Below are 251,024 nucleotides of genomic sequence, written 5' to 3' on the forward strand. Positions count from 1 at the left end.
TAAAGTGTTTGGGCCCCTGGTTATTGGCTGTGAGTTAAAGGGGAAGTATTGTGGGAAAAACAATATTGTGCCAATGAATTGTACTGAGCTAAATACAGAAGGGGTGGGCTTTATACAGTAGTGTTTTGGGCTGATTTATTGAAAAATTCTGCAAAAACCCCACTAGCCCCGCCCATCTGTGCCACTTCCTGCCGCCTCCTTTCCCAGGCTGTGCAGGGGGGCGGCGGCACTGCAGGATAGGAACCAATCAGCAGCTAGGCTGACCTGATAGGGAACTGAAGCCTGTCTGTGTGAGTGCAGGGCTGTGATTGGCTCTCCCCCTCCTACTGTGCTTCTGTAAGGGACTGTTAGTACACGCCCACCCCTCATATGAAACCCAGACAGGGACCTGAGAGGATCTATTGGTGTGCTGCCCTGAGATTTATTTCCCTGCTGGTACTGCTATATGGCCAGGTTATTCTCTTGTCGATGAGAGTAATAATGTGCGCCCATGAAGTATCTATTTATTCCCTGCTGGTACCGGTACTGTAGAGTAATTACCAGAGTATATTTTGGCTGTCGGCCTTTAGCAGATTGCGCAGATACTCTATTTCCTGCTAGCTGGTACGGTACTGTAGGAGTAATATATGTGCAAGCCCAGAGTATTTATTTCCAACTGGGTACTGGTACTGTAAGTAATAATCGGGCGCGGCCACTGAGGTTTATTTCCCCTGCTGGTACTGGCTACTGAGATGTAATACATGTGGTCCGCCTGAGTATTTATTTCCCTAGCTGGTACGGTACTGTAGAGTAAATAATGTGCGCCCATGAGTATGTTATTTCCCTACTGGTACTGCTGATAGAGTAATAATGTGCAGCCCTGAGTATTTATTTCCCTACGTGTGTACTGGCTAGAGCAATAATGTGCATGCCGCAGAGTATTTATTTCCCTGCCTGGTACTGGGATTGAGAGTAATAATGTGAGCGCCGAAGATTTATTTCCCTGGCGTCCGGTACTGTTAGACAGTAATTAATGTGCGTGCCCAGAGTATTTTTTCCTGGGTACTTCGTACTGTAGAGTAATAATGCAGCGCCGGTAATTCCCCTAGTATTTCCGAGTATTTATTTCCCTTGGCTTCGGGTACAGGCCACTTGTAGAGTAATAATGTTGCTGCCCTGAGTATGTTATCTTACCTGCTCGGTTGACCGTACTGTAGAGTAATAAATGTTGCTGCCCTGAGTAATTATTTCCCTGCTGGTCGGTACTGTAGAAATAATGTTGCTAGCCCGATGAGTATTTATTCCCTGATGGTCCACTGCTAGAGGTAATAATCTGCACCCAGAGTATTTATTTCCCTAGCTGGTACGGTACCGTTAGAGTAATAATGGCGCCTGAGTATTTATTTCCCCTACTGGCCACTGTAAGTAATAATGTGCGCCCAGAGTATTTATTGTCCCTGCTGGTCTTTACCTACTGAGAGTTAATAATGTGCGCCACTGAGTATGTTTATTTCCCTGTGGTACTGGTACTGTAGAGTACATAATGGGCAGGCCAGAGGATTTATTCCCTAGGCTGGTACCGGTTTATGTAGATAATATATGGGCAGCCCTGCCAGAGTATTTATTTCCCTGCTGGTATCCGGTACTGGTAAGAGAATAATGTGCAGCCCGTGAGTAATTTATTTTCCCTGACTGTTACTTTGAGCTGTAGCAGTATAATTGTGCGCCCAGAGGATTTATTTCCCTGTGATTGGTACAGGTACTGTGAGGTAATAAGGTGCTGACCTGAGATTTATTTCCCTGTTGGTTACTGGTCTTGAGAAGTGAATAAGTGTGCGAGCCCTGAGTATTTAGTTCCCTAGCTGGCACGGTAGAGTAATAATGTAGCCAGCCCAGTAGATATTTATTTCCCTGCTGGTACTGGACTGAGAGTAAATAATGCCGCCCAGAGTCATTTAGTATTTTCCCCTGCTGGGTACCGACTGCGTAGTAGTAATAAAGGTGCGCCCTGAGTATTTATTTCCCTGCTCGGTTACTGGCACTAGTAGGTACATATGTCTGCCCTGTGGTATTATTCCTGTACTGGTTACAGGGGTTATACTGTAAGGAGTAATAATGTGCTGCCCATGAGTATTTATTTCCTACTGGTACTTGCGTATAGTACCCAGAGTATTACGTTGGTACTGCTACTAGGTAATAATGTGCGCCTCAGAGATTTATTTCCTGCTGGTACTGCGGTCTGTAGAGTATATAATGTGCTGCCAGAGTATTTATTTCCCGGTGGACTGGTACTTGTTGGTATAAGTTGCAGCGAGTTTTACGTGTACTGGTAGGATAATGGGCAGCCCTGAGTACTTTTATTTCCTGCTCGGTTACTGAGTACTGAGCAGTAATAATGGGCAGGCCCATGAGATTATTCCCTGATGCGGTTACCGGCTACTGTAGGTAATAATTGTGCTGCCCTGAGATTTATTTCCCGCTCGGTTGTACTGTAGAGTAATAATGTGCGCCCAGAGTATTTATTCGCCTGCTGTGCACTGTAGAGTAATAATGTCAGCCTGATTATCCCTACGTACTGTTAGTTAATGTGAAGCAATATTTATTTCCCTAGCTGTACTGAGACTGTTAGTAATAATGGGCGCCCTGAGTATTTATTTCCCTACTGGTTACGCGTACTGTAGGGAGTAATATGTGCTGCCCTGAGTCATTTATTTCCTCTGATTAAGTACTGATTAGAGTAATAATTTGTGATGCCCAGAGTATTTTTTTCCTCGCTGCGTACTGGTAGTAGAAGTAATAATGTGCTGCCCAGTGTATTTATTTCCCTGCTTCGGTACGGCTACTTGAGGAGTAATAATGTGCTGCCCGGTATTTATTCCCTGACGGTACGTACTGTAGAAGTAATAATGTGCTGCCCGAGTATTTAATTTCCCTGTTGGGTACGGTACTGTAGAGTAATAATTGTGCATGCCCTGAGATTTATTTCCCTGTTGTACTGGACTATAGAGTACAAATAGGGGCGCCCTGAGTGATTTATTCGCCTCTGGTACTGGTACTTGTAGAGTAATAAATGTGCATGCCAGGGAGATTTATTTTCCCTCGGTACGGTACTGTAGAGTAGGTAATGTGCAGCCCAGAAGTATTTTATTTCCCGTGGTACCGGTTATGGTAGAAGTAATAATGTGCAGGCCCGAGTACTTTATTTTCCCCTGCTGGTACCGCGACTGCTAGAGTAATAATGTGTGCATGCCGAGTATTTATTCCCTGTTGGTTAACTGGTACTGTAGAGTAATAATGTGCTAGCCATGAAGTATTTATTTCCACTGCTGGTACCGGGTACGTAGAGTAATAATGGCGGCCTGGCCTGAGCTATTTTTTCCCTGCTGGTACTTGGTACTGTGGGGCGGGGCTCAGTTGAGGCAAACTGGGTGACCCCTAAGTGGGCGGGATTGAGAGGTTTGCCAGTCTGTAACGCCCCGTTGTTCCCCCCAGACTGGGCTGCACTTGGCCACATACTGGGCAGCTGGAGGTGGTGGAAGGCTCTGGGTATCGAAGGGAGTCAACTTGGGAACTACAGGACCGAAGGGTACACCGCCCTCCATGTGGCTTGTAGAACAGAACTGGCTTGTGCTAAAGCCCTACTGCAGGGCCCAAAATGGGCGCCTCAGAACCTCCAAGCTGCAGAATTGGAAAGGTAACTGGCCACACTGGTTGCTTTCATCTGAGTGATTCATCTTCTAGATCCGGCCCTCGTACCCGGCCCTTGTACCCGGCCCTTATACCCAGCCCTTGTACCCGGCCTTGTACCCGGCCTTCATACCAGCCCTAATACCCGGCCGTACCAGCCCTCTGTACCCGGCCCTCGTACCCAGCCCTCATTACCCGGCCTTGTACCAGCCCTTGTACCCAGGCCCTCATACCCGGCCCTTGTTACCAGCCTTGTTACCCGGCCCTCGTACCCAGCCCCTTCATACCTGGCCCTCGTACCAGCCCCATACCTGGCCCTGCGTACCAGCCCTTCATACCCCGGGCCCTCGTACCAGCCCTTTACCCGGCCCTACGTACCCAGCCCTGCTGATACCGGGCCCTCGTACCCAGCCCTTATACCGGCCCTCGTACCCAGCCCTATATAACCTGGCCCTCATACCCGGCACCTTTCGTACCCACCCTCAATCCCGGCCCTTGTACCCAGCCCTTATACCCGGCCCTCGTACCCAGCCTTATACCTTGGCCCTCATAAACCCGGCCCTTGTACCCACGCCTATATACCCAGCCCCTCTATACTCCCGGCCCTATGTTACCCAGCCCTTATACCCAGCCTATACCCGGCCCTCAGTACCCAGCCGCCTTATACCTGGCCCCTCGTACCCAGCCCTTTATACCCGCCCTATAACCCGGCGCCCTTGGTACCCAGCCCTTATTACCGGCCTCGTTCACCCAGCCCTCATACCCGCGGCCGTTCATCCCCGGCCCTTGTACCCAGCCCTCATACCCAGCCTCGTACCGGGCCCTTGTACCCAGCCCTCATACCCCGGCCCCTGTGTAACCCGGCCTGTGTACCAGCCCTTAATACCAGCCCTCGTACCAGCCCTTGTTACCTCAGCCCTCGCATCCCGGGCCTGTGCTACCCGGCCCTTATACCCAGCGCCTGCGTACGCCAGCCCTCCGTCACCGGCCCTTGTACCCAGCCCTCATACCCGCCCTCGTACCGGCCCTCATTACCCAGCCTCATCCCAGCCTACTCTCACCCAGCCCTCGTTACTCCCGCCCTCGTTTCACCGCGCCTTATACCCAGCCCCTCCATACCCGGCCCTGGTGTTACCGGCCCTTTCATACCCAGCCCTCTACGCCAGCCCGCGTACCGGCCTCGGTACCCAGCCCTCATTATCCTCGGACCCTCCGACCCGGCCCTTCGATACCCAGCCCTCGATGACCGGCCCTCAATACCCGGCCCTGCGTACCGGCCCTCGTACTCTTATTGTTCTGCGGTTTTCCTCTCTGACATTAACACTGCGCCAGCGACTTGTTCTGCCCAAAGATTTCCTGGTCAGTATCTTTCTGGCCCCTCTTGGTGCTGCCCTAATGATTCTTCCCATTGTTCCCCTTCCGTCGCGCCCTCTCCTGTCTGCACATCGCCACTTAAAGGGGAACGCAGCCTCATATCTTACTGCTGAAACATGGAGCGGATATCAACGATCAGGTGTTGTACTGATTATAGGCCCAGTGTATTAATATGTATTCATAGCTATGTTACGTTCGTGAGCCACGATAGGATTCCCCTGTACTAAGCCACAATTCCGGAGCAGGAACAGCCGCCTAAGTTTTGCTCATTAGCCTGTGACAGAGACCTCAATGTGATACCATAACGTAGAGTAATAATGTGCTGCCCTGAGTATTTATTTCCTGCTGGTACGGTAATGCAGAGTAATAATGTGCTGCCTGAGTATTTATTCCTGCTGGTACCGGTCTGTAGAGTAATAAATGTGCAGCCCAGAGTATTTATTTCCCTGCTGGTACTGGAGAGTAATAATGTGCAGCCAGAGTATTTATTTCCCTGCTGGTACTGGGCATTGTAGAGTAATAATGTGCAAGCCCAAGTATTTATTTCCCTACTGGTACTGTTAATAATGTGCAGCCCAGAGTATTTATTTCCCTGCTGGTACTGGCATTGTAGGTAATAATGTGCAGCCCAGAGTATTTATTTCCTGGCGCCCAGAGTATTTATTTCTTGCTGGTACGGCACTGTAGAGTAATAATGTGCAGCCCAGAGTATATTTCCCTGCTGGTACTGGTACTGTAGCGTAATAATGTGCAGCCAGAGTATTTATTCCTGCTGGTACTGGTACTGTAGAGTAATAATGTGCAGCCCAGAGTATTTATTTCTTGCTGGTACCGGCACTGTAGAGTAATAATGTGCAGCCCAGAGTATTTATTTCTTGCTGGTACCGCTATTTATTTCCTTGCTGGTACCGGTACTGTAGAGTAATAATGTGCAGCCCAGAGTATTTATTTCCCTACTGGTACTGTAGAGTAATAATGTGCAGCCCAGAGTATTTATTTCCCTGCTGGTACTGGCACTGCAGAGTAATAATGTGCAGTCCAGAGTATTTATTTCCCTGCTGGTACCGCACTGTAGAGTAATAATGTGCAGCCCAGAGTATTTATTTCCCTACTGGTACTGTAGAGTAATAATGTGCAGCCCAGAGTATTTATTTCCTGGCTGTACTGTAGAGTAATAATGTGCAGCCCAGAGTATTTATTTCCCTGCTGGTACTGGTACTGTAGAGTAATAATGTGCAGCCCAGAGTATTTATTTCCCTACTGGTACTGTAGAGTAATAATGTGCAGCCCAGAGTGCTGGTACTGGTACTGTAGAGTAATAATGTGCAGTCCTGAGTATTTATTTCCTGCTGGTACTGGTACTGTAGAGTAATAATGGGCGGCCTGAGTATTTATTTCCTGCTGGTACTGGTACTGTAGAGTAATAATGTGCTGCCCTGAGTATTTATTTCCCTGTGGTCTGGTACTGTAGAGTAATAATGTGCACCCAGAGTATTTATTTCCCTACTGGTACTGTAGAGTAATAATGTGCAGCCCTGAGTATTTATTTCCCTGCTGGTACTGGTACTGTAGAGTAATAATGTGCAGCCCAGAGTATTTATTTCCCTGATGGTACTGGCACTGTAGAGTAATAATGTGCTGCCCTGAGTATTTATTTCCCTGCTGGTACTGTAGAGTAATAATGTGCAGCCCTGAGTATTTATTTCCCTACTGGTACTGTAGAGTAATAATGTGCAGCCCTGAGTATTTATTTCCCTACTGGTACTGTAGAGTAATAATGTGCAGCCCAGAGTATTTATTTCCCTGCTGGTACTGGCACTGTAGAGTAATAATGTGCAGCCCAGAGTATTTATTTCCCTGCTGGTACTGGTACTGTAGAGTAATAATGGGCAGCCCTGAGTATTTATTTCCCTGCTGGTACTGGCACTGTAGAGTAATAATGTGCTGACCTGAGTATTTATTTCCCTGTTGGTACTGTAGAGTAATAATGTGCGGCCCGAGTATTTATTTCCCTACTGGTACTGTAGAGTAATAATGTGCAGCCCAGAGTATTTATTTCCCTGCTGGTACTGGCACTGCAGAGTAATAATGTGCACCCCAGAGTATTTATTTCCCCGCTGGTACCGGCACTGTAGAGTAATAATGTGCAGCCCAGAGTATTTATTTCCCCGCTGGTACCGGCACTGTAGAGTAATAATGTGCAGCCCAGAGTATTTATTTCCCTGCTGGTACTGGTACTATAGAGTAATAATGTGCTGCCCTGTGTATTTATTTCCCTGTTGGTACTGGTACTGTAGAGTAATAATGTGCAGTCCAGAGTATTTATTTCCCTGCTGGTACTGGTACTGTAGAGTAATAATGTGCAGCCCAGAGTATTTATTTCCCTGTTGGTACTGGTACTGTAGAGTAATAATGTGCAGCCCAGAGTATTTATTTCCCTGCTGGTACTGGTATAGTAGCGTAATACATGTGCAAGAGTATTTATCTGTAGGTAATAATGCTGCAGCCCTGAGTATTTATTTTCCCTACTGGTACTGTAGAGTAATAATGGCAGCCCTGAGTATTTATTTCCCTGCTGGTACTGGTACTGTAGAGTAATAATGTGCAGCCCAGAGTATTTATTTCCCTGCTGGTACTGGTACTGTAGAGTAATAATGTGCGGCCCTGAGTATTTATTTCCCTGCTTGTACTGTAGAGTAATAATGTGCAGCCCTGAGCTTTATTTCCCTGCTGGTATGGTCTGTAGAGTAATAATGTGCAGCCCTGAGTATTTATTTCCCTGCTGGTACTGTAGAGTAATAATGTGCTGCCCTGAGTATTTATTTCCCTGCTGGTACTGTAGAGTAATAATGTGCTGCCCTGAGTATTTATTTCCCTACTGGTACTGTAGAGTAATAATGTGCAGCCTGAGTATTTATTTCCCTACTGGTACTGTAGAGTAATAATGTGCAGCCCAGAGTATTTATTTCCCTGCTGGTACTGGCAGCTGTAGAGTAATAATGTGCTGCCCAAGAGTATTTATTTTCCCTGCTGGTACTGGTACTGTAGAGTAATAATGTGCAGCCCTGAGTATTTATTTCCTGCTGGTACTGTAGAGTAATAATGTGCTGCCCAGAGTATTTATTTCCCTGTCTGGTACTGGTACTGTAGAGTAATAATGTGGCAGCCTGAGTATTTATTTCCCTGCTGGTACTGGCACTGTAGAGTAATAATGTGCGGCCCTGAGTATTTATTTCCCTGCTGGTACTCGGCCAACTGTAGAGTAATAATGTGCTGCCCTGAGTATTTATTTCCCTGCTGGTACTGTAGAGTAATAATGTGCAGCCCAGAGTATTTATTTCCCTAACTGCTGTAGAGTAATAATGTGCAGCCAGAGTTTTATTTCCCTGCTGGTACTGGTACTGTAGAGTAATAATGTGCAGCCCAGAGTATTTATTTCCCCGTGGTAGGCAACTGCAGAGTAAATAATGTGCGAGCCCAGAGTATTTATTTCCCTGCTGGTACTGGTACTGTGGGGCGGGCTCAGTTGGGCACTGGGTGACCCTGAAGTGGGCGGGATTGAGAGGTTCTGCCAGTGTAACGCCCCCGTGTCCCCCCCAGACTGGGCTGCACTTGGCCACATACTGGGCAGCTGGAGGTGGTGGAAGGCTCTGGGTATCGAAGGGAGTCAACTTGGGAACTACAGGACCGAAGGGTACACCGCCCTCCATGTGGCTTGTAGAACAGAACTGGCTTGTGCTAAAGCCCTACTGCAGGGCCCAAAATGGGCGCCTCAGAACCTCCAAGCTGCAGAATTGGAAAGGTAACTGGCCACACTGGTTGCTTTCATCTGAGTGATTCATCTTCTAGATCCGGCCCTCGTACCCGGCCCTTGTACCCGGCCCTTATACCCAGCCCTTGTACCCGGCCTTGTACCCGGCCTTCATACCAGCCCTAATACCCGGCCGTACCAGCCCTCTGTACCCGGCCCTCGTACCCAGCCCTCATTACCCGGCCTTGTACCAGCCCTTGTACCCAGGCCCTCATACCCGGCCCTTGTTACCAGCCTTGTTACCCGGCCCTCGTACCCAGCCCCTTCATACCTGGCCCTCGTACCAGCCCCATACCTGGCCCTGCGTACCAGCCCTTCATACCCCGGGCCCTCGTACCAGCCCTTTACCCGGCCCTACGTACCCAGCCCTGCTGATACCGGGCCCTCGTACCCAGCCCTTATACCGGCCCTCGTACCCAGCCCTATATAACCTGGCCCTCATACCCGGCACCTTTCGTACCCACCCTCAATCCCGGCCCTTGTACCCAGCCCTTATACCCGGCCCTCGTACCCAGCCTTATACCTTGGCCCTCATAAACCCGGCCCTTGTACCCACGCCTATATACCCAGCCCCTCTATACTCCCGGCCCTATGTTACCCAGCCCTTATACCCAGCCTATACCCGGCCCTCAGTACCCAGCCGCCTTATACCTGGCCCCTCGTACCCAGCCCTTTATACCCGCCCTATAACCCGGCGCCCTTGGTACCCAGCCCTTATTACCGGCCTCGTTCACCCAGCCCTCATACCCGCGGCCGTTCATCCCCGGCCCTTGTACCCAGCCCTCATACCCAGCCTCGTACCGGGCCCTTGTACCCAGCCCTCATACCCCGGCCCCTGTGTAACCCGGCCTGTGTACCAGCCCTTAATACCAGCCCTCGTACCAGCCCTTGTTACCTCAGCCCTCGCATCCCGGGCCTGTGCTACCCGGCCCTTATACCCAGCGCCTGCGTACGCCAGCCCTCCGTCACCGGCCCTTGTACCCAGCCCTCATACCCGCCCTCGTACCGGCCCTCATTACCCAGCCTCATCCCAGCCTACTCTCACCCAGCCCTCGTTACTCCCGCCCTCGTTTCACCGCGCCTTATACCCAGCCCCTCCATACCCGGCCCTGGTGTTACCGGCCCTTTCATACCCAGCCCTCTACGCCAGCCCGCGTACCGGCCTCGGTACCCAGCCCTCATTATCCTCGGACCCTCCGACCCGGCCCTTCGATACCCAGCCCTCGATGACCGGCCCTCAATACCCGGCCCTGCGTACCGGCCCTCGTACTCTTATTGTTCTGCGGTTTTCCTCTCTGACATTAACACTGCGCCAGCGACTTGTTCTGCCCAAAGATTTCCTGGTCAGTATCTTTCTGGCCCCTCTTGGTGCTGCCCTAATGATTCTTCCCATTGTTCCCCTTCCGTCGCGCCCTCTCCTGTCTGCACATCGCCACTTAAAGGGGAACGCAGCCTCATATCTTACTGCTGAAACATGGAGCGGATATCAACGATCAGGTGTTGTACTGATTATAGGCCCAGTGTATTAATATGTATTCATAGCTATGTTACGTTCGTGAGCCACGATAGGATTCCCCTGTACTAAGCCACAATTCCGGAGCAGGAACAGCCGCCTAAGTTTTGCTCATTAGCCTGTGACAGAGACCTCAATGTGATACCATAACGTATGGCACATAGGGATTCCCCTGTAGCTAAGCACAATTTCAGCCAGGAACGAGCCCCTAAGTTTGCCCATAGCCTGTACAGAGAGATACCATAAAACTATGGCGACATAGGGCATTCCCCTTGTACTAGGCACAAGGTTCAGCAGGAAACAGGCCACACTAGTCTTTTGGGGGGCCCCATAAGGGCCTGTTTCAGAGAAGATACCCTAAAACTTCTATGGCACCGATAGGGTCCCCCTGCACTAAGCACAATTCAGCAGGAAACAGCCTAAGGGTTGCCATTTTAGCCTGGGTAGACAGAGAGGTGCCATAAAAAGCGATGGCCATCACCCGCGCGCATTTGCAGCGCCTGTAAGAACGAAATTCAGCGACGAGACAGCCCGCTAAGTTTGATCCCTTCCATCAGCGCTCTTACAGGACGAATCCATAAAACGTCTTATCGCTGCACAGCACTCGCGCATTCCCCTATACGGGCCACAGTCCCAGGAACAGCCGCGCTGAAGGTTTGCTGACAGGCTTGTTACAGAGAAACTGTGTAGTCCTCCTCACCCCCTGCTCACGCAGCCACTTATCGGCCTGCCAGAGAGCCGCCACGACTGGAAGACCCCGTACATCGGGCGTGAGATGGACGGGCTGTTGCTTCACCCATCTAGCTTGTTGCGTAGCGCCAGACGCTGACGCCCCCGCGAGGTGGACTCGCCTTCATGATTACAATGGCCCTTTGACCCGCTGCAACTTGGGCGTGGGGTAGGAAAGATTTGCGGACTTGCCCGCTGCTGTGCCAGGGCCGGGAGCGATACCCCTGGCGAAGAATCGGGCAAGGGACACCCCCCCTTCAGGACTTCTGCAGAGCGGCGAATACCAGGGATCAAGGGCAACTAACCTGTAATGGGCCTTGTTAAAATGATTTCCTTGGGGGGTTGCGGGGGATTTCTGCCAGTGAGGATGTGTGGGGGCCCTAGGTAACGCATCCTTTTTAGCCCCAGGCTCTGTATATTTCTCTGTCACTGCCTGCGGTCCTATAATGTGGGCGGTCACTCTTCCCTTGGCCAGCACCCCCTGCTTCCACAGTCTCACTGGTTTTTATACCCCCCCCCCGCCACCCACTTTATGGTTTCTCATCGCAGCTTCTCGCCCTTCTTACCCTCGACTGAGAAGTCTCTCTGAACTGATTATCCCTCGGCAGACCCAGTGTGTAGCACCAGTCATCTGACACGCCGTTGGACCGCCCACCCTGGGCCGGCGGCTTTTACCACTAAGTAGCCTGTGCGACGCTCTTCGAGCTCAGCCTCCTCCCGCTCTGACGTATGGGCCAGCAAGTATTGGGCATTGCATCTGTTCTGGACTACACAGGACTTTGTCTGGCATTTGACATGACCCGCATGATCCCTCTGCCAGGGGGCACCCTGCAACTGCCCCACACCCTACAGAAGAGGGGGACTTGCCTGATCTTGCTGTGACAAAGCATTAACCAATCACATGTTGTTAATACAAAGGGAAATAGTTGTGATTGGATAGAGAAATCTTCCGCTGGGATGGTATAGGAAGTCCCGCCCCGAGTGACGCGCTTGACAGACTTTGTGTGTATTTAATTCTTTTTATTGGCTCTGTACTTTGGGCTTGGCCAACCTACCTGCTCTAGTAAATGCCCTTAAGCTGAAGGAAATGCAATGGCTTGGCTACCAGTACTCCCCTGCTGACCAAGCAGAGTATTACACCCCCCATTTATTCCTTTCTATGTTTTCCTGCTTGGGGCAGTTACCTTTACTGACCTCTTATGGAAGCGCTGTAAACGTGCCCCGCGGGGCAGGAAAGTGTCCACAGAGATGCCCCCTGCTACACTGCCAGTGGCATTGCCTGAGGGACCATTGTCTGTGGGTGTGGCTCAGCCAGATAAGCAGCCTATCTCAGTGACCCTCTGCAGGGCATTAGCAGTGATGTTAGCTGCCCCATCTAGCAGAACTCCACACCTCCCAGTGGCTCTTACTGGAGGTTCCTACACCCAGGGTAGGTTACAGGGGGGAGCCCTGCAAGGTAATGGGGGGCCCATTGTTTTATTAAACTGGGGCCCACACTGTAGTGCCCTGATTGCCCCCCCCCCGCAGCATTTCTGTTATGTTGCCCCATGGGTTTGGCTGTGAGAGGCAGCTGAACAGAACGGGGGGCAGTTGGGTTGGTTGGAACAGAGCAAATGGGTTTGCAGAGAGTGTCCTGGCTGCTGTGATTGGCTGGGGGTTGTGCATAAACACTGATGCCCCTCCCCTTTTTTTAAATATAAAACGGCATTAAAGTTCCACCCCCGCCTTCTCTTTTCTTTCCCGCTCAGTAAATACATTTAAAGTGTTTGGGCCCCTGGTTATTGGCTGTGAGTTAAAGGGGAAGTATTGTGGGAAAAACAATATTGTGCCAATGAATTGTACTGAGCTAAATACAGAAGGGGTGGGCTTTCATACAGTAGTGTTTTGGGCTGATTTATTGAAAAATTCTGCAAAAACGCCCACTAGCCCCGCCCATCTGTGCCACTTCCTGCCGCCTCCTTTCCCAGGCTGTGCAGGGGGGCGGCGGCACTGCAGGATAGGAACCAATCAGCAGCTAGGCTGACCTGATAGGGAACTGAAGCCTGTCTGTGTGAGTGCAGGGCTGTGATTGGCTCTCCCCCTCCTACTGTGCTTCTGTAAGGGACTGTTAGGACACGCCCACCCCTCATATGAAACCCAGACAGGGACCTGAGAGGATCTATTGGGAGCCCCAATAAAGGGGCCATTGTTATCTCAAAGGGATTTTGCAGGATGCCCAGTGGAGCGGGGGGGGGGCACCATCCCAGGGGGGTGCAGGATGCCCAGTGGAGCGGGGGGGCACCATCCCAGGGGGTGCAGTTTGCCCAGGTGGAGCGGGGGGGCACCATCCCAGGGGGATGCAGGATGCCCAGTGGAGCGGGGGGCACCATCCCAGGGGGGTGCAGGATGCCCAGTGGAGCGGGGGGCACCATCCCAGGGGGATGCAGGATGCCCAGTGGAGCGGGGGGGGGGAAACCATCCCAGGGGGGTGCAGGATGCCCAGTGGAGCGGGGGGGGAAACCATCCCCAGGGGGGTGCAGGATGCCCAGTGGAGCGGGGGGGGGAAACCATCCCAGGGGGATGCAGGATTGCCAGCTGGAGCGGGGGGGGAAACCATCCCAGGGGGTGCAGGATGCCCAGTGGAGCGGGGGGCACCATCCCAGGGGGATGCAGGATGCCCAGTGGAGCGGGGGGGGAAACCATCCCAGGGGGGTGCAGGATGGGGGGGGAAACCATCCCAGGGGGTGCAGGATGCCCAGTGGAGCGGGGGGCACCATCCCAGGGGGATGCAGGATGCCCAGTGGAGCGGGGGCACCATCCCAGGGGGGTGCAGGATGCCCCAGTGGGAGCGGGGGGCACCATCCCAGGGGGGTGCAGGATGCCCAGTGGAGCGGGGGGCACCATCCCAGGGGGGTGCAGGATGCCCAGTGGAGCGGGGGCACCATCCCAGGGGGGTGCAGGATGCCCAGTGGAGCGGGGGGGCCACCATCCCAGGGGGGTGCAGGATGCCCAGTGGAGCGGGGGGGCCCATAAGAAGTCTAGATGCAGAGCCCAGCAGATGGAATATTCCATTAGGAAATGAGGGGCCCTAAGTTCCCCACCCACTCCCATTAACTTACCTCTCATTAGAAAGTATTGAAAGTCACCCAGTTAGTCACGGGCACAATGGGCAAGTTGCACCCAGTGCACATAATGATGGTGCCCCTGAGACCGAGCTGCTGCTCTTTCACTGGGGGGAAACCCCACTCCCCACAGGGGCAACAAAGAAACAGAACGCCTGTGCCCAGGGGTGTCACATGACTCTGGCATAATGGGTAACTGATTGCCCCTTGCACTGCCAATGCCATGGTTACTTAACTCTTTGTTGCCCGCTGGGTGGCAGTGCCCTGTGTACCCCTGATGTACGACCCCTGCATGGGGCAGGATTTGTGTTTGTGCTTACCTGCTGCGTGGGCGGGGCTACCTTGCTCCAGGGAAGATGCTGCACTTTGCGGCCCCAACAGGAAGGGGGCGGGGCATCACCAAGAGCCCACTGAGGTGAGTGCAGCTACTGGGGGGGCTGCCCATGGGGTGAGTGTGGGTACTGGGGGGGGGCTGCCCATGGGGTGAGTGTGGGGTACTGGGGGGGGCTGCCATGGGGTGTGTGTGGTACTGGGGGGGCTGCCCATGGGGTGTGTGTGGGTACTGGGGGGGCTGCCATGGGGTGAAGTGTGGGTACTGTGGGGGGGCTGCCCTCATGGGGTGTGTGTGGGTACTTGGGGGGGCTGCACCATGGGGGTGAGTGTGGTACTCGGCGGGGGGCTGCCGATGGGGTGAGTGTGTGGGTACTGGGAGGGAGACTTGAGCCCATGGGGTGAGTGCGGGTAACCTTTGGGGGGGGCTGCCCATGGGTGAGTGCAGCTAACTCTAGGGGGGGCTGCCTCAGGGTGAGTGCAGCTAACCTTTGGGGGGGGCTGCCCATGGTGTATGAGTAGGCGGGTAACTGGGGGGGGCTGCCCTTGGGGTGAGCTGCGGGTACTGGGGGCGGGGCTGCCGCATGGGGGTGAGTGCGGATACTGGGGGGGCTGCCCATGGGGTGAGTGCGGATTACTGGGGGGGGCTTGCCCATGGGGTGATGCGGCTACTGGGGGGGGGGGCTCCATGGGGTTGAGTGCGGCTACTGGGGGGGCTGTTTATTTGTTGTTTGCATGTGAGCTGCGGCTATGGGGGGGGGCTGCCCGATGGGTGTGAGGTGTCGTGGCTACTGGGATCGGGGGGGCGTACCATGGGGTGAGTGTGGCTACTGGTTGCGCGGGGCACAGGGTAGGGGCACGGACAGGGGGATAGGTGGCAAGCGGGCAGGGGAGGGGCAGGAGTAGGCAACGGGATAGGCGGCATGGAACTGAGGTAGGGCATGGACAGGGGTAGGGGCCACGGGCGGAGGCACGGTAGAGGGCAGGAGTAGGCGCACGGGCAGGGGCTAGGTGGCACGAGTAGGGAGTTAGGGGCACCGGGCGGGGCTAGGGCGAGGAGTAGGGGCAAACGGGGAGCAGGGGTAAGGGCACGAGTCAGGGGTAGGGGCAGCGGGCGGGGTAGGGGCAGGAGTAGCAACGGGTAGGGGCACTGGACAGGGGTAGGGCACGGAGCGGGGGTAGGGGCTACGGTGAGCGGTGGGTGAGGGGCAGGAAGTAGGCAGCGGGTTAGGGCATGGACAGGGGTAGGGACGGCGGGGGTCAGGGGCACGGAGTAGAGGGGCAGCGGCGGGGGAACGGGTGGGGCGTAACCGGGCGGGGGCACGGCAGGGGGTCAAGGGGCAGGCGGCGGGGCAGGGGCAACGGGAAGGGGTAGGGGCACGAGTAGGTGGTAGGCAGGCAAACGGGCGGGGGTAGGGGCAGGAGTAGGGGCAATGGACAGGGTATGGGCGGTGTGTTTTGACGGGTTAGGGGCACGGGCATGGGCGTAGGGGCAGGGGCGGGGGCATGGACGGGGTAGGAGGCGGGGGATAAACGGGTAGGGGCACGGGCAGGGGGTAGGGGCAGGGGCGGGGGCAACGGGTGGGGAGGCAGGAGGGGGTAGGGGCAGGGGCACGGGTAGGGCGCAACGGGGTAGGGCAGGGGCCAGCGCGTTTAGGGCAACGGGTGGGGGCAGGGGTAGGGGCACGGTGGGGCCAGGGGCACGGGTGGGGCAGGGGTAGGGGCACGGGTGGGGGCAGGGTGCCGGGGGTAGGGGCACGGGTGGGGGGGAGGAGGCACGCGTAGGGGTAGTGGCAAAGGGTAGGGCAGGGTTGGGGGCAGGGGCACGGGTAGGGGTAGGGGAGGGTGGGGGGCAGGGGGCACGGGTAAGGGGTGGGGCACGGTGGGGGGCAGGGGCACGGGTAGGGGCATGCGGGTGGGGGCAAGGGGCAGCGGGGTAGGGGCACGGGTTGGGGGTAGGGGCAACGGGTACGGGGCACGGGGCACGGGTAGGGGTAGGGGCACGGGTAGGGGTAGGGGCAAGCGGGTGGGGCAGGGGCACAGGGTGGCAGGGGCACGGGTCAGGGGTAGGGGCATCACGGGGTAGGGGTTAGGGTTAGGGGCACGGGTGGTGGGCAGGGGTAGGGGCAGCGGTAGCGGGTAGGGGCACGGGTGGGGGGCTAGGGGTAGGGTTAGGGACAGCGGGAGTAAGGGGTAGGGGCAACACGGGTAGGGTGGGGCAAGCGGTTGTGGGGCAGGCAACGGGTAGGGGTAGGGGCCGGGTGGGGGCAGGGGTAGGGCCGGGGTAGGGGTAGGGTTAGGGGGCACGGGTGGTGAGCAGGGGTAGGGGCAAGCGGGTAGGGGCAGGGGTAGGGGTAGGGGTAAGTACGGTAGGGGCAGAGGGTGGGGGTAGGGGTAGGGGCACAGGTAGGGTTAGGGCAGCGGGTAAGGGGTAGGGTAGCGGGCTAGGGGCACGGGTATGGGGCACGGGTAGGGATTAGGCGGGCACGGGCAGGCTTTTTGCAGTGCGGCCCGCGGCGCTAATCGTCCCGTTATTGAGGATTTGATTAGACACAGACATGAGGCCCCGGGGTACAAGGGGGGAAATGCGACTGTGGGAGTGGATTCCGGGTGGGGGTAGGGGCAGCGGGTAGGGGCAGGGGCAACGGGTAAGGGGTTAGGGGCACGGTGGGGGCAGGGGCAGCGGGTGGGGGCAGGGGCACAGGGTAGGGGTACGGGTGGGGCAGGGGCACGGGATGGGGGGCAAGGGGATAGGGGCAAGCGGGTGGGGGCAGGGGCACGGGTGGGGGCAGGGGCACGGGTAGGGCACGGGTGGGGCAGGGCACGGGTAAGGGCACGGGTAGGGGCATCGGGTGGGGGCAGAGGGCACGGGTAGGGGGTAGGCGCACGGGTGGGGAGCAGGGGCACGGGTTAGGGGTAAGGGGCAGCGGGTAGGGGCACGGAGTGGGGCAGGGGCCACACGGGTGGGGGTAGGGGCAGCGGGTAGGGGCAGGGCATACGGGTACGGGGTAGGGGGCACGGTAAGGAGGTAGGGGCACGGGTGGGGGAGGGGCAACGGGTGGGGCAGGGGCAAGCGGGTGGGGGTAGGGGCACGGGTGAGGGGTAGGGGCACGGGTTAGGGTTAGGGCCACACGGTGTGGCAAAGGGGTAGGGGGCAACGGGTCAGGGGTAGGGGCACGGGTGGGTGCAGGGGTAGGGGTAAGGGGCAACGGGTAAGGGGTAGGGCACGGGTGGGGCAGGGGCAGAACGGGTGGGGCAGGGGCACACGGGTAGGGGTAGGGGCAGAGCGGGTGGGGCAGGGGGTTAGGGGGCACGGGTAGGGGCTAGGGGTAGGGGTCGGGTAGGGCACGGGTGGAGGTAGGGGTAGGGGCACGGGTAGGGTTAGGGTAGGGCAGCGGGTAGGTGGTAGGGGTAGGGGCCACGGTAGGGGCACGGGTAGGGTTTAGGGAGGCACGGGTTAAGGGGGGGTTAGGGCACGGGTGGTGGCAGGGGTAGGGGCAGCGGGTCAGGGGCTAACGGGTGGGGGCAAGGGGTAGGGGTAGGGGCAACGGGTAGGGGTAGGGGCAGCGGGTTAGGGGGTAGGGGCACGGGTAGGGGTAGGGCACGGGTGGGGGGCAGGCGGCACAGGTAGGGGTAGGGGCAACGGGTGGGGGCAGGGGTACGGGGCACGGGTAGTGGGTAGGGGTAGGGGCACTGGGTGGTGGCAGGGGTTAGGGGCACGGGTGAGGGGCAGGTAGGGGTACGGGTACGGTGGGCAGGGCGCACGGGTAGGGGTAGGCGGCACGGGTGGGGGGCAGGGCAGCGGTCAGGGTAGGGGCACGGGTGGGGGGCGGGGCACGGGTAAGGGGCACGGGTGGTGGGCAGGGGCACGGGTAAGGGGCAAAGGGTGGGGGTTAGGGGCACGGGTGGGCAGGGGCATCGGGTCGGGTAGGGGCACGGGTAAGGGGTAGGGGCACGGGGTGGGGGCAGGGGGCACGTGGGTGGCGGCAGGGCAGCGGGTAGGGGTAGGGGACGGGTAGGGTAAGGGTTTAGTGGGCAACGGGTGCGTGGCAGGGTAGAGGTGCACGGGTGGGGTAGGGGCACGGGTGGGGGCAGGGGTAGGGGGTAGGGGCACGGGATAGGGGTAGGGGCACGGGTAGGGGTAGGGGGCATAACGGGTGGGGGCAGGGGCACGGTAGAGGGGGTAGGGGCACGGGTTGGGGGAGGGGGGTTAGGGGCACGGGTAGGGGGTAGGGGTTGGGGCACGGGGTGGTAGGCAAGGGGCTAGGAGGCACGGGAGGGGCAGGTGGTAGGGGTAGGGGTACTGGGTAGGGGCAAAACGTTCATGGGCGTGAGGGTAAGGGGCAAGGTAGGGTTAGGGCACGGGTAGGGGTAGGGGTACGGGTAGGAGGCAACGGTAAGGCACTGTGGTAGGGTTAGGGGAGCCGGGCAGGCTTGCAGTCGAGGCCCGGCGGCTAAATCGTCGCGTTATTGAGAAATTAGTGACATAGAGGAGCCGCCGTCGGTACAGGGGGGAAGGCGACTGTGGGGTGATTCGCGGAGGTGGGGGTAGGGGCACGGGTAGGGGCGGTGGGCGACGGGTAGGGGGTAGTGGGCCCACGGCGGTGGGGCTAAGGGGCACGGGTGGGAGGAGGGCACGGGTAGGGGCAGCGGGGTAGGGGTACGGAGTTTGGGGGCAGGGGCACGGGTGGGGGCAGGGGTAAGAGGGAGGACGGCACGGGTGAGGGGCAGGGGAGCGGATGGGGAAGAGGCACGGGTAGGGGGCACGGAGTGGGGGCAGGGGCAAGGATAGTGCAGAGGCACGGGATGGGGGCAGGGGCACGAGGTAGGGGTAGGCGGCACGGGTAGGGGCTAAGGGAACGGGTGGGGGCAAGGGGCACGGCTAAGGGGTAGGGCACGGGTGGGTGGCAGGGGCAACGGGTAGGGGGTAGGGGCGACGGGTGGGGGCAGGGGACACGGGTAGGGGTAGGGGCACGGGTAGGGCACGGGTGGCGGGCAGGGGCACGGGAGGGGGTAGGGGCACGGGTGGGTGGCCAGGGCACGGGTAGGGATAGGGCACGGGTGGGGGCGAGGGGGCACGGGTAGGGCACGGTGGGGGCAAGTGTGGCACGGGGTGGGTTAGGGGCACAGGGTAGGGGCAGGGGCAACGGGTAGGGGTAGGGGCACGGGTAGGGGTTAGGGGCACGGGTGGGGGCAGGGGTAGGGGTAGGGGCACGGTAGGGGTAGGGGCATATCGGTAGGGGTAAGGGGCACGGGTGGGAGGGCAAGGGTATGGGGCACGGGTAGGGGCACGGGTAGGGGTAGGGTTAGGGCACGGGTGGTGGCAGGTGGTAGGGGCAATGCGGGTATGGGACAAAGGGTAAGGTGGTATCGGGTAGGGGCTACGGGTGGGGGTAGGGGTAGGGGCACGGGTAGGGTTAGGGGTAGGGGCACGGGTAGGGGTAGGGGTAGGGGCACGGGTAGGGGCACGGGTAGGGTTAGGGGCACGGGCAGGCTTGCAGTCGGGCCCCGGCGCTAATCGTCCCGTTTATTGAAAAGAATTAGACACAGACATGAGGCCCCGGGGTACAAGGGGGGGAAGGCGACTGTGGGTGATGGGGATTCGGGAGTAAAATCGCCAATAGGGGCCCCAGAGACCCACAGGATCGGGCACCGGGCCGGCATCCCAACCTGGGAAGCGCATTCCCCGCCGCGCCGGCAGAGGGCGCTGCTGCCTGGCAGTCTCACTACTCTGTGGCCGCGGCTCGGCTCGCTGGTGAGAGAGAGGCCGCTATAGTCAGTCAGTGAGTCGGTCAGTGAGGGAGGGAAGGGGACGGAGAGTTTCCCCGCACCGGCACCTCCAGCGCTCAGTATGGGGCGCCCCGACCGGACCGGCTGCAGGTGAGGAGCCCACTCTTACTGCGTCTGTCTGAGTCTGTCTGCGCCTTTGTCTATTGTCTGACTGTATCACAGGGTTACAGGGAGTAGGAACAGGCTGTATCATAGGGTTACAGGGAGTAGGAACAGGCTGTATCACAGGGTTACAGGGAGTAGGAACAGGGTTACAGGGAGTAGGAACAGGGTTACAGGGAGTAGGAACAGTCTGTATCATAGGGTTACAGGGAGTAGGAACAGGCTGTATCATAGGGTTACAGGAGTGAGGAACAGGTTACGAGGGAGTAGGAACAGGGTTACAGGAAGTAGGAACAGTTTACAGGGAGTAGGGAATAAACATGTGGGTTAACAGGGGAGTAGGAACAGGGTGCAGGGGTAGTAGGAACAGTCTGTATGCATAGGGTTGACCAGGGGTAGGAAACACGGACTGTATTCACAGGGTTTACAGGGAGGTAGGAACAAGGCACTTGTATGCACAGGGTTACAGGGAGTAGGAACAGGCTGTATCAACACGGGTTTTAAACAAGGGAAGTAGGAAACGAGGCTGGTATCATAGGGTTACAGGGAGTAGGAACAGTCTGTATCATAGGGTTACAGGGAGTAGGAACAGTCTGTATCATAGGGTTACAGGGAGTAGGAACAGGCTGTATCACAGGGTTAAAGGGAGTAGGAACAGTCTGTATCACAGGGTTACAGGGAGTAAGGACAGTCTGTATCTACAGGGTACAGGGGAGTAGGAACAGTCTGTATCATAGGTTAACGGGAGTAGGAACAGATCCTGTATCATACGGGTTACAGGGGAGTAGGAAGCACTCTGTATCCATAGGGTTAGCAGGGAGTAGGAAACAGGCACTGTTATCAGTTATAATTGATCTAATTAGGACACGGTAGAAGGACGCCTGCTCACAAGAGCTTACACTCTGAAAGAGTGAGTGGAAGGCTAAGACCAATAACGGTGAAGGGGTGAGTACCAGGGGTGCCCAGATATTGGTGGGATGTGGTGGGTCAGGTGGCTCAGTGGGGGGGGGGGGGAGCACAATTGCTTGAGGGTTGAGGTGACTGGGAAGCCAGAGGCTCTGGGACCGAGATGCAGGAGTGTAATGGGGGCAGCAATTGTGGATCCTGGTGCTCCATCGATGTTGGACGGGTTACCTGAACCTAATCGCGCGTGAGGCTCCAGAGGTGCTCATCGAATCACGGTTTTGAAGGGAGGACATTCCGGTCAACCTAACGCTATCCTATCTATCTCCTAGCCTAACCCTAGCCCTAACCCTACGCCCTTACCTTTCCCTAAGCCCTACGTTCCTAACGCCTATCCTAACCGCTTGCCCTATTACCCTACGCCTAACCCTCATCCGGCTAACGCCTAATCCTTAAACCCTAGCACCATAACCTTAATCCTAACCCTAACCCTAACGCCTATCCCTAACCGCTATCCCTTACCCCTTTTCCTAACCTAACCCTAATCCTAACCTATCCCTAACTATCCCTAACCGCCTATCCCTATCGTCCTAACCCTATCCTATCCTAACCCTAGTCCCTAACGCCTATCCCTAACCCTATCCTAACGCTTTACTACCCTAACCTATAACCCTATCCTTAAACTCCTATCCGCTAACCCTTTCGCTAATCCCTAACCCTTTCCCCTAACGCCTTTCCCTAAACCTAACCCTAACCCTTTCCTAGACCCTATCCCTATCCCTAACCCCTATGCGCCCTAACCTTTTCCGCCGATAGCCCTAGCCTAGAGCCTAGCCTTACCTAACCTATCCCTAACCTTTCGCGCTAGACCCTTTCCCTAACCCTAACCCTTATCCGCTAACCCTATCCCTAACCCCCGTACCCTAACCCTATCCCTTAAACGTCCTAAACCCTATCCCTAACCCTAGACCCATCCCTAACCTAAGCCTCCTAACCTATCCCTTAACGCCTATTCCCTAACCACTTTCCCTAACCCTAACCCTATCGCCTAACCCATCCGCTAACCTAATCCACTAACCTTTCCTATCCATATCCCTAATCCCTAACCCTATCTCCTAACCCTATCCTAAACCCTATCCCTAACCTAGTGACTCACTAGACCCATATCACGTCTAACCCTACTCCCTAACCCTATCCCTAACCCTTTCGCCTAACCCTATCCACTAACCCTGATCCCTAACCCTATCCTAACCCTAATCCTAACGCCTTTCCTATCCCTAACCCTACCCTAACCCTATCCTAACCCTATCCCGTAACGCACTAACCCTACGTCCTATTCCCTAGTCCCTAAACCCTATCCCTAATTCCCTAACCCTACTTCCCTAACCCCTTTCCCTAACCTATCCTAACCCTATCCCTAACGCCTTTTCCGGCTATCTAACCCTATCCCCTAACCCTATCCCTACCGCTAATCCCTAACCCTATGCCCTAACCCTATCCCTAAACACCTATCCCTAACCTATCCCTAACCCTTTCCTAACCGCTTTCCCTAACGCCTCTTCCCTGACGCCTGGGGTTCCCTATCCCTAACCCTTAGACGCCTAGCCCTGACCCTATTCCTAGCCTAACCCTATCCCTGACCCTTTTCCTAGCTCCTAACCGCTATCCCAACCTATCCTCCCCTATCCCTACCCTATTCCTAACCCTAACCCTTTATCCCTAAACCCTATCTCCTAGCTCCTAGACCGCCTGATGCACTAGCCGCTAGGACTCCTTCCCTAGAGCCCTGAACCCTAATCCCTAGCCCTGACGCCTTATACAGTATTCCGCTACTATAACCCTAAGTCCATAAAACCCTATCCTAACCCTATCGCGCCTAACCCTATCGCCTAACCCCTAGTCCGTAACCTAATCCTAACTCCTATTGCCTAACACTGGAACCCTATCCTCAACCTATCCTAACGCTAGCCCTAACCTAACCCTAACCTAGACCCTACGGCCGCTGATCTATCCTTATCCCTATCGCCTAACACCTAACGCCTAAACCTAACCTAACCGCTATCCCTATCCCTAACTAGGGCCGTAACCCTAACCCTAACCTAGCCCTAACCCTAGTCCTAACCCTATCCCTATGACGACTAACCCTGGATCGCCTAAGCCCTTAGTCCTATCTAACGCCTATCCCTAACTACCCTAACCCTATCCGCCTAACGCGCTAAATCCTAACCCTATATCGCCTAACCCCTAACCCTACCCTAGAGCCTATGACCCTATCGCTTAACCCCTAGGCCCTATCACTAATCCGCTATACCGCTAAGCCCTAACCCTGGAGCCCATAACCCGCTATCCTAGCTACCTAAGCCTTAGCCCTAAACCCTAACCCTAGCCCTAACCCTAGGACCCTAGCCCTAACCCTAGCCCTAGAACGCTAGCCTAACCCTTTAAGCCCTAACCTAGCCCTAACCCTAGCCCCTACCCTAAGCCCTAACCCTAGCCCTCCCTAGCCCTAACCTATCCCTACCCTATCCCTAGCCTAACCTATAGCCCTGAACAGCGCATTAGCCCTATACAAACCTAACGGCCGCTAAAACCACCTAGCCCATATCCCGTAACGGCCTTAGTCCTTAAGGGAACTAAACCCTACAAATTAGAAAATCATTAGAGAATGCATTGATATGTTGGTATATACTGAAGACATAAATCATAAACAGCTTATGAACTTACTGCACAAGCCCAGAGGTTGAGTAAGCCTAATTACAGATGATGAGTTTATGCTTATCAAAAGTTGTCCACGAGGGGGCCGCCATCCGTTGTTACTTTGTTATACGCTATCTTCTATATAGATCTGTGCGCTTGCCTGCACAGCTACAGTTTGCTCGTGGTGCTGGCAGTTGGGAGGCGGGCTGGTAGGGAAAGTAGTAAATTATGCAGAGAACAAGGAGCAGCAACATAAAGCCAATGGCTGCATATAATGTATGCGCAGAAGTGATATCACCACTCGCACATGAGAATTGCTCCAGCTGAGTGATGCAGTAATCCGGTACTACCTGTTTCTCATGTTGCCTCGCAATTGAGGTTTGGGAGCAATAAGCAACAAGTTTTCGTCGCGCATGACAAGTCTGATCCTTGTATCCCATGTCTGAGTGGTCCTAGTGCCATAATAATGACGGGAAAATGCCAATCATCTATCTCATGTATTGGTAGGAATAATGAGTCGAAAATGCGGTTGATATAGTGCTGGGAATCTAGATGCAGGCATTCTCCTGTGGGTCAGTGGCTTGTTGTGTTCCATATAATTTTTTCCTCCATGAGAGTAACTAAGGTGGAACCTGCAATGGATCGCCACTCTCGCGAACACGAGACGACCAGGGTGACATGCAGCGTACATATGGTAATATAGAAAAGCTAGTGCTGCCGCTAATTAACACGACCCAGTTTATTTACAGGATATCAATACAAGATCAAGCTTTAGCCTCAGTATTATAGCACGTAACTTGTGTAGCTGAAACCAGACTCGAGATGTATGATCTGTCGCGAAACTATTTATCATATCGTCCCTACACCACCAAACCAGAGAATATCTAAGTCTCAGGAGATTATATGGGCTGGGCTTTTTCCCGATGACGATACCAAGCGGAACACATTCTGTAGTTCTCTCCTCCTACTATCACAGGACTCTTCTGTCATGACATGCTGTCTGGACATACAACCACTGCCACGAGAGAAGCCGAAAGGTTGCTGAGACAGAAACACGGGGTGCCATACAACAGGACGGGGGGTTGACCATACACAGACTGGGGTGCATACACAGACCTGGTGGCGTAGAAACCCACAACTTGCCATAAAACGCGACAAGCCTGCTTTGATACAATAGTGAGACACAGATTCCAGAACTCGTGAGCTACGAGTTGTCAGTTCACATTTGCTCAGTCATCCATCCAGCCTTGCTGTTAAACATAGTGTTTTCAAGGATACGCCGCAGTTTCCCTCCCCTGATTAATCTACAGCGACAGGCCGGCATAGTTCGACAAGCTCGTCAGTGAGAAGCGAGGCTTTTGTTGAAAGTGAGTGGTAGGTTTAGGTTGTGTTGGTGTCGGTGTATATAAAACGATAAGAAAGGAGAAGGTGGAGAAAATAAGAGTTGAGAGAAGAAAGCAGAGCAAGGAGCCCCGCAGTGCAGTGAAGGAGGCTGGGATGAGGTGGGGTGGTCGTGGTAGCGCTTTAGACTCCCTGTGGTGGGTGTGTATAAGAGGGCCGAGTAACGTCACTGTGTTACATACCAGAGAAACTCTGTTACCACAACTGGGCAGGGTTGTATTCCCAGGGGGCTTGTTTGTAAGCAGCAAAGTGACTGGACACTTTTGTCAGCAGCTTCTGCTCTGTTTCCACCTCTGTAACTTAAATATTCTGTTACACCGTACAGCCTCAGTATTTGCGGATCATTACAAGGGAGGCATAAGAGAACCCCACTAAGGATTCAGTCCTAGTCTCGCCCCAAGTTCAAAAAGCATTGTAGCTTTTAAGAGAGACAAGCCAGACAGGACTGTGATGTGGGTTGGCTAGTATGCAATTTTAAGTAGTGACCAGCTAAGCACAGGCAGGGGAAGAGAAAAATACTTCGTGCAAGAGTACGGTGCCCGTAGAAGCTCAGGTCACTGCACATCAGCCAAGAACAGCAAACTGAGCATGGTGCAGAATAGTTGGGACATAGGCAAAAGATGGGAGAGCTACTGTGGGCATCGTTCAGTGGCATGGGGCTTTATTTCGTTAGAGCTTTGAGTACTATTGGGCTGATAAGCAAGGCCAAAGAAGCACAGCTACATTTGCTATGCCATATCTTTTTTAGGCTTTAGTTGTCCTTTAACTCCTATACCCTATAGCCCTAACGCCTATCCCTTAACCCTAGCCCTGAACCTATTCATCCCCTAACCCTAGCCCTACCCTGGCCCCTGAACCCTGGCGCCCATAGAGCCTATCCTAAACTGCCTGATCGCCCGTAACCGCTATCCTACCTATCCCTACCCTTGCCGCTAACCCTTAAGCCCTAACTATCCACTAACCTACATCCTTAACGCACCTACGCCTAACCTTATCCCGTAACCTAACTCTAGTCCTACCGTAGCCCAGACCGCTAGCCCCAACCCTAGCCCCCCAACCCTATTCCCTACCCTAGCCAGCAACCCTAGTCCCCAACCTAAGCCTCCCATCCCTGAGGCCCCGTAACCCTTAGCCCAACCTAGCCCAACCACCTAGCCCCAACCCTAGGCCCCCAACACGCTACGCCCACTCCTAGCCAACGCTAGCCACCAACGCCTAGCCCGAACCCTAAGCCTAAACCCTGAGCCCAACCCTATCCTTACCTATCCCATGAGCCCTATCCTATCCCTAACCTCTAGTCCCTAGCCCAAACCCTATTATCCGCTAACCCTTATCGGCCTAGCACCTATCTATCGCCTAAACGCTATGATCCCAAGGCCTTACCCTATCCCTAACCCGCCTATCACCACACCCTTGCCGCTAGGATAACCCTAGCCTAACCAATGGGTGCCCCTGACCCGTATCGTACCCTAAACCTATCTTAACCCTACCTACACACCTTATCCCTAAACGCTAGAACCCTATCCCTAGACCCTAGCCCACCCTAGCCCGACACGCCTAGCACGGCAACCTAGCGCCCCAACCATAATCCCTACCCTAGGCGCCCAACCCTAGGCCCACCCTAGCCCACCCTAGCTCCGCCAACCTGAGCCCGCAACCCACTAGTCCCAACCCCTAGTCGTCCCCAACCCTGTAGGCCCCAGAAGGCTCGTAGGCCCCAACCCTAACCCTACCCTGAGGAGCCCCTAGGACGCCTATCTAGACCCTATCCCTATCCCTGTCCCTATACCCTTAATCCCTAACCTATCCTGACCCTATTCTCCTATCACTGTCACCTAACCCTATCCTACTACCCTAGATCTCTCAACCTTAGGTACCCTATCAGCCTATCCCTATCCTGAACCCTAACGCCTAACCCTAGTCCCTAACCCTAGCCCGCAAACCCTAGGCCCCTCCCTAGCCCCCAACCCTAATGCTCCTACACCCTAATCAGGCCCTATCCCTGATGCCCTAACCCTAGCGCCTAACCCTAGCCCTAACCCTAGCCCTAACCCTAGCCCCCAAGCCTAGCCCGCAACCCTTATCCTAACCCTAGCCCCAACCCTATGCCCAGCCTAAGCCGGCAGACCCTAGCCCAACCCTGAGGCCCCAGACCCTGTAAGCCCTAGACTCCTAGCCTAACCCTATCCTAGCCCTAAACCCTAGATGCTCGGACTAGGCCTAGGACCCTATCCCTAACCCTGATCCCTATACCTATCCCTAACCTATCTAACCTAAGCCCCAACCCTAGCCCCAACACCTAGCCCCAACCTAGCCACAACCCTAAGCCGCCAGACCCTAGCCTCCAACCTACCCTATACCCGTAGCCCTAACCTAGCCCTACACCTATCCCTAACCCTAACCTATGCCCCTAACGCTATCCTAACGCCTGCCTAACGCTTATCCCTAACCTAGCCCTACCCTATCTAACCCTATCCCTAACCCTAATCCCGCTAAACCCATATCCCTAGCCCTATGCCCTATGGCCTAGCCCTAACGCCTTGGCCCCAAACCCTAGCCCAACCTAGCCAACCCCTAGGCCCGCAACCCTCGGCCCCAACCCTAAGCCCCAACCTGCCCACCTAGCCTAGACCCTAGCCCCACCAAAGCCCCGAGAACTAAGCCCCACCTTAAGCACGCCGAACCCTAGCCCCAACCCTTGTCTACCCTTACCCTGCCTAGTAAGACCCTAACCCTAACCTAACACCTACGAACCTAGGCACCTTGAACCCTAGCCCTAGCTATCGCCTTATGCCCTAAAACCCTAGCGGCCTAACCCTAGGCCCTAACCTTATCCTAACGCTAGGCCCTAACCCTATCCTAACACCTATCGCCCTAAGTACCATAGTTCCCTAACCCTATCCCTAACCTGGCCCTAACCCATATGCCCTAACCCTATCCCTACTCTAGGCCTCCCTAACCCTACTCCCTAACTCCTAGATCCCTATCCCTAGCCCTAACCCTATCGCCCAAACCCTACTCCGCCCCTAGCCCTATGCCCTTAGACCCTGAGCCCTTAACGCCCTAAGCCCTACCCTAGGAGCTACACCCCTAGCCTAACCCTTCCCTAAGCCTAGCCTAGCCCTAAAGACCCTATCGCCTAACTATCCTAACCCTAGCCAAGCCCTATTATCTCTCTATTTCTATTTGCCCTTCCTATGTCGGCTCGCGATGCGGGGAGGTGTATGTCACACTCCTCCAACTGCCCCAGGACTGGAGCTTTGTTGGTGCAGAATAATTGACTTTTCCCCAGCACGAATATATATAAACAACCCCCCCTGCCGCACCGCCTTATTGTTGTGTCGTGGTTTTAAGGTGTGTATGTTCGTTTTGTTTTAAGCCTTTTCCCTCTTTTGGTGTCTCAGTTTCTAGTCCCTACATGTCTCCCGCAGACCCCCCCAGTGCCCCGAGACACACCCCGCCGCCCACCGCCCTGCGCCCATCAGCCCATCCCACCCCACCCGGGCCCACCCCCCGCCCCACCCCCCCACCACCCACAACCTCGCCACCCGCGCCACTCCCGCGGGGCGCCCCCCCCCGCCTCCCACCGCACCACTCCAGCCCGCCGCTTACCTACCCCCCGCCTCCACCCGCCCCGCCCTCCTCTGGCCCACCCCCTGGACCTCCTCCGTCTCGTGGGGCCGCACCCGCCAGCCCATCCTTACCCGGCCCGGGGGGTGGGGCCCCCCCCCCCCTCCCCACCCCTCCGCGTGCCCTGCCCCCCCTCCCCCACACCGCCCGCCTCTCCGAAGCCACCCGCCCTGAGTGGGCCAGTAACACAGGATGGGGGCGAGTCCGGGGGGAAAAATCTCCCAGGCCTGCTGTGCACGTCTCTCTGACCTACCCCCAATTAGCGACGTCTTGGCAGCGCCAGCGGGCATATATAAACCCATCGTTATCTCGTCATGAATGGAACCTTCTGTGGCTCATGCCAGGAAAGGGGGGGCAGCGTCTGTCAAATTGCCCTTTTATTCCCTGAGCCCGCGTAAGAAGGCAGCTGCATAAAGGGCTTTCCTCTGCCTCCAGCCGGGCACTCACTCTCTCAGCCCGGCTAACCCAGAACCCTTTCTCTGGTACCGGCCGCGGGATGGGGGGTCCGCACATCAAAAGAACTAGCTCGCTCGACTTTGCCGCACGACATTTTCGCACATTTCGCAGAATCTTTCTCTCGAGAAGATTGTCGACGTAATTTGTTCGCGCGAGTTCCGAAATGTGGGGACATTGATTATGCTCATCTCTATAGTTTACCAAAGGTAAAATCTTCGAGTGGGGGAAAAAGTAGTGGCACAGGCGTCAAAGTACAAGGTGAGTGTGGTCACGTCACCAATCGTTACTAGTTGCCGGGCTATCTCCGCATTTGTCTTGGGAGAGGAGAACTCCCTGCTGAGATAAGAGCAATATGGCTATGCTCAATACGCCTACAAAATAAATGTCACGCCATCCATGCAGATGGTAGGATCATTGCAGAAACTATTGCTATCCTTTCCAAGTCGGTGGTTACGTATATATCCAAGGCTGATATGAGGAATGGAGTGTTATTGAGTTTGTGTGAGAGGCGCCCGATAACCCAGCCCTCGGGTAGACGAACATGGTAGATCTATATTCGCCTGGCGTTTTGCTATTTTTCAGGGTCTTCTAATCCCCTTCCAGCCTCAACTCTCTTTTGCGCTCACAGGGAGAGGCCAACTCTCCGGGATGTGGCGCGCTCCGTATTCAATCTTGCTTGTAGTTACCTGGTCGAGCTTTGTCGATTTACTGTTTATTGTGCCTGGTGTGAGCGATTAACCCTGGCTGAGGTATATTCGGTTCCTATGGGACGCTTGTAGGTATTTATGCTCGCCTAAAAGTAAGACGGGAGGATAAAGACAATTTCTTGGAGCTGTATTAACTCGCGCTGGAGTTCGTAATTCTTTATCAGCTCGGAGTTCCTCCCTTGAAGAGGCCGTTTTTTGGCACAGAATCATTCTCCCTCCTTAGCGTCTGTGTTTGCGTAATTGGTTCGCGGCTCATTGGCAACGTCTGTCATTTTATCCTTCCCATGGTCTTTTGTGGTTTTCCCGTGCTGACCCGATGCACCCTCTGTGCAGGGCTGGGATTGGGTTTAGCCTGGTAGTATGACCAACCGCGTCTTTATTATAATCAGTCTAGTTAACGATAATTGATTTGACCGCTTTCCCTACTTACTAAAGCACTTATTAATTCTTTCAGTATTTTTGTGTCTGCTGGGATTTATTATCATCTTGTTACATAGTCCTTTTCATAAATGAATGGCTTTTCCCAATAGATTCAATAATGATACATGTGTGGTTTCTATAAGTTTTTTTCCCCCCCTGCGAGGACTCAAAGCATTTTAGTGGCAGTTCAGAGCACTTCTATTGTGATAGAAAAATAGCCCAACAATTTTGGCATTCGTTCCACAGAGTGATTATACCATTCCCTTTCCTCCTTTAAAAAATGCCTATGCTAGATGTTTCCTGGAATTTATAATCAATATGGTGGGTTCAGCAATAGGGTTATGTTTACTGCAAGCATTTTTGGTCTAAACCCATGTTAAAATCAGGGTGGGGGCAAACTTTTTGACTCAGGGGGCCGAGCGAGAGGAAGCGCGATGGGATTGCAGATGGGGCGCTATGGAACGGTAACCAAGCTTTATGTCCAATGGGTAGCCTCTCAACTCCCCCCCAGACATCCTCCCCAAGCATCCTCCAGCTCCCCACCGCCAAAGCCAATCCTCCCAACATCCTACAGCTCCCGCACCCCAGCATCCTCCCCAACTCCTCCAGCTCTCCCATCCGCTAGCATCCTCCCCAACATCCCTCCAGCTCCCCCACGACCTGCATCCTCCCAGCTCCACCCCCAGCATCCTCACAGCTCCATTCCTCAGCATCCCTCCAGCTCCACCGATCCGCGCAGCATTCCTGCAAGCTCCCCCACACTTCCCCCATCATCATCAGCTCACCACCCAAGCATCCGCCTTCAGCTGCTTGCGCACTTAGGGCTGGCGCGAATCTAATCATCCTCGAAGGGCTCTTACAACTCACCCCAGCCATATCTCGTGAGTGCTACCCATTCCCCAGCATCCCTCACTGTCTCCAGTTAGGCCCCCCAGGCATCCTCCAGCTCCCATTCCCAGCTCCCACCGGACAGTAAACTACTCCTATAATCCTCCCATACCAGCATCCCCTGCCATTGCCCCTCGCGCCAAAACGCAACCTGGCGGGCGTCCCTTCCGGATACTCTTGCGCGGGTTACTGGCTTCTGACCTCCGGACTCCCAGCTGCCATCCTTTTATATTGGGGTATCAGCTGGTATCACCAATCAGCGGCCCATAATTCTTTAAGGGACTGGAGTAATGTGGGCTGGATTTAAAAAGCCAGTGGGCCTGATGTGGCCCCATGAACAATGGTTTTGCCCACCCCTGATTGAAATGGTCCAGATTCCTTTAGCACAGTTTGGTTTGGGCTGATAAAATGTAGACCATGTAAAATGGCGGCCAATGTGTATCTAGAATGGGTGACCTCCACCTCCTCTCATTTAAGAACGGAGGTCATAGCATTGGAGGATGGAACATTTAGAAACTGGGCATGGGAGTTCGAGCGAGTTTAAGAAATATAAGTTTAAATAAATGCACATGCGTAGAATTACACATTCGCTTTATTAAGGCTGTTTGGACGAGAACACCCCTTTAATTAAGGCTTGTTACCATGCATTCTAGGATTGCCAAAACATATAGACCTTTGATTTGCAAGAGATGGTGCGTTCTCACATTGAGTTCGTGTCAGGTGCTCGAGGTAATTTGGTGAGTTTATAGACTAGAGTACCTTTTCCTGTGTGAGGGACACTCACATCCTGTGTAGTGTGATTGTGTATTGCGATATACTCAGGGGTCACAAAAGATAGGAACACATTCTGGATGAGAGCCGTCGCGATCTCTTTTGGATGTGAGATACTCTTAGGAACCTGAGAGAGTGTGAGCAGGGCTCTCTGATCAGGGTCGTGTGATCTTTGAATTACTGGTACGGATCCCATACTTGAGACTGAGTCTTTAAAGTGGTGAGGAGCGCGATGGGCTCCACTCCTGTGCAGCCATGGCGAATTTGGTATCAAAAACTTGATATTGGATATGGTGTCTATCACTCTGTGCCAGTGTGCTGGATTGGAGGGAGGCTTTATTGAGCCTGCTGAGAGATAGGTCTCACAATCTGTGCTAAGTTCTGCGGATGAGCGAGGTTCACTGTGGGCGCCGTTTAGGGGATCCCTTTAAATGGAGGCCACACAGGCAGCCATGTTGTTTTATCACTCTGTGACAGGGCTCCGCACTAGGGTAGCTTATTTTCTCAGCTGTACCACTAGTGGAGGGCCTCGTATTCCAGTTGCAGGCTGGGTATTTTAAACATTTGGAGTATATATGCCTTGATCATTACCTACGTTAGGGGCATTCTAACTACTGTGCAGTTATGCGAGAGCTGGATGGGTTTAATAACACCTGGGTGCCGGGCTGTGAGGACATCCTCACTTCTGTGCCATGCGAGACTGTATAAATAGCCCCTTATGTTCACTGACTGTTGCTTTGACTTGTCAGGTTCTTGGGATGGGCTCTTCACTATCTCTCGTTGTATCTTTTCATCGTAGGGCTCGCTCGATCTTCCTCTGTGCTATGAGTGGGGACTTGTGTGTGACGCTTGTAAACACGTATAGTGTGCTGCCTCTATCTGTCGAATGTGCGCCGCCTCTGCGGGAGGTTATACTGGTCCAGCGCCGACATGGGCCTCACTACTGCGCGTGCAGGAGCCGCTGAGTCTGGAGAGTGTATATCATCACTGGTTACCATAGATTGGCTCCCACGCTGGGCTCTGAGCGGCCTCGCCACTTTGCTCTGTGTCATGGCTAGAGAGCAGCTATACTCTGTCGAGCTTTAGTGACCGCTTGGTCTTAAAGGCGCGCGTATGCTTATTGGGTCACAGGACTCATTAGCGTCACTATTAATCATTTGCCTCTATGTAGTGAGCGCTTTCGTTATGAAGCTGTGAGTGCCGCTGCGCCCTATTAAGGATGTAAGGGCTCATGATAAGCAGGTGAGGGTGATTTCGGAGAGACGGGTAGCGCTGAGGGGAGCACCAAGCTCACGACGAAGGAAGCGGCCCCATCCAGCACTTACCACCTCAGACTGCTACCTATATCAGAGGGAGCGTGTGGCACCGCGCCTATTACACCAAGTGTGATCGGTAACCATACAGAATCGGGGAGGAGCGGGGGGTGGAGAGAGGCGAGTGAGTCTTGGAGTCTGGCAAAACTCTCTGCATTCTTCAGCAGTTCAGCACATGAGCAGTGTGATTGTATGACTCAGTTGTGCCCGCCCACCATGCAACACACACGCTCGACGTCACTGGTGTGTAATGCGCGAAATAGGGTTAGCAGCGGACTAGACATATATGACGACAGAGCGACAGAGCTCAGAGAGTTAACATAAATGAGACAGAGTAGAGCACACGCAGACCACAGAGACACGGACGTACTAGATGAGTAATAATAGATGCGATACCAGCAAGCACAGACAGTCTTTTTTTATTTTGTAAGCCTCATAAGGCAGAGCAGATTATAATTTGAGGAGTCACCGACAGAGAGACAGACAGACACAGTAGCAGAGGACTACATGAGATATTAATAGTTCGAGCCCTCATAAGAAGTATCAGTACCTGAGATATAGCACAGCTCGGGAATCACACAGCGTGCCCCCCACCCTTCCATTTATTAGTCACCTTTTGTCGGAGACCATAAGCACCACAATGGGGGTGACATTCTCTATTTTGTCGCCCTCGTCTTTTTTTATTTGTCGCTTACAGTCCGCCTGGGGCCAAGTAAGAGCCCCCCCAGTCAGGCGTAACTGCTCCCTCCCGTCGTGGCGGGCTATTTGCCCACGACTAAAAGATCTTTTTTTGGTACTGGCGCTATCCCTCTGTGCGAGTCCTGCCTGGGTTGTCTTGTTGAGGTGTGGTGTGGCGCCGGCGTAACCACTCGATGACATGAAGATTCCGTTGTCTTTGCGCCACAGCGCCGTCCTGTGGGGGTCTGTGCGCTGAGTATTGCTCCATTGTGGAGGGCAACTGAGCGCGTGTGCGTCTCCAGGTGGCGCACGTAGCGAGTGCCATACTCTATTATATAGTCCCTACTCTATCATTCTATGTGGTACAGCCCTTGAGCCCGAGTATTGATTGACTGGAGACGCGGGTGATTGTTTTAATTAGTGCAGTATGGTGATCGCCCAGCGGCGTATGCCTCTTTTCTCCTATTGTGTGGCTACTGTCCCGCCAGTGGGGGTGGATGAATGGGGGTAGAGTTGGGCTCTCCCTCAGTCATGTCTTTGGTATCTCTGTCGCGAGCTCGAGTCGTGTTCTACCTCTAGACAGTGCTCAATCGGGGGGGGCGGCCCCGGCAACATTTGCTCAGGGAAGGGCACCCGGAAGCCTCCTGTTTGTCCTGTCAGTCCCTCTGTGCCGCTGGCACCCGTGTGTTTGCCCAGTGTCTGGCGTGGGGCTTAAACTGTCAGCAGCGTGACTGGGGTAGGTCAGGATGACTGGGGTAGGTCAGGGTGCCTGGGGTAAGTGACTGGGGTAGGTCAGGATGACTGGGGTAGGTCAGGGTGACTGGGGTAAGTGACTGGGGTAGGTCAGCGTGACTGGGGTAAGTGACTGGGGTAGGTCAGCGTGACTGGGGTAGGTCAGCGTGACTGGGGTAAGTGACTGGGGTAGGTCAGCGCCACTGGGGTAGGTCAGGATGACTGGGGTAGGTCAGGGTGACTGGGGTAAGTGACTGGGGTAGGTCAGCGCCACTGGGGTAGGTCAGGATGACTGGGGTAGGTCAGGATGACTGGGGTAGGTCAGGATGACTGGGGTAGGTCAGCGTGACTGGGGTAAGTGACTGGGGTAGGTCAGCGCCACTGGGGTAGGTCAGGATGACTGGGGTAGGTCAGGGTGACTGGGGTAGGTCAGGGTGACTGGGGTAGGTCAGCGCCACTGGGGTAGGTCAGGGTGACTGGGGTAGGTCAGCGCCACTGGGGTAGGTCAGGGTGACTGGGGTAGGTCAGTGCCACTGGGGTAGGTCAGCGTGACTGGGGTAAGTGACTGGGGTAGGTCAGCGCCACTGGGGTAGGTCAGGATGACTGGGGTAGGTCAGGATGACTGGGGTAGGTCAGCGTGACTGGGTTAGGTCAGGGTGACTGGGGTAGGTCAGCGTGACTGGGGTAGGTCAGCGCCACTGGGGTAGGTCAGGGTGACTGGGTTAGGTCAGCGCCACTGGGGTAGGTCAGCGTGACTGGGTTAGGTCAGGATGACTGGGGTAGGTCAGCGTGACTGGGGTAGGTCAGGATGACTGGGGTAGGTCAGCGTGACTGGGGTAGGTCAGCGTGACTGGGGTAAGTGACTGGGGTAGGTCAGCGCCACTGGGGTAGGTCAGGATGACTGGGGTAGGTGACGGGTAGGTCAGGCAGTGGGGGAGGGGCTGGGATCTGCCATGACTGCTCATTTTCTGGGCCTCACCCACAGGAACACCCATGGGGTGGGTTCTGGCAGTTTAGGGGTACATTTACTGCAGGGGGGCCCAGGGGATATAAGGGGCGCAGCACTGACCAATGCAGAGTTTGTTTGTCTTTTCCTCTAATTATAGGGGGTGCAGCGGCTCCCCGGCTCTGTGATACAGCTGCTTCTGCTACATTGTGTCAGGAGTCAGGGCCGGCAGTGCAGCTCATCAGGGGCTGGTCAGGGAGGGATGGAATGTGATACAGCTGCTTCTGCTACATTGTGTCAGGAGTCAGGGCCGGCAGTGCAGCTCATCAGGGGCTGGTCAGGGAGGGATGGAATGTGATACGGCTGCTTCTGCTACATTGTGTCAGGAGTCAGGGCCGGCAGTGCAGCTCACTCAGGGAGGGATGGAAGGATAGATTTTCTTTCACAGACAGAAATGAATTTTGGGTGGAGTTGCCCTTTAAGGTTAGGGAACCGGTTGGGAGGAACGTGATGGTTCTGTTTCCTGTTCAGATAAAGATGATCACAAGGGTAACTGCCCCTCACTGTCTCGCACTTACCCCCTTGCTGTCTCGCACTTACCCCCCTCGCTGTCTCGCACTTACCCCCTCGCTGTCTCGCACTTACCCCCTCGCTGTCTCGCACTTACCCCCTCGCTGTCTCGCACTTACCCCCTCGCTGTCTCGCACTTACCCCCTCGCACTTACCCCGACTCCTGCCCCATCCAGTCATTCATTCAAAGGGGAGTGGGCACTTTGGGCAGGGGGGCGGGATTGTAGCCGGGGGGGGGGGTCAGTCAGCCATAGCCGTGTCACTGCTCAGTGCGACTCAGTAGCCCAATGGAGAATCCCCCTGAGTCTCTGTGTCTGTCTCTCAGGTGCCTTCTGCTGCTCTCTCTGGTCTCTATCTGGGGGGTAAGTGCTGATGAGCCTCCCCCTGAACTGCCCCCTCAGGATTCTTGGGGAGATCTGTGGCTCGTGCGTTTTATCCTGAATGTTGGGGGTTATGGGACCATCCTCCTGCCGGGTTTCCTGCTCATCCGCTACTTCAAGCGCAGCAACTACTTAGAGACCGGTAAGTGCTCCGTTGTGTTCCTCCTGCATGTACTGCATGATGTATCTGGCGCCCCTAGGTATGTGTGTATCTGGCGCCCCTAGGTATGTGTGTATCTGGCGCCCCCCTGTGTATATGTGTGTATCTGGCACCCCCCTGTATATATGTGTGTATCTGGCTCCCCCCTGTATATATGTGTGTATCTGGCACCCCCCTGTATATATGTGTGTATCTGGCGCCCCTAGGTATGTGTGTATCTGGCGCCCCCCTGTGTATATGTGTGTATCTGGCACCCCCCTGTATATATGTGTGTATCTGGCTCCCCCCCTGTATATATGTGTGTATCTGGCTCCCCCCTGTATATATGTGTGTATCTGGCACCCCCCTGTATATATGTGTGTATCTGGCTCCCCCCTGTGTATATGTGTGTATCTGGCACCCCCCTGTATATATGTGTGTATCTGGCGCCCCTAGGTATGTGTGTATCTGGCGCCCCCCTGTGTATATGTGTGTATCTGGCACCCCCCTGTATATATGTGTGTATCTGGCTCCCCCCTGTGTATATGTGTGTATCTGGCACCCCCCTGTATATATGTGTGTATCTGGCTCCCCCCTGTATATATGTGTGTATCTGGCTCCCCCCTGTATATATATGTGTGTATCTGGCTCCCCCCTGTATATATGTGTGTATCTGGCTCCCCCTGTATATATATGTGTGTATCTGGCTCCCCCCTGTATATATGTGTGTATCTGGCTCCCCCCTGTATATATGTGTGTATCTGGCACCCCCCTGTATATATGTGTGTATCTGGCTCCCCCCTGTATATATGTGTGTATCTGGCTCCCCCCTGTATATATGTGTGTATCTGGCGCCCCCCTGTATATATGTGTGTATCTGGCTCCCCCCTGTATTTATGTGTGTATCTGGCTCCCCCCTGTATATATGTGTGTATCTGGCTCCCCCCTGTATATATGTGTGTATCTGGCACCCCCCTGTATATATGTGTGTATCTGGCTCCCCCCTGTATATATGTGTGTATCTGGCTCCCCCCTGTATATATGTGTGTATCTGGCTCCCCCCTGTATATATGTGTGTATCTGGCTCCCCCTGTATATATGTGTGTATCTGGCTCCCCCCTGTATATATGTGTGTATCTGGCTCCCCCCTGTATATATGTGTGTATCTGGCTCCCCCCTGTATATATGTGTGTATCTGGCGCCCCCCTGTATATATGTGTGTATCTGGCGCCCCCCTGTATTTATGTGTGTATCTGGCTCCCCCCTGTATATATGTGTGTATCTGGCTCCCCCCTGTATATATGTGTGTATCTGGCACCCCCCTGTATATATGTGTGTATCTGGCTCCCCCCTGTATATATGTGTGTATCTGGCTCCCCCCTGTATATATGTGTGTATCTGGCTCCCCCCTGTATATATGTGTGTATCTGGCGCCCCCCTGTATATATGTGTGTATCTGGCACCCCCCTGTATATATGTGTGTATCTGGCGCCCCCCTGTATATATGTGTGTATCTGGCGCCCCCCTGTATATATGTGTGTATCTGGCGCCCCCCTGTATATATGTGTGTATCTGGCTCCCCCCTGTATATATGTGTGTATCTGGCTCCCCCCTGTATATATGTGTGTATCTGGCTCCCCCCCTGTATATATGTGTGTATCTGGCTCCCCCCTGTATATATGTGTGTATCTGGCTCCCCCTGTATATATGTGTGTATCTGGCTCCCCCCTGTATATATGTGTGTATCTGGCTCCCCCCTGTATATATGTGTGTATCTGGCTCCCCCCTGTATATATGTGTGTATCTGGCACCCCCCTGTATATATGTGTGTATCTGGCTCCCCCTGTATATATGTGTGTATCTGGCTCCCCCCTGTATATATGTGTGTATCTGGCTCCCCCCTGTATATATGTGTGTATCTGGCGCCCCCCTGTATATATGTGTGTATCTGGCGCCCCCCTGTATATATGTGTGTATCTGGCGCCCCCCTGTATATATGTGTGTATCTGGCTCCCCCCTGTATATATGTGTGTATCTGGCGCCCCCCTGTATATATGTGTGTATCTGGCGCCCCCCTGTATATATGTGTGTATCTGGCTCCCCCCTGTATATATGTGTGTATCTGGCTCCCCCCTGTATATATGTGTGTATCTGGCTCCCCCCTGTATATATGTGTGTATCTGGCTCCCCCCTGTATATATGTGTGTATCTGGCTCCCCCCTGTATATATGTGTGTATCTGGCTCCCCCTGTATATATGTGTGTATCTGGCTCCCCCCTGTATATATGTGTGTATCTGGCTCCCCCCTGTATATATGTGTGTATCTGGCTCCCCCCTGTATTTATGTGTGTATCTGGCACCCCCCTGTATTTATGTGTGTATCTAGCACCCCCCTATATATATGTGGTGTATCTGGCACCCCTTGTGTATATGTGTGTATCTGGCTCCCCCCTGTATATATGTGTGTATCTGGCTCCCCCCTGTGTATATGTGGTGTATCTGGCACCCCCCTGTATATATGTGTGTATCTGGCGCCCCCCTGTATATATGTGTGTATCTGGCGCCCCCCTGTATATATGTGTGTATCTGGCGCCCCCCTGTATATATGTGTGTATCTGGCTCCCCCCTGTGTATATGTGTGTATCTGGCGCCCCCCTGTGTATAAGTGGTGTATCTTGCGCCCCCTGTGTATAAGTGGTGTATCTGGCGCCCCCCTGTGTATAAGTGGTGTATCTGGCGCCCCCCTGTATATATGTGTGTATCTGGCGCCCCCCTGTGTATAAGTGGTGTATCTTTCGCCCCCTGTGTATAAGTGGTGTATCTGGCGCCCCCCTGTGTATAAGTGGTGTATCTGGCGCCCCCCTGTATATATGTATTGACTCTGTTTGTATCACAGGTAGAGGCCTCTGTTACCCTGTGGTGAAATCTTGTGTTTTTGGCCATGAGCCCAAGTCTTTGGCCCCGGAGGAAACCGCTGCAGCCCCCCGGGTTGAGGGGGACCCTTCCACTGCTCAGCAGGCCCTGAAGCTTCTCTTCTGCGCAGCCGGACTCCAGGTCAGATGCAACATGGGATTATATGTGCCCTATTGGCCCCGCCCTCTTTATCTGCCCCTTGTCTGTGCCTCCCTATGTGCATGTACTTCCTTCCTGCCAGAGATACAGCACTTCTGTCTTGCTTTACAGCAGTGCATTCCAACTGAATCAGTGTCCTTCCTCTGTACATGCCCTGTATGCTGAACATCTCTTTCTTTATAAGCTTGAGGCACAGGCTGCAGAGTAGGCAGGGGCTTGTTTATACAGAGCTCATTATCTGTATTCCGCCTCAAGTCCCAAGAGATCCCCCCAGCCCCATTAGCCGGTGTATAAATGAGAGCCCGTGTGTTTGCTGCCCCCCTGCAGGTCTCGTATCTGACGTGGGGAGTCCTACAGGAACGCGTAATGACCCGCACGTACGGCTCGGAGGAAGGAAGCCCCGGGGAGCGTTTCCGCGACTCCCAGTTTCTGGTCTTTATGAACCGCATCCTGGCGCTGACGGTGGCCGGCGTATACTGCAGCATTAGCAAGCAGCCGCGTCACGGGGCCCCCATGTATAAATACTCCTTCGCCTCCCTCTCCAACATCCTGAGCAGTTGGTGCCAGTACGAGGCCCTCAAGTTCATCAGTTTCCCCACCCAGGTCCTGGCCAAGGCCTCCAAGGTCATCCCAGTCATGCTGATGGGCAAACTGGTGTCGCACAAGACCTACGAGTACTGGGAGTACCTGACGGCTGTGCTCATCTCCGTGGGGGTCAGCATGTTTCTTCTGTCCAACGGGGGGGGCAACCGGCCTTCGGGGGTCACCACCTTCTCCGGGGTGGTCATCCTGTCCGGCTACATCGTCTTCGACAGCTTCACGTCCAACTGGCAGGACTCGCTCTTCAAGTACAAGATGTCCTCCGTGCAGATGATGTTTGGGGTCAACCTGTTCTCCTGCCTCTTCACGGTGGGCTCACTCCTGGAGCAGGGGGCCCTCCTGGAGGCCGTTCACTTTATGAGCCGGCACCCCGACTTCGCCTTCCACGCCGCTCTCCTCTCCATCTGCTCGGCCTTCGGGCAGCTCTTCATCTTCTACACCATCAACAAGTTCGGAGCCGCCATCTTCACCATCATCATGACTTTGCGCCAGGCGTTGGCCATCTTGCTCTCGTGCTTGCTGTACGGGCACCCCGTCACCGCAGTGGGAGGAGTCGGGGTGGCGGTTGTCTTCCTCGCCCTCTTCCTGCGGGTCTATGCCAGGGGGAGGATGAGGAAGAAGGGCAGGAAGGCTGCAGATACCCCAGTGGTGCAGAAGGTGTGACACCTGTGTTACCATAGGCCCCGCCCCAGTGCCGAATGAGATTCGCCACGTTGGATGAGACTTTAATGGAACCACAAATAAGTACCCGCCCCTTTAATGACTCTTCCCCCCCCCCCCCCTCATGTGAATATCATTTTAATACATTTCTCTATGAACTTAATGGCATTTTTTCTCTTTAGCCAAAAGGGGCTGAAACCTGAGAGACCCAGCGACTCCCCGCAGCCTTAAACTCAATATTATAAACTGGTACAGGGGTAGTTGGGGTGCTGGTAGGGATCCCCCCATGTTCAAATGAAACTTGCCCCCCTCTATTTTTTCTAGTTTCGGAGCAGATTGTTCTGCAGTATTAAAGGGTAAATTTCCTTTTTCTCTCTGTGTTCTCATTTCTAATGCCCCACGGAGAAGCTTTATTGTACCAAGCTGGGGGGCTGCAGGCTGTGAGCTGGGGGGCTGCAGTCTGTACATAGGCTGTGAGCTGGGGGGCTGCAGTCTGTACCTAGGCTGTGAGCTGGGGGGCTGCAGTCTGTATCTAGGCTGTGAGCTGGGGGGCTGCAGTCTGTACCTAGGCTGTGAGCTGGGGGGCTGCAGTCTGTACCAAGGCTGTGAGCTGGGGGGCTGCAGGCTGCGAGCTGGGGGACTGCAGTCTGTACCTAGGCTGCGAGCTGGGGGGCTGCAGTCTGTACCTAGGCTGTGAGCTGGGGGGGTGCAGTCTGTACCTAGGCTGTGAGCTGGGGGGCTGCAGTCTGTACATAGGCTGCGAGCTGGGGGGCTGCAGTCTGTACCTAGGCTGTGAGCTGGGGGGCTGCAGTCTGTACCTAGGCTGTGAGCTGGGGGGCTGCAGTCTGTACCTAGGCTGTGAGCTGGGGGCTGCAGTCTGTACATAGGCTGTGAGCTGGGGGGGCTGCAGTCTGTACCTAGGCTGTGAGCTGGGGGGGTGCAGTCTGTACCAAGGCTGTGAGCTGGGGGGCTGCAGTCTGTACCTAGGCTGTGAGCTGGGGGGGTGCAGTCTGTACCTAGGCTGTGAGCTGGGGGGCTGCAGTCTGTACCTAGGCTGTGAGCTGGGGGCTGCAGTCTGTACATAGGCTGTGAGCTGGGGGGCTGCAGTCTGTACCTAGGCTGTGAGCTGGGGGGCTGCAGTCTGTACCTAGGCTGTGAGCTGGGGGGGGTGCAGTCTGTACCAAGGCTGTGAGCTGGGGGGCTGTGAGCTGGGGGGCTGCAGTCTGTACCTAGGCTGTGAGCTGGGGGGCTGCAGTCTGTACCAAGGCTGTGAGCTGGGGGGCTGTGAGCTGGGGGGGTGCAGTCTGTACCAAGGCTGTGAGCTGGGGGGTACAGTCTGTACCTAGGCTGTGAGCTGGGGGGCTGCAGTCTGTACCTAGGCTGTGAGCTGGGGGGCTGCAGTCTGTACCAAGGCTGTGAGCTGGGGGGCTGCAGGCTGTGAGCTGGGGGGCTGCAGTCTGTACCTAGGCTGTGAGCTGGGGGGCTGCAGGCTGTGAGCTGGGGGGCTGCAGTCTGTACATAGGCTGTGAGCTGGGGGGCTGCAGTCTGTACCTAGGCTGTGAGCTGGGGGGCTGCAGTCTGTATCTAGGCTGTGAGCTGGGGGGCTGCAGTCTGTACCTAGGCTGTGAGCTGGGGGGGTACAGTCTGTACCTAGGCTGTGAGCTGGGGGGGTACAGTCTGTACCTAGGCTGTGAGCTGGGGGGGTACAGTCTGTACCTAGGCTGTGAGCTGGGGGGGTGCAGTCTGTACCTAGGCTGTGAGCTGGGGGGGTACAGTCTGTACCTAGGCTGTGAGCTGGGGGGCTGCAGTCTGTACCTAGGCTGTGAGCTGGGGGGGTACAGTCTGTACCTAGGCTGTGAGCTGGGGGGCTGCAGTCTATACTAAGGCTGTGAGCTGGGGGGCTGCAGTCTGTACCTAGGCTGTGAGCTGGGGGGCTGCAGTCTGTACCTAGGCTGTGAGCTGGGGGGGCTGCAGTCTGTACCTAGGCTGTGAGCTGGGGGGCTGCAGTCTGTACCTAGGCTGTGAGCTGGGGGGCTGCAGTCTGTACCTAGGCTGTGAGCTGGGGGGCTGCAGTCTGTACCAAGGCTGTGAGCTGGGGGGCTGCAGTCTGTACCTAGGCTGTGAGCTGGGGGGCTGCTGGCTGTGAGCTGGGGGGCTGCAGTCTGTACCTAGGCTGTGAGCTGGGGGGGGGCAAGGACGGGGCAAAGGGCAAGGATTGGGCAGAATGCTGCAAGGTGTGCTGTTGTTTTTCCAGATCCGGGAGGTGCGGGGGGGACCCCCCCCCCCCGTAATGTGCAATGGGTGGGAGATGGGGAAAGGGATGTTCCATACACGGCCTGGGGTGGGGGGGCTCTTATGATTGCGCCACTTCCACACACATGACCTTAAGGTGCAGCAATAGGGGGGTCACCTTGCACCCAGGCGAGACTGGCATCACTGCACCCCAAGGCCAACCTACACCCACAGAACCACTCGGGCTTCACACTGCCAGTAAGTGATGCCACTGTGATGTGATGTAACTAACCCTTCGACTGCTGGTAGGAAGAGTGTCAGTCAGCACACAGCATGCAGAGGGTTAAGGCCCACAGTTACTCTCAGGTTAGGGTTCTCTTAAAGGGGTAGTTCACCTTTAGTCTGATGTAGAGAGTGATATTCTGAGACAATTTGCAATTGGTCTTCATTTTTTATTTGTAGTTTTTTAATGATTTCAGTTTTTGTTCAGCAGCTCTCTGGTATTTTTGCAGCTATCTGGTTGCTAGGGTCTTATATACCCTAGCAACCAGGCAGTGGTTTAAATGAGAGATGGGAATATGAATAGGGGAGGGGCTGCACCAAAAGATACGGAATAAAAATTAACAATAACAATAAAACTGGAGCCTCACAGAGCAATAGGGTTTGGCTGCCGGGGTCAGTGACCCCCATTTGAAAGCTGCAAAGAGTCAGAAGAAGAAGGGAAATAATTCAAAAAATATAATATAGCAGATAATAAACTCTGTAGAATACAATGGTGTTTTATAGGGCTTATCTATTATCTGCTATGTAACATGTGCCTTTTTTGCAGCGTGAACGGCTGCCCCCGGGGCTACACAGCGGGGTATTTATATAAACTATAGTAGGGTTTCTGTAGCAAACACCCCAGCTGTACCAGGGCAGGAATGGCTGCCCCCGGGGCTACTCAGCGGGGTATTTATATAAACTATAGTAGGGTTTCTGTAGCAAACACCCCAGCTGTACCGGTGCAGGAACGGCTGCCCCCGGGGCTACACAGCGGGGTATTTATATAAACTATAGTAGGGTTTCTGTAACAAACACCCCAGCTGTACCAGTGCAGGAATGGCTGCCCCCGGGGCTACACAGCGGGGTATTTATATAAACTATAGTAGGGTTTCTGTAGCAAACACCCCAGCTGTACCGGTGCAGGAATGGCTGCCCCCGGGGCTACACAGCGGGGTATTTATATAAACTATAGTAGGGTTTCTGTAGCAAACACCCCAGCTGTACCAGTGCAGGAACGGCTGCCCCCGGGGCTACACAGCGGGGTATTTATATAAACTATAGTAGGGTTTCTGTAGCAAACACCCCAGCTGTACCAGTGCAGGAACGGCTGCCCCCGGGGCTACACAGCGGGGTATTTATATAAACTATAGTAGGGTTTCTGTAGCAAACACCCCAGCTGTACCGGTGCAGGAATGGCTGCCCCCGGGGCTACACAGCGGGTATTTATATAAACTATAGTAGGGTTTCTGTAGCAAACACCCCAGCTGTACCGGTGCAGGAACGGCTGCCCCCGGGGCTACACAGCGGGGTATTTATATAAACTATAGTAGGGTTTCTGTAGCAAACACCCCAGCTGTACCAGTGCAGGAACGGCTGCCCCCGGGGCTACACAGCGGGGTATTTATATAAACTATAGTAGGGTTTTTGTAACAAACACCCCAGCTGTACCAGTGCAGGAATGGCTGCCCCCGGGGCTACACAGCGGGGTATTTATATAAACTATAGTAGGGTTTCTGTAGCAAACACCCCAGCTGTACCAGTGCAGGAACGGCTGCCCCCGGGGCTACACAGCGGGGTATTTATATAAACTATAGTAGGGTTTCTGTAGCAAACACCCCAGCTGTACCGGTGCAGGAATGGACACGTGTATGCTTGTGTGCTTTTTGTGCCCCAGAGTGAGAGAGGGGTAGGTAGGTGTGGCCCTTGCCTGGGGCAGGTACAAAGGCTGGGAGATGAGGCTGGAGGGCCCCCATGTGGTACAGAATGGTGCTGAATAATAGAGATAGTGGCTAATAGGCTTCCAGTGCCCACTGTTTTACTGAGCCCCTAGGGCAATTGTGCTCACTGCTCATTGGCTAGGGCCTAGGGGTGGGAGGAACCCTGGCTCTGTGGCAGACAATCATTATATTGGGTCAAAAACAACGGGCTTCATACAGGAATCTGCATAATTCCTTCCCCCTGAAATATCCTGCAATCGATAGGGCAGCTCCCTCCTTTATAGTAAGGGATTCCTCTATTTGCCCCACATTTGGGCAGATAAGTGACTGGCAGTGGGTTTGGTGGCCCTCCTTCCCCCAGAACGCAACTTTCCCTTTAATAAAAATCCATACAAATTACAGCTCCCAGAAGCCTCCGGCAGCCAAAAGGCAACAGGAAAGGAGGAAAAGATACAAGGACCACAAATCCCATAAGTCAGTGCGGCCGGCAAGGGCCAGAGATCTGATTCTGCTCCCCACTCTGGGGCAAGTTCCTTTCCTGATACTCAGAGGGGGTATTGGGCACATACACCAGTGCGGGCTGCAGCACGGATTTCTAGGAATTGCTGATTAGCCCAGCCGGGCATAGAAGCCCCTGGGGGGGTGGGGCAGCATCTCTGCATATAAATATATGGGGCGGAGTTAGGAACATCAGGGAGCAACAGCGCCACCCACTGCTCCCACACAGTGTTACAGTTGTGCTGCAATAAGGGGACCCCCAATAGAACAAGACAGCACCACCCTTACATACTTCTAAGGAACTACAACTCCCACCTTGCTCTTTGGTACAACCCCCCCCAACCCCCAGAGATGGTCATTTAAGCCTTTACCAGTGGCCCCTCCTACAACACCCACCCTAAGGGCTTTATGGACTTGGCAAGAAGAAACCAGCAGCACAAACATAATGGCCTTGGGCAACAAGGCACAGGGAGGGGCATTATCATTTTCATATGAGCAGGGGCAGCCAGGCTGAATCATGCTCAGAACAGCACCCTCTCCTGGCTGTAACAAGGAGCTGTGCTCTGATAAACTTCAGGCACACTTTACTGCTGCGCTGCAAGTTGGAGTGATATCCCCCTCCCCCCCAGCAGCCGATCAGCAGAACAATGGGAAGGGAGCAAGATAGCAGCTCCCAGTAGGTATCAGAATAGCACTCAATAGTAAGAAATCCAAGTCCGGCTTGGGACTCCTCCAGTTACATGGGAGTAGGAGAAACAATAGGTTAGCTGAAAGCAGTTCTAATGTGTAGCGCTGGCTGAAAGCTCAGACTCGGGCACAAGGCACTGAGATGGCGCCTACACACCAATATTACAGCTACAAATACATTTGTTGGTTGAAGAATAAAAGGATAAATGACAGAGGGAATTATTTGCTGTGTAACAGTGTTAGAGATACAAAGTGTCCCATAAATATCATGCCAGTATCCCAAGCCTTATAGAAATCCAAGGCTGTAACTACTGCACATAAGGTTTATAGTTGGGGAAACAGCCCTGTAACACAGCATTGTATCCGGTGCAGTCGGCAGCACATAAACAGGAGACAAACTGTTTCACTGTAAAAAGATCTTTATTTTGCGCAACATTTCTCAACTTTACAACAACAAAAAATAAAATAAAGTTCCGTATTGAGGCTCTCGATAGAGAGATGTGTAGGATGGGGGTGGGGTCTCAGCATTCAAGACATCCTGGGGGCGGGGGCACGAGATTCCAGTCAGAGAGATGGGGGCTACCACTCAGCAGATTTGGGGGTGCTACAGATTGAGGTAGCATTGGGCAGAAGTACCTCACCCCCCCAGACTGGCCTGGCGTTTCTATTTGCAAACACCAGCACATTCAATCGCCCCCCCCATGCAAGTGAATGGGAGAAGGCAGCAGGGGGGTCTCTAAAGCTTCCCAGTAAGTACCCCCCGTGCCTCAGGGGGGGCACAGAGGGACACGCCCATTACAATAGTGGCAGAGGGTAGGATTAGAGGGGGGGCCTGTAAGGTGCATTGAGAGAGTCAAACAGACCCCCCCCCCCAGCAGCTGGCTAACAGCGGGCCACTAACTCAGGGCTACCTCAAGCCAAGCTAGCTGCCATACTGCTACAATAACTTACATAACTAACTGCTCAGACTGGAACACAACAAGGGGGGTGCAGAGGAAAGGGTTAAAGTCAGCAGCCATCAGTCTTGAAGCTCCCCCAAATATATTCTATAAGGAGGGAAGTCCATCCCCAGTATCATGTGATATTTAGAGTCCAAGGGAGAAGTCGCCCCCCTACCGAGTTACAGACAGTGCACATACGCGGGTGGGAGGGGGCAGGACGAGCGGGCAGCAAACCGATTAGTCGACTTCCTCCATGCGAGAAGCATCTTCGTCGCCCTCTAGGGGTGGGATCTCGTCTGCCACCGAGGGGGAAGTTTCCTCCACTGTTGCATCGTCATCATCAATACCTGAGAGAGACAAGGGGAAGTTAACCCTAAATGTGGTGGTTTCAGGACCCTACATACAAATCCCCTTTATGGCAGAAGGATTCTGGTAGCCATTCCCATAATGCTCAGCGACACCTACCCAGACCCAGCTTGATCATCCTGTAGATCCTGTTTGAGTGCGTCTGGGGGTCGTCCAGGGAGAAGCCGGATGACAGCAGCGCGGTCTCGAAGAGCAGCACCACCAGGTCCTTCACTGCTTTGTCGTTCTTGTCGGTTTCCGCTTTCTGCCTCAGGGTCTCCACGATGGGGTGCTCGGGGTTGATCTCCAAGTGCTTCTTAGCCATCATGTAGCCCATGGTGGAATTGTCCCGCAGAGCTTGCGCTTTCATGATGCGCTCCATGTTGGCGGTCCAGCCGTAGGTGCTGGTGACGATACAGCAGGGAGAGGAGACGAGTCTGTTGGACACGGTGACCTGCGGGGTAACAAGGGGCAGGTTGGGGGTTAGCAGGACAAGGCTATACTAGGGGAGGGGCAACATTACTTCCTTCTGCCCCATCCTCACCTTCTCTACTTTCTTGTCCAGAATTTCCTTCATCAGTTTGCACAAACTCTCAAATTTGGTCTTGTTCTCTTCCATCATCTTCTTCTCTTCCTCGTCCTCTGGCAGCTCCAGGCCCTCCTTGGTCACAGACACCAGCGTCTTCCCGTCGAACTCCTTCAGCTGCTGCACGCAGTACTCGTCGATGGGCTCAGTCATGTAGACCACCTCGAAGCCACGCTTCCTCACCCGCTCCACGAAGGCGGAGTTGGCCACCTGGTCCTTGCTCTCACCTGCGAGACAGAACAGAGGGGTCACGTGTCAGACTCTTCCTCTAAGCGAGCTGCGGAGAAGTGACCCCAGGGGAAGAGGAATACCCCTCTCTCCCAGGGGAGCCCATAATGGGATATCTTGCTGCAAGGGCCACTTACCAGTTATGTAGTAGATGCTTTTCTGGTTCTCCTTCATACGGGACACATACTCTGTTAGGGAGGCCATCTCGTCGCCTGTCTGGGAAGTGTGGTACCTGAGGAGCTCAGACAGCTTCTTGCGGTTGGTAGAATCCTCGTGGATGCCGAGCTGCAAGGAGAGGTAGGTCAGCAAGAGCCACTGGGACGAACAAGAGCTCCGCCCACTACAGCCCAGGGCACCCTCCTGCACTGCTCACCTTCAGGTTCTTGGAGAAAGCCTCGTAAAACTTCTTGTAGTTCTCCTTGTCCTCGGCCAGCTCGGTGAAGAGCTCCAGGCACTTCTTGACAATGTTCTTGCGGATCACCTTCAGGATCTTGCTCTGCTGCAGCATCTCACGGGAAATGTTCAAGGGCAGATCCTCAGAATCCACCACCCCGCGAATGAAGTCTGGAAGAGAGAAAAGAGTTAGAGGCGGCACAGGGAGAGACTGCCCAAAAGTCCTACATTCAGGATCCATCTGTGGGGCCCTGTGTGCCTACGTGTGTGTGTGCGCAGCTTAGTAGCAGCTACCAAATCCCCTGCCATAGACAATACTGAGAATTCCTTCTGCTAGACACACGTAGAGACAATTATCAGCAAATGATCAACATTGTCTGTTTCTGTAGCTGCTACTAGTAGCTCCGTGTGTCTTCCCCTTATAGATACGCGAGTGCACCAAGAGGCCTGTGCGTAAGAGACAAGGATTCTTGGGCTGAAATACTACAATAGGCAATTAATTGCCCCTGCCCCCCCACACACTTACCTGCCTGCCTGTGTGCCTATGGGTGTGCGTGGGGCCCTGCCTGCCTGTGTCACCACATCAAGCAAAAGATCTACATGCTAGACTGTTAATGAAGCATCTAATGCCAGACTATTGGAAGGCTTTACCCAGCATCCCATCCTATGGGGGGGGGGGGAAGGAGGGGGCCCACTAAGCTTCGGGCCAGTACTTACTCAGATACTCTGGGATCAGCTCGTCGCAGCTATCCATGATGAAGACGCGGCGCACGTACAGCTTGATGTTGTTCTTCTTCTTCTTGTTCTCAAACAGATCAAAGGGGGCGCGGCGGGGAATGAAGAGCAGAGCGCGGAACTCCAGTTGCCCCTCCACAGAGAAGTGCTGGGGGGAAGCAGAACAGGGGGTGTTAGCGCTCAGGAGAGAGTGTGGAACCCAGAGCTGAACAAGCGGTGCATTATGGGGTTTTTTTTTCTTCTTACCTTCACAGCCAAGTGATCCTCCCAGTCATTGGTCAGGCTCTTGTAGAACTCTCCGTACTCTTCCTGGGTGATGTCGTCTGGGTTACGGGTCCAGATGGGCTTGGTTTTGTTCAGCTCCTCCTGGTCGATGTACTTCTCCTTGATCTTCTTTGTCTTTTTCTTCTTGTCCTTCCCCTCCTCTTCCTCATCGGAGCCCACGTCCTCTATTTTAGGTTTGTCGTTCTCTCCCTCCTCTTCCTTCTTTTCTTCCTCTTTCTCCTCCTCTGCCTCATCGTCGCTGATCTCCTTTTCCCTCTCCTTCTCCAGCTGTCGGGGAGACAAATAGTGAGCCAATCGTACATCAGACCCAGGGCCCTGCCCCCAGCTGGCCGGCCATACTCACATAGAGGGTGATTGGGTAGCCAATGAACTGCGAGTGTTTCTTCACGGTTTCCTTGACACGTTTCTCCTCCAGGTACTCTGTCTGATCTTCCTTCAGGTAGAGGATGACTTTGGTACCACGGCCAATGGGCTCACCTAGCAGGAAATACCAGTTTGGGGTTAGTGGTGCCAACTTACAGGCCTTTAGGGGAATTCTGGTCCAATTGAACACAAACTCACCATGGTCAGTCTTCACGGTGAAAGAGCCGCCGGCGGAGGATTCCCACGCGTACTGTTCATCATCGTTGTGTTTGGTGATGACCAAGACCTTCTCTGCCACCAAGTACGCAGAATAGAAACCCACACCGAACTGACCAATCATAGAGATGTCAGCACCAGCCTGTCAGAGAGAAGGAACCACAACTCAATTGGACTTCAGGGAGACACCACTGGCTAGTGGACGGTACTTAATGCGCCAGCATTTAATAGTCAATGCTTTATATTGGGCCGCTGGTACCGACCTGCAGGGCCTCCATGAAAGCCTTGGTGCCGGACTTGGCGATGGTTCCCAGGTTGTTGATGAGGTCGGCCTTGGTCATGCCAATCCCGGTGTCGATGACAGTCAGTGTGCGCTCCTGGCGGTTGGGAATGATGTCGATCTTCAGGTCTTTGCCGCTGTCCAGCTTGGAGGGATCGGTCAGACTCTCGTATCGGATCTTATCCAGGGCCTGCGGCACCGAACAATGGGGAGAAGGTTGAGGATTGGCAGAGAGTGGCTACTAGCCCAGAGGGCCCCCCCCCCCTCATTATAACAGTCCCCCCAGACCCCTATGCAACAGGCAGTGAAGCTGCCACAATACCTACTAATATAACAGCTTGGCTGCAGAGCACACACACCATTCTATCACTAGCTGAGCCAAGAGGCCAGCTCTGCTTTAGTTCAGATACCCCCTCCCCCCACATATGGGTGCTTGGGCACTGGCACAGTTGGCACATAGGCAGCCAAGGACAGACTTACGTCGGAGGCGTTGGAGATCAACTCTCGCAGGAAGATTTCTTTGTTGGAGTAGAAGGTGTTGATGATGAGGGACATGAGCTGCGCAATCTCCGCCTGGAAGGCAAATGTCTCCACCTCCTCCTCTCCATTGTGAGCGACTTCAGGCATCTGTGTAAGGGAACGAGAGTCAGCTGGGTCTTAGGCAGGACTATTGCCCCGTGCAACACCAGGGGCCGTATAACTGCCCCCTCCTATGCAACATTCTACTTCCTGCTCTTATGAGCAGAATGGAAACAAAGCAGCAGCCTCTGTATAACACTCACACCCTGCCATTGGGGAAAGGGAGGGGTTTGTTTATATAGAGGCTTCACAGCAGCCATGTAAGGGACTTTTACTTTCAGTTCCACCCTGGTTAGAGAAATATATTTATATTAAATAAGTCCTATTATCTCCTTACAGCAACAGGCAGATCTCTGTGCAGAACTTGCTCTACTCATTGAGCTCACACTGAGTAACTGGGGGTACTGGCCCTTTAAGACCCTGTGAGAAGCTTTTAAATCCCCCCTCCCCCGATTTTGGGCTGAAAGACATTTGCGACCTGTCCCGCTGGGTGTGGGGCAACAGGAGCCCCGGGTGTGGGGGGCAACAGGAGCCCCGGGTGTGGGGGGCAACAGGAGCCCCGGGTGTGGGGCAGCTGTCAGTGTTATTCGTTCCCCCCCCCCCAGCAGAGGGAACACATGGACCAGCCCATACGGCGCAAGCAGCAGCGGGACAGACCATGACCGGGCGCAGGGGGAGCCGTTACCATGGATACACGGCCCGGCCCCGGCTGTGACGCGCTTCATCCCAACATGGCGGCGCTACCGGCTCCCTAACCATGTGCGCCCCCACCCGCGGGGGGGGGTAGAAAGATCTAGAAGGTTCCAGGGCCGGGGGGCGGGGCCGGGACTGACAGTTAGGGAAACCCCGGGAATAATACACAGAATGAACCTTTCCCGTAGAGAATTACAGGGGCCCCGAATTCGCCTCAACGATAATGTCCCCTCTCCCCCATCTAACTGCCCCTCTCCCCCATCTAACTGCCCCTCTCCCCCATCTAACTGCCCCTCTCCCCCATCTAACTGCCCCTCTCCCCGCTACTATGGCTCCTGCCTCAGTTTCTCCAGCCATTGCCCCACTCGGACTCCCAAGTGCCAATACCCAGCCCGCTGCCCCCCAGCAGCCCCTCACTATCCCCCCAGCAGCCCCTCACAATGCCCCCCCCAGCAGCCCCTCACAATGCCCCCCCCAGCAGCCCCTCACAATGCCCCCAGCAGCCCCACACAATGCCCCCAGCAGCCCCACACAATGCCCCCCCGGGTACCTTGGCTGCTTAAGGATCTCCGCGGCCGAACACTGCTGGGGAATTGGTGAATGAAGAGGAAAGAAACAAGCAGCCGGGCACCTTTTATACTGGGCGGAGAGCAGCCCCAGATCCCTCCGCCTGCACCAGTGCCGGCACTATTTGCAGCTAGGGCTGAGTACGCGGAGCCGCAGTGAGAGAGAGTGCGGGCAGTAGCTCCGTGGGACCAGGGCTTCCCAGTACGGATCTGGGATTTCGCCTTTCAGCCCAGCTGCAATAATCAAACTACCGAGTGCGTCTCTCCTCAGGGAACTGAGCATGCGCAACTCTGTGTTACTCAGCACTCACTCACAGCGCCCCCTCTGGCCGGCCCGGGAGGTTCCCTCCTTATAGCAAATGCTGCTGGGACTATTTTTTTTCCTTGGCGGGAGGATACCAAGCGGAGGAGGTAGTGTAATTTTCTAGTAGTTTCTCTAGTGACTCCGCCTTTTGTCCCTCCCCTGCCTCTCCCCTGCCCCGCCCCTTCTTCCTTGTCTGTGAGGCAAATGAACCCTTCAGCCCCGCTGCCGCCATCTGCTGCTTTGTCATTCCGCTCGCCCTCTGTTGTTTGTGGGAGGGGCCAGGCTAGTGGGAGGGGCAAGGCTCCTGTTACGTCACTAACTGCAGGGACAAATGGCTGCTGAGTCACATGGGAAGATAAAGGGTTTATTTGGTTGTTTTATTTCTGTAGCCCTGGTATTCTGTCCCATCAGCCCCTGCCCCAGTGAGCTTACACTCTAATGTCCCTATCCCATTCCCATCAGCCCCTGCCCCAGTGAGCTTACACTCTAATGTCCCTATCCCATTCCCATCAGTCCCTGCCCCAGTGAGCTTACAATCTAAGGCCCTATCCCGATTCCATCAGTCCCTGCCCCAGTGAGCTTACAATCTAAGGTCCCTATCCCATTCCCATCAGCCCCTGCCCCAGTGAGCTAAACAATCTAAGGTCCCTATCCATTCCCATCAGCCCCTGCCCCAGTGAGCTTACAATCTAAGGCCCCTATCCATTCCATCAGTCCCTGCCCAGTGAGCTTACAATCTAAGGTCCTATCCCCATTCCCATCAGCCCCTGCCCCAGTGAGCTTACAATCTAAGGTCCCTATCCCATTCCCATCAGCCCCTGCCCCAGTGAGCTACAATCTAAGGTCCCCTATCACATTCCCATCAGCCCCTGCCCAGTGAGCTTACAATCTAATGGTCCCTATTCCCATTCCCATCAGCCCCTGCCCCCAGTGAGCTTACAATCTAAGGTCCCTATCACATTCCCTATCAGCCCCTGCCCAGTGAGCTTACAATCTAAGTCCCATCCCATTCCCATCAGCCCCTGCCCCAGGAGCTTACACCTCTAAGTCCCTTCCCATCAGCCCCTGCCCAGTGAGCTTACAATCTAAAGGTCCCTATCCCATTCCATCAGTCCCTGCCCAGTGAGCTTACAATCTAAGGTCCCTATCACATTCCCATCAGCCCTGCCCCAGTGAGCTTACAATCTAAGGTCCCTATCCATTCCCATCAGCCCTGCCCCAGTGAGCTTACAATCTAAGGTCCCTATCACATTCCCATCAGCCCCTGCCCCAGTGAGCTACAATCTAAGGTCCCTATCACATTCCCATCACCCCTGCCCCAGTGAGCTTACAATCTAAGTCCCTATCACATCCCATCAGCCCCTGCCCCAGTGACTTACAATCTAAGGGCCCCTATCCATCCCATCAGTCCCTTGCCCCAGTGAGCTTACAATCTAAGGTCCCTATCCCATTCCCATCAGCCCCTGCCCCGTGAGCTTACAATCTAAGGTCCCTATCCCATTCCCATCAGTCCCTGCCCCAGTGAGCTTACAATCTAAGGTCCCTATCACATTCCCATCAGTCCCTGCCCCAGTGAGTTTACAATCTAAGGTCCCTATCCCATTCCCATCAGTCCCTGCCCCAGTGAGCTTACAATCTAAGATCCCTATCCCATTCCCATCAGCCCCTGCCCCAGTGAGCTTACAATCTAAGGTCCCTATCACATTCCCATCAGTCCCTGCCCCAGTGAGCTTACAATCTAAGGCCCCTATCCCATTCCCATCAGTCCCTGCCCCAGTGAGCTTACAATCTAAGGTCCCTATCCCATTCCCATCAGCCCCTGCCCCAGTGAGCTTACAATCTAAGGTCCCTATCACATTCCCATCAGCCCCTGCCCCAGTGAGCTTACACTCTAAGGTCCCTATCCCATTCCCATCAGTCCCTGCCCCAGTGAGCTTACAATCTAAGGTCCCTATAACATTCCCATCAGTCCCTGCCCCAGTGAGCTTACAATCTAAGGTCCCTATAACATTCCCATCAGCCCCTGCCCCAGTGAGCTTACAATCTAAGGTCCCTATCACATTCCCATCAGCCCCTGCCCCAGTGAGCTTACAATCTAAGGTCCCTATCCCATTCCCATCAGTCCCTGCCCCAGTGAGCTTACAATCTAAGGTCCCTATCACATTCCCATCAGTCCCTGCCCCAGTGAGCTTACAATCTAAGGTCCCTATCCCATTCCCATCAGTCCCTGCCCCAGTGAGCTTACAATCTAAGGTCCCTATCCCATTCCCATACCTCCCAACTGTCCCGCTTTCCGCGGGACAGTCCCAGATTTTAGAGCGCATCCCGCTGTCCCGGATAGTTCCATGAATGTCCCGCATTTCCGTAATAAATTACGGAAATGCGGAACATTCATTGACTTACCCGGGACAGCGGGATGCGTCGGCGCTCCTTCCTCCCCAGCGGCTCCTCAGTGTATGCGGCTCCTTCTCCGGCGGTCCCAGGTCCTTTTATAAGGTTGCGCCCTTACGCACGGGTGACGTCATTACGCACGGGCGCAACCTTATAAAAGGGCCAGGGACCGCCGGAGAAGGAGCCGCATACACTGAGGAGCCGCTGCGGACGAAGAAGAAGGGAGCGCTGTCTGTATTGGGGGCACTGTGTATGGGGTGGGACTGTCTCAATTGGGGGCACTGTGTATGGGGTGGGACTGTCTCAATTGGGGGCACTGTCTCAATTGGGGGCACTGTGTATGGGGTGGGACTGTCTCAATTGGGGGCACTGTGTATGGGGTGGGAACTGTCTCAATTGGGGCACTGTGTATGGGGGCACTGTCTCAATTGGGGGCACTGTGTATGGGGTGGGACTGTCTCAATTGGGGGCACTGTGTATGGGGGCACTGTCTCAATTGGGGGCACTTGTATGTGCTTCTAATGGCACTGTGTATGGGGCACTGTCTCAATTGGGGGCACTGTGTATGGGGGGGACTGTCTCAATTGGGGGCACTGTGTATGGGGTGGGACTGTCTCAATTGGGGGCACTGTGTATGGGGTGGGACTGTCTCAATTGGGGCACTGTGTATGGGGGGACGGTCCAATTGGGACTGTGTATGGGGGACGTCTCAATTGGGGACTGGTATGGGGGGACTGTCTCAATACGTGTATGGGGGATGTCTCAATTGGGGCACTGTGCTATGGGGGACGTCTCAAATTGGGCACTGTTATGGGGTGGGACTGTGCTCAATGTGTATGGGGGGACTGTCTCAATTGGGCACGTGAGGGGGGACTCTCAATTGGGGGGCACTGTGTATGGCGGGACTGTCTCAATTGGGGCACTGTTATGGGGGATGTCTCAATTGGAGGCCACTGTGTATCGGCGGCACTGTCTCAATGGGGCACTGTATATATAGTACTGTCTTTAGCATTGGGCACTGTGTTATGGGGGAAAACGGTAGAATAGTTATAACTCACTAATAACTCACTGCCTGTCCTCTATATTTGTATTTATATGAGGAGTTGCTATATGTTTCCCCTTAGTTAGTACCAGTATGAGGGAATAGCACATTGGCATCTGATCCCGCATTTCAGCTATTATAAAAGGAGAATTTTTGGGAAAAAAAATGGATGTGTGTGTATCGTAATTGCGGCGGCCACAAAAGTGGGCGTGGTCAAAAAATTGCCGCGATGCGCACCACCAATCTTTTTGTCCCTCTTTTCATTTTCAAATGTTGAGGTGATGCTATTCCCATCAGTCCCTGCCGCCATGGAGCTACAATCTTAAGGTCCCTATCCCATTCCCATCAGCCCCGCCCCAGTAGCTTACAATCTGAAGGTTCCCTATCCCATTCCATTCATTCCATGCCCCAGTGAGCTTACAATCTAAGGGCCCTATCCCATTCCCATCAGTCCCTGCCCAGTGAGCTTACAATCTAAGTTCCCTATCCCATTCCCATAGTCCTGCCCCAGTAGCTTACAATCTAAGGTCCCTATCCCATTCCCATCAGCCCTGCCCCAGTGAAGCTTACAATCGTCCCTATCCCATTGCCCAGTGACTTACAATCTAAGGTCCCTTATCCCAATCCCATCAGTCCCTGCCCCGATGAGCTTTACAATTGCTAAGGTCCCTATCCCATTTCCCATCAGCCCCTGCCCCAGTGAGGCTTACAATCTAATGGTCCCTATTCCCAATCCCATCAGTCCCTTTGCCCCAGTGAGCTTACAATCTAAGGTCCCTATCCCATTCCCATCCAGTCCCATGCCCAGTGAGTTTACATGTAAGGTCTCTATCCTATTCCATCAGTCCCTGCCCCAGTGGAGCTTACAATCTAATTGTCCCTATCCCATTCCCATCAGCCCGCTGCCCCAGTGAGCTTACAATCTAAGGTCCCTATCCCATTCCCATCAGCCCCTGCCCCAGTGAGCTACAATCTAAGGTCTCTATCCTATTCCCATCAGTCCCTGCCCCAGTGAGCTTACAATCTATTGTCCCTATCCCATTCCCATCAACTCCCTGCCCCAGTGAGCTTACAATCTAAGGTCCCTATCCCATTCCCATAAGTCCCTGCCCCAGTGAGCTTACAATCTAAGGTCCCTATCCCATCCCATAAGTCCCTGCCCCAGTGAGCTTACAATCTAAGGTCCCTATCCCATTCCCATCAGTCCTGCCCAGTGAGCTACAATCTAAGGTCCCTATCCCATTCCCATCAGCCGCCTGCCCAGTGAGCTTACAATCTAAGGTCCCTATCCCATTCCCATCAGCCCCTGTCCCAGTGAGCTTACAATCTAAGGTCCCTATCCCATTCCCATCAGTCCCTGCCCCAGTGAGCTTACAATCTAAGGTCCCTATCCCATTCCCATCAGCCCTGCCCCAGTGAGCTTACAATCTAAGGTCCCTATCCCATTCCCATCAGCCCCTGCCCCAGTGAGCTTACACTCTAATGTCCCTATCCATTCCCATCAGTCCCTGCCCAGTGAGCTTACAATCTAAGGTCCCTATCCATGGCCATCAGTCCCTGCCCCAGTGAGCTTATACTCTAAGGTTCCTATTTCCCATAGCTCCCATTCCACAGCCCCTGCCCCCAGTGTCCCGCCCAGGGCTACAATCTAAGTCCCTATCACATTCCCATCAGTCCCTGCCCCAGTGAGCTTACAATCTAAGGTCCCTATCACGTTCCCATCAGCCCCTGCCCCAGTGAGCTTACAATCTAAGGTCCCTATCCCATTCCCATCAGTCCCTGCCCCAGTGAGCTTACAATCTAAGGTCCCTATCCCATTCCCATCAGTCCCTGCCCCAGTGAGCTTACAATCTAAGGTCCCTATCCCATTCTATCAGTCCCTGCCCCAGTGAGCTTACAATCTAAGGTCCCTATCCCATTCCCATCAGCCCCTGCCCCAGTGAGCTTTACAATCTTAAGGTCCCTATCACATTCCCATCAGTCCCTGCCCCAGTGAGCTTACAATCTAAGGTCCCTATCCCATTCCCATCAGTCCCTGCCCCAGTGAGCTTACAATCTAAGGTCCCTATCCCATTCCCATCAGTCCCTGCCCCAGTGAGCTTACAATCTAAGGTCCCTATCCCATTCCTATCAGCCCCTGCCCCAGTGAGCTTACAATCTAAGGTCCCTATCCCATTCCCATCAGCCCCTGCCCCAGTGAGCTTACACTCTAATGTCCCTATCCCATTCCCATCAGTCCCTGCCCCAGTGAGCTTTACACTCTAATGTCCCTATCCCATTCCCATCAGCCCCTGCCCCAGTGAGCTTACAATCTAAGGTCCCTATCCCATTCCCATCAGTCCCCAGTGAGCTTACACTCTAATGTCCCTATCCCATTCCCATCAGTCCCTGCCCCAGTGAGCTTACAATCTAAGGTCCCTATCCCATTCCCATTAGTCCCTGCCCCAGTGAGCTTACAATCTAAGGTCCCTATCCCATTCCCATCAGTCCCTGCCCCAATGAGCTTACAATCTAAGGTCCCTATCACATTCCCATCAGTCCCTGCCCCAGTGAGCTTACAATCTAAGGCCCCTATCCCATTCCCATCAGCCCCTGCCCCAGTGAGCTTACAATCTAAGGTCCCTATCCCATTCCCATCAGTCCCTGCCCCAGTGAGCTTACAATCTAAGGTCCCTATCCCATTCCCATCAGCCCCTGCCCCAGTGAGCTTTACAATCTAAGGTCCCTATCACATTCCCCTCAAGCCCTGCCCCAGTGAGCTTACAATCTAAGGTCCCTATCCCATTCCCATCAGTCCCTGCCCCAGTGAGCTTACACTCTAATGTCACTATCCCATTCCCATCAGCCCCTGCCCCAGTGAGCTTACAATCTAAGGTCCCTATCCCATTCCCATCAGTCCCTGCCCCAGTGAGCTTACAATCTAAGGTCCCTATCCCATTCCCATCAGCCCCTGCCCCAGTGAGCTTACAATCATAGGTCCCTATCCCATTCCCATCAGCCCCTGCCCCAGTGAGCTTACAATCATAGGTCCCTATCCCATTCCCATCAGTCCCTGGCCCAGTGAGCTTACAATCTAAGGTCCCTATCACATTCCCATCAGCCCCTGCCCCAGTGAGCTTACAATCTAAGGTCACTATCCCATTCCCATCAGCCCCTGCCCCAGTGAGCTTACAATCTAAGGTTCCTATCCCATTCCCATCAGTCCCTGCCCCAGTGAGCTTACAATCTAAGGTCCCTATCCCATTCCCATCAGCCCCTGCCCCAGTGAGCTTACACTCTAATGTCACTATCCCATTCCCATCAGTCCCTGCCCCAGTGAGCTTACAATCTAAGGTCCCTATCACGTTCCCATCAGTCCCTGCCCCAGTGAGCTTACAATCTAAGGTCCCTATCCCATTCCCATCAGTCCCTGCCCCAGTGAGCTTACAATCTAAGGTCCCTATCCCATTCCCATCAGTCCCTGCCCCAGTGAGCTTACAATCTAAGCACTTGCTTGGAGTGGAGGGGGCACTTGGCTGGGACTGAGGGGGGGCACTTGGCTGGGACTGAGGGGGGGGCACTTGGCTGGGAGTGAAGGGGGGCACTTGGCTGGGAGTAGGGAGGGGGCACTTGGCTGGGAGTGAGGGGGGGCACTTGGCTGGGAGTGAGGGGGGGCACTTGGCTGGGAGTAGGGAGGGGGCACTTGGCCCCATCACTTTCCCTATGTCTGTCTCGCGGCTGCAGCTCCTCGTCCCTCCAACTCCGACACTTGCGGGGGGTTCCCAGAGTATTAATGCCACAGATCTGAGGTTTCAGGGTGTTTATGGGGAGCGGCTGTAGCACTGGGACGTATTCACAATGACTTGGCCCCATCTTATAAATAACTGCATGACAGACTCCTCTTATCCTATATCCAACCCCATTTAAAGGACAAGTAATCCCTCATAACTCATCTATTTTGCCCATATTAGCAACATTACTCAATATGACTAATATTAAAGGGCAACTAACCCACCATAAATGGTCAGAGTATATAGGGATCATATTTAAAAGTGACCATAACTCACTTTATATATAAAGCAAAACCACATCTGTACAGAAATAAAGAGATACACAGATATTATCTAGCAATGCTGTGCCCCCCCCCCCCCCCCCGACCAATGGAGGAGCAGGACACAAAGCTCTCTCATCTAAGACGTTTGCCCATTGCCCTGGCACAGAATATGATTTTAGCATCAGAGTTGCCCCTTACAGCCCTATACACTTAGTACTACAGACCCCCCCCCCCCCCCCGGGACAAAGCAAATAAAGCAAGAATTACTCTTAAGGAGAGACCCAACAGAACCAGCATCTTACAGACCCATATTACAGATAATGGGCAACTGGTTCCAGCAAATCTTCCCTAGAACAATTACCCTTCCTTCCCTGAGCACAAACCTTTATACCCCCCACCTACAGCCCTGCGGGGCCAGTGTCGGATGGGGACCCCAGGGGCCACCGGAAAACCTTAGACCCCAGACCCACTCCCCAAACTATATCTATTCTTCCATCTGCTTCTCCTCTTTCTTCCCATTCAGAAATAGGGAATGACCCTGAAGCAGGCCAAATGGGCAGGAGCAGGAGGGCCCACTGGCACCAGGCTCCACCGGGAGTTTTCCTGGTATCCTGTTGGGCCAGTCCAACACTGCGTGGGTTGCATAGGCAAACAAAGCCTCAGGGGGGCAAACAAAGCCTCAGGGGGGCAAACCAGACCCAGTGATAACCTGTGGGATGAAAAGGAAACACCATAAGAAGAAGTTTCTTTAAAAATGGTTGGTGCTAGTGGGCAGAAGCAGTACCCAGACTGTTACAGGGGATTGGGAAAATAACTGCCCCTTCTCCCTGGCAATTTATATGCCTTAGAGCAGCGGTTCTCAACCTGTGGGTCGGGACCCCTTTGGGGGTCGAACAACCCTTTCACAGGGGTCGCCTAAGACCATTGGAAAACACATATTTCCGATGGCTTTAGGAATAATTTTATGGTTGGGGGGCACCACAACATGAGGAACTGTATTAAATGGTCGCGGCATTAGGGAGGTTGAGAACCACTGCCTTAGAAGGTTTCTAATCTACAAGGGAAGTAACTTTCCTGGGTTAGACTAAAACCATTGTAGTTCTACAGTTTGGCCACAAGGTGGCAACATGAAATACTATGTAGTCCGGGCCCTATCCGTATCTGGCGTGTTCCCTATCTATCTGGCGTGCTCTATGTCCCGCGGCTCCGCGCTACTTCTGCGCTTTTATACGGTTGGGCTCGGCATACTGACGTCACACACGGGCGCAACCTTATAAAAGCGCAGACATAGCGGGCAGCCACGGGACATAGCGGAGGACACCACCGGAGCGGAAGGAAGCAGGACGCCGCGGGGGGAGGGAAGGGGGGAGCTGGAGGATGCTTGGGGGCCCTGGGGAAGCAGGAGGATCCTTGGGGGGGCCTGTAGGAAACAGCAGGATGCTGGGGGTGGGCCTGGGGGGAGCCGGAGGATCCTTGGGGGGGAGCTGGAGGATGCTATTGGAGTATAAGGAACTTACTATTTGCTCTCACTCAGCTATGGGGTCCGGGGGCATCCCACAGCCAATCAGCTCCCAGCTGTGATACTGTATCAGTGGGACGGGGGGGGGGGGGCAGCCTTCTCCCACAGCCAATCAGCTCCCAGCTGTGATACTGTATCAGTGGGACTGGGGGGGCAGCCTTCTCCCACAGCCAATCAGCTCCCAGCTGTGATACTGTATCAGTGGGACTGGGGGGGCAGCCTTCTCCCACAGCCAATCAGCTCCCAGCTGTGATACTGTATCAGTGGGACTGGGGGGGGCAGCCTTCTCCCACAGCCAATCAGCTCCCAGCTGTGATACTGTATCAGTGGGACTGGGGGGGCAGCCTTCTCCCACAGCCAATCAGCTCCCAGCTGTGATACTGTATCAGTGGGACGGGGGGGGCAGCCTTCTCCCACAGCCAATCAGCTCCCAGCTGTGATACTGTATCAGTGGGACGGGGGGGGCAGCCTTCTCCCACAGCCAATCAGCTCCCAGCTGTGATACTGTATCAGTGGGACGGGGGGGGGCAGCCTTCTCCCACAGCCAATCAGCTCCCAGCTTTGATACTGTATCAGTGGGACTGGGGGGGGGGGGGCAGCCTTCTCCCACAGCCAATCAGCTCCCAGCTGTGATACTGTATCAGTGGGACTGGGGGGGGGGGGGGGCAGCCTTCTCCCCATAGCGTTACACTGGTAGAAATATGACGTCTGGTTTATTAACCCTTGTATGAGCAGGTAACATTGGCATCCGGTGAACGTCAGCACTTCCGCTCCCTCCTACTCATTGTTTCTGTATAAAACCGCCAGACAGTTGAGGTTTCCCTCCAAGCAGCCCGATACCTGAGTCTTCTATTGGTTGTTTCCATCACATGAGCTAAAATCTACTGCTATAGGAATCCTTGACAGATAAACGCTTTGTGTTTAGGAATTAACCGGCATATGATTGGTCAATAACTATCAAACTGAGCCAGTGGACTGTTGATTGGTTTGCTGCTAAAGCGCTCTGCCATTGGCTGCATTGAAACTCACCCAATCAGCGCACAGAGTACACTATAAAGGAGCGCTACGGCCCCCATGTTGCGTTATTTTGAATCGGTTTAGGATTGAGAGTTTGAGCTTGTGATCATGTCCGGCAGAGGGAAACAAGGCGGCAAAACCCGCGCTAAGGCCAAGACCCGCTCATCCCGGGCTGGGCTGCAGTTCCCAGTTGGCCGAGTTCACCGCTTGCTGAGGAAAGGCAATTATGCCGAGCGGGTCGGGGCCGGAGCTCCGGTCTATCTGGCCGCAGTACTCGAGTACCTGACCGCTGAGATCCTGGAGTTGGCCGGGAACGCTGCCCGGGATAACAAGAAGACCCGTATCATCCCCAGGCACCTGCAGCTCGCTGTGCGCAATGATGAGGAGCTGAACAAACTGCTCGGAGGGGTCACTATCGCTCAGGGCGGGGTCCTGCCCAACATCCAGTCCGTGCTGCTGCCCAAGAAAGCCGAGAGCTCCAAGGCGGCCAAGGGCAAGTAACGCTCCGAAACGCCGAGTAAATCTCTATAGAGAAACCCAAAGGCTCTTCTCAGAGCCGCCCACATTATCTAAACACGGCTGTGGCACATACGGGGTTAAATCTACCGATCCGCTCATTAACCCAAAGGTTCTTCTCAGAGCCCCCCCCCCCCTCCGGCTCTAAAGGGCTGGGATTCCCGGTATTCCTGTAACCACAGTAACTAAATGAGGGGTACAGGGAGGGAGCGATACCGCTGCCCGTAATGCATCTCCTTCCCCCACCGCCGTGTCTCCTGCCGCGGAGGCGCCTGAGTGGGTTTCACTGAGACTCGGGGATGGGAACGTGTTTTTAGGCTCTTGGTGTCTAGTTTCCGGCGGTTCTGTTGGACGGAACTTGCAATAGCAGCCGAAAGAAACATTCAGGGGAGACTTATCGCCAAGATTCAACGCTATATCCTGCCGTGTGGCGCAATATAGAAATTATCGCCTCCGGGAATAGAAAGACCGCGGTATTTTGGCGGCAGCAGGAACAAGAAAAAACGAATATTTAAATTAGCCAATAGCGAGCAAGTATTCTACAGCGCCCAATCAGACTACTTATGTGTTTTTAACCGACCAATCATAGGGAGTAGTACGGTTTCATATAAGCCCCGCCTATAGCACAAGGACCTCCAGTAATTGAAAGGACAAGGGAATCCATGCTGGGGGGCGGGGCAGATTTATTGTTCATGGGGCACAATCCGCCGGCCGATAGGATATAATTCTGCGCGCAAACACAAATAGCGCAGAAATGCAGGAGAAACATTACTGCTCTAAACGGTTCCGCACATAATTCCCTATAAACACTCCGTGACTCACGGAAGCCTGACGGCAAGAGATCACAGCTCTCAGGGAGAGGGTGGGGGGCTCTGAGAAGAGCCTTTGGGTAGAGAATGAGAGGGCAGTGGGACATTCAGCCCCCGAAGCCGTAGAGAGTGCGGCCCTGGCGCTTGAGAGCGTACACCACATCCATGGCGGTAACGGTCTTCCTCTTGGCGTGCTCGGTGTAGGTGACGGCGTCCCGGATGACATTCTCCAGGAAAACCTTGAGGACCCCCCGAGTCTCCTCATAGATGAGGCCAGAGATGCGCTTGACTCCCCCTCTCCGTGCCAGGCGGCGGATGGCGGGCTTGGTGATGCCCTGGATGTTATCCCGCAGTACCTTCCTGTGCCGCTTGGCGCCGCCCTTCCCCAAACCTTTTCCTCCTTTGCCGCGTCCGGACATGGTAACAAGATCTCTGTTTCTCACAGACTGTGGGAGTTACAGGCAGCGACGCTTTATATGCTGCTGCAGCCGACCTGACAGGGAACTGAGCACTTGGGCGGGGTTTCGTACGGCTTCCTGATGTTGGGTTTTATCTCTTTTCTCCTCTTCCTCCGATTTGCAAATAAACAATATTTATGTGTCATTTGCTGATTGGGATTTAATATAAAACATAAAAGAAATAATTTCATGCAATGACCTGTTACACATTGAGCTCAGACATATTACTATAGGGCCGGGGAATCAATGGCTTGGGGATCTCTGAGCGGTTGTGAGGCTGCACTGTATCCCCAGTCTCCAACTAGAACGATCTCACGACTTCATAGCTGATCCCTGGGGCCCCAATCGGCTGAGCATTTCCAGTGTGGGGGGGGGGGGGCAAAAGGGGTTTGATTATCTCTGAATGGCGGAAGAAATACGGGGAAGACTCTTACAAACTAAGAATTTCCACGAGTAAATTTGTCGCACTCTCTAACAAATCTTATTATACGATTAGAAATCCTTTTGCCCTATTGGCTACTTTCCAAATATGCTTGACCTTTGATTGGCTCGCTCAAAGCCATTAATGATTCCGGAATCTAATTCCTGAATGATGTCAAATCCTCAGCTGCTTATTACACCCGAGAGCTGGAGCTTTTTGTGCCCGTACTTATCATTTCATGTAGTTTTATTTACCCGATAATCAGTATCAGAATCCCGCTGCCCCAGCAACACGCACAGAGGCTCAGACAAGCTTTGTTCATAATTTCGAATGTGCCACCAGGGGGCGCTGATACCTCACAGCTGTATTTGCTGGAACAGAAATCAGACCCCACTCTGCTCCGGTACCTACAGATGTGACAAATTGAAAGAAGGGGAGAAACACATTTTCCTGTTCCTTCGCATGGCAGTGGGCAACTATGGGTTAATCCCCTGTGACCATAATTAACAAGTTCTCAATAAATTTGGCTCCCCCCCCCCAGGCACCCATCTCATTTTCTGTCACTGGAGCTCCCCCCCAGTACCGGCAGGGTGTCCGGGCTCTACCTGCTGAAGCTCCAGGTCCGGGTATTATTGCCTGTGTGGGGCAGTGAGGGTTCAGTCTGAACCATGGCCGAATTGTGCCTCCCATCGCAGTCAGTGGCAAAGCCTTTGGGATATGGGCAATAAGCCGGTGTTTGTACCAAACTGTAAGTATGAGGGTCTCACTGTGACCCTGCTGGGCAGCGATTGGCTGAGGAGATGTCGGACAGTTACCGGTAGGACAAGCTGATATATAGGGGCCATTGCCTTAGTGCCCCACAGGGTGTTTGTTCCTTTGCCTCCCCGGGTATTGAGACTGGGAGGGGGTTGGGTGAGTCTCGCATCAGAGTGTAAGGCTCAGTCCTATAGTGCCGCAAATGTGACCCTAAGGCAGAAAGGTGGTGAGTATATTAACGAGAAGGTTGTCACACTCTTTAGTGTCCGCCTTGTTATGGTGCAACTGTATTGCCGTATCTGCCTGTATAGGGTGCAACTGTATTGCCGTATCTGCCTGTATAGGGTGCAACTGTATTGCCGTATCTGCCTGTATAGGGTGCAACTGTATTGCCGCATCTGCCTGTATAGGGTGCAACTGTATTGCCGCATCTGCCTGTATAGGGTGCAACTGTATTGCCGCATCTGCCTGTATAGGGTGCAACTGTATTGCCGCATCTGCCTGTATAGGGTGCAACTGTATTGCCGCATCTGCCTGTATAGGGTGCAACTGTATTGCCGTATCTGCCTGTATAGGGTGCAACTGTATTGCCGGATCTGCCTGTATAGGGTGCAACTGTATTGCCGTATCTGCCTGTATAGGGTGCAACTGTATTGCCGCATCTGCCTGTATAGGGTGCAACTGTATTGCCGCATCTGCCTGTATAGGGTGCAACTGTATTGCCGTATCTGCCTGTATTGGCTGCAACTGTATTGCCGTATCTGCCTGTATAGGGTGCAACTGTATTGCCGTATCTGCCTGTATAGGGTGCAACTGTATTGCCGTATCTGCCTGTATAGGGTGCAACTGTATTGCCGTATCTGCCTGTATAGGGTGCAACTGTATTGCCGTATCTGCCTGTATAGGGTGCAACTGTATTGCCGTATCTGCCTGTATAGGGTGCAACTGTATTGCCGTATCTGCCTGTATAGGGTGCAACTGTATTGCCGTATCTGCCTGTATTGGCTGCAACTGTATTGCCGTATCTGCCTGTATAGGGTGCAACTGTATTGCCGGATCTGCCTGTATAGGGTGCAACTGTATTGCCGTATCTGCCTGTATAGGGTGCAACTGTATTGCCGCATCTGCCTGTATAGGGTGCAACTGTATTGCCGCATCTGCCTGTATAGGGTGCAACTGTATTGCCGTATCTGCCTGTATAGGGTGCAACTGTATTGCCGTATCTGCCTGTATAGGGTGCAACTGTATTGCCGTATCTGCCTGTATAGGGTGCAACTGTATTGCCGTATCTGCCTGTATAGGGTGCAACTGTATTGCCGTATCTGCCTGTATTGGCTGCAACTGTATTGCCGTATCTGCCTGTATTGGCTGCAACTGTATTGCCGTATCTGCCTGTATAGGGTGCAACTGTATTGCCGTATCTGCCTGTATAGGGTGCAACTGTATTGCCGTATCTGCCTGTATAGGGTGCAACTGTATTGCCGCATCTGCCTGTATAGGGTGCAACTGTATTGCCGCATCTGCCTGTATAGGGTACAACTGTATTGCCGTATCTGCCTGTATAGGGTGCAACTGTATTGCCGTATCTGCCTGTATAGGGTGCAACTGTATTGCCGTATCTGCCTGTATTGGCTGCAACTGTATTGCCGTATCTGCCTGTATAGGGTGCAACTGTATTGCCGTATCTGCCTGTATAGGGTGCAACTGTATTGCCGCATCTGCCTGTATTGGCTGCAACTGTATTGCCGTATCTGCCTGTATAGGGTGCAACTGTATTGCCGTATCTGCCTGTATTGGCTGCAACTGTATTGCCGTATCTGCCTGTATAGGGTGCAACTGTATTGCCGTATCTGCCTGTATTGGCTGCAACTGTATTGCCGTATCTGCCTGTATAGGGTGCAACTGTATTGCCGTATCTGCCTGTATAGGGTGCAACTGTATTGCCGTATCTGCCTGTATAGGGTGCAACTGTATTGCCGTATCTGCCTGTATAGGGTGCAACTGTATTGCCGTATCTGCCTGTATAGGGTGCAACTGTATTGCCGTATCTGCCTGTATAGGGTGCAACTGTATTGCCGTATCTGCCTGTATAGGGTGCAACTGTATTGCCGTATCTGCCTGTATAGGCTGCAACTGAATATTGTCATATCTGCCTGTATTGGCTGCAACTGAATATTGTCATATCTGCCTGTATTGGCTGCAACTGAATATTGTCATATCTGCCTGTATTGGCTGCAACTGAATATTGTCATATCTGCCTGTATTGGCTGCAACTGAATATTGCCATATCAGCTTCTATGTTTTTATTTGCAGGAAGAAATGATTCTACTATTGCCTTCTGCAACTACATGGGGGTCTCTCTCCTGGGGAATGTTGTTGTTAGTATTGGGCTCCCATCACTATATTACTTGGCTACCGCTGTAGCTAGTCACACTATTGAAGTTGCCCTATGGAGTATAGTCTGGTTATAGTTGCCTGTGTTTTAGTGCCTGGAGTTTATAGTGCAGGTACTATACGCACTGGGATACCTATACGCAGCGCACGTATATATATGCACCCAGGCACTATAGCCCTATAGTTGCTATACTAACTGTTAGCACAGGCCTACATAGTGCCTGGGACCTTGAGTTACCCACATGGATCTAGGCTTTACACAGGCCACTTTATTAGCACTAGTACCTAGGGCCCACCGGAACTTTATACCCCAGGTACATACCAGAGTAGGCGACCCTGGGTATACTCCCAGGTACTATACCCTATAGTACCTGAGGCACTATAGTATATTCGCCCTGGTGATATAGTGCCTGTGGCATATCAGTGTACCTGTATACCCCGGTGAGCACTATTTACCATAAGTGCCGTATAGAAGTAGGCAACGCCTGGTATAGTGCCTGTGTTATTGAGTGCTCTATGCGCCTATCAGTACTGCGTATATTAGCTACCTGGGTTTAGTCGCACTGGGTATAGTTGCTCTGAGTACACGTGGATTATAGTGCTGTTGGCATATCGTGCCTGGTGTATAGTGCCTATACCCTTTATAGACTGGAGGCACTTATTTTGCCGGTATAGTACCGAGAATTGTACCCATGGAGTCACTAGACGGCGATAATTAACCTGGCGAGTGACGCCCAGTGGCTTATGCTGTGCCGAGTACCCATGCGACTACCGTGTTATAAACCTAGTGTATATGCCACTGGTATATGCCTGGTATTATGCCTGGTGTATCAGTACCGGGTATAGTGCCTGTTGTAAAAGGTAACTATACCCAGGCACTATACACAGGCACTATACCCAGGCACTATACCCAGGCACTATACCCAGGTACTATACGCAGGTACTATACGCAGGCACTATACACAGGCACTATACCCAGGTACTATACACAGGCACTATACCCAGGTACTATACACAGGCACTATACACAGGCACTATACCCAGGTACTATACACAGGCACTATACACAGGTACTATACACAGGTACTATACCCAGGTACTATACACAGGCACTATACAACAAGGTACTATACCCAGGCACTATACCCAGGCACTATACCACAGGCACTATACCCAGGCACTATACCCAGGTACTATACACAGGCACTATACCCAGGTACTATACCCAGGTACTATACCCAGGTACTATACCCAGGCACTATACCCAGGTACTATACCCAGGTACTATACCCAGGCACTATACCCAGGCACTATACCCAGGTACTATACCCAGGTACTATACGCAAGGCACTATACGCAGGCACTATACACAGGCCACTTACCCAGGTACTATACCCAGGTACTATACCCAGGCACTATACACAGGTACTATACACAGGCACTATACCCAGGTACTATACACAGGCACTATACCCAGGCACTATACACAGGTACTATACCCAGGTACTATACCCAGGTACTATACACAGGTACTATACCCAGGTACTATACACAGGTACTATACACAGGCACTATACCCAGGCACTATACACAGGTACTATACACAGGCACTATACCCAGGTACTATACCCAGGTACTATACACAGGTACTATACCCAGGCACTATACCCAGGTACTATACACAGGTACTATACACAGGCACTATACCCAGGTACTATACACAGGTACTATACACAGGCACTATACCCAGGCACTATACCCAGGCACTATACCCAGGCACTATACCCAGGTACTATACAGTTCTAAAGAATCACTAGCTGACATTAAATTGTTTAATTTATAATCTATCCCCTACCCTAACACATGGAGGGTAAGTTAACTCTTTCCCTCTTGAAAAAGCTCATTGTGTGTTTATATATGTGTTGTTGTTTTTTGCACTTACTATTTTTTTTTTTTTTTGTCATTGTTTTGTTCATTTATAGTTAGTTACAGTGGGGCCAATGTTGTGTATCAGTGCCAGTGTTATAGTGCCAGGGCCTGAATATCTGCCATCTGTACCCACTGCTTCTCACTGTATATAATGTGCTGGGTTTGTAAATACGGACTGCGTCTCACTGTATATAATGTGCTGGGTTTGTAAATACAGACTGCGTCTCACTGTATATAATGTGCTGGGTTTGTAAATACGGACTGTGTCTCACTGTATATAATGTGCTGGGTTTGTAAATACAGACTGCGTCTCACTGTATATAATGTGCTGGGTTTGTAAATACGGACTGTGTCTCACTGTATATAATGTGCTGGGTTTGTAAATACGGACTGCGTCTCACTGTATATAATGTGCTGGGTTTGTAAATACAGACTGCGTCTCACTGTATATAATGTGCTGGGTTTGTAAATACGGACTGTGTCTCACTGTATATAATGTGCTGGGTTTGTAAATACAGACTGCGTCTCACTGTATATAATGTGCTGGGTTTGTAAATACAGACTGCGTCTCACTGTATATAATGTGCTGGGTTTGTAAATACGGACTGCATCTCACTGTATATAATGTGCTGGGTTTGTAAATACGGACTGCATCTCACTGTATATAATGTGCTGGGTTTGTAAATACGGACTGCATCTCACTGTATATAATGTGCTGGGTTTGTAAATACGGACTGCATCTCACTGTATATAATGGGGAGTCAGTACCCACTGCCTTTCTTGCTATAAAACTAACATAAACACATCTAAAGGGGTGGTTCACTTTTAAGTTAACCTTTAGTATGTTATAAAATGGCCTATTCCTAGCAACTTTGCAATTGGTCTTCCTAATTAATTTTTTTGAATAATTTGCCTTTCTCTTCTGCCTCTATACAGATTTCAAATGGGGGCCAAAAAATATTGCTCTGCGAGGCTACAATTTTATTATTATTATAATTTTGTATTACTTATTTTTCCAAGTAGGCCCCTTAACTATTCATATTCCCATCTCTTGTTTAAATCACTACCTGGTTGCTAGGGTAAATAAGACCCTAGCAACCAGATAGCTGCTGAAATACCAAATGGAGAGCTGCTGAACAAAAAGCTAAATAACTGAAAAACCATTAAAAATAAAAGTGAATTCGAATGCGAACTACCCCTTTAAGCTAACTGATCCCAAACACAAATGTTTGCAGATCCCCTAACAGAAGTGCGCGTATGAATACTTTTACTACTAATACTAAACATTTTAGGGTAAAAAAAAAAAGCACCCCCACCCGCACTTTTGTACAGTATCCCTGGGAGTCAGTGGGAACGGCAAGAGGTAGTTGGGAGGTTAACTTTTTACGTCAGCAGTGAATCCACTAAGTGTCACATTAGCTTTAGGTCAGTCTGTGTATGGGCCATATTTAGCCTCCCCTAGTATCATCCTGCAAAAAAAAAAAAAATATATATATATTTATCTGTTGCAGGATGATGCTAGCTTACTTGCCCCCCCTTGGAAAATTTTCTGCGGACGCCCATGCCCACTGCCATTGTGCCACTGTGCCACTGCCATTGTGCCACTGCCATTGTGCCACTGCCATTGTGCCACTGCCATGCTACAGTCCAGGAAAAGAAAATCTCGGTAAGTTGGATTTGATTTTCTCCTTTCCTGTTCCTTCGCATGGCAGTGGGCAACTATGGGATGTACAAAAGATAGAAAAATTCTAGGGAGGGAAACCAGAGAGAGCTAAACCCACATACTGGCCACTGAACCCCCCCCAACTAGAGGGGTTACTCCATAGGGCAACTTCAATAGTGTGACTAGCTACAGCGGTAGCCAAGTAATATAGTGATGGGAGCCCAATACTAACAACAACATTCCCCAGGAGAGAGACCCCCATGTAGTTGCAGAAGGCAATAGTAGAATCATTTCTTCCTGCAAATAAAAACATAGAAGCTGATACGGCAATATTCAGTTGCACCCTATACAGGCAGATACGGCAATACAGTTGCACCCTATACAGGCAGATACGGCAATACAGTTGCACCCTATACAGGCAGATACGGCAATACAGTTGCACCCTATACAGGCAGATACGGCAATACAGTTGCACCCTATACAGGCAGATACGGCAATACAGTTGCACCCTATACAGGCAGATGCGGCAATACAGTTGCACCCTATACAGGCAGATGCGGCAATACAGTTGCACCCTATACAGGCAGATACGGCAATACAGTTGCACCCTATACAGGCAGATACGGCAATACAGTTGCACCCTATACAGGCAGATACGGCAATACAGTTGCACCCTATACAGGCAGATACGGCAATACAGTTGCACCATAACAAGGCGGACACTAAAGAGTGTGACAACCTTCTCGTTAATATACTCACCACCTTTCTGCCTTAGGGTCACATTTGCGGCACTAGAGGACTGAGCCTTACACTCTGATGCGAGACTCACCCAACCCCCTCCCAGTCTCAATACCCGGGGAGGCAAAGGAACAAACACCCTGTGGGGCACTAAGGGAATGGCCCCTATTTATGCGTACGGCCCTACCTGTCAGTGCAGGACAACTGGGGTTAAGTTCTCTCCTCTGGAGGCGGGACAAACTCTAATGAATGAATGAAGCTCCTCCTCTTCCTGTGTCTCCCTCTCTGATCAGTTTTTAGTTTGTCCTGCTCGGAGATAGGACGCAAATTCAACCTCCTCACAAAATTCAACACTATTACAACAGGAAGGATCCAAAGCATCCCTAGAAAATCAGCCACCATATCTTAGCCAATCATAATCATGGGCAATGATAGCAGGATTCCACCTACCTAAGCGCGAGCCCCATGGGTGTGTGCGCTCCGTTACAATCCAAGCCGGGTTATTCCTGCTCAGTGTGAGCCCCATGGGTGTGTGCGCTCCGTTACAATCCAAGCCGGGTTATTCCTGCTCAGTGTGAGCCCCATGGGTGTGTGCGCTCCGTTACAATCCAAGCCAGGTTATTCCTGCTCAGTGTGAGCCCCATGGGTGTGTGCGCTCCGTTACAATCCAAGCCAGGTTATTCCTGGCTCAGTGTGAGCCCCATGGGTGTGTGCGCTCCGTTACAATCCAAGCCGGGTTATTCCTGCTCAGTGTGAGCCCCATGGGTGTGTGCGCTCCGTTACAATCCAAGCCAGGTTATTCCTGCTCAGTGTGAGCCCCATGGGTGTGTGCGCTCCGTTACAATCCAAGCCGGGTTATTCCTGCTCAGTGTGAGCCCCATGGGTGTGTGCGCTCCGTTACAATCCAAGCCAGGTTATTCCTGCTCAGTGTGAGCCCCATGGGTGTGTGCGCTCCGTTACAATCCAAGCCGGGTTATTCCTGCTCAGTGTGAGCCCCATGGGTGTGTGCGCTCCGTTACAATCCAAGCCGGGTTATTCCTGCTCAGTGTGAGCCCCATGGGTGTGTGCGCTCCGTTACAATCCAAGCCGGGTTATTCCTGCTCAGTGTGAGCCCCATGGGTGTGTGCGCTCCGTTACAATCCAAGCCAGGTTATTCCTGCTCAGTGTGAGCCCTTATCAGAGGTGTGTTGCTCCACTACCAGCCCCAGCGCGTCGGACAGGTAAGACAGCGCTAGCAGCGTGAGCCCCCCCTCCTTTCTTACTGGGCGCGTCGCTCCGCTGCCTACTCTGCCTACTCTGCCTACTCTGCCTACTCTGCCTACTCTGCCTACTCTGCCTACTCTACATACTCTGCCTACTCTGCCTACTCTACATACTCTGCCTACTCTGCCTACTCTACATACTCTGCCTACTCTGCCTACTCTACATACTCTGCCTACTCTGCCTACTCTGCCTACTCTACATACTCTGCCTACTCTACATACTCTGCCTACTCTGCCTACTCTGCCTACTCTGCCTACTCTGCCTACTCTGCCTACTCTACATACTCTGCCTACTCTACATACTCTGCCTACTCTGCCTACTCTGCCTACCTTACATTTTTTTCTGACGTGAGCCCCTTCGTGGCGCGCTCCGCATTTAGGCTACCAGCCGCTTCCCTGACCCCCTGCCTTCTGAACAAGGCACTCGCTTCACTTCCTGGCGCGTCTCTCCTTCGGCGCAGGAAGGTGACGTCATCAGACGGCGCGAATTGACTTTGCGCACTCTGCTGGAGGGGAACGCAATAACAGGTAACGCAGCAGGCAGAGAGTTCACTCTACATACCGTTTAAGCACATTCCCTGCTATATATTACCTGACTACATGTTTTACACCCACAGATAACTACTCTCAGCATAATGGCTTCCAAAGAGCTGCTGGAACTTATAGAGGACTTGTCCTCTCAGAAAGAAACAGATCATTTGGGGGAAAATGCTCCTTCTAAGCATAAACTTACAGAGATCCTTCCCCTCCCAATTTACCAAAAATGACAAGACTGCAGCAAACTATTGAGTCTGATACAGACACGGCCCTGGCTCACTCACTCACTCACTCACACACTCACTCACTCACACACTCACTCACACTCACTCACTCACACACTCACACTCACTCACTCACACACTCACTCACTCACTCACTCACACACTCACTCACTCACTCACACACTCACACACACACTCACACACTCACTCACACACTCACACACTCACTCACACACTCACACACTCACACACACACTCACACACTCACTCACACACTCACACACACACTCACTCACTCACTCACTCACACACTCACTCACTCACTCACACACTCACACACACACTCACACACTCACTCACACACTCACACACTCACTCACACACTCACACACTCACACACTCACTCACCACTACTGCATTAATTCATGCCACACAGGACTCTCCTAGTCCCCATCAAAATTCTCCAGGCCCATCTAGCCCTGCTACTAGCCCTCGGCCTGAGCCACACGCTATCCCACCTAATCAAGAAGCTGCACCAGTAAAAGATTTTTCTCAATTTATAGATTGGCTGCAGAATCATATAAACACCTCGGTACAGCAGGCAGTGTCTGCTCAAACTCAACCCAAGCAGCACAGGCCTAAGGTACAACCAAGTACTAGTGCCCAGACCGCATCAACCACTATATCTTCCCAATCCGATTCAGTATCTGACTCAGAGTCTAGCGGAAGTGCCTCGTCGCAATACAGTGACTCCCAATCAGATGAGGAATCGACTATCAAACAACCAGACAATATCAAAGCCATTTTAAGACACCTATACGACACACTCGAGATCAAACAAGTTAATCCACCTCTTTCAAAGATAGACAAAGTGTTGGGCAATGCCCCAAAAAAATCCAGATCCTTCCCCACTAGCAAATCCATTATACAGTCAACTACAGAAGAATGGTCAGACCCAGATAAACGCAACTCCATTTCCAAAAAACTAATGTGCAAATTCCCAGTTGCAGACGAACTGGCTCAAGTCTGGGACAAGTCACCTAAAGTAGATTCTGCCATTGTACGCCTCTCTAGGAATACCACACTTCCATCAGAGGACGCGGGTTCCTTTCGGGACCCCATGGATAGAAAAATAGAATCAGCACTAAAAAGAGACTTCCTACACTCAACAGCAATACTCCGACCAGCCTCGGCAGCTCTTAGCGTCGCCCGCACCGCCCAATTCTGGTGCCAGGAATTAAAAAGATCTCAAGACTCCGCAGAATTAGACAAATTAGGACTGGCTTTCTCGTTCCTAGGCGAAGCATCCCTAGAAATGGCAAAACTGGCAACCAAAGCGTCAGCAGCGGCAATCGCAGCCAGGAGAGCCTTGTGGCTCCGTCAATGGTCAGGAGACACCACCTCCAAGAACAGACTAGTATCCCTAAAATTCGAGGGCACCCAACTATTCGGGCCAGAACTGAAAAAGATCATTTCAGATGTGACCGGGGGAAAAGGCTCCTTCCTACCTCAAACCAAAAAGAATAGAAGGGAAACACATAAACGGAACTATCATCACCGTTCCTGGAACCAATCCTACAACAGACAATCCAATAGAGGAAGACAGAACTCCAACCAGTTCAACTCGAGACGACAGAAAACTTGGCAACCTCTCTCCAAAACCACCAGGAAAGGTGGACCACCTAAACCACAGGATTCCTGACTAACAACCCACCAACCGAATCCAGCGGTAGGGGGCAGAATCAGTCAATTTGCCACAGCCTGGCAGGAGTCCATAAAAGACCCCTGGGTTCTCAGAATCATATCAGAAGGACTAAAAATTTACTTCAACAAATACCCTCCAATCACAAGAGTAGTCCCATCCAAGTTACCCACAGACGCCGCAAAAGCGTCAGCAACACTACTCATTCTACAGGATCTCCTGCTCAAAAACGTCATCACTCCAGGTCCCACAGAGGAACACTTCCAAGGATTCTATTCGAATCTGTTTTTGGTACCAAAAAAGGACGGGGGGTATCGCCCAGTACTCAACCTTCATCCACTCAACAAATTCGTCAAATACCAGAGATTCAAAATGGAAACCATTCGATCCATAACAGCGGCATTACCAAAGGCAGCCTACATGACGAAGGTAGATCTCAAAGACGCATACCTGCACATACCCATTCATTCGGACCACCAGAAATTCCTCAGATTCTACTTAAATCAGGCACACTACCAATTCCAAGCCATGCCAAAGTTTACCAAAGTTCTGGGAGCCCTAGTGGCAGAAATCCGGTCTCAGGGGGTACACATCTACCCCTATCTAGACGACATTCTCATTTATGCGGACTCGGCAACCAAAGCAGTGAGAGACACCGAGTTATGCATCCAACAACTGACATCGCACGGCTGGCTAATAAACCACCAAAAGAGCATTCTGATTCCACAACAGGTCATGCCCTTCCTGGGGATGATCGTGGACACGGTACAACAACAAATTTTCCTATCACAGGAAAAGATATCAAAGATTCAGTCACTTTCCAATCAGATTCAACAGCGACCGGCCACGGCATTCCAGATACTACAGCTATTAGGACTGATGGCCGCAGCCCTAGACGCAGTACCCTTCGCGAGATACCACATGAGACCATTACAGAGGGAATTTCTAAGGTTATGGAACAAAGACCACAAGGACCTGTCTCAACAAATTCCCCTTTCCAATCGGGTTCACATCAGCCTTCAATGGTGGTCCCTGCAATCCAACCTAGCACGGGGCAAACCGTGGCGCCTATTGGACCCGGAAGTGATCTCTACAGACGCGAGCCTGAAAGGCTGGGGAGCAGCCTGGAAACATCTAACGTGTCAGGGCCTCTGGTCCTCACAGGAGAAGAAACTACACATAAATGTCCTGGAGATTCGGGCCATCCACAGAGCGATCACCTATTGGTCAGCAGCCCTACGGAGCTCTCACATCAGAATACAGACGGACAGCAGCACAGCAGTGGCTTATCTCAACAAGCAAGGCGGTACACGAAGCACAGCAGCCATGCGGGAGATCTCCCACATCATCCAATGGGCAGAAGCCAGAGCGACCCATATATCAGCCATATACATCCCATTCATTAGAGATTGTCCTGCCTCCAGAGGGGAGAACTTAACCCCAGTTGTCCTGCACTGACAGGTAGGGCCTACGCAAAAGGGATTTATCAGGTAAGAAAATCTCCTTATATCAGCTTGTCCTACCGGTAACTGTCCGACATCTCCTCAGCCAATCGCTGCCCAGCAGGGTCACAGTGAGACCCTCCTACTTACAGTTTGGTACAAACACCGGCTTATTGCCCATATCCCAAAGGCTTTGCCACTGACTGCGATGGGAGGCACAATTCGGCCATGGTTCAGACTGAACCCTCACTGCCCCACACAGGCAATAATACCCGGACCTGGAGCTTCAGCAGGTAGAGCCCGGACACCCTGCCGGTACTGGGGGGGAGCTCAAGTGACAGAAAATGAGATGGGTGCGGGGGGGGGGAGGGGGGAGCCAAATTTATTTGCTCAGCCGATTGGGGCCCCAGGGATCAGCTATGAAGTCGTGAGATCGTTCTAGTTGGAGACTGGGGATACAGTGCAGCCTCACAACCGCTCAGAGATCCCCAAGCCATTGATTCCCCGGCCCTATAGTAATATGTCTGAGCTCAATGTGTAACAGGTCATTGGATGAGATGATTTCTTTTATGTTTTATATTAAATCCCAATCAGCAAATGACACATTACTGCGGAGGGTTTCTAAATATTATTTATTTGCAAATCGGAGGAAGAGGAGAAAAGAGATAAAACCCAACATCAGGAAGCCGTACGAAACCCCGCCCAAGTGCTCAGTTCCCTGTCAGGTCGGCTGCAGCAGCATATAAAGCGTCGCTGCCTGTAACTCCCACAGTCTGTGAGAAACAGAGATCTTGTTACCATGTCCGGACGCGGCAAAGGAGGAAAAGGTTTGGGGAAGGGCGGCGCCAAGCGGCACAGGAAGGTACTGCGGGATAACATCCAGGGCATCACCAAGCCCGCCATCCGCCGCCTGGCACGGAGAGGGGGAGTCAAGCGCATCTCTGGCCTCATCTATGAGGAGACTCGGGGGGTCCTCAAGGTTTTCCTGGAGAATGTCATCCGGGACGCCGTCACCTACACCGAGCACGCCAAGAGGAAGACCGTTACCGCCATGGATGTGGTGTACGCTCTCAAGCGCCAGGGCCGCACTCTCTACGGCTTCGGGGGCTGAATGTCCCACTGCCCTCTCATTCTCTACCCAAAGGCTCTTCTCAGAGCCCCCCACCCTCTCCCTGAGAGCTGTGATCTCTTGCCGTCAGGCTTCCGTGAGTCACGGAGTGTTTATAGGGAATTATGTGCGGAACCGTTTAGAGCAGTAATGTTTCTCCTGCATTTCTGCGCTATTTGTGTTTGCGCGCAGAATTATATCCTAACGGCCGGCGGATTGTGCCCCATGAACAATAAATCTGCCCCGCCCCCCAGCATGGATTCCCTTGTCCTTTCAATTACTGGAGGTCCTTGTGCTATAGGCGGGGCTTATATGAAACCGTACTACTCCCTATGATTGGTCGGTTAAAAACACATAAGTAGTCTGATTGGGCGCTGTAGAATACTTGCTCGCCATTGGCTAATTTAAATATTCGTTTTTTCTTGTTCCTGCTGCCGCCAAAATACCGCGGTCTTTCTATTCCCGGAGGCGATAATTTCTATATTGCGCCACACGGCAGGATATAGCGTTGGATCTTGGCGATAAGTATGTACATATAGTAAGATACAGATAAGTCTGAATGTTTCTTTCGTTTCTATCGGCTGCTATTGCAAGTTCCGTCCAACAGAACCGCCGGAAACTATAGACACTAAGCCTAAAAACACGTTCCCATCCCCGAGTCTCAGTGAAACCCACTCAGGCGCCTCCCCGGCAGGAGACACGGCGGTGGGGGAAGGAGATGCATTACGGGCAGCGGTATCGCTCCCTCCCTGTACCCCTCATTTAGTTACTGTGGTTACAGGAATACCGGGAATCCCAGCCCTTTAGAGCCGGAGGGGGCGCTCTGAGAAGAGCCTTTGGGTTTCTCTATAGAGATTTACTCGGCGTTTCGGAGCGTTACTTGCCCTTGGCCGCCTTGGAGCTCTCGGCTTTCTTGGGCAGCAGCACGGACTGGATGTTGGGCAGGACCCCGCCCTGAGCGATAGTCACCCCTCCGAGCAGTTTGTTCAGCTCCTCATCATTGCGCACAGCGAGCTGCAGGTGCCTGGGGATGATACGGGTCTTCTTGTTATCCCGGGCAGCGTTCCCGGCCAACTCCAGGATCTCAGCGGTCAGGTACTCGAGTACTGCGGCCAGATAGACCGGAGCTCCGGCCCCGACCCGCTCGGCATAATTGCCTTTCCTCAGCAAGCGGTGAACTCGGCCAACTGGGAACTGCAGCCCAGCCCGGGATGAGCGGGTCTTGGCCTTAGCGCGGGTTTTGCCGCCTTGTTTCCCTCTGCCGGACATGATCACAAGCTCAAACTCTCACCGCCAGACCTTGTTTTTGAGTGAATAATTAAAGGCATAAGGAACCCGTTTATCTGCCATTAAATACCCTTTTCCTTAGCTGCGGCCCCCAAGGTTCCCCCATATCCCGGCGGGTAAGGGCCCCGGTGAGTCTATTAGGCGGCAGCACCGAGCTAACGGTTTCCAGCCCTGCACCTTCCTCCAAGGGCCCTGAAATCCATTTTATTCTGCTATAAACCAATGTACCGGTTCTGTCTCTGTTTCCATCCGGCCCAGACTTACAGAGCGGCTGTACAGCGCTGCGCCGGCGCTATTAGCGTGTGTTTGTGCGGGGAAATCAGTGCATAAACCCAGCAGCGATCCGCTCCCATTAGGTACCCAGCCCATATGGCACCGGGACCCGCTACCTACCCAGCCCAAACAGAGCCCATTACAGATCTTATAGAGAGGGGGTCGGGGCTCTTAGAAAAGCCCTTCGTGTTGCTGGGAGTAGGGCAGGACATGGGGCAAATACTTAGCGCTGGGTACTTGGTGCCCTTGGCCAGCTCCCCAGGCAGCAGCAGGCGGGCCGCGGTCTGTACCTCCCGGGAGGCGATGGGGGAGCGCTTGGTGTAAGGAGCAAAGTCCAAGAGAGCGGTGGCCAAGACCCATAATAAAGACGAAAAGGCGCACAAGGAGCGCAGGAAGGAGAGTTGCGCCATATTTATGTACAAGCCAAGGTTCCCCCAATACCGTGCGCATATATTTATCTCTGAGCGCATCGCTTTATTGGAGCGGACTTTGCTGGTTCAGACAAGATCAGTGCAGAACAGCGCCACCGTGTGGCAGAGATAGGAAACCACAAACATTCCATAGACTATTCTATAAGCTCCGGCAGAACAATGAGGCCTGTGGGGACCGTTAGAAACGTTACTGTGGGGACTCGGTACTTTCCTGGTTCCGTATTAACATCAGTATTGTTCCACCTACTGGAACCTTCCGCTTCTCTTATTCTCCCTCCCATACAGACAAGGCAGCCGGTACCCGAGTGTAGAACTAAAATCATCCGCTAAAGGAATCCCTGCCGGATATTTGCTTTGTCTTTCAAAAAGCGACGTGTGATTGGCCAATACGAACAAAGCTGAGCCTTTCAACTGTTGATTGGTCGCTGATAAAACTCTGTCATTGGCTGCCTTGAAACTCACCCAATCAGCGAACAGTGTACACTCTATAAATGAGCGATACGGCGATACGTATTTTATTCGTTCTGGCGGTGAGAGTTTGAGCTTGTGATCATGTCCGGCAGAGGGAAACAAGGCGGCAAAACCCGCGCTAAGGCCAAGACCCGCTCATCCCGGGCTGGGCTGCAGTTCCCAGTTGGCCGAGTTCACCGCTTGCTGAGGAAAGGCAATTATGCCGAGCGGGTCGGGGCCGGAGCTCCGGTCTATCTGGCCGCAGTACTCGAGTACCTGACCGCTGAGATCCTGGAGTTGGCCGGGAACGCTGCCCGGGATAACAAGAAGACCCGTATCATCCCCAGGCACCTGCAGCTCGCTGTGCGCAATGATGAGGAGCTGAACAAACTGCTCGGAGGGGTGACTATCGCTCAGGGCGGGGTCCTGCCCAACATCCAGTCCGTGCTGCTGCCCAAGAAAGCCGAGAGCTCCAAGGCGGCCAAGGGCAAGTAACGCTCCGAAACGCCGAGTAAATCTCTATAGAGAAACCCAAAGGCTCTTCTCAGAGCCGCCCACATTATCTAAACACGGCTGTGGTACATACGGGGTTAATAGAAACTATTGCCTTTCAGCTTCCGGGCAGTTGGGCATTGTGTGCTATTTTGGCGGCAGCAGCAGACATTTAAATTCGCCAATAGCGTACAAGTATTCTGCAGGCAGCCAATCATGGGGATGAATAAGGTTTTTCTGGCTTTGGGATGTTTTCGGGGGAAAATGAATTTCGCTGTATCTATTTCAGCTGAGAAAATGTTAATACGGAACCAGGAAAGTACCGAGTTTCTAACGGTCCCCACAGGCCTCATTGTTCTGCCGGAGCTTATAGAATAGTCTATGGAATGTTTGTGGTTTCCTATCTCTGCCACACGGTGGCGCTGTTCTGCACTGATGTTCACAGAAAGCCCGTTAGAGGGCGCAGTGCCGCCTCCTTGTACAAAATAACCAGTTAAATACAAAGAGCCCTTTATTAACGTCACATCGGTGAGCGCTTCTCATTGGCTCACGACCCTGTATATAATAATGATAATACACGGGTGCGAGAGGAATTCTGGGAAATTCATTTTGTATAAAATAAAAAAATAAAAATGAGTAAATATAAAAGTCGGTAAACGCAGAGAGGGGGGCTGTTTGCAGGATCTGCCTATCTTCCCCCCCCCCCCCCAAGTAATGGGCACGGGGGGGCACTGTCCTTGTCACATGTGAGTGATAACTTTGGCATCATACAGAATCGGGGTGAAGGAGGGCCCCCCAGTGCTCTGTAGGGGGAATATTACTGCAATGAGCACAATAGGGGCCCCTTTATCCAATCAGCTCCAGGGGCCCAACCAGCAATGGGTTTCTGGGGGACACAGTCCAAGCACACAGGGGCAGCAAATGGTAATTAATTGCCGTCTGACTCCGCTGGGGGGGTCACTCCGCTCATGGATACGGATCTTTCTGAAGTACAAGAGGTAGCACCTGTGGGGGTCCGAGTATTCAGGGGGGCACTGGGGTGAATGGGGTTACAGTGCCCAATCAGACAAGGATGCGCAAGGGGAATGAGAGTCCGGCTCCGAGGGCCAGGCCCAGGGACAGAAAGAAGGCCATGATTGCCCCCGCCGTCTCCGCCTCATGAACCCCAACTTTCCTGCAATGGAGAAGGAGATGTCAGCAATGCATTGTGGGTAACTGGGGCACAGGACTAGAATGTGGGCACTGCCATCAGCAGCTCAGGGGAGTTCTGGCAGGGAAGGGGTTAACAGGGTACAGGGGCAGCGAGTGCCGATACGGAGCGACTGGGGGGCACAGGTTACAGGGGCAGCGAGTGCCGATACGGAGCGACTGGGGGGCACAGGTTACAGGGGCAGCGAGTGCCGATACGGGGGGACCGGGGGGGCACAGGGGCAGCGAGTGCCGATACGGAGGGACTGGGGGGCCCAGGGCAGCGAGTGCCGATACGGGGGGGACCGGGGGGCACAGGTTACAGGGGCAGCGAGTGCCGATACGGGGGGACCGGGGGGCACAGGGGCAGCGAGTGCCGATATGGAGGGACTGGGGGGCCCAGGGGCAGCGAGTGCCGATACGGGGGGACCGGGGGCACAGGGCAGCGAGTGCCGATACGGAGGGACCCGGGGGGCACAGGGCAGCGAGTGCCGATACGGAGGGACCGGGGGGCACAGGGCAGCGAGTGCCGATACGGAGGGACCGGGGGCACAGGGGCAGCGAGTGCCGATACGGAGGGACCGGGGGGCACAGGGCAGCGAGTGCCGATACGGGGGACCCGGGGGGCACAGGTTACAGGGGCAGCGAGTGCCGATACGGGGGGGACCGGGGGGCACAGGTTACAGGGGCAGCGAGTGCCGATACGGAGGGACTGGGGGGCCCCAGGGGCAGCGAGTGCCGATACGGGGGGACCGGGGGGCACAGGTTACAGGGGCAGCGAGTGCCGATACGGGGGGACCGGGGGGCACAGGGGCAGCGAGTGCCGATATGGAGGGACTGGGGGGCCCAGGGGCAGCGAGTGCCGATACGGGGGGACCGGGGGGCACAGGGGCAGCGAGTGCCGATACGGAGGGACCCGGGGGGCACAGGGGCAGCGAGTGCCGATACGGGGGGACCGGGGGGCACAGGGGCAGCGAGTGCCGATACGGAGGGACCGGGGGGACAGGGGCAGCGAGTGCCGATACGGAGGGACCCGGGGGGCACAGGGGCAGCGAGTGCCGATACGGGGGGACCGGGGGCACAGGGGCAGCGAGTGCCGATACGGAGGGACCGGGGGCACAGGGGCAGCGAGTGCCGATACGGAGGGACCAGGGGGCACAGGTTACAGGGGCAGCGAGTGCCGATACGGGGGGACCAGGGGGCACAGGTTACAGGGGCAGCGAGTGCCGATACGGGGGGACCAGGGGGCACAGGTTACAGGGGCAGCGAGTGCCGATACAGAGGGACTGGGGGGCACAGGTTACAGGGGGAGAAGGTCCCCGGCAGGGGGGGACAGGTATGTACTTACTTGGGCCCAAAGCACATACACAGACTGGCCAAGTAGCCGTTGGACACAGCAAACAGGATCATGATGCAGATGTACCAAGCGTCGTGGGCGAGCAGGACGGGCAGGTAGGTACGGGGCGACACGTTACACAACATAAAGAGGGGCAGGAACACCAACCGCGCTGCCACCAGCAGGGGGAGCAATTTGCTGTCCTGTCCCGGCTGTGGGGAAAAGAAAAACATGTAACGGATACAGATCTGCGAGAATGTCCCCCGCGCACGGCCACTGGGTATCTGTAGGGGGGAAACTGGAGTCCATGGGGAGGAGAGCAGCCCAGAAGTACAGAGAACTGGGGGAGATTGGATTCACCAACAGGGACCAGAGAGGATCTATGGGAAACAGAACTCAACAGCTCAGGGGAGTTCTGGCGCCAGTGAGCGGGTAGGTAGGTGCCAGTGAGCGGGTAGGTAGGTGCTAGTGAGTGGTTAGGTAGGTGCCAGTGAGTGGGTAGGTAGGTGCCAGTGGGTGGGCAAGTAGGTGCCAGTGAGCAGTTAGGTAGGCGCCAGTGAGCAGGTAGGTAGGTGCCAGTGAGTGGGGAAGGAAGGCACTAGTGGGTAGGTAGGTGCCAGTGGGTGGGTAAGTAGGTGCCAGTGAGCAGGTAGGTAGGTGCCAGTAAGTGGGGAAGGAAGGTGCTAGTGAGTGGTTAGGTAGGTGCCAGTGAGCGGGGAGGTAGGTGCCAGTGAGTGGGGAAGGAAGGCACTAGTGAGTGGGTAGTTAGGTGCCAGTGGGTGGGTAAGTAGGTGCCAGTGAGCAGGTAGGTAGGTGCCAGTAAGTGGGGAAGGAAGGTGCTAGTGAGTGGTTAGGTAGGTGCCAGTGAGTGGGTAGGTAGGTGCAAGTGAGCAGGTAGGTAGGTGACAGTAAGTGGGGAAGGAAGGCGCTAGTGAGTGGGTAGTTAGGTGCCAGTGAGTGGGTAAGTAGGTGCCAGTGAGCAGGTAGGTAGGTGCCAGTAAGTGGGGAAGGAAGGCACTAGTGAGTGGGTAGTTAGGTGCCAGTGAGTGGGTAAGTAGGTGCCAGTGAGCAGGTAGGTAGGTGCCAGTAAGTGGGGAAGGAAGGCGCTAGTGAGTGGGTAGTTAGGTGCCAGTGAGTGGGTAAGTAGGTGCCAGTGAGCAGGTAGGTAGGTGCCAGTAAGTGGGGAAGGAAGGCACTAGTGAGTGGGTAGTTAGGTGCCAGTGAGTGGGTAAGTAGGTGCCAGTGGGCAGGGTAGGTAGGTGCAGTAAGTGGGGAAGGAAGGCGCTAGTGAGTGGGTAGTTAGGTGCCAGTGAGTGGGTAAGTAGGTGCCAGTGAGCAGGTAGGTAGGTGCCAGTAAGTGGGGGAAGGAAGGCACTAGTGAGTGGGTAGTTAGGTGCATGTGAGTGGGTAAGTAGGTGCCAGTGAGCAGGTAGGTAGGTGCCAGTAAGTGGGGAAGGAAGGCGCTAGTGAGTGGGTAGTTAGGTGCCAGTGAGTGGGTAAGTAGGTGCAAGTGAGCAGGTAGGTAGGTGCCAGTAAGTGGGGAAGGAAGGCGCTAGTGAGTGGGCACTTACTTGGCCCCTTTATTTCTCTCCGGGATACAGGGGGGCCCCAGCGTGAGATACTCACCCACATAGTCAGCACGGTGAGGCTCCGCCCAGCCCAGTCAAACAGGTTGAAGAGCAGGAAGCAGGACACGGGGATGAAATAAATACCTGCACATGGGGCAGAATGGGGCGTCAGCAGGGGCAACTGGGGGGGCAGAATTCACTTATATTCACTCCTCTCCCTTGTCATCCCAGGCACACCCCTAATTAACCCAATACACACACCCCTAATTAACCCAATACACACACACCTAATTAACCCAATACACACAGACCCCTAATTAGCCCAATACACACAGACCCCTAATTAACCCAATACACACAGACCCCTAATTAACCCAATACACAGACCCCTAATTAACCCAATACACACAGACCCCTAATTAACCCAATACACACACCCCTAATTAACCCAATACACACACACCTAATTAACCCAATACACACAAACCCCTAATTAGCCCAATACACACAGACCCCTAATTAGCCCAATACACACACCCCTAATTAACCCAATACACCACACCCCTTAATTAACCCAATACACACAGACCCCTAATTAACCCAATACACGCACACCCCTAATTAACCCAATACACACAGACCCCTAATTAACCCAATACACACACACCTAATTAACCCAATACACACAGACCCCTAATTAGCCCAATACACACAGACCCCTAATTAACCCAATACACACACCCCTAATTAACCCAATACACACAGACCCCTAATTAACCCAATACACACACCCCTAATTAACCCAATACACACAGACCCCTAATTAACCCAATACACACACACCCCTAATTAACCCAATACACACACACCCCTAATTAACCCAATACACACACCCCTAATTAACCCAATACACACACCCCTAATTTACCCAATACACACAGACCCCTAATCAACCCAATACACACAGACCCCTAATTAACCCAATACACACAGACCCCTAATTAACCCAATACACACAGACCCCTAATTAACCCAATACACGCACACCCCTAATTAACCCAATACACACAGACCCCTAATTAACCCAATACACGCACACCCCTAATTAACCCAATACACACACACCCCTAATTAACCCAATACACACAGACCCCTAATTAACCCAATACACGCACACCCCTTTTAACATTTAACCCTTTTAGTGCCACAGGATGTAGATTCTACGTCCTGCTGCACTTCCGGGTTTGGGAGCGGAGAAGCAGCTTTTCAAGCCGTTCCTTCACTCCCCGCTGGTTTCCCAGCCTCCAGACATCAGTCAGAGGGGGCGGGAACGAGTGGCCCCTGGGGCGCAATCACCTATGGGCCCCACCAGGCACGTGCAGCTCCTACTCACTGCCAGACTGCTGCTGTCTCCCTGCAGATCCACGTTCTACTATACAAGTAAGTGCCAAATACACACACAAACACACATACACACACATAATACACTAATAATGCACTAATACACACACAAACACACATACACACACATAATACACTAATACACACACAAACACACATAATACACTAATAATGCACTAATACACACACATAATACACTAATACACACACATAATACACTAATAATGCACTAATACACACACAAACACACATACACACACATAATACACTAATACACACACAAACACACACGCACTAATACACACAAACACAACATACACACAACATAATACACTAATACACACACAAACACACTACACACACATAATACACAATACAACACACAAACACAACACACACAACTAATACACTCACTAATACACACCACAAACACACATAACACACACATAATACACTACACACACAAACACACATAATACACTAATAACCACTAATTACACACACATAATACACTACATAACACACAATAATCACTAATAATGCACTAATACACACCAAAACACACATACACACACATAATACACTAATACACACACAAACACACATACACACACATAATACACTAATAATGCACTAATACACACACATAATACACTAATACACACACATAATACACTAATAATGCACTAATACACACACAAACACACATACACACACATAATACACTAATAATGCACTAATACACACACATAATACACTAATACACACACAAACACACATAATACACTAATACACACACAAACACATACATTTTAGGGGGGTTGGGGGGGTTTCAAATATTTACAGCACTCACACTTACTCTTGCACACTCACACACATGCACACAAAACACATTTTACCATGTGTACACACTCACTTACACACTTATGTAATTTTGTAATTTTTTTTTTTTTAATCGCATCGTTTTTATTCTTGCCTGAAAAAAATCTTTTATTGCCATTGCGGATAGTGTATTCCCTAACCGCAATACCGTTTGTGTATTATTCGGGTGTTTATACTACATTTTCTGTGATTTTGGTGCATTTTTAGGTATTTTACTGCATTTTCAGTTATGTATAGTTGTTGCTCGCTTGACTTTGTCTGTAAAACTTATTTGCCCTAGCCAAAATACTCAAACTGTTATTCTGCCCGCAGATATTATTAGGCAAAAAAAAAAAATGATTTTAGTGATTTTTTATTTTTATCAATTTTATTGCATTTCACATTGTTCTTTGTTACTTGTCTTCCACATGGACATTTTATCTGCTGTATTTCAATTTGGCTTCCTCTGTACCCCACATAGTTTGGTATATCTATGCATATAGGGCATCAAACTGTTCAGTAGGCCCCTGGTGTTCATATTTAGAATGTTTTATGTTGGTTCGTTACTAAATGTGGGGGTACATAATGGGGTAAAATGGAAGCTTTGTGACGATTTTCAGAAATGCCATAAAAACCGTTCTGTTTAGCATAGCTTTGTAGTTTGGTAGTTTGCTGTAGAAAGTTGTATTTACCCATTTTTGTTTTGTCAGATTGTGTACTTTTGGAAGATGTTTGGTTTTCTAGGGTCTCCTTACTGTTAGGGGGTCTTATGGCACATAATGCACATGCCGGTAGCTTATAATGCAGTATATACACTTTGTATGCACTAATTTCCTTTTGGGGTCTCTAAATTCCAGATACAGTGCTGATCCTATGCACAATGGGCATCAAACTGTTCAGCGGACCCCTGGCTTTCATATTTAGGGGGTGTTTTCTTGGTACCTAATGTTATGTGGGAGATAAGGTGCTTGAAAGTGGAAAATTTGAGGCGATTTTTTAGAATTTTCATAATTTTTTTTATAGAAAATGCTAAATTCAGTAAAGCATTGCCGTTTGGTACTTAGGAGTTGGAAGACATAGTTACCCATTTCGGATTCGGCAGAATGTGTAGTTTTCAAAAATGTATGGTTTCCTGGGGTTAAACCTAATGTTCCAGGATTTTTGGCTTTGGAATGTAAAGTATGCCGTATTCTGCTGTAATGCTTGGAAAATTTAGTAATTTACTGCTGGGAGTTTTTGATCTATAGAAGTGAGAAATCTCAATAAAACTATACATATCAGGTATTGGCACGTTCGGGAGACATGAGGCTTTCCAAATCACTTGAATTTTTGTCCATAAAATAAAATATGATTCTGGTATAAATCCTTATATCATGTAAAATAGCATTTTTTCTTTTTTTTTTTGTATTTCAAGCTCTAAATCTTGTTCCAGAAGTGGAAATACACAAAAACTCAGGTAGATTTGGAAAGCTCAGGTTCTCCTGAAAAAAACAATATATAGTTTGCCTACCTAAACTTAACCCTGCCCCCAGTAAAAGCCCCTAAATTGAGAGAGCACAGAATGTTCACAAAACGTTTGGCACTGGGGGGAACTGAAATGACGAATTCTGCTGGCACTTAAAGGGTTAATGGCCAATACGGAGCAATGGGGACTTCTCCCCACTGCTCCATATAGAAGTTTAAATGGGCGTGCATGCGCACTTGCGTCGGCGCGGCAGGGAGGTTTGTTTGCGCATGCGTGCCGGGGAGAGGGGGGGGCATGAATGGGGGGCGGCCATTTGACAAGCTCCTACTTTCATATTAATATTGGGTACCGGCAAGTGCCAACATTATATGACAAGAAACTGGCATGAGAGGTGCAGCTCTATGGGGGGGGGGGTCATGTGACACGCCCCTGGTCACTCCCTCCTCATGCATACGTAATGAGGGAGGGGCCCAGCAGGGGGATATATGGGGCACAGACCCCGGTACTGGCAGCTCATATTTTGGGGCTCCATGTTCTGTTGGATTGTGGGTTCAATAATCCCAGCTCCGGCCTCAGGGGGCGCAGGATACTCAGTAACGTACTTAAAGGAGACTTACCCTATAAAAACTAACAGTGTCCCAGGGAATTAAACTCCTCTAGATACAGAAGGATTGTGCTAAAAAAGTTTAGTTGTGCTAAAAAGATAGGGTTAATGTTTAGCCCAAAGGGAAACCAGCACCGGGTATTATTCATCATTGCCTACAGGGTTAGGGGGTTTATTTATCCTTTATGTCTCCTTGCCGGTTTCTCTGTGTTTTTATTCCCTTTTATTTATTTACTGTTTGTATTTGTTTCTTTTTGTAACATCTTTTTAAATTGCACTGTTACCCTGTAATATTAATATAAAATGGAATAAGTTCTGTCCTTTGGCTCTATATCCCCACGTACCTCGTATGGCTGCTCAGGCCTAGGGGTATTAACTGCTTGGTGTGAGTGTTGGTGGGATAGCCCTACTCACCTCCCCCCCCCCCCACCTCAGGTCAAGCCCCTACTCCACCTCCCCCGCCCGCGCCCTACAATACACCTACTCCCCCCCCGTCGCCCTACTCACCCTCCTCCCCCAGACCGCCCTACTCACCCCACCCCCCCCCCCACCTCGGTCGCACCTACTGCACCTCCCCCCCCCCACAGTCACCCTACTCACCTCCCCCCCCCACCCTCGGTCGCCCTACTCACCTCCCCCCCCCCACCTCCGGAATCGCTCCTACTCACCTCCCCCCCCCCACCTCGGTCGGCCCTACTCACCTCCCCCCCCCCACCCTCGGTCGCCCTACTCACCTCCCCCCCCCCCACCTCGGTCGCCCCTACTCACCTCCCCCCCCCAGTCGGCCCTACTCACCTCCCCCCCCCACCGGTCGCCCTACTCACCTCCCCCCCAGTCGCCCTACTCACCTCCCCCCCGGTCGCCCTACTCACCTCCCCCCGGTCGCCCTACTCACCTCCCCCCCCCTGTCGCCCTACTCACCCCCCCGGTCGCCCTACTCACCCCCCCCCGGTTGCCTACTCCCCCCCAGGTCGCTGTACTCACCCCATTTGCTTTCCCCTGCGATGGTCGACTTGACATCTGCTGTGACTGCTGGGAAAATCCCGATGGTGACGGCAAAGACCAAACACACCGACAGCGCCAGCACCCACACCTGGGGGCACAGAGACTCGGGGTCACACAGTGAAACTCACTATATTGGGGGGCACAACCCTGGGGAGACCACTGATTGGTGGATAGTGAAGCTGGTACAGTAAGGGGAAACCAGATGCCCCTAAACTGGGCAGAAACCCCCATGGCAGTGCCCGTCTCAGCCTCCTCCCACCGTGTCTGTAAGATTGGCCCGGGGGTTACTGCCCCCCCACACAGACCCTTTGCCTGCACTCTATAGGCCACTTCCCATCGGGGTTACACAGTGACACCAGCAGGGCTTATCCGGGGGGACCCTCTGTGCTACACCCAGTATGTAACAGGCAGGAAGGGGTTAATAACAAACCTTCTTTAGGATCTGGATGACAGATTTGCCTCCGTCCCCACTCTCTGCTCCAGTCTCAGCCACACCGCCCCCTGTGGGACAAACAGATAATTACACCCCCGATCCAACAGCAGCGCCCACGGGGGGCACAGAAACCCCCAGCAGAGACCCCTACAGTTCCACCCCCTGTCCGTTTGCCCCCCCCCCCCCATGGCTCCCCTGGGATAGTGGGGGGCTCTCACCATTTTCCAGAAGATCTTTCTTCAGCTCAATTTCAGCAGGAGCAGCCGCTGAGACATTTTCTATGGTGTAATATCGGTAGAACTCCTGTAAGCCAAGGGTTAATAATGATAAGTACTGCTGCCCCCCATGCACTGCTGCACCCCCCAGTGCACTGCTGCACCCCAAGTACTGCTGCACCCCCAAGTACTGCTGCCCCCCAAGTACTGCCTGCCACCCCCAAGTACTGCTGCCCCCAAGTACTGCTGCACCCCCCATGCACTGTTGCACCCCATGCACTGTTGCACTGCTGCACCCCCCCATGCACTGCTGCACCCCCCATGCACTGTTGCACTGCTGCACCCCCCCCCGTGCACTGCTGCCCCCCGTGCACTGCTGCCCCCCAAGTACTGCTGCCCCCCCAGTACTGCTGCCCCCCCATGCACTGTTGCACCCCATGCACTGCTGCACCCCCATGCACTGTTGCACCCCATGCACTGCTGCCCCCCATGCACTGCTGCCACCCCCCCCGTGCCACTGCTGCCCCCCCCGTGCACTGTTGCACCCCGTGCACTGCTGCCCCCCCGTGCCACTGTTGCACACCGTGCACTGCTGCCCCCCCCATGCACTGCTGCCCCCCCAGTACTGCTGCACCCCCAGTACCGCTGCCCCCCAAGTACTGCTGCCCCCCAGTACTGCTGCCCCCCCAGTACTGCTGCCCCCCCAGACCGCTGCCCCAGGCCAAAGGGCAGGGTTGGAAGGTTCCTGTTTCCCCCGGATACAAAAGGCCCCAGTTGGGGGCAGTTCTGTGGCCGCCGGACACTCACCAGTTTGTTCAGAGCGACGTACGACAGCAGCGCCAGTAATATAACCACACAGGCGGTGATAAAATAGCCAAATGCGCTGTCCTCTAGGGCCGAGCCACCTATAGAGTTAAATGGCAACATTATGGGAGGCTCGGGAACATTATGGGAGGCTCGGGAACATTATGGGAGGCTCGGGAACATTATGGGAGGTACAGAACATTATGGGAGGTACAGAACATTATGGGAGGCTCGGGAGCATTATGGGAGGTACAGAACATTACGGGAGGCTCGGGAACATTATGGGAGGTACAGAACATTACGGGAGGCTCGGGACATTATGGAAGGTACAGAACATTATGGAGGCTCGGGAACATTATGGGAGGTACAGAACATTACGGGAGGCTCGGGAACAATATGGGAGGCTCGGGAGCATTATGGAAGGTACAGAACATTATGGGAGGCTCGGGAACATTATGGGAGGTACAGAACATTACGGGAGGCTCGGGAACATTATGGGAGGCTCGGGAGCATTATGGAAGGTACAGAACATTATGGGTAAGGCTCAGTAACATTATGGGAGGCTCAGGAGCATTATGGGAGGCTCGAGAACATTATGGGAGGCTCGGGAACATTACGGGAGGCTCAGTAACATAATGGGAGGCTCGGGAACATTACGGGAGGCTCAGTAACATTATGGGAGGCTCGGGAACATTATGGGAGGTATAGAACATTATCGGAGGCTCAGTAACATTATGGGAGGCTCGGGAGCATTATGGAGGCCTCGGAGAGCATTATGGGAGGCTCGAGAACATTATGGGAGGTACAGAACATTATGGGAGGCTCAGGAACATTATGAGAGGCTCGGGAACATTATGGGAGGCTCGGGAACATTATGGGAGGTACAAAACATTATGGGAGGCTCAGGAACATTATGAGAGGCTCGGGAACATTATGGGAGGCTCGGGAACATTATGGGAGGTACAGAACATTACGGGAGGCTCGGGAACATTATGGAGGCTCAGGAAGCATTATGGAAGGTACAGAACATTATGGGAGGCTCAGTAACATTATGGGAGGCTCGGGAGCATTATGGGAGGCTCGAGAACATTATGGGAGGCTCGCGGAACATTACGGGAGCGCTCAGTAACATAATGGGAGGCTCGGGAACATTACGGGAGGCTCAGTAACATTATGGGAGGCTCGGGAACATTATGGGAGGTATAGAACATTATCGGAGGCTCAGTAACATTATGGGAGGCTCGGGTGAAGCATTATGGGAGGCTCGAGAACATTATGGGAGGCTCGGGAACATTATGGGAGGTACAGAACATTATGGGAGGCTCAGGAACATTATGAGAGGCTCGGGAACATTATGGGAGGTACAAAACATTATGGGAGGCTCAGGAACATTATGAGAGGCTCGGGAACATTATGGGAGGCTCGGGAACATTATGGGAGGCTCAGGAACATTATGGGAGGTACAGAACATTATGGGAGGCTCAGGAACATTATGGGAGGCTCGGGAACATTATGGAAGGTACAGAACATTATGGGAGGCTCAGTAACATTATGGGAGGCTCGGGAGCATTATGGGAGGCTCGAGAACATTATGGGAGGCTCGCGGGAACATTATGGGAGGCTCGGGAACATTATGGGAGGCTCAGTAACATTACGGGAGGCTCAGGGAAATTATCGGAGGCTCAGTAACATTATGGGAGGCTCGGGAACATTATGGGAGGCTCGGGAACATTATGGGAGGTACAGAACATTATGGGAGGCTCAGGAACATTATGGGAGGCTCAGGACATTATGGAAGGTACAGAACATTATGGGAGGCTCGGGAACATTATGGGAGGTACAGAACATTACGGGAGGCTCGGGAACATTATGGGAGGCTCGGGAGCATTATGGAAGGTACAGAACATTATCGGAGGCTCAGTAACATTATGGGAGGCTCAGAAGCATTATGGGAGGCTCGAGAACATTATGGGAGGCTCGGGAACATTACGGGAGGCTCAGTAACATAATGGGAGGCTCGGGAACATTACGGGAGGCTCAGTAACATTATGGGAGGCTCGGGAACATTATGGGAGGTATAGAACATTATCGGAGGCTCAGTAACATTATGGGAGGCTCGGGAGCATTATGGGAGGCTCGGGAGCATTATGGGAGGCTCGAGAACATTATGGGAGGTACAGAACATTATGGGAGGCTCAGGAACATTATGAGAGGCTCGGGAACTTATGGGAGGCTCGGGAACATTATGGAGGCTACAAAACATTATGGGAGGCTCAGGAACATTATAGAGGCTCGGGAACATTATGGGAGGCTCGGGAACATTATGGGAGGTACAGAACATTACGGGAGGCTCGGGAACATTATGGGAGGCTCGGGAGCATTATGGAAGGTACAGAACATTATGGGAGGCTCAGTAACATTATGGGAGGCTCGGGAGCATTATGGGAGGCTCGAGAACATTATGGGAGGCTCGGGAACATTACGGGAGGCTCAGTAACATAATGGGAGGCTCGGGAACATTACGGGAGGCTCAGTAACATTATGGGAGGCTCGGGAACATTATGGGAGGTATAGAACATTATCGGAGGCTCAGTAACATTATGGGAGGCTCGGGAGCATTATGGGAGGCTCGAGAACATTATGGGAGGCTCGGGAACATTATGGGAGGTACAGAACATTATGGGAGGCTCAGGAACATTATGAGAGGCTCGGGAACATTATGGGAGGCTCGGGAACATTATGGGAGGTACAAAACATTATGGGAGGCTCAGGAACATTATGGGAGGCTCGGGAACATTATGGGAGGCTCAGGAACATTATGGAGGCTACAGGAACATTATGGAGGCTCAGGAACATTATGGGAGGCTCGGGAACATTATGGGAGGTACAGAACATTATGGGAGGCTCGGGAACATTATGGAAGGTACAGAACATTATGGAGGCTCAGTAACATTATGGGAGGCTCGGGAGCATTATGGGAGGCTCGAGAACATTATGGGAGGCTCGGGAACATTATGGGAGGCTCGGGAACATTTCGGGAGGCTCAGTAACATTACGGGAGGCTCGGGAACATTACGGGAGGCTCGGGAACATTATGGGAGGCTCAGTAACATTATGGGAGGCTCGGGAACATTATGGGAGGCTCGGGAACATTATGGGAGGTACAGAACATTATGGGAGGCTCAGGAACATTATGGGAGGCTCAGGAGCATTATGGAAGGTACAGAACATTATGGGAGGCTCGGGAACATTATGGGAGGTACAGAACATTACGGGAGGCTCGGGAACAATATGGGAGGCTCGGGAGCATTATGGAAGGTACAGAACATTATGGGAGCTCGGACATTATGGGAGGTACAGAACATACGGGAGGCTCGGGAACATTATGGGAGGCTCGGGAGGCATTATGGAAGGTACAGAACATTATGGGAGGCTCAGTAACATTATGGGAGGCTCAGGAGCATTATGGGAGGCTCGAGAACATTATGGGAGGCTCGGAACATTACGGGGGCATCAGTAACAAATGGGAGGCTCGGGAACATTACGGGAGGCTCAGTAACATTATGGGAGGCTCGGGAACATTATGGGAGGTATAGACATTATCGGAGGCTCAGTAACATTATGGGAGGCTCGGGAGCATTATGGGAGGCTCGAGAACATTATGGGAGGTACAGAACATTATGGGAGGCTCAGGAACATTATGAGAGGCTCGGGAACATTATGGGAGGCTCGTGAACATTATGGGAGGTACAAAACATTATGGGAGGCTCAGGAACATTATGAGAGGCTCGGGAACATTATGGGAGGCTCCGGAACATTATGGGAGGTTTACGAACATTACGGGAGGCTCGGGAACATTATGGGGCTCGGGAGCATTATGGAAGGTACAGAACATTATGGGAGGCTCAGTAACATTATGGGAGGCTCGGGAGCATTATGGGAGGCTCGAGAACATTATGGGAGGCTCGGGAACATTACGGGAGGCTCAGTAACATAATGGGAGGCTCGGGAACATTACGGGAGGCTCAGTAACATTATGGGAGGCTCGGGAACATTATGGGAGGTAATAGAAAACATTATGGGAGGCTCAGTAACATTATGGGAGGCTCGGGAGCATTATGGGAGGCTCGAGAACATTTTGGGAGGCTACAGAACATTATGGGAGGCTCAGGAAACATTATGAGAGGCTCGGGAACATTATGGGAGGCTCGGGAACATTATGGGAGGTACAAAACATTATGGGAGGCTCGGGAACATTATGGGAGGCTCTTATGGGGAACATTATGGCGAGGCTCCGAACATTATGGGAGGCTCGGAAACATTATGGGAGGTACAGAACATTATGGGAGGCTCAGTAACATTATGGGAGGCTCGGGAACATTATGGGAGGCTCGGGAACATTATGGGAGGCTCGGAACATTATGGGAGGTTCGGAACATTATGGGAGGCTCGGAACATTATGGGAGGCTCCAGAACATTATGGGAGGCTTGGGAACATTATGGGAGGTACAGAACATTATGGGAGGCTCAGGAACATTATGAGAGGCTCGGGAACATTATGGGAGGCTCGAGAACATTATGGGAGGCTCGGGAACATTATGGGAGGTACAAAACATTACGGGAGGCTCAGTAACATTATGGGAGGCTCGGGAACATTATGGAAGGTACAGAACATTATGGGAGGCTCGGAACCATAGGGAGGTACAAACATTTATGGGAGGCTCAGGAACATTATGAGAGGCTCGGGAACATTATGGGTGGCTCGGGAACATTATGGGAGGCTCGGGAACATTATGGGAGGTACAGAACATTACGGGAGGCTCGGGAACATTATGGGACCAGGCTCGGGAGCATTATGGAAGTACAGAACATTATGGGAGGCTCAGTAACATTATGGGAGGCTCGGGAGCATTATGGGAGGCTCGAGAACATTATGGGAGGCTCGGGAACATTACGGGAGGCTCAGTAACATAATGGGAGGCTCGGGAACATTACGGGAGGCTCAGTAACATTATGGGAGGCTCGGGAACATTATGGGAGGTATAGAACATTATCGGAGGCTCAGTAACATTATGGGAGGCTCGGGAGCATTATGGGAGGCTCGAGAACATTATGGAGGCTCCGAACATTATGGGAGGTACAGAACATTATGGGAGGCTCAGGAACATTATGAGAGGCTCGGGAACATTAGGGAGGCTCGGGAACATTATGGGAGGTACAAAACATTATGGGAGGCTCAGGAACATTATGAGAGGCTCGGAACATTATGGGAGGCTCGGGAACATTATGGGAGGTCAGGAACATATGGGAGGTACAGAACATTATGCGAGGCTCAGGAACATTATGGAGGCTCTGGAAAATTATGGGAGGTACAGAACATTATGGGAGGCTCGGGAACATTATGGAAGGTACAGAACATTATGGGGAGGCTCAGTAACATTATGGGAGGCTCAGTAACATTATGGGAGGCTCGGGAGCATTATGGGAGGCTCGAGAACATTATGGGAGGCTCTTTGGGAACATTATGGGAGGCTCGGGAACATTATGGAAGGTACAGAACATTATGGGAGGCTCAGTAACATTATGGGAGGCTCAGTAACATTATGGGAGGCTCGGGAGCATTATGGGAGGCTCGAGAACATTATGGGAGGCTCGGGAACATTATGGGAGGGCTGGAGAACATTATGGGAGGCTTGGGAACATTATGGGAGGTACAGAACATTATGGGAGGCTCAGGAACATTATGAGAGGCTCGGAACATTATGGGAGGCTCGAGAACATTATGGGAGGCTCGGGAACATTATGGGAGGTACAGAACATTACGGGAGGCTCAGTAACATTATGGGAGGCTCGGGAACATTATGGAAGGTACAGAACATTATGGGAGGCTCGGGAACATTATGGGAGGTACAAAACATTATGGGAGGCTCAGGAACATTATGAGAGGCTCGGGAACATTATGGGTGGCTCGGGAACATTATGGGAGGCTCGGGAACATTATGGGAGGTACAGAACACTATGGGAGGCTCAGGAACATTATGGGAGGCTCAGGAACATTATGGGAGGTACAGTACATTATGGGAGGCTCAGTAACATTATGGGAGGCTCGGGAGCATTATGGGAGGCTCGAGAACATTATGGGAGGCTCGGAAACATTATGGGAGGCTCAGGAACATTACGGGAGGCTCAGTAAACATATGGGAGGCTCGGGAACATTACAGGAGGCTCAGTAACATTATGGGAGGCTCGGGAACATTATGGGAGGTATAGAACATTATGGGAGGCTCAGTAACATTATGGGAGGCTCAGGAACGTTATGGGAGGCTCGAGAACATTATGGGAGGCTCGGGAACATTATGGGAGGTACAGAACATTATGGGAGGCTCAGGAACATTATGAGAGGCTCGGGAACATTATGGGAGGCTCGGGAACATTATGGGAGGCTCGGGAACATTATGGGAGGTACAGAATATTATGGGAGGCTCAGGAACATTATGGGAGGCTCGGGAACATTATGGGAGGTACAGAACATTATGGGAGGCTCAGGAACATTATGGGAGGCTCGGGAACATTACGGGAGGTACAGAACATTATGGGAGGCTCAGGAACATCACGGGAGGCTCAGGAACATTATGGGAGGCTCGGGAACATTATGGGAGGTACAGAACATTATGGGAGGCTCAGGAACATTACGGGAGGCTCAGTAACATTACAGGAGGCTCAGTAACATTACGGGAGGCTCAGGAACATTACGGGAGGCTCAGGAACATTACGGGAGGCTCAGGAACATTACGGGAGGCTCAGGAACATTACGGGAGGCTCAGTAACATTATGGGAGGCTCGGGAACATTATGGGAGGTATGGAACATTATGGGAGGCTCAGTAACATTATGGGAGGCTCGGGAGCATTATGGGAGGCTCGAGAACATTATGGGAGGTACAGAACATTATGGGAGGCTCGGGAACATTATGAGAGGCTCGGGAACATTATGGGAGGCTCGGGAACATTATGGGAGGTACAGAACATTATGGGAGGCTCGGGAACATTATGAGAGGCTCGGGAACATTATGGGAGGCTCGGGAACATTATGGGAGGCTCGGGAACATTATGGGAGTCTCTGGAACATTATGGGAGGTACAGAACATTATGGGAGGCTCAGGAACATTATGAGAGGCTCGGGAACATTATGGGAGGCTCAGGAACATTATGAGAGGCTCGGGAACATTATGGGAGGCTCGGGAACATTATGGGAGGCTCAGGAACATTATGGGAGGCTCGGGAACATTATGGGAGGTACAGAACATTATGGGAGGCTCGGGAACATTATGGAAGGTACAGAACATTATGGGAGGCTCAGTAACATTATGGGAGGCTCGGGAGCATTATGGGAGGCTCGAGAACATTATGGGAGGCTCTGGAACATTATGGGAGGCTCGGGAACATTACGGGAGGCTCAGTAACATTATGGGAGGCTCGGCGCGGGGAAACAAATATACGGAGGGCTCTTGGGAACATTATGCGGCAAACATTATGGGAGGCTCTTTTTTTTTTTTTTTTTTTTTTTTTTTTTGGGAAACATTATATGGGAGGCTCCAGGGAACATTTGGGAGGCTCCGGGAACATTTTAATGGGAGTCTCGGGGAAACATATGGTAGTGTTTATCATAATCTTTTTTTATTTGTGTATGTTCTTCTTTTTTAGTATATTCATTTTATTTAGTAGGTTCTCTTTTTGGTTGTTATATCATTATGGTTATGGTGCTCGGGAACATTATGAGAAGGCTTCTTTTTTTTTTTTTTTTTTTTGGGAACATATGGGAGGCTCGGGAACCATTATGGGAGGCTTCAGGAACATTATGGTTATGTCTCCTGATTCATTTATGTGTTAATTCTAGTAATCTACTTATGTGGGAGAGCTCGCTGGGAACATTTATGGAAGTACCAGAAACATCTAGCGGAGGCTCAGTAACATTTATGGGAGCTCGGGGAGCATTATGGGAGGCTCGAGAACATGTATGTAGGCTCTGGAAACATTTATGGGAGGCTCGGGCAACATTACGGGAGCGCTCAGTAACATTATGGGAGGCCTCGGCGAACATACGCGGAGGGCTCTGGCGAACAATTGGAAACCATTATGCGGAGGCTCGGGAACATATGCGGAGTACAGAACATTATGGCAGGCTCAGGAACATTATTGAGAGCTCGGGAACATTATGGGAGGCCTGGGAACATATGTTTGTGATTGTTTACAGAACATTACGGGAGGCTCTTTATGGAAACATTACGGCGGAGGGCTCAGGAACATTATGTGAGGCTCGGAACATTATGGAGGCTACAAGAACCATTATGGTCGAGGCTCAGAACATTACGGGATGGCTCAGGAACATTACGGGGAGGCTCAGGAACATTACTGTATCTGTGTCGTGAGGTATACCATATTGTGTATGTCTTCTGGAAACATTAGGGATGGTACAGAACATTATGGGAGGCTCAGGAACATTATGAGAGGCTCGGGAACATTATGGGGAGGCTCGGAACATTATGGGAGGTACAGAACATTACGGGAGGCTCAGGAACATTACGGGAGGCTCAGTAACATTATGGGAGGTATGGAACATTATGGGGCAGCGTATGGAACATTATGGAGGGCTCAGTAACATTATGGGAGGCTCGGGAGCATTATGCGGAGGCTCGAGAACATTATGGGAGGTACAGAACATTATGGGAGGCTCGCTTTTTGGGAACATTATGAGAGGCTCGGGAACATTATGGGAGGCTCGGGAACATTATGGGAGGTACAGAACATTATGCGGAGGCTCAGGGGAACATTATGAGAGGCTCGGAAACATTATGGGAGGCTCAGGAACATTATGGGAGGCTCGGGAACATTATGGGAGTCTCGGGAACATTATGGGAGGTACAGAACATTATGGGAGGCTCAGGAACATTATGAGAGGCTCGGGAACATTATGGGAGGCTCGGGAACATTATGAGAGGCTCGGGAACATTATGGGAGGCTCAGGAACATTATGGGAGGCTCAGGAACATTATGGGAGGCTCAGGAACATTATGGGAGGCTCGGGAACATTATGGGAGGTACAGAACATTATGGGAGGCTCGGGAACATTATGGAAGGTACAGAACATTATGGGAGGCTCAGTAACATTATGGGAGGCTCGGGAGCATTATGGGAGGCTCGAGAACATTATGGGAGGCTCTGGAACATTATGGGAGGCTCGGGAACATTACGGGAGGCTCAGTAACATTATGGGAGGCTCGGGAACATTACGGGAGGCTCGGGAACATTATGGGAACATTATGGGAGGCTCGGGAACATTATGGGAGGCTCGGGAACATTATGGGAGGCTCAGGAACATTATGAGAGGCTCGGGAACATTATGGGAGGCTCGGGAACATTATGGGAGGTACAGAACATTACGGGAGGCTCAGGAACATTACGGGAGGCTCAGGAACATTATGGGAGGTTTGGGAACATTATGGGAGGTACAGAACATTATGGGAGGCTCAGGAACATTACGGGAGGCTCAGGAACATTACGGGAGGCTCAGGAACATTACGAGAGGCTCAGGAACATTACGGGAGGCTCAGGAACATTACGGGAGGCTCAGGAACATTACGGGAGGCTCAGGAACATTACGGGAGGCTCAGGAACATTATGGGAGGCTCAGGAACATTATGGGTTAACGGGCTGCACAGAATACCAGAACACGGAGTGGATAGAAGATACTCACTGGCCAGAGCACAGATCATGGATAAAGCTGCGAATGCGCCTGCCAGGCCCTGCCCACTCATTATGGGAGACGTGTAATTGGCTGGAAACAGCGCCGCCAATCCAAACAGACTGCCCTGTAGGATCGCACCGAATGCTGTCGCCGGGGAGAGAGAAACACCAATCAGAGCAATGATACAGACGTGGGGTACAGGCGAGTGGCCCCCACACAATATCAGTGATACAGACGGGGGTACAGGCGAGTGGCCCCCACACAATATCAGTGATACAGACGGGGGTACAGGCGAGTGACCCCCACACAATATCAGTGATACAGACGGGGGGTACAGGAGAGTGGCCCCCACACAATATCAGTGATACAGACGGGGGTACAGGCGAGTGGCCCCCACACAATATCAGTGATACAGACTGGGGGTACAAGAGAGTGGCCCCCACACAATATCAGTGATACAGACGGGGGTACAGGCGAGTGACCCCCACACAATATCAGTGATACAGACTGGGGTACAGGCGAGTGACCCCCACACAATATCAGTGATACAGACGGGGGGTACAAGAGAGTGACCCCCACACAATATCAGTGATACAGACGGGGGGTACAGGCGAGTGACCCCCACAAAATATCAGTGATACAGACGGGGGTACAGGCGAGTGACCCCCACACAATATCAGTGATACAGACTGGGGGTACAGGGGAGTGACCCCCACACAATATCAGTGATACAGACTGGGGGTACAGGGGAGTGACCCCCACACAATATCAGTGATACAGACTGGGGGTACAAGAGAGTGACCCCCACACAATATCAGTGATACAGATGGGGGGTACAAGAGAGTGACCCCCACACAATATCAGTGATACAGACGGGGGGTACAGGCGAGTGACCCCCACAAAATATCAGTGATACAGACGGGGGGTACAGGCGAGTGACCCCCACACAATATCAGTGATACAGACGGGGGTACAGGCGAGTGACCCCCACACAATATCAGTGATACAGACGGGGGGTACAGGCGAGTGACCCCCACACAATATCAGTGATACAGACGGGGGGTACAGGCGAGTGACCCCCACACAATATCAGTGATACAGACGGGGGGTACAGGCGAGTGACCCCCACACAATATCAGTGATACAGACGGGGGGTACAGGCGAGTGACCCCCACACAATATCAGTGATACAGACTGGGGTACAGGCGAGTGGCCCCCACACAATATCAGTGATACAGACTGGGGTACAGGCGACGGTGACCCCCACACAATATCAGTGATACAGACGGGGGGTACAGGCGAGTGACCCCCACACAATATCAGTGATACAGACGGGGGGTACAGGAGAGTGGCCCCCACACAATATCAGTGATACAGATGGGGGGTACAGGCGAGTGACCCCCACACAATATCAGTGATACAGACGGGGGTACAGGCGAGTGACCCCCACACAATATCAGTGATACAGACTGGGGGTACAAGAGAGTGACCCCCACACAATATCAGTGATACAGACGGGGGGTACAGGCGAGTGACCCCCACACAATATCAGTGATACAGACGGGGGGTACAGGCGAGTGACCCCCACACAATATCAGTGATACAGACGGGGGTACAGGCGAGTGACCCCCACACAATATCAGTGATACAGACTGGGGGTACAAGAGAGTGGCCCCCACACAATATCAGTGATACAGACGGGGGGTACAGCCGAGTGACCCCCACACAATATCAGTGATACAGACGGGGGGTACAGGCGAGTGACCCCCACACAATATCAGTGATACAGATGGGGGGTACAGGCGAGTGACCCCCACACAATATCAGTGATACAGATGGGGGGTACAGGCGAGTGACCCCCACACAATATCAGTGATACAGACGGGGGGTACAGGCGAGTGACCCCCACACAATATCAGTGATACAGACGGGGGGTACAGCCGAGTGACCCCCACACAATATCAGTGATACAGACGGCGGGGGTACAGCGGGGAGAGGCCCCCACACAATATCAGTGCATACAGACGGGGTACAGGCGAGTGACCCCCACACAATATCAGTGATACAGACGGGGGTACAGGCGAGTGACCCCACACAATATCAGTGATACAGACGGGGGGTACAAGAGAGTGGCCCCCACACAATATCAGTGATACAGACGGGGGGTACAGCCGAGTGACCCCCACACAATATCAGTGATACAGACGGGGGGTACAGGCGAGTGACCCCCACACAATATCAGTGATACAGATGGGGGGTACAGGCGAGTGACCCCCACACAATATCAGTGATACAGATGGGGGGTACAGGCGAGTGGCCCCCACACAATATCAGTGATACAGACGGGGGGTACAAGAGAGTGGCCCCCACACAATATCAGTGATACAGACGGGGGGTACAGGCGAGTGACCCCCACACAATATCAGTGATACAGATGGGGGGTACAGGCGAGTGACCCCCACACAATATCAGTGAATACAGACGGGGGGTACAGGCGAGTGACCCCCACACAATATCAGTGATACAGACGGGGGGTACAGGCGAGTGACCCCCACACAATATCAGTGATACAGACGGCGGGGTCAGCCGAGTGACCCCACACAATATCAGTGATACAGACGGGGGTACAGCCGAGTGACCCCCACACAATATCAGTGATACAGACGGGGGGTACAGGCGAGTGACCCCACACAATATCAGTGATACAGACGGGGGGTACAGGCGAGTGACCCCACACAATATCAGTGATACAGACGGGGGGTACAGGCGAGTGACCCCCACACAATATCAGTGATACAGAGGGGGGTACAGCCGAGTGACCCCCACACAATATCAGTGATACAGACGGGGGTACAGGCGAGTGACCCCCACACAATATCAGTGATACAGACGGGGGGTACAGGCGAGTGACCCCACACAATATCATGATACAGACGGGGGTTAAGCGCGAGTGACCCCACACAATATCAGTGATACAGACTGGGGGTACAGCCGAGTGACCCCCACACAATATCAGTGATACAGACGGGGGGTACAGCCGAGTGACCCCCACACAATATCAGTGATACAGACTGGGGTACAGGCGAGTGACCCCCACACAATATCAGTGATACAGACGGGGGGTACAGGCGAGTGGCCCCCACACAATATCAGTGATACAGATGGGGGGTACAGGCGAGTGACCCCCACACAATATGAGATACAGACAATGAGACGGGGGGACGGGGGGGTCTTGGCCGGACTCACAGTTGATGAAGACGATCTTTATCATGGTGACAGTGAAGAAAGAGACCGGGGAGAAGGGAACCTTAACAAAGATGGCCGTCAGGAGGAAGATGAGGAAAATGGCCAATAAAGTTCCGCCAATCCGAATATTCTGAGAAATCCTGTAAGTGGGGAGAGCGCCGGTGAGAGACCCAATAGTCTGTCTCATAGCAGCAACCAATCAGCATTCAGATCAGACTTACCAGGTACAATAAAAGCTCAATTCTGACTGGTTGCTGAGAGTAACTGCCCCACTCAATGTGCCCCTCACTCACCTCTGGTGCAGGAAGGAGTTGAGGCAGGTGAATATGAGGAGGGGTAACATGGCGCACAGGGTCATCACGTTGTTGAACTTGCTCTGTAGGTAAGTCTGATGCCCCCCCATATCATCTGCCCTGGTGCTGCTGTCATTGGGGCTATTAGGGGGCTCCGTCACAGAGGGGGGGGTCAGTACGCTGTTCTCCCTGGGGACCCCCGGCTCCGCCAGGCGGCTTGTGAAATACTGCGAATAAAGGGGCAATAAAGGATCAGCTGTGAGTACAGGGAGTGTCAGGATTGGCCCCATTATAGGGTGGGGGGGGCAACAAGTCACATGATAATGCAACGGGAAGTAAAATAACTATTAACCAATGGGGTGACATTGAACGAGTGAGTAGGGCGATACAATGAGGCCATTTCCCAGAATGCACCAGGATCCCCGTGTGCCCCCTCCTTACCATGGTGGCAGTCATGAAAAAATTCCATGGCAACAAGGTGCCCAGGCCCAGGATGAAGAATATTAACCAGACGGCATTGTACCTGCAGGGGGAGACAGTGAGTGAGACCTGGTCCGTTAGCCCCTCCCACACACTCATATACAGCCCCCCCACACACTCATATACTGCCCCCCCACTCTGCCCCCATACATATACAGCCTCCCCATACACCCACATATACACCTCATATACTGCCCCCCCATACACCCACATATACACCTCATATACTGCCCCCCCATACACACACATATACACCTCATATACTGCCCCCCCATACACCCACATATACACCTCATATACTGCCCCCCCATACACACACATATACACCTCATATACAGCCCCCCCATACACACACATATACACCTCATATACTGCCCCCCCATTACACCCACATATACACCTCATATACTGCCCCCCCATACACCCACATATACACCTCATATACTGCCCCCCCATACACCCACATATACACCTCATATACTGCCCCCCATACACCCACATATACACCTCATATACTGCCCCCCCCATTACACCCACATATACACCTCATATACAGCCCCCCATACACCCACATATACACCTCATATACTGCCCCCTATACACCCACATATACACCTCATATACTGCCCCCCCATACACCCACATATACACCTCATATACTGGCCCCCCCCATACACCCACATATACACCTCATATACTGCCCCCCATACACCCACATATACACCTCATATACTGCCCCCCCATACACCCACATATACACCTCATATACTGCCCCCCATACACACACATATACACCTCATATACTGCCTCCCCATACACCCACATATACACCTCATATACTGCCCCCCCATACACCCACATATACACCTCATATACTGCCCCCCCTCTCTGCCCCCATACATATACAGCCTCCCCATACACACACATATACACCTCATATACAGCCCCCCATACACCCACATATACACCTCATATACTGCCCCCCCATACACACACATATACACCTCATATACTGCCCCCATACACCCACATATACACCTCATATACTGCCCCCCCACTCTGCCCCCATACATATACAGCCTCCCCATACACACACATATACACCTCATATACTGCCCCCCCATACACACACATATACACCTCATATACAGGCCCCCCCATACACACACACATATACACCTCATATACTGCCCCCCCCATACACACACATATACACCTCATATACTGCCCCCCCATAACACACATATACACCTCATACCCCATACACACACATATACACCTCATATACTGCCCCCCCATACACACACATATACACCTCATATACAGCCCCCCCATACACACACATATACACCTCATATACAGCCCCCCCATACACACACATATACCACCTCATATACAGCCCCCCATACACACACATATACACCTCATATACTGCCTCCCCATACACACACATATACACCTCATATACTGCCCCCCCATACACCCACATATACACCTCATATACTGCCCCCCCATACACCCACATATACACCTCATATACTGCCCCCCCCATACACCCACATATACACCTCATATACTGCCCCCCCATACACACACATATACACCTCATATACAGCCCCCCATACACACACATATACACCTCATATACTGCCCCCCATACACACACATATACACCTCATATACTGCCCCCCCATACACACACATATACACCTCATATACAGCCCCCCCATACACACACATATACACCTGCATATACAGCCCCCCATACACACACATATACACCTCATATACTGCCTCCCCATACACCCACATATACACCTCATATACTGCCCCCCCATACACCCACATATACACCTCATATACTGCCCCCATACACCCACATATACACCTCATATACTGCCCCCCCATACACACACATATACACCTCATATACAGCCCCCCCATACACACACATATACACCTTTATATGCCTCCCCATACACCCACATATACACCTCATATACTGCCCCCCACTACACCCACATATACACCTCATATACTGCCCCCCATACACCCACATATACACCTCATATACTGCCCCCCCATACACCCACATATACACCTCATATACTGCCCCCCCATACACACACATATACACCTCATATACTGCCCCCCCTTCACACCACATATACACCTCATATACTGCCCCCATACACCCAACATATACACCTCATATACTGCCCCCCCATACACCCACATATACACCTCATATACTGCCCCCCTTACACACTCATATACTGCCCCCCCATACACCCACATATACACCTCATATACTGCCCCCCCTTACACACACATATACACCTCATATACTGCCCCCCCATACACACACATATACACCTCATATACTGCCCCCCCTTACACACACATATACACCTCATATACTGCCCCCCCTTACACACTTCATATACTGCCCCCCATTTACAACCCACATATACACCTCATATACTGCCCCCCCATACACACACATATACACCTCATATACTGCTCCCCCCTTACACACACATATACACTTTATATACTGCCCCCCCATACACACACATATACACCTCATATACTGCCCCCCCTTACACACTCATATACTGCCCCCCCCATACACCCACATATACACCTCATATACTGCCCCCCCATACACCCACATATACACCTCATATACTGCCTTCCCATACACCCACATATACACCTCATATACTGCCCCCCCCATTTACACAACACATATACACCTCATATACTGCCCCCCCTACACCACTCATATACTGCCCCCCATACACCCACATATACACCTTCATATACTGCCCCCCTTACACACTCATATACTGCCCCCCCATACACCCACATATACACCTCATATACTGCCCCCCCTTACACACACATATACACCTCATATACTGCCCCCCCCATACACACACATATACACCTCATATACTGCCCCCCCTTACACACACATATACACCTCATATACTGCCTCCCCATACACCCACATATACACCTCATATACTGCCCCCCCATACACACACATATACACCTCATATACTGCCCCCCCATACACACACATATACACCTCATATACTGCCCCCCCATACACACACATATACACCTTCATATACTGCCCCCCATACACCCACATATACACCTCATATACTGCCCCCCCATACACACACATATACACCTCATATACTGCCCCCCCATACACACACATATACACCTCATATACAGCCCCCATACACACACTCATATACTGCCCCCCATACACACACATATACACCTCATATACTGCCCCCCCATACATCCACATATACACCTCATATACTGCCCCCCCAACACCCTACATATACACCTCATATACTGCCCCCCCATACACACCACATATACACCTCATATACAGCCCCCCCATACACACACATATACACCTCATATACTGCCCCCCATACACCCACATATACACCTCATATACAGCCCCCCCATACAACCCACATATACACCTCATATACTGCCCCCCCATTCACACACATATACACCTCATATACTGCCCCCCATACACACACATATACACCTCATATACAGCCCCCATACACACACTCATATACTGCCCCCCCATACACACACATATACACCTCATATACTGCCCCCCATACATCCACATATACACCTCATATACTCCCCCCCATACACACACATATACACCTCATATACTGCCCCCCCATACACCCACATATACACCTCATATACTGCCCCCATACACCCACATATACACCTCATATTACTGCCCCCCATACACACACATATACACCTCATATACTGCCCCCCCACACACTCATATACACCTCATATACAGCCCCCATACATATACTGGCCCCCCATACACCCACATATACACCTCATATACTGCCCCCCCATTCACACACATATACACCTCATATACTGCCCCCATACATATACAGCCCCCATACATATACAGCCCCCCGGCTCATACACACACACAGATACCCACACACACATATATACACACGTACATGAGCAGCAGGGGGTATATAAGGTACATGCAGTACCAGTATCAGCCACAAGATGTCCTATGATGTACACTGGGAAGCTGCCAATGCACTATAATATCCTATAATATCCTGAGGCTGCCAAACGAGCAGATCTTTCCCATAATAGGGCGAGTTAATGTGGGCAATTCGGGGTTAATTGATCATTTAGCCCGAGGCCCAAAAGACTGGATTATAACAACGGGAATAGGAGCCACCAGGGTGAGGACTATATCATTCAGCCAATGTGGTCCTCGATCCAACAAAAGAATCAATCCTACCGACTTTATATCTGACAGATTTTTGGCCAATACATGGAAAGATAAGTGCTGATTCAGGAGTTCCTGTCTGACCATGGGAAAGAGAGCAGCCCAGAAGAAGGAAGTACAGAGAATCAGAGCTCTGTACCTGGGTAAGTACTGGGGGGAGATTGGATTCACTTACCCCAGGGGGTCCTGTCTGACCATGGGAAAGAGAGCAGCCCAGGAGCAGGAAGTACAGAGAATCAGAGCTCTGTACCTGGGTAAGTACTGGGGGGAGATTGGATTCACTTACCCAGGGGGAGGTTCTTGCCTGACCATGGGAAAGAGAGCAGCCCAGGAGCAGGAAGTACAGAGAATCAGAGCTCTGTACCTGGGTAAGTACTGGGGAGATTGGATTCACTTACCCAGGGGGAGGTTCCTGCCTGACCATGGGAAAGAGAGCAGCCCAGGAGCAGGAAGTACAGAGAATCAGAGCTCTGTACCTGGGTAAGTACTGGGGGGAGATTAGATTCACTTACCCAGGGGGAGGTTCCTGCCTGACCATGGGAAAGAGAGCAGCCCAGGAGCAGGAAGTACAGAGAATCAGAGCTCTGTACCTGGGTAAGTACTGGGGGAGATTGGATTCACTTACCCAGGGGGAGGTTCCTGCCTGACCATGGGAAAGAGAGCAGCCCAGGAGCAGGGAAGTACAGAGAATCAGAGATCTGTACCTGGGTAAGTACTGGGGGAGATTAGATTCACTTACCCAGGGGGAGGTTCCTGCCTGACCATGGGAAAGAGAGCAGCCCAGGAGCAGGAAGTACAGAGAATCAGAGCTCTGTACCTGGGTAAGTACTGGGGGGAGATTAGATTCACTTACCCAGGGGGAGGTTCCTGCCTGACCATGGAAAGAGAGCAGCCCAGGAGCAGGAAGTACAGAGAATCAGAGCTCTGTACCTGGGTAAGTACTGGGGGAGATTGGATTCAACTTACCCAGGGGAGGTTCCTGTCTGACCATGGAAAGAGAGCAGCCCAGGAGCAGGAAGTACAGAGAATCAGAGCTCTGTACCTGGGTAAGTACTGGGGGGAGATTGGATTCACTTACCCAGGGGGGGGTTCCTGCCTGACCATGGGAAAGAGAGCAGCCCAGGAGCAGGAAGTACAGAGAATCAGAGCTCTGTACCTGGGTAAGTACTGGGGGGAGATTGGATTCACTTACCCAGGGGGAGGTTCCTGCCTGACCATGGGAAAGAGAGCAGCCCAGGAGCAGGAAGTACAGAGGAATCAGAGCTCTGTACTGGGTAAGTACTGGGGGGAGATTGGATTCACTTACCCAGGGGGAGGTTTCCTGCCTGACCATGGGAAGAGAGCAGCCCAGGAGCAGGAAGTACAGAGAATCAGAGCTCTGTACCTGGGTAAGTACTGGGGGGAGATTAGATTCACTTACCCAGGGGGAGGTTCCTGTCTGACCATGGGAAAGAGAGCAGCCCAGGAGCAGGAAGTACAGAGAATCAGAGCTCTGTACCTGGGTAAGTACTGGGGGGAGATTGGATTCACTTACCCAGGGGGGGTTCCTGCCTGACCATGGGAAGAGAGCAGCCCAGGAGCAGGAAGTACAGAGAATCAGAGCTCTGTACCTGGGTAAGTACTGGGGGGAGATTGGATTCACTTACCCAGGGGGGAGGGTTCCTGCCTGACCATGGGAAAGAGAGCAGCCCAGGAGCAGGAAGTACAGAGAATCAGAGCTCTGTACCTGGTAAGTACTGGGGGGAGATTGGATTCACTTACCCAGGGGGGAGGTTCCTGCCTGACCATGGGAAAGAGAGCAGCCCAGGAGCAGGAAGTACAGAGAATCAGAGCTCTGTACCTGGGTAAGTACTGGGGGGAGATTGGATTCACTTACCCAGGGGGGAGGTTCCTGCCTGACCATGGGAAAGAGAGCAGCCCAGGAGCAGGAAGTACAGAGAATCAGAGCTCTGTACCTGGGTAAGTACTGGGGGGAGATTGGATTCACTTACCCAGGGGGGAGGTTCCTGCCTGACCATGGGAAAGAGAGCAGCCCAGGAGCAGGAAGTACAGAGAATCAGAGCTCTGTACCTGGGTAAGTACTGGGGGGAGATTGGATTCACTTACCCAGGGGGGGGTTCCTGCCTGACCATGGGAAAGAGAGCAGCCCAGGAGCAGGAAGTACAGAGAATCAGAGCTCTGTACCTGGGTAAGTACTGGGGGGAGATTGGATTCACTTACCCAGGGGGAGGTTCCTGCCTGACCATGGGAAAGAGAGCAGCCCAGGAGCAGGAAGTACAGAGAATCAGAGCTCTGTACCTGGGTAAGTACTGGGGGGAGATTGGATTCACTTACCCAGGGGGAGGTTCCTGTCTGACCATGGGAAAGAGAGCAGCCCAGGAGCAGGAAGTACAGAGAATCAGAGCTCTGTACCTGGGTAAGTACTGGGGGGAGATTGGATTCACTTTCCCAGGGGGAGGTTCCTGCCTGACCATGGGAAAGAGAGCAGCCCAGGAGCAGGAAGTACAGAGAATCAGAGCTCTGTACCTGGGTAAGTACTGGGGGGAGATTGGATTCACTTACCCAGGGGGGGTTCCTGTCTGACCATGGGAAAGAGAGCAGCCCAGGAGGCAGGAAGTACAGAGAATCAGAGCTCTGTACCTGGGTAAGTACTGGGGGGAGATTGGATTCACTTACCCAGGGGGGTTCCTGTCTGACCATGGGAAAGAGAGCAGCCCAGGAGCAGGAAGTACAGAGAATCAGAGCTCTGTACCTGGGTAAGTACTGGGGGGGATTGGATTCACTTACCCTGGGGGAGGTTCCTGCCTGACCATGGGAAAGAGAGCAGCCCAGGAGCAGGAAGTACAGAGAATCAGAGCTCTGTACCTGGATAAGTACTGGGGGGAGATTGGATTCACTTACCCAGGGGGAGGTTCCTGCCTGACCATGGGAAAGAGAGCAGCCCAGGAAGCAGGAAGTACAGAGAATCAGAGCTCTGTACCTGGGTAAGTACTGGGGGGAGATTGGATTCACTTACCCAGGGGGGGGGTCCTGCCTGACCATGGGAAAGAGAGCAGCCCAGGAGCAGGAAGTACAGAGAATCAGAGCTCTGTACCTGGGTAAGTACTGGGGGGAGATTGGATTCACTTACCCAGGGGGGGGGTCCTGCCTGACCATGGGAAAGAGAGCAGCCCAGGAGCAGGAAGTACAGAGAATCAGAGCTCTGTACCTGGGTAAGTACTGGGGGGAGATTGGATTCACTTACCCAGGGGGAGGTTCCTGCCTGACCATGGGAAAGAGAGCATCCCAGGAGCAGGAAGTACAGAGAATCAGAGCTCTGTGCCTGGGTAAGTACTGGGGGGAGATTGGATTCACTTACCCAGGGGGAGGTTCCTGCCTGACCATGGGAAAGAGAGCAGCCCAGGAGCAGGAAGTACAGAGAATCAGAGCTCTGTACCTGGTAAGTACTGGGGGGAGATTAGATTCACTTACCCAGGGGGAGGTTCCTGCCTGACCATGGGAAAGAGAGCAGCCCAGGAGCAGGAAGTACAGAGAATCAGAGCTCTGTACCTGGGTAAGTACTGGGGGGAGATTGGATTCACTTACCCAGGAGGAGGTTCCTGTCTGACCATGGGAAAGAGAGCAGCCCAGGAGCAGGAAGTACAGAGAATCAGAGCTCTGTACCTGGGTAAGTACTGGGGGGAGATTGGATTCACTTACACAGGGGGAGGTTCCTGCCTGACCATGGGAAAGAGAGCAGCCCAGGAGCAGGAAGTACAGAGAATCAGAGCTCTGTACCTGGGTAAGTACTGGGGGGAGATTAGATTCACTTACCCAGGAGGAGGTTCCTGCCTGACCATGGGAAAGAGAGCAGCCCAGGAGCAGGAAGTACAGAGAATCAGAGCTCTGTACCTGGGTAAGTACTGGGGGGAGATTGGATTCACTTACCCAGGAGGAGGTTCCTGTCTGACCATGGGAAAGAGAGCAGCCCAGGAGCAGGAAGTACAGAGAATCAGAGCTCTGTACCTGGGTAAGTACTGGGGGGGGGGGGTTGGATTCACTTACCCAGGGGGAGGTTCCTGCCAGACCATGGGAAAGAGAGCAGCCCAGGAGCAGGAAGTACAGAGAATCAGAGCTCTGTACCTGGGTAAGTACTGGGGGGAGATTGGATTCACTTACCCAGGGGGAGGTTCCTGTCTGACCATGGGAAAGAGAGCAGCCCAGGAGCAGGAAGTACAGAGAATCAGAGCTCTGTACCTGGGTAAGTACTGGGGGGGGGATTGGATTCACTTACCCAGGGGGAGGTTCCTGTCTGACCATGGGAAAGAGAGCAGCCCAGGAGCAGGAAGTACAGAGAATCAGAGCTCTGTACCTGGGTAAGTACTGGGGGAGATTGGATTCACTTACCCAGGGGGAGGTTCCTGTCTGACCATGGGAAAGAGAGCAGCCCAGGAGCAGGAAGTACAGAGAATCAGAGCTCTGTACCTGGGTAAGTACTGGGGGAGATTGGATTCACTTACCCAGGGGGAGGTTCCTCTCTGACCATGGGAAAGAGAGCAGCCCAGGAGCAGGAAGTACAGAGAATCAGAGCTCTGTACCTGGGTAAGTACTGGGGGGAGATTGGATTCACTTACCCAGGGGGAGGTTCCTGCCTGACCATGGGAAAGAGAGCAGCCCAGGAGCAGGAAGTACAGAGAATCAGAGCTCTGTACCTGGGTAAGTACTGGGGGAGATTCCTCTCTGACCATGGGAAAGAGAGCAGCCCAGGAGCAGGAAGTACAGAGAATCAGAGCTCTGTACCTGGGTAAGTACTGGGGGGGGGGGATTGGATTCACTTACCCAGGGGGAGGTTCCTGCCTGACCATGGGAAAGAGAGCAGCCCAGGAGCAGGAAGTACAGAGAATCAGAGCTCTGTACCTGGGTAAGTACTGGGGGAGATTGGATTCACTTACCCAGGGGGAGGTTCCTGCCTGACCATGGGAAAGAGAGCAGCCCAGGAGCAGGAAGTACAGAGAATCAGAGCTCTGTACCTGGGTAAGTACTGGGGGGAGATTGGATTCCCTTACCCAGGGGGAGGTTCCTGCCTGACCATGGGAAAGAGAGCAGCCCAGGAGCAGGAAGTACAGAGAATCAGAGCTCTGTACCTGGGTAAGTACTGGGGGGGGGGGCAAATTACCCCTAGAGTGGTGCCAATATCATTATTCAGTCAGTATACCCTACAGATAAACAATTCAACTGAAAGTGAAAGTAATGTACAATACGAATGCTCTGCAACTCCCAGCAGATTTATATCGATATAAATGGACTCCCCGTCACTGGGGAGGGAAAGCTGCTATGGGCAGGGAAAGTCTGGGCACAGGGGCAACTTACTGTATCCACCCCCCCCCCCCCCCGTACTCAGGGTCAGAATGCTGTGTGTTTCCCTACTGCCCCTTCCCTGATCCACCGGTCACTGGACCTTGGAATGTTATGGAATTCTGGCAAATATGCTCAGCATGTGGGGAATTCTGACTCCGGAACTGCACCTGATAAACAGAGACCCCTGCACTGCACCCCAGAAACACAGAGACCCCTGCACCCCAGAAACACAGAGACCCCTGTACTGCACCCCGGAAACATAGAGACCCCTGCACTGCACCCCAGAAACACAGAGACCCCTGTACTGCACCCCGGAAACATAGAGACCCCTGCACTGCACCCCAGAAACATAGAGACCCCTGTACTGCACCCGGAAACATAGAGACCCCTGCACTGCACCCCAGAAACATAGGGACCCTTGCACTGCACCCCAGAAACATAGAGACCCCTGCACTGCACCCCAGAAACATAGAGACCCCTGCACTGCACCCCAGAAACATAGAGACCCCTGCACTGCACCCCAGAAACATAGAGACCCCCTGCACTGCACCCCGGAAACATGGAGACCCCTGCACTTCACCCCAGAAACATAGAGACTACTGTACTGCACCCCAAAAATATAGAGACCCCCTGCACTGCACCCCAAAAATAAAGAGACCCCCTGCACTGCACCCCAGAAACAGAGACCCCTGCACTGCACCCCAGAAACATAGAGACCCCTGCACTGCACCCCAGAAACTTAGAGACCCCCTGCACTGCACCCCAGAAACATAGAGACCCCTGCACTGCACCCCAGATACATAGAGACCCCTGTACTGCACCCCAGAAACATAGAGACCCCTGCACTGCACCCCAGAAACACAGAGACCCCTGTACTGCACCCCAGAAACATAGAGACCCCTGCACTGCACCCCAGAAACACAGAGACCCCTGTACTGCACCTGATAAACAGAGACCCCTGTACAGCACCCCAGAAACATAGATACCCCTGCACTGCACCCCAGAAACACAGAGACCCCTGCACTGCACCCCAGAAACATAGAGACCCCTGTACTGCACTCCAAAAATATAGAGCCCCCCCCTGCACTGCACCCCGGAAACATAGAAACCCCTGCACTGCACCCCGGAAACATAGAAACCCCTGCACTGCACCCTAGAAACACAGAGATCCCTGTACTGCACCCCAGAAACACAGAGATCCCTGTACTGCACCCCAGAAACACAGAGACCCCTGCACTGCACCCTAGAAACACAGAGATCCCTGTACTGCACCCCAAAAACATAGAGACCCCTGCACTGCACCCCAGAAACATAGAGACCCCCTGTACTGCACCCCAGAAACACAGAGATCCCTGTACTGCACCCCAGAAACATAGAGACCCCTGCACTGCACCCCAGAAACATAGAGACCCCTGCACTGCACCCCAGAAACATAGAGACCCCTGTACTGCACCCGGAAACATAGAGACCCCTGCACTGCACCCCAGAAACATAGAGATCCCTGTACTGCACCCCAGAAACATAGAGACCCCTGCACTGCACCCCAGAAACATAGAGACCCCTGTACTGCACCCCAGAAACACAGAGACCCCCTGTACTGCACCCCAGAAACATAGAGACCCCTGCACTGCACCCCAGAAACATAGAGACCCCTGCACCCCAGAAACACAGCCAAGGTACAGAGCACTTACCTGTCTGTGGGGGGGTTGGCCATGGTTGAGCAGGAATGCTGGGAGTTCCCAGTGGAGTCGATACCTGGAAAGGCAAAGACACACAGAACCAATCAGAACCCATCTAAAAAGCAACATCTCATCAAGAGATTCCCCTGTGCCCTGGAGCCGCCCCAGGTCCCTCCCCCCACCCAATCAGAATGCAGGACAGGAGACCCACACGTACTCATTGGATCATGCAGCTGTGAGTACCAGTCTGACCAGTAGAACCAGTAGGATAGTGACCAGCCTGGCACTGCCCCTGTAGGAGATGCCCAGCATTGCCCCTGGCACTGCCCCTGTAGGAGATGCCCAGCATTGCCCCTGGCACTGCCCCTGTAGGAGATGCCCAGCATTGCCCCTGTAGGAGATGCCCAGTGTTACCCCTGGTACTGCCCCTGTAGGAGATGCCCAGTGTTGCTCCTGGCACTGCCCCTGTAGGAGATGCCCAGCATTGCCCCTGGCACTGCCCCTGTAGGAGATGCCCAGCGTTGCTCCTGGCACTGCCCCTGTAGGAGATGCCCAGCGTTGCCCCTGGCACTGCCCCTGTAGGAGATGCCCAGCGTTGCCCCTGGCACTGCCCCTGTAGGAGATGCCCAGCATTGCCCCTGCACTGCCCCTGTAGGAGATGCCCAGCGTTGCCCCTGCACTGCCCCTGTAGGAGATGCCCAGTGTTACCCCTGGCACTGCCCCTGTAGGAGATGCCCAGCATTGCTCCTGGCACTGCCCCTGTAGGAGATGCCCAGCATTGCTCCTGGCACTGCCCCTGTAGGAGATGCCCAGCGTTGCCCCTGGCACTGCCCCTGTAGGAGATGCCCAGCATTGCCCCTGTAGGAGATGCCCAGCATTGCCCCTGCACTGCCCCTGTAGGAGATGCCCAGGGTTGCCCCTGCACTGCCCCTGTAGGAGATGCCCAGTGTTACCCCTGGCACTGCCCCTGTAGGAGATGCCCAGCATTGCTCCTGGCACTGCCCCTGTAGGAGATGCCCAGCATTGCTCCTGGCACTGCCCCTGTAGGAGATGCCCAGCATTGCTCCTGGCACTGCCCCTGTAGGAGATGCCCAGCGTTGCCCCTGGCACTGCCCCTGTAGGAGATGCCCAGCGTTGCCCCTGTAGGAGATGCCCAGCATTGCCCCTGGCACTGTCCCTGTAGGAGATGCCCAGTGTTACCCCTGGCACTGCCCCTGTAGGAGATGCCCAGCATTGCCCCTGCACTGCCCCTGTAGGAGATGCCCAGCATTGCCCCTGGCACTGTCCCTGTAGGAGATGCCCAGTGTTACCCCTGGCACTGCCCCTGTAGGAGATGCCCAGCATTGCCCCTGCACTGCCCCTGTAGGAGATGCCCAGCGTTGCCCCTGCACTGCCCCTGTAGGAGATGCCCAGCGTTGCCCCTGGCACTGCCCCTGTAGGAGATGCCCAACATTGCCCCTGGCACTGCCCCTGTAGGAAATGCCCAGCATTGCCCCTGGCACTGGGTGCCCACTGGGTCCCACCATAACAGAGACACGCCCACAAGTCTATTTTCTTTCCCTTCGGACTGTTTTGGGGGGGAGTTGCCCTTTAAATGACGTGATAAAATGAAAGGAATGAGAATATAAAGTGGCGCCGCCCTGCAGAAACTCGACTGCACTTCCACGTACAATGGGTGCGGCTCTTACACAGGAATCCAACCCCATTGTTGTCTACAGAGCTGATCTGCCATGTACCCTGCACTGCCCTATTACAGACTGACTGGCTGCCCCGGGGCCACACGGCGGGGTATTTATACAGTGCACAGGGCAACGCCGCATTATATTATAATGACTTTATATTACTTTCATTTTTTGGTGTAACTGTTCCTTTAAGGCCCCCAGTCACAGGTGAGTATAGACCCCCGGGGGGCCTGGCTGTGGGTATATACCACTCCCATCTGTAACAATGGCCCCCTTATTGGGGCTCCCTATAGATCCTCTCAGGTCCCTGTCTGGGTTTCATATGAGGGGTGGGCGTGTCCTAACGGTCCCTGTAGGAGGGGGAGAGCCAATCACAGCCCTGCACTCACACAAGCACAGACAGGTTTCAGTTCCCTATCAGGTCAGCCTAGCTGCTGATTGGTTCCTACCCTACAGTGGCACCGCCCTCCTGCAAAGCCTGGGAAAGGAGGCGGCAGGAAGTGGCACAGATGGGCGGGGCTAGTGGGGTTTTGGGGGACATTTTCAATAAATCAGCCCCAATAGCCCACCCCTTCTGTATTTAGTTCAGTACAATTTATTGGCACAATATTGTTTTTCCCACAATACTTCCCCTTTAATCCTACTGTAGCCCAAGAGCAGTAGAGATCCCTGTATTGCACCCTACGGGTGCCCATTGCCCGGCTCTGCCCGACCGCTCGGTGGTACTGGGAGGGAAGTGGGCACACAGACCTGCCAACTGGGGAGACTGAGGGGCAAATACCCAACAGGCTGCACTCAGTTGATGCACTTTGCCCCCTGCCCCCCCCATGTTCTGCCAATCAGCGGCTATACAGTTTCAGGAGTCAGAAGCAGCAGTGCCAAGAGCCGGCGGGTGATTCCCTGTTATTCTCATTCAGCCTCAGATTCCCACAGCCTTTGGGGCTTTTCCCAGAGTTCCCCAGGGGCACCAGCAGGGGCATCACCCTGGGCACCAGAACCAGCACACACTGGGGCCAGTCCCATCCTACCCCCGATACTCGGCCCCAGTGAGGGAAGTGCAGGAATGAGTCGGGCACATCTGGGCACCACATGTTCCACTCGGGCAGCAGGGCGCGCGCCACTCTGAGCCGCATGTGGTTTGGCTGCTGCACGGGAGCCCCCCCCCCCCCAGCTATGGGACAGGGTGAGGGAAAGTACGTAGCAAGGTGCCCGTGCATTTAGGGGGAAAATGTGCCGGTCCCACTAACTGCCCTATACACGCCGGTCCCACTAACTGCCCCATACGTGCCGGTCCCACTAACTGCCCTATACGTGCCGGTCCCACTAACTGCCCCATACATGTCCCACTAACTGCCCTATACATGTCCCACTAACTGCCCTATACGTGCTGGTCCCACTAACTGCCCTATACGTGCCGGTCCCACTAACTGCCCCATACATGTCCCACTAACTGCCCTATACGCGCCAGTCCCACTAACTGCCCTATACGTGCCGGTCCCACTAACTGCCCCATACATGTCCCACTAACTGCCCTATACGTGCCGGTCCCACTAACTGCCCCATATGTGCCGGTCCCACTAACTGCCCCATACATGCCGGTCCCACTAACTGCCCCATACGTGCCGGTCCCACTAACTGCCCCATACGTGCCGGTCCCACTAACTGCCCCATACATGTCCCACTAACTGCCCCATACGTGCCGGTCCCACTAACTGCCCCATACATGTCCCACTAACTGCCCCATACATGCCGGTCCCACTAACTGCCCCATACATGCCGGTCCCACTAACTGCCCCATACGTGCCGGTCCCACTAACTGCCCCATACGTGCCGGTCCCACTAACTGCCCCATACGTGCCGGTCCCACTAACTGCCCCATACGTGCCGGTCGCACTAACTGCCCTATACACGCCGGTCCCACTAACTGCCCCATATGTGCCGGTCCCACTAACTGCCCCATACGTGCCGGTCCCACTAACTGCCCTATACACGCCGGTCCCACTAACTGCCCTATACATGCCGGTCCCACTAACTGCCCTGTACACGCCGGTCCCACTAACTGCCCCATACATGCCGGTCCCACTAACTGCCCCATACATGCCGGTCCCACTAACTGCCCTATACACGCCGGTCCCACTAACTGCCCCATACGTGCCGGTCCCACTAACTGCCCCATACGTGCCGGTCCCACTAACTGCCCCATACGTGCCGGTCCCACTAACTGCCCCATACGTGCCGGTCGCACTAACTGCCCTATACACGCCGGTCCCACTAACTGCCCCATATGTGCCGGTCCCACTAACTGCCCCATACGTGCCGGTCCCACTAACTGCCCTATACACGCCGGTCCCACTAACTGCCCTATACATGCCGGTCCCACTAACTGCCCTGTACACGCCGGTCCCACTAACTGCCCCATACATGCCGGTCCCACTAACTGCCCCATACATGCCGGTCCCACTAACTGCCCTATACACGCCGGTCCCACTAACTGCCCCATACGTGCCGGTCCCACTAACTGCCCCATACATGTCCCACTAACTGCCCCATACGTGCCGGTCCCACTAACTGCCCCATACGTGCCGGTCCCACTAACTGCCCCATACATGTCCCACTAACTGCCCCATACATGTCCCACTAACTGCACTATACACGCCGGTCCCACTAACTGCCCTATACATGTCCCACTAACTGCCCCATACGTGCCGGTCCCACTAACTGCCCCATACATGTCCCACTAACTGCCCCATACATGTCCCACTAACTGCCCTATACACGCTGTTCCCAATTACTGCCCCATACATGTCCCACTAACTGCCCTATACACGCCAGTCCCACTAACTGCCCCATACATGTCCCACTAACTGCCCTATACACGCCGGTCCCACTAACTGCCCCATACATGTCTCACTAACTGCCCTATACACGCCGGTCCCACTAACTGCCCCATACATGTCCCACTAACTGCCCTACACACGCCGGTCCCACTAACTGCCCCATACATGTCCCACTAACTGCCCTATACATGTCCCACTAACTGCCCTACACACGCCGGTCCCACTAACTGCCCCATACATGTCCCACTAACTGCCCCATACATGTCCCACTAACTGCCCCATCCATGTCCCACTAACTGCCCCATCCATGTCCCACTAACTGCCCTATACACGCTGTTCTCAAAAACTGCCCCACACCCTGATGCTTCTCTCCTTCTGGTTCTGCCCCATTTGCCCTTATCCTGTACAGGGAAGATCCCACAATTGCTGTGAGGGAGCAGAGAGAATCCTGGGATTGGGGCACCCAGAGGTTTTACCCCCAGGCAGCAAACAGTTAACTCTCCCCGGAACATTCTGTGCGCTGCTGGGAGTATAAATAATCCCTCAGCTAAATCCATCCCAGCAACATGGGATTGGGGGGAGCAGGGTGGGAGGGGCCAGTGGGGTCACCGGGGGGGGGGGCAATCACACCCAAAAATACTGTCACATGACTGAGCCAGCAGGATCCCTGTAACCCAACAGCACCAACATCCAACTGCTACTCACACACATCAACCTGTCCTACTCACACTCATACTCACACTCATACTCACACTCATACTCACACTCATACTCACACTCATACTCACACTCACACTCACACTCATACTCATACTCACACTCATACTCATACTCACACTCATACAATTATCATATCAGTCGGTTACACTAATTATGACAAATAATAAAGCAGCACTTTCTATAAAGGCTCAGTGTGAGTTAAAGGGAAAGTAAAGTACTTTTACAAATACAGACCCCCCCCCCCCCGCCCAACACCAAGAACAAGACCCCAGAGAACTACCTGCCCCCCCTTCAGATGCAGCACCAATACCACCCCATGAGGGTAGAAACATGGTCTCACCTTCTGTAGCCAAAATCAGCCCCATGTGTGCAGTGGCGGATGGGAGCCATCAGGGTCAGACTGGGCCAGCGGGGCACCAGGAAAAAATCCAGTGGACCCCACCGGCCCAGACCCGGGGCCCCACGGAGTTCCCCCGAGACGCCAGTCTCCCTTCCCCAACACGCTCGGGGGTCGGGCAGGTGGTGGCGGGTATAGAGGCCCCATTGCGCCCAGCACCCCCCAGTCCGACCCTGGATGCCAAAGAGTCGGTTCCTAAAGACAAAATCAGATGGTACTGGCATATTCTCAGACGCCTGGCAGACCGGTCATTGGTTTACTTGCTTCTCCTCTGCAAACACTGACTCGGCAGAACCAGGAAGTGGTGTCAATTTCCTGCTAAGATCAAGAAATGGATATTTCCTAATTACAATAATAGCCCTGTTACTGAGCTCCTGTTGCACAAGGTGGCGCTCACTGCCCCAGCTGCACACGTGAGTTGCTAAGGGCTGCGCCAACTGTGCCAACTGCAAGGGAATGTGGGCAAAATTACTGACCAATGAGAATGCTGCTTCCCAGCACTATGGCAGCCTTCTTGCCAACAGGGCCTCCCATGCCGAGGCCTACGCTCCCATCTTTGTTGAAATGCACCTCTGATGGGGGAAACAATTTTTAGATGATTGGTGCCCTTTAAGCCTTGACATTGGGCAGAATGTAGAGTTTATTGAATGGGCACTAAGTGGAGGATGTTTGAGGTGTTGCATGAAGGATTTCTAGACTTGGCATCAGGTGGAAGTCATTAGGTGGAATGTAGGGTTTCTGGGTGGTATGAAAGGTTTATAGAGTGGACACTGGGTGGAATGAAGGATTTCTAGACTTGGCACTGGGTGGGATGTAGGATTTGTAGACTTGGCACTGGGTGGGATGTAGGATTTCTAGACTTGGCATTGGGTGGAATGTAGGATTTCTAGGCTTGGCATTGGGTGGAATGTAGGATTTCTAGACTTGGCATTGGGTGGAATGTAGGATTTCTAGACTTGGCATTGGGTGGAATGTAGGATTTCTAGACTTGGCATTGGGTGGAATGTAGGATTTCTAGACTTGGCATTGGGTGGAATGTAGGATTTCTAGACTTGGCCCTGGGTGGAATGTAGGATTACTAGACTTGGCATTGGGTGGAATGTAGGATTTCTAGACTTGGCCCTGGGTGGAATGTAGGATTTCTAGACTTGGCATTGGGTGGAATGTAGGATTTCTAGACTTGGCCCTGGATGGAATGTAGGATTTCTAGACTTGGCCCTGGATGGAATGAAGGATTTCTAGACTTGGCATTGGGTGGAATGTAGGATTTGTAGACTTGGCATTGGGTGGAATGTAGGATTTGTAGACTTGGCATTGGGTGGAATGTAGGATTTGTAGACTTGGCATTGGGTGGAATGTAGGATTTCTAGACTTGGCATTGGGTGGAATGTAGGATTTCTAGACTTGGCATTGGGTGGAATGTAGGATTTCTAGACTTGGCATTGGGTGGAATGTAGGATTTCTAGACTTGGCACTGGGTGGGATGTAGGATTTCTAGACTTGGCATTGGGTGGAATGTAGGATTTCTAGACTTGGCATTGGGTGGAATGTAGGATTTCTAGACTTGGCATTGGGTGGAATGTAGGATTTCTAGACTTGGCCCTGGGTGGAATGTAGGATTACTAGACTTGGCATTGGGTGGAATGTAGGATTTCTAGACTTGGCCCTGGGTGGAATGTAGGATTTCTAGACTTGGCATTGGGTGGAATGTAGGATTTCTAGACTTGGCCCTGGATGGAATGTAGGATTTCTAGACTTGGCCCTGGATGGAATGAAGGATTTCTAGACTTGGCATTGGGTGGAATGTAGGATTTGTAGACTTGGCATTGGGTGGAATGTAGGATTTGTAGACTTGGCATTGGGTGGAATGTAGGATTTCTAGACTTGGCATTGGGTGGAATGTAGGATTTCTAGACTTGGCATTGGGTGGAATGTAGGATTTCTAGACTTGGCATTGAGTGGAATGTAGGATTTCTAGACTTGGAATTGAGTGGAATGAACAGTTTATAGACTGGGCATTGGGTAGGATGTAGGATTTGTAGACTTGGCATTGGGTAGGATGTAGGATTTCTAGACTTGGCATTGAGTGGAATGAAGGATTTCTAGACTTGGCATTGGGTGGAATGAACGGTTTATAGACTGGGCATTGGGTAGGATATAGGATTTCTGGATTTGGCATTGGGTGGAATGTAGGATTTCTAGACTGGGCATTGGGTGGAATGTAGGATTGCTGGACTTGGCATTGGCTGGAATGTAGGATTTCTAGACTGGGCATTGGGTGGAATGAACGGTTTATAGACTGGGCATTGGGTAGGATGTAGGATTTCTGGACTTGGCATTGGGTTGGATGTAGAATTTATAGACTGAGCATTGGGTGGAATGTAGAATTTATAGACTGGGCATTGGGTGGAATGTAGGATTTCTAGACTGAGTATTGGGTGAAATGTAGGATTGCTGGACTTGGCATTGGCTGGAATGTAGGATTTCTAGACTGGGCATTGGGTGGAATGAACGGTTTATAGACTGGGCATTGAGTAGGATGTAGGATTTCTGGACTTGGCATTGGGTTGGATGTAGAATGTATAGACTGAGCATTGGGTGGAATGTAGGATTTCTAGACTGGGCATTGGGTGGAATGTAGGATTTCTAGACTTGGCATTGGGTGAAACGGTTTATAGACTTGGCATTGGCTGGAATGAAGGATTTCTAGACTTGGCATTGGGTGGAATGTAGGATTTCTAGACTTGGCATTGGGTGAAACGGTTTATAGACTTGGCATTGGGTGGAAACGGTTTATAGACTTGGCATTGGCTGGAATGAAGGATTTCTAGACTTGGCATTGGGTGGAATGTAGGATTTCTGGACTTGGCATTGGCTGGAATGTAGGATTTCTAGACTTGGAATTGGGTGGAACGGTTTATAGACTGGGCACTGGGTGAAGGGTAAGGGTAGGCTTCACAGATCGGATCTTGGGCAGAATAAATAGCAGAATGTAGGGTTTATAACTATGTTTTATGGAAGGGGTATTGGGCAGGAGAGTGGGCATTGCTAGTTACACAGGGGGCACAGCGGGAGACGGAATGTGTTGGTGGATAGGGCAGTGGCGCCACTTTAATAAGGGAATGTTACACTGAAGCCAATTCCCTGGATTTTATCCGCACCCCCCCACCCCACCCTGCAGGGCCATTTCCCTCTCTGATCAGCTCTTCCTGTGGAAATCCCATTCAGCGCTTCCTGAGAACATTCCGCCTCGGGGACATCTTCCTCTGTTCTCTGACTCACGGGATTGGAAAGTTCTGCTCCATCTCTCTCCCCTTCTGTGCAACAGACCCAGCAGAACCTCACCCCCTGGGGCAGCGCAGGGCAAATGGCACAAGGGGCACGGTAGAAGGTTATAATGGGTGCCAAGAGTCACTCAATGTGTGCCCATGGAGCAGTGGAAAAGGGTCATACAATGGGTGCCAAGAGTCACTCAATGTGTGCCCATGGAGCAGTGGAAGAGGGTCATACAATGGGTGCCAAGAGTCACTCAATGTGTGCCCATGGAGCAGTGGAAGAGGGTCATACAATGGGTGCCAAGAGTCACTCAGTGTGTGCCCCTGGAGCAGTGGAAAAGGGTCATACAATGGGTGCCAAGAGTCACTCAATGTGTGCCCATGGAGCAGTGGAAAAGGGTCATACAATGGGTGCCAAGAGTCACTCAATGTGTGCCCATGGAGCAGTGGAAGAGGGTCATACAATGGGTGCCAAGAGTCACTCAATGTGTGCCCATGGAGCAGTGGAAAAGGGTCATACAATGGGTGCCAAGAGTCACTTAATGTGTGCCCATGGAGCAGTGAAAGAGGGTCATACAATGGGTGCCAAGGAGGACTAGTGATTGTACAATTGGGCAGAATATTACATAATGTGACTACAAGGGGTACATGGCTTGTGTGCCAATGAAGGCTGAATCATAATAATGTACAAAAGTAACCCAAGGTGCCCACGTGCCAGCTGGGAAGGAATTACTATATGCCCATGGTCTGCCCATGTGGTACTAGGGAAGAGTCACACCCTTTGTGCCAATCAGTGGTCACAGAAGTGGGAAGGGAGACAGGAAATCCCTGGTGCCCGCGCCACAAACCCCGGGTACAGACACCCAACATCTCGGTGCCCATTTCTGTACTTGAGCCAATGCCGGAAACACAGCAATCGCCAGACCCACTGCCCGACTGGAGCTGTGCCAATGAAGAGGCGACTGGGCAGTGCCAGGTGTGGCACAGACAGTCCCACTAACAATAACAAGGGCTGCTCCCTTACTTGGACTATGCCCGATGTGCCCAGCAGGCACAGAATGTTCCGCAGATAGCAATTTACTCATTACAGGGAATAAAGGCAAAGCTAACCCCTCCTTGGAAGCAGGATACATTGCCTCTCTGTGTGATACAGGTTACTATGGGGGGGGGCAGGGACGGGCCATATCCTGTTTCAGGGATCAGTCTGTCCTGTTTGTGGATTAACTAACAAATGTCTCAGTGCTACTGGGAAGTCACGGTCTGATGTTCCCTCGCTTACCCCCACACCTACCTGCAGCTGTAAGTGGTAGGTCCACTTGGGATGGAACCAGGGGCCATTTCTATTGGAATGACCAGGAATCTCCCCAAGTACAGACCTCTGATTCTGTGCTCTTGGGCTGCTCTCTTTCCTATGGCCAGAAACTGGCTCCAATCACCCCTGAGTAGAGACTTCTGATTCTCTGAACTTGCTGACCTTGGGCTGCTCTCTTTCCCATGGTCAGACAGGAACCTCCCCCCCCCGGGTAAGTGAATCCAATCTCCCCCCAGTACTTACCCAGGTACAGAGCTCTGATTCTCTGTACTTCCTGCTCCTGGGCTGCTCTCTTTCCCATGGTCAGGCAGGAACCTCCCCCTGGGTAAGTGAATCCAATCTCCCCCCAGTACTTACCCAGGTACAGAGCTCTGATTCTCTGTACTTCCTGCTCCTGGGCTGCTCTCTTTCCCATGGTCAGACAGGAACCTCCCCCTGGGTAAGTGAATCCAATCTCCCCCCAGTACTTACCCAGGTACAGAGCTCTGATTCTCTGTACTTCCTGCTCCTGGGCTGCTCTCTTTCCCATGGCCAGAAACTGGCTCCAATCACCCCTGAGTAGAGACTTCTGATTCTCTGCACTCCCTGCTCTTGGGCTGCTCTCATTCCTATGGCCAGACATTTACCCTCCCCTCAGTAGTCACCCAGGTAAAGAGCTCCTATTCTGTGAGAGTATCCCAAAAATCAGAGCTCTGTATCTGGGTAAGAACTGGGGACAATAGAGTCACTTACCGCTCCTGACCATGGGAAGGAGAGCAGCCCAGAAGCAGAAAAAACAAAGAATCAGAGCTCGGTACAGTAGCATCAAATCCCTCTTAATCTGCATTTATTATATGGCACTTTGGTCACTACACCTATTGAGTGACTGCTGCCCAGTCTGAGCATGGTAGCCAATCAGCAGCTGGGCAGACCTGACAGGGAACTGCAGCTCACCTGACCATTAGGACACACCCACCAGTCATGTGTAACAGACAGGGACCGGATGGAATGTATGAGGGGCTCAAATTTAGGCTCCTCCCCCCGTTACACAGAAGGATGCTGCCAGCCAATCGCAGCTCTCCCTTTACCCAGGGAAAGCTAAAGCTGTGCTAATGCCCCAGGGCAGTAAATTGCACCCCATTAGGGCTGCACAGGTTTCCAGGCTGCCATTCACTCATTAGTGTCAGAGTATCCAAGGGCTTTATCTGCCCTTATCTGTAATTCTATGGCTGGTAATAATCAGGCAAGGGAGGGGTTAATAGCCAACAGGCTCGTTATCTGGGGAAAGTAATCAGTGCCTTGTCAGCAAGGGGAGAGGCAAGTGATTATCCCCTAACGACTGGCTAACGAGCATTTATGTGATAGGGAACCTGTGCAAAGTGGCCAAACACCAGTATCAGTGCGGCATTAGATTGTAAGCTCCCTGGGCTGCGGGAAACCGTCTGTGCCCACCCTTAGACTGGCAGGACCCTCCCACAGAGCAGGCCAATGAGTGGGACGGAAATGGGTCGGCTGAGATATCTGCATGTCTATTAGGGGAATGCCGGCCTATAACAGGGGCCTATTCATCGTGGGTACAATGGCGTCTTACAGAGCCGGACTGGGACTGGTCATTAAATGACTTATTCATTATATATATATATATAATATTATTCATTATATTCACAACCTGCAGCCGGAGGGAAACCCCCTAGTGCCCCCACCATACCAGCTTGGGGCATTGCCAGGAAGCTGCCTGGGGCATAAGGGTCTAGTAGGTATAACTAGGGCAAATCCAGCCTTGTAACCAATAGCAACCAAGTTACTCCTCCCTTGTGATTAAATCAATTAACCCAGTTGCTCCTGTTTATGTGACCCGTTACCTGCCAGTCTAGATGTAGAGCAAGAGGGGCAATTAGCTAATTGGCACTCCCAGAAAGGAACATTCTCGTTAATTTTATTATCGTTTCCTATAATAATAATAACGTGGAGCAAAGTCCTCTTGCTCAGGATATTCCATTGTTCCCACACGTTACCCTGGGTCATGGGGAGGAATGTATTATATACTGAGTGCCAGCCGGCCAATAGGGTCACGGGGGGGGGTAGGAACATTCTGTGCTTTCTGTGCGCACATAATATATACGGGTACCCTATGCCAGTTACCCCTTATACCCCCACCCTGCCAGTGCCCCAGCCCATACCCCCAGCCGGGGAAGTTTAAAGCCTGTTTAGGCCTCTCCAGGCAGCAGGACTGCAGTCACCAGAGTGGAAAACACACAAAGCCGAGGGGCTGCAGGCAGTCACAACAGGGCAGAATTCTTGGCATTCTGTGGGGGGGGGGTGGTAATTGTGCCTAAAAGCCTCCCGTGTAACCGCGTAATCACATTAGTCACATTAGTAACTCGTTAAGCCCCATTAGGTAATTGTGAAGTCGGCCGAGTCGCACTCCCAGCAGCCGCCAGTTTGTGCGAATCGGGGGCCCCCGACTCTCCTCCCCCCGATATCCACACACCAGGCTGGGGGTGAAATGTCTGCGTGTAGGAAAATAACTGCCCCTGGTGTATGGGGGGTAATTAGGGAGGTATTAGTCAGTCTGGGGCAACTCGGGCCCCTTTATCCCGTGACTTGCAGCCCCCCCCCCCCGATCACTGACACAAGGATTAAAGGGGGGCTTTTAAGCAGCTTTTCAACTGGTCTTGATCTTTTTTATAACTTTTGAATTATTAGTCACATTCTTCTGCCTCTTTCCAGCTTTAAGATTGGGGGTCACTGACCCCGGCAACCACAATATATATTGCTCTGTGTGGCTACAATTTATTACTTATCTTTCTATTCAGACCCTCTTTTATTTATATTCCGGTCTCTCATTCAAATCAGTGTCTATTTGCTAGGGTTATTTGGCCCCTAGCAACCAGCTGGAGAGCTGCTACATAAAAAAGCTAAAAAAAAATTCAAAAATCACAAATAATAAAAAATGAAGACCAATTGCAAATTGTCTCACAATATCATATTCTACATCACAGTGAAAGTTAAGTGGGTACAGGAACTGGGACGCAAATGATTCCTGTGCACCGGGGGCAAATACCAGGAATTGCCCCGGGGTAGAATGGAACGGGGGGGGGGTCAGGCTTTCGCCTGATGCTGCACTCACATCAGAGCTATGGGGGGGCAGGTACAGGTGTGACCCCTCTTGCCTAAGGCTAATGGTCATTTTCTCTGTCACTAATATAAACAATGGCCGACAAGCAGGGAATCAGCCCCCAGCGCACACACAGTAAGGATTGGCTGCCGAGACTGAGCCTCACAGAGAAGTTTTGGGTTCAGTTCTGAGCCGGGTCCGGAGGCTACAGGAACAGAACACAATGGGTTCAGCTGGCGGCGCACAGGGCAATTCTTGGGCATCTCAGCCACATAAATGCCCCCACCCCTTGTTACTAAGGGAAGTGAGTATAACCCTGAGCCCCCGGTTGCTGCTGGCACAATCCTCGCCCGGCCTGGGGGGCTCTCCCATGATTCCCTGGGAAATGGAAGCCGTGCTAGAGAATTGCCTTGGGGGCCGGAGCCCTCAGCGTCTTGTCAAAAGGGTGTTTTGCGCTCGATCCCCATCACATTGCACCCCTTTATTTAACGGGTGCCTAGTAAATACCACATATGGGGGGGGTCTCCTATTGTGAACAGAGACCCCTGAAGATACCAAATACAAAGGGGGTACCTGTCCCTGACGGAGCAGCCTGATTGCCTACCCCTCCCCCCCTTACCCCCTCCTCCCCTTACACCTCACTCCTCAACCCTTAACCCCCTCCTTCCCTTACCCATCACCCCTCACCCCTTACCCCTCACCCCTTACCCCTCACCCCTCACCCCTTACTCCTCACCCCTCACCCCTCACCCCTCACTCATCACCCCTTACCCCTCACCCCTTACTCATCACCCCTTACCCATCACCCCTCACCCCTCACCCCTTACCCCTCACCCCTCACCCCTTACCCCTCACCCCTTACCCATCACCCCTCACCCCTTACCCCTCACCCCTTACTCATCACCCCTTACTCCTCACCCCTCACCCCTCACTCATCACCCCTTACCCCTCACCCCTTACTCATCACCCCTTACCCCTCACCCCTTACCCCTCACCCCTTACCCCTCACCCCTTACTCCTCACCCCTTACCCCTCACCCCTTACTCATCACCCCTTACCCCTCACCCCTCACCCCTTACCCCTCACTCATCACCCCTTACCCCTTACTCATCACCCCTTACCCCACACCCCTTACTCATCACCCCTTACCCCTCACCCCTTACTCATCACCCCTTACCCCTCACCCCTTACTCATCACCCCTTACCCCTCACCCCTTACTCCTCACCCCTCACCCCTTACTCATCACCCCTTACCCCTCACCCCTTACCCCTTACTCCTCACCCCTTACCCCTTACTCCTCACCCCTTACCCCTTACTCCTCACCCCTTACCCCTTACTCATCACCCCTTACCCCTTACTCCTCACCCCTTACCCCTCACCCCTTACCCCTCACCCCTTACTCCTCACCCATCACCCCTTACTCCTCACCCCTTACCCCCTCCTCCCCTTACCCCTCCCCTTACTCCCTGTAGCTGGTGAGTAGCAAATACATAGCAGGAGAGTAGGCCGAGCCCCCCTAGTGGGGCAGAGAGAGGGTCCGGCCGTGGTGGAACAAAGGCAACACTGTAGGAACAAGTTAAGGGACACAAAAGCCTAAAGTGATAGCGGCGCCTCCCGGGCTCCTCCCGCTGTGGGTTCTGCCAGATACAGGGGTACAAGGACACTGAGACAATGACTGCATTCTATTTGTTTGCTAGGATCAGTATCCCTAGCAACCAGGCATTGGTGGGAATGTCAGAATGATAACAGTTCCATGCAGGGCCCAGAGGTCACTGCACCGCCCCACCCCATAATAACTTTTGGCTGCACAGTGTGGAACCTTCTGGTTGCCAGGATCTCCAATCTTGGCAACCAGGGGCATTTCATGTTTTACTTTGGAAAGAGGCAGAGAGGGAATGGCAGTTAGTCCTTCCAGCAGCACGAAGCCGTATTTGGCACAAAGGGGTATCTTTTCCCTTAAAAGGGTCTCTGATCGATGCTGCAGCGCGGGGGGGGGCAGCTGCCAATTGCCAAGCAATGAGATTCCTGTTCAGCAGCCAAAATTGCACCAGTTGGGGGCGCTACATACTCCGTTTGTTATTTACTGCCCTGCCCCAGCATCTCTAATTTTATATTGTATATATTTAATATTAAACTTCAAATACATACCCGCGTCAGTACATACCCGAGTCGGTACATACCTGCGTCAGTACATACCCGCGTCAGTACATACATGCGTCAGTACATACCCGCGTCAGTACATACCCGCGTCAGTACATACCCGCGTCAGTACATACCCGCGTCAGTACATACCCGCGTCAGTACATACCCGCGTCAGTACATACATGCGTCAGTACATACCCGCGTCATTACATACCCGCGTCAGTACATACATGCGTCAGTACATACCCGCGTCAGTACATACCCGCGTCATTACATACCCGCCGTCAGTACATACCCGCGTCAGTAACATACCCGCGTCAGTACATACCCGCGTCAGTACATACCCGCGTCATTACATACCCGCGTCAGTACATACCCGCGTCAGTACATACCCGCGTCAGTACATACCCGCGTCAGTACATACCCGCGTCAGTACATAAATGCGTCAGTACAACCCGCGTCAGTACATACCCGCGTCAGTACATACCCGCGTCAGTACATACCCGCGTCATTACATACCCGCGTCAGTACATACCCGCGTCAGTACATACCCGCGTCAGTACATACCCGCGTCAGTAGATACCCGCGTCAGTACATACCCGCGTCAATACATAAATGCGTCAGTACATTACCCGCGTCAGTACATACCGCGTCAGTACATACCCGCGTCAGTAACATACCCGCGTCAGTACATACCCGCGTCATTACATACCCGCGTCAGTACATACCCGCGTCAGTACATACCGCGTCAGTACATACCCGCGTCAGTACATACCCGCGTCAGTACATAAATGCGTCAGTACATAAATGCGTCAGTACATACCGCGTCAGTACATACCCGCGTCGTAAATAAATTGCGTCAGTACATACCCGCATCAGTAATAAAATGCGTCAGTACATACCCCGCGTCAGTACATAAATGCGTCAGTACATACCCCGCGTCAGTACATACCCGCGTCAGTACATACCCGCGTCAGTACATACCCGCGTCAGTACAGTACATACCCGCGTCAGTACATAAATGCGTCAGTACATACCCGCGTCAGTACATACCCGCGCAGTACATAATGCGTCAGTACATACCCGCGTCAGTACATACCCCGCGTCAGTACATAAATGCGTCAGTACATACCCGCGTCAGTAAATAAATGCGTCAGTACATACCCGCGTCAGTAACATAAATGCGTCAGTACATACCCGCGTCAGTACATACCTGCGTCAGTACATACCCGCGTCAGTACATACCCGCGTCAATACATAAATGCGTCAGTACAATACCCGCATCATTACATACCCCGTCAGTAACATAAATGCGTCAGTACATACCCGCGTCAGTACATACCCGCGTCAGTACATAAATGCGTCAGTACATACCGCGTCAGTACATCCCGCGTCAGTAAATAAATGCGTCAGTACATACCCGCGTCCAGTACATAAATGCCGTCAGTACATACCCGCGTCAGTACATACCCGTCAGTACCCGCGTCAGTACATACCCGCGTCAGTACATACCCGCGTCAGTACATAAATGCGTCAGTACATACCCGCGTCAGTACATACCCGCGTCAATACATAAATGCGTCAGTACATACCCGCATCATTACATACCCGCGTCAGTACATACCCGCGTCAGTACATAAATGCGTCAGTACATAAATGCGTCAGTACATACCCGCGTCAGTACATACCCGCGTCAGTACATACCCGCGTCAGTACATACCCGCGTCAGTACATACCCGCGTCAGTACATAAATGCGTCAGTACATACCCGCGTCAGTACATACCCGCGTCAGTACATAAATGCGTCAGTACATACCCGCATCAGTACATACCCGCGTCAGTAAATAAATGCGTCAGTACATACCCGCGTCAGTACATACCCGCGTCAATACATAAATGCGTCAGTACATACCCGCATCATTACATACCCGCGTCAGTACATACCCGCGTCAGTACATAAATGCGTCAGTACATACCCGCGTCAGTACATACCCGCGTCAGTACATAAATGCGTCAGTACATACCCGCGTCAGTACATACCCGCGTCAGTAAATAAATGCGTCAGTACATACCCGCGTCAGTACATAAATGCGTCAGTACATACCCGCGTCAGTACATACCCGCGTCAGTACATACCCGCGTCAGTACATACCCGCGTCAGTACATACCCGCGTCAGTACATACCCGCGTCAGTACATAAATGCGTCAGTACATACCCGCGTCAGTACATACCCGCGTCAGTACATAAATGCGTCAGTACATACCCGCGTCAGTACATACCCGCGTCAATACATAAATGCGTCAGTACATACCCGCATCATTACATACCCGCGTCAGTACATACCCGCGTCAGTACATAAATGCGTCAGTACATAAATGCGTCAGTACATACCTGCGTCAGTACATACCCGCGTCAGTACATACCCGCGTCAGTACATACCCGCATCATTACATACCCGCGTCAGTACATACCCGCGTCAGTACATACCCGCGTCAGTACATACCCGCGTCAGTACATACCCGCGTCAGTACATACCCGCGTCAGTACATACCCGCGTCAGTACATACCCGCGTCAGTACATCCCGTCATACATATGCGTCAGTACATACCCGCGTCAGTACATACCCGCGTCAGTAAATAAATGCGTCAGTACATACCCGCGTCAGTACATACCCGCGTCAGTACATACCCGCGTCAGTACATAAATGCGTCAGTACATACCCGCGTCAGTACATACCCGCGTCAGTAAATAAATGCGTCAGTACATACCCGCGTCAGTACATAAATGCGTCAGTACATACCCGCGTCAGTACATACCCGCGTCAGTACATACCCGCGTCAGTACATACCCGCGTCAGTACATACCCGCGTCAATACATAAATGCGTCAGTACATACCCGCGTCAATACATAAATGTGTCAGTACATACCCGCGTCAATACATAAATGCGTCAGTACATACCCGCGTCAGTACATACCCGCGTCAGTCCATACCCGTGTCAGTCCATACCCTCCTCCATAGCCTCCTGCAGAACTACAACTCCCAGCAATCATTAGCGTCGCCCATACTGCCCTCCCAAGCTGCCTCCTGGCCCCAGCAGATTAGCAGGGCGGTTACAAGGGCAAATCAAAGAGCAAATCTAACCTGCTGGTCGGTGGGGCTTCTCTTCCCGTCGCTTGGCGCTCTGGTACTGCTGCCCGGTGCTGCCCAGATCCAATCAGAGTGGAAGAAGACCCGGGTTCTAGAGAGAGAAGAGCAGTGGGACTCACAATCCATTTGCCAAAAAGGTTTAAACATTGGAATTTAATGGGAGGGAGGAGGGAGCCGTAACCTAAGTGACCTGCTTGGCTGCCCCTGCCCTGGGGACCAGGAGGGAGAGAGGGGGGGAGTGCAGATGTGAGACCCTGGCACAGCGAGACCCCGGCACAGCGAGAGACAGTCACAGCAATCTGCACAATAACCCCCCCCCCTCCGCAGCTGAACTACAACTCCCGGGATCTGCTCCCTCACTGTTTCCTAGTAGGTGGGACCAGCTGGGAGTTGCCCCTAGAAGTACATCATTACTTTCTGCCATGAAAAGCAGATTAAAGGGGAAGTTAATGTTATATTGTCGTCACTGATGCGCTGAGACAACTGGGATTGTTCTACCTGCCCTGAGATTTCGGCTTTTTCATTCCAACCCCCTCAGTTGTAATTGGCCAATTCAGTCTAAAATGTTAGCTGGGAATTTCTAAAACTTATTTTTCAATTACAAAGTCCTCCTATTCATCTTCCAGGCTGTCATTCTAACCAATGTCTGGTTGCTAGGGTAACTGGAACCCTAGCAATCAGATAACCCTTTTAAAATGATTAAAATTTGAATTTGGGCAACTTGGCCTCAGATCCTCTAGGAACATTCCCCTGGGTTAGTGACTCCAGTCTCCGTCTCTTGGGCTGCTCTCTTTCCCACGGTCACTAAGCATATATTAATCCACTATACATGGAATCCCCCTGCCCTGGCACAGCGCCCATACACAGCCTGTATAATCCCCCTGCCCTGGCACAGCGCCCATACACAGCCTGTATAATACCCCTGCCCTGGCACAGCGCCCATACACAGCCTGTATAATACCCCTGCCCTGGCACAGCGCCCATACACAGCCTGTATAATCCCCCTGCCCTGGCACAGCGCCCATACACAGCCTGTATAATACCCCTGCCCTGGCACAGCGCCCATACACAGCCTGTATAATACCCCTGCCCTGGCACAGCGCCCATACACAGCCTGTATAATACCCCTGCCCTGGCACAGCGCCCATACACAGCCTGTATAATACCCCTGCCCTGGCACAGCGCCCATACACAGCCTGTATAATACCCCTGCCCTGGCACAGCGCCCATACACAGCCTGTATAATACCCCTGCCCTGGCACAGCGCCCATACACAGCCTGTATAATACCCCTGCCCTGGCACAGCGCCCATACACAGCCTGTATAATACCCCTGCCCAGCGCCCATACACAGCCTGTATAATACCCCTGCCCTGGCACAGCGCCCATACACAGTCTGTATAATGTCACTATATAGATATATATATATATATATGGGGGGGATAGAAGACACACAATAATAAATATAGTAGTATATTATAGTATAAAATAATAAGTATCGGCCCTGAGACAAATACCCGCCGGACTCACCCACACACGGAGATCGGAAAGTTCCTACTATTGGGATTGATCCGAGGAGATTGCCACGAGTGTGTATTTTTCCCTGAGTGACTCCGCCCCTCACCCACCCCCGGCCTCTCATTGGCTGCTCCGCCTCATTCTCCCGCCACCTGCTACTAGCCCCTCCCCCGAGCACATGGTACATCTTCTTAGTTCCGCCCATTACCCGGACCTGGGGGTATAACGGGTCTGAGTGGGGCATCTCTATTAATTCTATATGGGTTGGTGTCGGGGCAATTGACTATGGGTGGGGCGGGTGGTCTATAGAGTTCAGTATGGGGGGGCAAATTTTGTGGGATGTATATGGGTAGGGGTAGGTGCCCAATGTCAGTATATTATGGGGAAGGGAGGGGTAGGTGCCCAATGTCGGTATATTATGGGGAAGGGAGGGGTAGGCGCCCAATGTCGGTATATTATGGGGAAGGGAGGGGTAGGCGCCCAATGTCGGTATATTATGGGGAAGGGAGGGGTAGGTGCCCAATGTCGGTATATTATGGGGAAGGGAGGGGTAGGTGCCCAATGTCGGTATATTATGGGGAAGGGAGGGGTAGGTGCCCAATGTCGGTATATTATGGGGAAGGGAGGGGTAGGTGCCCAATGTCGGTATATTATGGGGAAGGGAGGGGTAGGTGCCCAATGTCGGTATATTATGGGGAAGGGAGGGGTAGGTGCCCAATGTCGGTATATTATGGGGAAGGGAGGGGTAGGTGCCCAATGTCGGTATATTATGGGGAAGGGAGGGGTAGGTGCCCAATGTCAGTATATTATGGGGAAGGACTGATGGTCACTATTTACCCCTGTAGGAATAACTTACCTCTTCGTTACATTGGACATTGCAGTTAGACATTAGGGTGGGTGGGGCAGTGAGGGGCGGGGACAGATGTGAGGCTGGGGTGCCAGATAAGGGGAGACTATGGGTGCTGGGCCCCTGGGGGTGTCTCACTGTAGATCATTTCCAGCGCCCACATACTGTCTGGTAATTGAGTGTATCCCTGCTCTGTACAACTACATATCCCATCATGCCCCATGGGAAAGTCAGGCACAGAAGCACTAGGAGTATCAGGGCATTGGAGAAATACACACCAGCTTGAAGCAGTTGCAGTTGGTCTTCCTTAATGTTTGGGACTGATTTTGTCTTTCTGTTCTGCTTTCCTGCAAAGCGAAACCTGCGGTTCCTCGGGTCTAGTGACCCCGGCAACAGAGTCACTTCAGCTGGGCTATTCTAGGGCAAAGGGTAAGTGTTTTGTAACTAACAGTTATCTGGTTGCTAAGGTCCCCCTTACCCTAGCTACCAGGCAGATATGGGGGGGCAATGTAGGTTGCTAAACTCCATCAGTGTGTATATAGGGGGGCAGTGCCACTCAGGTAAGTGTCTGTGCCCCAGATAAGTGCAGGAGTACCCAGCATGCACCAGGGCTGGGGCTGATAAGGAGCTGCTTATTGTGCGGGGCAGGAACCCCTGTGCTGGGGCAGATAAGGCTCATACGTAATCCCGGGCTATGGGCAATGACTGATATACCCTGTGTGCTTATGTGCGGGGGGCGGAGCTTGGGGTGGGTTTGGATTATTTGCCCATTTCCAAACTTACTTTGTTATATTTATTGTCAGTACTCCAAAGCCCTGCCAGGAAGGGGTTAAAGGGGATCATGGGGCTGATAAATAGGAATATCCATTCCCTCATGGGGGGGGGGGGGGCTTGCCTGATCCAACGCAAGGAGCTGAGTGTGGCATAATGTTTTATACTCTACATGTACAGAGTGGGGGGGAAAACCCCAAGCCGAGGGAGTCACCGCTCAGGATATTAAACCACTAATGCGATTCTGCCAGGGGGGCTGCTCTCTACAGAGAATTACAACCCCTATAGAATAACTGCTGTGCCATAGACTCAGTGTAGGGCAGTGCCAGCGCATATGGGCACTTGGCGTGGAGACCTTATGTAATAAAAGGCACTAAGTGTGCCCAGTAACCCTTGGCAACCAATCAGCAGGTAGCATTTACTGGTCACCTGTTTAAAAACAAACATTATTTTGGTTGCTATTGGTTACTGGGCAAACTTAGTGCTTTTGATTACATTTGGGGGTATGTATACAGAGAAGGGGGGCTGCTGTACATGCAAACTCATACGGCAGCTCTATGCACTGTATTGGGGGGCAGGGGACCCTTGTAATGAACATCAGGAAACATACAAAATGAGACTAAATAACTCAATTGCCCTCCACAGCGACTCCGCATAATGCAGGGGGGGGTAAATATAAAAGGACCCCCTCATACAGTGAGTAAGATCATGGGGGGGGCTGCTATATTGCAGAATTAGCTTTTCACCCCAATTATTGCTCTCAGGTAAGATGCACAGGGGTATCTATATAGGGGTATATATACAGGGGTATATATATGGGGGTATCTATACAGGGGTATACTGTATATATATGGGGGTATATATATAGGGATATATATATATAGGGGTATCTATACAGGGGAATATATATATAGGGGTATATATATGGGGGTATCTATACAGGGTTATATATATAGGGGTATATACAGGGGTATATATATGGGGGTATCTATACAGGGGTATATATATACAGGGGTATATATATAGGGGTATCTATATGGGGGTATATATAGGGGTATCAATACAGGGATATATATGGGGGTATATATATGGGGGTATCTATACGGGGGTATATATAGGGGTATCTATACAGGGGTATATATACAGGGGTATATATACAGGGGTATATACAGGCAGTGACTCGGCCGTGTCCCTTCCCGCAGCAGCTGCTACACAAGTGCCCTGTGAGGGATAATATAATGTTCTGATTTATTGGCTGCCAACTGTGCCCTCCTGGCTGCGCCCCAACAGCGCTTGGCACCGGCTCATCCCCAGCCTGTTTGTCTTGGCACCGCTGCTGTTTCTCTGCTTATAAACACGCGTGTAGCAGGCGTGTGACTCCCAGCAGCGCCTCTTTGTAATATCCCAGAGCAGCAGCGCCTCCCAGTAACACTTACCCTCTGGGCCCGAGGCCTCCGTGCCCCCCGGGAGTCTGCCAGGAACTGCCCTATCCTTTACCCTGGGATCTGTGGGCATCAGGCGCCCTGGCACCTTGCACTGATAGATAGATAGATAGATAGATAGATAGATAGATAGATAGATAGATAGATGATAGATAGATGATAAAAGGAGAGATAGAGAAAGAGATAGATGATAACAGAATATATAGCTATATAGATAGATATTAAAAGGATTAATAGATAGATGATAGACAGATATTGTAGCACCCCCCTCCCTATAGTACTTGCTTGCTGAGGCAGCAGCCTGACCGCAACTGGGGGTTCAGGGGAGACTGTGCCACAAACAGGGCACCGGGGTGGCACTATAGGCTCCCTGGCACTGCGCTACCATTAGCACCAGAGAGAAACTGGCCCTGTCCTGTGGCCCTATCCTTCCCATAACCGGAGGGCCCCAAATGATGCACAAGGTGGAACGGTACCGGGAGCCTGGGTAGAACCTGAGTATCACACGTATGTACCACACCTGTGCCCCGTGGGTAACCCCTTCATCCCCAGAGGCCAGCAAACCCGGGAGGCGCTGTGGGTTACAGGCTGCCAGTGATGCCAGGGCCTCTGGGGGCATTTGCAGATGGTACAGATCATGTTTCTGTCATCTACTCCTGCCCTGTTACTGGCACAGTGCCCCCTCCGCCCACTCCCACTGGCTTTTTACTTGATCTGGAGTCTGTAATTCCCCCCCAATCTGCCACATATTCTACAACCTCCCCCCATGTCTCTCCTCATTCAGTAAAGATCAGCAGAGACTTCCCAACCCACCCCATGATTTTGCCCAATTTATAACCAATTTGCCAATAGGAGTCTGTACTTCCTGCTCCTGGGCTGCTCTCTTTCCCATGGTCAGACAGGAACCTCCCCCTGGGTAAGTGAATCCAATCTCCCCCCAGTACTTACCCAGGTACAGAGCTCTGATTCTCTGTAATTCCTGCTCCTGGGCTGCTCTCTTTCCCATGGTCAGGCAGGAACCTCCCCCTGGGTAAGTGAATCCAATCTCCCCCCAGTACTTACCCAGGTACAGAGCTCTGATTCTCTGTACTTCCTGCTCCTGGGCTGCTCTCTTTCCCATGGTCAGGCAGGAACCTCCCCCTGGGTAAGTGAATCCAATCTCCCCCCAGTACTTACCCAGGTACAGAGCTCTGATTCTCTGTAATTCCTGCTCCTGGGCTGCTCTCTTTCCCATGGTCAGGCAGGAACCTCCCCCTGGGTAAGTGAATCAAATCTCCCCCCGGTACTTACCCAGGTACAGAGCTCTGATTCTCTGTACTTCCTGCTCCTGGGCTGCTCTCTTTCCCATGGTCAGACAGGAACCCCCCCCCCCCCTGGGTAAGTGAATCCAATCTCCCCCCAGTACTTACCCAGGTACAGAGCTCTGATTCTCTGTACTTCCTGCTCCTGGGCTGCTCTCTTTCCCATGGTCAGGCAGGAACCCCCCCCCCCCCGGGTAAGTGAATCCAATCTCCCCCCAGTACTTACCCAGGTACAGAGCCCTGATTCTCTGTACTTCCTGCTCCTGGGCTGCTCTCTTTCCCATGGTCAGGCAGGAACCTCCCCCTGGGTAAGTGAATCCAATCTCCCCCCAGTACTTACCCAGGTACAGAGCTCTGATTCTCTGTACTTCCTGCTCCTGGGCTGCTCTCTTTCCCATGGTCAGACAGGAACCTCCCCCCCCCCCCCCCCCCCCCGGGTAAGTGAATTTCCCCCTAGTACTTACCCAGGTAAGTATAAATCAGGGATTTGCAGCCCTCGGTGTAAGGGATAAAGCTGAGAGTAGTGTTTCAGAAATAGCTGGAGGGCTTCAGGCCGTGCATCAATTCCAATAAAAGTAGTAAAGACAGGGGCTGGGCAGCCAGCAGAGATGGCACCTACCGATAAAGATAAACGCTCAGAGAGAAGAGCAGGATAAACGCTCAGAGCTACAGGAATGGTGCCGGAATGTTCCTTGGAGGAAGAATCCCATTGCAGGGATGGGGGGGGGCAGAAGGAATTCACCTGGGGGGGAGTTTGTATTGTTCTGGGACATCAGGATGGAAAATCAGTAGGTCACTGGTTTAACCCTTACCCAACCCAATCGTGGGACACGGATAGACACTGATATTCTGAGACAATTTGCAGTTGGTCTTCATTTTTTATGTTTTGTGGTTTATCAGTTATTTAGCTTTTTTTCCAGTTTAGAATTTTAGCAGCTATCTGGTTGCTAGGGTCTCATTTACCTTAGCAACCAGGCAGTGGTTTAAATGAGAGCTTGGAATATGAATCGGAGAGGGAATAGAAATAGAAAGATAAATTCTAAAAAGTAACAATAATAATAAAATTATAAGATCACAGAGCAATAGGGTTTGGCTGCCGGGGTCAGTGACCCCCATATGAAAGAAGGGAAGTGGAAGGCAAATAATAAAAAAAACTATAACAAATAAATAATGAAGACCATGTTGCTAGAATAGAGCCCCCTATGGCAGATTAAAAGTTAATATAAAGGTGAGACGGTGGCCTCTCCGGGCAGCAGGGAGGGATTTACAAAAGAGGGGTGGGCGTGTCCCTGACAGAAGCACAGTGGGAGGGGCCACAACCCAGGGTGCCTCAGGTACCAAGGTAGTTGGCACAATGCTGCTAGTACAGGTGAGGGCAAATACAGTAGGGGGTGTTGGTAATTTAATGGCACGATGCTAGAGGAGCAGAGAGCAGTTTACCCCGGGGGGGGGGGCAAGTGCTTGATATTAATGTGGCCTAAAGAGGATCTGTACCTTTAAAACTACCCTTATATTGGAGCCCCTGTAGATTCTCTCTACCTGGCTTGGCCTGCCCTATTGAGCCCCCCCCCAGGGCACCGCTGGGCTGAGATAAATACTGCTCAAGATGGCCGCGCGTCCCACTGTGGAACGCACGGCCATCTTTAATTTTTACACTTGACCAGCCCTTCTTCCTTCTTCCCCAGTTCTGCCTTGTGGCCCAGCCGACCTGCCTGCTAAACCCCAGGACACCACCGAATGAAGAGAGGAGAGTGTCGGGGGGGCTGAGGAGAAGGCAAGTGGGAAGGTAAGTAGGTCGGTTTATATTTGAGAAAAAAAATGTTTGGTTTTTTTTAATTTTATTGTGCAGTAATTGAGAAATAGAAACAGGAATCACATTTTTTGTGTCTAAATCATTCAAAAAATGAATTTAAAAAATGAGTGCACATACAGTATTAGGGTTGCTCAGCTGAACCCAGTGCTCTTATATGTCTGCAGTAAACATGTTCGTGGTCCATTTCTGTAGCAATCTTACTGGTGTGTCTGAGGTTGATATGCTAGTTATCCATTTTCTGCAGCGATCTTACTGGCATGTCTAAGGTTAATGTGTTCATAATCTATTGCTACAATGATCTTACTGGCATGTCTAAGGTTAATGTGTTCATAATCCATTGCTACAATGACCTTACTGGCATGTCTAGGGTTAATGTGTTCATAATCTATTGCTACAATGATCTTACTGGCATGTCTATGGTTAATGTGTTCATAATCTATTGCTACAAGGATCTTACTGGCATGTCTAAGGTTAATGTGTTCATAATCCATTGCTACAATGATCTTACTGGCATGTCTAAGGTTAATGTGTTCATAATCCATTGCTACAATGATCCTACTGGCATGTCTAGGGTTAATGTACTCATTATTTATGCAGTGATCTTACAGATATATCTGGTTAATTATGGCTAAAGGGCGTGGCAATGGATCTAACAAAGGTTGCAGTAAGAACAGTGTATTTGGGGGCTTCAGGCCTCACTCCCACCTGCGCCTCTGTATACACAGTAAGGGGTGGGGGGCAGTCACTGTAGCAAATGTGCTTATGGGATTAATGGGCCCCCGGTACCTCAGTCCGACACTTGCTGGATAAGGGCAGCCAATCACAACTCTGCCTTCAGACAGGCAAAAAGAAAGAATTGTTCCTTTTCAGGTCCATCAAGCAGCTGATTGGCTGCCATTCTGTGTGCAAAGTTCCCTTTTAGTACAACAGGGGTGATTGTGACCCCCCCAGCTTTGCAGGGACCCCACTCTGGTTGGATGTTGGACACAGTTTAGCAGAGGCCTGTACTGTATTATGTGGTACTGACAGAACTCATGGATCTGCTCTCTCTTCAGCTTTAGCTCAGTGCGCCCCCTATAGGTGCCCCCAGGGATAACTCTTTGGATTAAACTGGGCCCCACGTCCAGAACAGGAGGGTGTGTGGCACTCGTGGCCGGCAAGGGCTGCCAATCTGTGGGGGGGGGCTGCTGTTTGTGCCTCTGGGTACTGGGAATGCCAGGGGGGCTGTAAGGTGCCATAAACAGTCACTATTTATTGGGCTGGGGGGGCTGTTTGTGCCTCTGTGTACTGGGAATGCCAGGGGGCCTGTAAGGTGCCACAGACAGTCACTTATTTATTGGGCTGGGGGGGCTGTTTGTGCCTCTGGGTACTGGGAATGCCAGGGGGCTGTAAGGTGCCACAGACAGTCACTATTTATTGGGCTGGGGGGGGGGGGGGCTGTTTGTGCCTCTGGGTACTGGGAATGCCAGGGGGGCTGTAAGGTGCCACAGACAGTCACTATTTATTGGGCTGGGGGGGCTGTTTGTGCCTCTGGGTACTGGGAATGCCAGGGGGGCTGTAAGGTGCCACAGACAGTCCACTATTTATTGGGCTGGGGGGGGCTGTTTGTGCCTCTGGGTACTGGGAATGACAGGGGGGCTGTAAGGTGCCACAGGACAGTCACTATTTATTGGGCTGGGGGGGGGACTGTTTGTGCCTCTGGGTACTGGGAATGCCGGGGGGGGGGGGCTGTAAGGTGCCACAGACAGTCACTATTTATTGGGCTGGGGGGGGGACTGTTTGTGCCTCTGGGTACTGGGAATGCCAGGGGGGCTGTAAGGTGCCACAGACAGTCACTATTTATTGGGCTGGGGGGGGACTGTTTGTGCCTCTGGGTACTGGGAATGCCGGGGGGGAGGCTGTAAGGTGCCACAGACAGTCACTATTTATTGGGCTGGGGGGGGGACTGTTTGTGCCTCTGGGTACTGGGAATGCCGGGGGGGCTGTAAGGTGCCACAGACAGTCACTATTTATTGGGCTGGGGGGGCTGTTTGTGCCTCTGGGTACTGGGAATGCCAGGGGGGGGGCTGTAAGGTGCCACAGACAGTCACTATTTATTGGGCTGGGGGGGCTGTTTGTGCCTCTGGGTACTGGGAATGCCAGGGGGGGGGGGCTGTAAGGTGCCACAGACAGTCACTATTTATTGGGCTGGGGGGGGGGGGCTGTTTGTGCCTCTGGGTACTGGGAATGCCAGGGGGGCTGTAAGGTGCCACAGACAGTCACTATTTATTGGGCTGGGGGGGGGACTGTTTGTGCCTCTGGGTACTGGGAATGCCGGGGGGGCTGTAAGGTGCCACAGACAGTCACTATTTATTGGGCTGGGGGGGGGGACTGTTTGTGCCTCTGGGTACTGGGAATGCCGGGGGGGCTGTAAGGTGCCACAGACAGTCACTATTTATTGGGCTGGGGGGGGACTGTTTGTGCCTCTGGGTACTGGGAATGCCGGGGGGGGGGGCTGTAAGGTGCCACAGACAGTCACTATTTATTGGGCTGGGGGGGGGACTGTTTGTGCCTCTGGGTACTGGGAATGCCAGGGGGGCTGTAAGGTGCCACAGACAGTCACTATTTATTGGGCTGGGGGGGGGACTGTTTGTGCCTCTGGGTACTGGGAATGCCGGGGGGGGGCTGTAAGGTGCCACAGACAGTCACTATTTATTGGGCTGGGGGGGGGGACTGTTTGTGCCTCTGGGTACTGGGAATGCCGGGGGGGGGGGCTGTAAGGTGCCACAGACAGTCACTATTTATTGGGCTGGGGGGGGGGGCTGTTTGTGCCTCTGGGTACTGGGAATGCCAGGGGGGCTGTAAGGTGCCACAGACAGTCACTATTTATTGGGCTGGGGGGGGGACTGTTTGTGCCTCTGGGTACTGGGAATGCCAGGGGGGCTGTAAGGTGCCACAGACAGTCACTATTTATTGGGCTGGGGGGGGGACTGTTTGTGCCTCTGGGTACTGGGAATGCCAGGGGGGCTGTAAGGTGCCACAGACAGTCACTATTTATTGGGCTGGGGGGGGGCTGTTTGTGCCTCTGGGTACTGGGAATGCCAGGGGGGCTGTAAGGTGCCACAGACAGTCACTATTTATTGGGCTGGGGGGGCTGTTTGTGCCTCTGGGTACTGGGAATGCCAGGGGGGCTGTAAGGTGCCACAGACAGTCACTATTTATTGGGCTGGGGGGGCTGTTTGTGCCTCTGGGTACTGGGAATGCCAGGGGGCCTGTAAGGTGCCACAGACAGTCACTATTTATTGGGCTGGGGGGGCTGTTTGTGCCTCTGGGTACTGGGAATGCCAGGGGGGCTGTAAGGTGCCACAGACAGTCACTATTTATTGGGCTGGGGGGGCTGTTTGTGCCTCTGGGTACTGGGAATGCCGGGGGGGCTTTAAGGTGCCACAGACAGTCACTATTTATTGGGCTGGGGGGGGGGGACTGTTTGTGCCTCTGGGTACTGAGAATGCCAGGGGGGCTGTAAGGTGCCACAGACAGTCACTATTTATTGGGCTGGGGGGGGGGACTGTTTGTGCCCCTGGGTACTGGGAATGCCAGGGGGGGCTGTAAGGTGCCACAGACAGTCACTATTTATTGGGCTGGGGGGGCTGTTTGTGCCTCTGGGTACTGGGAATGCCGGGGGGGCTGTAAGGTGCCACAGACAGTCACTATTTATTGGGCTGGGGGGGCTGTTTGTGCCTCTGGGTACTGGGAATGCCAGGGGGCTGTAAGGTGCCACAGACAGTCACTATTTATTGGGCTGGGGGGGCTGTTTGTGCCTCTGGGTACTGGGAATGCCAGGGGGACTGTAAGGTGCCACAGACAGTCACTATTTATTGGGCTGGGGGGGGCTGTTTGTGCCTCTGGGTACTGGGAATGCCAGGGGGACTGTAAGGTGCCACAGACAGTCACTATTTATTGGGCTGGGGGGGGGCTGTTTGTGCCTCTGGGTACTGGGAATGCCAGGGGGGCTGTAAGGTGCCACAGACAGTCACTATTTATTGGGCTGGGGGGCTGTTTGTGCCTCTGGGTACTGGGAATGCCGGGGGGGCTTTAAGGTGCCACAGACAGTCACTATTTATTGGGCTGGGGGGGGGGGACTGTTTGTGCCTCTGGGTACTGGGAATGCCAGGGGGGCTGTAAGGTGCCACAGACAGTCACTATTTATTGGGCTGGGGGGGCTGTTTTGTGCCTCTGGGTACTGGGAATGCCAGGGGGGCTGTAAGGTGCCACAGACAGTCACTATTTATTGGGCTGGGGGGGCTGTTTGTGCCTCTGGGTACTGGGAATGCCAGGGGGGCTGTAAGGTGCCACAGACAGTCACTATTTATTGGGCTGGGGGGGCTGTTTGTGCCTCTGGGTACTGGGAATGCCAGGGGGGCTGTAAGGTGCCACAGACAGTCACTATTTATTGGGCTGGGGGGGCTGTTTGTGCCTCTGGGTACTGGGAATGCCGGGGGGGCTGTAAGGTGCCACAGACAGTCACTATTTATTGGGCTGGGGGGGGCTGTTTGTGCCTCTGGGTACTGGGAATGCCAGGGGGGCTGTAAGGTGCCACAGACAGTCACTATTTATTGGCTGGGGGGGGGCTGTTTGTGCCTCTGGGTACTGGGAATGCCAGGGGGGCTGTAAGGTGCCACAGACAGTCACTATTTATTGGGCTGGGGGGGCTGTTTGTGCCTCTGGGTACTGGGAATGCCAGGGGGGCTGTAAGGTGCCACAGACAGTCACTATTTATTGGGCTGGGGGGGCTGTTTGTGCCTCTGGTACTGGGAATGCCAGGGGGGCTGTAAGGTGCCACAGACAGTCACTATTTATTGGGCTGGGGGGGGCTGTTTGTGCCTCTGGGTACTGGGAATGCCAGGGGGGCTGTAAGGTGCCACAGACAGTCACTATTTATTGGGCTGGGGGGGGGACTGTTTGTGCCTCTGGGTACTGGGAATGCCAGGGGGGCTGTAAGGTGCCACAGACAGTCACTATTTATTGGGCTGGGGGGGGCTGTTTGTGCCTCTGGGTACTGGGAATGCCAGGGGGGCTGTAAGGTGCCACAGACAGTCACTATTTATTGGGGCTGGGGGGGCTGTTTGTGCCTCTGGGTACTGGGAATGCCAGGGGGGCTGTAAGGTGCCACAGACAGTCACTATTTATTGGGGCTGGGGGGGGCTGTTTGTGCCTCTGGGTACTGGGAATGCCGGGGGGGCTGTAAGGTGCCACAGACAGTCACTATTTATTGGGCTGGGGGGGCTGTTTGTGCCTCTGGGTACTGGGAATGCCAGGGGGGCTGTAAGGTGCCACAGACAGTCACTATTTATTGGGCTGGGGGGGGGCTGTTTGTGCCTCTGGGTACTGGGAATGCCAGGGGGGCTGTAAGGTGCCACAGACAGTCACTATTTATTGGGCTGGGGGGGCTGTTTGTGCCTCTGGGTACTGGGAATGCCAGGGGGGCTGTAAGGTGCCACAGACAGTCACTATTTATTGGGCTGGGGGGGGCTGTTTGTGCCTCTGGGTACTGGGAATGCCAGGGGGGCTGTAAGGTGCCACAGACAGTCACTATTTATTGGGCTGGGGGGGCTGTTTGTGCCTCTGGGTACTGGGAATGCCAGGGGGGCTGTAAGGTGCCACAGACAGTCACTATTTATTGGGCTGGGGGGGCTGTTTGTGCCTCTGGGTACTGGGAATGCCAGGGGGGGGGCTGTTAAGGTGCCACAGACAGTCACTATTTATTGGGCTGGGGGGGGCTGTTTGTGCCTCTGGGTACTGGGAATGCCAGGGGGGGGGGCTGTAAGGTGCCACAGACAGTCACTATTTATTGGGCTGGGGGGGGGGGGCTGTTTGTGCCTCTGGGTACTGGGAATGCCAGGGGGGCTGTAAGGTGCCACAGACAGTCACTATTTATTGGGCTGGGGGGGTGGACTGTTTGTGGCCTCTGGGTACTGGGAATGCCAGGGGGGGCTGTAAGGTGCCACAGACAGTCACTATTTATTGGGCTGGGGGGGGGACTGTTTGTGCCTCTGGGTACTGGGAATGCCGGGGGGGGGGGCTGTAAGGTGCCACAGACAGTCACTATTTATTGGGCTGGGGGGGGGGACTGTTTGTGCCTCTGGGTACTGGGAATGCCGGGGGGGGGGGCTGTAAGGTGCCACAGACAGTCACTATTTATTGGGCTGGGGGGGGGGCTGTTTGTGCCTCTGGGTACTGGGAATGCCAGGGGGGCTGTAAGGTGCCACAGACAGTCACTATTTATTGGGCTGGGGGACTGTTTGTGCCTCTGGGTACTGGGAATGCCAGGGGGGCTGTAAGGTGCCACAGACAGTCACTATTTATTGGGCTGGGGGGGGCTGTTTGTGCCTCTGGGTACTGGGAATGCCAGGGGGGCTGTAAGGTGCCACAGACAGTCACTATTTATTGGGCTGGGGGGGCTGTTTGTGCCTCTGGGTACTGGGAATGCCAGGGGGGCTGTAAGGTGCCACAGACAGTCACTATTTATTGGGCTGGGGGGGGCTGTTTGTGCCTCTGGGTACTGGGAATGCCAGGGGGCCTGTAAGGTGCCACAGACAGTCACTATTTATTGGGCTGGGGGGGCTGTTTGTGCCTCTGGGTACTGGGAATGCCAGGGGGGCTGTAAGGTGCCACAGACAGTCACTATTTATTGGGCTGGGGGGGCTGTTTGTGCCTCTGGGTACTGGGAATGCCGGGGGGGCTTTAAGGTGCCACAGACAGTCACTATTTATTGGGCTGGGGGGGGGGGCTGTTTGTGCCTCTGGGTACTGGGAATGCCAGGGGGGCTGTAAGGTGCCACAGACAGTCACTATTTATTGGGCTGGGGGGGCTGTTTGTGCCTCTGGGTACTGGGAATGCCAGGGGGGCTGTAAGGTGCCACAGACAGTCACTATTTATTGGGCTGGGGGGGCTGTTTGTGCCTCTGGGTACTGGGAATGCCGGGGGGGCTGTAAGGTGCCACAGACAGTCACTATTTATTGGGCTGGGGGGGCTGTTTGTGCCTCTGGGTACTGGGAATGCCAGGGGGCTGTAAGGTGCCACAGACAGTCACTATTTATTGGGCTGGGGGGGCTGTTTGTGCCTCTGGGTACTGGGAATGCCAGGGGGGCTGTAAGGTGCCACAGACAGTCACTATTTATTGGGCTGGGGGGGGCTGTTTGTGCCTCTGGGTACTGGGAATGCCAGGGGGGCTGTAAGGTGCCACAGACAGTCACTATTTATTGGGCTGGGGGGGGGGCTGTTTGTGCCTCTGGGTACTGGGAATGCCAGGGGGCTGTAAGGTGCCACAGACAGTCACTATTTATTGGGCTGGGGGGGCTGTTTGTGCCTCTGGGTACTGGGAATGCCGGGGGGGCTTTAAGGTGCCACAGACAGTCACTATTTATTGGGCTGGGGGGGGGGGACTGTTTGTGCCTCTGGGTACTGGGAATGCCAGGGGGGCTGTAAGGTGCCACAGACAGTCACTATTTATTGGGCTGGGGGGGCTGTTTGTGCCTCTGGGTACTGGGAATGCCAGGGGGGCTGTAAGGTGCCACAGACAGTCACTATTTATTGGGCTGGGGGGGCTGTTTGTGCCTCTGGGTACTGGGAATGCCAGGGGGGCTGTAAGGTGCCACAGACAGTCACTATTTATTGGGCTGGGGGGGCTGTTTGTGCCTCTGGGTACTGGGAATGCCGGGGGGCTGTAAGGTGCCACAGACAGTCACTATTTATTGGGCTGGGGGGGCTGTTTGTGCCTCTGGGTACTGGGAATGCCAGGGGGGCTGTAAGGTGCCACAGACAGTCACTATTTATTGGGCTGGGGGGGGCTGTTTGTGCCTCTGGGTACTGGGAATGCCAGGGGGCTGTAAGGTGCCACAGACAGTCACTATTTATTGGGCTGGGGGGGGGGGGCTGTTTGTGCCTCTGGGTACTGGGAATGCCAGGGGGGCTGTAAGGTGCCACAGACAGTCACTATTTATTGGGCTGGGGGGGCTGTTTGTGCCTCTGGGTACTGGGAATGCCAGGGGGGCTGTAAGGTGCCACAGACAGTCACTATTTATTGGGCTGGGGGGGCTGTTTGTGCCTCTGGGTACTGGGAATGCCGGGGGGGCTGTAAGGTGCCACAGACAGTCACTATTTATTGGGCTGGGGGGGCTGTTTGTGCCTCTGGGTACTGGGAATGCCAGGGGGGCTGTAAGGTGCCACAGACAGTCACTATTTATTGGGCTGGGGGGGGGCTGTTTGTGCCTCTGGGTACTGGGAATGCCAGGGGGGCTGTAAGGTGCCACAGACAGTCACTATTTATTGGGCTGGGGGGGTGGTGTTTGTGCCTCTGGGTACTGGGAATGCCAGGGGGGCTGTAAGGTGCCACAGACAGTCACTATTTATTGGGCTGGGGGGGTGCTGTTTGTGCCTCTGGGTACTGGGAATGCCAGGGGGGCTGTAAGGTGCCACAGACAGTCACTATTTATTGGGCTGGGGGGGGGGGCTGTTTGTGCCTCTGGGTACTGGAATGCCAGGGTGGCTGTAAGGTGCCACAGACAGTCACTATTTATTGGGCTGGGGGGGGCTGTTTGTGCCTCTGGGTACTGGGAATGCCGGGGGGGCTGTAAGGTGCCACAGACAGTCACTATTTATTGGGCTGGGGGGGCTGTTTGTGCCTCTGGGTACTGGGAATGCCAGGGGGGCTGTAAGGTGCCACAGACAGTCACTATTTATTGGGCTGGGGGGGCTGTTTGTGCCTCTGGGTACTGGGAATGCCAGGGGGGCTGTAAGGTGCCACAGACAGTCACTATTTATTGGGCTGGGGGGGGGCTGTTTGTGCCTCTGGGTACTGGGAATGCCAGGGGGGCTGTAAGGTGCCACAGACAGTCACTATTTATTGGGCTGGGGGGGCTGTTTGTGCCTCTGGGTACTGGGAATGCCAGGGGGGCTGTAAGGTGCCACAGACAGTCACTATTTATTGGGCTGGGGGGGGGGCTGTTTGTGCCTCTGGGTACTGGGAATGCCAGGGGGGCTGTAAGGTGCCACAGACAGTCACTATTTATTGGGCTGGGGGGGCTGTTTGTGCCTCTGGGTACTGGGAATGCCAGGGGGGCTATTTGTATCCCAGTCTGGGCCTGATTCAGGGTATTTGGCTGCTCTGTGAGAAGGAAACAAATCCCTATAATTACGGGCCGGGGGGGGGGGGGGGGGGGGGCGGGGGGGTGATTGGATCCTGTTGGGTTTGTTTAGGAGTCTGTTTTTAGCTGGGGAGTTTCCTTTGCTCTCCTGTACAGAGAGGATGTGGGATTCTTTGGACTGAGCAGATTTCCCACAAAAACAAAAATATTTCCATTCCCAAGTTCCTATTGCGTCGCCCAATGATACATGGGAACAGCTCCCTGGCACATTAAATCCATCCCCTTTAACTGCTGGGCGTCCCCTGGTGTATGTGCTGGCCCCACCCCCTTACCTGAGTCTCTGTGTATCTGCTGGCCCCACCCCCTTACCTGAGTCCCTGTGTACCTGCTGGCCCCACCCCCTTACCTGAGTCTCTGTGTATCTGCTGGTCCCACCCCCTTACCTGAGTCTCTGGGTACCTGCTGGTCCCACCCCCTTACCTGAGTCTGGGTACCTGCTGGCCCCACCCCCTTACCTGAGTCCCTGTGTACCTGCTGGTCCCACCCCCTTACCTTAGTCTCTGGGTACCTGCTGGCCCTACCCCTTACCTGAGTCCCTGTGTACCTGCTGGTCCCACCCCCTTACCTGAGTCTCTGGGTACCTGCTGGCCCTACCCTACCTGAGTCTCTGGGTACCTGCTGGCCCACCTCCTTACCTGAGTCCCTGTGTACCTTCTGGCCCCACCCCCTTACCTGAGTCTCTGGGTACCTGCTGGCCCTACCCCTTACCTGAGTCTCTGGGTACCTGCTGGCCCCACCTCCTTACCTGAGTCCCTGTGTACCTTCTGGCCCCACCCCCTTACCTGAGTCTCTGGGTACCTGCTGGCCCCACCCCCTTACCTGAGTCTCTGGGTACCTGCTGGCCCCACCCCTTACCTGAGTCCCTGGGTACTGCTGGCCCCACCCCTTACCTGAGTCTCTGGGTACCTGCTGGCCCACCCCCTTACCTGAGTCTCTGGGTACCTGCTGGCCCCACCCTTACCTGAGTCCCTGGGTACCTGCTGGCCCCACCCCCTTACCTGAGTCTCTGGGTACCTGCTGGCCCCACCCCTTACCTGAGTCCCTGGGTACCTGCTGGCCCCACCCCCTTACCTGAGTCTCTGGGTACCTGCTGGCCCCACCCCCTTACCTGTGCCTCAGTGTTCAGGCTCCCCATCATGATGGATGTTAATGACGCACAAGTGGAATAGGGACCTCGCCGGCTTTTGAGCACAATATAAGTTTGGTGCCTGTCGGGGGCATCACTAGGGTTTGAAAAAAAAATCTTGGGGAAAAAATAGACTCAAACCATTTCAAGACCCCAATCATTTTGGTGCAATGGCCGCGCTGTCTGTACAGAGAGTGACACTGGGACCCTCAACACCAAATGGCACAGTGACCCTCAACACCAAATGGCACAGTGACCCTCAACACCAAATGGCACAGTGACCCTCAACACCAAATGGCACAGTGACCCTTAACACCAAATGGCACAGTGACCCTTAACACCAAATGGCACAGTGACCCTTAACACCAAATGGCACAGTGACCCATAACACCAAATGGCACAGTGACCCTTAACACCAAATGGCACAGTGACCCTTAACACCAAATGGCACAGTGACCCTTAACACCAAATGGCACAGTGACCCTTAACACCAAATGGCACAGTGACCCTTAACACCAAATGGCACAGTGACCCTTAACACCAAATGGCACAGTGACCCTTAACACCAAATGGTACAGTGACCCTTAACACCAAATGGCACAGTGACCCTTAACACCAATGGCACAGTGACCCATAACACCAAATGGCACAGTGACCCTTAACACCAAATGGCACAGTGACCCCTTAACACCAAATGGCACAGTGACCCTTAACACCAAATGGCAACAGTGACCCTTAACACCAAATGGCACAGTGACCCTTAACACCAAATGGTACAGTGACCCTTAACACCAAATGGCACAGTGACCCTTAACACCAAATGGCACAGTGACCCTTAACACCAAATGGCACAGTGACCCTTAACACCAAATGGCACAGTGACCCTTAACACCAAATGGCACAGTGACCCATAACACCAAATGGCACAGTGACCCTTAACACCAAATGGCACAGTGACCCTTAACACCAAATGGCACAGTGACCCTTAACACCAAATGGCACAGTGACCCTTAACACCAAATGGCACAGTGACCCTTAACACCAAATGGCACAGTGACCCTCAGTTGCATTAAACAAGGGAAAGTTGTGCTCACTATTACATTTTTAACCGTAAGGCCGGGGTGCAATGAGGTTGTGACCATAAAATTTAATAGCCCCTCTGCCCTCCCCCATTATCAATATATATAGGGCATTAAGGCAACTTTAATAATGCAGTCAGGGCCCCCTTATTGATAACAATGATGCAGAAACTATTGTTACATCAACTATTCAGCCCCAATAGTATAGAAAATATACCCCTCAGACTGCCCCCCCCCCCAGCCACTGCTTTAGGTGCCCCAAATGGGGGAATTGTGCCTTATGGTCCCATTGTGTGAGCCAATCACTGCTGAGTCTGTGCCAGGCGTCTCTGAGCTACGGATATAGACCTGGGGGTTGGGGATAAGGGGAAACTCTCTAAATAAACAGAAAAGCTCAGCATTAGGCAGTCAGAATAGCGAGAGACTTCCCTTTCTACATTTACCCCAAGGGTTTTCCCTTCCAGAAATATCCAAAATACAGAACAGGTCCCTCTAGGGCCGACTCTATGGCCGACGCTATGGCCGACTCTATGGCCGACTCTATGGCCGACTCTATGGGCGACGCTATGGCCGACTCTATGGCCGACGCTATGGCCGACTCTATGGGCGACGCTATGGCCGACTCTATGGGCGACGCCATGGCCGACTCTATGGCCGACGCCATGGCCGACTCTATGGGCGACGCTATGGCCGACTCTATGGCCGACGCTATGGCCGACTCTATGGCCGACTCTAGGGCCGACTCTATGGGCGACGCTATGGCCGACTCTAGGGCCGACTCTATGGCCGACTCTAGGGCCGACTCTATGGCCGACTCTATGGCCGACTCTATGGGCGACTCTATGGCCGACGCTATGGCCGACTCTATGGCCGACTCTATGGCCGACTCTATGGGCGACGCTATGGCCGACGCAATGGCCGACGCTATGGCCGACTCTATGGCCGACTCTATGGGCGACGCTATGGCCGACTCTATGGCCGACTCTATGGCCGACGCTATGGCCGACTCTATGGCCGACGCTATGGCCAACTGCATTGGGCTCTGTGCACCATCTATGGCCGACGCTATGGCCAACTGCATTGGGCTCTGTGCACCATCTATGGCCGACTCTATGGCCGACGCTATGGCCGACGCTATGGCCGACGCTATGGCCGACTCTATGGCCGACGCTATGGCCAACTCTATGGCCGACGCTATGGCCGACTGCATTGGGCTCTGTGCACCATCTATGGCCGACTCTATGGCCGACGCCATGGCCGACGCTATGGCCGACTCTATGGCCGACGCTATGCCCGACGCTATGCCCGACGCTATGGCCGACTCTATGGCCGACTCTATGGCCGACGCTATGCCCGACTCTATGGCCGACTCTATGGCCGACACTATGGCCGACTCTATGGCCGACTCTATGGCCGACTCTATGCCCGACTCTATGGCCGACTCTATGGCCGGCGCTATACCCGACGCTATGGCCGACGCTATGGCCGACTCTATGGTCGACACTATGGCCGACTCTATGGCCGACGCTATGGCCGACTCTATGGCCGACGCTATGGCCGACTCTATGGTCGACACTATGGCCGACTCTATGGCCGACTCTATGCCCGATGCTATGGCCGACTCTATGGTCGACACTATGGCCGACTCTATGGCCGACGCTATGGCCGACTCTATGGCCGACGCTATGGCCGACTCTATGGCCGACGCTATGGCCGACGCTATGGCCGACTCTATGGCCGACGCTATGGCCGACGCTATGGCCGACTCTATGGCCGACTCTATGGCCGACGCTATGGCCGACTCTATGGCCGACGCTATGGCCGACGCTATGGCCGACTCTATGGCCGACGCTATGGCCGACTCTATGGCCGACGCTATGGCCGACTCTATGGCCGACTCTATGGCCGACGCTATGGCCGACTCTATGGCGACTCACTCAGAATGGGATTAGAATGAGAATATTCCGGCCCCCAAGGGCCCGGCTATGGGGTTTCGCTTACTTACAAGAGACATTTACACGCTGGTTCCTCTCTTGTTACCAAAGAAAAGGCAGAAATATTTTGGCCCAGTTGGGTCGTTGCTATTTGGTTCCTTTCCATAATGATCTGAGCGAGTGAGTGAGGGGGCATAGCTGGCACTGCGTGGGCACTGGTATCGGTTCATGGCCAATGCTGAGAGCTGTAGTTCAGCCGTTTTGTAGCAGGTGACTCTTATTAGTATTAAAAATAAAGGTTTGAAACAAAACTTGGGGGGGGGGGATTGTACATACCATTTCCAAGACCCCAATCATTTTGCTTTGGTCAAACAACATGTGACTCAATGGGCATCATTTGGTGCAAGGGCCGCGCTGCCTGTGGGGGGGCAGTAGTGGGACAGTGGGGGGGCAGTAGTGGGACAGTGGGGGGGCAGTAGTGGGACAGCAGTAGTGGGACAGCAGTAGTGGGACAGTGGGGGGGCAGTAGTTGGACAGTGGGGGCGGCAGTAGTGGGACAGTGGGAGGGCAGTAGTAGGATAGTGGGGGGGCAGTAGTAGGACAGTGGGGGGGCAGTAGTAGGATAGTGGGGGGGCAGTAGTAGGACAGTGGGGGGGCAGTAGTCGGACAGTGGGGGGGGCAGTAGTCGGACAGTGGGGGGGCAGTAGTAGGACAGTGGGGGGCAGTAGTCGGACAGTGGGGGGGGCAGTAGTCCGGACAGTGGGGGGGCAGTAGTCGGACAGTGGGGGGGGCAGTAGTCGGACAGTGGGGGGGCAGTAGTCGGACAGTGGGGGGGGCAGTAGTAGGACAGTGGGGGGGCAGTAGTCGGACCGGGGGGGGCAGTAGTAGGACAGTGGGGGGGCAGTAGTAGGACAGTGGGGGGCAGTAGTAGGACAGAGGGGGGGCAGTAGTAGGACAGAGGGGGGGCAGTAGTAGGACAGTGGGGGGGGCAGTAGTCGGACAGTGGGGGTGGCAGTAGTAGGACAGTGGGAGGCAGTAGTTTGGAAAGTGGGAGGGTGCAGTAGTCAGACAGTGGGGGGGCCGTAGTCGGACAGTGGGGGTGGCAGTAGTAGGACAGTGGGGGGGCAGTAGTAGGACAGTGGGGGGGCAGTAGTAGGACAGAGGGGGGGCAGTAGTCGGACAGAGGGGGGCAGTAGTAGGACAGTGGGGGGGCTGTAGTCGGACAGTGGGGGGGGCAGTAGTAGGACAGTGGGGGGGGCAGTAGTAGGACAGAGGGGGGGCAGTAGTCGGACAGAGGGGGGCAGTAGTAGGACAGTGGGGGGGGCTGTAGTCGGACAGTGGGGGGGGGGCAGTAGTCGGACAGTGGGGGGGGCAGTAGTAGGACAGTGGGGGGGCAGTAGTTGGAAAGTGGGGGGGCAGTAAGTGGGAACAGTGGGGGGGCAAGTAGTAGGACAGTGGGGGGGCAGTAGTCGGAACGGGGGGGCAGTAGTAGGACAGTGGGGGGGGCAGTAGTCGGACGGGGGGGCAGTAAGTCGGACAGTGGGGGGGCAGTAGTTCGGACAGGGGGGGGCAGTAGTAGGACAGTGGGGAGGCAGTAGGACAGGTGGGGGGGCAGTAGTAGGACAGTGGGGGGGCAGTAGTTGACAGTGGGAGGGTGCAGTAGTCAGACAGTGGGGGGGGCAGTAGTCGGACAGTGGGGTGGCAGTAGTAGGACAGTGGGGGGGGCAGTAGTAGGACAGTGGGGGGGGCAGTAGTAGGACAGAGGGGGGGCAGTAGTAGGCAGGGGGGGCAGTAGTAGGAAGAGGGGGGCAGTAAGTAGGACAGAGGGGGGGCAGTAGTAGGCAGTGGGGGGGCAGTAGTACGGAAGTGGGGGGGGCAGTAGTAGGACAAGTGGGGGGGGCAGTAGTAGGACAGTGGGGGGGCAGTAGTGGGAAAGTGGGGGGTGCAGTAGTGGGAAAAGTGGGAGGTGCAGTAGTCAGACAGTGGGGGGGCCGTAGTCGGACAGTGGGGGTTGCAGTAGTAGGACAGTGGGGGGGCAAGTAGTAAGGACAGTGGGGGGCAGTAGTAGGACAGAGGGGGGGCAGTAGTCGGACAGAGGGGGCATAGTAGTGTAAAGGGGGGGGCTGGTAGTTGGACATGGGGGGGCAGTAGTAGGACAGTGGGGGGCAGTAGTCGGACAGTGGGGGGGCAGTAGTTAGGACAGTGGGGGGCAAGTAGTTGGAAAGTGGGGGTGGCAGTAGTAAGGACAGTGGGGGGCAGTTTAGTCGGACAGTGGGGGGCAGTATAGGAAGTGGGGGTCAGTAGTTCGGACAGTGGGGGGTGCAGTAGTAGGACAGTGGGGGCTTGGCAGTAGCTAGTGACAGTAGGGACAGTGGGGGGGGCGTAGTAGGACAGTGGGGGGGCAGTAGTTGGAAAGTGGGAGGGTGCAGTAGTCAGACAGTGGGGGGGGCAGTAGTCGGACAGTGGGGGTGGCAGTAGTAGGAAGTGGGGGGGGCGTAGTAAGGACAGTGGGGGGGGCATGTAGTAGGACAGAGGGGGGGCAGTAGTAGGACAGTGGGGGGGCATGTGTAGGACAAGAGGGGGGGCAGTAGTAGGAACAGGGGGGGGAAGTAGTAGGGCAGTAGGGGCGTATCGGACAGTGGGGAGGGCAGTAGTAGGACAGTGGGGGGGCAGTAGTAGGACAGTGGGGGGGCAGTAGTGGGAAAGTGGGGGGGCAGTAGTGGGAAAGTGGGAGGGTGCAGTAGTCAGACAGTGGGGGGGCCGTAGTCGGACAGTGGGGTTGCAGTAGTAGGACAGTGGGGGGGGCAGTAGTAGGCAGGTGGGGGGCGGCAGTAGTAGGACAGAGGGGGGGCAGTAAGTCGGACAGAGGGGGCAAGTAGTAGGACAGTGGGGGGGCTGTAGTTGGACAGTGGGGGGGCAGTAGTAGGACAGTGGGGGGGCAGTAGTCGGACAGTGGGGGGGGCGTAGTAGGACAGTGGGGGGGGGCAGTAGTTGGAAAGTGGGGTGGCAGTAGTAGGACAGTGGGGGGGCAGTAGTCGGACAGTGGGGGGGGCAGTAGTAGGACAGTGGGGGGGGCAGTAGTCGGACAGTGGGGGTGGCAGTAGTAGGACAGTGGGGGTGGCAGTAGTAGGACAGTGGGGGGCAGTAGTCGACAGTGGGGGGGCAGTAGTAGGACAGTGGGGGTGGCAGTAGTAGGACAGTGGGGGGGCAGTAGTCGGACAGTGGGGGGGGGGCAGTAGTAGGACAGTGGGGGTGGCCCGTAGTAGGACAGTAGGGGGGGGCAGTAGTCGGACAGTGGGGGGGCAGTAGTTGGAAAGTGGGAGGGTGCAGTAGTCAGACAGTGGGGGGGCAGATTCAGTGTGGTTAAATGTTAAATGTAAGGTCATGCACCTGGGGGGGTAACAATCTGCCCCCACTTATTCTCCTAATGGGACTGCACTGGGCAAATCCAAAATGGGAAAGGGGACTTGTGGGTAATAAACTTGGCTGTAGCAAGCAATGCCAGGCAGCGGGGGCAAACAGGGTACTGAGCTGTATTAAATGGGGTATAGATTCCCAGAAGGGGGGGGGTTATTTTTCCATTTTACCCAACGCTGGTAATTCCCCACCTTGAATATGCGGGGGGCAGTTTTGGGCTCCAGTGGGTACCCATTTTAGATTCGGGGGAATGTGTACTTTCCAAAAATATATGGCTTTCTGGGGTGAATGTACTTTTTTTACCTTTATCCCCCCCCCCATATAATGATGTGAATGTGTTGGTTTTGCTGGCGCTAAAATGACAGAAATGACAGATCGTTTGGGGGTTCCCCTTGGGGCCCCTACATGCCACCTATGTGCATTGGGTATCAAACTGTTTAGTGGCCCCCTGGGGTTCATATTTAGGGCGCTGGGAGTCCCGTATCTGTTTGTCCCTTGCAGGCCCCCGTATATATGAGTTTGTTACCACCTCGCACATAGATATTCCTTTTTTCTGGTTATTGGATCCATGAGCTGAATGCTGTGTGTATATCAGAGAGCGGCTTCATTGTAACCAGCTCGGAACTAAAGGAACCACAATGCTCTGGCCGCTCACTAGGGATCTGAATCAGCCAATAATGGATCCCCTTTATAGAACTTTTGTTATTTTTTATTTCAAAAGGGTTTCCCTGTAAAAATTCTGGGCAGGAACAGCCTGGAGAAGCTCCTCCCTCCCACCCACTTCTCTCTATGGCTCCACCTCCTCAGAATTCTCCTTGCAAGCATTGGCAGAGGAACTGTTGGAGAAGCTGCTTGAATTCCTTCTCCTCTTCTCCCGTCATTGTTCCATTGCTCTTTGTTTTCTGGGGTCTCTTTTCTGAGTGAGACCCTCGGGGTTCATGAGCCTCAGACTGGCGCCGCTTCTTCCTCATCTTAGCGCTTCTAGGCTCCTCCCTCTTTTGGCTTCTTCTGCTACTAAGTCCTGCTTCTTCCTCCATGTTATCATGGGTTGGAGCAGGACTTTGTGGCCCTTCGCTCTCTCTCCCAGCGGGGCCCTCGTCTCTGTCCTTTTCTGGCTTCTTTCTGCCGGACCAGCGGCCATAACAGAACTCCAGTAGATAGGCAATGAGTTCTGGTACCAAGAAGCCCTACATGAAAGGAGAGAGAGAGACTCAGTACCAAGAACATTCTTTAACCCAAAGGGAATGGTTCCATTATTCCCCATAGATGTTTCCTATGGAACAGAACTTTATTCCCTTTATAATATTCATCGATTCTATAGAGAGAACAACTCAGTAGCAGTCGATGGGATCGAGTAGGAAAGTCCGATTCCAGAGGAACTCGCTGATACCCAGTCTGACTTACATACTGAATTGTTTCCTAATGAGCTCGTTATTCTAACGACTTACCATAAGGACTCCTCCCACGCTCGTTCCATTCGCAGTATCTCTGATGAGGGGCTCAATATAAGGTGCAATTGGGAGGAACTCCTACAACAGAAGGATATGAGAGCGTCAGTCGGACCCTCACTAACATATCAGTACAGGGCTGCCATCAGAAATCACGGGGCCCCTAACAACCAAATTCTTCCCAGCATCCTCCAGCTCCCCCCTCAAGCATCCTCTGGCTCCCCCCCAGCTCCCACCAGAATCCTCCAGCTCCCCCCCAGCAACTTCCTTTGGCTCCCCCCTGCATCTGCACAGCTCACCCCCATCGTCCTCCTGTAGCTTCCCCAGCATCCTCCAGCTCCACCCCTAAGTAACTTCCTCCAACTCCCCCCCAGCGACTTCCTCCGGCTCCCCTCAGCTTCCCCCCACCCCAGCGACTTCCTCCAGCACCCCCCCCTCAGTTTCCCCCCACTCCAGCGACTTCCTCCAGCTCCGCCCCCTCAGCTTCCCCCCACCCCAGCGACTTCCTCCACTTCCCCCCCTCAGCTTCCCCCCACTCCAGCAACTTCCTCCAGTTCCCTCCCCCCCCAGCGACTTCCTCCGGCTCCCCTCAGCTTGCCCCCACCCCTGCAGCTTCCTCCAGCTTCCCCACCAGCTACTGCTGCTATCTGCATCCTCTTGATAAGTGCCGGGTTCCCCGCCGCATCTGCACATTTTATAAGGTTGCGCCCCGTGTGTACGGACGCACAGGGCGCAACCAATCAAATTTCCCGCTGGCCACCAATGACAGGGCCCGGAGTTCTTTAAAGGGGCCACGGCTGGGCCGTGGCCGGGCCGGGCCGGGCCCCCTTTAAAGCGACCATCGTCCGGGCCCGGGACAACTGCCCCCCCTGTGCCCCCCTGATGGCGGCCCTGTATCAGTACATCAGTGTCGGGCAAGTAAAGCCATTCTGACCCGTTTGTGTCAGACCCGCTATGTATATGATATTCTCCTCTTACCTGAAGGATGGCGCTGCTCAGCTCTGGGTTAGTGAGCTGACTCTCTATAGGAGGGATGGGACACAGCAAGCCCTGCAATAGGAAATAATCACTTACTGACTCAGTAAAACACAAGATAACATATTAGTAATTGCCATAACATTCTGCCCTGTATAGAGTCACATGGTACTGAGCACTGGGTTTCTGGGTTATTTGCCCCACGTTACGCCCTTTTGTGCATCAGTAACACGGAAATAAACAAATGAAAGACAAATAGTGACTTACATCACATCTTATATCCTGAGGGATTAGTAGCACAATGGGCCTGGGCTTCTCCTGTACCAACGGGGCATCGCTGCTCTCTGCATAACTGCCCCTTTCAGCTGGCACGGGGCAAACTGGCCAGGACTCCGTGTAGCCTGCAATTTCCCTATAAGAATATTCCTTGGAATCTTGTTTGATGTCTCGTTCCTGTAAGAGAAATGTGAGTGGGTCGGATGTTTGGGGCATTTGTTTGTATTTATTTCCTGGTATTTATCCAGTATTTATATAGTTCTGACACGTTACACAGGGCTTTACAGGGATTATACATCAGTCCCTGCCCCAGTGGGGCTTGTAACAATGGGTATAAGAGCCGTCGGGGCGAGCGCCACATCCAATGGGAAAACCAAATATAGATATATATGTGCCCTAGAGAGATCTGGCCAATTCCCATTGGGGGGGCCCATACACGGGCAGATAAACTGCTCAATCAGTCTGAGGGACTCAGCAACTTATATCTGCCCCTGTATGGGGCATCTTTACCATTAAGCACTAAACTGGCACATTAGGAAATAACACTAATAACTGGGACCCATAATGGTTCTGATCCAATTCTGATATATGAACCCAGGAATATAAATAGAACTTACATATAAAAATCCAGTAAAAATCACAAGAGTGAGGATTAGTGACTTCATGGCTGAAAGATATCACTAATCTGACAGTGCAGCTGTGAGCAGCCCTTATACCCACTGGGCTCATTGTGATGTCATCACTCCTAACCATTGTGATGTCAGCACCAACAGTCATGGTCATGTGACACACACCAACTGGCATAGACTTCTTGGGGGGTCCTTACACAGAAACATTCTAGGGGTAACTGCCAAATAATGGAAACACTCACACAAGCTGAGGGGTAATTAAGCAGTGGCTGTTAATGAGGCACGTTAGGGAAATATGATTATTCATTGTGAATGACTGTTTTCTTGGGCCAATACATCCCCATTTATACAAAGACCTTCAATATAAGAAGGGGGTTCACTGGGACCAAGAAAGCAGCCCCCCCAGTGTCAGGCACCAATACAAATAACTGTTTAAGCCCCTTTAATAATGCAGTCAGGGCCCCCTTATTGATAACAATGATGCAGAAACTATTGTTACATCAACTATTCAGCCCCAATAGTATAGAAAATATACCCCTCAGACTGCCCCCCCCCCAGCCACTGCTTTAGGTGCCCCAAATGGGGGAATTGTGCCTTATGGTCCCATTGTGTGAGCCAATTACTGCTGAGTCTGTGCCAGGCGTCTCTGAGCTACGGATATAGACCTGGGGGTTGGGGATAAGGGGAAACTCTCTAAATAAACAGAAAAGCTCAGCATTAGGCAGTCAGAATAGCGAGAGACTTCCCTTTCTACATTTACCCCAAGGGTTTTCCCTTCCAGAAATATCCAAAATACAGAACAGCAGCTCCTACCGTTCCCCTAAACACGACATGTAACTGCAACTACAGCTATACATATATATATCATTAGCCTTATATTAGTAAGCATTCATATGGGGTAATAATATTGTGAATGTGATAGGGACCTTAGAGTGTAAGCTCACTGGGGCAGGGGCTGATGGGAATGGGATAGGGACATTAGAGTGTAAGCTCACTGGGGCATGGGGCTGCATGGGAATGGATATGGGACCTTAGATTGTAAGCTTCACATGGGGCCAGGGCTGATGGGATGTGATAGGGACCTTAGATTGTAAGCTTCACTGGGGCAGGGACTGATGGGAATGGGATAGGGACCTTAGATTGTAAGCTCACTGGGGCAGGGACTGATGGGAATGGGATAGGACCTTAGATTGCAAGCTCACTGGGGCAGGGACTGATGGGAATGGGATAGGGACCTTAGATTGTAAGCTCAGGGGCAGGGACTGATGGAATGGGATAGGGCCTTAGATTGCAAGCTCACTGGGGCAGGGACTGATGGGAATGTGATAGGGACCTTAGATTGTAAGCTCACTGGGGCAGGGGCTGATGGGAATGGGATAGGGACCTAAGATTGTAAGCTCACTGGGCAGGGGCTGATGGGAATGGGATAGGGACCTTAGATTGTAAGCTCACTGGGGCAGGGGCTGATGGGAATGGGATAGGGACCTTAGATTGTAGAAGCTCACTGGGGCAGGGGCTGATGGGAATGGGATAGGGACATTAGATTGTAAGCTCACGGGGCAGGGGCTGATGGGAATGTGATAGGGACCTTAGATTTGTAAGCTCACTGGGGCAGGGGCTGATGGGAATGTGATAGGGACCTTAGATTGTAAGCTCACTGGGGCAGGACCTGATGGGAATGTGATAGGGACCTTAGATTGTAAGCTCAACTGGGCAGGGACTGTGGGGAATGGGATAGGGGCCTTAGATTGTAAGCTCACTGGGGCAGGGGCTGATGGGAATGGATAGGGGCCTTAGATTGTAAGCTCACTGGGGCAGGGGCTGATGGGAATGGGATAGGGACCTTAAGTTGTAAGCTCACTGGGGCAGGGACTGATGGGAATGGATAGGGACCTTAGATTGTAAGCTCACTGGGGCAGGGACTGATGGGAATGGTATGGGGGCCTTAGATTGTAAGCTCACTGGGGCAGGGACTGATGGGAATGGGATAGGGACCTTAGATTGTAAGCTCACTGGGGCAGGGGCTGATGGGAATGGGGTAGGGACCTTAGATTGTAAGTTCACTGGGCAAGGGCTGATGGGAATGGGATAGGGGCCTTAGATTGTAAGCTCACTGGGGCAGGGGCTGATGGGAATGGGATAGGGACCTTAGATTGTAAGTTCACTGGGGCAGGGGCTGATGGGAATGGGATAGGGGACTGAGATTGTAAGCTCACTGGGGCAGGGGCTGATGGGAATGGGATAGGGACCTTAGATTGTAAGCTTACTGGGGCAGGGACTGATGGGAATGTGATAGGGACCTTAGATTGTAAGCTCACTGGGGCAGGGGGTGATGGGATGGGATAGGGACCTTAGATTGTAAGCCTCACTGGGGCAGGGACTGATGGGAATGTGATAGGGACCTTAGATTGTAAGCTCACTGGGGCAGGGACTGATGGGAATGTGATAGGGACCTTAGATTGTAAGCTCACTGGGGCAGGGACTGGAGGGAATGTGATAGGGACCTTAGATTGTAAGCTCACTGGGGCAGGGACTGATGGGAATGGGATAGGGACCTTAGATTGTAAGCTCACTGGGGCAGGGACTGATGGGAATGTGATAGGGACCTTAGATTGTAAGCTCACTGGGCAGGGGGTGATGGGAATGGGATAGGGACCTTAGATTGTAAGCTCACTGGGGCAGGGGCTGATGGGAATGTTATAGGGACCTTAGATTGTAAGCTCACTGGGGCAGGGACTGATGGGAATGGGATAGGGACCTTAGATTGTAAGCTCACTGGGGCAGGGACTGATGGGAATGGGATAGGGACCTTAGATTGTAAGCTCACTGGGGCAGGGACTGATGGGAATGGGATAGGGACCTTAGATTGTAAGCTACTGGGGCAGGGACTGATGGGATGGATAAGGGACATTAGATTGTAAGCTCACTGGGGCAGGGACTGATGGGAATGGGATAGGGACATTAGATTGTAAGCTCACTGGGGCAGGGACTGATGGGAATTTGATAGGGACCTTAGATTGTAAGCTCACTGGGGCAGGGGCTGATGGGAATGGGATAGGGACCTTAGATTGTAAGCTCACTGGGGCAGGGACTGATGGGAATGGGATAGGGACCTTAGATTGTAAGCTCACTGGGGCAGGGACTGATGGGAATGGGATAGGGAACTTTATTGGTTCCTCCATGAAACAAACATCGGGATTGTGTTAGTTTTGTATTTGCACCAATATTTATATACAAATAAACTCAAACATAAAGGGAAAATACATTTATGCCACTGGGGGTGTGGTTTACGGGAGAGCGGTCAGAATGTGGGTGTGGCCTCTAGAACATTTGTGCAGTATGTCACATCCCTTTTTCTGACCCTTTGGAGGGTTAATAATCAGTTCGGGGGGGGGCAAGGCAGCTGCAGTGTTTTAGCCTCAGATAAAAGACCCCCCATTTCCTTCTGGATAAACAGGACACTTCTCCCCCTGTACTGACCCCCCGCGGGGATGGCTCGGCCGTCCCTTCCGAATACAGTCACAGTCGGACCCCCGGTTGCTGCTTAGATTGTCTCAAAGGTCAGGAGTTCCGGGAAGCTCGGACCCTCAGGGAAACTGCAGAGCTGGGAGGATTCTGGGAATTTGTTGGATTCTCAAAATTAATTTTCCGTTCCAAATGTGAGAAAGAGTTCGAGGAAACGCGGAATCTCTAGCGCTCTCGTTCCGACTTTGAACAATCTGTGGGAAGGGCAGCGGCGTAAATACCCCCCAACTACCCCAATATATTTACTGCTGTAAGATAGCAGCTCCCAGTAGGTATCAGAATAGCACTCAATAGTAAGAAATCCAAGTCCGGCTTGGGACTCCTCCAGTTACATGGGAGTAGGAGAAACAATAGGTTAGCTGAAAGCAGTTCTAATGTGTAGCGCTGGCTGAAAGCTCAGACTCAGGCACACTTTACTGCTGCGCTGCAAGTTGGAGTGATATCCCCCCCCCTCAACCCCCAGCAGCCGATCAGCAAAACAATGGAAGGGAGCAAGATAGCAGCTCCCAGTAGGTATCAGAATAGCACTCAATAGTAAGAAATCCAAGTCCGGCTTGGGACTCCTCCAGTTACATGGGAGTAGGAGAAACAACAGGTTAGCTGAAAGCAGTTCTAATGTGTAGCACAGAAATATGTATAATATGTATGTATAATTGGGCAAGATGGAGACAGTAGGGCAAGATGGAGACAGTAGGACAAGATGGAGACAGTAGGGCAAGATGGAGACAGTAGGGCAAGATGGGGACAGTAGGGCAAGATGGGGACAGTAGGGCAAGATGGGGACAGTAGGGCAAGATGGAGACAGTAGGGCAAGATGGGGACAGTAGGGCAAGATGGGGACAGTAGGACAAGATGGGGACAGTAGGGCAAGATGGGGACCGTAGGGCAAGATGGAGACAGTAGGACAAGATGGAGACAGTAGGGCAAGATGGAGACAGTAGGACAAGATGGAGACAGTAGGGCAAGATGGAGACAGTAGGGCAAGATGGGGACAGTAGGGCAAGATGGGGACAGTAGGGCAAGATGGAGACAGTAGGGCAAGATGGAGACAGTAGGACAAGATGGAGACAGTAGGACAAGATGGAGACAGTAGGGCAAGATGGAGACAGTAGGGCAAGATGGAGACAGTAGGGCAAGATGGAGACAGTAGGACAAGATGGAGACAGTAGGGCAAGATGGAGACAGTAGGGCAAGATGGAGACAGTAAGGGACAAGATGGAGACAGTAGGGCAAGGTGGAGACAGTAGGGCAAGATGGAGACAGTAGGACAAGATGGAGACAGTAGGACAAGATGGAGACAGTAGGGCAAGATGGAGACAGTAGGGCAAGATGGAGACAGTAGGGCAAGATGGAGACAGTAGGTCACAAGATGGAGACAGTAGGGCAAGATGGAGACAGTAGGGCAAGATGGGGACAGTAGGACAAGATGGAGACAGTAGGGCAAGATGGAGACAGTAGGGAAAGATGGAGACAGTAGGACAAGATGGAGACAGTAAGACAAGATGGAGACAGTAGGGCAAGATGGAGAGAGTAGGGCAAGAGGGAGACAGTAGGGCAAGATGGAGACAGTAGGGCAAGAGGGAGACAGTAGGGCAAGATGGAGACAGTAGGACAAGATGGAGACAGTAAGACAAGATGGAGACAGTAGGGCAAGATGGGGACAGTAACATAGTAACATAGTAACATAGTAAGTTGGGTTGAAAAAAGACATACGTCCATCAAGTTCAACCATAATGCCTATATATAACCTGCCTAACTACTAGTTGATCCAGAGGAAGGCAAAAAACCCCATCTGAAGCCTCTCTAATTTGCCACAGAGGGGAAAATATTCCTTCCTGACTCCAAGATGGCAATCGGACCAGTCCCTGGGGCAACTAGTACTGAGAGCTATCTCCCCTACCCCTGTAATTCCTCACTTGTACTGAGAGCTATCTCCCCTACCCCTGTATTCCCTCACTTGTACTGAGAGCTATCCCCCTACCCCTGTATTCCTCACTTGTACTGAGAGCTATCCCCCTACCCCTGTATTCCTCACTTGTACTGAGAGATATCTCCCTACCCCTGTATTCCCTCACTTGTACTGAGAGCTATCCCCCCATACCCCTGTATTCCCTCACTTGTACTGAGAGCTATCCCCCCTACCCCTGTATTCCCTCACTTGTACTGAGAGCTATCTCCCCTACCCCTGTATTCCCTCACTTGTACTGAGAGCTATCCCCCCATACCCCTGTATTCCCTCACTTGTACTGAGAGCTATCCCCTACCCTGTATTCCCTCACTTGTACTGAGGCTGGAGGAGCTAGTCCCCCCTACCCCTGTATTCCCTCACTTGTACTGAGAGCTATCCCCCCTACCCCTGTATTCCCTCACTTGTACTGAGAGCTATCAGCCCTACCCCTGTATTTCCTCACTTGTACTGAGAGCTATCCCCTACCCCTGTATTCCCTCACTTGTACTGAGAGCTATCGCTGCCCCTACCCCTGTATTCCCTCACTTGTACTGAGAGCTATCTCCCCTACCCTGTATTCCCTCACTTGTACTGAGAGCTATCCGGCCCATACCCCTGTATTCCCTCACTTGTACTGAGAGCTATCCCCCTACCCCTGTATTCCCTCACTTGTACTGAGAGCTATCCCCTACCCCTGTATTCCCTCACTTGTACTGAGAGCTATCCCCCCTACCCCTGTATTCCCTCACTTGTACTGAGAGCTATCCCCCCTACCCCTGTATTCCACTCACTTGTACTGAGAGCTATCCCCCCTACCCCTGTATTCCCTCACTTGTACTGAGAGCTATCCCCATAACCCTGTATTTCCTCACTTGTACTGAGAGCTATCCCCCTACCCCTGTATTCCCTCACTTGTACTGAGAGCTATTCCCCCATACCCCTGTATTCTACTTGTACTGAGAGCTATCCCCCTACCCCTGTATTCCCTCACTATGTACTGAGAGCTATCCCCCTACCCCTGTATTCCCTCACTTGTACTGAGAGCTAGTCCCCTACCCCTGTATTCCCTCACTTGTACTGAGAGCTATCCCCCCTACCTGTATTCCCTCACTTGTACTGAGAGCTATCCCCCCTTACCCTGTATTCCCTCACTTGTACTGAGAGCTATATCCCCTACCCCTGTATTCCCTCACTTGTACTGAGAGCTATCCCCCCTACCCCTGTAATTCCTCACTTGTACTGAGAGCTATCCCCCTACCCCTGTATTCCTCACTTGTACTGAGAGCTATCCCCCTACCCCTGTATTCCCTCACTTGTACTGAGAGCTATCCCTAACCCCTGTATTCCCTCACTTGTACTGAGAGCTACCCCCCTACCCTGTATTCCCTCACTTGTACTGAGAGCTATCCCCCTACCCCTGTATTCCTCACTTGTACTGAGAGCTATCTCCCCTACCCTGTTTCCTCACTTGTACTGAGAGGCTATCCCCCTACCCCTGTATTCCCTCACTTGTACTGAGAGCTATCTTCCCTACCCCTGTATTCCCTCACTTGTACTGAGAGCTATCCCCCCTACCCCTGTATTCTACTTGTACTGAAGCTATCCCCCCTACCCCTATATTCCCTCACTTGTACTGAGAGCTATCCCCCCTACCCCTGTATTCCCTCACTTGTACTGAGAGCTATCCCCCCTACCCCTGTATTCCTCCACTTGTACTGAGAGCTATCTCCCTCCCTGTATTCCCTCACTTGTACTGAGAGCTATCCCCCTACCCTGTATTCCTCCACTTGTACTGAGAGCTATCCCCCCTACCCCTGTATTCCCTCACTTGTACTGAGAGCTATCTCCCCTACCCCTGTATTCCCTCACTTGTACTGAGAGCTATCCCCCTACCCCTGTATTCCCTCACTAGTACTGAGAGCTATCATCCCGCTACCCCTGTATTCCCTCACTTGTACTGAGAGCTATTCCCTTACCCTGGTAATTCCCTCACTAGTACTGAGAGCTATCTCCCCTACCCCTGTATTCCCTCACTAGTACTGAAGAGTATCTCCCTACCCCTGTAGTTCCTCACTTGTACTGAGAGCTATCCCCCTACCCCTGTATTCCCTCACTAGTACTGAGAGCTATCCCCCCTACCCCAGCACTTGTACTGAGAGCTATCCCCCCTACCCCTGTATTCCCTCACTTGCTAAGAATCCATCCAGCCCCTTCTTAAAGCTATATAATGTATCAGCCAGTACGACTGATTCGGGGAGGGAATTCCAGAACCTCACAGCTCTCACTGTAAAAAATCCTTTCCGAATGTTTAAATGGAACCTCCCTTCTTCTAAACGGAGTGGGTGCCCTCGTGCCCAGTAGGGCAAGATGGAGACAGTAGGGAAAGATGGAGACAGTAGGGCAAGATGGGGACAGTAGGGCAAGATGGAGACAGTAGGGCAAGATGGAGACAGTAGGGCAAGATGGAGACAGTAGGGCAAGATGGGGACAGTAGGACAAGATGGAGACAGTAGGGCAAGATGGAGACAGTAGGGCAAGATGGAGACAGTAGGGCAAGATGGAGACAGTAGGACAAGATGGAGACAGTAGGACAAGATGGAGACAGTAGGGCAAGATGGGGACAGTAGGGCAAGATGGGGACAGTAGGACAAGATTAGGACAGTAGGGCAAGATGGGGACAGTAGGACAAGATGAGGACAGTAGGACAAGATGAGGACAGTAGGGCAAGATGGAGACAGTAGGAACAAGATGGAGACAGTAGGACAAGATGGAGACAGTAGGACAAGATGGAGACAGTAGGGCAAGATGGGGACAGTAGGGCAAGATGGGGACAGTAGGACAAGATTAGGACAGTAGGGCAAGATGGGGACAGTAGGACAAGATGAGGACAGTAGGACAAGATGAGGACAGTAGGACAAGATGAGAAACAGTAGGGCAAGATGGGGACAGTAGGACAAGATGGAGACAGTAGGACAAGATGAGGACAGTAGGGCAAGATGGGGGACAGTAGGGCAAGATGGGGAAGTAGGACAAGATTGGGACAGTAGGGCAAGATGGAGACAATAGGGCAAGATGGAGACAGTAGGAAAGATGGAGACAGTAGGGCAAGATGGAGAACAGTAGGGCAAGATGGAGACAGTAGGACAAGATGGAGACCAGTAGGGCAAGATGGGGACAGTGGGGGCAAGACGGAGACAGTTAGGGCAAGACGGAGACAGTAGGGCAAGAGGGAGACAGTAGGGAAGAATGGAGACAGTAGGGCAAGATGGAGACAGTAGGACAAGATGGGGACAGTAGGAAAGATGGAGACCGTAGGGCAAGATGGAGACAGTAGGGCAGAGAAATGGGGGAAAAGGATCACAGTAGGGCAAGTGGGGACAGTAGGGCAAGATGGAGACAGTAGGCGCAAGATTGAGACAGTAGGGCAAGATGGAGACAGTAGGACAAGATGGAGACAGTAGGGCAAGATGGAGGACAGTAGGGCAAGAGGGGAGACAGTAGGGCAAGAGGGAGACAGTAGGAGAAGATTGAGACAGTAGGGCAAGATGGAGACAGTAGGACAAGATGGGGACAGTAGGGCAAGATGGAGACAGTAGGACAAGATGGAGACAGTAGGGCAAGATGGAGACAGTAGGGCAAGAGGGAGACAGTAGGGCAAGATGGAGACAGTAGGGCAAGATGGAGACAGTAGGGCAAGATGGGGACAGTAGGACAAGATGGGGACAGTAGGGCAAGATGGGGACCGTAGGACAAGATGGGGACAGTAGGGCAAGATGGGGACCGTAGGGCATAGATGGAGACAGTAGGACAAGATGGAGACAGTAGGGCAAGATGGAGACAGTAGGACAAGATGGAGACAGTAGGGCAAGATGGAACAGTAGGGCAAGATGGAGACAGTAGGGCAAGATTGGGGAGCAGTAGGGCAAGATGGGGACAGTAGGACAAGATGGGAAGACAGTAGGGCAAGATGGAGACAGTAGGGCAAGATGGGGACAGTAGGGCAAGATGGGGCCAGTAGGACAAGATGGGGACAGTAGGGCAAGATGGGGACAGTAGGGCAAGATGGAGACAGTAGGACAAGATGGAGACAGTAGGGCAAGATGGAAGACAGTAGGACAAGATGGAGACAGTAGGGCAAGATGGAGACAGTAGGGCAAGATGGGGACAGTAGGGCAAGATGGAGACAGTACGGGCAAGATGGAGACAGTAGGGCAAGATGGAGACAGTAGGACAAGATGGAGACAGTAGGGCAAGATGGAGACAGTAGGGCAAGAAATAGGAACAGTAGGGCAGAGATGGAGACGTAAAGGGCAAGATGGAGACCAGTAGGAATTTCGTGAGAGATCATGAGATTGGCGACAGTAGATTGATCGTGGACACCTGTATATGGCAGGTAGGCAGTATGAGAGGAAACTTCGTGCTGTGACGGTAGTGACAAGAACTTGGGTGCAACGTGATATAGTGGCGGGCTTGCCGGGCGTTCATAGTAGTCAGTGCGGTCGTGGATGTAAGTATTGTAGCGAGTAGCGATGCTATTGCTGATACGTGTTAATGTCGTTGATCGTTGGTAGTTAGTGTGGCAGTGAGTTTGATATGAAGTTTGCTGAGGTTTGTTATAGTGGCGCAGAGTTTGAGGTGTCATCTGTGATTTAATTCTTGTTTATGTTAAGAGTTAGTGACTGCGTTGGTGCGTGGTGGGTTGTCATTAGGATGAGAGGCGATTGGCAGATGGGAGAAAACAGTAGGGCAAGAGTGGAGACAGTAGGGCAATATGGAGCTCAGTAGGGACAAGATGGAGACAGTAGGGCGGACGTCAGGAGGAAAGTAATAGGGTAACCTGAACGGATGGGATGGAAAGATGGAGATAACACAGGTAGGACAAGATGGAGACAGTAAAGGACAGATGGAGACAGTAATGGGCGAGAAGCGCGAGTGCAAGAATGAATAGGAGACAGGGTCTACGTGGCCGCAAATTGGTAGATGGAAGACCCGTCGTGTAGGGAAGAATGGAACAGTAGGGACAAGATGGAGAAGTAGGGCAAGTGAGAAGTAAGGACATAAGCAAGAAGTTGGAGGAAGTTGATAATGAGGATGCAGAGATGGGGAGATAGGTGGAGGCGAGCAAGATGGAGACAGATAAGGGTAAAGTATGGCGAGTTTCTTGGAGGTCCGGGCTAGTGACAGTATAGATCGTGATAAACAAATCGGAGGACAGTACACGTTACGCTAGATGGGAGACAGTTAGGGCATGATGGAGAGAGTAGGGCAAGAGGCGAGCACAGGTAGAGGCAAGATGGAGAAGGGTAGGGCAGAGGAGACAGTAGGGCAAGATGGAGACAGTAGGACAAGAGGAGACAGTGAAGGACACAGTGGAGAAGTAAGGGCAAGATGGGGAAAAGACGGACAGTCGGAACATAGGTAGCATATTAGTTATAACTTCACTCAATTAGAAGTTGGGTTGAAAAAAGAACATAACGTCATGCAAGTTCAACCATATGCTATATATACCCTGCTATGACTACTATCTGAATCCAGAGGAAGGCAAAAAACTCCGCCATCTGAAGCTCTTCTAATTTGCCAAGAGGGGAAATATTCTAATCTGAACTCAAGATGGCGAATCGGAACAAGTCCCTGGGGAACTAGTACTGCGAGCTATTCCCTACCAGATTTGTATTACCCTTCAATTGCCTTACTGAGGAGGGGATGTATTTTCCCCTAACTCGTGTGAATTCCTCACTTGTAGCTTAGGAGAGTATCCCCTTAGCCCTGATTCGCTAATGTGTAACATGCAGAGCTTGACACCCCTACGCCTGGTATTCTCATTGTACATGAGAGCTATATCCCCCTACCGTCTGTATCCTCACTTGTACTGAGGAGCTATCTCCCCCCTACGCCTGTTGATTCTCACTTGTAGCTGAGAGTATCTCCCTAACCTGTGAGTTTCCTGACTTGTACTGAGAGCTATTCCCTACCTTTTATACGCTTTCCCTCGTCAACTTGTACTGAGAGCGTATCTCGCCCTACTGTTTCCCTCACTTGTTACTGAATAGCGTATCCCTAAACGCACTGTATTTCCTCCTTGTACTGAGAGCTATCCCTACCTGTATTCTCTCACTTGTATGAGAGTATCCCCTACGGGGGTCTGTATTCCCACTTGTACTGAGAGTATCCCTACCTGTATTCCGCGTCATTGTACGTGAGAGCTATCCCCGCTTAGTTGCCCTGTATTCCATTGTACTGAGAGCTTATCCCCCCTATCGCCACGTAGGCCTTTATGTCCCTCACTTGTACTCGAGAGTTTATCCCTACCTGTATTCTCACTTGTATGAGAGGCTATCCCCCTACCACTGTATTCTCACCTGTACTGAGCAGCTATCCCCGTAAATATGTAGAGCTATCGTCCCCTCCCTGTATTCCCGTCACTTGTAAGCTGAGAGCTATCCCCTACCTACCTGGTATTTCTCCAACTTGTACTGAGAGCTATCCCTACTCTGTATTCCCTCCTTGTACTGAGAGCTATCCCCCAACGCCTGTATTCCCCTCACTTGTACTGAGAGCTATCCGCCCGCTACGCGAACCTGTATTCCCTGCACTTGTACTGAGAGTCTATGTCACCCATAACCTGTAATTTTGCGTGCATTCTACTTTGGTAGCTGGAGTATCCCTACCCTTGATATTCCGTTCATGTATTTGAGATGCTATCGCTCCGCTCTACCCGATCTCCTCCTTGTACTTGAGCGTATCTCCCCTATCGGGCTTGTATTCTCCGTCAGCGTTGTACTGAGAGTATCCCCCGTACTCCATCCTGTATTTTGTCCAGCCTTCAGTGTGGTACTGAGAGCTATCGCGGCCCTGCTAGACTGGCTGTATTACGCCTGTCCTCTGTTTATCTGGGAGCCTTATCTTCCGTAGATCTGTATTCCTCACTTGTCTGTAAGAGCGTATCCCCTAGCGGCTGTATTCGTCCTCACTGTGTAGCTGAGCGCTTAGTGGTGACCCTGCAATGTGCAGATCTCTGTAATTCCCTCTTGCTTATGGAAATCTCCAGCCTCTCTTAAAGGTATATAGGATGTAATGAGCCAGTACGACTGATTGGGGAGGGAATGTTCGCTAGGAAGCTTCAACACGTTGTGTGGTGTCGCGGCGCTCACTGTAGAGGCGCTTTATTATATTCCTTGAAGTCGATATGTTATAGAATTGGAACTCCTTCGTGTTCTAGTGGAAGCGCGGAGTGGGGTGTCGGCTTCGACGGCATGATCGAAGAGTGAGGCGCTAGATGAGTAACAGTAGAGGAAGAATGGAGGACAGTATGGGGCAAGATGGGGACAGTAGGGAAGATGGAGACAGTAGAGGGAGAGATGGGAGGAAAGTAGGCGCAAAAGTAGGAGTACCTATGTGAAGGGGCAAATAGGAGTGGGATGACAGTAGGTGATAAGAGATGGAGATAGTAGGGGCGATTGAGGACGTAGTGGCATGCAGGAGATGAGAGCACTGAGTAGTGGCAATGGATGGTAGATCATAGTAGAGAGTGGAGGAAGCTAAGATGAGAAGTAGTAGCGCTGGACAAATTAGCAATTGGGGGTATCAGGATAGGGCAAAGATGTTGAGGCGAAGACAGGTACGAAGGACCGGAGGGCAAGGATGTGGAGTAGGTGAACAAGATTTAGGACGTAGGCTATACGCGGCTCGGTGAGCAGATGGCAAGGATGGGGTACGAGTAAGAAGGATGCAAGATGGAGGACAGTAGGACAAGATGAGGACAGTACGGGCACGAGATTGGAGACAGTAAGGTACCAGAGGAATACATTGGAGACAGTAGGACAAAGAATGGAGACAGTAGGACTAGATAGAGGACAGTAGGGCAAGATGGGGACATAGGGCAAGATTGGGGACAGTAGGGACAGAGATTAAGAAGCTAGAGGCAAGATGAGGGGACAGTAGGAACAAGAGTGAGAGACAGATAGGGGATACAAGAGATGAGGACAGCTAGGCACATAGATATGTAGGGACTAGTGAGGGGCAGATGGGGGAAGTATGGACCAAAGATGTGAAGGCAGTAGCCGGACAAGAGATGAAGGAGCAGTATGGAGATGGGGACAGAGGAGCAAGATGGGGTAAGTAGGGACAAGAGTGGAGGACAGTAGGTGCGAAGAAAATGGGAGACAATAGGGGCTAAGATGGGAGACCCACGTCGGAAGAGGTGGAGACAGGGTAGGATTGGCATGAATGGAGACGTAGGGCAAATGGAGACAGTAGGACCAAGATGGAGAAGTAGGGCAAGATGGGACGGTAGGCCAGACAGCGGAGACAGTAGGTGCAAGACGGAGAACAGTAGGGGACAAGCGGGGAGATCTGTGAGGGCAAGAATGGAGACAGTAGGGCAAACGAGTGGAGGACGAGATAGGAAAAGATGGGGACAGTCAGGACAAGAACATGGAAGACAGTAAAGGGGGCAAGCATGCGAGACAGTAGGGCAAGAGGGAGACAGTAGGGCAAGTGGGAGACAGTAGGGCAAGATGGAGACAGTAGGGCAAGATTGAGACAGTAGGGCAAGATGGAGACAGTAGGACAAGATGGAGACAGTAGGGCAAGATGGAGACAGTAGGGCAAGAGGGAGACAGTAGGCAAGGGGAGACAGTAGGGCAAGATGGAGACAGTAGGGCAAGATGGAGACAGTAGGGCAAGATGGAGACAGTAGGACAAGATGGAGACAGTAGGGCAAGATGGGACAGTAGGGCAAGATGGAGACAGTAGGGCAAGATGGGGACAGTAGGGCAAGATGGAGACAGTAGGGCAAGATGGAGACAGTAGGACAAGATGGAGACAGTAGGACAAGATGGAGACAGTAGGGCAAGATGGAGACAGTAGGACAAGATGGAGACAGTAGGGCAAGATGGAGACAGTAGGGCAAGATGGAGACAGTAGGGCAAGATGGCAACAGTAGGGCAAGATGGAGACAGTAGGGCAAGATGGGGACAGTAGGGCAAGATGGAGACAGTAGGGCAAGATGGGGACAGTAGGGCAGGAACACTTTATGCTTCGCTGTAGTATCTCAGTGTTACTCTATGGCTGTGGGGAAGGGAATGCTGGGAAATTATTACAGCTGAGATGCCCTAGGGCCATATGGGCAAATATAACCTGTTTCCATTATTGTTATTGTCGTTCACTTTTCCTGCAAAGAGAGAGAGAATGTGAGGGGCCGGGGGGAGGGGAGGGACCAGCTGCTCTGTAATATGGATATTTACTCTTTGGATCGGCGCCACCTACACAGGCCCAGCGGTGAGGAGACATGTGCTGAGTGGGTGGGTGTCCCTGTCCTGCACAGATTGGCTGCTCAACTGCACAAAAACACAGAGATAAAGAGAAATGCAGAAACCTGTCACCTACATATTGTACTGAGTCGCTCACTTGTCTCTTATGTGATCTCTCCTTTATCATTCAAGGGAAGGGAAGGGAAAGGGACAGACACAGTGACAGTTACACATAACTATAAACCCAGTGAGAATGAGGGATGAATGGATATTGGGGAGTTGTATCAGGAGTCAGAACCAGCAGTGCAGGGAAGGGAAAGGGACAGACACAGTGACAGTTACACATAACTATAAACCCAGTGAGAATGAGGAATGAATGGATATTGGGGAGTTGTATCAGGAGTCAGAACCAGCAGTGCAGGGAAGGGAAAGGGACAGACACAGTGACAGTTACACATAACTATAAACCCAGTGAGAATGAGGAATGAATGGGTATTGGGGAGTTGTATCAGGAGTCAGAACCAGCAGTGCAGGGAAGGGACAGACACAGTGACAGTTACACATAACTATAAACCCAGTGAGAATGAGGAATGAATGGATATTGGGGAGTTGTATCAGGAGTCAGAACCAGCAGTGCAGGGAAGGGAAAGGGACAGACACAGTGACAGTTACACAGAACTATAAACCCAGTGAGAATGAGGGATGAATGGATATTGGGGAGTTGTATCAGGAGTCAGAACCAGCAGTGCAGGGAAGGGAAAGGGACAGACACAGTGACATTTACACATAACTATAAACCCAGTGAGAATGAGGAATGAATGGGTATTGGGGAGTTGTATCAGGAGTCAGAACCAGCAGTGCAGGGAAGGGAAAGGGACAGACACAGTGACAGTTACACATAACTATAAACCCAGTGAGAATGAGGAATGAATGGGTATTGGGGAGTTGTATCAGGAGTCAGAACCAGCAGTGCAGGGAAGGGAAAGGGACAGACACAGTGACATTTACACATAACTATAAACCCAGTGAGAATGAGGAATGAATGGATATTGGGGAGTTGTATCAGGAGTCAGAACCAGCAGTGCAGGGAAGGGAAAGGGACAGACACAGTGACAGTTACACATAACTATAAACCCAGTGAGAATGAGGGATGAATGGGTATTGGGGGAGTTGTATCAGGAGTCAGAACCAGCAGTGCAGGGAAGGGAAAGGGACAGACACAGTGACAGTTACACATAACTATAAACCCAGTGAGAATGAGGAATGAATGGATATTGGGGAGTTGTATCAGGAGTCAGAACCAGCAGTGCAGGGAAGGGAAAGGGACAGACACAGTGACAGTTACACATAACTATAAACCCAGTGAGAATGAGGGATGAATGGATATTGGGGAGTTGTATCAGGAGTCAGAACCAGCAGTGCAGGGAAGGGAAAGGGACAGACACAGTTGACAGTTACACATAACTATAAACCCAGTGAGAATGAGGAATGAATGGATATTGGGGAGTTGTATCAGGAGTCAGAACCAGCAGTGCAGGGAAGGGAAAGGGACAGACACAGTGACAGTTACACATAACTATAAACCCAGTGAGAATGAGGAATGAATGGGTATTGGGGAGTTGTATCAGGAGTCAGAACCAGCAGTGCAGGGAAGGGAAAGGGACAGACACAGTGACAGTTACACATAACTATAAACCCAGTGAGAATGAGGAATGAATGGGTATTGGGGGAGTTTGTATCAGGAGTCAGAACCAGCAGTGCAGGGAAGGGAAAGGGACAGACACAGTGACAGTTACACATAACTATAAACCCAGTGAGAATGAGGAATGAATGGGTATTGGGGAGTTGTATCAGGAGTCAGAACCAGCAGTGCAGGGAAGGGAAAGGGACAGACACAGTGACAGTTACACATAACTATAAACCCAGTGAGAATGAGGAATGAATGGGTATTGGGGAGTTGTATCAGGAGTCAGAACCAGCAGTGCAGGGAAGGGAAAAGGGACAGACACAGTGACAGTTACACATAACTATAAACCCAGTGAGAATGAGGAATGAATGGGTATTGGGGAGTTGTATCAGGAGTCAGAACCAGCAGTGCAGGGAAGGGAAAGGGACAGACACAGTGACAGTTACACATAACTATAAACCCAGTGAGAATGAGGAATGAATGGGTATTGGGGAGTTGTATCAGGAGTCAGAACCAGCAGTGCAGGGAAGGGAAAGGGACAGACACAGTGACAGTTACACATAACTATAAACCCCAGTGAGAATGAGGAATGAATGGGTATTGGGGAGTTGTATCAGGAGTCAGAACCAGCAGTGCAGGGAAGGGAAAGGGACAGACACAGTGACAGTTACACATAACTATAAACCCAGTGAGAATGAGGAATGAATGGATTATTGGGGAGTTGTATCAGGAGTCAGAACCAGCAGTGCAGAGAAGGGAAAGGGACAGACACAGTGACAGTTTACACATAACTATAAACCCAGTGAGAATGAGGGATGAATGGATATTGGGGAGTTGTATCAGGAGTCAGAACCAGCAGTGCAGGGAAGGGAAAGGGACAGACACAGTGACAGTTACACATAACTATAAACCCAGTGAGAATGAGGAATGAATGGATATTGGGAGGAGCTTAGAGTTACAGGGGAGGGGCACCGAGGGGAAAGCAAAGGGCCAGTTGGGCACAATATGACCCAGAGAGACAGTTAATACTGACATGAGGCAGCAGCTCCCTCTAGTGGCCAGAGAAAGACACAATATTGGGCCCTGAGCTCCTGGGACAATATGAGAGTCTGTAACATTATTAACTGCTCCATATTCCCCTTTATCTTATTATCTGCTACGTCTCTTGCCTCCCTACTCACAGACTGGGACTGTTACACACACAGGTCCGACTACTTACCCCCCTACTGGTTCTACCCCTGGGTATATTTATAGTTAGTTATTAGTAGGTTTGTGCCCCTGTCCCTACTAATTCATTGTAAAGCTGCATAACCGCACATTTATATATGGGACATACCCCCCCCCACTGTGATTAACCCTTTCTAGTGTAGCCTGTGTCCTGTGGGAGGGGTGTGGCCCTACTGGCCCCAGGGTGTTATGGGTATTCCTTAATCTATAAAAGTGGAGGAATATCCCTAGTTCTGTCTCTTTGCACTCTACTCGGGGGGAGCCTGAGGTCACGGTGGGAGAGGACCCCATCGGCGGATTTGGGGTGCACCATAGTGTAAGTCAGGGAAAGAGGTTCCCGTTGCTCTATATGGGAGTAAAGTTTTGGTGTGGCCCTAGGCCCGGGCCTCCCTGTTAGTCATGTTTCATATGGGGTAAATATGGGGTAAAACAGTCCCTGTAGGAGGGGGAGAGCCAATCACAGCCCTGCAGTCACACAAGCACAGACAGGCTTTAGTTCCCTATCAGGTCAGCCTAGCTGCTGATTGGTTCCTACCCTACAGTGCCGCCGCCCCCCTGCACAGCCTGGGAAAGGAGGCAGCAGGAAGTGGCACAGATGGGCGGGGCTAGTGGGGTTTTGGGGGACATTTTCAATAAATCAGCCTGAAACACTATAACGCTATTTTAAAGCCCACCTCTTCTGTATTTAGATGAGTACATTTCATTGGCACAATATTGTTATTCACACAATACTTCCCCTTTAAGACCCCCTGGCACCAATATACAGTATATATATATATATATGTGTGTGGGAGGGCAAAGCTGAGATAAGCAGACACATGGCCCATTGTTATTGCCCCTTTCATACCCACAATCACAGCAGCCTGTACCAGTTGCATTGCCCCCTGTGGCCACTAGATGGTGCCACTATCTGACCCCCACACAGATCGCTGCAGGATAAAGCCCTTTAGGTCTGACAAGGTGCAATCTGTAGAGCAGAGGTTTTCAAGTTGTTTTTTTTTATTCAAACCCCCCCCCCCCCCCCTGCACAGAAGTTAATAACGTCCCCCAACGGCAACACTGATTGTACAAACGTGTTCGTCTCATTTTGCCCCAGTCAGACAAACGTTACATTTAATTGTGGTGCTAAATGTTCCATATTCCTGCAAATCCTCATAGACACACGGCAGAGATAGTGTCCCCCCCCCCCTCTTCCACTCATATACTGTTTTGGTAAAACCTGCCAGAATAATTTGTAAACTCCTCCCCCCATTTCTCTCCTCCAGTTGTTTTTTCCATTTCCCAGTTCAGCGTTTCCCAGGACAGGGACCAGGTGGCGCTATAGCGGCTCAGTCAGTATCAGGAGCGGGAGTAAGTGCTCAATGTATTAGCTCTGCTGATAAGGTAGATTTGTCGAAGTCTAAATTGGCCTGCCTGCGGACGAAAGCCAGTCTGATGCATAGGCGTACTATTCGTGGTCAGTTACCGCGCGTCAGAAGCAAGTTGCTGCTCGAATAGAGGTATAGTTCTATTGTCAGGTATTGCCTGCACCCACTGAGATGGCCTCACTGCAGTGTTGATAGCCTAACTCCACTCTTACCATGTATTACCTGAACGATATGTAATGGCTGGATGACTAGCAGGGGGATATAGGGGGTTGGGGCAGCAGATAAGATGTCTTACTCTAAATTAGAAAAGGGCCTAAAAGTGTGTCTGTGGGCCCAAATCTTCCATCTAAGTGGTGCTTATTCTGGGTGGCAAGCACTCTCTCCCTGTCTTTAATCCAATGGTGCATCTAGTGGCGTGCAAGATAGGAAGACAGGGAGTGAAATAGGAACGTCTCAGTCTGTGATGAGGGCCCAGGAACACCGAGTCTGTTATCGAGGGGCTGCCACGGAACGGTCTGTGAGTCATGGGAGCCCATAGGGAACCAGAGTCGGTATAGGGCCTCCAGAGAACGGTCTGTAGATCGATGAGGGCACGCAGAAGGAACCAGTCTGGTTAGGGCAGAGGACCGGTCTGTATCAGGGAGGCTTCGAGGAATCCTGCGGTTCTGTTAGGGGCCCCAAGGAAGCGGGTCTGTACAGGGCCCGAAGATGAGCGCCGGTTGTACTCAGGGCTACTCAGTGAGCCCGGTCATGTATCAAGGCCCAAAGGAGCCCGTCTGTAATCAGGGCCACCTAACGGAACTCGGTCCTAGTATAGGAGTCCTGCCAAGGAACGCCGGTCTGTGTATGGGCCCCAAGGACGCGGTTCTGTATCAGGGCCCGCCAAGGAAACGGTCTGTATTCAGGGTGCCCCAAGGACCGGATCTGGTTAGTATGAGGGCCCCCAAGGAAGCCGTGTCTGATATCGAGGGCCCAAAGGAGCCCGGTCCCTGTGATCTAGGGACCATCAAGGAGCCGGGGTCCTGTATCAGGTTGCCTCCACAAGGAGCCGCCGGGTGTACTGTATCAGGGCTGCCAAGGAACTCTGGCTGTATCAGGGTCAAGGAGCCCGGTCTGTATACAAGGCCAAGGAACGGTACTGTATCAGGGCACAAGGGAGCCCAGGTCGTGTCAGGGCGCTCAGGTCTGTAGAGAGTCGCCGGTTGGTATGAGATGAGGGGGGCAAAGGATCACAGGGCACTGTGTGTCTGTGATCAGGGCCCCAGAGCTGGAGGACCGACGGTCTGTATATAAGGGAAAACTGGCGCCCGACAGTAGGTAACCCAGGATGAGGTGGGACTCAGGCGCCAAAGTCAAGGCCTGCATGAGAGGTCATCAAGTCGCGTACAGTAGGAACCGGATTTGTATCAGGGCCCAAGGAATCGGTCGTGTCGCAGGGCCCAATGGAACTGGTCTGTAATCAGGGCCCAAAGGAACCCGGTCCTGTGTTAGGAGATACTCCCAAGGTAGGCCAGTCTGGTGTCAGGCCCCTACGGAACCAGTTCGTTCAGGGGATGCCCAAGGGAGAACCCAGTCTGTGGTCAGGGCCCGGAGCGTCCCTGTGTAGTGGATGGCTCGAAGGAGCCAGGAACTGGATGAGGAGCACCAGAGTTGTAAGAAGAGCCCACTAGGGAGTAAAAGAGGCGCTGAAACACTGGCCTTGTAGGTTGGGCTCAAGTCTGGCATAATTAGGCGGATTTGTGTTTTGGTGTTACTAAATTGACCCCTAGAGTAGTAACCCCCCCCCCCCCAAACTAAACTGAGCTTCACCCCTTTTCTGATCCCCCTGGCCCTTCTCGCCTCACACCTGCAGTGCCCAAAAGGGGTGGGGGTTAAAGGGAAGGGGCAGCAGTGGGCTAATCAGGGGCAATGTTTATATTGTGCCAGGAAGAGCAGGATTATTTACCCTTTATCTGAAAAGCCGGTTTACATTGGTAGCACTGCTGGCTGGAGATGCCTGAGACTGATTCTTTCTACCTCTAGAACTGAGGGCAAAGGGAGGGGGGGTAGGTGGGCACCATATGGGGGTCCCCTGGCACATTAATTTATCATTTAGAGCAGGAAGTACCTGAGTAGGTGCCGGGGGGCAAATCCATTCACTTCCTGATGGGAAAGAGAACTGGAGGGGGGAGACTGAAGTCACTGGGGGGAAACCCCTCCAAGGGGGGGTTCTGGGGGCTGTGAGACAGAGAGACCCCCAGGTACACAGCGAGACAGCCAGAGATACTGTGAGACACCAGGGATACTGTGAGACCAGGAACAGAGACATCCGCGAGAGACTGTAGACCCTCAGGTACACAGAGAGACAGCCAGAGATACTGTGAGACCCTCAGGTACACAGCGAGACAGCCAGAGATACTGTGAGACCTCCAGGTACACAGCAAAAACAGCCAGAGATACTGTGAGACCCCCAGGTACACAGCGAGACAGCCAGAGATAGAGTGAGATAGCCAGGGATACAGTGAGACAGCCATAGATAGAGTAAGACACCCAGGGATACATTGAGACATCCAGGGATACAGTGAGACAGCCAGGGATATAGTGAGACAGCCGGGGATACAGTGAAACAGCCAGGGATATAGTGAGACAGCTGGGGATACAGTGAGACAGCCAGGGATACAGTGAGGGACAGCCGGAATACGTTGATTACAGCCGGGATACAGGTGAAGACGCCGGATATAGTGAGACAGCCGGGGATACAGTGAGACAGCCGGGGATACAGTGAGACAGCCGGGGATACAGTGAGACAGCCAGGGATATAGTGAGACAGCCAGGGATATAGTGAGACAGCAGGGATACAGTGAAACAGCCGGGGATACAGTGAAACAGCCGGGGATACAGTGAGGACAGCGGGGTAGTGAGATAGCCGGAGGACTCAGTGAGACAGCCAGGGATACAGTGAGACAGCCGGGGATACAGTGAGACAGCGGGGGATACGTGAGACAGCCGGGATACAGTAAGACAGCCGGGGACAGTGAGACAGCCGGATACAGTGCAGGACGCGGGGTACGACGTGAGATAGGTCCGGGGATACGTGAGACAAGCCGGGGATACAGTGAGACAGCCGGGGATACGTGAGCAGCCGGGTACAGTGAGGCAGCCGGGTACAGTGAGACAGCCAGGGATACAGTGAGACGCGGGATCAGTGAGACAGCCGGGGATTACAGTGAGACAGCCGGGGATACAGTAGACAGCCGGGGATACAGTGAACAGCCGGGGTACAGTGAGACAGCCGGATACAGTGAGAGACAGCCGGGGATACAGTGAGACAGCCAGGGATTGTGAGATAGCCGGGGAAGTACAGTGAGACAGCAGGGTGGATACCAGTCTTGAGACAGCCGGGGATACAGTGAGACAGCCGGGGATACAGTGAGACAGCCGGGGATACAGTGAGACAGCCGGGGATACAGTGAGACAGCCGGGGATACAGTGAGACGCGGATACAGGTGAGCACAGCGGGGATACAGTGAGACAGCCGGGCATACAGTGAGACAGCCGGGATACAGTGAGACAGCGGGGATACAGTGAGACAGCCGGGTACAGGTGAGACAGGGGGATACAGTGAGACAGCCGGGGATACAGTGAGACAGCCGGGGATACAGTGAGACAGCCGGGGATACAGTGAGACAGCCGGGGATACAGTGAGACAGCTGGGGATGCTTGCGCCTGTGCATCTCCCAAGGTCAGGCTGATACTGGGGCAGTAATAGAGACAGATCTCACCTCCTCCTCCTCCTTTTTCTCCTCCTCTTCCTCCCTCCTCCCCCTCCTCCTCTCTCTCCCATCTCCCCCCATCTTCCCTGGGAATCTGCTCCTTCCTCCATCTCCTACTCAGCATCCTTCCCTCTTCTCCCCATTTTCCCTGCTCCCTCTTCCCTTCCCCTCCTGCCCCTGTTCCACCGCTCCATCTCTGCTCTGTCCGTCTGTCTGTCTATCTGTGTGTGTGTCTGTCACATCATCGTGTGTGTCTGTCACTGTATTGTGAGTCTGGGGGTCTCTTGTGCGTGACAGCAGCATCCGTGTGTGTGTGTATCTGGGGGTCTGTGAGCCCAGTGTGCATGAGTGTGTGACAGTTGTGTGTGTGTGAGAGACAGCAGTGTGTGTGTGAGACCTCCATGGAGAACCCCAAAATTGTGTGTTTGTGCCGGTGACAGTTAGTGACAGAGTGTTAGTGACAGAGTGTTAGTGACAGAGTGTTAGTGACAGAGTGTTAGTGCCAGAGTGTGAGTGTTAGTGCCAGAGTGTGAGTGTTAGTGCCAGAGTGTGAGTGTTAGTGCCAGAGTGTGAGTGTTAGTGACAGAGTGTTAGTGCCAGAGTGTTAGTGCACTAGTGAGCTGTGTGTGTAGCATCACAATAGGGAGCCAGGGGAGGCCCCGGTGCAGTTGGTACCAATGGTGAGTAAGTTGTGCGACTGGGCCTGAGTGTTGTGACAATCACTGTCTGTGTGTATCTGAGTGTGAGTGTGAGTGACCCATCAGCATCCCCACATCTCCCCTACACTCACACCGCTGGGCTGTCCCCCCCAGGCCAAGTGTTGGGGGTACAATGACTGGCAGAGGCTGTAGGGTGGCACCGGGGCACAGACTGGGCAATGACTCCCCCCGTGCCCCCCCCACTGGACCCTGTTGCTGAGAGATTTCACGTCGCTGGTTGGGGCTCCTCAGTCGGCCATGTCCCCCCCGGCGTCAGCGGCGAGTGAGAGCAGCACCGGGTCAGTACCGCAGGAGGAACCCGATACTCTGCGAGAGCTGGTGAGACACCGGGGGGGGGCAAAGCTCTGTATCCACTCCCTGTAACTGTATAGTAAGTCCCTGGCCATGGGGGGCCCCTGGGGGGCAAAGCTCTGTATCCCCTCCCTGTAACTGTATAGTAAGTCCCTGGCCATGGGGGGCCCTGGGGGCAAGCTCTGTATCCCCTCCTGTAACTGTATAAGTAAGTCCCTGGGCATGGGCCCTGGGAGGGCAAAGCTCTGTATCCCTCCTGTAAACTGTATAGTAAGTCCCTGGCCATGGGGGGCCCTGGGGGCAAAGCTCTGTTATCCCCCTCCCTGTAACTGCTATAGTAAGTCCCTGGCCTGGGGGGCCCCTGCGGGGGCAAAGCTTTCCGATCCCCTTCCCTTGTAACTGTATAGTAAGTCCCTGGCCATGGGGGGCCCCTGGGGGGCAAAGCTCTGTATCCCCTCCCTGTAACTGTATAGTAAGTCCCTGGCCATGGGGGGCCCCTGGGGGGCAAAGCTCTGTATCCCCTCCCTGTAACTGTATAGTAAGTCCCTGGCCATGGGGGGCCCCTTGGGGGCAAAGCTCTGTATCCCCTGCCTGTAACTGTATAGTAAGTCCCTGGCCATGGGGGGCCCCTGGGGGGCAAAGCTCTGTATCCCCTCCCTGTAACTGTATAGTAAGTCCCTGGCCATGGGGGGCCCCTGGGGGGCAAAGCTCTGTATCCCCCTCCCTGTAACTGTATAGTAAGTCCTGGCCATGGGGGGCCCCTGGGGGCAAAGCGTCTGTATCCCCCTCCCTGTAACTGTTAGTAAGTTCGGCCCTGGCCTAGGGGGCCGGGGGGGGCAAGGCTTGTATCCCCTCCCTTAACTGTATAGTAGTCCCTGGCCATGGGGGGCCCATGGGGCGGCAAAGCTCTGTATCCCTCCCTGTAACTGTATAGTAAGTCCCTGGCCATGGGGGGCCCCTGGGGGGCAAAGCTCTGTATCCCCTCCCTGTAACTGTATAGTAAGTCTCTGGCCATGGGGGGCCCCTGGGGGGCCAAGCTCTGTATCCCCTCCCTGTAACTGTATAGTAAGTCCCTGGCCATGGGGGGCCCCTGGGGGGCAAAGCTCTGTATCCCCTCCCTGTAACTGTATAGTAAGTCCCTGGCCATGGGGGGCCCCTGGGGGGCAAAGCTCTGTATCCCCTCCCTGTAACTGTATAGTAAGTCCCTGGCCATGGGGGGCCCTGGGGGCAAGCCTCTTGTATCCCTCCCTGTACACTGAAGTAAGTCTCTGCATGGGGGGCCCCTGGGGCAAAGCTCTGTATCCCTCCCTTGCTAACTGCTATAGTAAGTCCCTGGACCATGTGGGGGCCCGCTGGGGGCAAAGTCTGTATTCCCCTCCCTGTAAAACTTGTTATAGTAAGTCTCTGGCCAGGGGGGCCCCTGGGCGGGCAAAGCCTCTTGATCCCCTCCCTGTACTGCTATAGTAAGTCCCTGGCCATTGGGGGGCCCTGGGGGGCAAAGTCTGATCCCCTCCCTGTAACTGGTATAGTTAAGTCTCTGGCCATGGGGGGCCCCTGGGGGGCAAAGCCCTTATTCCCCTCCCTGTACCTGTTATATCAGTCCCTGGCCAGGGGGCCCCTGGGGGGGCAAAGCTCTGTAGTCCCCTTCCCTGTAACTGTATAGCTAAGTAACCTGGCCATGGGGGCCCCTTGGGGGGCAAAGCTCTGTATCCCCTCCCATGTAATGTATAGTAAGTCTCGGCATTGTGGGGGCCCTGGGGGGCAAAGCTTCGTATTCCCCTCCCTGTAACTGTATAGTAGTCTCTGGCCATGGGGCCCCGGGGCAAAGCTCTGTATCCCCTCCCTGTAACTGTATAGTAAGTCCCTGGCCATGGGGGGCCCTGGGGCGGCAAAGCTCATGTATCCCCTCCCTGTAACTGCTTATAGTACGTCCTGAGCCATGGGGGCCCCTGGGGGGCAAAGCGCTGTTATCCCTCCCTGTAACTGTTTTATAGTAAGTACCTGGCCATTGGGGGGCCCTGGGGGCAAAGCTCTGTATCCCCTCCCTGCTAAACTGTATAGTAGGTTACTGGCCTGGGGCCCCTGGGGGCAAGCTCGTGTTCCCTCCCTGTAACTGTATAGTTAAGTCCCTGGCATGGGGGGCCCGGGGGGGGCCAAAGCTCTGTTCCCCTCCCTGTAACTGTATGTAAGTTCCCTGGCCAATGGGGGGCCCTGGGGGCAAAGCTCATGATCCCCTCCCTGTAATGTAAGTAAGCTTACCTCGGCCATGGCGGCGGCCCTGGGGGCAAAGCTTGTATCCCCTCCCTGTAAATGTATAGTAAGTCCCTGGCCATGGGGGGCCCTGGGGGGCAAAGCTCTGTATTCCCCTCCCTGTAAGCTGCTATAGTAAGTCCGTGAGCCATGGGGGCCTGGGGGCAAGCTCTGTATCCCCTCCTGTAACTGCCTCTAGTAAGTCTCTGGCCGGGGGGCCCCTGGGGGCAAGTCTGCTATCCCCTCCCTGTAACTGCTATCGAAGTAGTCCCTGGCCAGGGGGCCCCTGGGGGGCAAGCTCTGTATCCCTCCCTGTAACTGTATAGTAAGTCCCTGGCATTGGGGGGCCGGCCGACGGCCAAAGCTCTGTATCCCCTCCCGTAACTGTATCAGTTAAGTCCTGGCCATGGGGGGCCCCTTGGGGGCAAAGCTTCTGTATCCCTCCCTGTAATGTATAGTAGTCTTGGCCATGGGGGGCCCTGGGGGGCCAAGCTCTGTATTCCCCTCCCTTGTAACTGTTATAGTAAGTCTCTGGCCATTGGGGGCCCCTGGGGGCCAAGCTCTGTATCCCCTCCCTGTAACTGTTATAGTACAGTACTGGCCATGGGGGCCCTGAGGGCAAAGCTCTGTATCCCCCTCCCTGTAACTGTTTATAGTAAGTTCTGCTGGCCATGGGGGGCCCCTGGGGGGCAAGAGCTCTGTATCCCCTCCCTTGTAATGTATTAGTAAGTCCTGGCCATGGGGGCCTGGGGGGCAAAGCTCTGTATCCCCTCCCTGTAACATGTATAGTAAGTACCTGCCATGGGGGTCCCTGGGGCAAGCTCTTATCCCCTCCCTGTACTGTTATATAGTAGTCTCTGGCATGGGGGGCCCACTGGGGGGCAAAGCTGTTATTCCCCTCCCTGTAAACTGGTATAGAAGTCCTGGCCATGGGGGGCCCCTGGGGCAAAGCTCTGTAGTCCCCCCTGTAACTGTATAGTAAGTCTTCTGGCCATGGGGGGCCCTGGGGGGCCCAAAGCTCTGTATCCCCTCCCTGTAACTGTACATGTAAGTCCCATTGGCATTGGGGCGGCCCTGGGGGGCAAGCTCTGTATCCCTCCCTGTAACTGTATAGTAAGTCTCTGGCCATGGGGGCCCCTGGGGGGCAAAGCTCTGTTATCCCCTCCTGTCAACTGTATAGTAAGTCCCTGGCATGGGGGCCCCTGGAGGGGCAAAGCTCTGTATCCCCTCCCTGTAATGATAGTAAGTACCTGGCCCATGGGGGCCCCTGGGGGGCAAAGCTTGTATCCCTCCCTGTAACTGTATAAGTTAAGTCCCTGGCCATGGGGGCCTGGGGCCAAGCTCGATCCCCTCCCTGTAACTGTATAGTAAGTATCTGGCCATGGGGGGCCCGCTGGGGGCAAACTCTGTATCCCCTCTGTAACTGTATTAGTGAAGTACCTGGCCATGGGGGGCCCCTGGAGGGGCAAAGTCTGTATCCTCCCTGTAACTGTATAGTCAAGTCACCTGGCCATGGGGGGCCGGGAGGGGGGCAAAGCTCTGTATCCCCTCCTGTAACTGATTTAGTAAGTCCCTGGCCTATGGGTGGGGCCCCTGGGGGCAAAGCTCTGTTTCCCCTCCCTGTAACTGTATAGTAAGTCCCTTGGCCACATGGGGGGCCCTGGGGGGCCAAAGCTCCTGTATCCCTCCTGTAACTGATATAATAAGTAACCTGGCCATGGCGGGGCCCTGGGGCAAAGCTCTGTATCCCCTCCCTGTAACTGTATAGTAAGTCCCTGGCATGGAGAGGAGCCCCTGGGGGGCAAAGCTCTGTAACCCCGCCCTGTAACTGTATAGTAGTCCCTGGCCATGGGGGGCCCCTGGAGGGGCCAAAGCTCGTCGTATCCCCTCCTGTAACTGTATAGTAAGTCCCTGGCCCATGGGGGGCCCGGGGGGGGCCAAGCTCTGATCCCCTCCCTGTAACTGTATAGTAAAGTCCTGGCCATGGGGGCCCGGGGCGGGCAAAGCTCTGTATCCCCTCCTAACTGTATAGTAGTCCTGGCCATGGGGGGCCCCTGGGGGGGGGGGGGGTCAAAGCTCGGTATCCCCTCCCTGTAACTGTTGTAAGTCCCTGGCCATGGGGGGCCCCTGAGGGGGCAAAAGCTCTGTATTCCCTCCCTGTAACTCTTATAGTAAGTCCCTGCCATGGGAGGGCCCGGGGGGGAGCAAGTCTGGAGCCCCTCCCTGTTAATGCTTATAAGTACCTGCGCCATTGGGGACGGCCCTGGGGCAAGCTCTGATATCCCCTCCCTGTAACTGATATAGTAAGTACGCTGGCCATGGGGGGCCCCTGGGGGTCAAAGCTCTGTATCCCCTCCCTGTAACTGTATTAGGTAAGTCCCTGGCCCATTGGGGGGCCCCTGGGGGAAAGCTCTGTTATCCCCTCCCATGTAAACTGGGATAGTAAAGTACTGGCCATAGGGGGCCCTGGGGGCAAAGCTCTGTATCCCTCCCTGTAACTGTATAAGTAAGTCCCGTGGCCCATGGGGGGCCCCTGGGGGGCCAAAGGCTCTGTATCCCTCCCTGTAACTTGTATAGTAAGTCCCTGGCCATGGGGGCCCTGGGGGCAAAGCTCTGTATCCCCTCCCTGAACTGTAAGTAAAGTACCCTGGACCATGCGGGGGCCCCTGGGGGGCCAAAGCTCTGGGTAATCCCCTCCCTGTAACGTGTCTTAGTAAGTACCTGGCCAAGGGGGGCCAGGGGGGGCAAAGCTCTGGTCATCCCCTCCTGTAACTGTATTAGTACAGTACCTGGCCATGGGCGGCAGCGGGGGGCAAGCCTGTATCCCTCCCTGTAACTGCTATAGATATAGTCCCTGGCCATGGGGGCCGGGGCGGGCAAAAGCCTGTATCCCCTCCCTGTCAACTGTATAGTAAGTACCTGGGCCATGGGGGCGGGCAGGGGGGCAAAGCTCTGTAATCCCCCCTCCCTGCATCCAACCTGCTATAGTAAGTCCCTGGCCATTGGGGGGCCCGGAGGGCGCGGGCAAAGCTCTGGTATCCCCTCCCTGTAACCTGTATAGTAAGTCTCTGGCCATAGGGGGGCCCTGGGGAGCAAAAGCTGGCGTATCCCCTCCCCTTTTAACTGATAAGAAGTCTCTGGCCTGGGGAGGCCCTGGGGGGCAAAGCTCTGTAGCCCCTCCTGTAACTGTATGTACAGTACCTGCCATAGGGGGCCCCTGGGGGGCAAGCCTGACCCCTCCGCTGTAACTGTATAGTAAGTCTCTGAGCCATGGGGGCCCTGGGGCGGCAAAGCTCTGTTATCCCTCCCGTAACTGTATAGTAACGTACTTGGGCCATGGGGCCCCTGAGGGGGCAAAGCTCTGTATCCCCTCCCTGTAACTGATAGTAAGTACCTGGCCGATGGGGGAGTCCTTGGGGGCAAGCTACTGTTTATCCCCTCCCTGTAACTGTATAGTTTAAGTCTCTGGCCATCGGGGCCCCTGGGGGGCAAGCTCTGTAATTCCCCTCCTGTAACTGTTATAGTAAGCTACTGCGCCATGGGGGGCCCCTGGGGGGCAAAGCTCTGTATCCCCCCCCTGTAACTGTATAGTAAGTCATCTGGCCATGGGGGGCCCCTGGGGGGCAAAGCTCTGTATCCCCTCCCTGTAACTGTATAGTAAGTCCCTGGCCATGGGGGGCCCCTGGGGGCAAAGCTCTGTATCCCTCCTGTAACTGTATAGTAAGTCTCTGGCCATGGGGGCCCTGTGGGGGCAAAGCTCTGTATCCCCTCCCTGTAACTGTATAGTAAGTCCCTGGCCATGGGGGGCCCTGGGGGGCAAAGCTCTGTATCCCCTCCCTGTAACTGTATAGTAAGTACCTGGCCATGGGGCGGCCCCTGGGGGCAAGACTCTGTATCCTCTCCCTGTAACTGTATAGTAAGTCCCTGGCCATGGGGGGCCCCTGGCGGGGCAAAGCTCTGTATCCCCGTCCTGTAACTGTATAGTAAGTACCTGGCCATGGGGGGCCCCTGGGGGGCAAAGCTCTGTATCCCCTCCCTTGTAACTGTATAGTAAGTACACCTGGCCATGGGGGCCCCTGGGGGGGCAAAGCTCTGTTCCCCTCCCTGTAACTGTATAGTAAGTACCTGGCCATGGGGGGCCCCTGGGGGCAAAGCTCTGTATCCCCTCCCTGTAACTGTATAGTAGTCCCTGGCCATGGGGGGCCCCTGGGGGGCAAAGCTCTGTATCCCTCCCTGTAACTGTATAGTAAGTCCCTGGCCATGGGGGGCCCTGGCGGGGCAAAGCTCTGTATCCCCTCCCTGTAACTGTATAGTAAGTCCCTGGCCATGGGGGCCCGGGGGGGCAAAGCTCTGTATCCCCTCCCTGTAACTGTATAGTAAGTCCCTGGCCATGGGGGGCCCCTGGGGGTCAAAGCTCTGTATCCCCTCCCTGTAACTGTTATAGTAAGTACCTGGGCCATGGGGGGCCCCTGGGGCAAAGCCTTGTATCCCCTCCCTGTAAACACTGTATAGTAAGTCCCTGGCCATGGGGGCCCCTGGGGGGCAAAGCTCTGTATCCCCTCCCTGTAACTGTAAGTAAGGTCCTGGCCATGGGGGCCCGGGGGGGCAAAGCTCTGTATCCCCTCCTGTAACTGTATAGTAAGACCTGGCCATGGGGGCCTGGGGGGCAAAGCTCTGTATCCCTTCCCTGTAACTGATATAGTAAGTACCTGGCCATTGGGGGCCCCTGCGGCGGTCTCAAAGCTCTGTATCCCCTCCCTGTAACTGTATAGTAAGTCCCTGGCCATGGGGGGCCCCCTGGGGGGCAAAGCTCTGTATCCCCTCCCTGTAACTGTATATGAAGTCCCTGGCCATGGGGGGCCCCTGGGGGCAAAGCTCTGTATCCCCTCCTGTAACTGTATAGTAAGTCCCTGGCCATGGGGGGCCCCGGGGGCAAAGCTTCTGTATCCCCTCCCTGTAACTTGTTATAGTAAGTACCTGGCCATGGGGGGCCCTGGGGGCAAAGCTCTGTATCCCCTCCCTGTAACTGTATAGTAAGTCCCTGGCCATGGGGGGCCCGGGGGGCAAAGCTCTGTATCCCCTCCCTGTAACTGTATAGTAAGTCCCTGGCCATGGGGGGCCCGGGGGGGGGCAAAGCTCTGTATCCCCTCCCTGTAACTGTATAGTAAGTCTCTGGCCATGGGGGGCCCCTGGGGGGCAAAGCTCTGTATCCCCTCCCTGTAACTGTATAGTAAGTCTCTGGCCATGGGGGGCCCCTGGGGGCAGAACATGGGGTCCACTTTCTCTAAAATTACTAGAAATCTCCCCTCACCAACCAATCTCTTACCTACCCCAGCCTCTCTCTCTTTCCTACCCCAGCCACTCACTTACCTGCCCCAGCCACCTCTCTCACCTACCCCAAGCCACTCACTTACCTACCCCAGCCACTCACTTACCTGCCCCAGCCACTCTCTCACCTACCCCAGCCACTCACTTACCTACCCCAGCCTCTCTCTCTTACCTACCCCAGCCACTCACTTACCTGCCCCAGCCACTCTCTCACCTACCCCAGCCACTCACTTACCTACCCCAGCCTCTCTCTCTTACCTACCCCAGCCACTCACTTACCTACCCCAGCCACTCACTTACCTGCCCCAGCCACTCTCTCACCTACCCCAGCCACTCACTTACCTACCCCAGCCTCTCTCTCTTACCTACCCCAGCCACTCACTTACCTGCCCCAGCCACTCTCTCACCTACCCCAGCCACTCACTTACCTACCCCAGCCTCTCTCTCTCACCTACCCCAGCCACTCACTTACCTACCCCAGCCTCTCTCTCTTACCTACCCCAGCCACTCACTTACCTGCCCCAGCCACTCTCTCACCTACCCCAGCCACTCACTTACCTGCCCCAGCCACTCTCTTACCTGCCCCAGCCACTCTCTCACCTACCCCAGCCTCTCTCTCACCTACCCCAGCCACTCTCTTACCTACCCCAGCCTCTCTCTCACCTACCCCAGCCTCTCTCTCACCTACCCCAGCCTCTCTCTCACCTACCCCAGCCACTCTCTTACCTACCCCAGCCTCTCTCTCTTACCTACCCCAGCCACTCACTTACCTGCCCCAGCCACTCTCTCACCTACCCCAGCCTCTCTCTTACCTGCCCCAGCCACTCTCTTACCTGCCCCAGCCACTCTCTTACCTGCCCCAGCCACTCTCTCGCCTACCCAGCCACTCTACTGCCCAGCCACTCTCTTACCTACCCCAGCCACTCTCTTACCTGCCCCAGCCACTCTCTTACCTGCCCCAGCCACTCTCTTACCTACCCCAGCCACTCTCTTACCTGCCCCAGCCACTCTCTTACCTACCCCAGCCACTCTCTTACCTGCCCCAGCCACTCTCTTACCTACCCCAGCCACTCTCTCACCTACCCCAGCCTCTCTCTCACCTGCCCCAGCCACTCTCTTACCTGCCCCAGCCACTCTCTCACCTGCCCCAGCCACTCTCTTACCTGCCCCAGCCACTCTCTTACCTGCCCCAGCCACTCTCTTACCTACCCCAGCCACTCTCTTACCTGCCCCAGCCACTCTCTTACCTACCCCAGCCACTCTCTCACCTACTCCAGCCTCTCTCTCACCTGCCCCAGCCACTCTCTTACCTGCCCCAGCCACTCTCTTACCTGCCCCAGCCACTCTCTTACCTACCCCAGCCACTCTCTTACCTGCCCCAGCCACTCTCTTACCTACCCCAGCCACTCTCTCACCTACTCCAGCCTCTCTCTCACCTGCCCCAGCCTCTCTCTCACCTGCCCCAGCCGCTCCCTTACCTACCCCAGCCCAGGCATGAGTGGGGGCAATGGGCAGGCAGTTGGAGGGGATGTAAAACATTATTTATCTCATGTTTCTATGAGCTGTCTGTATCCCCCAGACCTGGGCCGGTAAGTGGTTCCGAGTGCAGGGAGTGGGGCCGGTAAGTGGTTCCGAGTGCAGGGAGTGGGGCCGGTAAGTGGTTCCGAGTGCAGGGAGTGGGGCCGGTAAGTGGTTCCGAGTGCAGGGAGTGGGGCCGGTAAGTGGTTCCGAGTGCAGGGAGTGGGGCCGGTAAGTGGTTCCGAGTGCAGGGAGTGGGGGCCGGTAAGTGGTTCCGAGTGCAGGGAGTGGGGCCGGTAAGTGGTTCGAGTGCAGGGAGTGGGGCCGGTAAGTGGTTCCGAGTGGCAAGGGGAGTGGGGCCGGTAAGTGGTTCCGAGTGCAGGGAGTGGGGCCGGTAAGTGGTTCCGAGTGCCCGGTAAGTGGTTCCGAGTGCAGGGAGTGGGGCCGGTAAGTGGTTCCGAGTGCAGGGAGTGGGGCCGGTAAGTGGTTCCGAGTGCAGGGAGTGGGGCCGGTAAGTGGTTCCGAGTGCAGGGAGTGGGGCCGGTAAGTGGTTCCGAGTGCAGGGAGTGGGGCCGGTAAGTGGTTCCGAGTGCAGGGAGTGGGGATCTGTTTGGGGAAATTACTGCATGAAATGAATCTTCTATAACTGCATAATATCTATATGGGCCCCTGTGGCGCTGACTGGTCTGTTACATCTGATACCAAAGATCCATTTGCAATTACTGAGCCCAAAATAGCTCCTTGTCATAGATACCCAGTGTATCTGCTCCTTGTGAGAGTGGGCTGTTCCTGCTGAATTGTGCTTAGTACAGGGGAATCCCTATGTGCCATAGTTTTATGGGATCTCTCTGTACAGGCTATGGGCAAACTTAGGGGGCTGTTCCTGCTGAATTGTGCTTAGTACAGGGGAATCCCTATGTGCCATAGTTTTATGGTATCTCTCTGTACAGGCTATGGGCAAACTTAGGGGGCTGTTCCTGCTGAATTGTGCTTAGTACAGGGGAATCCCTATGTGCCATAGTTTTATGGTATCTCTCTGTACAGGCTATGGGCAAACTTAGGGGGCTGTTCCTGCTGAATTGTGCTTAGTACAGGGGAATCCCTATGTGCCATAGTTTTATGGTATCTCTCTGTACAGGCTATGGGCAAACTTAGGGGGCTGTTCCTGCTGAATTGTGCTTAGTAGAGGGGAATCCCTATGTGCCATAGTTTTATGGTATCTCTCTGTACAGGCTATGGGCAAACTTAGGGGGCTGTTCCTGCTGAATTGTGCTTAGTACAGGGGAATCCCGACATAGAGAAAGAGGAGGAGCCATCAGGACACAATGAGCTCGTTAATTAACTCACAGAAATGAAATTGTTGCCTTTTTAGTGTTTTTCCCCAAGAATCCACCACAGTGATTGGTTGTTCTTATTCCCCATTAATCTCATTGCTGTACAGGGTGCGGCTCAGTGAGACGCTGACAGATGGGGAATTTAATCCGGTTGCACCAGAACCGCGTCTGCCATCTGGGCACAGCCGCCCGCGTGTGGGGCACAGACACTATTGGGCAGCAGGGCGCGGGGGGGTCTTTTGTGGCTCAGGTTTTGTGGGGTGAAAGTGAACCCCATGAATGTTTCCTTGTTTTCATGCAGCTTTGTCTGACTGTCACTCGGTGGGACCAATCAGAATTTATGTGAGTCGCAGTCCCGCCCCTTCCCCCGCAGGGAGTTGCGCCTACACCCAGGTTTTGTTGCATCAGGCGCAGCGCCAAACGCGCATTTCCCCCTTGTGACCTCAGTGGAATTCTGGGAAAAAAAAGCTGCATTGTTGGGAAAACCAAGATCCTTCTTGTTCCTGACACCACAGAGATTAATTGCCCCCTGCAACTGCCCCCACCCCTCCCCTGCTGGCCTTGCACATACCAGTAATATACGGGGGGGGGTTTAGGGTAAATACAGTAACATGACAAGCGCTGAGAGTGGGCAGTGCCAGTCCCACCCGTGGGTTCCGTATACGAGCAGCTCCCCAGGTCCCTTCATAATAAGGCAATGCATTGGGGTGCCCAGTATAACCCAGTTGGGGTGCCAATGTACCCTATTAGGGGACCCCACTATAACCCAGTTGGGGTGCCCAGTATGACCAACTGCCAATACACCCTATTAGGGGTACCCACTATAACCCAGTTGGGGTGCCCAGTATGACCAACTGCCAATACACCCCATTAGTGGTACCCACTATAACCCAGTTGGGGTGCCCAGTATGACCAACTGCCAATACACCCTATTAGGGGTACCCACTATAACCCAGTTGGGGTGCCCAGTATGACCAACTGCCAATACACCCTATTAGGGGTACCCACTATAACCCAGTTGGGGTGCCCAGTATGACGAACTGCCAATATACCCCAGTATAACCCAGTTGGGTTGCCAGTCTAACCAGCTGATGCTCCCACTATAACCCAGTTGGGTTGCCAATCTAACCAGCTGATGCTCCCAGTATAACCCAGTTGGGGTGTCAATCTAACCAGCTGATGCTCCCAGTATAACCCAGTTGGGGTGCCAGTCTAACCAGCTGATGCTCCCAGTATAACCCAGTTGGGGTGCCAGTCTAACCAGCTGATGTTCCCAGTATAACCCAGTTGGGGTGCCAGTCTAACCAGCTGATGCTCCCAGTATAACCCAGTTGGGTTGCCAATCTAACCAGCTGATGCTCCCAGTATAACCAAGTTGGGGTGCCAGTCTAACCAGCTGATGTCCCCAGTATAACCCAGTTGGGGTGCCAGTCTAACCAGCTGATGTCCCCAGTATAACCAAGTTGGGGTGCCAGTCTAACCAGCTGATGTCCCCAGTATAACCCAGTTGGGGTGCCAGTCTAACCAGCTGATGCTCCCAGTATAACCAAGTTGGGGTGCCAGTCTAACCAGCTGATGTCCCCAGTATAACCCAGTTGGGGTGCCAGTCTAACCATCTGATGTTCCCAGTATAACCCAGTTGGGGTGACAATCTAACCATCTGATGTTCCCAGTATAACCCAGTTGGGGTGCCAGTCTAACCAGCTGATGCTCCCAGTATAACCCAGTTGGGGTGCCAGTCTAACCAGCTGATGTTCCCAGTATAACCCAGTTGGGGTGCCAGTCTAACCATCTGATGTTCCCAGTATAACCCAGTTGGGGTGCCAATCTAACCATCTGATGTTCCCAGTATAACCCAATTGGGGTGCCAGTCTAACCAGCTGATGCTCCCAGTATAACCCAGTTGGGTTGCCAGTCTAACCAGCTGATGTCCCCAGTATAACCCAGTTGGGGTGCCAATCTCACCAGCTGATGCTCCCAGTATAACCCAGTTGGGGTGCCAGTCTAACCAGCTGATGCTCCCAGTATAACCAAGTTGGGGTGCCAGTCTAACCAGCTGATGCTCCCAGTATAACCCAGTTGGGGTGCCAGTCTAACCAGCTGATGTCCCCAGTATAACCCAGTTGGGGTGCCAGTCTAACCAGCTGATGTCCCCAGTATAACCCAGTTGGGGTGCCAGTCTAACCAGCTGATGCCCCCAGTATAACCCAGTTGGGGTGCCAGTCTAACCAGCTGATGCTCCCAGTATAACCCAGTTGGGGTGCCAGTCTAACCAGCTTATGCTCCCAGTATAACCCAGTTGGGGTGCCAATCTAACCAGCTGATGCTCCCAGTATAACCCAGTTGGGGTGCCAGTCTAACCAGCTGATGCTCCCAGTATAACCCAGTTGGGGTGCCAGTCTAACCAGCTGATGCTCCCAGTATAACCCAGTTGGGGTGCCAGTCTAACCAGCTGATGCTCCCAGTATAACCCAGTTGGGGTGCCAGTCTAACCAGCTGATGCTCCCAGTATAACCCAGTTGGGGTGCCAGTCTAACCATCTGATACTCCCAGTATAACCCAGTTGGGGTGCCAGTCTAACCAGCTGATGCTCCCAGTATAACCCAGTTGGGGTGCCAGTCTAACCAGCTGATGCTCCCAGTATAACCCAGTTGGGGGGCTGGTACGGAGCCCGGTGCCTCGGCTCTATGGATATGATGATCCCCAATCCTGGGCGTCACTGTATCATCCCTGGTAAATGGATAATCCTAACGACTGGGGGATTAGGGGGGATTATGGGCCGATCCTGTTACAGAGCAGTAATTACTGGGCAACCAGCTGCTCCGGGTCCCGGGTTTTATATTGTTTTCATCAGTGGATCCCACCATTGGGCCCAGTACGGTACTGACCCAAACCGGCCAATCACAGCTCTCCCAGTGCAGCGTTTCCCTTTGCCCATTTACCCATGGTACCCAGATACCCCTGGAACTATAGCGGGGTGACTGTTACCCCAATGTTTCTATATATCTGTAACCTTGTTATGGGCTAAGGGGGCCCAGCCTGAAGGCCAGTTAGGGGGGGATTTGGGGTGAGTGCTTATTTGTGCCCTGGGTACCCCTGGAACTATAGCGGGGTGACTGTTACCCCAATGTTTCTATATATCTGTAACCTTGTTATGGGCTAAGGGGGCCCAGCCTGAAGGCCAGTTAGGGGGGGATTTGGGGTGAGTGCTTATTTGTGCCCTGGGTACCCCTGGAACTATAGCGGGGTGACTGTTACCCCAATGTTTCTATATAACTGTAACCTTGTTATGGGCTAAGGGGGCCCAGCCTGAAGGCCAGTTAGGGGGGGATTTGGGGTGAGTGCTTATTTGTGCCCTGGGTACCCCTGGAACTATAGCGGGGTGACTGTTACCCCCAATGTTTCTATATATCTGTAACCTTGTTATGGGCTAAGGGGGCCCAGCCTGAAGGCCAGTTAGGGGGGGATTTGGGGTGAGTGCTTATTTGTGCCCTGGGTACCCCTGGAACTATAGCGGGGTGACTGTTACCCCAATGTTTCTATATATCTGTAACCTTGTTATGGGCTAAGGGGGCCCAGCCTGAAGGCCAGTTAGGGGGGGATTTGGGGTGAGTGCTTATTTGTGCCCTGGGTACCCCTGGAACTATAGCGGGGTGACTGTTACCCCAATGTTTCTATATATCTGTAACCTTGTTATGGGCTAAGGGGGCCCAGCCTGAAGGCCAGTTAGGGGGGGATTTGGGGTGAGTGCTTATTTGTGCCCTGGGTACCCCTGGAACTATAGCGGGGTGACTGTTACCCCAATGTTTCTATATATCTGTAACCTTGTTATGGGCTAAGGGGGCCCAGCCTGAAGGCCAGTTAGGGGGGGATTTGGGGTGAGTGCTTATTTGTGCCCTGGGTACCCCTGGAACTATAGCGGGGTGACTGTTACCCCCAATGTTTCTATATATCTGTAACCTTGTTATGGGCTAAGGGGGCCCAGCCTGAAGGCCAGTTAGGGGGGGATTTGGGGTGAGTGCTTATTTGTGCCCTGGGTACCCCTGGAACTATAGCGGGGTGACTGTTACCCCAATGTTTCTATATATCTGTAACCTTGTTATGGGCTAAGGGGGCCCAGCCTGAAGGCCAGTTAGGGGGGGATTTGGGGTGAGTGCTTATTTGTGCCCTGGGTACCCCTGGAACTATAGCGGGGTGACTGTTACCCCAATGTTTCTATATATCTGTAACCTTGTTATGGGCTAAGGGGGCCCAGCCTGAAGGCCAGTTAGGGGGGGATTTGGGGTGAGTGCTTATTTGTGCCCTGGGTACCCCTGGAACTATAGCGGGGTGACTGTTACCCCAATGTTTCTATATATCTGTAACCTTGTTATGGGCTAAGGGGGCCCAGCCTGAAGGCCAGTTAGGGGGGGATTTGCGGGCAGAATAACAGCGGGGGGGGGGGTAGAACTGGGCGCTGAGGGGTTAATACTGGGAGGGACATTCAGCTCAGATTTACGTAGCGCAGAAATCGCCTGATGGCCCATAAATATCCTTCGGGCCAAAGGTTGCCATAAATCACTGTTGCTAGGGACTCTTGGGGGGGCAATTAAGCGGTGGTGCCAAGGCCGGGTCAGAGCCTCCATTGATCACTTGGGGATGGAACCTGCGGTTCTGTTCAGCCCTGAATATCCGGACCCTACGGGGGGCTCCGCGGTGGGAGATTAAAAGGAAAATTTCCCCGATGGTTTTAAAAGATAAAGGAAGAAAAATCTTTGTATTAGAAGTGATTTAATTTGCAGAATCCATTCCGGGCCCGGGATTAGCGCGGAAATCTGATTATTGTTTATGTGAATCACGCGGGAAACTGAATTAGTGGCGGTTTGGAAGGGAATTCGAGAAAAGCTTTTAATCGCCGTTCAGATGGCGCGACTCTAGGAATCTCCCCCATATTTGTACTGCGCCGTCATACAGCGATACCCCCAGCGGCACGGCGATACCCCCAGCGGCACGGCGATACCCCCAGCGGCACAGAGATACCCCCAGCGGCACGGCGATACCCCCAGCGGCACAGAGATACCCCCAGCGACAGGGAGATACCCCCAGCGGCACGGCGATACCCCCAGCGGCACAGAGATACCCCCAGCGGCACGGCGATACCCCCAGCGGCACAGAGATACCCCCAGCGACAGGGAGATACCCCCAGCGGCACGGCCATACCCCCAGCGGCACGGCGATACCCCCAGCGGCACAGAGATACCCCCAGCGGCACGGCGATACCCCCAGCGGCACAGAGATACCCCCAGCGGCACGGCGATACCCCAGCGACACGGCGATACCCCCAGCGGCACGGCGATACCCCAGCGGCACGGCGATACCCCCCAGCGGCAGAGCGATACCCCCAGCGGCACGGCGATACCCCCAGCGGCACGGCGATACCCCCCAGCGGCACGGCGATACCCCCCAGCGGCACGGCGATACCCCCAGCGGCAAGGTGGCCAGTAAATTCTACCCGCTGGTTGCTATGGGTTACTGCTCCTGGGCAAACGTAGTGCCTTACATATCCCATAACTGTCTTCCAATGGACTGAATTGATAACCCTTGAATCTTGTTTGGAATCAGGGTCGGACCACAGGGGCCCTGCACCCCCCCCCATGGGACCCCCGCCATAGTACCCATCCCCCAGGCCACTCCCACCCACCCAGCCTCCTCCCACAACTACACATACTTAGGCAGGTCGATAGATGGGGACCTGTGGGCCCGGGAGCGCCCAGTAGGGATGAGTTCTGGGCCGGCGGGGCCCATGGGTTTTTTCCCAGTGCCCCCAGGCCCAGTCCAGGGGGATTAGAACAGAGACCTAGGCAGATCCATTGGGACAGGAGCAGATCAATTGGCTGACGTGCTCCTCTCTCCAAATCGATAACCTACCCAACAGATCCGATCCCCCCCTTTTAGGAGCGCTTGGGGGAGGGGTCGGAGGGTGTTGGGGGCCTCTGGGGGTGAAGGCGGCAGGGGCCATTGGGGGGTGCAGGGGCCAAATCAGGTTGCATGGACCCGTGTAGGGGCAGGGTTAGACCTTTGGGGTTGGCTGTTTGATGAAGGTACTTACCTCCGGCAGAAGGAACTTACCTCTGTTTTGTTTCCCTTTCCAGCAACGGCCGGTCAAGCAGTCTCTGAGCAAGTCTCTGTGCCGAGAGTCCCACTGGAAATGCCTGGTGCTCTCGCTGCTCATCTACGGCTGCATGGGGGCCATGATCTGGTGCCACGTCACCAAAGTCACGCGACTGACCTTCGACAGCGCCTACAAGGGCAACTCCATGATGTACCACGACAGCCCCTGCTCCAATGGCTACGTCTACATCCCGCTGGCCTTCCTCATGATGCTCTACGTGGTGTACCTGGTGGAGTGCTGGCACTGCTACACGCGCAACGAGATGCAGTATAAGGTGGACCTGGAGAGCGTGCAGGAACGGGTGCAGCGGATGCAGCAGGCCACACCGTGCATCTGGTGGAAGGCCATCAGTTACCACTACGTGCGCCGGACGCGCCAAGTGACGCGCTACCGTAACGGCGATGCCTACACCACCACCCAAGTGTACCACGAGCGGGTCAACACCCACGTGGCCGAGTCTGAGTTCGATTACTCCAACTGTGGCGCCAAGGATGTCTCCAAGGACCTGACCGACCTGGACAGTTACCCGGTGACCCGCCTGAGGTTCACCAAGTGCTTCAGCTTCGCCAACGTCGAGTCGGAGAACTCGTACCTGACCCAACGAGCGCGGTTCTTCACCGAGAACGAGGGGCTGGACGACTACATGGAGGCCCGGGAGGGCATGCATCTAAAAAACGTGGACTTTAAGGAATACATGGTGGCCTTTTCTGACCCGGACAATCTCCCGTGGTACGTGTCGCACTACGTGTTCTGGGCCGCGGGCCTCCTCACCCTGTCGTGGCCCCTGAGGGTGCTGAACGAATACCGCACTTCCTACGTGCACTACCACGTGGAGAAACTCTTCGGCTTTGACTTCACGCCGGTCACGGCCTCTGAGGAGCGGACGCTGTGCCGGCGGATGCCACGAGTCAACACCATTGACAGCACCGAGTTAGAGTGGCACATCCGGTCCAACCAACAGTTGGTGCCCAGCTACTCCGAAGCTGTCCTGATGGACCTAGTGGGCATCTCAACGAGCTACACCGCCTGCCGCTACACCCGGGGCTACCGGCAGAACTGCGATAGGTGCCACCGGACCATCAGTAGCTCTTCCATTTTCTCTCGCAGTGCTCTGAGCATCTGCAACCCCACTCCCAGAATCCCTTTCAGCAGCAGTCGCTTCTCCCTTGGGCGACTCTATGGCTCGCGCCGTAGTTGCCTGTGGCAAAGCCATAGCGACAGCCTGAACGAGCAAGGTGCCCCCACGGAGCAGACCCGGCTCTCCAGTCAGGTGACGGTAGAAGAAGAGGAGCCCCCACCCTACCAGGACGCCCTCTACTTCCCAATCCTTATTGTCCACCGCAACGAGGGCTGCCGAAACCACGATCATCGGCGTCTCCATCGCAATGGCTCCTGTGTGGAGACTTCGCTGTGATGCCCAATGGGAGACTAACGGTTTTCACTTGGGATTTTCCCGTCAGGAACCAAGGAAGGATGGCCAATCCCAAGGCCTATCCCAAGGCCTATCCCAAGGCTTATCCCAAGGCCTATCCCTTTGCCCATCTTTGTGTTTGGGCAGGCAAAGGGCTTGTTTGGCCAAGGGAACCTTCAATGGACAAGTTGTCCAAAGAGCTTCTGAATGTGCATTGCTTATTCACTATAAAGCAACTCTTACAATGGAGCAGAATATGGCGCCTCCTGCTGGGACCATAAAGGTGAACCAACCAACTATGGGCACAAACACCCAATGAAGGGAGGTGCCAAGTCCAATCATATCTAGAATGTCTTTACTCCAGTGTGGACTCTACACCTGGATCAGGGATGATCAGAACCAACTGATCGGCTGCAGGATATTCACTCACAAATAATAAGTTCATGAACCAATCGGCTTTGGCGGCAGTGGGATTCACCCCCTTTCACATGGAATCTTCCACACGGGGGGGGGGGCGGGGGTTCCTGGAATATATGTTTCCCCCCCCCCAGAGAGAGGGTAAGAGCTGTGCTTGGGGGGAAGAGATCTCTGCTTCACACTTGCACAACAGCAGCCCCTGGGTGTGCGGCAGCCCCATGAATAATGGATGTGCCAATGGCCGCTGACATTTGCTAATTGCGATCCATTAGAGATGGAGAAGAGCTGATGATGATAAAACATGGATGGGAGGGGGCGGCGGGGAGAACTGTTAACCCTCTCCACTCCTTGGGCCTTGTGTGGTACCAGAACCATATGCTTATCTCTAACCAGAACCATATCCTTATCTGGTACCAGAACCATATCCTTTATCTTCATGGGACACGAGCCACGGGACATTCACATGTCAATCAGCTCCATGGGGGGTCAGTCAGCTCCATGGGGGGCCAATCAGCTCCATGGGGGGCCAATCAGGCTTTTTACATTGAATGTTTGGCAATAAGAGGGCCGGAAGGCCAATCGGATCGCTGGATCGAGCTCAGAGTATTATTTTGCAGATAAAGGTCCAGTGGGGGGTTCTGTGCAGGAGAATATTAGGGGGCTGTATATACTCCCCGGGGGAGAAAGGGTTAAACGTTATAGTCACCTCCCAATTATTGTTTCACCCCCTCGTTAGTGAGTAGCACCCAGTGCACTATGGGGGTCAGTAGGTAGAGGGGTCCCGTGGGTGCACACGCTTATTATCTAACGTTACTCTCTGTGCCCCCCAGCTCCATGCACGTTCCCTGCTATGTGCCCCCCGTTACTGTGGGTCCCTGCCAGCCTGGGGAGCACCGGGGCACAGCGGGTCGCACAGTACATATGGGGGCAAAACAGATCATCTGAGCAAAGGTTTGGGGGATGGGAGGGCACTAAGAAGATTTAACTGTGTGGGGGGGCATTAGGCAATGGTGGGCAGACAGGGGGCATTACACCACTGGCGGGGGAGGTAGGGGGCATTACATCACTGGCGGGGGAGGTAGGGGGCATTACATCACTGGCGGGGGAGGTAGGGGGCATTACATCACTGGCGGGGGAGGTAGGGGGCATTACATCACTGGCGGGGGAAGAAGGGGGTATTATACCACTGGTGGGGGAGAAGGGGGCATTATACCACTGCTGGGGGAGGAAGGGGGCATTACACCCCTGGTGGGGAAAGAAGGGGGCATTATACCACTGGCAGGGAAAGAAGGGGGCATTATACCACTGGTGGGGAGAAGGGGGCATTACACCACTGGTGGGGGAGAAGGGGGCATTACACCACTGGTGGGGAAAGAAGGGGGCATTATACCACTGGCAGGGAAAGAAGGGGGCATTATACCATGGCAGGGGAGAAGGGGGAATTATACCATGGCAGGGGAGAAGGGGGCATTATACCACTGGCGGGGGAGAAGGGGGCATTACACCACTGGTGAGGAAAGAAGGGGGCATTACATCACTGGCAGGGAAAGAAGAGGGCATTACACCACTGGCGGGGGAGAAGGGGGCATTACACCACTGGCGGGGGAGAAGGGGGCATTACATCAGTGGCATTACATCTGCACCCCTGGATGTCTGTTGCTTAGATTGAGGTGCCCCCATTACCCATTCTGTGTACCCAGCACTTGGGGTTCAGGCCCGTTGCTCTTTATCTCCCCATGGTGCCAACGCCGGGTGTACAAGTTACTGGGGCAGTGGCACTACAGGCGGGTACTGCCTGGTAACTAAAGGGCTGAGTACAGTAGGGGGCTACGGGTATCTGTACCCAGGGCATGGCAGCTCCAGGCTGGCGTTACCTGCTGAGTACTAAGTACTGATCCATAGTAACATTACTCAGGCCCTGGCGCTGCTCAGACTGGCAGGGGAAGGTTGGTGCCATTTTGTATTGATTCTTTTCCTAGTGGGGAGAGGCCGTGAGCACTGGCTGTCAGTTCCCGGGCAAATCCCAATCCTTGCCCTGTGTCTGATCAACGTGGCCCCTGGCACCCAGTGCCAACATTCAGAACCACAAGATACCATAGGCCTATAGTGAATATAAGACAGCTGCTAGAATCTACCTCTGTTATATCCTGTGGTTCTGTGGCAGCCCAGTCCGACCCTCTTACCCAATACTGGTATCTAGGGAACAGCCGGGCCCCAGGGTGAGTGTGGGATTTGCACCCACGATTCTTTGCTCAGGAGCTGGGGTTCCCCAGACACAGGTGGAAATGAATCTTATCCTTCCCCATTATCTGCCCCTAGATATGATTGGCTGTACCTTATACCCCTATTATACCCCTATTCCCCCTAATATACCCCTATTATCCAAACCCATCCCCCAACCATCATACTACTGTGCCAGTATGGCTCCTGTTCCTAGGGGTATCCACCCGACCACTATACCCCCACTGTCTCTCTAGTGCCCCCAACTGTCTCTCTAGTACCCCCAACTGTCTGTCAGGCACTGGGTACCCCTGGAACTATAGCGGGGTGACTGTTACCCCAATGTTTCTATATATCTGTAACCTTGTTATGGGCTAAGGGGGCCCAGCCTGAAGGCCAGTTAGGGGGGGATTTGGGGTGAGTGCTTATTTGTGCCCTGGGTACCCCTGGAACTATAGCGGGGTGACTGTTACCCCAATGTTTCTATATATCTGTAACCTTGTTATGGGCTAAGGGGGCCCAGCCTGAAGGCCAGTTAGGGGGGGATTTGGGGTGAGTGCTTATTTGTGCCCTGGGTACCCCTGGAACTATAGCGGGGTGACTGTTACCCCCAATGTTTCTATATATCTGTAACCTTGTTATGGGCTAAGGGGGCCCAGCCTGAAGGCCAGTTAGGGGGGGATTTGGGGTGAGTGCTTATTTGTGCCCTGGGTACCCCTGGAACTATAGCGGGGTGACTGTTACCCCAATGTTTCTATATATCTGTAACCTTGTTATGGGCTAAGGGGGCCCAGCCTGAAGGCCAGTTAGGGGGGGATTTGGGGTGCTTATTTGTGCCCTGGGTACCCCTGGAACTATAGCGGGGTGACTGTTACCCCAATGTTTCTATATATCTGTAACCTTGTTATGGGCTAAGGGGGCCCAGCCTGAAGGCCAGTTAGGGGGGGATTTGGGGTGAGTGCTTATTTGTGCCCTGGGTACCCCTGGAACTATAGCGGGGTGACTGTTACCCCAATGTTTCTATATATCTGTAACCTTGTTATGGGCTAAGGGGGCCCAGCCTGAAGGCCAGTTAGGGGGGGATTTGGGGTGAGTGCTTATTTGTGCCCTGGGTACCCCTGGAACTATAGCGGGGTGACTGTTACCCCAATGTTTCTATATATCTGTAACCTTGTTATACTCCAGGGGGGCCATAGGCACAAGTAGAACCACAAATAGACACTACGCCTGTGCTGCGCATTCAGTAGATTCACACAAGCAGACTCAGTACCGGGTGAGTTAGAGTTATTTCTCTGCCTATTAAATGTGTGAATTTATCAGTGTTTCAAAAATATTCCATTATCGCTTAGCGCCCCCCTAGTGGGATAGTATAGACAATAAGGTGCAAAATTATTATTTGTGCTTTGGTTATATAGCACTGACATATTCTGCAGTGCTGTATAGAGATTATACATTATTCCCATCAGTCCCTGCCCCAGTGAGCTTACAATCTAAGGTCCCTATAACATTCCCATCAGTCCCTGCCCCAGTGAGCTTACAATCTAAGGTCCCTATCCCATTCCCATCAGTCCCTGCCCCAGTGAGCTTACAATCTAAGGTCCCTATCCCATTCCCATCAGTCCCTGCCCCAGTGAGCTTACAATCTAAGGTCCCTATCCCATTCCCATCAGTCCCCTGCCCCAGTGAGCTGACAATCTAAGGTCCCTATCCCATTCCCATCAGTCCCTGCCCCAGTGAGCTTACAATCTAAGGTCCCTATCCCATTCCCATCAGTCCCTGCCCCAGTGAGCTTACAATCTAAGGTCCCTATCCCATTCCCATCAGCCCCTGCCCCAGTGAGCTTACAATCTAAGGTCCCTATCACATTCCCATCAGCCCCTGCCCCAGTGAGCTTACAATCTAAGGTCCCTATCCCATTCCCATCAGCCCCTGCCCCAGTGAGCTTACAATCTAAGGTCCCTATCCCATTCCCATCAGCCCCTGCCCCAGTGAGCTTACAATCTAAGGTCCCTATCCCATTCCCATCAGTCCCTGCCCCAGTGAGCTTACAATCTAAGGTCCCTATCCCATTCCCATCAGCCCCTGCCCCAGTGAGCTTACAATCTAAGATCCCTATCACATTCCCATCAGTCCCTGCCCCAGTGAGCTTACAATCTAAGGTCCTTATCACACACACACTACGTCACCAGTAACCAGTTGCAAAGGCATGGCAGTTATCAAACCTCCTGTGTGCCATACACTGTGCCCTGGCACCTCTGATGCCAATATGTGGCATGGAAGCTGACGCACTTGGAGTTACTGGAAGCATGCCCAGTAGAAGCCTCGGAGATGCAGTGGCACATTTTCTTCCATTAAAACCTACACTATTGGCTGGGAATTTTGGTAATTGCCCTATGACTTTTGCTAAAACCTGAGCTGACTTTTGGGGGGGGGGGGGGGGGGGGGGTTTAGAAGACAACACAGTCCTACAGAGATGGGTGGAGTGGGCACTGTGTGAGTGTGAGTGCCCATAGTGCAGTCTGTATTAGCAGTGAGTAGGCACCGTGCAGTCTGTATACAGCATTTACTATACAAACCCCTGGGAATGTACAGGGCGCAGGGTACAGCTGTGAGTATATACAGGGCGCAGGGTACAGCTGTGAGTATATACAGGGCGCAGGGTACAGCTGTGAGTATATACAGGGCGCAGGGTACAGCTGTGAGTATATACAGGGCGCAGGGTACAGCTGGGAGTATATACAGGGCGCAGGGTACAGCTGGGAGTATATACAGGGCGCAGGGTACAGCTGTGAGTATATACAGGGCGCAGGGTACAGCTGTGAGTATATACAGGGCGCAGGGTACAGCTGTGAGTATATACAGGGCGCAGGGTACAGCTGTGAGTATATACAGGGCGCAGGGTACAGCTGTGAGTATATACAGGGCGCAGGGTACAGCTGTGAGTATATACAGGGCGCAGGGTACAGCTGTGAGTATATACAGGGCGCAGGGTACAGCTGTGAGTATATACAGGGCGCAGGGTACAGCTGTGAGTATATACAGGGCGCAGGGTACAGCTGTGAGTATATACAGGGCGCAGGGTACAGCTGTGAGTATATTATATACAGGGCGCAGGGTACAGCTGGGAGTATATTATATACAGGGCGCAGGGTACAGCTGGGAGTATATACAGGGCGCAGGGTACAGCTGTGAGTATATACAGGGCGCAGGGTACAGCTGTGAGTATATACAGGGCGCAGGGTACAGCTGTGAGTATATTATATACAGGGCGCAGGGTACAGCTGTGAAGGTTATATACAGGGCGCAGGGTACAGCTGTGAGTATATTATATACAGGGCGCAGGGTACAGCTGTGAGTATATTATATACAGGGCGCAGGGTACAGCTGTGAGTATATTACAGGGCCAGGGTACAGCTGTGAGTATATTATATACAGGGCGCAGGGTACAGCTGTGAGTATATACAGGGCGCAGGGTACAGCTGTGAGTATATTATATACAGGGCGCAGGGTACAGCTGTGAGTATATTATATACAGGGCGCAGGGTACAGCTGTGAGTATATTATATACAGGGCGCAGGGTACAGCTGTGAGTATATACAGGGCGCAGGGTACAGCTGTGAGTATATTATATACAGGGCGCAGGGTACAGCTGTGAGTATATTATATACAGGGGGCAGGGTACAGCTGTGAGTATATTATATACAGGGGGCAGGGTACAGCTGTGAGTATATTATATACAGGGCGCAGGGTACAGCTGTGAGTATATTATATACAGGGCGCAGGGTACAGCTGTGACTATATACAGGGCGCAGGGTACAGCTGTGAGTATATTATATACAGGGGGCAGGGTACAGCTGTGAGTATATTATATACAGGGGGCAGGGTACAGCTGTGACTATATACAGGGCGCAGGGTACAGCTGTGAGTATATACAGGGCGCAGGGTACAGCGGTGAGTATATACAGGGTGAGTATGTACAGCTGTGAGTATATACAGGGGGCAGGGTACAGCTGTGAGTATATACAGGGCGCAGGGTACAGCTGTGAGTATATACAGCGGTGAGTATATTATATACAGGGCGCAGGGTACAGCTGTGAGTATATTATATACAGGGCACAGGGTACAGCTGTGAGTAAATACAGGGGTGACTGTGCATTGGGCCCATACTTTTGCTGCTTGCTGTGATTGGCTGAGACACCGGCCCCAGATCTAATAGGGTTCTGCTCCAACACAAGCACCAGTCCCCTGACCCAGTGTCCTCACCATACAGTGAGTTGGTACCAGTACCCAGCAGCGCCCTGGCACCCAACCCTGCCCCTCATACCCACTGCATCTCCCCACTCACATTGCTGCTCGAGGCCCGGCAAGGGTAACTAAACCTGCACTGCATAAATAAATTCCCAATATGTTTTGTGGAGATTTTTTTATTGTCTTTTCTTTACTGGAATCTGTAATACAGAGAGAGATATATATATATATATATACGTGTATATAGCTTCTATCACAATGTTGCCTTTTTGTTGCAATGTTGACGACTGTAAGATAATTCTGTGTAATAAACTCACAGACAGACAATGTCGCACCAACTTGGCCTCCTGCGTCTTAATGTCGCCACAAACCCATGGAAATTACAGCAAATAAAGCAGTCACATGGTTTCATTTGTACCTCCCCCTTCTGTATTTGGGGCCCCAAGGCTTATGGGTAACAATGTCCCCTTTATTGGAGCTCCCTATAGATCCTCTCAGGTCCCTGTCTGGGTTTCATATGAGGGGTGGGCGTGTCCTAACGGTCCCTGTAGGAGGGGGAGAGCCAATCACAGCCCTGCACTCACACAAGCACAGACAGGCTTCAGTTCCCTATCAGGTCAGCCTAGCTGCTGATTGGTTCCAACATACAGTGCCGCCGGCCCCCTGCACAGCCTGGGAAAGGAGGCAGCAGGAAGTGGCACAGATGGGCGGGGCTAGTGGGGTTTGGGGGGAAATTTTCAATAAATCAGCCTGAAACTACTGTATAAAGCCCACCCCTTCTGTATTTAGCTCAGTACAATTCATTGGCACAATATTGTTTTTCCCACAATACTTCCCCTTTAAATTTGATATTTAATCATGTAATTTGGGGAGTATCCGGCAACTGTACAAACATAGGGAAACCCCCCAATGTACTGGAACAAGAAACGGGGTTCATGTGTCTAAGGGTTTGTGCCATTAAGGGTAACCACGGGGGCGGAGCCAGGTAGGTACAACAGAAGCTCATTGGCTGCAGTCAGTGGGCAATACTGGCACCCATTCTGGGCACACCTGGAGCTCCTCCCCCCAGCACAAGTCTTTGCTATAGGAGCAGGTCCTGATTGGAGCAGCACCGGGCACAAACCAAGGCTCAGGCCCCACCTTACAGATTGATTGGCACATATGGCACCCAGTAAGAACCAAGACACAAGGCGGTGAGTGGGCGCAGGGGGAGGGGCCAAAAGAGACAGCAGAGATCACAGTTACATTTATTGGGAAACAGTGAATCTGAGAAGAACTGAAGGTTTGGGGGGCACTTGGGTCCAAAGTACAAGAACACTAGGAGGAGCTTAGGGGTCTGTTATGCTCCTCCCCCTGGGCGCGCTCTCGGTTATTCTTTAGCACCTGATTGATGAAAAACTCGCTCTCCTGCCCAATCTCAGTCAGGCGCAGGTCCAACTCCAGCAGCGTCTCGTTGTCCGACATCCCCTCCAGCAGCTGCTTCCCCCCATCCTAGCAACAAGGGAAGAGACAGTTAGAGACATCCCACCCCAACCAGCCCCGCTCCCCAGCCATTCCTGCACTGGTACAACTGGGGTGTGCCCGGGGGGGTTTCAGGGGTGGCATGCTGCCCAGCTGCCTGGAAATTGGCATATGCGAGCACAAGAAGGGCGGGGCAATGTGCAGAGACGCCCCATATGCAAATCCAGGCCTGGCCACGCCCCATTAACCTAACCATGCCCAGAGCTAAAGAGGGACTGGATTCACTCTCTGGGGGGGGGGGGTGTCCATTTAGGGTTAACAGAACCAGGTTTTATCCCAATTGGACTTTCTGCTTGAATGGAACATACCGGGCCGATGCGGTTGCAGGCGAGGCTCAGGCGCCTCAGGGAGCCATTGTGGGTCAGCGCTTGGGACAAGGCGGAGGCAGTCGGCTCAGACAGTTCATTGCTGCCCAAGTGCAGTTCTTGTAGGGTCTGGTTGGGTAGGAGGGCATTGCACAGGGCCTGCCCCCCCTCATTCCCAACGTGGTTCAGCCTTAAGCTGAGGTTCCGGAGGGTCCAGTTGTTGGTCAGGGCATGGGCTAAGGCTTGGGCCCCGTGGGCACCCACGTTGTTATTGCTCAGATCGAGAACCCGCAGTGCACTCTCCTTCAGCAGTTTAGCAATGGCTCTAGCGCCTCGGTCTGAGACCTGGTTGTGAGACAGGTCCAAATGGACCAGAGCCGGGTGGTTCAGCAAACTTCTGACTAGAACACAAGCCTTGTCGTCATCCACTTTACTCTTGTGCAGTCGGAAAACCTGAGGATAAATGGATATTAACAGGGGGGGGGCAAACAAAGGGCAGAAAGTCCAACCTTTGGGGTATTAGGGTATGTGGATCTGCAGGGATCTCTAACAATCAGCCCATAGACCAATGTTAAACTGGGGATTCCTATATATGCCCCCCCCCCCCCATAGTACATTATCAGCCAACTTATATAAAGCTTGGTTCAATGCAAACCCAATGAGGTCACCTAATAGTCCCCAGAGCTGACAATCTATCAGTGACCCTGGAGCCACCCTACAGTTTGAGGGGGGGTTCACTAAGTTAATTTTTAGTATGTTATAGAATGGCCTATTCCTAGCAACTTTTCAATTGGTCTTCATTATTTCTTATAGTTTTTGAATTATTTCCCTTCTTCTTCTGACTCTTTGCAGCTTTCAAATGGGGGTCACTGACCCCGGCAGCCAAACCCTATTGCTCTGTGAGGCTCCAGTTTTATTGTTATTACTTATCTTTCTATGCAGTCCCTCCCCTATTCATATTCCCATCTCTAATTTAAGCCACTGCCTGGTTGCTAGGGTATATAAGACCCTAGCAACCAGATAGCTGCTGAAATACCAGATGGAGAGCTGCTGAACGAAAAAGCTAAACCACTGAAAAACCATCAGAATATCAATGTCTACATCATATTAAACGTTAATTTAGGGTGAACTACCCCTTTAATGTGCACCATCCCTATTATTTTCCTTATATGAAACCCTTATGGTGCCCCCAAGCTTCCCAACTACCCCAGCAGGGGTGCCTGTCACTATTACTTGCCCCACAGCTTTACCTTTAGATTCCTGAACACCCGGAGCGCCTGGGCCAGCGAGTTACAGTCCCGATCAGTAAAGCGGAACAGGTTCCACTCGAAGTTCATGCCGCAGTTCCTGACTCCATACACCAGGTGGAGCTCTTCCAAGCCGGGCAGGAGAGGGGCTACGAGCCCCAAGTCGAAGTGGTCCATGGATGGCAGGTCTATGCCGGCCTCGCTCCCTGTGTCGGAAAGCTCGTCTTCCTCCGCGTCCTTCTTGGTTTCCAGCTTGACGGGGGGCAGAAGCTCCTTGATATCCAGTTTCTTCACAAAGTCCCGGCTGAGCTCGGCGGCCTCCAGAACCGGGTCGGTGTCGGACACGTCGGGAATGAAGCGCTCAATGAGATGTTCCAGGTTCCTCTCGAAGAACAGTCTCTTCCAACTGCCCCCGTAGCTGGAGATGTCACACACGGGCCAGCGGGCTGTGCAGCACCGCCTCCAGTACTGCTCATAGCCAATCAGATTGGCCGTTACCTGCAGGGGCAGCGAGGGGGAGAGGCGCTCCAACACCTTCACTCGGTGCTTCGGCAGCAGTCGCTCCAGGGTGGGTCTCTCTGCACAGACAGTGTCATTAATAATTATATGCCTTTATTATGGACTCACCTGAAAGGGGGCGTGGCTAAAGCATCCCATGGCTCCTCCCCATCTACTCTCTCCACCCCTTCTACTCATATGTCTCCTACACTCTCAGCCATTGTCCTCTAGGCCCCTCTTACCCCTCTTACTGGGAGCCGGAGTAAGGCCCATAACGATAGGCCGTCCCCTCTTACTGGGAGCCGGAGTAAGGCCCATAACGATAGGCCCTCCCCTCTTACTGGGAGCCGGAGTAAGGCCCATAACTATAGGCCCTCCCCTCTTACTGGGAGCCGGAGTAAGGCCCATAACTATAGGCCGTCCCCTCTTACTGGGAGCCGGAGTAAGGCCCATAACGATAGGCCGTCCCCTCTTACTGGGAGCCTGAGTAAGGCCCATAACGATAGGCCGTCCCCTCTTACTGGGAGCCGGAGTAAGGCCCATAACGATAGGCCGTCCCCTCTTACTGGGAGCCGGAGTAAGGCCCATAACGATAGGCCGTCCCCTCTTACTGGGAGCCGGAGTAAGGACCATAACGATAGGCCGTCCCCTCTTACTGGGAGCCGGAGTAAGGACCATAACGATAGGCCGTCCCCTCTTACTGGGAGCCGGAGTAAGGCCCATAACGATAGGCCCTCCCCTCTTACTGGGAGCCGGAGTAAGGCCCATAACGATAGGCCCTCCCCTCTTACTGGGAGCCGGAGTAAGGCCCATAACGATAGGCCGTCCCCTCTTACTGGGAGCCGGAGTAAGGACCATAACGATAGGCCGTCCCCTCTTACTGGGAGCCGGAGTAAGGCCCATAACGATAGGCCGTCCCCTCTTACTGGGAGCCGGAGTAAGGCCCATAACGATAGGCCCTCCCCTCTTACTGGGAGCCGGAGTAAGGCCCATAACGATAGGCCGTCCCCTCTTACTGGGAGCCGGAGTAAGGACCATAACGATAGGCCGTCCCTCTTACTGGGAGCCGGAGTAAGGCCCATAACGATAGGCCCTCCCCTCTTACTGGGAGCCGGAGTAAGGCCCATAACTATAGGCCCTCCCCTCTTACTGGGAGCCGGAGTAAGGCCCATAACTATAGGCCGTCCCCTCTTACTGGGAGCCGGAGTAAGGCCCATAACGATAGGCCGTCCCCTCTTACTGGGAGCCTGAGTAAGGCCCATAACGATAGGCCGTCCCCTCTTACTGGGAGCCGGAGTAAGGCCCATAACGATAGGCCGTCCCCTCTTACTGGGAGCCGGAGTAAGGCCCATAACGATAGGCCGTCCCCTCTTACTGGGAGCCGGAGTAAGGACCATAACGATAGGCCGTCCCCTCTTACTGGGAGCCGGAGTAAGGACCATAACGATAGGCCGTCCCCTCTTACTGGGAGCCGGAGTAAGGCCCATAACGATAGGCCGTCCCCTCTTACTGGGAGCCGGAGTAAGGCCCATAACGATAGGCCCTCCCCTCTTACTGGGAGCCGGAGTAAGGCCCATAACGATAGGCCGTCCCCTCTTACTGGGAGCCGGAGTAAGGCCCATAACGATAGGCCGTCCCCTCTTACTGGGAGCCGGAGTAAGGACCATAACGATAGGCCGTCCCCTCTTACTGGGAGCCGGAGTAAGGACCATAACGATAGGCCGTCCCTCTTACTGGGAGCCGGAGTAAGGCCCATAACGATAGGCCGTCCCCTGTTACTGGGAGCCGGAGTAAGGACCATAACGATAGGCCGTCCCCTCTTACTGGGAGCCGGAGTAAGGCCCATAACGATAGGCCGTCCCCTCTTACTGGGAGCCGGAGTAAGGCCCATAACGATAGGCCGTCCCCTCTTACTGGGAGCCGGAGTAAGGCCCATAACGATAGGCCGTCCCTCTTACTGGGAGCCGGAGTAAGGCCCATAACGATAGGCCCGTCCCCTCTTACTGGGAGCCGGAGTAAGGCCCATAACGATAGGCCGTCCCCTCTTACTGGGAGCCGGAGTAAGGCCCATAACGATAGGCCGTCCCCTCTTACTGGGAGCCGGAGTAAGGCCCATAACCTCTTACTGGGAGCCGGAGTAAGGCCCATAACGATAGGCCGTCCCCTCTTACTGGGAGCCGGAGTAAGGCCCATAACGATAGGCCGTCCCCTCTTACTGGGAGCCGGAGTAAGGCCCATAACGATAGGCCGTCCCCTCTTACTGGGAGTGGATAACTAGTCAGACCATCACTGCAGCAGGGAGGGGCTTTTATTTCTAATAACTGTGTGTGTGTGTGAGCGCCCCCTGTGGGCTCCGCCCCTTCCCACGCCCCCCCCCCCCCCCCCCCCCCGGGAGAGAGGATTATAAATAGATAATGAATAATTGAGGCCCAGAGAGGAGACTGAGTCGGGATAGAAAGGTCACAACTGACTGGAAATGGAGACGTAAATGGAAAACAGCCCGGGGGGGGGGCATTTAATCACTCGCACAGAACCCCCCCCCCAGTATTCCCTTCATTCTCTGTCATTGAGAAATTAAAGAAAAAGTGCAGAACCTTGTGGGAGAATCCCATGTAACTGCCTCATGGCTGGGCACTGGGTCGGGTCCGTCAGTACCTGGTACCAACTCCTGTATCATTGGGGCCCCAGGCAGATCCGGACTTGGTCTCAAAATAGGCCCCAATATTTCCAGTACCCAAACAGCCCCCCCAGCCCAATAAATAGTGACTGTCCCTGGTATAAGATGGGGGAGGAAAAGCAAATTCACCAAGTACCAATGGAATAGGGGCCCGTGCCCACCCATTGCCCACCCATTGCCTACACATTGGGAACCCATTGCCCACCCATTGCCTACACATTGGGAACCCATTGCCCACCCATTGGCCACCCATTGCCCACCCATTGGCCACCCATTGCCCACCCTTTGCCCACCCATTGCCTACACATTGGGAACCCATTGCCCACCCTTTGCCCACCCATTGCCTACACATTGGGAACCCTTTGGCCACCCATTGCCCACCCATAGCCCACCCATTGTGAACCCATCGCCCACCCTTTGCCCACCCATCGCCCACCCATTGGGAACCCATCGCCCACCCTTTGCCCACCCATAGCCCACCCATTGGGAACCCATCGCCCACCCTTTGCCCACCCATTGGCCACCCATTGCCTACACATTGGCCACCCATTGCCCACACATTGGCCACCCATTGTCTACACATTGCCCACCCATTGCCCACACATATCTGCCCGGGGCCCTAGAGCCACTTACGTGCAAAGTTCGTGACGATGTGCTGCAGGCAGAGGTCGCTGAGCAGGGGGACAATGGCCAACGACCATGTTGGATCTTCTGCAATAATTCTGCGCATCCTTCTGGGGTCGGCGGCCGGGTTTCTTTGCCCCACTGGTAACGGCGCCGGCACCAAACCTCTTACACTGGGAGGGGCCTCAATCATCTTGCTGAGCCAATGGGCAGTGAGTTGTGGAACTGTATATGCTTTTACCCCTGTGAGTTAGGACAGAGAGATAAGAGGGTGCTTAGGGCCCGCATACCCGGAACCCACAGGGTTAGACTGTAAGGGCCGGTGCTTAGGGCCCACACACTGGGAACCCATAAGGTTAGACTGTAAGGGCCGGCGCTTAGGGCCCACACACCCGGAACCCACAGGGTTAGACTGTAAGGGCCGGTGCTTAGGGCCCACATACCCGGAACCCACAGGGTTAGACTGTAAGGGCCAGTGCTTACGGCCCACACACTGGGAACCCACAGGGTTAGACTGTAAGGGCCGGCGCTTAGGGCCCGCATACCCGGAACCCACAGGGTTAGACTGTAAGGGCCGGTGCTTAGGGCCCACACACCCGGAACCCACAGGGTTAGACTGTAAGGGCCGGCGCTTAGGGCCCGCATACCCGGAACCCACAGGGTTAGACTGTTAGGGCCGGCGCTTAGGGCCCACATACCCGGAACCCACAGGGTTAGACTGTAAGGGCCGGCGCTTAGGGCCCGCATACCCGGAACCCACAGGGTTAGACTGTTAGGGCCGGCGCTTAGGGCCCACATACCCGGAACCCACAGGGTTAGACTGTAAGGGCCGGCGCTTAGGGCCCGCATACCCGGAACCCACAGGGTTAGACTGTAAGGGCCGATGCTTAGGGCCCACACACCCAGAACCCACAGGGTTAGACTGTAAGGGCCGGTGCTTAGGGCCCACACACTGGGAACCCACAGGGTTAGACTGTAAGGGCCGGTGCTTAGGGCCCGCATACCCGGAACCCACAGGGTTAGACTGTAAGGGCCGGCGCTTAGGGCCCACATACCCGGAACCCACAGGGTTAGACTGTAAGGGCCAGCGCTTAGGGCCCACATACCCGGAACCCACAGGGTTAGACTGTAAGGGCCGGTGCTTAGGGCCCACATACCCGGAACCCACAGGGTTAGACTGTAAGGGCCGGTGCTTAGGGCCCGCATACCCGGAACCCACAGGGTTAGACTGTAAGGGCCGGTGCTTAGGGCCCACACACTGGGAACCCACAGGGTTAGACTGTAAGGGCCGGCGCTTAGGGCCCACATACCCAGAACCCAGAACCCACAGGGTTAGACTGTAAGGGCCGGTGCTTAGGGCCCACACACCCAGAACCCACAGGGTTAGACTGTAAGGGCCGGTGCTTAGGGCCCACACACCCAGAACCCACAGGGTTAGACTGTAAGGGCCGGTGCTTAGGGCCCGCATACCCGGAACCCACAGGGTTAGACTGTAAGGGCCGGTGCTTAGGGCCCACACACTGGGAACCCACGGGGTTAGACTGTAAGGGCCGGTGCTTAGGGCCCACATACCCGGAACCCACAGGGTTAGACTGTAAGGGCCGGTGCTTAGGGCCCACACACTGGGAACCCACAAGGTTAGACTGTAAGGGCCGGTGCTTAGGGCCCACATACCCGGAACCCACAGGGTTAGACTGTAAGGGCCGGCGCTTAGGGCCCACATACCCAGAACCCACAAGGTTAGACTGTAAGGGCCGGTGCTTAGGGCCCACATACCCAGAACCCACAGGGTTAGACTGTAAGGGCCGGCGCTTAGGGCCCACATACCCGGAACCCACAGGGTTATTATTATTATTATTATTATAAGGGTTAGACTATAAGGGCCTTTGTGTTTATTTGGGGTGAGTAGAACATATACACATATAAATATTTCTTTGCACTGAATGCCTTGTAGGTAACAACTCGCTTTACGGCAGGGGCCCCACACTGAGGGTGAGACACAGGGCATTAGGGCTGAACATATAATACAATGTGAGAGGTAAGGGAGCTTGGCTGGGGGCTCCCGTATTACCCTGCCCCCCATACCCCTACCTACCTACCTACAGCCAATCCCCAGGCACAGACTTACTGTAGCACCGCGGTACCGGCTCTCCCCTGGCTGCTACCGGCCGGAGTTTACCGTTCCCATGGCAACACAGGCAGCGCTATTTCCCCGCACGGATTCTGCCCCGGAGCGCCCCCTGGCGGGTACCGCGTAACATGATCCGCACTTTAACCCATTCGCCGCTCTCTGTTCCGGCACCGAGGGCTGAAAAGGGTCGGACCGGGGGTTGGGGCAAGTTGCTATTGTCTGGCCCCCCAGGTCTGGCAGGTCCGGGTACTTTAGCCCCCCTAATACTGACCCATCTCTTCCCACCCCTCCCTTAACCTCTTAACTGCCCCCTCTCCCATACGGAGCCTTCTCTGCCCTCCCTTCCCTAACACTGACCCCCAACTGCAACGCCCCCCCCCCCCCCCCCCCCCCCAGCAGAGATCTGTAAAAAATCTGCCATATTGTTACCCCTAAGTTTGCCCATAGCCTGTACAGAGAGATACCGTAAAACTATGGCACATAGGGATTCCCCTGTACTAAGCACAATTCAGCAGGAACAGCCCCCTAAGTTTGCCCATAGCCTGTACAGAGAGATACCATAAAACTATGGCACATAGGGATTCCCCTGTACTAAGCACAATTCAGCAGGAACAGCCCCCTAAGTTTGCCCATAGCCTGTACAGAGAGATACCATAAAACTATGGCACATAGGGATTCCCCTGTACTAAGCACAATTCAGCAGGAACAGCCCCCTAAGTTTGCTCATAGCCTGTACAGAGAGATACCATAAAACTATGGCACATAGGGATTCCCCTGTACTAAGCACAATTCAGCAGGAACAGCCCCCTAAGTTTGCTCATAGCCTGTACAGAGAGATACCATAAAACTATGGCACATAGGGATTCCCCTGTACTAAGCACAATTCAGCAGGAACAGCCCCCTAAGTTTGCTCATAGCCTGTACAGAGAGATACCATAAAACTATGGCACATAGGGATTCCCCTGTACTAAGCACAATTCAGCAGGAACAGCCCCCTAAGTTTGCTCATAGCCTGTACAGAGAGATACCATAAAACTATGGCACATAGGGATTCCCCTGTACTAAGCACAATTCAGCAGGAACAGCCCCCTAAGTTTGCTCATAGCCTGTACAGAGAGATACCCTAAAACTATGGCACATAGGGATTCCCCTGTACTAAGCACAATTCAGCAGGAACAGCCCCCTAAGTTTGCTCATAGCCTGTACAGAGAGATACCATAAAACAGGAGGATTTGGATAAAAACCTTTATTTGAGGGTGGGTCCCAAAGTATGGGGGTGCAGAGGAGGTAGTTTCCTAGAAGAAGCCAATGCCATAGGTCAGACAGAGAAAATGAAATAGTGCAGCCTCTATACACAGACACAGGGTTAAACTGTGCGTCTCTGACAGACAGACAGACAGACAGAATGTTGGGAAATTCCTTGGGCTGCTAAATATTAGCAAGTTTAGCACCTGTCACTTTAATAAAAATATAGATTCTCTTTAGTTTCATAATAATAAAAAAAAGTAAAAACTTTACATTAAAAACCAAGGAGAGAAAGTGCAACCTGTGCGGTTCAGGCCTTAGTGACCCCAGCGCTGCCCCCGGCACGTCAGATAGTGACCCCCGCAGCAGCACCCTGGGGGTATCTATGTATAAGGCACAGGATTTACTCCATTCCCGACTACTCCCCTTTGGGGGGCAGTGAGATTATTGGGGTTCATATGCATTCAGGAGTCAGGCCGACCCAGTCAGGATAAAGTTTCAGGCTATTGTCATACAGAGAGTTATAGTTGTGCCTCTCCTTAGGCTTGGGGTGGGGGGGCTCGAGCTTCCTTGTACAGAGGGAAAGTTTCAGGCTATTGTCATACAGAGAGTTATAGTTGTGCCTCTCCTTAGGCTTGGGGTGGGGGGGCTCGAGCTTCCTTGTACAGAGGGAAAGTTTCAGGCTATTGCCATACAGAGAGAGTTATAGTTGTGCCTCTCCTTAGGCTTGGGGTGGGGGGGCTCGAGCTTCCTTGTACAGAGGGAAAGTTTCAGGCTATTGCCATACAGAGAGTTATAGTTGTGCCTCTCCTTAGGCTTGGGGTGGGGGGGCTCGAGCTTCCTTGTACAGAGGGAAAGTTTCAGGCTATTGCCATACAGAGAGAGTTATAGTTGTGCCTCTCCTTAGGCTTGGGGTGGGGGGGCTCGAGCTTCCTTGTACAGAGGGAAAGTTTCAGGCTATTGCCATACAGAGAGTTATAGTTGTGCCTCTCCTTAGGCTTGGGGTGGGGGGGCTCGAGCTTCCTTGTACAGAGGGAAAGTTTCACCCTATTGCCATACAGGGAGTTATAGTTGTGCCTCTCCTTGGGGTGGGGGGGCTCGAGCTTCCTTGTACAGAGGGAAAGTTTCACCCTATTGCCATACAGGGAGTTATAGTTGTGCCTCTCCTTGGGGTGGGGGGGCTCGAGCTTCCTTGTACAGAGGGAAAGTTTCAGGCTATTGCCATACAGGGAGTTATAGTTGTGCCTCTCCTTAGGCTTGGGGTGGGGGGGCTCGAGCTTCCTTGTACAGAGGGAAAGTTTCACCCTATTGCCATACAGAGAGTTATAGTTGTGCCTCTCCTTAGGCTTGGGGTGGGGGGGCTCGAGCTTCCTTGTACAGAAGGAAAGTTTCACCCTATTGCCATACAGAGAGTTATAGTTGTGCCTCTCCTTAGGCTTGGGGTGGGGGGGCTCGAGCTTCGTTGTACAGAGGGAAAGTTTCAGGCTATTGCCATACAGGGAGTTATAGTTGTGCCTCTCCTTGGGGTGGGGGGGGCTGAGTTTCAGGCAGTGATACAGACACAGGATGTGCCCTGGCAGAATGGCAGCCCATACTCTGGGGCCCCCTGTATTGCACCTACCCCCGGGGGGCACTTCCTGTCCCCTATCTGCCCCATTACTAACCCTATGCAGCAGCAGGGGTACCCCCACCCGCACACAGGTTCCTCACAGAATACAAGGTTTCGCCTACAGCAGCACCATTTTCCTGCCAGAACCGCAACACTTGGTCCAAAGATAAAAACCCAGACGTTCAGTTCTGAAAGCCCTTGACTGTAACGGGAGCCTGGAACCAGATATAATCCCCGCTGGTGGGTTCCGGGGCCGGAGAGTCCGTACATGCCAGTCTGACAGTCAGGGTGTGGCCCCTGCTGGGCACCTTATAATTCAGCTTGGGCTTGAACCAGTCTGTGCCGCACTGGCGCTGCCCCTGCACCATCACCACCAGACTCAGTACAGACGTAGCGCGCAGGTCGCTGAATGGGTCGGCCAGGAACAGGGCATGGAACAGCTGGCGCAGACACGGCCGGGTACCCAGGCTCTGCTCCCCGTTACCCACGCTCACCCCCGCCATGTCGATATCGTACAGCTCTTTGGGATTCACGGGGTTCCCCCCCAGCAGCAGCAGAACGCGGGGTACAGGGGTGATGGCGAACAGAGTTTCAAGCTGACCCAGTAGCTCCTCCAGGTCCGACAGAGTCTGTTTGCACTGGCGGTTCCCCAGCTCCTCGGTCCAAGAGCGTTTCTTGGCAGCATCTTCACTTCCCTGGGGAGAGATAAACACAGAGCTAAACTACAACTGGAACCGCCGAACTAACACGGGTGCTGCTACACGGGTGCTGCTACACGGGTGCTGCTACACGGGTGCTGCTACACGGGTGCTGCTACACGGGTGCTGCTACACGGGTGCTGCTACACGGGTGCTGCTACTTGCAGTTCAACAACCGAGGGCCCCAGTGCACTCATTTATGCTGCCAGTGACTGTGCCAAGCGTGCCCATGTTATCTGCTGAGCTGGGCAAAGACACAGAGACAGACACAGAGACTGAACACATATTGGTTCTGCTCAGTCAAGGGGCTGACCCAGTTACACAGTACCACTATATACAGCGACCGCAATGATCTGTCGCTCTACTTACTGCTGATATTTACATTGGAACAATAAAGGGAAGCTAAACCCTGCGGCACAGCGCGGCTCAACCCAACGTTACTCAGCTGTTGCCGGACTACAAATCCCAGAATAATGTAACATATAATGAAGGGTGAGGCATGCTGGGAGCTGTAGTCCAGCAACATCAGGGTTGTATTCTTAAAGCAATACTGCCCAATAAAACTTTCCCCCATTAAAATGCAAGAAATCCCCCAATGAGAATCCCAGCTGATGTGAGTAAATCCGGCTCCCTGTTCTCTGTTCCTGCAATTGGAGTTGGGAGCAATAAGCACAGTTTCCCAGCACTGAACAAGTCTGTCCCTTTATCCCCATGTCTGATTCCTGTGCCATATAATGACGGGAAAATGCCATCATTATCTCTATATGTAAGGTACCAGCAAGGGGCCGGACACAGGGAATCAGCATTCTCATTGGTCACTTCTCTTGCACTTATAATCACATGTTGCTCAGTAGAAGGCTCATTGGGGAATTTCCTTGCATCTAGAATTACGTTTTTTGGCAACTTCTATAGCAACACTAGGGGGCGCCGTGGGGCAGCGTTATGGTTGGGTTTATATCCCCTTTAAATGCTCCATTGGATAAAAGACCAATCAGTTATGGCTAAGTGAGGTCACACACAGCCGCCCAACCTGAGCCAGCGGCCTATGCACTAAGGCCTGAGCCAATGATTACCTGCGCTTTCCCGCTGAACCCCAGCAGCTGCTCATACGGGAGGGGCAGTTGGTGGCGCTGGTGCAGAATGTGCTTTAGCAGCTCGCAGGTGAATCGGCAGCAGCTTTCCCGCGTTACCAGCCCAGGGAATACCACCGATACAGTGAGATCTTCCTGAGAGCAGCGCCGCTGGGAGGAAAGGAGTCGGCCCTGAGCTCTCCGGGGAGGCGGATCTTGGCCACATTGCGCCATCCTGTGATAAAGGGTAAGTAGGCACCATAAGTACTCGTGTCACTGTAACCCCCCAGTAATACCCCAGTCAGTACTTTCTGCCCTTCTCACACACAGATGCACCTCTCATTCAATAAGACCAGGCAGTAACCCATGGCAACCAAAGCACCACTTCCACTTTTCTACCTAAAAAAATGAAAAAGCTGATCACTCATCCATCTCCCAGCAGCCCCTGCCCCCCACACACACACAGCCTCCATCTCCCAGCAGCCCCTGCCCCCCACACACACACAGCCTCCATCTCCCAGCAGCCCCTGCCCGCACACACACAGCCTCCATCTCCCAGCAGCCCCTGCCCCCCACACACAGCCTCCTCTCTCCAGCAGTCCCCCTGCCCCCCACACACACACAGCCTCCATCTCCCAGCAGCCCTGCCCCACCCACACACACAACAGCCTCCATCTCCAGCAGCCCCTGCCCCCACAACACACACAGCCTCCATCTCCAGCAGCCCTGCCACCACACACACAGCCTCCACTCTCCCAGCAGCCCCTGCCTCACCCACACACAGTTGCACAGCCTCCATCCCCCAGCAGCCCCTGCCCCACACACACACAGACCGGTCCATCTCCAGCAGCCCTGCGGCCGCCACACACACAGCCTCCAATCTCCCAGCGCCCCTGCCCCACACAACACAGCCCTCCATCTCCACAGCAGCCCTGCTCCCCACAACACAGCCTCCATCTCCAGCAGCCCCTGCCCCACATCAGCACAGGCCGTCCATCTCCCAGCAGCCCTGGGCCCCCCACACACAACAGCAGCCTCCATCTCCCAGCAGCCGCCTGCCCCCACACACACAGCCTCCATCTCCAAGCAGCAAGCACCCTGCCCCACACACACACACAGCCTCCATCTCCCCACAGCCCCTGCCCCCACACACAGCCTCCATCTCCCGCAGCAGCCCCTGCCCCCCACACACACAGCCTCAATCTGCCCAGCAGCCCCTGCCCCCCACACACACAGCCTCCATCTCCCAGCAGCCCCTGCCCCGCCCCAAACACACACACACACCTCCATCTCCACAGCCCTGCTCACCCACACACAACAGCCTCCAATCTCCACGCAGCCCCTGCCCCATACAACACAAGCGCACAACCTCCCTCTCCCCAGCAGCCCTGCCCCCCATACACACACACAAGCCTCCCTCTCCCAGCCAGGCCCTGCCCATACCACACAGCCCTCCCTCTCCAGCAGCCCTGCCCCCCTAACACACAGCCTCGCATCCTCCCAGCAGCCCCTGCCCCACACCACACCAGCCTCCAATCTCCCAGCAGCCCCTGCCCCCATACACACACACAGCCTGCCCTCTCCCAGCAGCCCCTGCCCCCCATACATACACACACACGCCTCCCTCTCCCAGCAGATCCCTGCCTCCCATACACCACAGCCTCCATCTCAGCAGCCCCCTGCCCCACTTCACTAAATCACACAGCCTCCCTTCACCAGCAGCGCCCTTGCCCCACAACACAGCCTCCCTCTCCCCACACCCCTGCCCCCCATACAACACACACGCCTCCCTCTCGCCAGCAGCGCCTGCCCCACTCACACAGCCTCCCTCTCCCAGAGCCCTTGCCCACTCACCACACAGCCTCCATCTCCAGCAGCCCCTCCCCTCACACACATGCAGCCTCCCTCTCCGCAGCAGCCCCTGCCCCACTCACACACACAGCTCCCTCTCCACAGCCCTGCCCCCACACACAGCCTCCCTCTCCCAGTGCAGCCCCTGCCCCCCATACACAACAGCACACAGCCTCCCTCTCCCAGCAGCCCCTGCCCCCCATACACACACAGCCTCCCTCTCCCAGCAGCCCCTGCCCCCATACACACACAGCCTCCCCTCCCCAGCAGCCCCTGCCCCCCATACACACACAGCCTCCCTCTCCCAGCAGCCCCTGCCCCACTCACACACACAGCCTCCCTCTCCCAGCAGCCTCCCCCCCATACACACAGCCTCCTCTCCCAGCAGCCCCTGCCTCCCCATACACACAGCCTCCATCTCCAGCAGGCCCTGCCCCACACCAGCCTCCCTCTCCCAGCAACCCCTGCCCACACACACACACAGCCTCCCCTCTCCCAGCAGCCCCTGCCCCCCATACACACAGCCTCCCTCTCCCAGCAGCGCCACGTGCCCCACTCCACACACACAGCCTCCCTCTCCCAGCAGCCCCTGCCAGCCACTCACACCCACAGCCTCCCTCTCCAGCAGCCCCTGCCCCCCATAAACAAGTACACACACAGCTCCATCTCCCAGCAGCCCCTGCCCCATACACACACACAGCCTCCCCTCTCCAGCAGCCCCTGCGCCACCCACACAGCCTCCTCTCCCAGCACCCCTGCCCCACTCACACAGCCTCCCTCTCCCAGCAGCCCCTGCCCCATCATACACACAGCCTCCCTCTCCCAGCAGCCCCTGCCCCACTCATACACACAGCCTCTCTCTCCCAGCAGCCCTGCCCCACTCATACACACAGCCTCCCTCTCCCAGCAGCCCCTGCCCACTCATACACACAGCCTCCCTCTCCCAGCAGCCCCTGCCCCCCATACACACAAGGCCTCCATCTCCCCCCAGCAGCCCCTCCCCACTCACACAGCCTCCCTCTCCCAGCAGCCCCTGCCCCACACACACACACACAGCCTCCCTCTCCCAGCAGCCCCTGCCCCCCATACCAACAGCCTCCCTCTCCCAGCAGCCCCTGCCCCCCCAAAACACACAGCCTCCCTCTCCCAGCAGCCCTGCCCACACACACAGCCTCCATCTCCCAGCAGCCCCTGCCCCACTCACACACACAGCCTCCATCTCCCAGCAGCCCCTCCCACACACACACACACAGCCTCCCTCTCTCCCAGCAGCCCCTGCCCCAACACACACACACAGCCTCCCTCTCCAGCAGCCCTGCCCCCCATACACACAGCCTCCCTCTCTCCAGCAGCCCCTGCCCCCACACACACACACCTCCCCTCTCCCAGCAGCCCCTGCCCCCCATACACACACAGCCCTCCCTCTCCCAGCAGCCCCTGCCCACTCACACACAACAGCCTCCCTCTCCCAGCAGCCCTGCCCCCCATACACACACACAGCCTCCATCTCCCAGCAGCCCCTGCCCCCATACACACACACAGCCTCCCTCTCCCAGCAGCCCCTGCCCCCACAACACATCCAGCCTCCCTCTCCCAGCAGCCCCTGCCCACTCACACAGCCTCCCTCTCCCAGCAGCCCCTGCCCCACTCATACACACAGCCTCCCTCTCCACAGCCCCCTGCCCCACTCATACACACAGCCTCCCTCTCCCAGCAGCCCCCCACTCATACACACAGCCTCCCTCTCCCAGCAGCCCCTGCCCCACTCATACACACAGCCTCCCTCTCCCAGCAGCCCCTGCCCCACTCATACACACAGCCTCCCTCTCCCAGCAGCCCCTGCCCCCCATACACACAGCCTCCATCTCCCAGCAGCCCCTGCCCCACTCACACAGCCTCCCTCTCCCAGCAGCCCCTGCCCACACACACACACAGCCTCCCTCTCCCAGCAGCCCCTGCCCCCCATACACACAGCCTCCCTCTCCCAGCAGCCCCTGCCCCCCACACACACACAGCCTCCCTCTCCCAGCAGCCCCTGCCCCACACACACAGCCTCCATCTCCCAGCAGCCCCTGCCCCACTCACACACACAGCCTCCATCTCCCAGCAGCCCTGCCCCACACACACACAGCCTCCCTCTCCCAGCAGCCCCTGCCCCACACACACACACACACAGCCTCCCTCTCCCAGCAGCCCCTGCCCCCCATACACACACAGCCTCCCTCTCCCAGCAGCCCCTGCCCCCCATACACACAGCCTCCCTCTCCCAGCAGCCCCTGCCCCCACAACACACACACAGCCTCCTTCCCAGCAGCCCCTGCCCCCATTACACACAGCCTCCCTCTCCCAGCAGCCCCTGCCCCCCACACAACACAGCCTCCTCTCCCAGCAGCCCCTGCCCCACAACAACAGCCTCCATCTCCCAGCAGCCCTGCCCCACTCACACACACACAGCCTCCCTCTCCGCCACGCAGGCCCCTGCCCCACACACACACACACAGCCTCCATCTCCCAGCAGCCCCTGCCCCACACACACACACACACACAGCCTCCCTCTCCCAGCAGCCCCTGCCCCACCACACACACAGCCTCCCTCTCCCAGCAGCCCCTGCCCCACTCACACAGCCTCCCTCTCCCAGCAGCCCCTGCCCCACTCACACAGCCTCCCTCTCCCAGCAGCCCCTGCCCCACTCATACACACAGCCCCCCTCCAGCAGCCCCTGCCCCACTCACACACACAGCCTCCCTCTCCACAGCAGCCCCTGCCCCACTCACACGACACACACCAGCCTCCATCTCCCAGCAGCCCCTGCCCACTCACACAGCCTCACCTCTCCCAGCAGCCCCTGCCCCACTCACACACACAGCCTCCATCTCCCAGCAGCCCCTGCCCCACTCACACAGCCTCCTCTCCCAGCAGCCCCTGCCGCCACTCACACACACACACAGCCTCCCTCTCCCAGCAGCCCCTGCCCCACTCACACAGCCTCCCTCTCCCAGCAGCCCCTGCCCCACTCACACAGCCTCCTCTCCCAGCAGCCCCTGCCCACTCACACACACAGCCTCCCTCTCCCAGCAGCTCCTGCCCCACTCACACAGCCTCCCTCTCCCAGCAGCCCCTGCCCACTCACACAGCCTCCCTCTCCCAGCAGCCCCTGCCCCACTCACACACACAGCCTCCATCTCCCAGCAGCCCCTGCCCCACTCACACACACAGCCTCCATCTCCCACAGCCCCTGCCCCACTCACACACACAGCCTCCCTCTCCCAGCAGCCCCTGCCCCACTCACACAGCCTCCCTCTCCCAGCAGCCCCTGCCCCACTCACACAGCTCCCTCTCCCAGCAGCCCCTGCCCCACTCACACAGCCTCCCTCTCCCAGCAGCCCCTGCCCGACTCACACAGCCCTCCCTCTCCCAGCAGCCCTGCCCCACTCCACACACAGCCTCCCTCTCCCAGCAGCCCCGCCCCCACTCACACAGCCTCCCTCTCCCAGCAGCCCTGCCCACTCATACACACAGCCTCCCTCTCCCAGCAGCCCCTGCCCCACTCACACAGCCTCCCTCTCCCAGCAGCCCCTGCCCCACTCACACAGCCTCCCTCTCCCAGCAGCCCCTGCCCCACTCACACACACAGCCTCCCTCATCAGCAGCCCCTGCCCCACTCACACAGCCTCCCTCTCCCAGCAGCCCCTGCCCCACTCACACACACACAGCCTCCCTCTCCCAGCAGCCCCTGCCCCACACACACCGCCCTCTCCCAGCAGCCCCCCCCCCATACACACAGCCTCCCTCTCCCAGCAGCCCCTGCCCCCATACACACAGCCTCCCTCTCCCAGCAGCCCCTGCCCCCCATACACACAGCCCCCTCTCCCAGCAGCCCCCTGCCCACTCACACAGCCTCCCTCTCCCGCCGCCCCTGCCCCACTCACACAGCCTCCCTCTCCCAGCAGCCCCTGCCCCACTCACACAGCCTCCCTCTCCCAGCAGCCCCTGCCCCACTCACACAGCCTCCCTCTCCCAGCAGCCCCTGCCCCACTCACACAGCCTCCCTCTCCCAGCAGCCCCTGCCCCACTCATACACACCAGCCTCCCTCTCCCAGCAAGCCCCTGCCCCACTCATACACACAGCCTCCCTCTCCCAGCAGCCCCTGCCCCACTCACACACACACACAGCCTCCCTCTCCCAGCAGCCCCTGCCCCCACTCACACAGCCTCCCTCTCCCAGCAGCCCCTGCCCCACTCACACAGCCTCCCTCTCCCAGCAGCCCCTGCCCCACTCATACACACAGCCTCCCTCTCCAGCAGCCCCTGCCCCACTCATACACACAGCCTCCCTCTCCCAGCAGCCCCTGCCCCACTCACACAGCCTCCCTCTCCCAGCAGCCCCTGCCCCACTCACACAGCCTCACCTTCCCAGCAGCCCCTGCCCCACTCACACAGCTCCCTCTCCCAGCAGCCCCTGCCCCACTCATACACACAGCCTCCCTCTCCCAGCAGCCCTGCCCCACTCATACACACAGCCTCCCTCTCCAAGCAGCCCCTGCCCCACTCATACACACAGCCTCCCTCTCCCAGCAGCCCCTGCCCCACTCATACACACAGCCTCCTCTCCCAGCAGCCCCTGCCCCACTCATACACACAGCCTCACCCTCCCAGCAGCCCCTGCCCACTCACACAGCCTCCCTCTCCAGCAGCCCCTGCCCCACTCATACACACAGCCTCCCTCTCCCAGCAGCCCCTGCCCCACTCATACACACAGCCTCCCTCTCCCAGCAGCCCCTGCCACTCATACACACAGCCTCCTCTCCCAGCAGCCTGCCCCCACTCATACACACAGCCTCCCTCTCCCAGCAGCCCCTGCCCCACTCATACACACAGCCTCCCTCTCCCAGCAGCCCCTGCCCCACTCACACACACACACAGCCTCCCTCTCCCAGCAGCCCCTGCCCCACACACACAGCCTCCCTCTCCCAGCAGCCCCTGCCCCACTCACACACACACACACCTCCCTCTCCCAGCAGCCCCTGCCCCACTCACACAGCCTCCCTCTCCCAGCAGCCCCTGCCCCACTCACACAGCCTCCCTCTCCCAGCAGCCCCTGCCCCACTCACACAGCCTCCCTCTCCCAGCAGCCCCTGCCCCTACTCATACACACAGCCTCCCTCTCCCAGCAGCCCCTGCCCCACTATCACACAGCCTCCCTCTCCCAGCAGCCCCTGCCCCACTCATACACACAGCCTCCCTCTCCCAGCAGCCCCTGCCCCACTCATACACACAGCCTCCCTCTCCCAGCAGCCCCTGCCCCACTCATACACACAGCCTCCCTCTCCCAGCAGCCCCTGCCCCACTCATACACACAGCTCCCTCTCCCAGCAGCCCCTGCCCCACTCATACACACAGCCTCCCTCTCCCAGCAGCCCTGCCCCACTCACACAGCCTCCCTCTCCCAGCAGCCCCTGCCCCACTCATACACACAGCCTCCCTCTCCCAGCAGCCCCTGCCCCACTCATACACACAGCCTCCCTCTCCCAGCAGCCCCTGCCCCACTCATACACACAGCCTCCCTCTCCCAGCAGCCCCTGCCCACTCATACACACAGCCTCCCTCTCCCAGCGAGCCCTGCCCCACTCATACACACAGCCTCCCTCTCCCAGCAGCCCCTGCCCCACTCACACACACACACACAGCCTCCCTCTCCTCCAGCAGCCCCTGCCCCACACACACACCTCCCTCTCCCAGCAGCCCCTGCCCCACTCACACACACACACAGCCTCCCTCTCCCAGCAGCCCCTGCCCCACTCACACAGCCTCCCTCTCCCAGCAGCCCCTGCCCACTCACACAGCCTCCCTCTCCCCCAGCAGCCCCTGCCCCACTCATACACACAGCCTCCCTCTCCCAGCAGCCCCTGCCCCACTCACACAGCCTCCCTCTCCCAGCAGCCCCTGCCCCACTCATACACACAGCCTCCCTCTCCCAGCAGCCCCTGCCCCACTCACACAGCCTCCCTCTCCCAGCAGCCCCTGCCCGTACTATGTAAGAGACACACAGAGAGCCATTCCCTTACCGCCCCGCACTGCCGATTTAAAAATCCCGCGGAGCCAATTACGCGCCGCTCTCCGACTCCAATCGGACGTCACGGGTCTCATCTCGCGAGATTGTGACGTCACACAGCACGCAGTGACGCATACGCAGCCCCTTCGGCACGTAAAGGCGCAGTAGTTAGCGGTCTGCGGCTGCGCTCTCATTTCCCGGCCCCGCCTACTGTAGCCCCGCCCCCGAGTGCGCTGGTTCCTGTGGGAATCACATTAGCGCCATTAGGGGAATTCCCTGCGGCTGCGGGCAGAGCGCTACTAGCAGCGTTTGGGGGCGGGGCTGCCAATGGTTTCTCACAAATTGTTTTGTAGTTCTGCTCCCACTGTGCTACGTGTATTGTCTTCTGGCCGCCATTTAAAATGGCTTGGCAGGTAAAGACTGTGCTTGATGCTAAAGTTATTAACGGGGTGTTAGTATAAACCGTGGGTAGGCAACATTGTCAGCAATACCCGCCATGGTTCCCAGCAATACCCGCCATGGTTCCCGTCATTACCCGCCATGGTTCCCGTCATTACCCGCCATGGTTCCCAGCAATACCCGCCATGGTTCCCAGCAATACCCTCCATGGTTCCCAGCAATACCCGCCATGGTTCCCGTCATTACCCGCCATGGTTCCCGTCATTACCCGCCATGGTTCCCAGCAATACCCGCCATGGTTCCCAGCAATACCCGCCATGGTTCCGTCATTACCCGCCATGGTTCCCAGCAATACCGCCATGGTTCCCAGCAATACCCGCCATGGTTTCCGTCATTACCCCGCCATGGTTCCCGTCATTACCCGCCATGGTTCCCAGCAATACCCGCCATGGTTCCCAGCAATACCCGCCATGGTTCCCAGCAATACCCGCCATGGTTCCCAGCAATACCCGCCATGGTTTCGTCATTACCCGCCATGGTTCCCGTCATTACCCGCCATGGTTCCCAGCAATACCCGCCATGGTTCCCAGCAATACCCGCCATGGTTCCCAGCAATACCCGCCATGGTTCCCGTCATTACCCGCCATGGTTCCCGTCATTACCCGCCATGGTTCCCAGCATTACCCGCCATGGTTCCCAGCAATACCCGCCATGGTTCCCAGCAATACCCGCCATGGTTCCCGTCATTACCCGCCATGGTTCCCAGCAATACCCGCCATGGTTCCCAGCAATACCCGCCATGGTTCCCAGCAATACCCGCCATGGTTCCCAGCATTACCCGCCATGGTTCCCTGCAATACCCGCCATGGTTCCAGCATTACCCGCCATGGTTCCCTGCAATACCCGCCATGGTTCCCAGCAATACCCGCCATGGTTCCCGTCATTACCGCCATGGTTCCCAGCAATACCCGCCATGGTTCCCAGCATTACCCGCCATGGTTCCCTGCAATACCCGCCATGGTTCCCTGCAATACCCCATGGTTCCCAGCATTACCCGCCATGGTTCCCTGCAATACCCGCCATGGTTCCAGCAATACCCGCCATGGTTCCCAATCATTACCCGCCATGGTTCCAGCAATACCCGCCATGGTTCCCAGCATTACCCGCCATGGTTCCCAGCAATACCCTCCATGGTTCCCTGCAATACCCGCCATGGTTCCCGTCATTACCCGCCATGGTTCCAGCAATACCCTCCATGGTTCCCTGCAATACCCGCCATGGTTCCCGTCATTACCCGCCATGGTTCCCTGCAATACCCGCCATGGTTTCCAGCAATACCCTCCATGGTTCCCAGCATTACCCGCCATGGTTCCCAGCAATACCCTCCATGGTTCCAGCATTACCCGCCATGGTTCCCAGCAATACGCCTCCATGGTTTTCCTGCAATACCCGCCATGGTTCCCGTCATTACCCGCCATGGTTCCCAGCAATACCCTCCATGGTTCCCTGCAATACCCGCCATGGTTCCCAGCATTACCCGCCATGGTTCCCTGCAATACCCGCCATGGTTCCCAGCATTACCCGCCATGGTTCCCTGCAATACCCGCCATGGTTCCCAGCATTACCCGCCATGGTTCCCTGCAATACCCGCCATGGTTCCCAGCAATACCCGCCATGGTTCCCGTCATTACCCGCCATGGTTCCCTGCAATACCCGCCATGGTTCCCAGCATTACCCGCCATGGTTCCCTGCAATACCCGCCATGGTTCCCAGCAATACCCGCCATGGTTCCCGTCATTACCCGCCATGGTTCCCAGCAATACCCGCCATGGTTCCCGTCATTACCCGCCATGGTTCCCAGCATTCCGCCATGGTTCCCGTCATTACCCGCCATGGTTCCCAGCAATACCCCCATGGTTCCCCAGCAATACCCGCCATGGTTCCCAGCAATACCCGCCATGGTTCCCAGCAATACCCGCCATGGTTCCCAGCATTACCCGCCATGGTTCCCAGCAATACCCTCCATGGTTCCCTGCAATACCCACCATGGTTCCCTGCAATACCCGCCATGGTTCCCAGCAATACCCGCCATGGTTCCCGTCATTACCCGCCATGGTTCCCGTCATTACCCGCCATGGTTCCCAGCAATACCCGCCATGGTTCCCGTCATTACCGCCATGGTTCCCAGCATTACCCGCCATGGTTCCCGGCCATTACCCGCCATGGTTCCTGCAATACCCGCCATGGTTCCCAGCAATACCCGCCATGGTTCCCGTCATTACCCGCCATGGTTCCCGTCATTACCCGCCATGGTTCCCAGCATTACCCGCCATGGTTTCCCGTCATTACCCGCCATGGTTCCCAGCAATACCCCCATGGTTCCCGTCATTACCCGCCATGGTTCCCACAATACCCGCCATGGTTCCCAGCAATACCCTCCATGGTTCCCTGCAATACCCGCCATGGTTCCCAGCATTACCCGCCATGGTTCCCTGCAATACCCGCCATGGTTCCCAGCATTACCCGCCATGGTTCCCTGCAATACCCGCCATGGTTCCCAGCAATACCCGCCATGGTTCCCGTCATTACCCGCCATGGTTCCCAGCAATACCCTCCATGGTTCCCAGCATTACCCGCCATGGTTCCCAGCAATACCCTCCATGGTTCCCTGCAATACCCGCCATGGTTCCCGTCATTACCCGCCATGGTTCCCAGCAATACCCTCCATGGTTCCGCTGCAATACCCGCCATGGTTTCCGTCATTACCCGCCATGGTTCCCTGCAATACCCGCCATGGTTCCGCAGCAATACCCTCCATGGTTCCCAGCATTACCGCCATGGTTCCCAGCAATACCCTCCATGGTTCCCAGCATTACCCGCCATGGTTCCCAGCAATACCCTCCATGGTTCCCTGCAATTACCCGCCATGGTTCCCGTCATTACCCGCCATGGTTCCCAGCAATACCCTCCATGGTTCCCTGCAATACCCGCCAATGGTTCCCAGCATTACCGCTCATGGTTCCCTGCAATACCCGCCATGGTTCCCAGCATTACCCGCCATGGTTCCCTGCATACCGGCCATGGTTCCCAGCATTACCCGCCATGGTTCCCTGCAATACCCGCCATGGTTCCCAGCAATACCCGCCATGGTTCCCGTCATTACCCGCCATGGTTCCTGCAATACCCGCCATGGTTCCCAGCATTACCCGCCATGGTTCCCTGCAATACCCGCCATGGTTCCCAGCAATACCCGCCATGGTTCCCGTCATTACCCGCCATGGTTCCCAGCAATACCCGCCATGGTTCCCGTCATTACCCGCCATGGTTCCCAGCATTACCCGCCATGGTTCCCGTCATTACCCGCCATGGTTCCCAGCAATACCCGCCATGGTTCCCAGCAATACCCGCCATGGTTCCCAGCAATACCCGCCATGGTTCCCAGCAATACCCGCCATGGTTCCCAGCATTACCCGCCATGGTTCCCAGCAATACCCCCAATGGTTCCCTGCAATACCCAGCATTACCCGCCATGGTTCCCTGCAATACCCGCCATGGTTCCCAGCAATACCCGCCATGGTTCCCGTCATTACCCGCCATGGTTCCCTGCAATACCCGCCATGGTTCCCAGCATACCGCCATGGTTCCCTGCAATACCCGCCATGGTTCCCAGCAATACCCGCCATGGTTCCCGTCATTACCCGCCATGGTTCCCAGCAATACCCGCCATGGTTCCCGTCATTACCCGCCATGGTTCCCAGCAATTACCCGCCATGGTTCCCGTCATTACCCGCCATGGTTCCCAGCAATACCCGCCATGGTTCCCTGCAATACCCGCCATGGTTCCCAGCAATACCCGCCATGGTTCCCGTCATTACCCGCCATGGTTCCCGTCATTACCCGCCATGGTTCCCAGCAATACCCGCCATGGTTCCCGTCATTACCCGCCATGGTTCCCAGCATTACCCGCCATGGTTCCCGTCATTACCCGCCATGGTTCCCTGCAATACCCGCCATGGTTCCCAGCATTACCCGCCATGGTTCCCCGTCATTACCCGCCATGTCCGTCATTACCCGCCAATGGTCCCAGCATTACCCGCCATGGTTCCCGTCATACCCGCCATGGTTCCCAGCAATAACCCCGCCATGGTTCCCGTCATTACCCGCCATGGTTCCCACAGCATTCCCGCCATGGTTCCCGTCATTACCCGCCATGGTTCCCAGCAATACCCGCCATGGTTCCCGTCATTACCTCGCCATGGTTCCCTGCAATACCGCCATGGTTCCCAGCATTACCGCCATGGTTCCCTGCAATACCCGCCATGGTTCCCAGCATTACCCTCCATGGTTCCTGCAATACCCGCCATGGTTCCCCGTCATTACCCGCCATGGTTCCCGTCATTACCCGCCATGGTTCCCAGCAATACCCTCCATGGCTCCCAGCATTACCCGCCATGGTTCCCAGCAATACCCTCCATGGTTCCCTGCAATACCCGCCATGGTTCCGGTCATTACCCGCCATGGTTCCCAGCAATACCCTCCATGGTTCCCTGCAATACCCGCCATGGTTCCCAGCATTACCCGCCATGGTTCCCTGCAATACCCGCCATGGTTCCCAGCATTACCCGCCATGGTTCCCAGCAATACCCTCCATGGTTCCCTGCAATACCCGCATGGTTCCCGTCATTACCCGCCATGGTTCCCAGCAATACCCTCCATGGTTCCCTGCAATACCGCCATGGTTCCGCAGCATTACCCGCCATGGTTCCCTGCAATACCCGCCATGGTTCCCAGCATTACCCGCCATGGTTCCCTGCAATACCTGCCATGGTTCCCAGCAATACCCGCCATGGTTCCCGTCATTACCCGCCATGGTTCCCAGCAATACCCTCCATGGTTCCCAGCATTACCCGCATGGTTCCCAGCAATACCCTCCATGGTTCCCTGCAATACCCGCCATGGTTCACCCGCCATGGTTCCCGTCATTACCCGCCATGGTTCCCAGCAATACCCGCCATGGTTCCCGTCATTACCCGCCATGGTTTCCAGCATTACCCGCCATGGTTCCCGTCATTACCCGCCATGGTTCCCAGCAATACCTGCCATGGTTCCCAGCAATACGGTTGGTTCCCAGCAATACCCGCCATGGTTCCCGTCATTACCGCCATGGTTCCCGTCATTACCCGCCATGGTTCCCAGCATTACCCGCCATGGTTCCCGTCATTACCCGCCATGGTTCCCAGCAATACCCGCCATGGTTCCCGTCATTACCCGCCATGGTTCCCAGCAATACCCGCCATGGTTTCCCCGTCATTACCCGCCATGGTTCCCAGCAATACCCGGCATGGTTCCCAGCAATACCCGCCATGGTTCCCGTCATTACCCGCCATGGTTCCCAGCAATACCCGCCATGGTTCCCGCAATACCCGCCATGGTTCCCAGCAATACCCGCCATGGTTCCCAGCAATACCCGCCATGGTTCCCGTCATTACCCGCCATGGTTCCCAGCAATAACCGCCATGGTTCCCAGCAATACCCGCCATGGTTCCTGCAATAACCCGCCATGGTTCCCAGCAATACCCGCCATGGTTCCCAGCAATACCTCCCTGCAATACCTGCCATGGTTCCCGTCATTACCCGCCATGGTTCCCTGCAATACCCGCCATGGTTCCCGTCATTACCCGCCATGGTTTCCAGCAATACCCGCCATGGTTCCCGTCATTACCCGCCATGGTTTCCAGCAATACCCACCATGGTTCCCGTCATTACACAGCCCACCCATGTTTCCCAGCAATACCCGCCATGGTTCCCCGCATTACCCACCATGTTTCCCCAGCAATACCGCCATGGTTCCCGTCATTACCCACCATGTTTCCCAGCAATACCACCATGGTTCCCGTCCATGTTTCCCAGCAATACCCGCCATGGTTCCCGTCATTACCCACCATGTTTATGGTTCCCAGCAATACCCACCATGGTTCCCGATAGTACCTTTCTACCGCCATGGTTCCCGTCATTACCCGCCATGGTTCCCAGCAATACCCGCCATGGTTCCCGTCATTAACCCGCCATGGTTCCCAGCAATACCCGCCATGGTTCCCCCATGGTTCCCCGGCAATACCCCCCATGGTTCCCAGCAACACCTGCCATGGTTACCCGCCAAGACTATGACAAGATCCTCTGCTCCCATTTTTCGGGTAAATGTAAAATGAATGTGTTTGCATGTAACAAGCAAAAGTCTTTTTTCCTGGTTGCCGACAGTACCCACCATAGTTACCAGCAGTACGTGCCGCTGCAAGAGCCTCTTCCAATCTGACCAAAATGGAAAGTGTTTCTGCGCGCACAAGGGCCACAGTTCAGGGACCAGACAAGGGCTCATTACGGAGAAGATAACAGGTAAAAGTTTGAATAGTTTTTAGGCTGCTTTTCTCTACGGGGGGGGGGGGTCCCAGTGTTTGGTACAAACGGGGCGTATTTGGCACAATAAAGGGCTAATTTAGGAGAAAACACTGGAATATTTTAATTCCCTCTGGGCCTCTCTGATATGTGCAGCTCCCTGTCAGTTCTGCCAGTGAAAACCTGACAGCCGGCCAATGGATTTGCTTATTACCTGTCAGCTGACTGTCTCTGCCGCTGTCACTAGGTCACATGACCAACAAAACCTCTGTGTGCAATGTTAAAGGAGACATAAAGGATAAATAAACCCCTAACCCTGTAGGCAATGATGAATAATACCCGGTGCGGGTTTCCCTTTGGGCTAAACATTAACCCTATCTGTAACAATGGCCCCTTTATTGGGGCTCCCTATAGATCCTCTCAGGTCCCTGTCTGGGTTTCATATGAGGGGTGGGCGTGTCCTAACGGTCCCTGTAGGAGGGGGAGAGCCAATCACAGCAAAGACAGGCTTCAGTTCCCTATCAGGTCAGCCTAGCTGCTGATTGGTTCCTACCCTACAGTGGCACCGCCCCCCTGCACAGCCTGGGAAAGGAGGCGGCAGGAAGTGGCACAGATGGGCGGGGCTAGTGGGGTTTGGGGGTCATTTTCAATAAATCAGCCTGAAACACTATTCTTTAAAGCCCACCCCTTCTGTATTTAGCTCAGTACAATTCATTGGCACAATATTGTTTTTCCCACAATACTTCCCCTTTAATGTTCCCACATAAGCCATGGGGGTTCCATTTCTATTTGATTATTGCTATACCCATGTATTTCTGGGAATGACCAAAGGACCCCGCAATATGGCCCCTTTGCTAAACCTCTTCCCTAATCATTCCCTCTGCCCCCCCAATCCCATGTCTGGGCCCCCCCATGGTTACTGCTCAGTATGTACCTGCCCTCCTGCAGTATGGCAGCTCCTACCCACATGTATAAATACAAGGCTGTAGCCACATTCCGTACTGTTGGGCAGGATAGAAAGGAAACAGGCAGGAACCTGAGCCGGACAGACCCAGACGTACACAGCACAGGCAGCAGAACATGATCGCGGGGCAGTTCCGACTCCAGCACATTGTAGCCGGGCAGGGGTTCAGGTGTCACAGCCACTTCCTGTTACTGACAGATATCTTTATTAGGGTTGCAATTACACAACTGCCCCCGCTGGGCTCTTATTATCAGTGTATGTAGCTCCGACACCTCTGTTCATTACTGGTCCCCCATCCAGTCCAGTGAGAGCTGTGTTCCCGGGTTTGGGTTGAACCCCTCCGGTACCGGTGCTGTCGTGCATTCTGGGTCAGGGCTATAATCTGTTTAGTGACTCAGATTTGAAATAAAAAGGAAAAAAGAGCACAATAAATGTCCTTTCCCTGAGCCTTTCACTCACTAGGAAGGGTTTAGCACCTCATCATTTTAAAGGGCAAGTTCACCTTTGAATTAACTTTGTTACTTATTGATGGGCCTATTCTAAGCCATGTGTTAGTTTCACCCAGAGCTAGACATGTAACATGTAAAGCTTTCAATCTATCCATCTTATGCAGTGATCTTACTGGTATGTCTGGGGTTTATATGTTTATTATGTATTCTGCAGTGATCTTACTGGTATGTCTTGGGTTTATATGTTTATTATGTATTCTGCAGTGATCTTACTGGTATGTCTTGGGTTTATATGTTTATTATGTATTCTGCAGCGATCTTACTGGTATGTCTGGGGTTTATATGTTTATTATGTATTCTGCAGTGATCTTACTGGTATGTCTCGGGTTTATATGTTTATTATGTATTCTGCAGCGATCTTACTGGTATGTCTGGGGTTTATATGTTTATTATGTATTCTGCAGTGATCTTACTGGTATGTCTCGGGTTTATATGTTTATTATGTTTTCTGCAGTGATCTTACTGGTATGTCTGGGGTTTATATGTTCATTATGTATTTTGCAGTGATCTTACTGGTATGTCTGGGGTTTATATGTTTATTATGTATTCTGCAGTGATCTTACTGGTATGTCTTGGGTTTATATGTTTATTATGTATTCTGCAGTGATCTTACTGGTATGTCTGGGGTTTATATGTTTATTATGTATTCTGCAGTGATCTTACTGGTATGTCTTGGGTTTATATGTTTATTATGTATTCTGCAGTGATCTTACTGGTATGTCTGGGGTTTATATGTTTATTATGTATTCTGCAGTGATCTTACTGGTATGTCTGGGGTTTATATGTTTATTATGTATTCTGCAGTGATCTTACTGGTATGTCTGGGGTTTATATGTTTATTATGTATTCTGCAGTGATCTTACTGGTATGCCAGTCCTGCTTCTCCTTGTATATAGCAGGGAATGAGGGGCAACGACAGCTGGATGGTGGTGGCAGTCGAAGCTGCAGGTATAGAAGGGAAGTTGTGTCAATACAAATGTGAAGGACATAGTAAAGGGGGCTGATGGGAAACTGAGAAAAACTTGTACCCAGGGTGCCCATACTGACGTGTGTGAGAGACTTATGTCCCTGCTGCAGGCTGTGCCGGTGTCAGTAGTGCTATGTGTAGGCAGGTATTCAGTTCAGTCCCTGCTGCAGGCTGTGCCGGTGTCAGTAGTGCTATGTGCCAGGCAGGGATTCAGTTCAGTCCCTGCTGCAGGCTGTGCCGGTGTCAGTAGTGCTATGTGCCAGGCAGGGATTCAGTTCAGTCCCTGCTGCAGGCTGTGCCGGTGTCAGTAGTGCTATGTGTAGGCAGGTATTCAGTTCAGTCCCTGCTGCAGGCTGTGCCGGTGTCAGTAGTGCTATGTGTAGGCAGGTATTCAGTTCAGTCCCTGCTGCAGGCTGTGCCGGTGTCAGTAGCGCTATGTGTAGGCAGGTATTCAGTTCAGTCCCTGCTGCAGGCTGTGCCGGTGTCAGTAGCGCAATGTGCCAGGCAGGGATTCAGTTCAGTCCCTGCTGCAGGCTGTGCCGGTGTCAGTAGCGCTATGTGCCAGGCAGGGATTCAGTTCAGTCCCTGCTGCAGGCTGTGCCAGTGTCAGTAGCGCTATGTGCCAGGCAGGGATTCAGTTCAGTCCCTGCTGCAGGCTGTGCCGGTGTCAGTAGTGCTATGTGCCAGGCAGGGATTCAGTTCAGTCACTGCTGCAGACTGTGCCGGTGTCAGTAGTGCTATGTGTAGGCAGGGATTCAGTTCAGTCCCTGCTGCAGGCTGTGCCGGTGTCAGTAGTGCTATGTGCCAGGCAGGGATTCAGTTCAGTCCCTGCTGCAGGCTGTGCCGGTGTCAGTAGTGCTATGTGCCAGGCAGGGATTCAGTTCAGTCCCTGCTGCAGGCTGTGCCGGTGTCAGTAGTGCTATGTGCCAGGCAGGGATTCAGTTCAGTCCCTGCTGCAGGCTGTGTCGGTGTCAGTAGTGCTATGTGTAGGCAGGGATTCAGTTCAGTCCCTGCTGCAGGCTGTGCCGGTGTCAGTAGTGCTATGTGTAGGCAGGGATTCAGTTCAGTCCCTGCTGCAGGCTGTGCCGGTGTCAGTAGCACTATGTGCCAGGCAGGGATTCAGTTCAGTCCCTGCTGCAGGCTGTGCCGGTGTCAGTAGTGCTATGTGCCAGGCAGGGATTCAGTTCAGTCCCTGCTGCAGGCTGTGCCGGTGTCAGTAGTGCTATGTGCCAGGCAGGAATGTGCCCTTGGGTGACACAGTGTTTATCAGTAGATGCCGGCGTGCCTGCCCGGGGCTGTGTGTACGTGGCGGCTGTGCTGCTTCTCTGGTGTTGTTTCCCTGACGCCAGCAGCTTCGCACCCTGACACCCGAGCCTGTGTTTGCGCCTCTATATATAGCCCCTGCGCGCCCATATGGCAGCTTCGCCTGCTCTCTCCTCTGTTTATGCTTTTGCCAAACAAGCTGCCTGGGAATGGGGGGGATTTATTAAAGGGTGAAACTAGAATTCCCTACATGGGAACTTCCCATCTCTATTGTTCCCTTATGTTTGGGGGAATATTTACCAAACTAAAGTATAAGTTTCCCTTATTTTAGTTTTTTTTTTACTGTTTATGTTTTTGTTTGCAGATCTCCAGTTTTGATTTCCCTGCCTATCTGGTTGCTAGGGTCCTGTTTCACTAAGCAACCAGGCAGCAGTTTGGTACTTAGAATGGAATGTGCGGGGGGGGGGGGGTTGCACTGCTGATCAGCTGAGATGCACAAACTGACAGCTGTCAGACCCCTCTATTTGTGCTCCCAGTTCCTGCCACTGCCCCTTAACTCATTCCTGCCCAGTCACCTTGCTCCATGCCCCAATACACCTGCCTGCCTAGCAACACATCTACTAATTAATTCTCTAGTTCCCTATTTACCCGTTATGGTGACTGCCACATTCCCTTGCGTCAGAAGGGTAATTGTTTCACATTCTGTTCCAGTAATACGTTGTGCAAATTTACTAAAGAAGGTGTCTGCTTTGTCTGCCCCGACTGGCCCCATTAGCCGTCCTCCTACCCCAGACTAGCCCCATTAGCCATCCTCCTACCCCAGACTAGCCCCATTAGCCATCCTCCTACCCCAGACTAGCCCCATTAGCCATCCTCCTACCCCAGACTAGCCCCATTAGCCATCCTCCTACCCCAGACTAGCCCCATTAGCCATCCTCCTACCCCAGACTGGCCCCATTAGCCATCCTCCTACCCCAGACTAGCCCCATTAGCCATCCTCCTACCCCAGACTAGCCCCATTAGCCATCCTCCTACCCCAGACTAGCCCCATTAGCCATCCTCCTACCCCAGACTAGCCCCATTAGCCATCCTCCTACCCCAGACTAGCCCCATTAGCCATCCTCCTACCCCAGACTAGCCCCATTAGCCATCCTCCTACCCCAGACTAGCCCCATTAGCCATCCTTCTACCCCAGACTGGCCCCATTAGCCATCCTCCTACCCCAGACTGGCCCCATTAGCCATCCTCCTACCCCAGACTGGCCCCATTAGCCGTCCTCCTATCCCAGACTGGCCCCATTAGCTGCTCCAGACTGGCCCCATTAGCTGCTCCAGACTGGCCTCCTTAGTGTTCCTCCTGCCCCTTTGTTCCCCCTTAGCCTTCCTCCTACCCCAGACTGAGTCTATTAGCCTTCACCCTCATCCAGTCTGACCCCATTAAGCCTTCCTCCTACCCCAAACTGGCCCCATTAGCTGCTCCAGACTGGCATAATTAGCCATCCTCCTCCCCCATTGCCCCCCCTTAGCCTTCCTCCTGCCCCAGACTTGTCCTATTAGCCTTCATCCTGCTTCAGATTGGCCCCCTTAGCCCAAGAGCTTACATGCACCTGTATCAGTACAGCCCCATAAGATAGAATGGGTTGCGTTTTTATCCTGCACCTCCCTGCAGTGGAACACAGGGTGAAACGCCCAAGTGGATGAGCCATTATGCTCCCTTTGGAGGGGACTGGTCAGGAGTGGGTTAAAAATATTGAGACATATGGACCAGATTGGGAAGGTATGGGTTAGGGGTTGGAAAATCCTGACCTGAGATTCCTTGTTGTATCATAGGGTACCCACTGCAGGCAGCAGCTCAGCCCCTGGAAAGATTCTTTATATATGTGGGCCGGGGGCCGGGGGGGGATTTGGCAGTAATACTGTTTCCCAAATGCTCCCCTAGATAGAACCTCATTACTCTCCATCAGCACTCACCCAGCACCTGATTTGGGAATCAGCACTTATATTGTAGTGTCACCCACTGTGACCTACAGCACTTATACTGCATTTGCCTATTTGTGTCTGTAAGTCACCCTCCCATATAGATTGTAAGCTCTACGGGGCAGGGACCTCCATCCTCTTGTGTCTTCGACTCTTAACTTATTGCAACTGTATTTATCTTGTATATATCTGTATTTATTGTTGTACTTTGTATTTATCTATTATTATCTTATTAACCCCCTGTTTGTATTAATGTATTCTACTGTACAGCGCTGTGTACATAAGTAGCGCTTTATAAATAAATATATACATACATACATACATACACTTCGATTCTTTTCCTCAGCTAAACCCTTGCCAACCCGTGCCAGTGGTTCCTGACCAAGAACAGAAGGTACATAAAACACCAAATAAAATAAAATAAGGTACTTCTTTATGACAATACTAAAGAGGCAGACCCAGCAGTGCAAATAACGGGCGTATTCAGTTGGGCTCATAAACCACATCAGACAGGAGATAACAAACACGAAGGTGCAGTCTCGCCAACTATTTATGACACCACAGTGACGGTCTCTTAGTGAGGTCTCGTAAGGGAGGCAATGTGTGATAGAGAGATTGGTTAGGGAAAGAATATCTCGGTACCTACAATATATGGGGATTTTCTGTTTTCTTGGCCATTTGTCTTCAACTTGGTCAATAAAAACAGTGATTGGTACAAACAAAGGAATAGAGGGAAAGGGCAATGGGAAGTCTCTAATTCCAAAGCATTTAATAGTAGAAAAGTCTTAATCATGAGGTAGCACAGGGATCCCCAACCTTTCTTACTCAGGAGCCACAGCCAAATGTAGAAAGACTTGGGGAGCAACACAAGCACCATAAAAGCTCATGGAGAAGCCAAATAAGGGCTGTGATTGGCTATTAGGGGCCTCTATGCACCCTATCAGCTTACAGGGGCTTTATTTGGTAATAAATGTTTTTATTCAACCAAAACTTGCCACCAATTCGAAAATAACTACCTGGTTTGGGGGCAGTGAGAGCAACATCCAAGGGGTTGGGGAGCAACATGTTGCCCCGGAGCTACTGGTTGGGGGTCACTGAGTTAGCAGATAGAATAAGTCACCGCTCAAGTAATAATATCTAATTAGTAGTGCTTAATGATTGTATTAGAGAAGGGTTTCTGGAGGCACCCCTGCCTCTATTGCCCAAGAGGCTGTAATACTGCATGACCTATTCTCTAACTGCCCCAAGAATTTGTTGCAGAGGGTCAAAAGTTACAAACAGGGCTTTCAGGAGCAGAAGAAGACCCCAAGCAGAACATATTATCTATTAGGTAAGACATTTTTGGATCATTGGACCACATTTCCCCGTAATAGCTGATAGAGCTGCTCCTCCACTGAAGCCATCAAAGGACTGAGAAGTCTCTGAAATTCCAAATTCAGTTGTCTCATTCTTGGCCTTGAGTCTCTATGAGTGAGAACATCCATATTCATTTAGAAACTTTCTCTGGAATGTTTGGAAATGAAGAAAGTCTCAAGAGCCCCTTGGCCATTTGGAAAGGATAGCAATAACCTTCATCTTAAATGATAAATTCTTCTGAAGGGCCCTCAGTATTATTGATAGTGATGGGAATACATATGCAAGCGAACTGGGAGGTGCCTACACTATTGATGCCTTTCCACAAGGTGTTGGCTTCTATTGGCAATAGATCTATTCTAGTTCTCGGTAGCCCCCCATCAAGTGATTGTTGGAATGTCTCTGTGTTCAACTCTCTTGGGGAGTCTGTCTCTGCCTCGAGATTCTGGATTCTTGGTATGTATTGTGCCGTAAGGTTCAATGGACATTGTTGAACCCACTCCGTGTAAACAGCCTTGATGTTTGCCAGCCTACTAATCCAAATATAGGAGACATTTTCTCCCTGTGTTTGTTCCCAGTCCCTATGGTTTGTCAGGGACACTGTAGTTTCCAGGCTCATATGTTGTGGCAAAGATTAGACAGCCACCATAGAGATAGATTCAAGGTCCCTTCTTTATTACGCAGATATAGAGTCAGGTACTGGGCTAGCAGGCAGATCCCGAGGCAGAATGACTTTTGGTCACATGAACAGGGTAATAGCAAAACCCTTTTTTGTCTTAAATTCCATATCAAATTAGGGTTTTGATTCGGTTCATGAAAGATACGGGTTTTGGCTAGGGATGCACCGAATCTCGGATTTGGTTCAGGATTTGGGCCGAATCCAGGCTTTTTATGAAGGATTCGGTTTCAGCTGAATCCACGGTCCTGGGCAAACTGAATCATAATTAGCATTCGAAAAGGGGTTAAATGCCTGGGGAAATCTGTCGGGGGGGGTTCGGCCGAACCCAATAAAAGTGGGGTCAGTTTTGGCTAAATCCCAAAATAGTGGATTCTGTGCATCCCTAAAGAGCAGGTAATATGAAAGTAATATCTCTCCTAAAAAGTTATAGTTTCTTTGTGTCCATTATTAAACTTATAAACTTTCCGGGGTTGTCCTGACCCTGCTGATAGGTTGAAGTGTAGGGCAATCTCCGGCGGATAGAAGGCTAGAGCATGATGATCCAAGTGATGATATAGCTCAATCCCTCCTCTCAGTTTCTATAATCCCTCTCATTATCTTGTTTAAAGTTGGTGATGAGGTGGAGAACCCAAAAAGTAGATAGAGAGATTGGTGATTCTGATTGGTGATTCTGAGCAAAAAGAAGGATTTGGTTATGCTCTGAGCAGGGTCAGACTAGGGGGTGCAGGGCCCACCGGCCACTTCCCCTAACCCCCCCCCCCCCCGCAGGGTCCCCCACCCGATATCCTCCCCTGAGCGCGTGTCAATTTAATGCATCAGGGGAGAAACTGTCGGGCAGAGGGAGCGCCGGGCACCGGGTCGGGTCTGGTCCGCTGGGGCCCATTGGGATTTTTCCCGGTGTCCCAGCGGCCCAGTTCGACCCTGGCTCTGAGGCTATGGAGGCATGATCATAGGCAGCTTTTACATTCAGGGATGTTTAGAGTTGGTATTGTTCCATCCTAAAAGTCTCAATCTGTTTATGTCTCGTTATTAAGAATTTAACAAAGTTGTCCCATTATCTTCACTAAAAGAAGAGGAGCAAAAATACCCTTTTTCTTTTGCGTGGGGCGACTCCTTAGTCTTTCTCAGTCTCCATTAGGGCTCTGGGCCCTGAATCCTTTGAGACTCCAATGATAAGTTATTTGGATACTAGAGGGAACCCGGCACCCCAAGTCTCTCTCCCACAGGGGGGTGCGACCATCTCTGGCTTTTGGGTTGTTGCGTGGGGGATCCAGTTGGGGGATCCAGTTGGGGGATCCAGGGCTCTTGGCTCTGTAAGATCTGAAGAAGGCAAAGTAACATGTATGTCAAGTAGATTTGAACTCTCTACTTCCTTGGTAAGTTCTGGGGTCCTTGTATCTTCTACGGTTTCCTTGAAACAAATGTTTTGTCTGTGGGAGGAAAGCACCGCCGGAACATTCGGCATTCAGGCCTCAATTCCTCTTTACACTAAATAATATCATAAAATAAGGTTCATTTACTCATGACATGGGCTGGCAGCTCTGTGGCGGGATATTGATATACTGCCCTCCTGCTATTGCTAAACTATAACTTTCCTCATCTGCTGATGGGCCAAAGGAGCCCATAATGTTACTAGGGTTGCCATGGCAACTTTACATGGAATGGAGCACAGTGGAATGTTTGGGTCTGACCGTCACAATGAGAGCTTTATGGAGGAATCACCTCACAGTTACACATTAACACAAGCACCTGTTGCACTGCTATTGCATATTATCACTAACATGTGACAGGATTGCA

The 251,024-nt window shown here is 53.6% G+C and overlaps 13 protein-coding genes across 16 annotated transcripts; 6 read left to right on the forward strand and 7 right to left on the reverse strand.

Annotated features, from left to right (window-relative positions):
• The first annotated feature begins 3,284 nt into the window (after positions 1–3,284).
• On the forward strand, positions 3,285–11,193 carry LOC116410867 (adhesive plaque matrix protein-like). Its single transcript, XM_031902200.1, has 6 exons — positions 3,285–3,315; positions 3,472–3,673; positions 4,394–4,936; positions 8,641–8,734; positions 8,890–10,194; positions 11,080–11,193. Exons 1-6 carry the CDS (start codon positions 3,285–3,287, stop codon positions 11,191–11,193), a joined length of 2,289 nt encoding a protein of 762 aa, XP_031758060.1.
• A 9,139-nt stretch (positions 11,194–20,332) lies between these two features.
• Positions 20,333–41,750, forward strand: slc35b2 (solute carrier family 35 member B2). The gene is given in 4 exon segments (NM_001195772.1): positions 20,333–20,404; positions 36,854–37,050; positions 39,944–40,101; positions 40,447–41,750. Coding segments are annotated over 4 exon segments (1,320 nt in total). The 5' UTR covers positions 20,333–20,375; the 3' UTR covers positions 41,383–41,750.
• Positions 41,751–47,179: 5,429 nt separating this feature from the next.
• On the reverse strand, positions 47,180–53,018 carry hsp90ab1 (heat shock protein 90kDa alpha family class B member 1). The gene is given in 12 exon segments (NM_001030484.1): positions 47,180–48,066; positions 48,185–48,518; positions 48,609–48,877; positions 49,016–49,163; positions 49,252–49,442; positions 49,989–50,154; positions 50,253–50,558; positions 50,635–50,768; positions 50,853–51,012; positions 51,134–51,340; positions 51,631–51,777; positions 52,973–53,018. Coding segments are annotated over 11 exon segments (2,172 nt in total). The 5' UTR covers positions 52,973–53,018; the 3' UTR covers positions 47,180–47,956.
• A 10,265-nt stretch (positions 53,019–63,283) lies between these two features.
• LOC100487067 (histone H2A type 1) lies at positions 63,284–63,855 on the forward strand. Its single transcript, XM_031901830.1, has one exon. It carries the CDS (start codon positions 63,403–63,405, stop codon positions 63,793–63,795), a length of 393 nt encoding a protein of 130 aa, XP_031757690.1. The 5' UTR covers positions 63,284–63,402; the 3' UTR covers positions 63,796–63,855.
• A 621-nt stretch (positions 63,856–64,476) lies between these two features.
• LOC101735268 (histone H4) lies at positions 64,477–65,171 on the reverse strand. Its single transcript, XM_031901831.1, has one exon. The coding sequence runs from the start codon at positions 65,036–65,038 to the stop codon at positions 64,727–64,729; it is 312 nt and encodes a 103-aa protein (XP_031757691.1). The 5' UTR covers positions 65,039–65,171; the 3' UTR covers positions 64,477–64,726.
• Positions 65,172–78,823: 13,652 nt separating this feature from the next.
• On the forward strand, positions 78,824–79,306 carry LOC116410791 (histone H4). Its single transcript, XM_031901832.1, has one exon. The coding sequence runs from the start codon at positions 78,945–78,947 to the stop codon at positions 79,254–79,256; it is 312 nt and encodes a 103-aa protein (XP_031757692.1). The 5' UTR covers positions 78,824–78,944; the 3' UTR covers positions 79,257–79,306.
• Positions 79,307–79,668: 362 nt separating this feature from the next.
• On the reverse strand, positions 79,669–80,562 carry LOC100491383 (histone H2A type 1). Its single transcript, XM_004920434.4, has one exon. The coding sequence runs from the start codon at positions 80,520–80,522 to the stop codon at positions 80,130–80,132; it is 393 nt and encodes a 130-aa protein (XP_004920491.1). The 5' UTR covers positions 80,523–80,562; the 3' UTR covers positions 79,669–80,129.
• Positions 80,563–81,755: 1,193 nt separating this feature from the next.
• LOC100488021 (histone H2A type 1-like) lies at positions 81,756–82,249 on the forward strand. Its single transcript, XM_002942156.5, has one exon. The coding sequence runs from the start codon at positions 81,797–81,799 to the stop codon at positions 82,187–82,189; it is 393 nt and encodes a 130-aa protein (XP_002942202.2). The 5' UTR covers positions 81,756–81,796; the 3' UTR covers positions 82,190–82,249.
• A 430-nt stretch (positions 82,250–82,679) lies between these two features.
• slc29a1 (solute carrier family 29 member 1 (Augustine blood group)) lies at positions 82,680–138,408 on the reverse strand. 3 transcript variants are annotated; one of them, XM_031901686.1, is made up of 14 exons: positions 138,321–138,408; positions 136,786–136,882; positions 118,190–118,253; positions 106,790–106,871; positions 106,349–106,575; positions 106,056–106,195; positions 102,819–102,953; positions 93,070–93,167; positions 92,266–92,350; positions 92,045–92,115; positions 91,594–91,702; positions 86,337–86,422; positions 84,723–84,922; positions 82,680–83,360 (listed from the first exon to the last, which is right to left on the reverse strand). In XM_031901686.1, exons 3-14 carry the CDS (start codon positions 118,210–118,212, stop codon positions 83,249–83,251), a joined length of 1,368 nt encoding a protein of 455 aa, XP_031757546.1. In that variant the 5' UTR covers positions 118,213–118,253; positions 136,786–136,882; positions 138,321–138,408; the 3' UTR covers positions 82,680–83,248.
• Positions 138,409–161,968: 23,560 nt separating this feature from the next.
• Positions 161,969–164,624, reverse strand: LOC116410792. The gene is made up of 4 exons (XM_031901833.1): positions 163,914–164,624; positions 163,650–163,721; positions 162,672–162,752; positions 161,969–162,410 (listed from the first exon to the last, which is right to left on the reverse strand). Exons 1-4 carry the CDS (start codon positions 164,136–164,138, stop codon positions 162,027–162,029), a joined length of 762 nt encoding a protein of 253 aa, XP_031757693.1. The 5' UTR covers positions 164,139–164,624; the 3' UTR covers positions 161,969–162,026.
• Positions 164,625–187,860: 23,236 nt separating this feature from the next.
• Positions 187,861–207,311, forward strand: LOC100487855 (transmembrane protein 151B). Its single transcript, XM_012963996.3, has 2 exons — positions 187,861–188,345; positions 204,880–207,311. The coding sequence occupies exons 1-2, from the start codon at positions 188,265–188,267 to the stop codon at positions 206,311–206,313; spliced, it is 1,515 nt and encodes a 504-aa protein (XP_012819450.3). The 5' UTR covers positions 187,861–188,264; the 3' UTR covers positions 206,314–207,311.
• Positions 207,312–213,957: 6,646 nt separating this feature from the next.
• Positions 213,958–222,283, reverse strand: tcte1 (t-complex-associated-testis-expressed 1). 2 transcript variants are annotated; one of them, XM_002942154.5, is made up of 5 exons: positions 222,196–222,283; positions 220,077–220,310; positions 216,272–216,846; positions 215,025–215,474; positions 213,958–214,686 (listed from the first exon to the last, which is right to left on the reverse strand). In XM_002942154.5, the coding sequence occupies exons 2-5, from the start codon at positions 220,258–220,260 to the stop codon at positions 214,513–214,515; spliced, it is 1,383 nt and encodes a 460-aa protein (XP_002942200.2). In that variant the 5' UTR covers positions 220,261–220,310; positions 222,196–222,283; the 3' UTR covers positions 213,958–214,512. The 2 variants fall into 2 exon arrangements, with proteins under 2 accessions (XP_002942200.2, XP_012819451.2); XM_012963997.3 differs by having other exon boundaries at positions 222,167–222,266.
• Positions 222,284–223,429: 1,146 nt separating this feature from the next.
• mad2l1bp (MAD2L1 binding protein) lies at positions 223,430–230,586 on the reverse strand. The gene is made up of 3 exons (XM_031901835.1): positions 230,563–230,586; positions 226,824–227,055; positions 223,430–225,747 (listed from the first exon to the last, which is right to left on the reverse strand). Exons 2-3 carry the CDS (start codon positions 227,052–227,054, stop codon positions 225,235–225,237), a joined length of 744 nt encoding a protein of 247 aa, XP_031757695.1. The 5' UTR covers position 227,055; positions 230,563–230,586; the 3' UTR covers positions 223,430–225,234.
• Between the last annotated feature and the right edge of the window lie 20,438 nt (positions 230,587–251,024).

This window comes from Xenopus tropicalis, chromosome 5, assembly GCF_000004195.4.
Source record: "Xenopus tropicalis strain Nigerian chromosome 5, UCB_Xtro_10.0, whole genome shotgun sequence".
NCBI lineage: Eukaryota > Metazoa > Chordata > Amphibia > Anura > Pipidae > Xenopus > Xenopus tropicalis.

What these genes read in the sequence shown, in the direction of transcription:
- mad2l1bp (XM_031901835.1), bottom strand. Translation starts at nt 227,054, where the DNA reads ATGGCGCAATGTGGCCAAGATCCGCCTCCCCGGAGAGCTCAGGGCCGA. An exon ending in GGTTCAGCGGGAAAGCGCAG is followed by an intron (nt 225,748 to 226,823) that starts GTAATCATTGGC and finishes ATCTCTCCCCAG; the next exon opens with GGAAGTGAAGATGCTGCCAA.
- LOC116410792 (XM_031901833.1), bottom strand. Translation starts at nt 164,138, where the DNA reads ATGCCCCAAACATCCGACCCACTCACATTTCTCTTACAGGAACGAGAC. An exon ending in CTCAGGATATAAGATGTGAT is followed by an intron (nt 163,722 to 163,913) that starts GTAAGTCACTAT and finishes TTCCTATTGCAG; the next exon opens with GGCTTGCTGTGTCCCATCCC. An exon ending in GCGTGGGAGGAGTCCTTATG is followed by an intron (nt 162,411 to 162,671) that starts GTAAGTCGTTAG and finishes CCTTTCATGTAG; the next exon opens with GGCTTCTTGGTACCAGAACT.
- LOC100487855 (XM_012963996.3), top strand. Translation starts at nt 188,265, where the DNA reads ATGTCCCCCCCGGCGTCAGCGGCGAGTGAGAGCAGCACCGGGTCAGTA. An exon ending in CCGATACTCTGCGAGAGCTG is followed by an intron (nt 188,346 to 204,879) that starts GTGAGACACCGG and finishes TTCCCTTTCCAG; the next exon opens with CAACGGCCGGTCAAGCAGTC.
- LOC100487067 (XM_031901830.1), top strand. Translation starts at nt 63,403, where the DNA reads ATGTCCGGCAGAGGGAAACAAGGCGGCAAAACCCGCGCTAAGGCCAAG.
- LOC101735268 (XM_031901831.1), bottom strand. Translation starts at nt 65,038, where the DNA reads ATGTCCGGACGCGGCAAAGGAGGAAAAGGTTTGGGGAAGGGCGGCGCC.
- LOC100491383 (XM_004920434.4), bottom strand. Translation starts at nt 80,522, where the DNA reads ATGTCCGGCAGAGGGAAACAAGGCGGCAAAACCCGCGCTAAGGCCAAG.
- tcte1 (XM_002942154.5), bottom strand. Translation starts at nt 220,260, where the DNA reads ATGATTGAGGCCCCTCCCAGTGTAAGAGGTTTGGTGCCGGCGCCGTTA. An exon ending in GGGTGTTCAGGAATCTAAAG is followed by an intron (nt 215,475 to 216,271) that starts GTAAAGCTGTGG and finishes ATTTATCCTCAG; the next exon opens with GTTTTCCGACTGCACAAGAG. An exon ending in CCTGCAACCGCATCGGCCCG is followed by an intron (nt 214,687 to 215,024) that starts GTATGTTCCATT and finishes CCTTGTTGCTAG; the next exon opens with GATGGGGGGAAGCAGCTGCT.
- LOC100488021 (XM_002942156.5), top strand. Translation starts at nt 81,797, where the DNA reads ATGTCCGGCAGAGGGAAACAAGGCGGCAAAACCCGCGCTAAGGCCAAG.
- slc29a1 (XM_031901686.1), bottom strand. Translation starts at nt 118,212, where the DNA reads ATGGCCAACCCCCCCACAGACAG. An exon ending in GCCAACCCCCCCACAGACAG is followed by an intron (nt 106,872 to 118,189) that starts GTAAGTGCTCTG and finishes CTCCCCCTGCAG; the next exon opens with GTACAATGCCGTCTGGTTAA. An exon ending in AACTCCTTCCTGCACCAGAG is followed by an intron (nt 106,196 to 106,348) that starts GTGAGTGAGGGG and finishes CCCCACTTACAG; the next exon opens with GATTTCTCAGAATATTCGGA.
- LOC116410867 (XM_031902200.1), top strand. Translation starts at nt 3,285, where the DNA reads ATGAAGTATTTATTTCCACTGCTGGTACCGG. An exon ending in ATTTCCACTGCTGGTACCGG is followed by an intron (nt 3,316 to 3,471) that starts GTACGTAGAGTA and finishes TGTTCCCCCCAG; the next exon opens with ACTGGGCTGCACTTGGCCAC. An exon ending in TTCTGCCCAAAGATTTCCTG is followed by an intron (nt 10,195 to 11,079) that starts GTCAGTATCTTT and finishes CTGCTCACGCAG; the next exon opens with CCACTTATCGGCCTGCCAGA.
- LOC116410791 (XM_031901832.1), top strand. Translation starts at nt 78,945, where the DNA reads ATGTCCGGACGCGGCAAAGGAGGAAAAGGTTTGGGGAAGGGCGGCGCC.